The sequence below is a fragment of the Vidua macroura genome, chromosome 2, assembly GCF_024509145.1.
Source record: "Vidua macroura isolate BioBank_ID:100142 chromosome 2, ASM2450914v1, whole genome shotgun sequence".
Lineage (NCBI taxonomy): Eukaryota > Metazoa > Chordata > Aves > Passeriformes > Viduidae > Vidua > Vidua macroura.
Window position 1 is genome coordinate 34727569 of NC_071572.1, and position 278542 is coordinate 35006110.

Consider the following 278542-nt stretch of genomic DNA (forward strand, 5'->3'; position numbering starts at 1 on the left):
CAGTACCAACCAACCAAAAGCCCATTGTGGTCATAGCCATAACTTGTAAATGTCAAATATTCTTAACAGGGAAGGCATTCTTTTTACTCCCACCAAGAAAGAAGCAGAGCTAACTGTTAGAAGAAATAGGATTTTTTTTTTTTTTTTTTTTTAATTCAGGTGTCTGCCATCTAAATATATTGCTGTTTACCAATGAAAATCTGATTTCTTTGGTTTTCTGCAAATTCTTGAGCATGGGAAAAAAAGCCAGGGCATCTATTTTACAGTGTTAAACATAAAAGAAATGTTTTGTGTTCACAGGCGCAGCACTAGACAGGATTCACTCCTTTATTACACCACTTTTAAATGTAAGCTTGGGGATGTGGGTGTGTGTGGATGCATGTGGTTGGTTGGTTTTATTAACACTGGACTTTGTTATATTGTCTTGGAGGTTTTTCCTCACAACCATTCTAAATTATTAATTAATCTTTATCATCAAAATCATATGAATTTAAAATAATTTTAATTAGACAGTTTTAGGCAAAAAAAATATTTCCAACTAACTTTGGGGAGGAGTAGTTAATTGATTGCCATTTCTTCAGGTGAAAATATTGGTTCTATTACCTTGGAGGGGTGGTAGGGGGCCTTCAATTTACTTTTGTGTCTATTCATGTTTGTCATCAAAGTCTGACTGATGTCCATGCCTTCCTGCTGTGTTTTCTGTCTGCCTTCTCAATGTTTGTCTGTGATATTTTGGACCTTTTTAATTCTCTATATCTCATTTGCATGCCAGTACTGAAGAAGGTGTTTCTGTATGGCTTAGTCTCTCTCTTCTGTTTCACTAAAAACAGCACCATTTCTTATTATCCATAAATTAAATATTTCATACCCATTATCTGAATATAAGGTGGTATTTATATATTATATCTACTTCTGAGTTATCAATACATTAATTAGCTTCACATCTTACTTTTGCTGTCTCTTTGTTTTGCACATCAGAGAGTGTTAGCTTGAAGTGTTTCCATAATATAGCTATTTAAGTTTCCCTAATTATTATCTAATACATTTGCTACCATCATTATATAATATTAATGACAGCCATATTTCTTTCTGGACAGAGGATTATTGTTATTACTGCAACACTTTCTAGTATGATCTTGGCTTGTAGTGGAAAGAAGTAATAACAGTGCAGGAAAGGGCCAAAATGCTTGGTTCCTTGATGTATGCCAGGGAAAATAAATTCATTATTACCTTTCTTTATCAGGTAATCTTGGTGGTGCTGATTGGGGCATAGAAGAAATTGTTCCTCTGCCATGCATTAACAGCTGAAAGAAACTAAAATGGAGTAACCTCAAATACATTCTTATCCCAAGAACCAGAATCCAGAAGTTTAGCTCTTCTGCTTATTTTCAGTATGCTTTCCGTGTGAGAGATACAGATTAAATAGAAGTCCACCTGCCTTACACAGCCTGTTCCATTGAAACACAGACTTAAACATGTGTTTGAAATCTTGGTTTGTTGTATGCCTGCCCAAACTGCTTCTGATGGGGAGATAACACTGCTCTTACAAGTGGTTTAGGTTAACACTGAAAGTTGCATTGCTAACTGAATTTAATCTTTCCACGGCTAACTGTTTCTGAGTAAAAAAATCAAAGAAATCAGGTATCATCCATGACTCCCTGGACAAGACCAGTAAAGACACTTAACAGTTTCCTTGTTCTCTTTACCCGCTCTGGTAGGTTGAAACAAATGACACCAATTTCCATCATCTCCTTTGCTTCTTATGTGTAAAGAACCCATTCACTTTTGTGAATATCTTTCAGATGTGTAATTGAGCTGACTTCTGGCAATTCTCACCTTCTTCAATCTCAGGTGATAAACATCTAGTAATTAAATCTGTCATTGAAGGCATAAATTTCAGTATTTAGACATATCTACATCATAATGTAGAGATCCTTGATCCGTGTATATATTTAACCCTCAGGGTTTTTCAGTGATTCATCAAATTGTCTCAGAAGAAATATTTTAACATCCTTTTCTACATAGTCTCCAACTTCTAATTTGCTACTGAACCCTCATTCATCTGAGCCCTCTTCAGCCTGGTTTTAATACTACAGTGATTCAGAAGTGTCACTTCACTTTTCCTTTCTTCCATTTCTCATTTTTAAGCTATCCACATCACAGCCCAGTATCCCTGACACCTGCATGGTGTCAATCCTTCAAGGTAAACTTTTTTTACCTGCTTGCCTACCTGTTACTGGAAGTCAGATTTTTTTTCATCATAACCCACTCATGTTGTTTGTTTTTAATTCTTGTTGCTATGCACTTAGATTCCTCTCTCGGGAATGGATGAATTCCAGAGATATTACTTAAACCTTCTCTTCTTTGAACATTTTGGCCTAGTGTAGAAAGTCTTGACCCACTCCCGTGTAAGTTCTTGTCCTGATGCCAAGAACACTCAGTAGAGTCCTCCCTGATATTTTCAAGAACCCTAACCCAATCCAGCTTTTCAGTTTTTGTTTACTTTACATCAGCTTCTGTGATAGGATTTTAATTTTACTTCTCATAATTAGGGCCTTTTCCTGGTACAAGTTTTTCTCTACACTGGCTACCAAGAACTCCTTGGCTCTCTATTCCACTTTCTTTGGTGCACTAAATGTGAACATTCTCATTTTCCAATTTATCTTGTGTTCCCATCTCTTCTTTTTTTTCTTCCATGAAGCAGATCTCTTCTCCAGCTCTGAGTTCTCTCTTTCCCTGTGTTTCCAGATTCTCTTTCTTGTTCTGGAGTTTGCCTTGTAGTTCTTCTATGCAGCACATTTGTTGAACATAAATATGCCCAAAATTCAAGAGATCTATAGCTCAAGCATATTGCCAAGTAATACATCTTTCCTCTCTTGGTCATCCTCAGATCCTGAAATCTGTCACCACCTTTGGTTGTGCCACTTATTTCTCTTCATTTTACTGAATTCCGGATGAAAACTCTACAGCCAAAACCAATATGTGTACTTGTATACTGCTGGCAGGAAAAGGCGAGGAAATTATATTGCCAAAGGTTTTAATAAAGTAATTCAGCAGACTTGGTCTTTACTTAGAGACTTTTTTTCATGACAAAGGCCTTGTCAATGTCATGAACTCACATGATGTGCTGGAGTCTTGAAACACTTTGAATCATTATAGCACTAATGCATAAGTCTTTAGCTTTAATTTCTAATATGTGTAGGGTAATTTATATTTCTTCATGGGAGAGGGGTTAAAAAGAACTCTGATATATGTAATTTCTTCCCCTGCTTTATTTTCTTTCTTTTTTTTTTTTTCTTTTTTTTTATGCTGCAGAAAAGCTAGTATCAGGTTAGGATCTGTGCAGCTATAGACCTTTGCCACTGGCAGGAATCTAGCAGTCACAAACAATTAGTTCTTTCTGTGAATGGTTCAAGGTTAATTTTAGCCTCCTAAACTGTCTCCTGCCAGATCTGATAAGTTTTCTGCTTTAGCTCCAGCTGTCTGGTCCCTGATGGGATTTGGCTACAAGGAGGATGGCATTATCAGCCCATTAACTATCACTAGCAGGAGAACTGTGATGCTGATGAATATTGATCACCTGTTCCACGGGGTTATCAGATGATGCTGAGTGAACCTGACGCTTGGTTGTTTCTGTGGGCAGCTTTTATTTTTTACTGGCTGAGGGCACTTCTCTCCCTGCTTCTGCCGGTGGAAGAGAGAGCAGCACAGAGGGCACCTCTGCTTTTGTCACCAACAGGTTACGTCTGACTGCAGGAAAGGATTGGAGTGAGGGCTTTGCCCCCCTCTCTGTCTCCCTTATCACACAGATGAGCAAAACATTTTTGTTAGTGATAGAGGGAAAGGCCCAGGTGGTTAGAAAGGAGTCTGAACGGGCTTGCAATCACTGGAGGGATCTGTGTGTTGCTCTCTAACTGAGGATGGTTTCTACCACTGTGGTGACTCAGCTGTGTCTAGGGTGGTTGGTGCATTTCTACTGAAGCTGTGCCAGGGAAGGTTTAGGCTCGACATTAGGAAAAGATTCTTGCTGCAGCTGGGCGCTGGAACAGCTCCCCAGGGAAGCAGTCACAGCACCAGCCTGACAGAGCTCAAGAAGTGTTTGAACAATGCACTTGAGCACATGGTGTGATTCTTGGGGCTGTCCTGAGCAGGGCCAGGATGGATTCAATGAACTTCATGGGTCCCTTCCAACTCAGGATATTCTACGATCCCAAAAGATGTGGAAGGTCTATCCAATAGGAGAGCAGTGTGCAACCCAGATTCCTGTGAACACTTTAAATCAGAGGGTGTTCTTGGTTGTTTTGTTTTTCACAGCAGACAATTAGGAAAAAAAAGCCCAAAGCTATATACTGCAAATATTTTCTTCCTAACCAGAGCAATATTTCTTAGGGCTATGTAGGCTAAACATTACTTTGGGGTTTTTTTCTAAACCAGTTTGGAAAAAGTAAATGTTTTATTACTTTTCAAGGCATAGCAATACAAATTCTGGGACTAGAATGAGGAACAATGCATTATTTATTAATAGATAAAATATCCTATCAACTAATATAGTCATAATTTGACAAAAATCCCTTATTTTGTATATTACTTCCCCTTTTATTTCCTTACTCTAGCAGTCACAATTAATTTGAGATGGGGGGAGATGGGAACAAATAATGGTTATCATATTAAGAGAAAAAGTCATAAACAAATACTTCCTAGAAGTAAGCAGTGCTTTGGACTAAAGACAAAAAAAAAAAATGACTTAGCATTATTTTATCAAAAAGTGGGAAGAAAAAACCTAAAATAGATGGTCTTAAATTTTCTGTGTTTTGAGGTTTTTTGTTTAATCTTGATCCAGTACATGGTAGGAGAGGAGTAGACTTTCTATTCAAGATAACTGATCTCCTTTTAATCCTAAATGTAATGCTCAACAGATTTTTAAAAATCTTAGTAATAACAGATGCAATTTAGTCTGATAGTTTTAGGGATCATTAGAATAAAGTTGTATTGTTTTCTTTTTTCCTTATGTTTCTTTATACAAGCATCTAAGAAATATTGTCTTCATGTACAAGTATGATTTCTAGTATGAAAATTCTAGTAGCAATCAGCATTTCCTCAATTTTTTTTCCAGCTTAATCACTAAAATGGGTATCAGTTTTAGCATGGGAACATCCATATATGAATGATGGAAGAAAAAGAGATTATAGTGTCTGAAATGGAGATGATTTAAGTGTTGCACCTTTACTTTGGAAAAAAACAATCTGAAAAAAACCTTTCCTAATTTAGAAAGGGAAAAAACATTTCATGGCCTTCAGCAGGTGGAAGCTTTGGAAAGCTTGCAAGCTCCAGCTGCTGCCAACTGGCTGTGACCTGTAGGCAAGGCTTCCCCAGTATCATAGCAAAAGCTTGGCCGCTCCAATGCTCTGCATTTTGAGAAAGAAGGCGTGCCCATCAAAATTGTACCTCTGCTCTACTCAAAACACATCACAACCAACATGCTTTTACCAGTACATTTGTTTTGACACATCAGCCCATTTTATAAATATTTGGGTTTCTGTGAGAAAATGTTTTGTCAAGAGACTCAGGTACTTCAGTGTTTAAACTCAGCAGCATTAGAATGCAGAATGGCTGCTGAGAAATCAAGTGGGAAGAGAAACAAAAAAGAAAGAAAACAGAGTCTGTTGGGGTTTGTAGTTTTTTGTTGGTTTTTTTTAAGTTAGAGATCAATAACACTGAGATGGAAAATGTTTGAGGAAAGCACAGAAATGTAAATTGAAATGCTCAGCCACCAGTTACAAATGTGTTTCTCTTGATGTCAGATTATTTTCATTCCTATAAATCTGCAAACGCTATTTAGTTGGACTTTGCATCTCCCAGATTTTTGGCCATTATTGGCAAAAAAAAACCAACCAAACAACATAACCCTGAAACAAACCAAATGGAAAACCACCATGAAATCAACTAGCACAAAAATACTTGGAGGATGAAATAATTCAAACTCAATTTTTTTTGTGTGATTTCCATCCAAATTCCTGTTCACTACTATCTGCAGTGTTTTTCTTTTTACTAGCTGGGATATCTGCAAGATATAGTTGTGATAACTAAAACTTGAAAATCACAAAAAAATCTTTTTTGATCAAGTATCACCTGTCATAAGAAGAAGAAATTAGGAAAATATCAAGTAATTATATTTTTGACAGAAATGTAAAAAAGGAAATCTAATCTTCCTTTCACTTCTTGATTTTTGAAAGTTAATCTCTGATTATATATTGCAGTAACTCCAGTAGGATCCTGTCAAGCTCCATAGTGCCTTTGTAGAGCTTACATATATGTGTTCCTGTGTGAGTTTCCAAAAAGTCAACCTTTCAGGATTGCTAAATGATAGAAAAGTTTAATTCAATTAATACTTCCCTTTTTTATGCTTGGAACTGCTCAGACCGGCAGAAACCAATCCACCATGGAAAGGGGGTTTTACCTTCACAAAGCATTTTTGGAGCCCAGAGGAAAAGCGAACAAATAAATTAGAGATCCTTGCTGAGTGGTTAAGGCTGGATACAGGATGTGCTTCCAGACCAAACACATTTGAAGGTGCATATATTTAACCATAAAGGATGGACTACTAGCAGCTCTCAGGAGGAGCAGAGCACCCAATATGCCAATGTCACAGCAATACAGTTCAGTATCACCTCAGGAGACGTGCTGTGACACCCACGGATTGTTCAAGAAAAACTCCACAAGCAAAGAAGAAAAGAAACAGGAAAAACCAACACACACACACACACACACACACACACACACACACACACGTACACACACTCACTCTCATTCTTGCTTCACATTACTTTTCCCCTCTGTCTCAGACCATGGCAGAACAAATGCTGGTATACGGATGCAGTCAATATTTTCTACAGTTTCTTAGAAACTCTCTGAGGACATCACTCAAATCCAATAGACCAGAACAACCTCTGGAGGTGACTGAGTTCTCTGTGCAGTAGAGGAACACTAAATGACACAGACTTGAGCTGTCTCTGGAGAAATGCAAATGTGTCTCCCACACCTCATTAATTGTGTGACTGTGACTGATAAGGGACCTCAGTTAGGGACCTAAACAATAGGGCAGAATTTACTCTCATTCACTGATTTTTCATAGCTCATCTTAAAAAGAAAATAAAAACTGTCACTGTTCTGTTAGCTTCTCTAATAGAAAAGAATGCAACTTCTCTTTGCCTGGCAATACACATTCAAGTGTATTTCTATGCAAAAAAATGGGAATTGTGGCTCCCATGAAAGTATTCATATCTTCCAGAGTGATTTACGCTAATCTGGACTTGGTCCAGCTTCCAGCTGAGCAGGAGCAACTCAGCCATTCTGGAACAGCAGCATCCACCTATGGCATAATTCAGATGCAATAACCGTCCTTTGAATTCATAATTTTTTTAAAATGTGATTTAGCTTTTAAGTGCAAAGAAGCACTAATCTACATGCAGTCAGGGATAAAAAAAAAAAAAAAAACCACAAACAAATTCTAGAGAAATAGGACAGAGAAATATGACAAAAAACATCACAATAACCACACTTGTGGATGTCACCCTGCATTGGAAAAATTCAGGAAAAGTAGTTGATCACAAGTTTGCTTTTGGATAAAAGCTTCTTGAGCCTTTTGAATTCTGTATTTGGAAGCTTTGAAGTTGTTTCATTCTCTCATGCTGAGCTTTGTAAGGGATGGATGTGCATACTGTCTTTCTGGCCTTTGAATCTTCTTAAACCTTATACATGTTTAATGTTTTTTAAAAGCCACCAGAAAGCCCATAAAACACAATAGCTCAAGCCATAGCTATAGAATATACACTTCAATGGGGCATTACACATCAAAGAACTGTGACAGAGCAGGACTATGAAAACACTGATACTGAGACAAGTAAAATACAGTTTTAAAGTAAGACTGTTACTGTGTGACCTCAAAAGTCCTGGTTCAACAGGCAAAAAGAGTATGTGGTGAAGTGATGATTGTAAATGAAAGGCTCAAACATCCAGAAGCATCAATCCATTCATAACCTCTTGAAATGCTGTCTAGAATTTGCAGAATTAGCCCCCTTTTCTGATTAATCATCTGTTCAGGCTCTGCTAGGAGTGGACATATTGGAAATAAGGCACCACCTCTCAAACATGCATACTGATATTAAAGTGCAGAAAAAGGCAGTTCACACTTCTTGAGGCTATTGTTGTGCTACCTGTTGTGCTCAGCTAGCCTTTGTTGATGGTTAACCTCAACACAATCAAGTTTGCACATACATCAGGGATCAAAGACACAAGTGAAATGGGCAAGGGGTCATTAATTTCTGTTCATTGATCTTGACATGGTAAAGAGATGGTGATTTTGGAGTTGGATACTGTGCCTGTTTAATGACAGCGTTTCCTACCCCTCCCTGCCCACTCCCTGTTATTGTCTCCCTTTGCTGTGAATATTTGCAGCATTTGTTTTAATTTGGATGCAGCGGCTGGCACTCCAGTGGGGAAGAAGCTGCTTAGGAGCTAGTTATTCCACATAATTCTCTGCCTCTTGGTTTGGTGGGGATTATTTAGCATAGAAGTGATTATGCAGAGAAGAACATTTCTGAGCTGCTGAAATAAAAGCTACTTTTCACAATGTATTAGAGTGCTGGAGGCTGAAAGGGGCGTGCTTAAAATGGTCTCTTCTGAGAAATAAGGAAGGCTCAAAGACAAAATAACTCTTAATAGCATAAAAAACTTTGGCAAACTGACACAGAAAGATAGAGCTCTAGAAATCAGTTCATGCACTAGAAAGGCACTGATAGAAATCACTGACAAATTACTGTGCCCTTAAAAGTTCTGTGAGTCTTGGACAGAGAGTGATTCTGCTGTTCTATGTATGATGCCATCAGCACCTTGCAGCCACCAGTTTCCTTACCTCAAGTAAGTGCCCTAACCATTTGTCACAGTTACCAGAAGTCCATTCTGTCCTGAGGAATCCTTCTGAAAACATTTAATTGCAACCATATGTTTCCATCAGAAGCTTGAACAAGTCAGCATTTCCTTTGCTTGTCATCAAAGCTTTATCACCCAGCTCTAATTGCCAAATCTATCAGAAGGGGCTGTAGAGACAGCTAAAGGAGTGTATTGCTCATCTGCAATTAAACCTTTGCCTCAAAACTGATTGCAGGTTTGATTACTCTGGCCAAAGCTGCTGTGAGTCCTTCCTACTCAAAGCAAGGCTGATAGGCAAGCTCTGGTGTGGTCAGGGCAGAGGTAAGGAGAGGCCACCTATAAAAGCAAAGTAACACAGGGCATGTGCCCAGGAACTGACTGTTCATTTTTGCCCAAGGGTATGTCACCCACATTTGTTGTTTCTTTAGAAAAGTTGAACTAAGGCAAAAAGGTAGCAAAAAATTTTCTGACAAATTACTGAAACAGCAGAGTTTTAGCTGGCGAGCAAGGAGAGCTGCCCAATGAGCTGTTGCGAGGACAGAGCCGGAAAACATCACAGAGCCAGCCTTAGAGAATGCTGAGGACAGTGACAGATGAAGGTTTGGGGAACAAGATGCACAGGAATGCTTATTTGTAATGAAGGAATTTCTGCTTCTGTTCAGAACACTAACTTAAAATGGTGAGGTTATTTTGTTCACCAGCTCCTATTACAATTATTTCTTTACCCAAATTTGTTTAATTTCTACAGAAAGCAGATGAACATGTTTTGTATTGTTCATTAGATTTGTCCTGAATGATCTAATATTATGCTTATAATAACTGAAATAAAAAATACTAATCGATTCTTTAACCTCATTTCTGACCATTAATGGTACTTGCTTTTCAAAGCCATGTATACTTGTGATAGCTACCCTTGGGAAAGCCCCTGGCTATAGCTGTGCTTTCAGGCTGTACTTCCATCTGCTTAATCCATTTCTCAGACTTTAAAACTGTCACATCTTAATAATCTACTAAACCCCATAAAAGCTGTGCATTGCTTTTGTCTGTAACCACAGAATTTTCCCTCTGCATTAATCATGATATGCTTGCAACACCAGTAAGGGAAACCTTTGTCAAATGATACTTCACTAATGAAATATGTGATGCTTGCAGAAGAAATAAACACAGAATCACAGAGTATGCCAAGTTGAGGGAGACTCACAAGGATCATTGAGTCCAACTCCTGGCCCTGCACAGCACCATCCCCAAGAGTCCATCATGTGCCTGAGGGCATTGTCCACGTGCTTCCTGAATTCTGTCAGGCTGGTGCTATGAGCACTTCCCTGGGAAGCTGTTTGAGTACCCAGCCACCCTCTGGGTGAAGAACCTTTTCCTAAAATGTAACTAAACCTCCCCTGACACAACTTCAGGTCATTCCCTTGGGTCCTGTCACTGGTCACCACAGAAAAGAGATAAATGCCTGCACCTCCCGAGGAGGTTGCAGACTATTAAAAGAAAGTTACAGTATCTGCAATAATTAAAACCTTAGAATATTTTAGTAGTGAATAACATCTTTCAGATGATGGTGCTAGATTTATCAATACCAGCATTTTAGAGATTGAATAATGCTTTGATAGAGTGTTTAATGTCACCTGCTTCAACAGGGGTAAATAACTTTATCAAAGAAGTAATGTACTTGTTTTAAGGGCTCCAGGCACTTCTTTTATCCTGTTGCAGTTTGCTTTGGAGTCAGATATTTCTACCAGGATAAGATACTGCTGGGCTAATCGTGTCCTGTGCTGCATCAAAAGCAGGGCAGCAGCGCAAGGGAGGGGGTCCTCCCCTTTTATTCTTCTCTCAAGAAACACTGCCTGGAGTGCTACATTCAGCTCTGGGGGTCCCAAATTAAGAAGGACATGGACCTGTTTGATCGAGGTCACAAAGATGATCAGAAGAGCACCTCTCATATGAAGTCAGGTTGAGAGCACTGGTATTGTACAGACTGGGAAATGTAGGCACACAGTTTGTGGTAATTGGGGGTGGGGCTGCAGCCCAGCCTCATCCCTAATGGGCTACAGTGAAAAGCAAGTGAACAGTATTGAAAGCAATGAGACGAGGAGTGCTGAGGTTACCCACCAATCACCAAAGGGAACAGAGGACACACAGGTGCAATGCATGAACATGAGGGGTATAAAAGGTTGGGCTAAAGAACAAGACAGGCAGATGCTTGCCACCCTCTGAATGGATGTGATGTTACTCTGTATGGGCAGGTGTCTGAAGCCTTCTGAAGAGGTCTGGCATTACTCTGTTTGGGTAAATGCTTAAAGCCTTCTGAAATGTATGGTGATACTTCCTTTATTGTGGTTATCTCAACTGCAGTAGGGTAAGTGAAGGCTTTGGGAAGAACTTGAACGTCCTTTGGTAGGTCTAGATGAGATATTAGGAAGAAATCCTTTACTGTGAGGGGGCCACAGCAATATATTGCCCAAAGATGCTGCAGAGGCTGCATCCCTGGAAGTGTCCAAATCCAGGCTGGATGTGGCTTTGAGAAACCTAGGCTAGTGAAAGGTGTTCCTGCCTGTTGCAGGGGGCTTAGAACTAGGTGAACTTTAAAGGCCCTTCCAACCTACACAATTTTATGATTCTGTTATATGATTCAGTCTGGTAGGTAATGAAAAACAGCACTTATGACATGCCAGCTGTCTGACTGTCAGACTTTTGGCGTTTCAATTGAGGTAAGTTTTGAGAGGAAACTTGCATATGGACAGTGGAGCCACTTTGCAGAGTTTTCTGCCATGCAAAGTGAGAAACACAGGGGAAAAAAAAACCAAACCCTTTGGCACATTTCCCAAGATGTAATTTTAAGTATTATGACCTCAGTTTTGGAAAAATATTTGACAGGATAGATAATGGAGATTTCAGCCCCTCCCCCCTCCCCCCCCCCCATCATGATCTGGGCTCTAAATGCTGCTGCAATAAATGGGGTAAGGGAAGGATGAGAATTTTCTGGAGGTTTAACAGAGAAATAATGTCATGAAGTGAAGATGATGAATATGGGGAAGTAAACCCAGATCATGGAAAGGATTTATTGGCAAGGCTGTGAAGATTCAGACAGATAACTTCAGGGCATATATGCAATGAGAAATCACAAGTATCATGGAAGACCTACACTTGTTCTTTTTAAACTTGAACTTTACTACTGCAGAAATGAAAGAACAAGCCTCAGTATTTCTTCTGATTTCATAGATTTTAACTTAGTAACACATGTTTTCCTTATCTTCCTATCTCCCTTTGCCAAGTGAATAACTATAAAATGCTGATATTTTTATTTGGCTGGTAATAAGAAAATAGAAATTCTGAGACAATTGAAAAGAAGGTTAACTGATCCTTGTCCCCTTATTGGGGAAACAGAATAGACAGTATTACCTGTCATCTGATTTGTAAGTATAGAATAATACTAAGGTTTCATTTACATCTTATCTCACCACAAATGGTAACTTGTCACAGAAAAAGGTCCCTGAGGGAATCAAAAGGATGGGACAAAAGCCTAAAGGGAGCTACTTTGCACCAGGGACTTAAAAACTGCCCTCATTAAACACACCTTGTTTTAGCACTATGCACAGGAGAGCAGAAGCACCAAGCCAACTAGCTATAAACTCTCTACAGCTTTCTCATCTGCTCCTATCTGTAGGTTTTTCATTGCCCAGGTATACAAGGGCATGTCTGCTGACCCAAACTAGCCAAAGGGATATTCCACACCATAGAATGTCATGCTCAGAATATAAGCTGGGGACAGCTGGCTGGGAGCTGTCAATCTCTGCTCAAGGTCAGGCTGGGCATTGGTCAGCAGGTAGCCAGCACTTGCTTTTCTCAGATTCCATTCCTCTCTCATTTTGTAACAATTCTATTACTACTAGTAGTAGAAGTAACATTTTAATTTTATCTCAAGGATTAAACTGTCCTTATCTTGATCCATGGGTTTACCTTTTTCTCCAATTCTTCTTTCCATCCCGCCATGGGGGCATGACAGAACAGGGGTGTGAGTGAGGAGCTGCATGGGGTTTAGTTGCCACCAGGCTTAAATTAGTCCATCGATGACACTTCCAATGATTTGATGTGAATCAAGATAATGTTCTGTGCTATTTGAGGCCAAAATTAGAAAATTAAATAGCAAGGACATGTAAAAATATCTGGGTTTTTTTTGTTTTGTTGTTTTTTTTTTTTTTTTTTTTTTTTTTTTTTGCACTAGTGCAGCAGTGCAGTTAAAACTAAATGAGAATAACACATCAGACTTGAGGTCTGAGAAGTACTTTTTGTGAGATCTCTATTATGCCCTCTAGGATTCTTGCTTTGCAGATCAACAGCAGTAAGATCACAGGATACGACTTGTTAGATGCATAATTTCCATTTAAAATTAAAATAGTGTCAGTACTGACTAAGTCATTCCTGGAATTTATGTACATTTCCCAACCCAACTGACAACAAACTTCAACCCTGTTATGCTTCTATGATCTTCCCTTCATTAAAATGTGTAAATAAATGATGTGGTAAATTATCTCATGTCTAACTCTTGTCTTGTTAGTAATCTAGAGGGAGATGAAGTTCTTAGAACAGGGCAGGAAAGACAGAAAATACAAGATGATTAATTTATCTTTTTTTTTCACTAACAACACAATTTAAGAAAAATAGATGTCTATTCTTTAAAATGTTTTTCTAATTGCAGAGGAGTGATCCTTTTATGACAATCTCTTAGCTTGAAGTGGTAAAGAAAAACACCTTCTAATAGAGATTCCCACAAATTGAAATTAACCCTGAAGGAGTTCTCCAGAACCATTAGAGAAAGCAAAGGATGTTTTTTTTTTTACCTGATTATTTGTATTCTGAATAAAAATAGAACCCCTCTATTGCATACTCTTATATTAAAAAATGCAAATATTATTTATTCATTGCTCATGCAGATGATTGTTGTTGCCAATAGGCAAATAAAATTAAACACTCTGTCCCAAAGAGTTTATAATTCATGTTTGCATTGAATGGATGGGAGAGGGATAAGTAAAATTGAAGAATAATAGCTACAGAAAAAGGTCCCTGTGGGCCCTTTGGTTTATTTTGCATATGTCAAGGTAATATGACAAATAAACATAAATCTGTGTTTGTATGTTGTATGAAGTATGCATAGCATGTAACCCTAGTTATGGTCTGACTAAGGCTGTGAGAAGATGCACCCTCTGCTTGTGGGCAAAGGACTCACAGTCACAGTGGAGAAGCCATGAAAGAGTGGCAATAAAATGCCAGTGGAAAAAAAGCACAAAGTTGCTGGGGAGGAGGAAAGGGGGTAAGTGGGAATGGGAATGTCCCAAGAGTTGCTATCACAGGACAGGGAAGACTCATTCCTGCCATGCAATTTAGCTGGAGGAAAATCCATGGGCTGCCCCAGCAGATGTGAATTCCCCAATGATGCTCCCCTTCATGCTGTTGTGGGGAGTGGTCTCGCATTCCTCATGCTTCCCCCAAGAGCCCAGAGCTTTCTAATGTTGACAGTGGAACAACCTTGTGATGCTGAGCTCAGCTGTGCCAAGGTCCTTTACAGAAAAGGATCTCTTGGAGCTATTGTTAAAGATTCTTTCAGACAGAAGGAATAAATATGTTCTTTATCTATCAATAAAATATCAATTAAATAATATAATAATGGTCAAGTCACACACAGAGCACTCAGTACAATCTTCTTTGATGACTGAAAAATGAACAAAAAATATTCTTTCTGACAAACTAAATGAAAAAGTTAAATACCAGCATATTTTTTTCTATAGCTGCACAGGCTTATTTCTTTAATGAGGATTCCCCCTTTGCTCTCTTATGAAAGAGAGCTCATGAGAGCCAGGAAGCCAAACTTCATTTAAGAAAAATGTTCCTGTATCAGTGAAAAGGATGATTATGAACACAAATCCTGTGAGAAAAAAAAAAAAAAAGAAGAAGAAAAAAGACAAGAAAAACAAAAAACCTTCCTGGCCATGTTGCCTACAAGAGCAGACATCTGCCTTTGCATTTGAATATGACCAAGTAGTGCCAGTTGGCATTTTAGGTTGGCAAAATGTGCACAAGTAGGGCACAGGCTCAGAGTGGTTATTAGCCCATTGAAAGTGTAATGAAAAATCTGTGCACATGGGTGGCTTAAAGATATTTAAATATGATTAAATGTAAAATTACTGTAGTTTAAGAGACTGTCTCAGTGGACATATTTAGTCTTGCAAAAATTCCAGAGCAACCAGGCTGCTTCCTTAACTGCAGCTGTAGCTGGTTGTGTAGACAACTGAGGGAAGTTTGAACAGGCAACCCAGGATTGCACAGGCAACTGAGCATCAGACCAGGGGAATGGTGTAAATAGAAAAGGTGATTTAGCATTTCTATGCCCACCAGGGAAACAAGAAATAAATGCCTCTTCTGCTGGGCCAGGAAGGAGGCCTAGAAGCCCTTGACTGCCTATGATAATAACACAGCTTCTAACAGGGTCTGAAGAAGCAGATTTGTAATTGCTCACCAGGAGCAGAGGGAAGGGACAGGCTTCTGTCCTGGACACTGGTGCTTCCCTGCCATGCTGAGGTGGGCATCTTTGAGGAACTCTGTGTTTGTGACCTCTACTGCTCTTCAGCCTCTTTGAATAATGGGGGTTTGGGAGAAGGGTCTCGAGAGACAAAAGGGCTCTGGTTGACATGTAGCTAACTCTGTGAAAGGCTGGATAAGGACAAGGACAATGGCTGCCTCTCACTCAGGAGCGCAGCAATGGCAGCGTCTGAGCAGGACACACTGTTCTCCAGCTTCCCGTATCCCCAGAGTGGAAGTTATCCCAGAGGGCCAAGGCAGCTGCTTTTCCATACTTTTAGGCAGCCGTGGGATTGTACTTAAGAGATGGGAGAGAGGTGCAAAAGTTAAATATTCCATTGCCTTCAGTTTCCATCAGCCCCTGTTACATGCTTTCCCCACTGTGCTCCTGTTAGAAGACATTTCAGCTTGTTTTCATGGTTCACAGGGAGTGTACAGCAACACCTTCCCCACTGAAATGCAGCCACTGTTCTGTGCCCTTCCTGCTCTGCTGAGAGCACCAAACCAAACCCAAAGGGATGTCCAGCAGCAGATCCACAAGGGAAGGGATGACCTTCCTTGCACACCTGGGCAAGGGCACTTTTTTTTCCTGTGTGATGCAATACAGAGCAGAAATACATCTTTGCCCCACAGAATAAATCCTAGAAGGCAAAGGGCTCTGCAGTTTGCAGCCACCCAGAACACTGCAGTCTCTCACTGGTCAGCCAGAGACTTCTGCATTACGTGAAATACTGTAGCAACATCTCTATGAGGTATGGGAGCAATTTACTTAATTATCTAGCTTTTTCTCTTGATTGATGCTAAATTAATTTATTTTAATGATTTTGAGGCAACACATGCAGAAAACAGTACAATGGTACTTTATAATTAGACTACAATCTTGTGCTTTTCTCCAAGTGCTGCAGCCTATTTCTGAGATGCTGAATAATTTCTGCTTTCAGAGGCCTGAAATTATTTTTCAAGACACAAATCAAAATAATTTTCTCTTTCAGCCTTTCTTGTGCCTAATGTTTTTCAATTTTATGCAATATTATTATAAAGGAATTTATAAAGCTTCTTAGTTTGAACCAGCCCTGCAAAAGCATTTTGGATATTGGATATATTAAAACATATTAAGACATAAAATATTATTAGAAGTGCCCATCAAAGAGCTGATAGAGATGTTTAGCTGTTATGCATAGTATTAATTTCATTGAAAACTGTGAAGCTGCTGATTTATATAAAATTAGTAGAGCAACTAAAATTGAAAACTGAATTTACATAGAAAAGTCATAGTTATGGAATCAAGTGATTGCAGTAAACACTTGAAGAGCAAAAGAACATTCCCCATATAATGTCTGGTATAGCAAATGTTAATTGAGAGGGATTGCCAAAGGATATTTCACTCCTGTAAGTGCCTTTGAAACACATGTTATTTTAAAAAGATCCTTAAAAAAAAAAAAAAGTGATTTCTTTTTCTTTCTGTTTTTAAAAACTCAAATTTTAAAATATATTTGTCTTCAAGCTTTTTCCATTTTTCTTCATTCATTCTTTACAATCTCTGAAGAGAATAGGAGTTGGACTTTGATGATGCTTGTGGATCCTTCAGCTCAGGATATGCTATGATTCTTCAAGAATACAAAATTCAAAGTCTGAAACATGTAAAAGCAGGAAAAATCACAAGAAGGGCAATTTAAAAAAACTATTAAAAAAAGACAATCACACACCAAACCCCCACCTTCTTTCACTTAACTGAGCATGGAGAAAAAAAAAAACACATTTTGGATGGAAAAAATGAAGTGGTTTAAAAAGGAATTAAGGCAGCTAAAAATGTTCATTTCAGGGATTTATTTTTTTTCATAGTTTTTAGAAAGATTATTTTTTACTTTTTTTTCTCTTTTCCTATTCAAATAGTGTAAGCAGATTTTTTTAAACTAGTTTCATTACTTTGTGCTGTAATGGTAAGCTCTGGCCAGCTAATCAGAGCCCTGTTCAGTCAGGCCCTGCATTCATTGGAACAATGTTGCTTAATTTGTAAATCTGACAGTAAAATAAGTTGGGTTTGTTCAGATTGGACAGAAATTATATAAGAAGGACAAAACATGAGTCTTTTGACAGACTCCTGGTAGGCAGTTCAAGGGTAATCCTCTCACTGGCAAATCTAATCATTTAACATCAATCCAGTTTGAATATTAAGAGCAAGCAGTCACTTGTAGGCAAAGAAATTTCTTCATATAAAACATTTACACTTAAAAACAAGAAGTATATTATTGTCCATCCTGTCTGTTTCTAAAAATTCATTGACATGATGTTGCATCAGTTCCCTTGAATTGAGAGATTCTGGTTTTAAGTGACATTGTGACACTTGCAAATGGGTGATGGCTCTGTCACCATTACTGACCTTATCTTCAAAAACCCAAAACCCCCCAGACTGTAATGAGTAATGCGTTTGCATCTTATTTTACAAAAGTTCAAGGAATCTAATGGCCATAAAGAATGTGTGGTTCTTAGCCAAGTCTGTCTGTCTGAACAGACTGTTGGCATTGGCATTTTCTGGACGTTCTGTCTACTGGCTGGAATTTAATTGAATTTTAGTTCTAATCATTATCTAATCATTAATGAAAGAGGGTGGTTGTTGTTTGGGTCTTTTTCCCCTTCTGAGGCTTCTGTAGAAATGAAAGCTGCTGTTGTGCATGGATCATCATAAAGCATATTCCTTACTTTGTATTCTTGGCTTCTATCCCTCTCCTACCCTCTTCTGAGGATTAGCATAAAATTTTGTTGATGTGCTGGCTTTCTGCTGATCTTTTCCGTAGGGACAACCTTCCTGAATAAAACTTTTGAAAATACAAGCAGAATTAGTTTCACTTCAGGGATCAATGACAATTCTAAAAAGACCAATAATAAATTCTTTTGGGTTGCTTAACTGCACTAGAGCATATCTGAACCACTGACTCACTCCAGGCTACCACTTTCTGCTGAATAATTTTATATGAAAGTTATTTTAAATGTGACCTACAGTTTCCCAAAGTACCCCAGGCTCATCTGCTTTTATATTATAAACATCCTGTTTCTTGAAGACAACATAGTTATGCAACTTTTGAACAAGGATGAAAAAAAGGTTGAGGCAAACAAGCTGCAAATACAGCTCTTGCGTCACTGAAGGAAACCTTACACAGAACAGGTAGGCCTTATCATGTCAAATGCAAGGCACTTACTTACATGCATGTTATAAAGGACTAAAATTTGGCAGTGGTAGAAATTGGAAGTGCCATCTTCTCTTTTCAAATCTGCCTTTAATATGAAGTATTCTCTAAATAGAAGATTTTAGCATGTTTCTAGCCTCAAGATAATTATAAAGGGGAACTTGGGTATTCACTGCAAATTATTTCCTGACACTGCAAAGGTCTGTGATTTTTTTGGCACCAAAGTACTGCTATGCTACCCTGTGATTTGCCTTTTCCCCTTGGTAATTCATAGTGACAGACTTTTAAACAGAATTACATCCCCCTAAGCAGTTTCCTGTTCTCTGGTAATGGGCAGGACAGCACAAACAATAAGGAAATATGACTGGAATACAGACATGGCTGTCCTTGCTTGGCATCCACACAAGGATAGGTGTTCAGCTTTTTTTTCCAACAATGAAAAAAACCCTTGTGCCCTCCATGCGTTTTATTTTGGAGGCAAAATCAGTGTGTTTGGGAACATGCATAAAGAGGGAAAAAAGTTTAGAAAAGAAACCCTGAATAGACCACTGTTTCTCAAAGGCTGAAGGTTGTTAGTCTCATGAGATCAGACCTTTAAAGCAGCTCAGCTCTTTCACAAACCTATTGTTGCTATGCCAGAATGCTCTCATTGTGGACACATATTTTATCCAGTCTCCTCATCCCTTATGTCTGTGCTATGAGTTCATAATTGAGAGGCAATATAGCAACACACCTTTTTAAAGAGCTTCAGAATAGAATGCATTACTGCCACACATGGCTGAAATAGAACAAAAGCCTTTTTGAGCATTGATCTTCCTGTGGGGAAAGTAAGAACCATTGTCTTTTATGCAAAGAATAGTTAACATATAGCCTGGAACGTGCCATAGTAATCTTCCTCCAAAATCAGCACGTCTATAGGGAAGATAACTGAGTATTTTTATGTCGTTATGGCTTTGAGGAGGAAATAAAAGGATAAGCATGTAGATATCTAGAAGTCCCTGTGGGGCAATCACAGACATTTACTATTAAAGAACCATTACATGTTTCATGTTATTTTGTATATATCTTCTCCATCTTTAACATACCATAAAAACATAAAATAATATCACAGTAACAGATTATGAACTGGTAAAACTTTATCCACTTCTATCTACTTCCATGATAGGATTTACTGTTATAAATTGATAAGACAGGTCTGACTCTAGCCTTAAACCATTTTTTCCACTTTCTCATCTAGAATGAAACAGCTTTTCCATTATGCCAGCCAACTATCTGAGACAGCAGTGAAAACTGCAAGAGAGAATTCATAATTAGTCTCTGTGGCTCTATTGCCAACAACCTTTTAATCATCAGAGATTCTTTCTGAAGAAATTGGTTTTTGCCCTTGTTGCAGAAGAGGAAGGATCTGATTCTGCTCATAAAATTGATAAGACTCTGTCATTAATTTATTTTCCTTTTTCTTACAGTTTTTTCATCCTGCAGCACAAGAGTCAAATGTGAACTTACGGTCAGACACACACTCCTTATGGATTGCACTGCAATAGTATGGAAAGGTCACATACGGAAGAAAGCAGCAGGATGGGATCAACTGAAGCATTTTCCATGAGAAAAAAACTAACAGAAATCTCTTAGGTAGAGCTCTGGTTTTGGATGGAAAACATGGAAGTCAGACTCCCAGGCCCCAGTCTCATCAAAGACCCTGGTGTCTCATGGTCAATTTTGAGGCTCTTGGTCCTCCAAAGCTGAACCCGGGCCTCTAAATAAGTCTCTGTTATAGTCAAAATTTGTTCCCTTACAAAGGGAACTAAAAGGGAAGGTTTGTTTGAGTCTAATGCTCTCTAATAGTTTGCATTAATGAAACTTTGAGCCTCATTTTCCAGGTACTTTATTCAGCTCTGCATTGAGATGTCTCTATTACAGATATGCAGCCTAGAAGACTGTCATAAATGTTAAATGCTGTTACCCTTCACATAAAAATGATGAAAAAGGCACACTGCTAGATTTCTGTGGACAGATCTCCTGTCATAAAGTTTAAGAACCATGGACTATATTTTGCCTGGTTTTAGCATACTTTTCCCCTCCTTGCTCCAGGCTGAATGGCCAATTGAAGATGACTGGACCCCAAGCCATGTTTTTCCTGACCCACAGAACTCCTCCCTTCTCCAGGGGGAATCAGGGTGCTCTGCAGTGATATGTGGACCTCATAGTCTTGGTGAGCCCTTCCAAGTGGAAAGGATCTCTACAAGCCACCTGGTCCAACTCTCTGCTTAAAGCAGAATGAATTCTGGCTCAAGAAAACCTTTCTTGGCTTTATCAGTCCCAGGCTAAGATATCTCCAAGCCACTCTGAGCAGTCTGGAGCCTCTCAGAAAGCCACACACTTCCTGGCCCTGTTGAGTTACACCACTTCTGCTCTGAGCCTGCCTCCTTGGCAGGAACACCCAGAGGGAGATTCATCCAGCCTAAAAGCTGGGTATCTGACCAGGACCTCAGAAGGCTTCAGTCTGCCACAAAGAAATAGGTGCCTTTAAAAGGGAATTGTGTGCCACTTTTCTCCTCTTATTATAGAGCTTGCAGCCTATTTAACTCCTCAGAGAAAAGCTCCTTTCCCAGGCTCAGGGGTTTCAACCTAAGCCAAACAAGAAGAAAACACCAAGCTGGCTTGAGAGCAGAATGTGGGCAGAGACATAATTAAAGCTAGCTGAGGAACTTTTAAGCTATTTTGGTGAAGTAATGTGGTAGCAAATTGGAGGAGTGGATCTCAGGATTACCATTTTGAACTAAAATTGAAATTTGGGAAAAAGACCCAACTAACCCAGCACTGAGTTGTAGTTTGTTTCACCATTTTTAGTTAAATATCTGTTAGTAACTGAAGCTTCACTTTTTCTTTCAGTTTCAGAAGCACAGATCGAGAGAATGTTTGCTTCAGTTCCGTGTTTCAGATTCTATGATGAGATCAGGGCAGTAATTTAAAAGTGGATCAAGCAAACAGAACATGTGAAGATTTTCTTCCAAAACAAACAGGACATCAGGAATAATTAGAGCTTCTCACTCTCTTGCAATAAAATAGTGATAAGCAAAAGGTGTTGCTCTCCAGACAGCAATGTCTGAAGCAGCCTTTCAAGACAAACAGAAGGTTTCTATTTGTTTACTCTGTTTTCTTCAAAGTGCTTAGCTGGGATTGTATTCTCTTTTCTTCTTCAGCTGCCTTCTCCACAGTCTCTTTTATCCTTGGCAGTTTACTTTTTCCTTCATAGATTGCATCATTCATATTTCTTTATCTCACCCTTACTTAGAAATTTCTGTCCAACCTCTTGTTTTGTTTCTCAGCCAGCATACTTATATTTTGCTTTTGTTTTCTGCTTTGTCTTTTCCCACTTTCCTATTGCACTTTACCCTTGGTGAGCTCCAGTTACCTAACACAGCCAGACAAGATCTCCCTCTGGGGAACTGCAGACTCCTCTCAGTCTCCACTGACTCTGTGGTGAGCAATGGAGTTACTGGAGTTCAGAGGCTGGTTTCACTAACACCCTGGAATTTAGAAGCGAGCTGGGTGAAGGGAACTAATATTTCTTGTCATACAGACTTTTTGAAGTTTAATCCCTTCATTCTACTATTTTTCACTTGTATCCTCCGGCTTTCTCCAGATTTTTTTTCTCCAACAGTTCCTACATCCCTTTTAAAACTGCCTGCATGGACAGCAAAGCCCCTCTCAAACTTGGATTGGTTTGAACAACTCACATCTGAACATAATACCTTCTTTCTTTGAAGCATTTCTGTTTCAGAGCTTCATTTCTGGCCCTGCAGCAATACTGGGGCACCACAGGAGAGCAAAGCCTCTGAACTCTGCTACAGTTCCCACACAGGAAAAGTAACTTGGATGCAGTAAGAACATCTCCTGCTCTTTCTGCATTCATATAATGAATATATAATTCAGATACATAAGTGAAGCCTTTAAGTAAAAATGTTGCTCTTTTTTTCTTCTCTCAAATGCCATCTATTTTGCCTACTGTTAGGAATGACCCAAAGTCCCATGTGTTAGTCCATTTTTGAGCTGCAAATCTCTACCCTTTATGCCCACAGAATGTCTTTTTGTCCTACTTCCACTCATAAAAAAGTTAAAAAGGCAAAGGCTGTACCAAAAAAATTATCTCATCTGAACTCATATGATCTATGATGACAAACAACCATCACTCACTACCCTCATCTTTGCACACCTGCAGAAGGTGAGCAGGGACACTGGAGCACCCTGCCAGACCTAGTTTTCAAGAGTCCCTGCTGGCAGCACAGTGTGCTCAGTGCTATCTGCACCTCATCAGTCATATCTGAGAACATAATACCAAGAAAATAACCTACTTGGGAAGTGTGGGAAGGAAAGAGGCATTTCTATATAAACTTAGCCAACAAAAAATTCTCAGAACTGTATGACTGAAGTCAGTAGGAAAGCTGAAGGAGTTTAACCACAGGAGGTTTCCCAATTTCTTGGAATAGAGAGCACCAAGCTTTCACAACATCACATAAGGCTTCTGGGGACCTTCTAATCCCAAAAGAATCACCTATGACGTGATCAGAATATGTCAAAACCTGTATTATGTAGACATGGATTTAAAGCACTCAAAACCAGGATGTGAATTCAAGAGCAGCTAAACCAAATTTTACCAGACCCTACTCCCACCCCTATTCCCTCCCTCTCCTCATGCCCTGAGAAGCCTAATTCAGGCACTTACTACTTAACTCTTTATGGGTTGTTTACAGGAATAAGGACTGAAAAGTCACCACAGAATAAGACTAGGTCACTGGTCAAAAGCACCCTTGTATTGTGCCAGAGACGAAGTTCCCTTGGAAAGGGAGGAATCTCAATAATAAAAGTAGAGGATTCCTCTGCTCCCTTGCTGTACTTGGATGCTGAGCTACAGCACAAGCCTCTAATGTGATTTAAAGGCAGAAACATTATTGCTTTCTGAATTACATTTCTAATAGGAGTCTTGCTAATTTATACTTTCTGTTGCAATTCTAGTCAATGCAAGACATCTTTGCTGGTGGAAGACTTGCCCAGGGCTGTCATTCCTAAAAATCCTTCAACAACTTTCACGAGTAACCAGCATTCACCAGAACGCAAACTGCACTCCAGAAAAGTGTGATGTTAAATATGTCAAAGAATTTAGGTTTGCAAAAAGCCACTCATGTCATCAAGCTCAGGTCCACTGCAGTATATTCAGCCACCTCTGCTCTAATGGGACTCCAGATTTAAAAATACATTTCTTTAATTCCCCAAATCCTGTTAAAATATTCCTGGGACAAAACTCCAGATCATAAGAAAATTTCTACTGCTGTTCAGCCTTATTTATCCATCACTGAATTACTGCTCTTTGTGCCAACACCCCTATCTTTTAGCTTAAATATTCCTTTTCCCTACAGTGTTTACAAATGAGAGCTAGAGTTTCTCTACAGAGAAACAGGCACTGGGCTGTTTCAAAGGGACACTCCTGTACCCAGTGCAGCTGGGATGTGTTTAGACACCTACCATCTGGGTCTCACCTGACACAGATGCTGTTTGTAATTACCTGTATTCATTTGGAGGAAAGAGGGAAGGAGAACACACAGAGAAACAGTGTAATGGCCATCCCTTGCCACAGTTCGGCTTTTGTATTAATTTCATTTTATTTGCCAGGGATGTTTATTTTGGGTTTGACTGCTCCTTGTGTCTCCTGCAGTTGATTTTCATGTTCTGAACAGGATTTTGGATGCCCAGGGCAGGCAGACACCCTTCAGCCCCCCACCAGCCCTGCACTACTTTCCCGCCAGCAAGCAAAATGATCTGGCTACTTTATCACTATGCTCCAGTGAAAACAAACCAACCAAACAACCAACCAAAACCTCTAAAATAAGATAGGGATGAACACAATAACATCAAAATAACCCACCAAAAATATTCCTGCTCAGGACTTGCCTAAATTTAGGAGTAGTCTAACTCATTAGAAGCCTCCATGTGTCACCTGGGATTCCCTCAGACACCCAGAAATCTGCTAATGTGCATGACAAGGACCTTCTCCATTTTGGCTGTTGATGCTCCTCTATGAACTCTTTTACCCAGGAATTAGGCACATCCATGCATAAATCTTCTACAATCTGAGCTATATTCTGAGCTCTTCCAAGTTTCTCTTGTAAGGTTTGGATGCCCACAACAAGCACTGGGGCTGTTTTGTTCATAAATTACCAAGCTCACCACCTCCTCAGTGCTAGGGGAGTGAGTTCCCCCTCTTTCCTCACTCTTCCAGTTAACCTCCCTCTTACCAAGAGCACAGCACAAAAAGCAAAGGATTAGGTGCTCTGGGCAGGTGGACTCTTCTTTCACAGCCAGTGTTGAAGTTCTGCCAGGCTGCAGAACAACACAAAAGCAGGAGAAAACAATGTAGTAAGTCTGAAGCTCTGTAGCCTCCTGAACATGCACTCACCTCCAGCAGGGAGGTGCCAGGCCTGCTGCTTCCTGTTGTCTGGAGCATCATCTCAGCCCACATTTATTTTAAGCTTGTGTTTACTTTCATTGTTACTAAGAGAATTTGCACAGTACCTTACCCACATCTCACCCCACCAGACTCACCAATTTTTTTCTAACATTTACAGAGCAGTTTTCTTAGTTTTTGTTTCATCTCCAGCAACATTCAGGCCACTTAAATCCCATAAAAACTTGTCCTGCTCCTTGGTTACCTCTGTACAAATATCTCCATTCCCTGGGATTGAAAACTCTTGTTTCCTTTTGCCAAGAACATTTCTTCAGGCCCATAGCTGTCAGTAAAGCTTTTTCATTGATTAACATAATGAAGTTAAACTAAGAACAATTAGTCTCAAAATCAGTAATTGTATTTTTTTTAGACCCATAGAAGGCTTTATGAGCTTCAAGCCTGACTGTTTCTCCCCAAAGACATACCAGCTGGTCTGGAGAATGATGTGTACTTCATCTCACTCCTGTTTGTGATCCCGACAGCTATAGTACAGGCTCATCTCAAATACACAATTTTATACTGTGTTTCGTAACTTTATGAGCATTTTTGGGGAGGTGGATGGAAGAGATGGCAAGAGGCAGCTATTATTTTGCCTGGCAGAGAGCAGGTGGAAAGCAGGCCAGCTGCAGGTAGTCAGGGTGGAAAGCTGCTGCTGTGCCATTTTAGAATTGGCAATTTGCAATCGGGAGAGACATTTTTCTATCCTGCCAGCTGGAGGCTCTTGGCAATGTGGTTATGGTTTTAGAAACCAAACAAATCAATCTTTCTTAGTTTTCCCCAGAGTTTTGGATTTTACCTCATGAGATTTGATCTAAAGCTTTTTATCATATCTGACTAACAAAAAACTTATTAAAAATTAAAGAGGACACAAGAAAAATAGGAGGAAGTACAACTGTTAATCTGTATTCAGCAAATCAACTGCTTTGAACATATGAAAACCAAGTGGTTCTGAATTTATTTTCCATTCACGAAATAAACCATTTCACTCTGGCATACTACAGTTACCACTCCAGTTTAAGTCCCTGTAAAGAAGTGCAGGGGTTTGAGTTGTTTTGTAGTACTGTACATAAAAATTCTATGCCTCTTGTCTTTAGCAAGCTTTGATGTATGGTTTGAACTTATGGTATATGATTATTTGTTCAGCAACAGAGCTTTGGTTTTCTATTTTTAAAATATATTTTAATGTCTGTATTGTTTTTCTCTGGAAATTATGCAGACAATTATTTTCTGATTGAAACAGATTGAACTAAAAGGCATAAAATTTAAACTTATCTTTTGTTTAGCATTTCTGTTTATGAAAAAACTTTCAAACATGGAGACCATTTGTCTTGGTTTTTATTTCAGAGAAAATTTAGCCCTCTAACTTATACTGTGTATTCTACCTGCTGAGGTGTGATTTCAAACCCTTTTTGTCACCTGTCCCACATTTGTAGCTCAACACACTGTAGCACCAAGTCAGTAAAGCACATGCAGAAATTTGAGCATATGCTTAAAAGGAATTGACTTATTAGAATATGCTCAAGCACATGCTTTTATACTAATGTGCTTTATAATTGCAATGTCCCAAAATATCTACTCTCAGGGCAATTAGGTCATGTAGGTTTATGGAACTTCATGGAAAGGAAAAAATTACAAATTCAGTCTAACCTATTCCCCAGATTTTTTCATGGTCTTTACAAGAATGCAGGATAAAACGGAATTTGTAGGATCAAAACATTGATAAAAATATTTTGCAGATATTCTAGTTCAAAAGCTGTTGTTTAGATGACTGTGGTGCTGTCTCCAGACCTCAAACCCTTTGAAAAAAAGAATTTAATGATTCTGCATGAACTTGTCACTGAATTAAGAGGTTACTATTTCAAAAAAGAGCAACACCCAGCATTTGACCTTTTCAGCTGTACTGAAAACAGCAGCCACTTCATACTAATAGCTATGGTGAAACAAAGGTGAAGAAGCACAGAAGCTAAGACTCATTTTAAGAGAAGGTAAGTCATACCCTTAACAGATGGGACCAAATTTCCCAATTCTTCTGACCCTGAGAGCTACTCTTCAAGAACATAATCAAAACTGAGATACAGAATCACAGAATCACTTAGGCTGGATAAGACCTCCAAGTTTATCCAACCACAAACCTAATACTGCCAAGTCCACCACTAAACCATGTTCCTATGCCCCACATCTACAAGTCTTTTAAATATCTCCAGGAATGATGACGCAGCCTCTGCAGCCTGTTCCAATGTTTGACAATTCTTTCCATGAAGAATTTTTTTCTGACATCCAGCCTAGAAAAATCCCAGTGAACACATCACTTATATGAAGTACTTAGTCTGATTAAGATTTGGATAACTGCTCTTTTATTTTTGCTCCCTCCAATGGAAGCAAATTGCTACTAATTTCCTTCTCCTGTTTTCATGCAGCCTTCAGACATGAAACAAGTGGAGGTAGAGGAGATGAAAAATCAAGCATATATATTGTGTCCTCCTTTCTGGATCTTCATGGACCCCAGCAGTGTGATGTGGAAGAAAAATTTGAATCTTCTCCTATAGTTTAATTCATCAAGTCATCATTGTCAAAAGAAAAATTTCTTCTAAGTACAATTGCTGAAGATACAGAATTTAATTTTCAGGGCAGAATGAAAGACATGCCTTTCACTAAAGGCCTTTTCCCTGAGCTTGTTTAAGAAATAACTTCATTGCAAAATGCTGCACCATCTAAACAAAATATGAGGAACACAGTCATGTTGATCCAGATCACTTCAAACTTGAGTAAAATTTGGAAGATTGAGTATTTTGAGATTTTAGTAATACCATTGCCTTTTCAATGTTATCTGCAGGAAATACCTGCATCTCGGGTTTTTGTTCAGACACAGGATGAGAATTGTACTTTTCAGCATTTCAGACAATGAGCTGATAGTAAAATGGTTTCTGCTCTACAAGAGGATGCAGCAGCAATTGCATATCAAGCAAATGTGGTATGAAATGTGGTTTAGCATTCCATAAAACAGATGGTAATGCTTCTCTCATAATAAGCAGAGAAGCTGTGAGTTTGCAGCTTGAATTCAGTGTCCAGGAAAAAGACCCAGCAGGGCAAGAGGGAATTACAATACTGCAATCACAACTGCTTTGCCAAGTGACTCTGTAGAACAAAACTTGTTTCCATCAGCTCTGGGAGGAGCCCCCCACCTTTACAGAGGGCCATAAAGAGAAGTCACATATGAGAGGAAAACAGAGGTCAGAAAAAAAAGATTGATACTAAATTATAAAAAAGAAAAATCTCTGAGAGTCTAATCTGCTTTTCTAATTTACTGTTAGAACCAATGTTTGTAGCCAAGTTGCTGATGCTCCAGAACTGTGCTGAGGTATTTTGTAATTGCTGGGGGATCTCTTTGCTTCAAAGGTGCAGAGCAATATGCATTTATCCTGCTAGTTCTGTCTGGGATGAGAGAGAAACATCTTCTGGGAGATTCTGTCAGAGTGATAAATAACAAAAATAATTTCTAAATAAAGCAAATTACTGAAATTTGTTATGTTCCAGATAAAGCAAGTCACTGTGCACTGTTTTATCTATGACTTCAGCTGCTGAACTATGGAATGGTTTCATGATGTCAGTGCTCTGACTCTCAGTCCCTGTTGCATCTCCTGACTCAACAGCTCCAGAATTTTCTCAAGCACTCTTTAGTGCAGATTTAGGGCTTTAATGGTGGAAATAAATCACAATAAAAGAAGCATTTAGAGTTCTATTAGATCATGCATCCTGAAACAAATCAAGTGGGCTGTCTTTGCAGTCTGAAAAAGGCTTATAGAATCTCCAAATCTGAGTTCCTCTATGATGCTTCAGGGAAGGAGGTCCATAAGGTCTTGGGGCATAGGAACAAAAGAAAAAAAAAAAGAGAAAAAAAAAAAAAAGCTGACTAGTGAGGGTACATTAACAGTGTATATCAAAATGAGCTGCTAAAGTCTCAAAAACCGGAGGAAAGTTGAAAAATCAGATAAGATTCACAAAGAGATAAGAAGATGGTTGCAAGACGTAAAACGTGACTTCCAATAAAAGATTCAAAGATCAAGCCAGTTTATCAAAAATATGCCAATAGATGCCTTCTTTGCTGCCTGGCCATCTCCACCAAGGATCAGAGCATGTGTTCTTCAGCCCAGCATGTAAAAGTATAATCATCAAATAGCTGGGAGCTGAAAAGCTAGTCTAATTCAAAAGAGAAATAAAGCTCATTTTTTTTAAGCTGGAAACATTTTGTGGCTGCAAAGAACATACCTAAGGTGCTCAGTTTCACTGGAAAATTTTAAACTTGGGCTGACAACTATCTAGAAGAGATGATCCATCCAGTTTAAATCAGGGTTAGATGATCTTTGTTGTGCAGAAGATCAAACTTACTGTAAATTAGCTATGGTGCCTTTTGAGCTAAGATACTGTGTGGGGAGTAAGTTGAGGAAAGACAAAAAGATAAAAAAAATAGAAAAGAAAAACAACTTTTTCTCAGGTAGTTTTAGTGCATGGAGAGCTGGCTGAGACAACAAGAGCTCACACAAGTCCTATGGGGAGTGGCTGAGGGAGCTGGAGTTGTTTAACCTGGAGAAAAGGAGGCTCAGGGGTGACCTTATCACTCTCTAGAACCACCGGAAAGGAGGCTGTAGCCAGGTGAGAGTTGGTCTCTTCTCCCAGGCAACCAGCGACAGGAGAAGAGGACACAGTCCTAGGCTGTGCCAGGGGAGGATTAGGTTGAACATTGGGAACAAGTTCTTCACAGAAAGGGTGATTAGATATTGGAACTGGCTGCCTAGGGAGGAGGTGCAGTCACTGTCCCTGAAGGTATTAAAGAAAAGATTGGACATGGCACTCAGTGCCATGGTCTGGTTGACAGGGTGGTGTTGGGTTGTAGGTTGGATTTGATGATCTCAAAGGTCTTTTCCAACGTAATTGATTCTGTGATTCTACAATGTACAGGTACTGGGCATTTACCTTAGGCTACTAGTCTGTTTTCCCTCTCTGGACAGCCAGAGATACAGCATCATGGCTCATTTCCCACTCAAATAGCAGACAGAGGAATTGTCCCATAGGAATATTATACTCATTGACCACAGATGGAGCCTAACTCATAGGCTTAGACCATCTATCCTACTTTTAGATGACTTTAAGTGAGATAAATCCTACTCTTCTCAATACACCATGTCAATGGAATTTTTAGGTTGCACATTTTTTAGACTAATTTCTTTAAGACAAAGAGAGGATTTTAATATATTAAAATAATATAGTAGAAACATGAAGTATCTTTCACTCCAGAGATAATGTTCTGAGGCATTATCAAATTTAAATGATACAAGGTTTTTATAGCTTCTTCTGCTATTAAGTTACATTTATTTGTACAGTGATTCTGGGATGTCTCATTAACTTCAGCAGAGCTGTGCAATGTAGTTAAGAGAAAAGTTCTGTGCAAATGGTTTACGTTGACTTTCTTGAGCATGGTCTTATTTTTCTTGTATCTGACACTGTCTTCAATGAAAGCTTTTGCTGAGGAAAAAAAAAAAAGAGCAGGATTTGGCCCTTAGCTATCCTGTGCATCTTAAAAGGAATTTATTCTTTTCCTTCAGTATTGTTTAAAAAATACGGTGAGATACGGTGCACATCTTCAATATATGCAGATAAATGTGGACTAAATAATCAATTCCATAAAAGTGGGCAAGCTGAAATAAATTTTGTTTCTACTTTCAAAACAAGGAAGTGAAAGATTAAATTGATCTGCTTGTTTGCAAACAGGTATGTTACTTGAGCTAATTTTGAGAGTTCAGGAAATGCCAAGATAGAGGGGAAGGAAATGTTTGTTGATCTGCATTCTTTGGAAAGGACATAAAACTGCTTACCATCTTAATGAATGTGTCTTGCATTCTGACTTTGAAGAGGTGATTTTTACTTTTTCCTTTCCAGGATAAGGAAATCTTGTACTTTAAAGTGATTGGTTTCAATCTAGACAGTTTGTCTAAATAAATGAGTCAGTGCTACATTTTGACTCTTCTTGATTGCCTGTGTGAAAGGAATTCTTGGCTAAGGTCAATTTCCAAAGGGAGAGAAGCCAAGAAGGATTGGTACAGCATGGAAGCCAATAACTATATGTTTTTGGAAACAGCACTCTTGGCCACTGGTCTGTTTTCTTCCTGTTGCCTTTCTTCAGTGTTGCCACAGTAGATTGCCAAAACACAGTACATTTGTTTTAAAAAGGAATAAAATTACCTTCAAAGAATTGTTTGTGGCTTACTCATCTTGCCTGGCCTGATGTTGTACAATATATGTTTTGCACTGACTTCCTCAGTTATTGCAGATGGGTTAGTATACTCAGCCTCACCCTCTTAAAATCATGGGAGCTCTATCTTAACTGTGACAGATTTCATGCTAACTTCACTGGAATCTGATTTTTGTCTTTCCATGGCGGCAGCTGAAGTGGAAACCATGTCATAGAATCAACAAGGGCAGCCTAACACCAGAACTGAACAAGAGCCTGTATGTAGAAAATTTATTTAAGATGAGCATTTAAATATCTGCCATGTGTTGTTATATTTAGAGTTATCACTACTGTGCATTTGCAAGAGGCGGCAGCAAACCTGATGTTAAATAACAAAGTCCTTTGTTTCTACAATATCAATTCTCACAGTGTACTAAAGTAACTGATAGCTGTGTAGAGTCAACTATGAAGTCTAAATATTTATAAAATATCATTTCAGAAGTGTGGCTGGTGGCTCCATATCTAGCTCCTAAATTCAGTATTGAACTGGAAGCAAGAATGTAGCTACTTCATTATGTGTAAATAACAGTGTATTCACACATAAATGATAGCATTTACCTTTTCAGTTTACAAGTAGTTTCCCCACAGTTGACAAATAAAATAGTTAATTCTTGAGGAAATTATATTTTTTCTAAGAAGGTTAGAGCACTTTTGTCATCAAGTTATTTATTTCCTGTACAAATTCTTTGTTTAAATAACATTGCCTTATCAAATTCCTAGACAACTGCATTCATTCTCATAAGATCCATTAATTCCTGTAAGATCTATATTTATTTGAACTATCCTTCATAACAGGAATCATCTTTTTTTGGTTCTTTTTTAGAGATTTTTTTTAAATTTAAATTTGTAGTCCTTTTTTATGAGAAAAAAAAAATAGTTTGACATTGTTTCACTTTGCTACCAAAGACAGTAAGCTCAGATCACCTTGGTATTTAGTGGATGCTTTCTGTTTATCTCAGACTTGAACTGGAAAATAGATTTTATGAGCCTTTTTGTGCCAAGGTAGAGGGACTTTGATTTCTGAACTAAATATTAGCTTGGGAGGAATATTGGCAAGGAAATATCCATTTTAGAAGTTGTGAGCAATGGGTCACTCTCATACTAATCAAAATAAGTGCTGTCATTGTGGACGTGAGGGAGAATCTAAGTATGACTTCACTGTGACTGACCTATATTTTTTAAGAGCCTATTTGCCAAGTGTCATTTCAGAGGCATCTTTAAATTATCTTCAGTTATCAGATCTACATGTTCCGATATGAAATCACTCTCAGAGTGGATCTGCTTTCATGTTGGAAGGTTAATTTGTTTACTTTCAATTTACCATTATTGGGGCTTTTTTAGCCTGTCTTTGCAAGGTTAAAGAGCTCTCAGGTATTTTTTCTATACTTATGTACCTACTACAAAGCCACCTCTCAGCCACAAATTCAATGAAGTAAAATACAGCCTTGTCCAGATCTCTGGAAATCCCATGACCTTAAAATGTGAAATTAAATCAGCTCTAACCATTTATCTGTGCAAAAGTAAAATTATTGTCATCTTTTTACATGTCTCATGTATTTTTTCCCTAGATAAATATGTTAAGAACTATTTTGGATTTTTGCAGCAGTATCACGAGTGATTATTCTCATTCACACTGGGAGGACTTTATAACAACTCTGGTTTTGCTCCAGATAAGCTCTGGAGCAGAAAACAGTTTTCTGCTTTTAGTTCCTGAGATAACAGTTTTGCAACTAGCTCAACTGTATTTTCATGAACTACAATGCTCTAGAAATCCCTGCCCTTAGGACACTTTTTTTTCCCCCTCACTCAGCCATATCTGTGTTCTTGGTTCTCACAAACCATGTTTTCAGTGTTTAAAACAGATTTCATTGGATTGAGGCAATTAATAAATTGGTTCAGATTACACTGAAACTATGACTAGCTCTCTTTACTGTTTGATAATTCACTAATCCCTATGCCACTTGAAACTGGTTGGGCAAATATTGTGGAGCTTCGAGAGAGTTAAAACTGATGATAATCTCATCCCATCTAGTTTGAGTAATCCTGGACATGCTGTTAGCAGCAATGATGTTCCATGGGAATGCTATGGCAACATCAAAATGTTGGCTGTCTAGCAGGCTTACTGCATCCTGTGCATGATCCGTGAATAAACAGAGGAATTTAGTTCCTGGAGTGTCAGTCTGGCACATTTTACAAGCACTACATTCACTTACCAAAAAAAAGTCAGCCAGTCATACAGAGAAAGTGCTGGAGTGACTGAGTGATAAATCTCCTGCTGCTAACCCTTGTATATAACAAGTCTAAGAAGATAAAAATAGATCATGCATGGCTTAATTCGGACAGGAAATATGCTCTCCCTCAATTTGTTTTTTATTTTTGTTCCCAGATGCTCTTCTTTGTTCACACAATTTTTTTTTTTTTGTCAATGCATCTTCTTCCTAGACTCTGGACATATAAGCATGCTTACTTTCACTTAGATGTGATCTTACTCTAAACCAAAGGCTGGAGATAAGGTCACTTGGAGTGAAGTATTAAGTTTGAGCTAAAAAGCCCAAAAGGGATATTAGTCCAAGGTTCAGTGCATAGGAACATGTTCCTACTGTTTCTAGTCTGCTGCAAATGAAAGCACAACACTGTGTTTGCACTTGGTTCTGTCATGCAGTGATTTCCAGCTCCTCAAAATGAATATAAGCTTTATGCCCACCTATTAGTCTCTTTCCCTGTGTATCTTGAAAAAAGGAAATGCAAGGACATTTATAGGATTATGTGGCTTTTTTAGGTGGCACCTAAAATGAACAAGATGGGAATAGGGTAGACTTTATTCCATTAACAATAACACCTCAAGCTCCCTAGATACAGAACCCATGCTTGGAAAGACTCACTGAGAAGAAATCAAAGAATCACAGAATGGTTTGGATCAGAATGGACTTTAAAGAACATCTGTTTCCAACTCCCTGCCATGGGCAGGGACATCTTTCACTAGAAAAAGCCCCATCCAACCTGATCTTGAAAACTTCCATGGATGGGACACCCACAGTTAATGTGGGCAACCTGTTCCAGTACTTCAGCACCCTGACAGTGAAGTATTTGTTCCTAATGTCTAACATAAATCTTCTCTCTTTTAGTTTAGAACTGTTACCCCTCATTCTATCACTACGCTTCCCAAGCCCCTCCCCATCTTTCCTATGCCCTTATAAGTACCCTGAGGCTGCTGTAAGGTCTTCCCAGGCACTCCCAAATGTTTTTGTGGGACTTAGAATCTTGACTGAAACTGTCCAGGGAAGTTTCTTTGCAGATCTGTCTCAGAGACTGTCAAATAAAAAATTAAAATAAAACAGCTGCTAGGAAATTTTAGGAAAGACATACACAGCTAAAGGGAAAATACCCTCTTGCTCCTATGTAAGTCGGATGAATAGACAGGGGCTACTCTTAAAAATAGCAAAGACACAGTTTAGGGAGGATGCACTGTATATCTTCAGAAGGAGGAAAAAGTGGGCTGGCATTAATTGCTTTCTCTTCCAAACCATGAACTCTAGTTCTGAAACTAATATGAACTAGGATCAAAACCAATAAAAGGAGGTGATTCTTCATGCAATAGTACATGAGTGATTCTCCTTGTCAAAGAAAATGAATGAAACTGTAGATGCAACATTACAGGGGTTCAGGAGAAAAGGGGACAAGTAAATCTTAGCCCACTGACAAGGCAATAGGCTGACTGCCAAAGCCAGTGTTGCCATTATGATGGTTGATCCCTTCCTCACCTTTATAGGAGAGATGAACTTAAACTGGAAACAAGTGAATTCAATATCCTATTTGAAGAAGACCTTATTTATTTACTTTTTCTTGTTGTTCTGACCTTCAGTTAATACCTCTCGATAAAAGCTGACCTATAAAACTAACCTTAAGACAGAAACAACATCACAATCATGAATGCCAAATTTCTGCATTAGAACAAGCTGATGAAAGTGTCTTGAAGATTAATGAAGCTAAAGGAAATAAAGCTGCAACTTTAAAAACTGATTTAAAAGAGTAACTTGTATCTACAAAGGTGGTTTAAGTTCAAAACCTCCCCACACAACATGCTCAAGCATTATTTTTGTTGAACAAAACAATGAAAACTCATCTCTGCACATGTTTAAAGATTGTATTTTAATCACGGACTGAAACAGAATGATTTACAAAACTGATGGTTAGATTTAAAACCAACCACTACACCTTTCTGTGGGAATATTCCCCCCACACCCTAGCAGATTAGGGATTCAAGTGAAGAGCAGAGCTGTTCACATATGCCTTTGGGACTGAACAGTGATTTCCAGGATGATGACTGATGCTGCAAGAATTCAACTAAGATGCTTCTCAATGTGTTTCATTTACCCAGCTGAAAGTGGCTTCTTCTAGGGAAGCCTGCTGGCTTCATCAGAAATGCCAACCATCTTGCAGCTTTCTGTCCAGAGCCTTCTCTGCAGCTCCTCATCATATGCTACGTCAGCTGATTTTGTCCTTTCCTCATTGTAAAGGTAGCAGCCACCAGCTCCTTCCAGCTCGGGCGATACTGCTGCATAGATGGTTGTAGAGGCTCCTTCTTCTGGGGTCTGCAGAAACAAAAAACCCAAATTCAAGTGAGGCAGGCACAGCAGAAGAATTATATTACCACCATAGGACCTTATCAGTGACAAGCATCTTCCCTAATTTTGCTTTAGACTTCTGGTCCTTATACAAACCTGAAGCTTGTAATAATAAGAAAGTCACTTATTCAATTGGCAGAGTCCATTTCTTCAATAGTGCTATTTTAAGATAGCTTAAAGCCAGAACAGATATATGGAAAACTCCAGTCTATTTTTTCAAGAGTTAGTCAGATGGAGCATACAAAATAATTGATTTAGCTTTCACAGTGAGAGCTAATAAACCCAAAAGCAAGCACAAATATTAAAATCCTAGTTTAATTATTCATTTTGCAAGGATGAAAGGGTCTGTGCTTTGCCTTAAGAAGATGAAGGCTATGCTGTACATGCAATGTGTTCATTATAACAACAATTGTGACATGAGGAAAGGATCATGGAAACCATGACAGCAAATTAAGATTTTGCAGTTCAGTCCAAGAAGGCAGGTAAATGAGGGAACTATATTTTAGACACAGCATAGTTATCAGGGCTCTGCTCTGTCATAAAGCAAAATGGTGAATGACCTATAATGTCTAATATACCATGACTACTAAATGAAAATTAATAAGTGAATATCTTAGAGTGATAACTCCTTTCATCCTGAGTATATGGAAAAATTTTACATTCTGCATTCAGAAGGATCACACAGGTACAACTGACATGATTTCCATGGTATTTTTATTCTAATTAAAGGACATATTTAAAACACAACATTTTATATGCTTTGCCTTTATCACTGATATAATTATGATCAATGTCTGCTAGATAATAATGTATCATTTTGCAATCCTTACAGTCATTATTTGAGGCATTAACAGTCCTGATGCCACTCAGAGCTTTGTCTGCAGCACCTGGCAAGATATCTTTTCCTGAAGAATTCACTTGATGAATGAGACTGTAGTGAATAGGTTACTAATTGCCTTATAAAAACTAATAAATCTAAGTAATTGGAATATTTTTGTTGCTTGGTTTTTTTTAAGAAAATTATTGTACTATGATATTCTGTCTAAAATCACTTAAAAATGCTCATTTACCTTGGTTTAGTATTCTACTGCTATTTCACCCTTCTTTATCCTATGGAAAATAGTGCTGTTCATACTCAGTACATGATGTAAATAATATAAAGGGTCTGCACAATTCATTGCTCATAGAGTGGCTAATATAATGATCAACTGTGAACAGCAGTGTAAAATATCACTATTGTGAAGTAGCAGAACAACGATGAATATGAGCATTCCTACTTTTATACAACTTTTTCTGGATGACAGAGAAAAACCAAAAGTTTTTCTATGTACTCTTATGCTCTACTTAAAAAAAGTAGTGACACAGATAAACCATTACTTCATGTAATGGTTCACTGGACTTTATGTTCCTGTGTTTATCAGCTCTCCAGCACAAACAGGCATAAATGTCAATATCATGACTCCCAAATCTTAATGATAACAGCTCAACACTAAAATGCTTTAGAAAAATTGTCTGTGGGTGGAATTTGTGTGATTATGTTCTTATGACCAGGGCTCTCTACCGCCTCAGAGACTAGTCTGTATGGATATTGTTACAGCATCAGAAATACCAGGCTGCCTCTGCTGATTCAATGGTAAGGTTCTCTCCGGATATGCAGATTTTTCAAAATTTCTACTTTTGATGATATGCCAGTTAAGTTCCCAACCAGAGGAGATCTATACCAAGATGTGGTCAAACACTGGAGATGGCTTCCTAGAGAAGTGGTTGGTGTATCCCAAGCCTGTCAGTGGCATTTGAACAGGCATTTGAACAATCCTTTAAGAATGTGCTTTATCATTTTGTCAGTCATGAACTGGTCACTGCTATTGTAGGTCCCTTTCAACTGAAACAGTCTATTCTATTCTCTTCTATTCAAAATAATATCAAATATTTTGAATAAAGGTTATGCACTAGTTGAAAATGTTTACACACCCACACTGTGACTTATAAGCACAGTAACACTGACCATCCATTAAAGTCAGCTTGTGTAACTTTTCATATGATTTATGTTGCTTCTCCAATCCACCATATGCAATACACTGAATTGAAAGTTCTGTGCTAAATTCCTATTTAGCTTCTACTACCTGTTGCTAGAAGCAATTATCTAAACACACAAGGGAAAAACCCAATTACACTATATTAACGAATTAGCCATCATTTGAAGTGTTTAAGGCCAGGTTGGATGAAGCTCTGAGCAGCCTGGTCTAGTGAAAGATGTCTCTTCCCGTGGCAGGGGTTGGAACTAGTTAGACTTTAAAGTGTCTTCCAACCCAAGCCATTCCAGGATTCTAGGATTCTAGATATTATGGAAATATAGTAAGGAAAACAATTTATTCAGTGCAACAGAGAGTGAGGAGAGTGAGTTGTTTGTGTATGACTAATTAATTGTCTTATTCCAGCTTCTGAGTGCTTAATTAATGATGAAAGTTTTATTTTCCCTTTCTTTATAATCTCTTCATTGTTTTGGCATGTTTTCTGCTTTAATGAAAGTAAAAATGAAACCCTGCACCAGGAGCGCCCTGACTTCCCTGCTGGGAGTTTGACGTATTTGTTTTGAGAGGCTGAAGTAAAGAACATTTTGCGATTCTCTCTCTGGATCTTGTCCATGACTACTGTGACAGCAACTGCACATCCACACAAACAGCCAAGACTCTTTCTGGGAAAGCACTGGGTCTACTACACACCCAAAAATCAACTGCAACAAACAAAGACACACAGACACATGCAGACATCCTGTCTGTGCACCAGTGCCTGAGGACCTCTTGGGAAGGATAAAGCTGGCAACAGGCGGCAACCACTGGAGCAATTAATGTGTATCTGGACAAGGATCAGGATGAATTGTTCCAGCAGTGGAAGACTCACTCCTGGTTGCCAACTTTCCTTTGAAGAGCTTTTCCATAGCTTTTCTTTTACCACATGATAGGCCATCAAAATATGAGGAGAAACCACCAAGCTCTTGGAAAAGAAAATGGGCACAAACAGGAGACTACAGTCAAAGCAACACATCTGACCCACCCTTTGATGCCAGTGGCTTTCTAGGAAGGAGAGCACCTGATAAAGGATCAGAGAAATCACCAGCCAATGGATAAATATCTTGACTATAAAACCCCAGGATATTTGTCATGATACTCTATACAAATATACAATGAATAAAACCCAACTACACTACATTAAGGAATTAACCATCACTTGAAATTCTCAAGGCCAGGTTGGATGAAGCTTTGAGCAACCTGGTCTACTGGAAGATGTCTCTTTGCATGGCAGGAGGGTTGGAATTAGATGAACTTTAAAATCTCTACCATGAAGTATTATAACAAGAGTTTCATGTAGACAAGAAGTAATAGCAAGTATAATTCAAATCACAGGGGAGGATTCTCTACACATTGCCAGTGTAAAAAAAGCCAGTAAAAGTAAAATCAAATAACAGTAAAAGAATAATATTCATATATACAGAATCAGTAACATCTTGTTCATTAATTGACTGGACTTGTCGTAAGAGAAAGGGGATGCCTATACATTGCACAATGATTCTTCACTCTTCAGTTACCAACTTATTGGCGTTGAATTTTTTTTTAAATTGGATTTTTGTTTACAAACTGTTATATTATTAGTATCCAAGGAACTGTAATTAATACCTTTGTAATATACAAGTAAAACTGACTTCTGCTTAACTTCTTCCTAATGGAATTCTGAACCTGTATTTCCCTTTTTATGGTATTGATCACAATTTTTACTTTCTTTTTCAATTAACTTTGTTTGTCTTCAACCGTAAATAAAGGTCTGATTGAAAATACACATCTTTGCTCATTAGATGTATAAGTTGTGGAAGGAGAGAAAAGATAGCCTGTGACCGGCTTATTAAAGCAAAATGTAGCCTACATACATAAAATGACATTTTAGCACTATCTATTCCCAAAGAAAAGGCCTTTTTTCTTTTTACAGAAGCTCTGATATTTCTTTTTTTCCTTAAATATTCATCAATTATAACTCATCGACAAAGAATAATTTTCCCTCAGTATGAAATGGAATATTCTGTTCTATGAAAACTGGGACAAGTGCTAAGAGGGTTTGTATTTTAGTTTTGCTTTTTTAGGACTTGCTAGTTCATGCATTTTGATTAATGCAATTTTGTCGATACTAGGTGTTAAATCTTGCAAAATGTGCTAGCTGACAACAGTCAGTTCCTACAGCCATGTCACCAGGAAATGTTACATCCTTTCCATTTGTCTAAAAGAGGGAGCAACAGCTTAACTCTTTAGAAATCATGTGTCTGCATCAGTTATATGTGATGGCTTGGTGGTGCTTTCTGTGATAATCCATGTACTCATTCACTTCCACCTTCACCTGAACTCATAGCTCAGAGTCCTGGGCAGACAGTGTGTTACGCTCATCAGAAACCACAGAAAACTGGACAGGAAAAAATTTAATATGCTCCTATAATTCCTCCTCTGTAATCACTTTTCTCAGTACCACTTGCAGCAACTACTAGCAAACAGTGACAACTGTTCTATGTGTCTTAAACACTGTGACAAATAGCCTGAATGGACAGCCTGCATATACTTGTATTTGCACTGGCTAACAGAGTTGGCCATATGATTGAAAGGGCAGTAGTGATACAAGCCATGGTATCAGGGGACTTATGACTTTGGGATATCTTTTCCTCATACCACTCAATGAGAAAATTGTGCTTGATTTGTATTTCATGAATTCAGGATTCTGCCATCTCAAGAGATTATAGGAGAGAAGTTTGGGTGCAGAGGACAGAGAGCTGCTGGCAGAATCACTTACTGACATCACAGTTGAGTTTTGAGAGACATGAACAAGGGGTCAGAGGGATGTGCACACAGCACTGCTTGGTAAGCTGGATGGTCACTTAATGCTGAGAAAAAACATGTTAAAACACCTTTATCCCCATAATTTGTTCTGCAGAATACATCAAGTATTGATGGAATAAGCCTCATCAGCAACATTAGGTAGACTGCTGTAGGAACTTTCATCAAAAGTGGGCTTATAACACTGGTCCTAGCTCATGTACTATTCATTAAATCATGCACTTTTCAGTTCATGTGAGAAATCTACTCATAAGCTGATGAGTTAAATGAGCTTGCAGATATTTTTTGGTTTGGTTTTCTTTTTGCCACAGATGTTCATGGTGTTCGCTCTGTAGCTTCACTGTTTTAAAAGAGCGAGTTGCATCAGGCCTTTCCTGAGTGGGTAACAAATCCCCTGGTTCCAGCTAGGAAAACACAGAAAGCACTGAACAGGCCATCTTCTGGACATCAGAACTCGGATACTTTTGCCTGTGTTCCTTCACATTTCTCAATGATAATTATTCTGGTAATATTTTTTTAAATGTTGGCATATTACTGACTTATTTCTGTACTGAAAAAATCTGTACATGCAGAGTTTTCTTCTTTTTCTGTCTTCCTTCGGGAAAGACAATGTTCATCTGTGATACTTGAGCAGTACTCTGCATATACACTGTAGGGATTAGCAACAACAAAGAGAACATGAAATTGCTCTTACTCAGTACAGCAAAGTCTTTCATCTACTTGGTGGCAGCTAGTGGAGGGGTGACATCCAGTCACCCTCAATGCACTGGTTGACTCTCAAGAACAAAGGCAAACACAGAACATGGAATAGTTTGAAAAATTTCAGAAACAGAGGAGCTGGGATTGTGTTCCCATGAATATTAAAGCAAACAAGCTTGTGAGAAGCAAATTACCTGTGTTCTAGGGTGCACTGACTACTATGATCTGTGAACCACTGAATCATTTCAAAGCCAGGTGTCTTGGGAAGACACCAGGTTACTTTCTGGTGCAACAGTCCAAGGTGAAATAATAACAGCTGCTGCAGAGCCACAGCCTCCAGGTGAACACAGGGGCTATGTGTGTTCAGTGTGCATTGTGTAACTTGCACTGTCTAGACCTCCTAATGTGATTGTTGCTTTGAAAATTCCAGACAAAAAGTAATCCATTGAAATACTGAGTATGAAAACAAAGGCTAGAAAGCAAACCATGACGCAGGTGGATGGACGTGTTCAGCCACCTTTGATCAATAAGGCTGCAGCAGCTGACTTTATATCCTGGTGAGACCAGTGGCCAGAACCGACTGTCAGGTCCCTAGGAAGCCAAAGCTGCCAGAGAAGTGTGTCAGCACAGCTTTTCAGCAATGTCTGCCTTCACTCAAAAGCCCTGGTTTCCATCTGCGTTCTCTCTTGCCTTCTATTCTTTCATATGTAGCTTGCTATTATTGCTATTTCTATCCAATTTCTGCCTTGATAATAGACTAGAAAGAGATATTTTATTGAATATAGTTCTCCCTAGATACCCAGTCAGCACCACCAAATTAATTTCTCTTCAATCCCCAACTTGTAGCAATGAGAATTCTTTAATAAATTCACTCCATAATAAAATTCTTCAGATTTTGTCTTTGGAAATGGCTCAGTTAAATTGTTAAGCCTTTCTCCTGACAATGTTGTGGCCACAGAGAAATAATTTCTCAATCTAAGATTGAGAAATATGTAATAAAAGATGAAACTTTGATGAATTAGGAACACAAAGCAATTTTCACACTAAAAATGAATCAAAATTTGCAAGGAAAGGAGCTTTTATAATCTGAATAATCCATGACTATTTGGAGAAAAAGAGAAGTTTTCCCTGAGCACAAGATACTGAAAGAACAGAAGCAGAGACAGCTGGCAAAGAGATACAGAAAGTATCAAATCCCAAATCTCCTTTTCTTTTGAAAGTAACTTCTCTGGGAAGACCTTAAAAAAAATTCAGGTACACAGACTGGGAAGTCCCATCTTGTCTTCACATCAGCCCCTGCATAGGTGTCTAGGATGCCTGTAGATAAGGCAGGCTATGGAAGAAAGGAACTGTCCTCAAAAGACTGTCGGGGTCAGCCTGTTGCTCAGGGAGCCCAAGAAGCAGGCACATGCCCAGATCTGAATGCCTCCTTCCTCATGAATCTTTTGATGGAGTTGGTTTTAATTGGTTTTGTGTCATAGATATGCCTTCTGAGAAATCTGTTTTGCTGAAAAATGGCCAAGTAGCTCTACTCTGAAGCCATGGGGTGAGTCTTGTTACAGATTCAAAACACAAGCAAAGTTTTACTGAGGAAGGCAGCTGCCATGACTCTGAACCCTCTTCTTCTAAAGCAGCTACTTCAGGCTGAGCAGGTATGCTGCTTTTGGCTGGGGCAGAGTTAATTTTCTTCACACTGGCTGGTATAGGGCTGTGTTTTGGATTTGGGCTGAACAGAGAGTTGATAATAGATAGTTCTGTTATTGCTGAGCACGGTTTGCAAAGAGCCAAGGCCTTTTCTGCTTTTTACTGCCGTGCTGGCAAGGAACTTTGGGGTGTGTGGAAGGTTGGGAGGAGTCACAGGTGGGACAGGTGATCCCAAGTGACCAAAGAGGTATTCCAAACAATATGACATCATGTTCAGGTTAAAAAGTAGGGGGAAAAAGATGGGGGGACATTCGGAGTGATAGCATTTATCTTCCCAAGTCACCATCACATGTGATGAGGCACTGCTCTCCTGGAGATGGCTGTTTTCCCATGGGAAACAGAGAATCAATTCCTTGTTTTCCTTTGCCTGTGTGCATGGTTTTTGCTTTCCCTATGAAAGTGTCTTTATCTCAACCCACGAGTTATTAAGGGGTCTCTTAGCCCTTCTAGTCTCTCCTCAATCCCACTGGTTAGGAGTGAGTGAGCTGCTGCATGGGGCTTGGTTGATGGCTGGTGTTAGGCCACCACAACAGGACATCATGGGTCATGTCAAATAACATGAGATACTTGTGTGCTAAGTAGATGAATGAAGCTCCTCTTGGCTGGCCAGCTTTCTGGGCTACACTGAAGAAATCTCCATCTGTTTCAAGGAGCAGCTCCAACAGTGAATTCACTTGTAGGTAAATTAGAATAGAATAGAATAGAATAGAATAGAATAGAATAGAATAGAATAGAATATATCTTGTAAATAATAATATATGTAAAATAATGAAAATATATTTGGGTCTTAATTTCAAACTGAATGTCTCTCAGGTTAGAATTGCAATATAACATTGGTGATATGAGCAGGATTGTTTGTGGATCCATACTTTGCATTTTCTAAGATGTTGAATAGAGTACTAAAAGAATAATGTTCACTTTTAAGCAATTGTGAAACAGAAACAAGAACCCAACTTTACATGACTGAATTTGAGCAGGGACTTGAAACTTTGGGTCAAAGTCATTAATCATGGCTGAGTCCTTTATTCATTTTGTCAAGTGCATTGAGGAATATTACTTTGCCTGGAGGCTGATCCCTAAGCTTGCTCTGCAGCAGACAGAGATGTCTTCAAAGTCAGAACTGAGATATCGCTGCAGCCACTGAAATCACTTTACACTTGTTACCTCGCTCAGCTCAGTAACAGTATGCAAAATTTGACAGATAGGAGCCTGCTGCCCCAGACATTGCATAAACATCCAACCAGAGACATTCACTTGCTGGAACATCCTGTCTAGGAAGTAAGACAGGCAATAATAGGCAGAGAGAGATGAGAACGTACGTGTACTTCACAAAATACTGAAGCATCTTCTGTGAGCATAACACTCTGGTTAATGAGCTCTCTGGAAACCAGATGATGTCCTGCAGCTACCTATTGCTCAGGATGCCTGAGTTAAATCACTGGGAATTGTCCTGGATCCTCACATAATCTGAAATTTTCTGCAACACTTCCATTCAGAGACCCATAAGATATATATTGAAGCAAATGTGCAGGTTAGAAGAGGTGAGGAAAGAATGAGTCTCTGAAATCCTAATCCCAATGCTTCATGCACTAGGCTGTAACTCCTGTGTTTGTACAGGAAAACACACCATTTATTTGTTTACTTCCAGCTTAAATTTTCAATGCATTACCTTACATGAGTACATAGGCCAGCCTTAGTTTCTTGAATTCTTTCAAAGATAGATCTTGGCAATCAAAACAACCCAGCAAAGCACACAAAAAAGTATTTGTGTTTGAAGTGGTAGCTGCACTTTTAGAAGCAGTTTAAAGAATAGGAGATATAGCAAGGCTCAGGGTGCTGAAGATGATGCTCCTGAGTTCATATACCTCTGAACAATTTATTACCTGCCTGCTCACACAAAGTAAAATACCTTTGCTGGCTTTTGGTGAAAACATAAGACTTCAGGAATAATATATATGGCAACTTCTGACTTGTAGCCCCCTACCATCATCTCTACTTTTTTTACTTACTCTTATTTGACAAGTCACGTATCTTGTTTTCCCTTGTTAGAAAATAAAAACTGAGACATGTCCCACTTCACAACTTTCTCATAGTGACTGCTATTTAATTTTAAATTATTATAAGAACTCAGGATGGGCATGGAACTCCTAAATATTTAAAAGAAAACCACAATATAGAAAGCCTTTAGGAACTATGATGAGATCAAAAAGCAAAAAGACTGTACAGAACACAGACAAAATTAAATAACCCAAAATTACATAAGCCAGCAGCTATTTCACAGCCTGTTCTGTTTTAAATTGCTACAACCCCCAGTTTTGCACCCCAAACAGAAGCAGGACTATTTCCAGCTGTGGGCTCAGCCAGATGGAGGAGGGCTGGGAGATGGTGACACACCAAGTTTTCTACCTTTCCCGCTGGAAGACCCTCCTGAAAACAGACAGTAAAGATGTGAAAGTGCAAATCCTTTCCCAGATCACCAGGTAAGGTCAGCAGAGAACACTTCTTCCCTAGGACTCAGGCAGGCCATATGCCTGCACTGCCAAAGATGAGGACCATAACTAGTGAGGTGCACAAACTAACTCAAAATGACTACAGGGTGCTACATCTGTGCATGAATAGCATGCAAGATGAAAATATGTCTGGGAAGATGGGAGAGATGAAAGCAAAATTCCCCCCAAATGTCTTAGTTCTATATTGCAGTGGCACACTAGCTGAGCTGTAATATATCCTGCTCATGGGTATGCGCCACACACAGCTCCTGCATGGAAAAAGACCTTCACCTTGTAGTGCTTATCCTCACCTTGGGTCTCAGCCTTTGTCTTCTTGTCCCTGAGCTGCCAGGAAGAAAGGAATTTATATCAGGTCACCAAATACCATTGCTGCAGTTCAATTCCAGCTGGCAATTAAGCTACTTACTCCCCTCCCATCCCCCAGTGGGGTAGGGAAGAGAGTCAGAAAAATATCAAATCCATGACTGTTCACTACCAACTGACTGAGGCCCCTGAGCAGCAATCAATGGCTCCTGACCAACTCTCCTCAGTTTAAACACTAAGCATGATGCTCTAATGGTATGGAATATCTCTTAGGCCAGTTTAGGTCAGCTGTCCTGGCCATGCTACCCCACAGCTTCTTGTGCATCTTCTCACTGGCAGAACATAGCAAACTGAAAAGGCTTTGGCTTAGCATAAGCTCCACTTAGTGACAGCTACAACTTCAGTGCGTTATCAAACATTATTCTCATACTGAATCCAAAACTGTACCAGCTGCTAAGAAGAAAATTAATTCTATCTCAGCCCAAACCAGAACAACCATTTAGGAATGTCCATGTCCCAGCTGATCTGAGTTTCTGGTTTTTATAGAGTTATTGTGCTTAAATTATAGTTTCACAGTATTCCCCAGACTCTGAGGAGAAAGTTCAAACTGGAAGACAGATAAAAGTGGTGGGGAGGGAAGGAATTTTATTCTGGAAATTTCTTTCACATAATTCCAGTCTGGCAATTTCATCATTTAATCTTGAATGATAAACCAAAAAGATATAAACAAGAAGGTTAATTTATATCTGTCCCTAGTAACATAGCAAAAGATGGAAAACAAAAAGACCAGACTTATTGTCTATAGTTATTTTAGTGGAAGACTAGAATTAGGTGAGAGTGGCTCAGATTTTCTAATCATATTTTTTTAAGAGATAGTTAGTTCAAATAAGTAATTACAGATTTTACGTCCTCAATTTTGCCCAATAAGTTCAGAGCTTTTCTATTTAAGCAATAAAACCCTTGAAAAATTACAGTTCTCTTCATTTTAATTAAACTCTATTTTTTCAGGAAGCAGCTTGTAAAACTAAATAATAATGATAAAAAAGTCATCTCGTAAACAGAACTACCATTTCCCATTTTCTATCACAATGCTATCAGATTGCTAAAGTCATGAAATGACGGATAATTCAGAAACCATACTATTATGGACCTGTCCATATAGCTTATCCTTTATTACCCAAGAGAAGTTCTAAGTTTAAAGGCAAAGGCTACATTCAGTTGCAAACTGACATATCTGAATGCTTATTAACCCACCAGAATCAACTTATTTTTAACAAAATAACTAAAAATGAAAATGTAAAGGATGACTGAATCTGATTATTCAAATCAAGTTTTTGTTGTATAGACTGAAAGTGAATTTAAGCTCTGTAACTTAAATCCTTTTGTTTAAGTCAATCAACCCCAGGGCTCTTCACTATCTTCAAAGGAATCTATTGATGGCTTAAATTCAGTAGAGACCCAAAGAACATGGATAATTTTAGACAGGCAAAGAGTGCCATTGATTTCAATGAGATTAGTCTCTAAATCTATGTCAGACAAGATTTGAGGCATCATATCTTTAATTGCAGAGCTCATTAGACAGAGAGTAAACACGCAGACCCTCAGCCACGCAAATGATTCCCAAGGTTTGAAATGGAAGCAAAATAGTTTCTTCTTGCAAACAATTACTCAAGAGTTTAAGCTCATCACATTTCATCAGCTAAATTGTCTTCAAGAAGGGCAGGCTGGTACTCATAATGCAGAGGGGAGTATAAACCTATGGAGAGGTGATACAGCTATTCATTTGCAGGGGCTATAAAGGAAAAACAAGTGTCAGTTCTTGCCAGTGGAACAGAAAAAGGAAAGCATGAAATGGCATGTACTCGTTACATGTAATTGTTAACTACTGGTTAGTAGGAAGACCCAGATCTACTATCCACTGGAGTTGTCAAGTTTAATACCTAGGCTTATTTCTAAAGGTTTTTTGTAAACCTTCATTAAGGTAGCAGATGGAGTAAAAAGAAATTGTGAATCCATTGCAAAAGCCAGGATTGAATTTGCTGACAGATGTGGTCCTTGCCATGTTCTTGCTTCCTTTTCTGTATGACAGAAGTCACAGCAGAAGTGGCACGTTGCTGTACAGGTGACGTGTGTGAATGACTACACTGACTGTCCTGGCTTTTGTTGGAGGAAGAATTGGTTCAAATTCCAAAAATGAGATCCATAATGAATGACCAAATCTTGTTAACTGAAACAGGACAATGAAAAATGGGAAAGGAGAAAACCATTTAATCCCTTTCACACCAAACATCTTTCCCCAATGAACTATTAAAAAAACCAAAAAAAAAAAACAAAACAACAACAAAAAAAAAAAAAAAAAAAAACACAAAAAAAAAAAAAAAAAAAAAACAACAACAACAAAAAAGGGGTTGTGAGGCATGAATGTTAAAAAATCCCAACAATATTCCTGAAAGTTTTCTTATTCCTTTTATTTCATCTTCAGGTAGCTCCTGTCTCTGCAGTTTCTGACTGGGGTTTTGATACTGGAGTTATTCAGGGCTTACATAGCCATGGCCCTGAGGCTTGCTCTTGCAGAACTATTGATAGATAAAATAAAACAGTGAGAATTAACCTTTTCTTTTCATTAAGCTCCTCAGGAGAGCTCCTGTTGCACTGGAATTCATAGCACTTTTTGACATAAAGGTTAGAGCAGTTGTTTAGAATGGGAAACAAATACTGTCAGGTTTTGTGGTTTGATTAATACATTTTACTGATTAATATGGTGCTGAAATAATTCACTTTATTTAGGAAGCTCAATATTGAACTATGCTTTTTGATAGTGTCATTTTGCTACACACATCCTTTGGCCCTGATAGTTCAATCAATGAGGCCCCCTACCCCCACTCTCTCACTTGAGGTGATACACTGCAAGCAGCAAAGCTCCAGATGAATAAATTTCTGCTCCCCAGGAAAAATTCCAGCTGAATTAATACAGAACTGTGCTAAGGTTTAAGCAACTACTTTAAACTTGTAAAAGCACAGGCTGAGGTCTGAGCAGAGCTCAGCCTGAGCTGGGTGCTATCCCAGCCCTCCCCTCTGCCTCTCCTACCCACACAGCCACTTGCTTAAAATTCTGCTCTTCACCTGCAAGTCTGCACAGCTCTGCAGCTGCCTGTTGTTATTTAACACGTACTTCACTGTGGAATTGAATTGTTCCTATCAAGATTAGGTTCTGTTTCTCCATGTGGTATGCAAAGCATGTCTGCAGACAAAACTTTTATTCATTTCCCCACCTGCCTTTTCATTGTGCCCCACAACAATCTCACTGAGAGTCCCAGTGCTTTTTCATTCCTTTTTCTTCATGAATTCCTAAATGCCTCTTGCCAGGCCCTCACTGCAAGCTTACTGAGTGTGGCTGCTACATCAGTGTGCCACTTGGCCCACCAGCTCAGATCCCTTTCTGCAGCCTATACGCCATGTGGAGGAGGAAGGGGCTCAGGGTAGGAGGGTTTCCCAGTGCAGCACCAGCACTTGCCTTCCTCAGATTACCCATCCATGTCACCAAGCCCTTTTGAAAACCAAAAAGGGGTAAAAAGCAGACTTCAAAGCACGTGCTCTTGGGGTAGATGGTTTTTACAATCTGTGGTGCAAACAAAGGAGTGAGCCTAAGCCTTATTGTAGTAGAAAAAGGGGAGGAGAATACTAGGTGAAAACTTGTCAATACATTGACCCAGCCAAATCTGACAATTCAGGAGAAATGGTGGGTCCACAGGCAGTGCCAAACCCCTTGAGCAGGTCAGACAACAAGGTTCCTCTTTGAAGCAAAAGAGTGGTGTGACAGGATGTTACACTGCTGGACATGTGGGGTTGCAGTAAAGGATAGCAAGCGAGGCTGGTCCCCAGCCACCAGCATCAGCCACAATCCCTACTGTTGCTGCTTGGCCCTTGCCAGGGCATGGGACACTCCTGCAGCTGGGAGGACAAGATGCAAAGCCCCCTTTACTTTGCAAATCTGCTGAGCTGATGCGGCTATAAGGGTGCCACAGTCAAAAAGCAAGGGTTTACAAGCAATGCTATTTTTATATAAAAATAAACTAAATGGTGGGGTTTTATCAATTGCATCAACTCCTTAGTTGATGCAATAACATAACTGACCTTTGCTTTTAAATCTGTGTTCAATAAGAGATTGATTTGATTGTGAACTGATTGTGAACTTTGCAAAGTCTGTAACATGGTTCAGGGAAAAATACATTTAATTTCCCTAATAGCTGCTGACAGTCTGTGAAACAAATAGTTTTAATTATTTTCTCCTTGGTGAATTTCAGCTCTCATCATTTAATCAAAAAGTAGCACATTACCAACAATTGAGATTAAATGGAAAGACATACAGTAGGGAAAATAGGAAATCACATTAGCACTAACCAGTGACAAATATGTCCTTCTTATTGCACTCTTGTCCTGATACAGCAGAACATTTAGACATTTATAATGCCCTAATAAAAAAAAAAAACCCTTAAAAACCCAAATGAATCCTTTAGACTTTTCCCATTTATCCTGATACTTTTGACTACTGAAAATGCTGATGTGGTCTCTGCAATAAAAAAAAAAAAGTATATATTTTAAAGACTTATTTCACTTGTTGATAAACAATGTACAGATCTTACACATTGGTGTAAAGTAAGTGTTACTCCTTTTTTTACTGGTGCTACTGATGCATGAAAATAGCTACAGAGCTAATTAATAGGTAATGACTGTATTTCACGAGTAATGCTCTGTTCAGAGGAAAAAAATTACTGCAATTCACAAACAATTATTGACACCATGAAGCACATGAATCAATGCCCACTAGAGATCTGCATGTTATTTAAAATTTCTTCAGCAATATTTGTCTTTGTTCCTTAGTCCCAGTGTAATTTTTTCTGCCTGTTTTACTGTGAATATATTAAAGGTTACTGTGAATATATTGATGACAACTAGAATAAAATGTAAAAGCTAGACTTCTGATGGATAAGTCCAACTATTAGCAGTGGTGTTACTACCAGAGCACTGTAGCCATGGGATTCCATGCAAAGCTCTTTCTTGTATAAGACATTCTTTGTCACAGAATGATCAAGACCTCATCTCCTAAAGGTCCAGTATAACTCTGCTGGAATTCAATCTTTTTTAAGTCTTCCCTGTTGCTTTTTCTGCCTGCAATGGTTTACTGCTGAGAGCAAGTGGAAGGACATGAGGTAGGCAGAGCTGGAGATGGTGTGCCTCAGGCTTATTGAAGTGTCCCAAGGAGACAGATTTATCACTGTCTCTCACAGGGAACCAATGAATTCCTATTGGCCTAATTCTCTAATTATAGCCATTTGCCTTGTTTTTAGTGTTTCTGTGTAGAGCAAAGGAAAATCATGAAACAGTCCAAGGTACAAATCTGAATTCTCATTTGTTAGCACAGGGGAGAGAGCAACACCTCTGTTCTTCACTTGCATAAACAAATATCGGAGATGTACAGGGCAGTGAGGAAGATGATTACCACTGGCTCTCACATTTTTCTTTTTGATTCACATGTGGTTTGAGACATGGCTGGTTTACAGCCTGATATGATATTCCTATACTTGAGGTTTTAACTGCAAATCAATTCTGCTTAGCCCAGAACAAACATCTGGTCCTTGCTTAAAAAATGAATTGAAACAACGTCATGCCTGCCATCAGAGCTCAGCTACTCAAACACCTGACAACAGTTACCAGTAGCACCTGATAGAAGGGACAGATTTTCAAAAGGATAAATGCCCAGCTGTGACTAGAAACATATTTGGGTGTCTTGCTACAGTTCTGCATAAGAAAACAGCAATCATTTTTAATTTACTAATAAAATTAGGAAAAGCACTTTGGCTTTTGAAAAATCAGGGAGATTCCACTCCTAGTCTAAATTAATATGAAGAAAAACTTACAAATATTTTCAGACGACCACAGCAGAAAAAAAGCACACCAAACAACAAACATAACCACAAAGAGAAATCCAGAGAAAAAATAGTGCTAAGGTACACATCTTTACACAACTAAGGGAAAATAGATACCTGAGCCAAGTATGCTCTTTAACTCCTTCTCTGAAAATATAAACTCATTTCCAAAGAGCTCACCCAGGGTATTTTTTTCATTCTGTTTAGGCAAGTATGAGAAATCATAAAATAAGATTAAAAATTATCTCAGCATACACCTCATTTGCAAGTAGTAGATGGCTGCTCAATCTTGTAAAGCTCACTTGTATGTTGAAAAGGAAATAAAATCTAGACAGTACTCTGGCTGGAGCTAACTGCTGCTACATTAAATAAGTACAAATATAACTATTTCAAAACTATAAACGATGAAGTAGGCTCCATGAAATGGAGATGAGAGCACAGCCCAGAATATATTCACATAATTTAAAAATAAACATTTAAAATGTATTTATGGGGTGATGAGCAGGAAAGGAGCTGCTCTTCCAAAGCTCTGAGCATACAGCCCTACTGGCTCCTGGTTTTCCAGCTTAATTTAGAGAAAAGGTTACAATCATCGATCTCATTCCACGAGTTGTCAGAAGAGCCAGCCCTACGTATTTCATCATTAAGAAGCCCCATGGAAAAGATGTTTTAAACATTTGCAGTGGAGGTTAACTGACCACTTGCCAGCTGCTCTGTAGCTCTGCCCTTTCTTCTAAGTCAAAAGTATATTAACTGGAGGACAATTGCAGATGATCTCATCCATAATCTACAGTGACAATAACAAACAGCTGATCAAATTAAAAGAATCTTGAGTCTCCCAAAATATTCAGTTTTGCGTTTTGTTAGGATTATTTATCTATCCTTCCTAAAAATTCTTAGGTACTGCAGATGAATAAGGTTAAGAGTGGAAGAATATTATTGAAAACTACTTAGTAATGTCTGTTTAACTTGTAAACCTACAGTAGATTATATTTTTGATTAGTATATGATTAAAAAGGAAATTACATTTTATTAACATAATTTTGTATATTAAAAAGTTCTATACTTGAAAGTAAGTAATATTTTAACATGAAAATTATCTGATCTCCTCAAATTTAAGCAAAGGGACTCCAAAACATGAGAGGTACTCCAATCTCCTGAATTTTAGGTACATCTATTTTTCTGTGATAAAGGCACTAAGTAACCATATGAATACTTGAAAAATTCTGTTAATAAATACCTACTGTCAGGCACTTATTGCTGTTACTTACAGCAATACTAGTTGATAGTGAAAACATGGAAAAACATTAAATAAAATTATATGCACTTGCTTAACAAATATACCTTACACCTACCACACATAAAAATAAAGATTTTTTTATGCAAGAAAGATACTTACATGAAGAAATACCTGGTAGCACAAATGACCCAGCAATGTGGTGTTTACCACAGAAACTCTGGAGTGCTTAAAAATGCCTTGAAGTGGAAAAAACACATGCATCTCAGTGACATGATTCATTGACAGATATTTCCATCATAAATATAACAGAAACCCTACCGGTCGTTGACAGCAATGAAAGGTGAATGAAAGATTACTGAAATACTGCTAAATTGCGGGTATCTTGAGACCTATGTTTCAGTTCACCACAACATTTATTTCTTGACAGTTCAAATTTTCTGTATAATCCAAAGGATTTATTTTGAAATCTAGACAGTCATTTATATCAGGGGACAAACTTTTACTCAGTCTTTTGGAGCACTGACACATTTTAGCTCTCACAACAGATCCATGACCACTAGTCTGCAGCAAGTCTATTGCTCTGATTTGAAAGACCCACCCAAGAAAGATCAAGCACTCAGTTTGGACATCCCTATAATATCACATAATGATTTAAATTAAAAAGGCCACAAATCAGAAAATAAATCCAAAAAAAAAAAAGGAAAAAAAATTAAAAATTTTAAAACATGTAGTATAATTTCTCCATAAGAAAAATATGGCAAGTAGCAGTGAAAACACAATTCAGGTCAAGGAGAGCTGACATCACAAATGAGAAATGTAATAACTTTCCTTCCCTTAGAAAAATGCTGAACCAAACTCTGTTCTAGGCATTTTAGAAATGGAAATATTTGCCTTTCTACTCTGGACACTCAGCTGGATTCAACTCCTCAGCTGACTTCCAGCAGGACTACAAGGCTCTCCGACACTAGTAATCTTGAAGGTACTTTAGACGCAAACCAGGCATTTGGGAAGACCTCAGACAATGGCCTTGAGCTGTCCATGGAAACAGGGGAAGCTGTGGTCTGTCATTCAAGGGTCACACTGTGGCCCATGGTTGCCCAGCCTCTCTGCTGAGGGGTCTCTTGAGCATTGACCAAATTGTGAAAAGCACGCAGGTGAGAGATCAACCTCATGGCTATGTCAGTTATCTCTACAGCTCCATTTGCAATTTATCTTGGCTACTTTATTTTTTAAGAGCATGAACAGATAATAATATATAATAATAATGACCAGGATAATAAAAGATCTCATTTTCACTGAAGGCTCTTCAGGCTGATCCATAGCTGTCATCTTCCCTTTTTCTTCTCTAACCAAAAGCAAGGACTAGACCATTGAACAGTTCAACACAGTTCATAAGCAAACTGGAAGAACTACGGTCAAGAAAGGAAAGGATGGAGGTGAATGCAAGAAATAGCACATATTCACCAAAGGTTTTCCTAAAGAAGAATTTGCTAGGTATTCAACAAGTTCAAAATCAAAATGGACATTTCTTGGAAAATCTTCACTTTCGTACTCTTATACTGGATTCATTTTTTCTTCTCAGCATGGGAGCAAACCAGGTAAACCTGGGACAAAAAAAAAGGGATTCTAAATACGAAAAGAATTCAGAAGCAACTATCAACTATCTGTCTTGGGACATCTCTGATCTAATTTTGCAGATAACTTATCAGCTGATCTTCTTCTACAAAACCTATTTATACGCCATTATAAAAACAACACTCTTCTTATAACTGTCACACTGTGGAAGCCATTCCCAGAGTATGATTACAAAGATTAGAAACAAGTTTCTTCTTTTTTCTTATTTCTTTCTGAGTTTCTCAAAGTAAATACATTTCCAGTAAATACATTTTCACTTTAATTCATTCTTGTCTTGAGTAAGTTGTTTCCCTAAAAGCATTCTTACTCCTGTTTGATTAGAGACTGTTACTAGATATCATGATGTAAACTGACAATAAAAAGAAGAAAAAAATATTGCCAAGAGCTTCTACAGAGTCAAACCAAAAGGTTTGATCACAAAAAGTGTGTTGTCTTTATGGTTAGAGTGACAGCACTGGTTCCAGCCTTGAGCTGGATGGTACCTGCTCACATCTACAAAGCCTAATGACTCTAATACTGCAAATTCTTTCTTTCTAACCAGGAGAGCGTGTGACAGATTGTACATCAAATGTACAAGAGCTGCTTCTGAGCACTGGAGGTACTTTATAATTCCCTCGGCTCCTCTGCATAAACCAATGTGTAGTGACCTGGAGATGACAAATCCAGGTAGCTGAGTACAAATACATTTCATATTTTATCACTTTTTTAAAAAACTGGAAATAATGACACCAGCAATCTGCCTTTAACCTAGAACTATAACAAATGGGTCAAAGCTCTCATGGGAGAAGTTGTACAGCCAAGATATTGGGTTATGGATATATTTTGCAGTGAAAATAGTGCTTGAGGCTTGCCTTACAATAAGGAGAAAAAAAACCCACCAAAATGAAAACTGAGCATTAAGTGTATATAAAATAATATTATGGGGTAATTAAAAAAAAAAAAAAAAAAAAACAACCCTATGCAAAATGCCCTGCTTTCTTTTTTCCAGATCTTCTTGAATGGATTTCAAGCAACATCAGCTGAACATAGTAGTATAAACATTTGAAGTACTTACTACCTCTGGAGATTTGCAGGCCCTCTAAAGAGATTAGGGTTCAGTGTATCTGTGCCAGCCTTAATCCACTTCCTGAGATAACAGGCATATAAAATAGGACATATGTGCCACAAATCTAAACCAGGCAAGAAAAATAAAAGGCCAGCCGCAGATCAAGGAGAACCTCTAAGGAGCAGGATCAGACATGTCTTACATGCTTTACAAAAGAACAGTACTTCACACAGAGGATATGAAATCAAATCAGATAATCCTTGGTAGAAGAATATGCAGTAAGATTCAGACCTAGATTCTTTTATGTTCAGATCTTATTTACTTCTTTAGCAGGTTCTGATCAGCTGCACTTGCATAAAGCCACTGATGAAGTACCACAAACTTCATGAGGATGGAAGTCATAATTTCATGTGAAAAGGAAAATGGGGACCTAAATTCTTGTTACTGGTTATGATGCATGAGAATTGTGATAACTGAACTCCTCTCTGAAAAACTACCAGGCTACATTCACAGCTTGGGCAGTCATAAAAATAGCCTTTGTAACTGGACAACGTACAGCCCTGACAGAAAAACAAGTATACTGCCCCATAACTGATGCTGTTGAGGCAGGGAAAAGATTAAAAGATTCACATGGTTCAGAAGGCTAAAGAATGTTTATTAGCAGGAAGCAGCGTCCCTTTATAACCAGGATCGCTAAGGTGAAATATGGTTGGTCTCAAAGTGAAAACCTTTCACACCACTGGTGCACTACAAGTAGCGCACGGTGGTAGAACATATCTATAAACAACATGAACAGAAAGAGAGATAATAAATGTTTTCATTCCTTCTCCTAACTTCCCCAGACTAGGTCTAACTTTCCCAAGCTAGAATTCTCTCTTTTCTCTCTGACTGAACTGAGAATATCCATACATAATATCCTTCCTATATAATTTTTAGAATCAAAAAACAGTTTGAATTGGAAGGAGTCTTAAAGATTACCTAGTTCCAACACAATTTCCATGGACCAGGATACCTTCCACTATCCCAGGTTGCTCAGAGCACCATTCAACCTGGCCTTGAACACTTCCAGGGATGAGGCATCCACAGCTTCTCTGGGCAAAATGTTCCAGCACATCACCACCCTCACAGTAAAGATTTTTTTTCCAAATATCTGATCTAAATGTACTCTTCCAGTTTGAAGAAATTTCCCCTTGTCCTGTCCTTGTAAAGAAAAAGTCTCTGTCTGTCTTTCTTGTAAGCTCAGTTCAGATACTGGAAGGCCACAGGTCACTATGAAGTTTTCTATTTTCCAGGCTGAACTATCCTAATTATCTTTGCCTTTCCTTGTAGGAAACATGCATTTGATCTTCCTGGTGTCCCTTCTCTGAACTTATTGCAACAGCTCAATGCACTTCCTGTGCTGGGGAGCCCAGAGCTGGATGCAGCACTCCAGGTGGGAGGAACCCAAATATACTCACAGTCTGTATAAGCTTATTTTCAACACTCTGAGCTCCAAAAACAACAAGACAGCTTTTCTCTTTCTACATTTTTAATCATCTTAGGATAGTATATGACAAGTGACAGACTGTAGAAGACTAGACTTTGCATCTTAAGTTTGGTAGGCAACAATTCTGAGTAAGTCTCATCCTGAGAGACAGCCAGCCTCAGCATACTGCTGCTGGCTGCAGGGATGTGACATGGCTGCACTGGGGCTCACAGTGCCTCTCGCAGCAAAGCCCTGGCCAGGCACACAGCACCAACTCTGGCCCCTGCTATTCATTCAAAAAGTACTAAATTGAGCAAAATATTGGTAAGACAGTAAGTCAAGCTTGTAAGTTGGTGGCGGCTAGCAACGATTAGGAGACATGGGGAGCAACTCAGTTTTTCGGCCTAGGACCAGTAGCAGCACCTCCTTCCTATTCCAGTGACAGAAAAGTAGGTCAGCATGATGGGGCCAAATAAATACCACTATAAATCCCATCTCTGATAAGCTGTCCAAGTTCATTCTTGTTTTATTGCACATTGCTCTGGTTTCATCCAAATCCTTTTCTGCATATGTTCTGTATTTCCTGCAGAGTACCTGGTCTGTGGCAATGCAACCCCTGCGGTTACTTCCCCTTTCCCCAGCACTGAGATGGCACCACAAAGATGTAGTCATTTGCCCTGAAGAGATTCACAGACACAATTTAAACAGAATGTTTAAATATGTAATAATGTACACAAACCACTAGTTCTTGAGAGATTGTATTAATGATATGTTTGTGCCACATTTAGGATCAGGCTCCTTCTAGAAAAAATGGGGACTAGAGGCACTAAACCAAAGTCCCTTCTTGTGTTTACCTATTAAAATCCACCAAATTCCAAGTATTTAGTTTAGAACATAATGAGAACAAAAAGAACCACTACATCATGTAGTATCTCAGTAGTCCTTCTAAAATGCAACGCAGAAGTTTGTAGCTTGCAATCATAATCATTATAGTCATTACTAAAGCCAGAGTTACTCATGTGACTTCTGAACTAAAAGTTTTCATAACTCACAAATTGGGTGGCAGATGATCCTGTTATATTAAAAAAGTGTGTTTACTGCTTGCAGTTCATCCTCAAAGAGTAGATGGTGGTTGCTTCCCATGGTTCTCTCTTGTTACAAACATTAGGCTATTATAAATACACACAGAGAGTACACATAACTACCCATGTAAATGCATGGCGATATCTGTGTGATAAACTGTGGAGGCACACCATGAATTGTAAACACTTATGAGAAATGCATTTCATAAGTAACTGGGATTTCCTCACCCAGGGCTGCTGTAGTGAAGGCACACAATAGATTATAAACATATATGAGAAATATATTTCATAAGTAACTGGGATTTCCACATCTCTAGCTGCCCACGAGCACATTTCCCACTTATACGGGAAATGGTCTAACACCTGAGAGCTGCCATTTGCAAAACCAGATTGATAGCAGATTACTTGTGCCCCAGTTCTAAGAACAAACCTTTACAGTTCCTATTCTCTCCTGTGCACATCCAAAATCCTACCACCTTCAGGTCATTTTTTAAAAAACGTAGAAAATTAACATCGTGCACCTTTGGAAAGGATTCATCTTAACCAACTTTATACAGCACAGACATCTACAGCTGAACTAGTCACCAGAAGACCCCTTTGTCATTCACAGGGATAAACTGCCACTTGAAGGACTTAATTCAGTGGTCCAGCTGTAGATAGTTATCTTAGGATAAGACAGGTCCTGTAGTAGCAGTGACCATGAAGAAACCACACCTCTGATGCTGGCATTTATATTGCAGAGATCTATGAACCAGGAGACCTGTCAGAGGTGACTTCCAGGCATAAATGTCTTAGACCTCTAGAAAAGGGGATGTTTCCAGCTTCTTGGTAGAACCTGACATTTTATGTCAACCTTTGAAAACTCAGGAAAACCACCAAAAATTGTGTTTGGGTTGTTCATGGAAGAATTTCCTTACTTCACATTGAAAGTTTTTTCAGTCTCCTTCAACTACTGGTAACTTACAAACTGTCATATTCAGAGAGGGGGAAAGGAGGGCCTGTAGATCTCCAAAATCTCCTAAAATTATATTTCACTGCAGTGGATAGAGTCTTTAGGTAATGGGGCTCTGCAATACAAATCATTTTTTTAGGACACATAACTCACAAATAGCAAAGCATTGAGGAATTTAGATAGACCATATACATATGTATAATTATGCAAACATATGAATATATATTAAATATACCTGAATATGCACTCCCCACAAACTACTCCTCTGCATCTTTTTATTTTAATTCCAAACTGCTGCTCATCCATAAGCTAATTTGGAGGATTTTCCAAGGGAAGCCAGTGGTTTTTCTCCTTAACTCTGTTTTCCAACTCATTCACACGGAAGAGAGAAACTGCCTGCAACTCCTGTTCCTACTCTTGCTGAATGAGTCATTTAATTGGGGCTGGTGTTGTTTCCTTTCTCTTTTCTTCTTTGAGAGATATACTGATGAGAAAGATTAGTGGCTGCTCTGTATCCTGCTGCCAGTGGGTTCAAGATTCCAAGTAGAGTTATACTAGATGACCATTTTAAGCACATGATTGACTTTGTACTTCTCTGATGCATGAGGAGGACTTACAGTAGTGTGATGCTAAGATTGTGCTAATGGTCTAGTGGAAATTTCAAGATTCTCTAATTTCCCAATCTTTCAGGCTCTTTTTTGAGACCTTTACTTTAGAGACATCAAGGAGACTTTCATTTAAACTGAGAGGAATCGGTCCAGAGTCCCTGATATGTTTTTGATCCACAGCAAAATTATCCTCCTTTTTGTGTTTTCTCAATTTTCAACAAGTTTGACTGGGAATAAATTACCACACAAAGGTATTTATCAAATACTTAGGAAAGTACTGCAAGGAATAGATTGATGGATGGAAAATGTCTTTCCAACTAACTCTGTGGTTTCTGAATATGAAACCAGTTACAGATTACAGAATGATAGGTGTTGATGTGCTAACAGTGGTTAGGCTCATATATTTTCACAATTTCTTAACTGTTTACTTACTCTCACCCCAGTAAAGCAATGGAGGGACTATTTTTCTCACTCTTTTGAATACAAATTTAAATGCTTTCACATAAATAATCTTCCTGAGCTGTCAGGTTAAATCAGCAATCTTCTAACACACCAGAGTTATGGATAAACCCTTTCTTACACAGTAAGACATGCAGCTTCTGACATTTCAGTCACTTACTGAAACGTCCAAAACAATTTCACACAGTGTAAGCATGGGTTTTCACACAGTACACAGTGTAGCTCCAACCTGTTTTCCTTTAGACCATTTCCTGAGCTAAAAAGGGTGAATCCTGTAGGCAGCATTAGACATAGAAACAGTTTTCCTGTCCTGTGAACAATTTTGAAAGATGGAAGACAATCTTCCCATTTCACACTGTGAGAAGGAAAAAAAAAAAAAAAAAAAAAAAAAAAAGGTGCTTATTTTAATTTAACAACTAAAACTGCAGGACAGGATGTGAGATGTATCTCTGTGCACACACTACTTCATTTTTTGCTTCCTCCAAGCCTGTGTTTCAGCCTGTTCCAACTGGCACCCTTCAAGAGGAAGCTTGGGTGTGGTCTGGGGATAAATCACACCAACAGCTGCTCCAAATAAGTTAAAAACAAGAACTTCAACATCCTTTACTCCCTGTGATGCACTGTGACATAATCCCACCCATTTTGTGCTGTCCTCTACAGCAACCATACCTTCCATTGTGTGCCATATGCTGAGGCAATGAACACAAATCCTTCATTTTCCTGCCATCAAAACATTCTGTCACAACTCTCAACGTGTCCCTTCAAATAAATATTTTAACCACTTAGAGCTTAGAAAACATGCAGAATAATAGTGATATCTTGGGATGCAGGGGAGTCACAGGTTCAGTGGAGACCAGGGTCCAAAGGTATTTATGTGTGCACTGAGGGCCAGCCTACCTTAGAGAGGTCTGATCTGACTTGGAACAGACACACAGGGCTCTGTGTTCAGAAGGCTCTGTGCTCAGCAGTTACAATAAATAAAGCAGCCAAGCTCCATCCCCATAACAGGCAGGACCTGGATACTTAACCAAGTACAGAGGTTCACATGCAAGAAAAAAAACCCAGATCACCAGGATTTGGGAATTTAACAGTAGATTATTTACTAGCCTTCTCAGGCCAGTTCCCTCATCTTTCCCCATAGAATCATTCTATGGCTGTGCAAATAATAAAACACTTAATAGATGTAAAAAAGACACCTGGCTCTGAAAGCTTAAATCCCTGTACCAATGTGTATAAAAATGGTACCTGCTGCAAGACCAGTGTTACTGGATTCAAGCAGACTGTTTTCTTCTCTATGTTTTTGACCAGAAAAACCTTTTGTAAAAATTAACTGCAAATTATACGTTCCTGCAAGTTTTCATTTTTGTGAGAAAGGCCCAGATTAGCTTTACGTGAGGACCACACACTCTCATGCACAGAAGATGTTGATGCTGATGAATTGCTGCTTTCAGCTGTGGGATTTAATTACTCTCATTCTCTTACAGCTGGTGCTATTGTGTTGTGATGCGTTTGTCTTCTGACACCTGGGGGGTAGGATGAATTAAATTTACTATATTCACAGTGCCAAAGGGACAGTTTGAACAAGAAATGCTGCAATAAGACCTGCATGACTATGTCCTCTGGCATGAATGATGAATCCAGGTCCTTTAGATCTTGTTTTCTAGACGTGCTTACTGACTGGAAGCATTTTAAAAAAATGTTATAGGAAAATTACACTAATGTTAGGCCTATTTTGACAAGGTGAAGGAAATGAATTAGTTTATATTGACTGATGTCTATCTAGTCTATGCTCCTGAAGCCTTTCCCTTCATTTTTACAGGCTGGCAGGGTCACTAATCCTACTCATTTTCAGTTTGTCAGTCAATAATCACTTATCTGGCACAACGTCTTTGTAAATGACAGCTGAGACAGGATCTGATGCAAAGCCTTCCTTCCACAATGCCTTCCTAAATACCCATCTCAGCTAGCTGAAAGGACCAAATACTCTATATCTGGTAATGACATGTTCACCAAGCTTGTCATAAACAAGGTTTTGGGGAACTTTACAACACTGCTATCTGTCAAACATCTCTACTTTGATGCCATAATGAAGTCATATGAAGCAGTACAGTCCCTGTTATCGGACATTAATGAGAGTCAAGTTTTTTGTTTTGCTCTAAGGCATTTTAATTGTATCACAAGCAGAGACCATCTGGTTTAAGAATGAATATGCAGTATCTGCTGCAGATGCAGAAATACTTGGGAGAGAAATGGTACTTCCTGGTTTCCAGCTTGCACAGTACCCAATGCTAAAGCTGCTGTGTTGCACACTTAGCTAAATTGCAATTTGATGCTCAATGAATGACTTTTCAAGTTATTACTATCTCATTAATTAATGTTTATTAGTTTGGACTTTATCTCTTCAAAAAGAAGATGAATTTATGTTAAAAATTATTAAAGGATAACATACTTCATTGCATTCTGCAGAGGACTGTGTCAGCTCATCAGGCTTTATTTACTAAGAAGTCATAGGGATAGAATTTTTTTTTTTTTGAGTAATAAACATAATTTGTCTCTTGTGTGACAGGTGCAGTCCATGTTTATGAAAAATACAGAGGAAATATTTGCAAAGTGCAAATTTAGAATAACACAGCAGACAATAACTTTTCTGAGAAAGAATCGAGCTGAGAAAGAATGAAACCACCATTTCTAAAGGGCAGGCATCAATTTCACAAATTTTATGGCTGTCACCAGAACCTTTAATTCGGCCTATCTTATTTCTACAGGAATGCCTTTGACTGCAACTTCTGGGGGGAAAAACACCAAAATGATTTGGCCAAGGCTTTTCTGAGCCATGTATAAAACCCAGAAGATAATGGTTTGCAATTTTAAGAAAATCAAGCTGTTAATACTTTGAGTAAATTATGCATATGTATCATGGCCTATTTACAAGACTGTAGGTCTATTCATTTAAGTACCTAAATATCTTGAGGCAGCTCCAAGGCAGATGTTGAGCCGACAGCCTTGTCTGCCACACTGAGCTGCCTCAAACATGAGCGGCCCAGAGAAGGTGGGGGCCAGGCTGCAATCCCTAAGAGGTATTTAACTTGAGCATAACTGGCACCAGTGCTGGCAATGCATTGAAAAGTAGTGGGGGCTCTGCCAGTTTATTTGGAATTAAATCAAACAAGATGTTGACTCTCTCCTGAGGGAATGCGATGTGATGCATTTCCTCACTGAAGCTCTCTGGGTTGTGCTGGCTCTCAAGAGTGCCATGTTGCAGTGAGTGAAGCAATTTCCAGCACATGTTTAGAACCCACTCTATGTTTAGAATAGTTGGTTAAGTCAATAGACTTAGAGAGCTATCACCTCATTTTCACTGCATTACTGCCATAATCCTAGAAGGAAGATTCATATAAGTGCTCAGGAACAAAATTCCAGGGGAGAAAAATCCATACTACCAACTATCAGCTAATATTACCAGACAACTGAATTTTCTTACTTGATTTCTTACTTTTCTCAGGAGAAATATACCCTAATGCATGAGACCAACACAAGACTCACACAGACTTGAATGTTGAATACTACAGCCCTCAGTAGAGCACTATTAAAATTGCGAGACAGGCTTTCAATGTGAGCTTGCTGTGGAGCTAAACATCTCCTTGTGATGCCAATCAGGGCACTTCTCTGGGATGAAGCGCTCCCGAACACATACATATATCCTGAGCAATAAGCAAAGAGTAGAAGCTGGAGCTGTAGCTCAGAGGACTAAGGGATGATGTGAAGAGAGAAAGTAAGAATTTCCCTCTCCTCTGGCTTTTGGGAAAAACATATTGAGTGTTAGACAAAAATGTGAAAATCTCAACCTCGATAACTGAAGCATTCAGATATCCAAATCTGAGGTTATTCTGACTCAGAAAGCAATTGATACATTTGCCTTTCAGGCAGTGCAGGCATCACTCTTCCATACAGATCAGTATGTCTGTCTGTCACCTATTTCAAGGCAGAATTTCTTTTGAGCAGTATCACATCCAAAGAAGAAAGAAAGGATCAGGAACTATCAGTGGCAGGACTGTTGGAGTTGTAAGAATGGGAATCCCTCTTGTGATAAATCATTTTAAATGCTCAATGACATCCAATTCAGTGTCTAAACATCACCAGTATAATACAAAAATGTCTCCTGGGCGCATCAATAAAACTGGGGGGGAATTGAGCTCTGTAAACAAGAGACTTGAAACTCGCTCTAAGATGCAAGACTCTAGTCAGAATTTTGTGTCTCCACAGGAAATTCTAAGCACAACCTAAAAATCTACATGAAACTTTTATATTAGCAAGGTGAAGTAAGTCCAGTGAAAAAACACCGCCACCGACTGATATTTAAAATGGCAATCACAAGAGGGAAAACAGGTTTAATGTACATGGTTTGGCAAAGCTGCAGTCTGCTTCTTTAAGAGTGCATTACAGATCATGAGCATTCTTATTACAATTTTATTGCAAGTTTCAAGGGGCACTCAGAAGGATCTATTTTTTTTTTTAAATATGGGTTTATTTGTTTGCATCTTATTTTACAGTCACTCTTCCAGCCTCCAGTTCATTTCTAAAATGAAAGCAACTGATATTTCCATATCAAAGTTTAAAATTAATTTGCTTTGTGGGACATGATTCTTGATGTAAAATACTTCATTTTAATTAGGACATTTAATTTTCTCTAATGGAATCAGGTTCCATTTACTTAATCCAAAACTACTTTCTGAAAGAGCTATAAGCAGTACATTTTCTCAGCACAAGCCCTTCAAAGGTCTGTGTGCATGAGGAGATTGCACCTACACAGCTAAACTGATTTCATCTTAATCTACTTACACCCCTACAAAACATTACCCATAACTGCGTCTGTCCCACTTCTGGATCAGTTTTATTAAACAACTTTTTGTTTCCTAGTGCGGATGAGGATTGGATAACAAAAAACTCAAGCACCATTACAAGTATGTGTTAGAATGAAAAACCTAATTAAAAATTGTCCCACCTCCCTGAGCACAAGTGTCTGGACCTCACATCCTGGAGCACAGCCACCTTCCACTGCCACTTTTGTAAAACTTTCTTCTTCCCTTTGCCCTCCTCTCTGTAACATGTTGCGTACATGTAGACCATGCCAGATCACATCTACTTCTCTTTAAGAGAATGACCAAGTCGTTTCTGAGGAACACTTTGCATATTCTGGCTCCATGTTAGGGTGATGTCCTGCTCCCATGCACGTGGATAGATCAGGGCAGAGATTACCAGTGCATAGGCAAAGACTGTGAAAGGCATTCCCTTTCCCTACTGTGACAGATTGCTCCCTCCATTTAAAATAAATATTTGTTTGCTGGAAAGCCTGACTTTATTGCTTTTGTACATCTCCATCTCATCAGCACAGAGAAATGCAATAAATACCATACACTATTATAAACTCTGAAACACCTTCAGCTCCAGGCCAACTGCAGCTTTCACAATGCAGGTGCGCAGCAACAAAATTATTTTAAAATGGAATACCTTGAAAAATAGCCAGGCTGTCATCCATTTAACCACTTTTACAACCCAAAAGACATGCTTGTAGAGCTCAGTATTCACTACTCCAGGGTCTACTACATTAGCAGTCACATGGCTTCCATTTGCAGTCAGAAGATGCTGTAGTCGATAGGTAAATAACACAAGGGCAAGTTTGCTTTGGGCATAGGCTCCATGGGGTGAATACGAACATCTGTACACAGGAGAGAAAAAAAGAGGGAGATGCATGTAAAAAAAAACAGAAGGAGAGCAGAATTGCACAAACATCAAATGTACCACATTTTGCAATATCCAGATATACACTGAGTCGTCAGAAGAAACAGCTTATCACTGGCAGGCGTGTTGTTTACTCAAGTTCTGGTGATTATTGCATCACACACCAAGTCTTATTTATAGCAGGGAAAAATATTAAAATAAAATTACACAATACCTGCCAGAATCTCTCTGTTAGACTCTTTAAACTAGAAATGCTGAGACATCAATCTCTGGGCTATCATCACCTGGAGGCCCTTAAACTTCTCTCCCCTCTTTTGCTCTGCTCTTTCCAAACATACACACCCCACTGCCACCTGTTAAATTCATGACTGATCAAACTACTTCTTGTTGCTAATATTATTTTTACTGCATCAGAACCTACTAGTTGAAGGCTTCTGTGTTGGGAACAGTACAGATGAGCAAGGTACTCATTGCAGCTGCCCTGGTCACACACCAGATTGTGCACAGCTAAGAGATGGATAAAAAGATGGGGCAAGGAGAGCAGCTGCAAGTGTAACCACAGTTTCCAGGCCCTACACCGCCTTTAAAGCACAGATGGCTGGCAAGGTCTGTGCCAAAGAGGTATGACAAAGGCACACAAATTCCAGGAGTTACAGCAAAACATTACCCGCTGAGACTCCTCTCTCATCTGAATGTCAAATGTGCCTTTCTTTCAAGTCAAGCTTTCTAGGAACTTCTGAGTTGAGTTTCATTGCATGCAGGCAGCAGTACTTTCCCCCCCCCCCCCTCCCTTTTTTTTTACTAAGCAGGCTGGTTTCAGGCAAATTAGCAGGTATGTCACTTAAAATGCTCTTCCTGACTGAGGCCTCAGCATCACTTCCACAGATTCCTATGCCATAATAATTCACTCCTGTAATTACTCCAGCCTCTCATCTAACCATTTTTGTGCTAAGCAGAACCAAAGGGAAATGGTGGCATTACAGACAGCTCTTAGGCAAAGCAGGCAGGAGTTTAAAGCAGCAGGCTCCTGGGAACACTGGAACCGCTCCAGCCCCTGTTTTGCCTCTGCTAAAGCCTGGGAAGTGATGCTTCATGCTGCAGCTGCTCCCCATGTGGACTCAGGGGTTAGGGCCCATGTAGCAGCAGAACCTTAACCTGTTGGTGAAAGGTGACAGAGGGGCACCCACCCAGGAACAGAACTCTCTTTCCTTGTTCCTTCCTTTCCCCTAGATGTTGTCCTACCTCTGTGATAGCCACAGCTACAGCTCCATCATCTACACCTTCACCCTAAGTGCAAGACATGCCCAGACTAGGGATACTCGTACTCTGCTGGAAAGCCTGCCTGTGATTTCTGTGGCTGTTACTATGTGCAAGTTTTTTATTTTGAATGAATAGTAAACATATGAATTCATTTTGTTATCTCATTCTTGTTGAATATCTTATTTATAATGTCCTGTGCACTTCAGCCCTGGATGTTAAGAATCAGGCTGACTCTCTACAGAGGTATAAGGCTACTGAAGCAATTTAACTGTCCATATTATCTGAAAGGACTCAGAAACTTGGAGACACTACAGTAAATAATAGAGCTTAACCACTGGAAGTAGAAGACAACAACAAAAAACAACACTGAACCTCCAGTGCATCTCTTTACTTTTTTTTTCCCCATCTCTTTTTTTGTACAAGCAAATCACAAGCAGTCTACAAAAGCATGATATGAATTGAGAACCAAAAAGGACAGCTGATCACAGGTGGCCCTTGCACTGACCGACCAACAGCCTCAGCTGTACTGTGCTGAATAACCTACCTTCATTATCATAAAGATAGCACCTGCACCTTTGGGCAAAATGGGCTTTTTAAAGAGTAAAGAACAATCACTGCATGAATATAAAAGTGATTTGGTATTAGTCAGGAAATTGCAGTTACATTTTAAATTCAGTAACGTCCGTGCTCTGATCTGAGACGCTCAAAATGTCACCTTATGCTTCATGCATATTCCAACCCCTTTAACTTGAAGGACCAGATCCTCAGCTGCTACAAACTTCTCCTGTGCACAGCCATGTGGGGCAGAGCTCACACTACCCATGGGAAGCAGCATTCATCCCAAACCGCCTCCAGCAGCCAGCTGGCAGCTCACCCTGGCACTCCTCCATCAGCGCCACCGTTCCCCCACTGAACGCAAGCTGGGGCACGGGACAAGCCTCCCGAGTTGAACCAGAGTGATCTTGTCTGGCAAGTGGCTCGCAGGGAAGCAGAGCTTGGGACTACTCTGACTTGTTCTGCCTGGATCTAGTCAGGTCTTCAGTAATCTTCATATGCCAGGCAGGAGGATGCTCCCCATGACTCCCCATTCCCACATTTTGTGTGAGCGCTGTTTTGACTTATCTTGTGGCAATGAAGCATGAACTACAAGGGCTGGATCCTCCAAAGCCTTGTATTTTTCATAGGTATGTATGTCAGAGAAACATGAGTGCTGAGAAGATATAAAAGCTACCCAATCAATGAGGAAGCCTTTTATATCACAAGTGCAGAGATGCAAATGATCTGCAAGGCAGCCAGGAATCAGACTTCAATAACATAATATAGATATGAAGAATATAAAATTGGATACACAGAGCAAAAACTTTTGGCAGAGGTTCTGCAATGATTAGCTTCTCTCTTCCCAATTTCTGTGTGTATGTTTTTTGCTTTCCAGTAATCTGACATCAACAGACTACATAAGACAGAGGAATAACATGACACAGAACTGATGAGGATTTCTGTTGACCAACTGTTTTTTGTCAGACCCCATTTTATTAGAATCACATTGTTTAAATGCCACACTGAAAAAATAAATCAACACTGGTTATTTGACTTCATTACATCCAGTGTTGACTTTATGTATCAGCAAAATAGGCACCTGAACTTACACCACCATTCTGTCTCCTAAGCACACACGTGTAGAATCACAGAAGGGTTTGGGTTGGAAGTTTAAAGATCAGCTAATTCCTCTAACCTACCATAAGAAGAGACATCTTTCCACTTGACAATATTTCTCAAAGTCCCATCCAACCTGGCTTTGAATGGATGGGACATCCACACTGTTTCTGGACAACCCATTTCTGTGCATCACCATCTCCATCATAAAAATGTCTTTCTTTTGTCCAATCTAAATCTACCCTCTTTTAGTTTAAAACCATAAAATGTATTCCTCTTACACATGGAATTATCTGGCTTTAAATCTAGCCTCTCTTGGCACTTTATTCCCTGTATGCACATTTTTTACAATGAATAAAAGTATAATTGCATACTAAGTAAAATAGTATTGACATTATGCACTTCCACATTTTCTGAAGGTTCTAAAATATTTCTGAAATCAAAGTGCATACAAGAGGCAAACCATCCAAGCAGAACACAGCTTACCAGCAAACTGTGCCAGCAGAGCAGAGCACATGAGGTGCCTGTGACAGTTGGACTTTTGCTGCTTTGAGGACACAGGGCATCGATGCTTCACAGCCAGGCAGGAAGACTCTTAAGCAGAGAAACTCTGCCTCCTAACTAGGCAACCAGCCAGGCAAAAGACTGGTAGCTCCCAGCTCCCAGTGGCACATGTGGGTGCTGGTCAGTCAGCAAGAGAGATAAGGAGGCACTGGTGTTCAATGCCCAGGAATACATCCTAATAAATACTGCCCACCCAGCTTGGGCGATGCCAGACAGCATGTGCTGTGATATGGCAAGCCTGTACACAGTCAGCAGCTAGGAAAAGCGGAGCAAGGACTGGATGGGAAGAAGTTCAGTGGGAAAGCACAGCATGCCTGGCATCAGTAGCTTGGAGGTGTTCATGCTCACTCCCTTGTTTGAGTGGGGCTCACTGTGGACCACTCTTCCTACAAGAGAACACAGTGGTATCCCCCAGGGGATGCTCCTCCATAGCATTTTGCTGAGTCAATGCTGATAAAACAGGGCAATGCACAACCCACTAAATGAAAAGTACAGAAGGAGTTAAGGTAGACAGAGTTTTATTCACCACTTTGAAATCTATCCAAGAGAGCACCAATACACCAAACTTTCTCTTTCCTTTGAAAATAATGTTTTATGGATTCTATACTGATGAATAAAGGACCAGGATAAAGCAGGTTCTGCATTTTGTGTCCAATTAATTTTTAGCAGAAGTTCTTACTACTGGATCAAGATTTTTTGCAATTTAAGATACAGGTTTGACTTACTATTACAAAAATCAGGGAGGAGAAAAGAAAGGGATTGTTTTGAATTTTTACAAGAACAAAATAAGTAGGTATTCCATTCTGGAGAGAGTGCCTTGAGGTTTGCTAATTTTTTTTCCTTCTTCTTTTTTTTTTTTTTTTTTAATTTTTTCTTCTTTTTCACCAGAAGCTGATTAGCTGATTTTGCCACTTATCTCCATGGTGCTGTCTCCAGAAGCAGTCTCCCTATGGAATGTATTTTCAAAAAAGTAATGAGAAGCCAATTTCAAACTGAAGCTTGCAGTGGCTAATTAGGTGTTTAAATATGGACTCAGCTGCTATCCCAGTTTGAAAACCGAAATAAGGTTTAGCACATCTCTTAGCAGTCTTACTTGTTTCTCCTCAGGTTGGCTTCAGTTGGTTTGTTTTCTACAGTGGTCTCCCACTTAAATCAAATGATCCCATGTTTAGTAAAGAGCATTAAGTGAGGTCAGGGTACCCACAGAGTAACAAGGGTTCAGCACAGATCACTTCCTTCACCCTCCTGTGCATGGGGCTCTCTTGCTGCTCTCAGCTTTGCCACCCTCACTGAGGGCTCCTTTTGCACTGCGCACACACATAACAGACATCATGGACTCACTGACAGCACCCTGTACCCCACCACAGCTTGCTTCAGCAAAAGGCTCAGAGGACCTGTGACCCTCCTGACTGGCACACAGATCAATTTAACCCAGCCAGTGCTAGCACTAAATCTTTGCTGATGTGAACCTTTCACAATTGTCTTGCACATCATCCTCCTTTCACCCATCACCGCTCCCCAATTCCCAGGGTGTTAATTTACCTGGAGGCAGAGTACACCAAGATCAAACTGCAGAAAACCCAGCTGCTATGTGCTCCACTAAAAGACAAGTGATGCAAAACGTGGCTGACACGCTGGGCTTTTTAATGAAAGGCCGCACAAAATTTCAATATATGCCGTAGGATGAATCAGGGAATTAAGCAAAACACAGGCTTGCTGTATTAAAATGACTAAAGCTTCCTAATTATTTATGTATTAATCTTGCAATACATCATCACCATTGCTTAGCCAAGACTATAAAAGTCTATTATTAAACACTCATGAAGCTTTCATAGTCTTAAATTTTCTTTCTTCGGGGAATGCAGCATAAGATTTTTCAAGTTTTGATAGATTTTGCAGCTTAATTTGAGCAGCTAGAGAAATATATTGGAAAATAAACATGTCTTTACTGCTTATCATAAACAGCTTCTTTCTCTTCTCTTATGATAAATCTTGAGTCTTAAATATTGTTTACTAGATTAAAGCAGGCTTCTTGGCAGTACTACATATATTTATCCTGTAAACACATTTTCTGAGTCTCATTAATTGTAATTTTCTCTCAATAAAAACCAGCCAATCAACACCAAAAAGAAAACCACCTACCAAACAGAAATACAGACAAGGAGAAAAGACCAAGCTGGAGAAATGAGAATAAGTATATTACCACTGACAACCAGTATTTTACTAATTGAAAGAAAGAAGCATATACATTAGTAAAACAAAGCTCAAATCTAAGGTATTAATTTATCTACTTTTGAGATGTTGCTGAGGTTATGTTTTGTACAGCAGCTGTCCTGTTACCAGCTACTACTATAGGCTATTGCACAGTCACTCATCTCATGTACATGACTGGGCATTTTGTGTGCTCCTGAGCAACTTCTCACGTACTTCTTCATGTACGTTTCTGCAGTATATGTGATGTATAACCTTAAAAAATCAATAGTGACAACATACATATAACAGTTAAGGTGGCTGAAGCATAAACCTTGAGTGAATAAGGAATGCAGCGTTAGGGACTCCTGAAGAGCCCTCATGACCCTGTGATGAATTTGTTCGAAAGCATGGCTACCAGAAAAATACATGAAATTAGTGGTTCTACATGAGGTGAAAAGCAAATCCTTCATGTTCTAATTTGTGGCATGGCAGTTACTTAAGCAGTCATAGGCCAGTGGCAGAGCAATCCATCTTGCCTTTCATTCCTTTTCCTGCAGTGAGCTCTTCAGTTCCACATGTTGCTCACACAGAGCTCTGAATAAATCCAGGTTTTGTCTGACATCTTTCAACAGTAGGAGAATAACATTTTTCTTTCTAAAATTAGAATATAAGGGTAAAAGCCCGGAGCTGGGAAAAGCTCTCTCTCTCTAACAGGTAAAATGTTGGTAATGGTCTCAGTAACTGGTATCTCAGCACATCAGTGACCCCTGCCTTGTGCTTAACCTTCAATGCAGTAGAAGCCACAAGCTGGAAGCAGGGTATTGTTTTGGCTTTGGTTTCTTTTTTAAAGTCAGGGCTTGTCATCCTGGGCGTTATTGTCATCCAGATGGAATCAGAACATTATTTTTCATTTGGCTGATCCCTACTCCTAATGGAAGGAGGTGAGATGCTGAGAGCTATTCTGATCTACTGAGATTGGCTGTGTGCAGCTCAGTTGCTGTGTGCTCAGCATAGCTCTCAAATGCATATAACATGAGCTCAAAGACTGGTCTTCTCAAAGTCTCACCAGAATCAGTACCTTTAAAGAAGTCAAATTTTTCTGTTTGTGTACATTTGGTGTTAATTTCAAATGTTTTGGATTATTTTAAATATCACTGTCAAATTCAAGTTATAATTACTGTAACTCCATTCTTCCAGTAAATATATGTCTTTATTTAGAATTATATAAATTGCCTCTTTTCCACATTCAGGGCATTTGATGTAGTGTTAAGTACATGCTAACACTTGAAGTGGTATTTGAGCATAATAGTATCCCTTCATTCAATTAAAAATCTCCATTAAATAAATGAATGAGAAAATATATGAAAGGAAGCAAGGGTTTGCATTGCTTTACCCAAGAAAAAGATCACCGCTTCAAGACCTACATTCTGTGTCTTTGTGACATTTTGAGGGATGAGGAAACAACAAGGACACACATCTTTTCATATTATCTCTTGGGTAATCTGGATTTCAGGTTATTGAAGATTGTCACACATCTTGTAAGATTATCTATAGGATTATAAATGGGGGAGGTACTCTCCACCCACCTGTGGAGAGTTTCCTACCTCTCCTGCAATAAAGCTTTTAAGTTGAAGGAAGTAATGGGGGGTTTTATGGTTTCTTTGCTTCCACCAGAATGCACATAGGACCACAAAATCCCCAGCAATAACTTGTATAATCCAAGATATTCTTAAAAAGCATCTTGAAACTGGTGTAGACTTTTGCAGATTAGCTGCAAGTTCTGAGCTTTTCATTCTGGGACTCAAAAGAAACTGTAGGGTCTGAATAAGCATAATGGGTGCTGCCATTTCAGATCCAGCACAGTGCACCTACTTGGCTGGCAGATTTACAATAGACTATGTTGGTGTATATGCAAAGATAATTTAAAGTTTAATTGTGGTGGGCTCAACCCACTGCACAGCCTTGGATTTAAGGAGGGGCTGAATGTATTCTGCAAGAGCAAATATTAACCACACTGAAGGACTGGTCTGCCTTACCAGAGGAAATGTGCCTGCAAAATATTTTTTCCTTTGAGATATCTATAACTACTGTGCAGAAAATGCTATGCCATCAAACAAAAAATCAGCAAGTCTGGCACAACATACTTTTGAAAATCAGTTTCTGCTTGTTGAAACAATTTAACAACTTCTGCTTTTTAGAAGTTTTCTGATGGAGTGAGGATATGAACATCACAGCTTCAATCTGAGTGATAAAAGGGACTAACTCCCAGAGTTAGGACAAGGAACAAATTCATAAAAAAGATAGCTATTTGTTAAAAGCCATCACAAGAAGCCTTCTCCTCAGTTGGAAGACCTTCCTAGGTTAAAGAAAAAATACAGCTGAATACCAACAGGTACCAGAGGAATGAAAATGTGGAAGTTTTCTGCATCCATGAAATGACTCACAGTCCAGACACAGCACGAAAGGCTTTTGTTCTTGTGAGACTGTACATCAACACCATCACTCATCCACTGTCAGAAATCAGGTGGGTTTTAAATAAGATTTAAATATGAAAGGAGCCTGTGAAGAGGGAGGGTCTTATCTGAGGAACATAAAAATGCCAACTTCAGCAAACCACAAAAACCTGCAAGAAAGTAGTAAGATGCAAAGCAGTCCACAGACAGCATTGCAAGTGGCTATTTTTAAGTACCATAAAGAACAATGTCAGCAATCACTTTCTGCACCATTTGGCCTTAGAGCTGAGTTTTGGGGTTCGCTTTATAAATTTCCCAACACTGTATCACCCTGGAATACAGTAAGCAGGGGTCTCTAATGGAAAACCAAGCATTTCATAAGAAGGGGCATGGCATGGCCTGGGACCGGAATGTTTAAGACCTCTACACTTGCAGACATGCCAGAACCTGGTGAAATCTGGCAGGTTTAGCTTTCCAGGAAATGACAAGAAGTTTCATGTCCTGAAAAACCAACATAGTCACAAAGCTGCCCTGCCCCAGCCCTCACTGAGAAAAGAGTGTAAAGAAACTGCTGCTTTGACAGACTGATTGATTGATTGATTTTTTGGTGGCAATTCAGATACTGAACACACCCACTCCTTTAACATCACTGTTAAAAGCTCTTGAGCTTCCCCTAAAGCTACTGTGAGCCACAGTGCTCCTCAGTCTCTGTCCCTCTTCGGAAGCTGAGATTTTGCTGTGTACAGCCCCTCTCCACCTCCCATGGCAAAAAAGGCTGAGTTACCACAACACCCAACACATAATGAGAACAGAAGAAATGGAGCAACAAAGTTACAACTCTATCAGACATTCTGGCAGTATTTAAATCCTGGGGGCTAAAATATTTTATGTTTACAGAGATTCATTTTATTTAGAAAGCATAGTTTTCACAACACATTTTTTATCACAGGTGTGGGTTTCAACTGCTTGGTCTGCTTTTGAACAGATCAAGTTCTACTTCTCTGAACAAAGAGGTTTAGGACGAGGAATAGAGAAAAGATTAAGAGTTAACAAATCACAGATGCAGAAATCTGCCTTCAGCTCCCTGCACAATACCTCATAATCCTTAATGCTTGTGGCAAGACATGGAATGCATGGCTATGAAGAGCCAGGAGCAACAGCAGGGCTGATCTGAAGGGGGTTTCTGGATGTTGAGCTGATAATTTTGACCATTTCTCTTAACACATTATTCCAGGGATTTGAAGGCACGTCCACCAGCCTTCCCTAGCTATGCTAGGCAGCCCAAAGGGCAACTCCACTGACAAGATACTGGGTGGATGGTGGTAGTTAAGGCAATGCTTTAAACATTGGAATAATCACCCAGGACCAGAACTTCAAACTTTTAAGGTTCATTTAGCCTTAATGAGTCTTTTTGCTGACAGAAAGATGTTAAACTAACCTTCCCCTCTCAAGGGCAACAAGCTCTCTCTCTGCTCACAGTTCTTCAAGTCTCTTTTGCCCTCTCTATCACATGAATGCAATACATTACCTTACAAATTACCACAAAGCCATCTTGCCTCTCTGGAAAACAGCACATCTGTGAAAGCCACTGTCCTGAATGCCATGCAGAGCTGGCTTCTCCCACCCAACCCATGGTGCAGGGAGAGGCTGGGCAGCAGGAGCACCCATATCTCACATACTTCCCAGCATGCTGTGATTTTGAAGTAGTTGTGAAACCTCATGTCCCATTAAACCAATAACAGTTATTAACAATCCTTTATTAAGAACATTAGTTATTTTAGACAAAAATGAATTTAACATTGTGACAACAAAGTAGCTACACTTAATATCCCCAAATACGTGTAAGTCTGACATTAGCTTTGTGGTATCAGTGTTACACTCTGTTATTGTTCTCCAGAAATCAATCTACCCTAAAAGCATTTTGATTAGACAGAATGAAAATACATTGATGAACATAAAATGAAAGCTTTCTGAAGCTGGCATCCTGACTTAAATATTTCTTTGTCATTGGTTGCAGGAACAGACAAGAATGGATAAAATACTTGATGCATTTAAGCTAAAACTCTGTCTTTTGAATTGATGAATTGGTCTGCTGATACAGTAGCCCATTTATTTTTTAAATTAACTTATAGAATTTGAGATTTGTGCCTTCCCCCATACACTCATTTTCCAGGCCAGTCAATTTTTGCAATTAATGCTAATCGCTGCAAACACAAGGGATCATTTTGCAAAGCAGCAAATCCTTTTGCATTTATACAAAAAGTATTTGGCAAAGAATGACTTATATGTGTGGAGAAAGCATTTAAATACTTATCATCTAACTCTATACAGGAAAACTTGATAAACTGCTGCAGGAAGGACACGTCTAAATGAATAAAGCACTGTACTGCAGTTGGCATTTGGTCTTGTGAAGGCAACATGATTTATCTTGCAAATAGAACCAGAATATGCAACAGAAGACATCATGCAGAAGCTGCTTAAACACCAGAACTCAAACAGAACCATATATTCCATGAGTTAAATAAAACCTATGATAATATGTATCTATCTAATTATCTAGAGCAATCTTTTATGATTACTATTGCTGTATTTTTCCCAGCATTTTATTGAACAACAGTCCAGTGACACAGCTCTTTATATGTTACTATGAAATACTTCTGTACTGGCTAAATTGGATTTACAAAAAGGGGGTAATAATGAAAATCTCTTCTACTTCCTTTTTCAAATTTTCCTTTATTATATAAAAAAATAGAAATATACCCAACAGTGCTATGCTACTACTATGCTACACCAGCTTTACATTTGTTTTTGCTTGAATTTAAGATGTTATACTTCCAGTTCTTCCAATCAGAAACAATTAAGAAAAAAGGCACTGAAGGAACTAACTGGGTGTTTAAAAAATAGAAGCTTTTCATTGGAAAAGAATGTTGACTTATCAAACCATTCTTAGTAAAAAAAAAAATCTATTTTACACAAATGTCCAGCTTAAAAAAAATAGAATAAAAGAATAAGTAATTTGAAACTGATAGAGATAGTTGAAAAGGATGGTTTAGAAATTAAAGGTTGGGAGATTCAGTTTTATTGTCATATTTCAAAATCTGAATACCAATGTACTCATAGGGATAATTAAAAATAAATTTTAAAAATAATTTTAGAACACTGAAATCAAATATTTTGGTTTCAAAAATAGATAAATATTTTCCGAAAGTAATTTAACATCTTAACTTTTAGTTGCTGTTCATGGAAAATATTTTCCAAAATTTCAGTAATGCTGATGAAAAAAAATCCTCAACTTTCTGCCCAAACTTAATACAAAATTTTTAACCAATAAACATCACATACATGGAAGAAGATAAGATGAAGGACACCCCACATCCAAGAATAGGAGAACTCCAGAGAGTTTGCTAGACAGATTTTCCCATCAGTACCTAACACTTCCTGTTACAGTTTTTTTGTGAACTGCCTAACAGAGGAGATGAACTGGAGCTGCCTGGTCTCTCCACAATCTTCCTATGTCTAGGGCAAAACTGTTTATCCTGTTTTACACCACCTAGGACACACATGTGGCAGCTGGGAATTTTGCAATTCTTTTCATTTAACTTCTATTGTCTCTGACATGATTCATGCACTAGGGTTACAGGGAAAATACAGAAATTATATCTAATATATTATATTCAGCTTGGAGAGTTTCAAAAAAATCAGCTCTTTCTGCAGTTGGAGAGCAGAGGAAAGGGAGCAGAAAAGTGTGACTAACTGTTCTTGAATATACAAGAGATGTGAACCAGAAAAGGAGCTGTGTTACTGTGACTGGGGAGTTCAGAGATCTGTGATTCACAGCATTACAGGGCCCATTTGGTATGCAAAAAGTGAGGATGATGAAAGGAATAGTTAGTCATGGAGAAAAAGCTAGACAAAACACACAAAGATGCTAACCCCTGGGAAAGAAGCATATTTAAGTGTGATCCACAGCCTGGAAAAGAAAATATGGTCTTTTTTTTCTTTATTTTCTTAAAAATACTTTCTTACTTTGGTAGGTAGAGCACTCAAAGGAGTGTCCTATACCTCAGCCTTGAAAGAGCAGTATGAACTCCAGTGCACTGCTCAAGCTTCTCTCAACCCAAGTGGATGGTACACTATCCTTCAAGCTCTTGCTAAAACCAGACAGCCATATTCTCCCATGACCGTACTTTTTTTCTCCTCTCAATTTAGAAAGTATCATTTAAGGCAGGCAAAAGAGGAAAGAAGGCCATGTTAGCTGTGCTGCTGGAGCACACAGTGTACTACCCTCTGCACGGAATTGCTGAAATCACCACTGTGGAAATGCTTGCAGATAGGTTGTGTTTCTCTTAAACTTTCACCTCCCTGAAAACAGTCGTGTTCAAAGTAGGGATGAAGGAGAATGATTTGCCTTAGGGATCCCCTTGTCGACTCATGTGATTGCTGTTGAAAACGGTCTGGATCTAAAAGACCACAAAGGCGTTTGATGTTCTTCATATATATCCTTCAGCAAAAGAACTGGGAGAACAGTCAGTGCTCTTGTGCGTGTGCATTTGCATTTTCAATAACACACATGAAACAAGCTGTGCCCTGCCTGTTTGGAACAAGCTCTATCCTGCCTTGGTGTACCCATGCCATGTCTCTTCCACCGGTGTGTATGTGTGAAGAGGAGGGGCAGGAAGGGAGAGAAATGGCATTCATAGGGAAGAGATAGGAGAGGGGCTAAGGGGAAAAGATAAGAGGCAGATAAATAGAGAGGAGGAGATAAACTGGTGGGTAAAAATAAGACAGCCTCAAAGGAAAAAAAAATAGGGAGGAAAAAGGCAATTTAAACAATAAAAAGCTCAAAAGACATAGATTAAGAAGAAGGCAAGCATGAAGAAAGAGACAATGAAGGAAAGAAAATAATGCAAAATGCAAAAAAACCAAAATTAAATTAACCATCCCACTGAAAAGAGCTAACCAGAGCAACATGGGATAAATCAGGTTGGTAAAATGGCAGGAAGCAAACTAAAGAGGAAACATGGAGGACAGTAACACCAGCTTCATTTAACACTGTTCATGGGACAGGCCTTCCAACAATTGTTATGCAGTTGACCTGTGGTCACTGATACGGATGATGTCTGGTTTCAGATCAGATCTCTCAGCAGCAAGTACAAGCAATGAGGAGAAATGGCCACAAATGTGACTGCCACCCCAGAGTCGCCTGGGTGGGAGAAGGATTCCACAGAAAAGTCTGTGGTAAAGCAGAGAACTGAACCTCAGTTTACTGTCTTCCTTAAGTCAAGACGAGTCTTCTGCCCTTCCTTCTCTGCCATGCTTGATGGATGTATCCCTGCTCCAGTACTATCACTCACCTCTAGTCAGGACACTAGCCCTACTAGCATCTAGGAATAAAGGGACAAGAGGATGGTAAAGAATTCAACCTGCTGCCAGCAGTAATTTCCCCAGCACAGAGTACAGAGTACTTTCTCCAATAATGACTCCAGATGGCTTTTGCTGCTTTCCTGCTAGGTTAGTACTACCAGCCAACCTGGGAACATACACCCAAGTTGTAAAATTAATTATGGCCAATTGGTGCAACTCAAAATAAAGGAAAAAAAAAAAAGAGTAGAAAATGATTAGATGATTTCCCATGATTAGAATGATTTCTCATTCACACAAGCAGCAAAAATGAGATATGGCATCACCAGGAAACCGTTCACCATGGGTGTCTTTACCACATACATTAAATATCCTGAATGTTGCTCTCAACCACAAGGCATCTCCAGGGCCCTGTGGAGTAGGCAATGCCTGGGTATGATACCTCCCCAGCAGTCCTCCTGCTAAACCCCCTGCTCATGCTGTAGGGACACACTCAAACACACAAGTGATCTCACTGGTATTTACAGCACTGTTTATGGTAATGTCAAACTATTTGCCTGAGTGGGGCTTATTGTCAGGCTAAAAAAAAATACCAAAGAGCATCTTTTTACACCTGAACCAAGGAAAGGTTTAGACCTGAATTTACAGCCCACTCTGGGTTTCACCAGTGTGCATATGTGCAGGTACCATTGCTATCTCTGATTCAGAGCATCTGTGTGGGAATGAGCAGGCAAAATCAGTCATCCTTTACAGTCCTTACATCAATAATGTTGAAAGGTAAAGGACATGAAAGCTGCAGGTAAATCTCACTGCTATATTATTATTCTATCAGACTAGTCATGTTCTTGCTCAACTATAACTTTCCAAACCAGAACATTTCTGGTTCCTTTAAAACATGAGTTAATAATGACAAATCAAAGACAGGGATGATCCTAAATTAAAGAGGCACAATACAAGACCTTGCTATACTGTTATCTAGACACATAGAACAGTCACATTTAATTCTGCATTCTGCACTTTAGCCCAAAGAAATACTAATCCCCTTAGCCCCCTCACATGGTGCCATCCAGAACATGGCCATCAGAAACAATGACTACATACATCAAGTGAAGAGTAAGGGTAATTTCCTGTGGTTGTTTTACAAGCAAGAGATTAAATTGTGACTACCCTGCAGAGGTTTAAACAATGGCTTGTAATAAAACTGATGCCATAATATGTAATCAGAAATTTGACATGCCTAATGCAGCATTCATATGTAAAATGTCTGCAGTGGAAACAGCCCAGACCTCTAATTTCAGTCTGTGTTCGGAAATGAAACCTTGGGCCAGGTACCTCTGATCACCTCCTGAAGTCCCTGAAGATCCTGTCAAAGGATGGAGACGCATTTTTACGGAAATGACACAGAAGTCAGACTGGCTCCATGCAGGCAGGCAGAAGCTCTCTGGAGCCCATGAGAAGGGGGAAGGCAGGCTCTGCTTCAGCCTCTTAGTAAGCACATAATTGTCACACATGACTACATGGGGAAATTTTGAAATTTATCTCAGTTATCCTGCCTGTTTCTCTGCTAAATAAACCACTCCACGCGGTTCCTGTATGATATCAGAGACATTTACCACATCATTTGATGTCTTCCTAATGTTAGAAATATCCCACAGACATTCATCCACAATTTTCCTAAATGAAAGCAGGAGGTCAGAAGTCATCCATGCATTTAAGCCCATTTTACTGGATTAAAAACCCAGGGTGGCTACAGTCTGGGTCTCCATAAGCTCTTGGGGAAGCACAGGGGGTGACAGTGACACGAGCCAGGGTCCAGCGTTGGCAGTGAATCGCCAGGCTGATCCAGGTGTGAGAGGGCAGGGACCGTAGGGGTCGGAAAGGGACAGGCAGGATGACACAGCCTGGGGCCGGGGGCTGGGTGGGGGAAGCTGGAGCGGGGCTGTGAGGGAAGCCACGGGCGGAGACTGGGATGTCAGGAGCAGAGCAGGACAAGGCGGAGGCAGAGGGAGCTGCGGGGCGCGAAGGAGCAGCGGGCAGCAGAGGGCCGGCACGGCAGCTGTGTGCGAGGCAGCTGGGCAGGGCGGGCCAGCTGCCCCCCAGAGCCCAGTCAGCATCCCTGCTCGGCGGGCAGCGAGCAGCCACAGGCGGCTGCTGAGCTCATCTGAGAGCTCTGTGCACGCATCCTCTCGGGGACGAGGTCTATTAGCATCCACCCAAGCCATTTCAAAACATCCCGGTTACGGAGCGTCTCTCTCTCATTAGGTAGTGGCGAGTCCAGACGCCGCATGCACCGCAAGCATCACCGCAGTATAAGCATCAGAAAGCAAAGTGAGGTTTTCAAAGTCCAGAATAAAAGACGCCGTTCAGAATTTATAAATAATTTGTACCTTTGGCTTAAGGCTGCAAGCTTTGATCAAATGTTAACTATAATAAGCAAGTGCTTGAGAAGCACCATAAATTGTATTAAAAAAAAAAAAAAAAAAAAAAAAAAAAAAAAAAAAAACCACCTCATAGTCAGTAGCAATTCTCTTGTATTTTAATCTACACAAGATTACTACAGATCAGTGAATACCAAAAAGGGATCGGTACCTGCTTTGTAAGTCGTTTAGGTGCAATTTGCCTACATAATGGGTGGCTGATGAGACAGTGATGATCCTAGCGTTGTGACTGTGCGTTCCTGATTGCTTCAGCGTATCCAAGAGGAGGTTAGTCAACAGGAAGTGCCCCAAGTAGTTCAAGCCGAAGTGCTCCTCAAACCCATCTTCCGTCTTCCTTTCAGGGACCAGCATTACCCCAGCTGGAGGAAAAAGCAGAGGTAAAACCTGTTGATTTATTTCAGAGGAGCAGCAATCTAGAAGGAGTACGGATCTCCAGCCGCAGAGGGTAAACATAGCATTCAGAGCAGTGAGTGACTGGTGATGGCATGTAAAGTCGACACTGATTGATTCTTGACAAGAAAAATGTCTAAACTCTCACTTTCGTTTCTATATCCAGATAACGTGCTGATTGACTCTCTCTCCCTCCCTGCCGGACTGTGAGTCCATTTGTGAAAAGTGTTTTCAAGAGGTGGGAGCTGGGCGATCCCAGTAACATTCCCTCCATCAAAGCTCTGAGCAGTGGAGACAAGACCAGGCTAAGCAGCAGACCTGCCCTCCCAGACAGCTTTCTCCTGGGTCCTGGCTGGAGTTTAAAGCTCTGGTGAGTCTACAGCTGAAATCTGCAACTTCTCTCTCACTGGTGTGGGTGAGAACAGATGTAGTAAATTTACCCAATATATCTTAATTACCATGCTTACAAGCAGCTGCATATTGAAATTAGGTTTTCAATGCTTATTTTGGCAATATTTTTACATAAATTTCCACAAACCACAATTTTCAGACTCAGTGTCTAAAATAAGTATCCACATCCCCGTCATGCGATGTTGATTTCAGCATCTTGCAGAGAATTCTGAGCTCATGCATAAATTATATCATGTACTGAGGCTGTGTGAGAGATAGTTACCCTGCTCAGTTATAGCATTAACTTGAATGCTATAAATTTTTCTTATTTTATTAAAATTTAATTACTGTACAATTGGACATGACCTTTGTCATTTAAATGTAGATGGACATAACTCATGGAGAATCCTGTTATAGGATGCTTCTCTCTAACATCCATAAATATGATGTAGCAGAAAGGCCACCTCTGCACACAAGACATGAGAGGGTGTCAGCTTAATCCTCATGCTACTTCACGTGCCCACTAAAAAGCCTTTAACATCCCATTTCCTGATATCAGCCTGACCTGATGATTGCACATTAAATGATCATTTTAAATTGCACATGCTATGCATCTAGGTCACTGCTTTGGGGGTTCCTGCCACCTGACAGCCCTGCTTTGTTTCTTCCTCTTGAGCCAAAGGAGAGATATTTTTGGAATCTTTTTTAGTATGGAAAACACCCATAGGGATTCACCTATGGCCTCCTGCTCTTTAACAGGGCAACTGGAGAAGCAGTGAGAGGGGAAGAAACTCAAGAAGACCACAAAGAAAACAAAAAGGTTGGGTGGAACGCAGCATACCTGCAAATGAAGAACTTAAGACTGAACATGAGAGATGCTGACTGGTGGTACAGTGAAAGAAACACAACACAAATTACATGAAGAGGCTCCACAAAAGCTTTGATTAGCATCTCCCTATGTCATTTACTTCTGTAAACTCTGTATAATCACATCTGTAACAGTGGCTGGGACTGAGAACTGCCGTGAAGGTTATGGACAGATGCAAAAGCAAGACAAGCCCAGCTGTGACTTTTTCTTGTTTTCTGGGAAGAAGGAAAGGATGGGAATGGCTTGGGGATGGAACAAACCCCAAGCTCCCAGACTAAGTCTCTGTCTGCTACAGTGCAAGTTTTAGCACAGTCAGAGCTCAGCATGAGCTGTTGGAGGGCACATGGAAACATTGCTGCATCTCTGAGCACCAGGGCTAGTACAAGGAAATGATTTGCATATCTCCGAGGCCATCATGCCCTCCAAAGCTCTGACACTTGGAAAAGGTGAAAGGCAGCAATTTGCCAGAGTTCTGTTTGCAGCAACACCAGTAAAATACAAGCCCAAGAAAGGCAGCCAATATAAAAGAGCTCCAAATGCTTCTTCTGCATCTGCTGGGATTGCTGCAGGGCTCGATACAGGACCCCTCCATGCACGGACACACTTCTGTTGGTTGAGTCAGATGGATGGATGGAGAAATTTGTCCTGTGTGTCAGACACAAGTGTGTTCGACAGCTGCTACAGCCGTTTAGCTTTGCATCATGAACAGCAGGCAAACCCAGGGAGGCAAACCCAGGGAGGCTGCCATCGCTCACATTAGCCCCGAGGATGCCTGTGCCACTGCAACTTCACCCTCAACCTCCAGAGAGGCACAGGATTTCAAGAATACATAGAGGCTTTGCCCTCCACCCCAATTAGTCTCCACCATCTGTGCTGTACATCCTGGAAGCAAAAAAAACAGATCTGAGCTCAGATCAGGAGACAGAAAAAAAAAAAATCATTTATGCCATGCACAACTGTAAAGATACGTGCTCCCCAATATTCTTTTGTTCATTCTTCAAGAGCATCCCCTGAGTAGAAATTCTGGTCAAGTCTTTGAGCAGGTACAATCACCTCTGCCTGCATCTGATGCTACTACAATTCCCTTTCTGTCTTTACGAGCTGCTCAAATAATGTTAAGCCAAAACACCATTGAAAGACATTTTTTTGGTTTTTTTTAAAGGCTCCCATCTTTCAGGTAGTTCATATCAAGGCTGTCAAAAAAAATCTTGCCCTGTAGTCTGAGGGCAGTTTCTCTTATTTGAGGAAAAGCCATTTTTAATTTACTAAAAGTGAACATACAAAGGAATACCCAACAGCCAACTGAACCTGTCTCCTTCCTTAACAAAAGGGAGAACCTTGTAAGTGTAGCAGCAAGCTCTCTTTCTTAAATTATTAACTACCTAACATTCAGTAGATACTATAAGTGGCATGTTATTGATTTTCTCTTGTCCAGAAACATCATCAGCTTTACTTAAGGGTCCCAAACGTTAACTCAAAAATAAAAGCTGGTTCTACTTTTAATTCTTTGAATTGATCCAATACTACTTGAAACATTAACAAATGCCTTATCTTTTCATTGTAAACTAAGAATGACTGTGCTTTTTCTTCCAGTATGGAATCCAAACAACTCTGTATCTTTCTGTTTTTAATTATCAATAGTCAGTCTTATAATTTTTCAGAGTGTATGTGAAATTTGAAGTGGCAGCAAACAAACCATTAATGCCAAACACCTCAGTTCTGATATAACCTTCTTATATGTTTTTCCCCTTGATTTAGCTGGATTGTCTCCAGAAGATTCAGTTTTAAAATATCACTGATAACATCATGACATAAGTAATTAATTAACAAGTAAACTGAACATAAGCTTCTACTTTGTAATTGATTAGCTGTTGCTGAAATATTCTGGCAAAAGACTGATAGTATGGGAACAAAAAAACTGACTAAACAAAACATGGATGTGTGATTTTGCAGAGGTAGTAATAAATTAGAATAAGGAAAATATTTTTCTGCAAAACTATGGTGAACAACTGTTCTTATAGATATAGTAATACATTCCAGTGTGCTGCAGTTCTGCATTTATTGTAATATGTTCAAGTTATACACATTTTTAATCAGCTTTAATGAATAACAAAAAATATATTCTTTTTTAATTCCATAATGAAGCAATCAATAATTGTATTTCTCACTCAAAGAATGAATACACTTCAAGAGAGCTGTCTTTATAAGCAGGAATTTATGATGATTTTCTATAAAAGTCTGTAATGAAACTCTTGGTTTCTGATCCATCTTATGTAATTTAAATAACAAAATGGATCTGCACGTACCATAACAAAAAAATTCATGGTAGTTATAGGCCATACCCCATTTTTATTGAGTTATACAGGAGAATTTGCACTATGCTTGCTCATACTGCAGATGATGACAAATATTGCTCTAATTCCCATACCGCCCACTGCAAAGACATCCTCCATCTCCATTATAAAATGTGTTTTAAGAGCTGTAAAAATACAAGTATTTTACTCATCTGGGTTTATTTACAGTGAGCTACTTGGAGATTTTTAAAGTCAGTGCTCTCAAACTCACTACAAAGGAAAAATTTAAAATCTCTTTCATGTACAGAACAAAATGTCTGCCTTCCCAGCCGGGCTCACAGAAGAGGGTTTGGAGGCAGATTCTGCCTCACACAAGTTCTTTTATCTCCAGACAGCCAAAGGCTGGGCAGATAAAGTAATAGGTCAGCCACAAATACACAAAACACCTTCACAGCAGGAGGGGAACCTTTATAATCACATTCACCCAATTCTTGCTATTTACAAGGAAGAGACACATACTGTACCAAAAAGGTTCCCAAGAGGGAAAAATTAGGAGACAGTTACTTCCAGTAAAAGCACAAAGCCCTTCCTCCATACAGGCTTTGCACTGTCTTAGCTGATGCCTTTAGCAGCATTTCCAACCCCACGAGTGCAATGCACCCCCACTTCACAGAATGTCAGAACTCCTCTGTTCTGCACACCCATGCAATGAAACACCTCTGGGTGTATCTACATGTAAAATAGCATAGCCCACTTCTCACCTGAACAGAAGAACCATACAGCAGCACTTAGCCCTGGCTAAGCTGCCTGTACCAGATTGCTTGTTCCACCTAGCTCCATTGGGCTGTGCAATCCCAGAGTACACCTGCCCTGTGGGTCTCTCCTGGCTAGTGAGCAATGAGAAACATGCAATGCCTTATTGTAAGAATTGCCCCCAGAAGTGCTTACTGGAGGCACAGCTGTGCTCATATGACTGCTTCTTACAGGTACTGCTTCTTACTGCCCCATCTGGGCTGAAGAGCAGTGAATTTACAGCGCTGCTCTAAAAGCTGTGACATGGCTTCTTACTAAGCTACATCCCTAATCCAGAGACCAGTGCTACAGGTAGGCCATATGCCTCTTGGTATCCCAGGAATGTGTTCTGAGTCTCAGCAGGACTACACACAGAAGCCAGATTAACAGTGCATGAGAACTGAAAAGATAAAAATCCTAACAGTTTAGAAGAAAAACACAAAAGCACAGATGAAACTTGGTGCAGCTTTCCAATGTTACTGTCTTCCTCCCTGTCTCCCCATAGGGAGCTTAGACTCTTGCATTTCCTAATGTCTTTTTGAGTTTTTATATGTGTGTATGCAATTTTCCAAAGCCAAATGGGAGGAAAATGAAGCAAAGCAAGGACTTTTACCCCATGGCATAACAATGACACCCGGATGACACATAGATACCACACCAGTGCATTTGACCACTGGGGAGATGCAAAGACACCTGTTAGTCTGTCTGGCATCACTGCTGGAACAATGCCCTGTGTATGGACCTTTCCAGGAAGGTACTGGCCACTGTGAAAACAGGTTTGATAAAGGAAACGGACCAAGCCTGGGCTTGTGGAGAAGAACCATCTCCAGAGGATTAGGTCTCTCCTGCTTCATCCCGAAACAACTTCCCCATAGGAGTTTGCCTGAGCCTCTGCTCCAGCACTGAACAAGCTCCTGTGAGCTCTCACCTCCTGCTCCCTACTCCCAAGATGCTCTGCACCATCCATTGCCTTTTCTGATTACCTTTCCTGACAGCTTCCCCAATTCCCTGTGCCAGGCAAAATGCATGGCCATGATGAACCAATGACAGTGTTCTGCTTCCCAGCCTCCCCTCCTCCCTTACCACCCATGCTGATCTTATCAAGGAACTGCATGTGTTCAGGAAGGAGGGGAGAGGCTCAGCTCCAGACATACATATCAGCTCCATCTACCTCTTTGCTTCCCTGTAAACAGTAAGTTCCTTCTCTTACCCAGCCACTGTAGCTCCTTTGTGTCTCAATCCCACATCACACACCTGCAAGCATCTGCCTGTCACACACCTGGCTCACCCTACCCTCACTGCTGAGTCTTGTTTACTCCTGGAGCCGTGATTGGTGCCTCTGAGGCTTCTCCTACCTTTTCCATCCCTGCTTCAGTATCAGCCAGATGTGACTAAGTTACAAGTGTCCACCCTATCGGGCAGGAGAGAGGTTCCAATTCCTTCTCCACCAGGAGTGATAATTCTCATCTCTGTTAAATATCAGTAAACTTGCAAGTAAGAGATCTGTCAAGAATGCCTTCATAGAGAAAAGATTCAATCACTTAGTACCCAACACAGACTCCAGTCCACAAGGTTAAAGACTTGATCCTTGTGAATTATATGGTGTCTACGCATTTCCAACCTCTGACTGAGACATCTCCTACAGTTCAGACATGCCTAATGACTGCCTTTGTCCCCACTACCCACCCCAGCTCTACCTCAGTACTTGCTCTCTTATTAATTTTCTGATATTTAACAAGAATATATGCTATGTTCTTAGTTTAATTCTCTATAAAAGTCTTTTAATCAGAAAATTCAGATGTTTTGCAATCAAGGTTTTTGTTATCCTGATGGTTCCCAGCTAACTGTCCTGTTCCTCCCACCCATCAACTTTTCACAGTCTATTTTTCATGGGACAGCAACTTGTCATAAAGATCATGGAAGACTGAGGCCACCAGTCTGGACAGTGGAGAGAGTGGAGGAGCCTGAAATGAGACCCTGTGCTCATCTCCACCAAGCTCAGAGGCAGCCAGGAAGAGCAGATTGGATGCTGGTGCCCAGTCTCAGTGCTGGTGCATTTGCTTGCATGCAGCACCTCCCACCATGGCTCAGGTTTGTAATTTGGGCAAAAAGACCTGCTCAGGCTCTACTTGGGACATGCTTGGTATAGGTAAAATATTCAGAGAGGAATACATAAAAGGTGGCTCACAAAGTGCAGTGCTTAGCAGGCTTCTGACTTGACCCATCAGGGGAATATTCCATATGTGGCAAAAGATGCAACCACCGCTGACACAAAGGCAAGATCTTGTCTGCATTCAATTCCTCACTGTGTGATAACACCACAGCCTTTATTACCTATAATGTTCACAAGGGAGATGTGCACTGTATTAGCTGTGCCAAAGAAGATAAAGCAATGTGTCTTTCCAGAAAAAAATCAGGTCTTACTTTCTCAATAAGTTAAAGAGAAGAAAAGGAAAAAATGCAGACAATCCACATTCAAAGACTGTGAGAACAACCAAATCTTGGTAGGTTCAGAACATGACCAAACTGGCTGTAATACCTCTGTAAGAACAGATTCACATTCTGAATCAAGGTCACACTGCTACACGTGAACACAGCACAAGCTAGATCCTTGGAAAATGTGTCAGTTAAAAAAAGTAAATACATTCCATAACCAAGGTTTTGATTTTACACTAAAATAAATCAGAGAATTCCTAATTAGGTCTGGTTCAAAAAAACGCTGTGTTTCCTAAAAATATGCTCAGTAACTGTTTGGTTATTTGGCACAATGGTGAGTTAGCCCACTCACAATCAGAAAATAGGAAAGTCAGTCACAGCTTTCTAATTCAATAGGATATTCTCTCAGAAGTAAAATATCTCAGTTTGCAATTTGTATAAAAATATTTTTACCTAAAAGCTATGAAAGGATTAAGTAAAAATAAAACATGGCTCACTCCTGCCTTTCAGAAAAGCCAATGGCAAATGTTCCACACACTTAAGTAGAACTGGTTGGGTTTCCTAATCCATCAATAGCTGAATTTTGTATCTGTCTTCCACTGATAAAATGTTCACATTCAAGACATAAAAGCAAATGGGTCAAAAACCTGCAGCATGTGGAGCCTGAGATATTTCCCCTTTCACAAAGTGTTTGATATCACAGACAGAAAAAAAAAAAAAAAAAGCTTTGGAAATAATCAGAAAGAGAAAGATAATATCAAACAAAAGTCAGGATTTTCATGAATGAAGTCCTTACTCTTTGAAAGCCAGAAGAGTCTAAGGTTACCCCTCTAACTTATTAGTTCTTCCAATAAAAAATAAACCTTTCATAGGAAATCTGACATCTTTTTATAAGATACATATAATTCTGGCAGACAAAAGTGCTATCCAAGTATAACAAAATCTGTAGCTGACAACTGCTTCTAAAAGCTCATATGCCAGATAAACGTGGGCATTGCACAACCCTCATTTCCTGTGAATGAGCCAGGCTGGATACTGCCAGCAGTGTCATGGTGCTCTGACACATGTGCCCAGACAAGTTACTCACTATACTCAAGGCATCTAATACCTGTGAAGAGCAGTGTGTGAGCAGCCAGCCAGCCTCCCCACAGTCAGCTCTCCAAAAAATGATCTCTTCTGAAAAATCAGAGAAGGTGGCACCTGTCATGCACTGAACTTCATCACAAAAATATGGCTCTGGGAGCCTCTTCTCATTTTAGAACGTGTTAATACTGCATGTTAAGGTTCTTATGAATCTTCCAGGTTTTCCCACCATACATGGAAGATCCATTGTAAGCCGATCCCTCCACCACCTCAAATTAGCTCTTCCAGGTAAAGCCATTCCCAAAGGCCCAGCTCTCCCATGATGTCTAGTACTTGTCATCCATTACATACAGGTAAAGGCTATTTACTCTTCTGCTCATCCCCTTCTCTTGTCCCTATCCCTCTATACCTTTTCCATCCCAGCTTTGCTTGGATATTGCTCTAATTTGTCTTCCAGGAAGGATAAAGATGAAACATGATGTTGTAAGCAAGACACTGGAAGAACTTTAATGAGATATCATATCCTGAGTTCACCACAGCTTTCCTGTGTGGCTGGAAGAGAAGCATTAATTTCAAGGAAATCCAAGTTTCACTGGAGTAACAGCAACCCTCCTCACTAACTTTCCCTCAAGGCCTTTTCCAGTGAATTTCCACATCTCTGAGGTTTCTTTCCTTTTCATCAGAGCAGTCAGTGTAGCCTGCAGCTGCTACAGGCAAGGGAGCTGCCTCTTACCTAATCCAGTGGGGCAGGATCTTTTCATAGATCCCACTGTGATAATTTCAAACAATTTAACTATTAGTAAATTCAATTTATATTTATAAGTAGGTAAGTATGTATAGAATTGTTTGCATTTGATACATGCCCTTGTTCCCAGCCCTCGAATTTCACTTTTCTTCTGAAGATCTGATCCTGCAAATACTCAAATGCAGGAATAATTTAATATATGATCAACCATGACAGCATCTATGGGATTATTCAAAGGACTCCTGGCAAAGGATTATGGCTGACCTGCACATGGCTGCATTGTGTGTAGGTAACACAAGGAAATATATATATTTCATATACTCAGCTACTGATGCAGCTTTTAAAGTGCTCTAGAAACTGAAGAGGTAAGCTTATACAGACTTATTCATTCTATCAAGAGACTGATGATTTCTCAGATGATACACAAAATACCAAATATGATCATCTGATCAGCTAACAGTTCAGGGATATTGATTTTAAATTAGCTTAGATAGGCTTCAACCTGAAATATATTAACTGTAATCTGCCTTCAATAGGCTAATAATAGCCTGAAATCTCTAAGATGGAATTTCATTGTTAATGAGCTAGACAGTGCATGTTTGTTGGCATCCAGAGTTATTCTGGTGTCCCTAAATATCTTGTGATTTTTGTGTTGGCTCTCTTGGTTTCAAGATCATTAGGTACTGTAAACAACATACAAGCAAACATATTAACTACAATGTGCTAAGAAACAGTTCTATCACACAGAGAAAATGACTGCCTTCAAGGCTAGAAAAAACCATCTCTGGCATGAAACAGTGACTGCTAGTCATGGAATTTTACAAAATATTTTAGTATCTGTCCCTTTTTCAACCACAAGAAGACAGCAGACTTTCTAATGCATTTTAACAGCAATGCCATTTTTAGGAATATATTAAATAATTAACACTAGTATACATGCTGTAATTTGCTAAATGCTTTTCAGCTGTACAGAGACACAGTTCTTTCCAAAACAAAACTAAAAATTAGCACCCAAATGCTAATTATCAGACTAGAAGACACATTCTTCTGACCTTCTGTCAGATAAAGCTTTCTTCACTGCTTGTTCTGCATCCCTCTTTCTGTGGCTTACAGTTCAACCATTTAGCTTACTTCTTGTTTTCTACAGAAAATGAATTTGTTTTCTATGTCATAGCATTTTTCTCTTTTTAGCATTAGCACATTATATTTTTTAAAAAAGTTTATATAATACTCTATTTGCGTTTTTAATATGTTTTGTTTATTTTAAAAACCAAGAGCTGAGCCTGCACATTACTGATGCAGAAAGCATAGTAATGGAAAAACAAGCCCTTATTTGTCAGCTGAAATAATGAGTGCATTCAACCAAATTTTTCCTTTTAAATTAGAAATTAGAAAGTTAAATGTACATGCCAAAATAACCTATAACAAAAAGAGGAGGTGACTACTGCTCTAATCTCCATTTAGCTGGATACCTAAACCCTCCCATGATTATTTTGGGACCTGGATGTTTAGCTCTAGGAGAATACTTTGAAACTCAAGATTTTAGTATTAATTTAATTTCCAACTAAACCTTTGAGTTAGGTAAGGGATAGAGAGCAAGTGATGAAGAGACATTAAAAAAAAAATCACCAGTGACCTTAAAAACTGATGAATTTTATAACAATCTTAGGTCAGACATGTAGTATTGATTAATTATTTAGGACAGTAATTCACATTAAAGGGAATTTACATTCCCATGTCTTTAATAATATTTAAATGTTAATTTCATAGCTTGCATTCTTGTAAAATGTTGGAACTTTTATCAAGTCATCTTCAGATGTTTGTTTTTTTGGCTTTTTAACAGGTTTGCAAAAGTCCTCAATGAATATCGTACACCTTCACATACATACAGGATACATATCCATGGAGATAATATGTGGAAAGTTCACTAACATATACACATGTTTATATCCATCAATTTAAAAGATCTAGATTTAAGGAATTAAATAATACTAGTATGTAGTGCAAAAATTTCAATGTAACAGTTCTTGCATTTTTACACTAAATGTAAGAGAAGAGTACAGCCCTGATAATACAGCTTGATCCTATGAAGGCAGAAATAAAAAATTTTACTAGCTTGCTGATAGTTTGATTCAGAAGTCAGGGGATATATATGAAGTCTGATTCTCAAAACCTATGGGAAAGGCAGTGGAACAGGCAACTGTGATGAGGCTTTTGAGAGAGTGGTGCTTCCAGCTTTGCAGACCATGATGGACTGAATCATCCTCCTTAGTGCATTCAAGCAAACAAACAAACAAACAAAAAAAAAAAAAGAGGAAAGAGGAAGGGAAAGGGAAAAAGAAAAGCCAACCAGATAGCCCAAATGTCAGAGCTTTGTCTTCATTGTGCTCAGTACTGTTGGTTTTTGCATCAGACCACTTCTCCATAAGGTATGTCCATTTTCCTCTTATGTAGCAAGGAAACATTTGGGCTTTCACTATGAAACAAAAGTTACTAGTGAAAGTGTGCTTTCACTAGTAACAAAACTAAATGTTACAGATTATTTACAAAGGCAAATAAAAAGGACCATAAAAAAAAGAAAAAAAAAAGTGGGAAAGAGCATTCAGAAGTAGAGTCATTGCCAGGCAATGGCCAGAGACTAACCTAATTCTCTGGAATTTTTTACCTGTGCTTTGGACATGATTCTGTTAAGGCAAAAAAAATGACTTGGACCATTCATTTCATTGTAGATTCTAAAAGGATTTTATCAAACAACAGATTTCTCTTGCTAACTGTATTTGGTAAAAAAGCAGAAGTGAAACCAAATGGCTTTCTTGCAAGTTACAAATACATAGACTGAAGCAGGCAAATTTTAGTTTCAAACTCCCTTCTTAAAACAAGTTTTGGGCTTACACTCTTTGGTCTTATAACATATTAAGAACATTAGGAGATCCATTTTCATACAACTTTGTTTCTTGAATAAGGAAACACATTTAATTTTCATCCAACCCAATTCAGCAGCAGCTAGGGCAGGAAAAAATCCTCTGTTCCTGAGGGCTTCCCAGTTGCTTCAGCCTCATTTTTCCCCCAACTGGCCTCCAAGACCCTGCTGACAATGCTGGCTTTGCTCATGCTGAAAACTGGTGCAGGGCGGGGTATGCTTGATGGGTACATACAATTAAAAATCCCTTTTCCCATAAAATGCTGTTTTTTCAAATAGTGTTGTTCCCATCTGTGTAACAGTTTTTATTCTGCATGTTTAAAAGTAAATCTGGAAAGACTTTGTAACTAGGCTTAAATACTCACTAATTAACTATAACTATAACTATAACTAGGCTTATACATCCACCTCTAATTATTGCATGATTAAAATAATAATGGTAGGCTTTTTTGACTAATCAAAGAAAAATGAATGTTTAACTGAACATTTCACAAATGTTTCATATCAATCAGCAAATAAAAAACACTTGAATTTTTATTGCAGTATTTACTTGTGTTACTGAGAGCTCTTTAAGGCATCAATGAATATAACGAACCCATTTATTTACAGTATATTTGCTCTCACTAGGATGGAAATTTGCACAGGAAAACGGAAAATGTTCTCTGGGTTGTCTTAATAGAAAAATATGTAAATAGTTGGGAAAACAAGAACAGCAGCATATAACAGCAGCAAGCTTCTAAAAGAAACCTAAATTGTTGCTGGCAGGTTTTTCCCCTATTTGAATAGACAGGTGAAAATTCCCCTTTAGGACAGTGCATGCAGAGCATGCATGGTTTCTGTAAGAAAATTATTGTACAGGCTGGCTTCCAAAAATACTGTGGCTATAATACAAAATTAGATAGCAAGTATGTGAATAACAAATCCCTAAAAATAATTAGATTCATTTGATAGTTGTATGAATGCAAGATAAATATTGTCCTTTTATTTGTGCTCTGACCACTGAGGATGCAGTTTTAAGAACAGCTTTCCAGTAGCACCTGGATCTATGCAGTGATTTCTCTGAGGTTGCTGGGTAATTTGCCAGATTATATTTCAGGTGGATTAAACCCCCAGCCAAGATCATCAGTCACCCACAGTCAACAAGTGTTGATACATGGAAAAACATAAGGGGAGAGAAAGTAAATGAAGGTGAAAAGACAGATTTTATACTGGCATAAAGTATAGCTTCTCTTTCCTTTCTTATTTTTCTTAGAGATGCTCAGATTCCTGTATAACTGCATTCTTTTTTGTGCTGGAGAGCTAAAAAATCACTGCAAAGGAACCAGACTTGCAATAAAAACATGAGCAGGCATGGCATTGAAGTGTTCAGACTCCTTACAATCTCTCAAAAAAATGCAATTTAACTCTAGAAAGACATACCAGTTAATGCAGCCTTATGGTAACCTGCTGTATGGTTCAGATAATCTATTTGAAATCTGAAGTGATAGACAAGACCTCCATTTGTCACATCTTCCCCTGCAGATAGAAAAAAAAAGCAACAACAAAACAGAACTCACCATTATTCACCAGGACATGGAGTGGACAATTCTTTGCTCTAAACTGCTGCACAAATTGCCGTATAGACTTCATGGAAGCCAAATCACAGTATAAAAACTCCACTGGGAGAGAAGAGGAGATAAAAACAAAGAGAGTTAAGTAAGTTACAATGATATAAAAACACTTAGACATCAACGAGGACTCCTGTGATAATGTCACTAGTAGAGTAAAAGTTTTAAAAAGAAAACAGACTTTTCAAAATCATGGGTGAAGCTGGTCTCAGGTTCTTCCTTTCTCCTTCTTCCCTTCATTTCTATTTTTAAACTATTGATTCTTCACAGAGCAAATAGGGGAAAAGTGGCTGTCAGGAGGTGAAGGAGGGCATCAAATGAAGCAAATATGCACCAGCCCTACTGTTCTTGCTACTGCTACCATTTAGGGAGAGGAGCTACAGTGCTGCAGCACCGAGATGATCAGGACATGGCAGCTGGAAATCAAATGGGGAGAGGAGAAGGCACATCAGACACTGCAAAGTTTCCCTGTGTTCCTGGTGCAAATATGCTGTCCTTTGTTTTTTCCCAGATTATCTCCTAAGTACCTGTGGTTGGAATAGTTTATAAAACAAAGCTTTATTGCCAGTAGGAAAGACAAGCAGCAGCACACCCCAAACACAGCAACTCCACTGATCACTAAAAGCAAATAGAGCATTATAAGTAATGCCGTGGCTCCTATGGGCATCCAGGGACATTTGGTATCCAGGTCACCTGGGAGCAATAACCAGCCATGAAAATGCCATTTAAATGTGGATAAGAGTCTTGCTGACCCTTGTCTTTGGCAATGGCAGTGTGATTTGAGAGGAACATAGCTCACATGAATATTGTGGGTGGCATCCTGCCTATGCTGCTGATGTCAGTCAAAGGGCAGGGTGGCAGGGGGCTGGAAATCCGACTGCACCAACGAGATTGCTCAAGGGGCAGGGTGTCAGTGTGTCAAAATATATTTGATACCAGTATGTATTTATTGCCAAGAAAGCACATATCAAACAGGTATCCGTCCTCTTGTCCAAAGTGTTACTCAGCCATTGACCTGCACTAGAATGCTAGAAAATTAATTAGTCAAAATAAAAAAATATTACTTAAAACCCCCAGAAGCTTTAAACCCATGAGGTCTTAAAATTCTCCTACTGCAGTTGTTCAGCTTTCAACCCTGGGCTCTCACAACACTGCCTCATCAATTGCCTTGCCTTGCATGAAGCCATGACCAGAGTTATGAGCCCCCAAACTATTAAAAATGGGACCACACTCCCGGTAGTAAAAGTGATTTCAGCATTTATTGTAACAAGAAAGAAAGGCCTAAAGCAAGGGGGCCCGCGGGCTGAGCAGGAGCATTCCCATCGAGGATGCTGCAGCGCCAGCGCTGGGTCTTCTAAGCAGTGATGTCCTCGATGTTCCAGGTGGAGCGGCACAGGTTCAATGGGTCAGAAGCCCCCTTTTTATCCTATTTTTTTGTTCCTTTGGATTGGTTTCTTTTTGGATCCTTCATTTACATGAAGGTTTAAGGCACTTGATTGGCCCATTACAGTTCTGTCCAGGCTGGCTCATTTCACTTGGGGGGTGGTGCACCTTACTTAGGTGTATTATGGTACATAGAGTACTGTATTTCTGACAACTACCCCTTTAAACACCTTTTACCATAACCAAGCTAACAGAACATGCTGAACAACGATCAACTATTTTACAATAGTTTCTAACCTATTTTTAACAATTATGAAGTGAAAAGAAGCAGTGCCCCCTGCCAACAGCAGTAGCTGTCCCCACACAAACAATCCAAATTCTTTAGAAGCTCTGTGAAGGGGAAAAAGAAAGAAAATTATGACTTTGTCCAACAGTTTTAGCCTTTTAGAAAGTATATTTTGCATGCCAGGCTTTTGGTTTGTTTCAGCAGTAGCTATGTTTTAAGGAAGAATATATGATGCTCTACCACAGATATTAGTCTCTCTTCTGGTTTCATACTTGTCACTGTGGGAACTCAAGTCAGCCAACTGTTGTCAACTCCACCCTGCCAAGACACTAGGGCTCTGAGGTGGATTTGCTTGAACCTCCTCCATAAAGTTACTTTTCCAAGGAAGAGCAAAAGGTGTTTCAAATTGAGAAAGTCAAACAATACTGAGCAACCTTCTGTGACTAGGCCCATCAGAGAGAAAGGCAAAGGCTCTACAAAGCATCTCCCCCAGTTCACTGTGTCCTTGCAGGGTGAGCCCTTACTGTCCTATTTAATTTCAGTGAGCTCCCAGATTTGCCAAGCTGTGGCAACCTCTGCACAGATGCTCAGTCTCCACGATGGTTTTGGCCACCACATCAAAGGACTGGGGTTTTAGAGGTTCATCATGTTTCTCCCCCCTCCCTGCTGCCCTCTCTCCTCCTGGCCCCAGGGCTGCTGCCCTGTGGTCCACAGGAAGGAACAGCCACCCCCTTCCCTGAAAATGGGCTCCCCCACCTCTTCTGATGAAAGAATCAGCCTTTGAAAGAAGGCGAAATTAAAGAGATACAGTTCTTCAAAAATGTCTTTCTAATAGGAGAATTAAACTATTGGATAAATACAGTGCAGGCTGTAATAAGAGACCTTTCCTCTTACTCTCTTTCCTGGTCCATCAGGGATGTTCATCCTGTCCCTACCAAGGCTTTGAGCTATAATGCCTCTTTATAGCATGTCAGTACAGTAAGAGATTAGGAAGGCCTGCAGGCACAACAAAAAGATAAATAAAAAAATATATTCACAACTGTTATTTAATTTCTTTCCAGGCAAACAGTTTCCTTAGTTCCCTTACTATGAAGCTTTAATAATCTTTATCTATTTGGAACCTAGACAGTATTAGTCCTCTGAAATTGTCATAGTGAATGTATATAAATTATTCAGTGGCCTTTTTCATTAAAAACAAACAAACAAACAAGAATTCTTAGGTTCCACTTATAAGATAGTGTAAATACACTTTTTTCAAAGTGTCTCTAAAGTAATACCATTTCAACCACACTGTCCCATGAATAGAAGTGGACAATTTCTTGATCTCTTTGCAGACCTTTAGGCGCTCAGCAATTTTCTTTAATTTCACTGAAGCCCTACACCTGGAGATGGTAAGGAAATGTAGAAGTTATTAACTTCTGTCAGTGTTGCTCAGGCCATTCCTTCTGTGGCCTAGCTGCATAAAACTGCATGAATGGCACTGTAATTGCTCAGATATCCAAAACCTGGTCATAATAAATTATTGATAATTAGTGCAACAATGAGTGAAGACCTAGATGAAGCTTTATCCTGACTCTGCTGTTGTTCTACTTCATTAGGCAGCTCATCAAAGAAAGAGATTAGGGAAAGCATGATCCACTTCTTAGGAGGCAGTCACACTGCCAATGGAGGAGTCACTTTCAATACAAAAATATTTATCTTGGTACAGGAGACATTAAGCCTTCATCAGCTGTGGTATTTTGTGGCACAATGCAGGCTCCAACCACTTCTTCATCACCAGTATGGACTCTGACAACATTATTGACTATTGGCACTACATATGCAAGAAAAGCAGACCTCTGAGGACATCCACTAATCTAAATTTTAATCTCTTTCCTTATCTGACCTTGCATTGCCAACAAGAACGGTGGTTAGACAATGTATGCCAAGAGAGTGCTTTTTAGCCTGACCAATGCAGTCTCATCCTTCCTGATAATTAACTTTTTGCTGCAGCTGTCTGATCTCCCCTCCCTTAATTTTCCAGTTCTGCACAACAAATGCTGTCCTTCATTATGACTGTACAGTGCCCAGACTAATGGCACACTAGGCCAAGGCTATCATTACTAAACTTATTTACTTGCTTACTTGGGAAGCATGTCATCATATTCAGTATTTGTAAAGCACGTGCCATCAAAAGATCAGAACATGCTTTGGAAAGGAGAACAAACAAACAAACCAACCCCCAAACTTTTCTTTCTGTTCACAGGGCCAGAGTCCTTGTTGGTGCTTATTTGTGTGTGGTGGCTCTTTGCCAGGGAGGCGGATCCACTGGCGCAGCACCGTGCTGACCGAGGTGCCGTTCCCCTCGAGAAACTGTGCCAAAATGTGGCTCCAAGCCGTGTGCTGACTCATAGGCAGGACCTTGAGCAGAAACTCAAGTTTCTTCTTCATCCCATGGTGATTTTTTTTTATCAGGATACTGGAGAATTACAAATTGAGAAGCTAAGTACAGTGGTAAGTTTTTAGACTATTTTGAAGCATGCACAAATATACTAAGCACAACAATTTTTTCAATGCCTTAGTTAATAAAGACCAGTGTTTAATAATGTGAGCAAATGACCAAACTGAATTGTGAACTAGGAATATAACTAGAATTACTCCAGGAAAGCAAAAATGCCAATATTTTTCTATATAAGATAGGTATAAGCAAAAAGAAGATGTGCATTAACAGCAAGAAAACTGAAACATGCCAAAATTCTTGTCTTTTACCACAATAGTGGCCTTTCTGCTTTAGAGTTTAATAATATAAGAAGTTTTCAAAACTACCTAGTTCTATTCATTTTCTATATGCTATTAAGTACAAAAATGAAGAGTAGAAGCTACATACAGAATAAGCTACATACAGAATATCTGCAGCTAATGCTACTGAAATACTCAAATTTCTACCTCTACCCCATTTTATCTCTCCTTTTCCTGTACTAGTTGCTTTCAGGTACTTCTGTAGTGACAGACGTGCCTGTATTTCTTTCTTCACACACACTGGATGTGTCCCATGTTCTTATCTAAATAATTTTTCCAATTAAAGGAAGTGCATCCATAATTGTCAGACACTGGCTAAAATTTTCACTCTTAAAAATATTTTTCTATTATTTTATTGTAATTTGATGACTCAGTTGTCAGAGAGTTATTAGCTAATGAAATACAGAAGGAGCAAAATTTCCCAAAAGACAGCTAGGATTACTTATGCTATTAACCACATACGAATAGATATGTATATGATGGTGCTGCAATTGCTGCTTTCCCTAATTGCTCTCTTTCAAACATGTATCTGCCTGGTGCAGCAACTTTTCAGCCACAGGGAAGTCAGCACAATGTTTTCTGACTGCACCTCACAAGGCCAAAACAGACCCCACAAAGCCACGCTGGCTGCCACATGGGACACCGCTGAGATTGTGTGCAGTGCTTGTTCCTGCATTTTACTCCCCTTGCTTTCTTGGTCATTGCCGGAGTCTTCCTCCAGATTGGGGTGACTCCGGGTGGTGGTAAAGTCTCTCCTCCAACCCATGCCTTCAAAGACTCAGTAGTCTTCAGTCGTCTGGTCTCAAGGCAGTTTATTGCATGTTATCTCAAGGCACACAGACTTCCTGACATTCTCCCTGACTCCTTCTCCCTCTGCGTCTCTCTCCGTCTCCCTCCGTCTTCGTCTCTGTCTCTGTCTCCATCTCCCCCGCCCAAGGGGCTGGTGCCATCTTTTATATCACACATTATGTATTAGATGTTTATAGTTTTTCCCCAATGCCTATTACCTATATTGAACAGTGGCTTTCTACTCTAAACCAATCTGTGAGTGCCAACATCACTAAGAACATGGGCAATAGGAAGGAGAAAGAAGGAGGACAGGGCACGCCCAAATCCCTCCATCTTAGAACCTCTGACCCCCATGTACAAAACTCAGACCCCTCTGTACAAGGCCTAAAACCCCCCTGTACAGCACTCAAAAATCCTACCTTTTACTTTGTGATTACTTCTATTATAATATCTAAACTTTTGTGATTTCTTGTTCTTCCTGCAAAGTTGGTAAATTGTTCCATGGGTTGAACTCAAAACCACGGGGGTTTCTGGCTGCCTGCCAGGGTCTCAGAGGCTTCTGCCCTGGACCTGGAACATCCAAGAGTGTCTGAGGGACACCTTGGGTTCCGACAGGTCATGGTAACTAAAATGAGAGAGCCTCAATGAATGGCATCTGGTAGCTCCTGGAGAGCTTTCTGACACCCTGAACCCCATGAAATCCAGGAGGAGGCCCAGCGTTAGGAGAGCCTGACACAACCCCTGAGTGCTCACACTCCCCTGAGCTTCCCCCTCAGGGTCAACTTCCCCATTTCTGTCTACCTGCTTCTTCACACTATTACCACTCCTTTCTTCACATACAGAGTTCCCCTTCTTTGCTTTCCACACCAGCACAGCTGACTGTGACTGCATATTTCCTCTGTGTCTGTATCACAGGGCATAAAAAGCATGAAAGGGGAATTTCAGTCTGCTATGGAAGGAAAATTCAGAAGCAAAAAAGAATGGATAGATATTTCAATGAACAATCAGGGATTGTAACTTCTGAGATGTTTACTGATCATCTGAACACTGGAAAATGCAATGTTTTGATTCCCTCAAAGACTACACCACTTAGGCTTGGTTTAGATCAGATTAAGATGAGATAAGGCCACCTACCAACTACCACCTTTTATGCATTCAGCTCTAACTCACCATGTTGAAATTTTTATGGACAGCTACAGCTCTGCTTCAGCAGAAATCATAAGTCAAAGTCTACTTGCGTTTACTACTTATGCTACAGAAGTTTTCTATTATGCTCTCAATGCCTTTGTGTTAAAAACCCATGCAGGGGATACATTCTAAGGAAAGCTGCAAGTCTGCCTAGAACTGCAGGGAGCTGAGGACTACAGAAAGGACTGCTTTGCCTGTTCCTGCTTGCCACCCATCTATCCAGTGTCTGAAGACAGCAGAAGGAAGAGCTACTTCAGCAAGGAACAAGGAATGCTTCCTAGACAAGATAATAAAAAATGGTGTTCAGTAGTCAGGTAATTCATCTTCAAAAAAGCACCTCACAGGTACATCTCATTCTGGTTTCTGTATCTCCACAGAGGGTTATACTTTGGAGAGAAATATACTATTTCTCTTACAACAGCAACAAGAAGAAATGCTGTCCTGCTCATAAACCACTGAGCATGATTCTGAGAATCTGCACCTCAGTGCCATGGGGATGTTTATCAGAAAGGACCCTTCATGAGTCAAAAACCTACCATCTGCTAGATGCTGCACTCAGAGCTAGGGAAGCTCTGTCAGCAAGGTGGCAGGTGAAAATGAAATGCAGCAAACCTCAGGAAAGACAGAGCATGAGCTGTGAGGAGAAGAAGACATAAAGCAGTACTGACTGGAGTCTACTTGCCTTTTTTGATCACTCTGTCTTTACTGCAAGTGGAAAATGCAAAAGTGGTTCTACATTGCTAACACAAACTTGTGGTTTATCATTCTGCCAGCTGGGTATGTGCAGCAGCACACAAAGTCCCCATCTACAAAACATAACTCCCATTAACAGATTTTTCCTACATTGTTTGGGACTCACACAGGGGCTGTGATGCAAGTTCTGCTCAGACATGCATGATGACAGAACACTGTATGCTACTCAGGACCATAAAATGCTTACTTTGAAAGAACTTCTCAGTAAACAAAACCAAACAAAATCCTTCAGGTAAATAAGGCCTGTGCCAGCCAACTGCATTTTGAGGAAAATGAGAGACAGCCAACATAAATGCAACAAGCACAGTGTCTCATGATTATGCCATGCTCCTGCCTTCATGCACTTGATGACCTCTATGGCCTCTACACCACAGGCACTATATAATCTCCTCCATTCTGTACTAGCAGCCAAGACTCACGGGGTAAAACATTAAAATGACTAACATACAGAAATTCCTAGTATGTGCAGTCCTGCCCATGACACTGGTTGATGCTTAATTCCAGTTGTGGTTATGGTGACAATTTGTAGAATTTTGACTCCTAGTCCTTCAAATTACTATAAACATGTGACCTTAGACCAACACCTGCTGGGCTTTTTATAAGTTCTTCCCAGTATTATTCTCTGTCTTTTATTAGCCTAAATAATTTTGTGGCCCTTTATCAGACCACTGATCTTTCACAGACTATTAACAGAAATAATAAAGCTCTAGAGCAGCTTTACTGCTCAAGCTGACACTTGTGATATACCACTGAAGAAGAAGACAAATGGAAGACATCCATCTGTCAAAGTGTGTGAGTGCAGTGGCACAGATCAAAATAGTGAGCATATTTAAAGATATACCATTTGACTATTTTTATATTAAACGATACACTCACAATTTAAGGCAGCCTAGTTTGTCTACAGCCTTTCAGCAGGCAAGCAAGCACCCAAATTCAGCTGCTTCTTCTCTGAGTCATCCATTCTAGCACCTCTAACTTTAAAGGCAGTATAAAGAGATGAACTTCCTGTGCCTAATGTCAGCCTTTGTAAACAGCCTCCATGTGTCATCCTCCAGCCAGTTCAGGGAAACAAGAGCTCTGTATCAGTCTTATAGCATAAAGAGAAATAAATCAGGCAAATATTAGAAATTAATGCTTTTTTTTTTGTTGTTTCTTCATGAAAGTTTGAACTTTTTCTGCTCAAAGAGCTACTATAAAATAAAGGCACTTTGTGGTTTCATTTCTTAACCATAGAGATTTATTCCATTGTACTAAGATAAATGGGAGAAAACATCTTCATCTAGGAGCTGTTTTCTTTCTCAGAGGTGGAAGAGTAAAATAAAGAAAGGAATTTTTTCAGAAACTGAACAATATGCCTTAGCTACTTCCAGCTTCCACAAGGGGAGTGTGTGGCCTAGTACAGTGATCCTTTTGCTTGTTACACTCAAGAAACACCCCAGTAGCTCTTGTGGACTGATTAATCAAAATGGACAAAATTTAAGGAAAAGAACAATGTTCCAGTTCCATCGCTACCAGTAGCTCCCATTACTGCTAAAATGTCAGCTCATCACAGGAGAGACCCCTGAACAGCCTCACAAAGCGCATTGCCAGAGTACTTGGACCTGACAGCAGTACAAAAGGGAGGGAGTCAATCTAAAGCAACACAAATACCCAAGTGTGACTCTGGTGGTTGCAGCACCAGGTGAGATGTAATTTAGACATGTTATTATTTTATCACCGTTCATACAGGCATGGCGTGCTCTAGGTTTTCCAAATATGCAAGCAGTGCTTTGCTGTATATTATCTGACATTTTCTGTCCAGTGGGGCCAGAGCTTGAAAAGAAGTAAGCTGCCATCAGCTTGTCAGAAAAGTAACCTTGGGAGGCGATGGCAGCAGTGGGATCTACAACCAGCTCTCAGGATGAGAAAGGTTATCTCAGCTTCCCGTGGGTAAAATTTCCTCCAGATTATTCACTGGAGAGGCTTAGCTTTTTTAGAATAGCAAGTATCAATAGTAGACATATATATGAAGTTTCCTCACGTGCTTCCTCCTCATGAGTTCAGGTGTTCATCACCCAGGTTTCTGACTGTAGGGAGACAAAGTCCTCTGCTATTCTCCCCTGTTGCTATGGGAAGACTTTGTTTTCACCCCTCTGAAGAATTGTGTCGAGAGCTCCTTCTGTCACAATTTTGAGTACCTATGGGTGTACCTTCACATAAGGTGAAAGGAAATATGACTTTGGCTCTTCATAGGACCATTTAGAGCCCTGTGAAGAAATGGTGAGAAAATGCCATGGCCACATTAATTTCAGTCTGAGCCAAATATTCAGAAGGAAAAAAAATGTGTTGCAGTGAAAATGCTTCTCATATCTGTTTCTGAGGATTGAGGAAGGCAGCCTTCCTCCTGTTAACAGCTAAGCATGCTTTCTTCCCTCCAGAAGGATCAAAACCAAAAGGACGTGCCCAGGTAAAGTCCCTCTGCTTCACAGGGACAGAAGAGCTCACAGTGAGGTTCTGAAGATTCATCATATATGGACAGAAGAGAAGATGGTTTAGAATAACTTCTTTACTATTATTACCCTCATTGCAGGGGGATTGGTCTGGATGATCTTTAAGAGTTCCTTCCAACCCAAACTAATCTCTGATTCTGTATAGTTTTAGACATAGTTTTCTCTTGCTCCCTAGTGAACAGATTTTTATATTAAATTTCATTGCTGTCTTTTGTGAATTGTAGATATGGGTTTGTTTTTTTTTTTCTTCTCAGGTGGCATTTACTCCTTGGAATGGCTTAACTCTACACTGTGACTTACATCTCATTTAAAAACTAAAAATACATGGCACATATGCAATGCACACAACACATTGTCCTGTATTGACACTCTCTGTCGGGACTGAAACTCAAGTGAAGAGCTTTTTGAATGTAATACAGAGTCAAGCTGTTAATGAAGGTGAAAGTCAGCAAGGCTTATACAAGATGACAAAAGGAGAATGTACTTCAGTGAAAACTAGGATCATGATTCTTCCTAGAGAGTATGCTGAGCCCTCAGCTGATTTAAACTGGTGTAGTTTTGCCAGGTATACAGAGCTGTCATTTGTTTCCAGATTCTCAACTCTGGATTTGTACATTCCCAATGCATCTTGGGTTGCAAAGCTTTAAAGTTAAAATATCAAATCACTTGCACAAGGATGCACACAAGCATATGAAAGAGAGATGGCAAAAAAAGGGCCAGAGATATTTTGCTGGTAGTCTTCTCCTTCAGAATATTTTATTAGATGAGCATCCTGACTACAACAAGCACCAGCACTCATCTTGAGCTGTTTCTGTCTCAACTTGCAGAATTTTTTCCTCCATGAACAGTTTACTTTTCACAAGAAATTTAAATTTATTTATTTATTCAAAATGTTTTCTCCAAGCTAGCCAAATCCTACCAAATTCAATCCAGCTTCAAATTAGATACCTTGCGCATATCTGTACACCCCTAAATCTTGATTCCTTCAACCTCCCTAATTTATTTAACTTTTAGTGTGAAAGGAGCCCTCACATTCCCAATGCATACATTTTTGGAGGGAGAATTAACATGAGCTTCTGTGAAAAACAGGCTGTTCAGAAAGTGAGGGGTTTGCTAAAACAGGGCCTTAATTACAGACACTCATAGAGCCAAATGTTTGTAGAACTGACTTCTTGTTTTAGTTGCTACAATAACAAACTTCCAAATCCAATAAGACTGCTTTTGGACTGAAACAGCTTAGTGCTGATGATACCCCACTTCCCACAGTAGGACTAAGCTGGGCCACTTTGTCATTGTTGGTGCAGGTCTGGCTTCTGTCATGGATGTAATTGTCAAGAGATGTGAACTGACTTGTAACCTTCAGTCCTGTAAATTTTACCTGCCATTCCAGATTTAAGTATCAAATGTTTCAGTCAAAATTCAGAATGCAACCAGCATGTCCTACTCTGTCATACAGGAGGTTCTTTCCATAGGCCAATATCACGTATACACTTGGAGATCTGAAATAAATCACTTCTAGTAGGACATTTGTTAGTCTGCCTAGATATTTCATAGATAACATCAAATTTTGATTCCTGGCCAGACTTTAATACCAGAGAATCATTATGTGATGGCAAAACAGATCTCCCATTGGCTGCATTTCCTGAAAAGAACATACATTTTCTGAGAATATTTACTTACCTTTTCAAAACCACAGAAATAAAAAGCTCTGGTGTGAAGAAGCATGTTTGTAATAAGCTTCGGTATTACCACAAAAACACCTCAGCAAATATTCTGCTTCACACCCTCTGAGGTACCACAGAGAGGCTGATAATGTCTCTGCTTTGTAGTACTTCAAGGATAGAAACCTTGCAGGGTCAAAGAAAATAAAAAAGAAGGGAATAATATTTCCAAGCTCCAGGCAAGAACAACTTGGAGTTGTCAAAAATAAAACATCTAGACATGAGAACTATCCATAAAACATATTTCGACAAAGACTACCTTCCTTTTTCCCAGAGGTTTTCTGCTTTTCCCTCTCATGTCACTCCTAGTTCTCATGAGGCAAGCTTGAGGGCTCTCAGATCCAGCTTCAATCCATTTTCTTTTCTTTTTTTTTTCTCTTTATTTGGAGATACTCTTTGCATGGATAATCAAGTCACTGCTCCCCTGTGGCAGCTGAGGTAGCAAATGTGGCAGAGAGGAGGCAACAGGAGAAGGTAGCAGGGGTGGGGGAGCTGTAAAAGGCCAGGGCTACCCCTTCAGATTTAGGGCCAGGTTAATCACAGCTCACCTGGCTACATCCAGTGGTGTGGCTGCTCTCCCCTCACAGTCTTGCCCACTTCATTCTACCCACACAGGTCTGCTGGTGCAGCTGCTTCTCCTGGTTCATGCCTACCTATACCTGGGGCGTTATCTGGGTTATGGTAAGGCAATATCAATAACCTTGCATAGCAATGCTGTCATACTTTCCCACTCCTCCAAGAATCAAGATACATAGGCTTACTTTTCCTTTTTCTTCAGCTCTGACATGAGACTCTTTCATGCTTAAGCAAGCTTAGGTCTGTAGAGGGCTTCTAAGATATGATTCATCTGACCTGTTTCACAAATCTAGTTTAAGATGAGATGAATCATGTCTTACAACTATTTATTCCTCTCCACAGACTGCAAAAGAAGCTTGGGGACACTGACTCAGATTAAAACCCCTGCATCACAAACTTCAAAAGTTAGTTGATTTCAATCCTAGTGTTCAGTTTCAACTACTAATGAACAAACAGAAAAGAGGTGAAAAAATCAGAGAACAGGGAATGTGTGCAGATGACTCAGTGTTATTCACCATACTCAAGCTTTGGGAAAAAAAAAAAGAGTGAGAACTTACAGAAGAACCTTGCCAAAGGCTCATAGATAGCTGTAACACAAAGAAAATTCATGCTGGAAAAAGATAAGAAGTCTTGCAGGGTGTGTTTAAATTCTTCCCTTATTGTGAATGCCTCTGAAATAACTGTGACTTCACAACAGAAAATTTGAGATACTGTTGCACACTCTAATTGAAAAACACATCCCAAGAGTCAAAGACAGTAAAGATAATTGTAGTGGCTGGTTTTGGTGAAATTTTGTATGTACATGTATGTAACTGAGACTGAGCTTAAGCAAACTGCAAGGCAACATAATTTTATAATAATGACACTATAGCTATGCATCCCAGGTGAGAACTGGCAGCTTTGCTGCTACTCTATAAATCACACACCTCTCACAGCTACTAATCTGCTGCAGAGATCTTTCAGGCTAGCAAAGTGACAGGAAAAAGAAGTGCAGAAGAATAAAATGCTAAGAATAGAACCAGTCTCTTGATTGCTGCTTCACAGGCTGCCCTGTACACTGGATCCCACCTCCTTTCTCTTTTTACTTCTATACAAATAGGTATTTCTTATTCTTCATGAATGTATTTGTATAAAAAAGGCTTTAGTTTTTTTTTCTTTGAGATGGATTCATCTTTAGGAAACTTTAGATCTCTCCCCTCACCCCATCCTGTTTTGTTGCTTTGTTATTCTTCTCATCTCACCTCCCCTGCTGGTCCTCCAGAACTTTTAACATGATCACTCTAATGTGGTGTCCCTAGTCAGTAATGGGGCTTTAAAGCAATTATCTTTCATAGCACTTCACTGCTAATGCTGACCTGGAATTTCAGGCAATGTCAGCCAGAGCCACTGAGCAAGGAGCCACAGGGTTCTTCTCCTCCATCTCAGTGTTCAGTGCTTCTGGTATTTTCATTCTTCTTGAAGGCAAACTGACTTTTGGACATCTGTATGTTTCTTGCCTTTAGAAATATGCATCCTGTCTATTGTTCAGTATTGGCTCATGCTGATAAGTCATGTCATTAGACATGTTGTGAAAATTCTTCCTATTGTTAGAAAAAATAACCCTGGGAAGGCTATGTCTGGCTGTAAAAGGTATTCTAATTTGGGAACTATTTAGGAAAGAAACAGAGACTTTTAACTGCCTAAACCCTCCTTTCTTTTCAAGAAAAACAAAACAAACTATTTTTTCTAAAGGTGCATCTTGGGGGAGGTACCAGGTGAACAAAAAGAGGATACTGAAGTCTCTCTTCTATTCAAAAATCCAACTTGCGCATGACAGTCTTTTTCCACTGCCCTTTACACCAGCTTTAGGGAAAGAACTACTTGTACAGGTAAATCTTTGCATTCCCATTCAGTGTCTGGACTTTTAGAGAGATACTTCATTATCTAAACTAATTTTCCAAAGATGTTGGTGAGATAGTTCTCCGGGTCTGAATTTCTTGCCTTCAGAAGGGACACAAGGTATGGATCAACATGTCAGTCATACTACAGTGAAGGCAACCAAGCTTGCTGAATTGGTGAAAAGAGATGTATAGCACAGTTAGACGCATAAGAAGTGCAAGAATCTATTTCTATGCACACCTGCTCTCTCCTTAGCGGGGAGGAGACCAGCATCAGAATGGTCTGTCTTTTAAAAGGCAAAGTCACAGCACTGTTTTTTCCCTTTGGTGCACACCCTTCAGGGAAAAGCCTTTAAGAGAGGCGAGGGAGAAAATGGATTCTTATCTCTCTGCTTATTCCCAGGTATAACTCCATACAGTTAAAATGGATTTTCCTCCATTCTCTAACCTAAGAAAAAGAAATGCAGAAAAACAAACCTCTTTTAAATTTTGCATCCTCTGCAGGGAATTAATAACGTATGAAATTATTCTTCCTATGCTTTCTGATGTATTATTGGCATTTGCTTAATGAAAAAGCTAGAAATTCTCCTCACCATAGACTACTATTCCTAATTCACTGAAAACTGTGATCCTGACACTATGAAGAAGGGAATTAGAGACCTGGCAGGATACTGGATCTGAGAACATAAAGGTTTTGGATTTCTGCATATTGATAAACTAGCTTTTTTGGGGAAGATAACCTTACACACACGTATTGGGGAAAAAATCAGATAATAACTTCTATTCATTTGAGCATGAGATTCTAGCAGACAACCTTTAACAGCAGGTCTGGATCTGAATGGTACTGTTTGAACACATTTTGAATTGCTGCAGAGCTCCAGATTAATAGTGCTGCAAGATCAAAAGTCTGTGATGCAAAATTTTAGTGTTGCAAGTCATAACATAAAACCCACACTGCCTGCTTTCAGCTGATTCTCACCCACCAAAGTGCCTCCATAAGCCTCTGTTTATGGTTCGGGTCTACATCTGTACAAGGCTGAATTTGGTCTCCAGTGCCATAGGAGACATCATACAACCCACTCTAGTGCTAGGAAGGGTGGTGGGTCTCCTTCCTGCCCTCCCTCTCCTATCCAGGAAAGGGCAGAGGAGATGAACTAATGCCCACTTGGGAAAACATGCCAGCTCTGCCTGGGAAAAACGGGGAGTGGGGCTACTGTAAGACCTGGAGCAACCACCCAGCCCTGGCATCACTTGTGCTTCCTCTGGTTACTTCATAGGAGTGACACAGATTCCCTCAGCTGTTATTTTGGGGGGGGGCATGTATAAAGCTCTGGAACAGCACATTTCTAATAGGTAGGTAGAGTGCTAATTTAATGGTAAATTATATATTTGGGTTAGCAGCTTGGCTGCTTTGTTGTTTGGTTCTTTCAGACAACTTGGATGGCGGCCATCAGCTCTCTGTGATTTATCTCTATTTAATTTTTCCACTTTTTCAGACCTTTGGCTGTTAGTAATTCAATTTCTGGCAACTGCAGACCTTCACTCCCTATTATAAGTTACACCCCAAGGCAGACATACTGCCATCTGCACTGCAATGGTGGTGGTAGCTAGTGGATGCAAGGAGGCAAGGGTCCAGATGCCACCTGGGTTCTGAAATAGCCTTAATATACAAATGACTGTTTGGATTAGAAATATTATTTAAATCCAAATATGCGCCCCTCAAAAACATTAGGATACTCTCCCAAGGGATCACTCCACTCTGTACCCCACTTTTGCATTTTGCTTGTCCTGACAGCTTTCATGGGTAAGGAAAACTAAGTATTTTCCTTTGCTCAACCTCCAAAGTCATCAAAGGAGGAACTAATCCCCATCCAGTCATCCATCATACACACTCACTTCACTTTCCACATCTTCCCTGATCCTCTCCTCCCAATCTCCATGCTCTCCAGAAAAAAACTTCTTTTGGGAGATTTGTGTTTACAGCAAATCATCAGCTGCTTCTTTCCTGAGAAATATATCTTGTTCCCAGCTACTGGCAGCAGCTCTCCACAGGTGGCAGGCACAGAGTAGTGCCACAAGGTGCTGCTGCACTTAATAGCGGGTAGACATCATCCCCTGCCCAGCAAGCCTGAAAATGATACTAACCTTGGCCTGAATTAAAGTGGGATGATTATATTATATTATATTATATTATATTATATTATATTATATTATATTATATTATATTATATATATTATATTATATTATATTATATTATATTATATTATATTATATTATAATATATTATAATCTCAAAATCTTTCTAAAAAGCTCAAAAAGATATTACCTACTGTGAGGTGGGAAGGCAATTCAGGAATGCTCAGATCATTGATATAGCCAATCTTTCTGACCTTCTGCATGACACAGGGTCTGACCCCACACTCACTCACTCCTGAGTCAAACCCATAACTTCTCAATGAGCTATGGCACAGCTTGATGAGCTACTAGCAAGAAACAAGGATGCTGCTGCTGCTCCATGAGCTGATTATCCTGAGATGTAGAAAGCCTGTGTGACCATGGTTACATCTTCCTTGTCCTCTGATGAGAAAGGGGAACTACAGTAGTTATCCTGCATGATAACCAACAGGGTGGAGAATTGCTCATGACACCACTGGAGAATTCCTTTTTTTTTTTTTTTTATGTCTCCTTGAAAAAATATTTTAATGTACAAACTGCAGGTTTATTGGTGTCTCCTAAGCAGAGATCCACCTGATATTATCCAGTCAGTGTTTCAGCTGTCTCTACCCAAAGGCTTCAGTATCTGTTTGATAATGTATCTCTAAACTTTTTGGACTTCACAGTGAGAATGTGAACATTCCATTTGCTCCTTGTGGATAGGCACAGCTATCTATAATACACGTGCCACAGCCTATGTGGGCAAAAGCCCACCATACTCAGCCTTCATGTCTGTTTTAGGGCTACCTTCCCAAAAAGAACAGGTGAAATGAGAATAGGAGAGTCAGGCTCTCTAACACCCATCCTCTGATAAACTGTTCTGAAAATCATGACAAAAAAAGGTAAATCAATCATGAGTATTTCCTATTAAAAAAAAAAAAAATCCATTCTTGTTCTTTAAAGACACCTTTGCTGTTGCCTCAGTGAAGTTAATGAAAATGAAGCCTGAGCCAGAGAGAACAGAGAACAATTTAAAGACATTTGGGCAACGTGGAATTAAATTCTGCTGGAGGGCAATATTTGCTTTCCACATAATTTTGTTTTTGTGGAATAAAAGACTTGTTACAGCTTGGCAATGCTTTTTAAGAGATCTAAATTTCTAACATAAAACAAACCCTTTAAGATGCTAGACTTGCATTGTTCCAAATTATTACATTCTTTAGCTCTAGACAAGATGGTTTTGATATTTTAATATCTATTTTATTAATATAAGCAAAAGTTGCATTGTGTCTGCATAAAGTGTGACTCAAAGCAATGATTTTATACTGCTTTAATGTAGGAGTGTTTTCAAAAATTTATCAAAAAACCTGTAAAAGCAATTTGTACCTCAGCAAAGATTTTCAAAAAATGAAGAAATCAAGAAGAAAAAGGTTTTAAAAAGGTACTTTACTCAATATCATTCTACTTACAGAAGCAGCGGGTAAAGTACCAATATTGTCCAAACTTATCACATTTGTATTTTACTAAGACTTTGAAACACTCAGAAAGTGAAGCACAGACTGCAGAGCCTTAAAAGACACAGCTCTAGAAAAGCCACTAGTCATGGAAAACCTTGATCTAAGTATTCAGGTGAGCTAGCAAAGATTAATGTGCAATATGGTTTATATACTTGAAACACCACAAGATTAGAAAAACAATAGAAAAAGGTGAGATTGCTTTCTACAAATAGCGAGAATCCTGTAGGCCCTTGCTGCAGTTACAGTTTAGTGGGATCCCTTTGAAGCCAAAGGATAAGCTATCCTGTGTGAGAACATCAAAGTACTCAAATAATGACAGATTGGTGTGTCAAATGCTATGGCTTTCCCTTATCTGCTCACAGCTCTGCATTTCTGCAGGGCAATGTGGAGAGCATACCAACGTGCACAGGGATGGCCGACAGAGATGAATACTCGTCCGTGATGATAACAAATGGTACAATTATCAGATTCACAACAAAGCATGGAACTGAAAAATTACTTAATTCAGTGTACATATCACATTACCCAATCTACCTGAAAAGAATGCAGTGGGAAAAACCGTTATGAATTCTGAAAAAGTGTTAAAAATTCATCGGACCATGCAAAAGACATCTCCCTAACCTATGAGCCGTTTCCTGGCCACTTACCACATTTATTGCAGCAGTCTGTGGGATCGATCCGTTAAAATGTACCATTAGCTGGGGAAGGTATTCAGTGCTATCTGAATGTTTGAGAACTCCTTGAATCCAAGATTTCAAACAGCTTTCTAAGCAAAAGTGACAGTGTTTATCAGAAGGGTAAAATATAGGAAAATAATTATATACACTTGTAGTTAACTATTTCACTATTGAAATGCAAAAATTGATCTGTGAAAAATAATTATTAAGAACTCTTAAGAATGAAAATACAATAGTAATTTTCTAAATTAATTTTACAGTTGACTTACTTTAATTAGTGATAAATTGTTTATTGCAAGTTTCTTTAATCACCTTCTATTTACGCATGGGACCCCCAATCTTGGTTGAGTTATAGAAATCATTGTAGTAATAAACAATGCAAGATATTATCTAATCCTTATGGGTTTGTGTCTGTTTGTGGAAGAGACAGCAAAAGGATTGGAAGACTTATTTTTATCTTACTTTATTAAGTTATGTGTAAATTATTTTAATTTAAAGTTATTTTAATTTAAAGTTAGGGAGCATGGAGTGAATAGACCTTTTCAAATCATGGGCAGATCCACATGTCCTGTGTCATATCCCATCAAAAAATCACCAACTTCTACTTGAAATATATCTTTTCTTGCAGTATTATGGGAAGCCTAAATCATAATTTCACTTATCCAGCTGATGGGAAAATAACTTCTAACCTTCTAACTTTCATGGCTAGTTTACACCTCATTGGTTTTGTAAATTGCCTTTTACTATGAATGTGCTTCTACTGGTTTCATTATTTGTCCTAGTGACATATCCATGAGCAGCTTCTCGCACATTTAATTATTTTTGGACAAAACCAGCCAAGTTTACTTAGTCCTCTTTTGTTAAAGCAGACTCTGTTTACCTCAGAAAGTCTGCTCCATTTCAGTTTGAGTTCATTTTACTGAACTCGAAGACCAGGACAGCACTTCGTATTTTAGATGGAATGCAATGTAAGTTGAAAATTTCCTAATTTCCTTTGGGTACCCACCATCAAATACATCTTAGGATCATTTGTCTTCTCCAGAGGTATGAAAGTCCAAACTGCTACAGATATGGCTTCTCTTTGTCACCTTTAATCATCCTAATAACATTGAACACACAGATGTATCCTCTTCCTCAGCTATTTTTAGCAGATAAGCCTTGAGTTTATAGCTAAAATCTTATTTTATGTTACAGCTCAGGGAAGACTTTTGATACCAGACAGACAAAAAATTATCTCAGTATTAATATTTTGCAGCTTATTAGCACAGCATACTTCTGCTGAATTTCATTGCACCACACAGAGCTTCATTTGAGATTATTAAATTTTAATATCAAGACGTTCAACTAAGCTATGCTGGAAAATTTGCCATTAAAATTCGTTTAAGTTTCACCACACCAATCCATGGAAAAATCAACTATGACAGGCTCAGGAAAGTTCATATTTAAATAATACTCTTTATACCCATACAGATCACATAGAAGAAGTCAGCACCAAATACCACAGCAACTTTTCAACACACTACACCTTCTTTGCTCGATCTTTAGGGGTGTATGGGAAGAAAAGTGGGAGAGCAGAAGAAAGGACAGTGCTCCAAGGTAAAGGTTTCTGATCTCATTGAATGGAAAAACACCAGATAAAACATGTCAAGAATGCAAATGAAAATGAAGACTGATTCCACAATGTATAATGAGCGGTAGTAATGTGAATAATAAAACTGCAGGAGTTATTTTGGCTTGAATTTCTGTTGGAAGGAGATAAATTAAACAGCAAAGTTTAGAACAACTTTTTTTCTCAAACATGTCTGGTGACCATGAGGAACTGTTAGAAAAGATAAGCATGAAGATGGTTGGAGTTTGGGGTATTATTTTTTTTTTTTTTTGGCTAGACTTGGGGCAACAGAGGTTCCTTTCTTTGGTGATGTTTTTGGTTTTGTTGTTATTGTTGTTGTTTTGGGTTTTGGTTAGATGTTTTGGGGAGGCAGATGCTTGTTTGTGGGTTTTTCTTCTATTTTTTTTATGGTAATAATTTATTTTAAATTTTTTTTCCAGTTTTATCAACAGTACTTAGCTCTTGGAGGGCTGCATCTCTATTTTTGACTTGCATTCTAAGCCGAGGAATCAAAGTGCTCCAGACACACTGTCCCAGTCACAATCAGCAGACCTGCAGCTACTCTGGCCTGGCTGAGTTCCTGGCAAGCAAATTCCAGTTCTGGAACTACATAGCCATAAGAATAAACTTTACTTTCCTGACAGCTAACTTCTTTAATATTTTTTGATTATTCCCTCCCTCCTGTTTGATAAACTATATTAACACAAGCAATATTGATTTTTTTACATATTTTTTGTATTCCCTGTGTCATTATTGTACATTGTCCTACCAATGTGTATGTCCTATCACAATTTCCATTAATACATCATATCTCTTTTGATTCATGACTTTTTTTTTTCTAACGTCAAATCATATCCCTCTTTACCATGTTTTTAGTTATAATGGGAGAGGGAATCAGTGATTCAAAGCTTCTTTTCATTATTCCTTCATATGTTGCACCTGCCACAGAAAGAATTGTTTTTTCCCAGTGTACAGATAGCTCTTGCACTTATGCTCTGTGCAAGCTGTGGTGGGTAATTGAAATCCATCTGCTCATGAGTGATTGCTACATCCAAACGAACAACTCGCTAACTTGTCTCCTGCTTCCTGCAGCTCCCTGTGGGGTCAGATGTCCCTCTTTTGGCCCAAGTCTCTGTCCTGTTATTTAAACATACACCTCACTGTCCATTCCTTCTCCAGCACAGACCAGACCTGGGGGATCCCAGAGCAATCAGCAGAACATAAAAGAGGTTGTTTTTGTTCCATCAGACCTGTGACCGGGGTCGGGATAGACAAGCTTCCTCTAACCCTCCTCTGTCAAAACTTGTGAATCCAACCCTGACATCGCACAGGATTCACTACACACCAGTGCTGTCACTTGTGAACATATTCTTACTCTGGCCCCATGCTTATGGATTAGAAAATGCATGGCATGTTTAAGCACGTGGACAGTAAATAGGTTGTGTGTCATCTTTGTTTTCTATTTTTCCCTTAAAGAAATTCCATTATGTTGAAAAGAATTTTAATGAAATGCATGCAAGAAACAAGCAGAAATTGTTTTAAAATTAGATTTAATTATACCTTAACTGAGAGTCTTGTATGCAGTGACCTGATACAGTACTTAACATGTTTATCATTAGAAATTTAATGATAAAAACAACCAAAAATGCTTTTGGTCCCTCTAACAGTTGGATAAAAGCATAATTTAATTGTCTTATTAATGGGTAGAAAGTCAGAGGATCCAGGAATGTGACTCTCTGCCTAGAGGATTAGAATAAACAACTATGATGAGAAAACAAAAATGTTTGTATTTCCACTTTTTCAGATAATAATTTTTAGCAGTTATATGGGATATAAGTACTAAGAAAGTAAATTACTTCCCCAGTGTTACATTTGTCAAAGGTATCTCAAATAATGGTAGCTGGAGATATTTTGTGATGTTCCTGTTTGCTGCAAAAGTCAGTGTCCAAATATAATAATCATCCATGAGAGACTGCATTCTTTGTGCATTCTACTTCTACAATGACACTGAAAAATGAAACTGATTTGCCTGCTTATCTATTCCAGCTTTTGTTCTTTTGCTAAGAATCCATTGACCCACATAACTATTTTCTTATTCACCTCATAACAGTTTTCTCAGAGAGTTGGTGAGCTCATTAATTTAAAGGAAAGCTATTTTGATCTAAGACTAGACAAGATGAAAAATTTACCTGTTCTGGAAATTTTTTATTTCATTTATTTTGTTTTATCAGCCTTGTTATTAAACCAGATTTCTCATTTGACCTTATCTGCCTTTAACTGAGGCACATGCATCCAACGACACCCTCCCTATTCAAATTCTTCAATCCAATTCTAGTTTTCACAGGACACCAAATATTACACAATCACTGCTATAGCCATCCAAAATGTTGTATTACAACTGTTTTTCAGCTCTCCCTAACATATTCTTTGTTGCTTTTGTTGTGCCTTTTATTTTTCCCACTGCTGCAAACAGCCCTTTAGTTTTAGTACCTTTTGCATTTTTCTCTTAAAATTTATGACAAGGGACTGTGCTGTTCCAAGGAAAATCTACACGGTCAGGCAGAAACTCAACACAGATTTTTTGCCTGGGGTGTAAACTGGCAGGATGTAAGCTGGCTATGGTCTGGAATTTGATGTAGAGTTGTGCATAAGCAAATACACTTGGCCAATACTTGAGTCCAATAGCTAATTTTCCCTTTAAGGCACTTTCTACAGTTCTTCAGTAATTTCCTTGTGTGTGTATGCATACATGTATGTATGTACACACATACATATATTTTTGTAGCAAGTCTGATACTTGAAGTATCATTTCAGGGACTTAAAGTGCTTCTCCTTTCTTTGATTTTGCAGAGCACTTCACAGAGTAAGTATTCTTGATGTCCTTATATTTTTGATCCACTGTTGGTTTAGGGTTGTTTTCCTTTCTTTCTTTTTTTTTTTTTTTTTCCCTAGGAAAAAAGAGATTGATGCGTACAATTATCAGGAGCACAGAGAAAATGAGTTAAGGCAAATTCTTGACTTGCCTATTTTTGTGTGGCCTACAGTTATCCCAACTTATTAAGGTTAACAGTGAAATTACTCTAAAGCAAAGCAAGTAATTTAACAGGTATGTAATTTGAGGGGTGGGATTTCATTCTTTCTCTTCCAGGCCAAACTGTAATTCTGCCAATTGAAGCCACCTCACTCTGCCCCCATTAACCAACCACTTCCAATGAAACATCAGCAGAGAACATTTTGTAGCCAACACATTGTATAAACATTGTTCATGCAGCTGAGAAGCAGCTGGCCAGATTTCAATTGAGCTTTTCCAAGTAATGGACCTCAGCATGGGATCAAGCACAAAGAAGATATGAAGCAACTGAAAAGGAGAGGAGGTGAAGGTGACAGACATTCAAATGGTAAATGAAGCAACAGTAGCTGCTGTGGGCAGGTGTCTCAGAGATCTGCAGCAAATTTCAGTCTGGAATGCCTGGATGATACCTCCTTCACACCTGGCCTCCTGAGGTTACTAACAATCCTTCTGGAATGTTTTCTCCCCGTGGCGGTTCCCGCACCTGTGCCAAGGATGCCGTCTGCACGCTGGGGCTCGAGCACCCACGGCTTCGCTCCTCACTGTGCTGCCCATTGGGGCTGTATCCCGTGGTGCCTGTTGGGCAAGCACCCTCCTTCTGCTGCAAAGAACCCCTTGCTCCTTGTGTCAGCACCACCAAACATGCTGACAGTCTCCTTTGCCCTTAAGATACCCAAACCATGGAAGACTGATGGAGGCTGTAGTGCAATTCAGACCCAAATAATTTTGGAAACACTGTGCTGTGATGAAACAGTGCAAGAAACTCATCTTCTAGGAAAAAAAAATCCTCATTAGATGAAAAATACATGGAAACAGCTACAAAAAAAAATATGTCAGAGCTGTACTGCAGGGTTTCAGTATCATTTGCTTCATACTCATTACTGAAATTAATTTGCGAGACTTGCCATGATATGCTGATAGGATACAGGTGTAATACTTTAAGCTGTTTTTAAGAATTCAAAACATGACAATCAGAACAGTTCTCTTTATATGCAATGAGAACATTCATTTGCTTGTTCATCGCAAAATTAGGTAGTAGAAGCAACCAGAAGCTGGGAAAGCAGCCAGGCAATAAAATTGATTGATTGCCCAAACACATAAAAATCATATCCACAGCTTTCAAACAATCTCTCAAAAGCAGAAAATCAGCTCTTCAGCATTACCAAACAACCTGATTAGACAGGATGGCAAACCTGCTGTTATATGTAAGACCAAGTTTGTCTGGGAGGTGTAGCTTACACAATTACTGGTTGCTCAAAATAGTGTGCACCTCCATAAGTCTGTCTCTGTTTAAACAAATAACCAGAAATTATTCAGGAATTCCATTTTTCTTTATTCCTCAATTACATAGACATACAGCTGTGTGTTGAGGGAAAACATACCTCACATCACCTATGTTTTTTTTTTTTCCGAAAAGATGCACTCGTTTTACTTTTCAACTGCTTCTTTCGTAAGGCTACAGACCACTTCCTCACAGCACATCAGTTTTCTTTGGTTCATACATTACAATCAAAGTGGATCAATCCTTATAATCAAAGGATCCAGATTTCAAATTATATCCATCTCTCCTGGACTGCCACATTATTCTCTCAAAGTCAACATTGTCTAAACCAAGTATTAAACAAGCATTTATAATACAAATGGGGTATAAAATGCAGAAATGAAAGCAAGTTTGGTATATTCACAGGCAGATTTTTCAGTGAAAGGATGGTATATTCAACCTCTAGGTTTCATCAGAAGAATAAGAACTATTCAAAACTGGGCAAATAATTCAACTAAAGGTATTTTAATTAAGCAAATTAGCTGTTTTTTCATTGAAAGAAATCCCAATAGGAAATCTGAATTCAGCCTCGGAGAAGGTGCTGAATACAACTCCCTGTGTTCTAGACAAAGTCATCTCAAAACTGTTTCTGATCCTCACTAACTGAATCAAGGCCACAGCTGTGCATTCAAAATTCACATTGGGTTTCGTTATTATTATGTGTGACAGCTTTAGTCAATATGAAGGATCATGGCACAGAGCATTCTGAAGGATTCAGTGCCTCACCCTGGCAGAAGCTATTGAAAATCCGAGCCTTTTCAGGCTCTGATCAAGAGAAAAATTGTTGCTGACAGGTCCAAAAACTTGTTGAAATACTTTTCATAGGAGAAGTTGCTTATGAGACAAAAATCTAGTAAATATATGGCAATAAATATCTTCAAAGACTTTTGTAAGTATTAACTAACAAAAATTAATTTCACTAAAACTTCTACTTGACTCTTAAGTGGTTGGTTAAACAAAACAGCCAAACAAACCTACCTGCATGCTTCAACTAGAGCTTCTGAAACAGATTTGATTCACATTAATTACTAAAAATAATACAGCATCATGAATTTTACCTACATATATTGAATGGACATTACTCAGCAATCTCTGAGCTGTAAGAGTTGCAATAGTCCTTTTGGTTTTTAAATTGTGGTTCAGTTTTCCATATCATTGTAATTACTGCAGCTGTACTGTTGCCAGCAAAATCCTAGACTCAAGCTCTTGGCTATGACAGCACATCTAAGTAATCACCATGGGATACTAGGCTAAACTCAAACAGGTTTCCTTTTATGAGCTATATACATGAGCAAAAGCTAGAGCATGTTTAAACAAAGCAAATCAATTCAAGTAAAGCCTCTCTACCTAATAGATTCACACAGCTTATTAAGAAGAACAAACATGCCTCGATGAAGAACATCTTCTAAATGAGAGAAATAAGGCTTTGGTTCTCCTATCCAGGCAGGGCAGGGCATAGCCCCACTTTCAGAATGTCTCAGTGCTCAGAGAAGCAAATCCATTATGAGATGAGTTTACTGTGGACTTTTCACTCCTTTGTCTATTGCTTGTTGTCCTACTTTGCAACCTAGCAGAGCTGTTTTGATTAGCTGATGACTCCTTTGCAGGATAGCAGGAGTCATGGCTAAACTGACTTCTTATTCAGCTGGGCTTGTCAAATGACAGGACATCTTCTTCCACTTCCCCTTCTAGAAAATCCCTAAGTACTTCAGAAACTTGTAAGGTGTAAACAAATACTGGCTCTAAAGAAATATTTAGAGTAATATTCTTAGTCAGTTGAAACTACCTGCACCATTTCCTATAATGAAAACTCTCCCTTTCACATATTTTATTCCATTCCTAGTAAAACTTGAAGAAATTGTCAATGTAAGTTGGTCAACAACTGTGTCATCCTTGACTGTGACACCTCAGATGCTACAAGCTTTTTCCACTGACTTGTCCATTCTAGGAAACAACTGTAATGGCTCTAATTTGTCTGTGAGGCAGCCATTGCCATGCTAGGGGCTGTGAGCGATGAATGCCACACTACAAACATTCTGTTTAAAAGGTACTCAGACAGACAGATATGGAGGCAACAGCTCCAAACCAAGAAACTCTACTCTCCTTAGATTATACCATACTTGGGTAGGAAGGTAGCCAGCATATTACAAATTACATCTTTGAGAAGACACTGTTGGTCTGAATTTCCTTGTATTTTGCCCCAGCAGCTGTAAGTATGGCAATAGAAGTGTGAAAAAAAGCTATTATTTTAATTTGTAGCGCTTAGCAACTCCTTAGCCATGGTGAATTTGTCCAGATGAGTGACTAGAATGAAAAGGACTGGAAGGCTGAAAAGCTCCAGAACAGGAATTGATTAGCTGAGACTCTCTTATCAGAGGCACTGGGCGTGGTTCCCTGGTTCATATACACAGACACAAATCACATTCAGAAATTGACTGCTTAGTTCATTATGTAAATTTTTTACAGCTAATTACAAAATACATGCTAAGGAGTGCTTCATATTCCAAGGGATTTTGATCTCTATGAAAATGATTAAATACAGAATTGGTAACTAGATTAATAACTTAATAAAAATTTTTAAAGGAAAATGTAGGAAAATTAAAACAATTACTATAAACCGCTGTGACTTCATGCAGAATTAATTCAGAATTTCAAATAGAAAATCCAGTTTTCTTGGAGGTTTTCCTGTTCTTCATGTTTTTAAAACTGTCTATCTGACATCATCATTTACTTTGCACAGTACATCTTGCAGTCATTTCTATTCTCTCTCTGGTTGTGTAACCTCTCTGACTAAACAACCTGAAAATACGTGGTTACTTATGAAGAGAATTCAAATTGATAAAATGCTAATATAAGTGGTATTGAATAGCATTAGAAATCTCACCAACATTACTGAACAGATTAAATCAGCATTCTTCTACAATATTAAGACTCTGTCACAGAATGCAGCTCAGAGCACATGCCTTTCTCTATCTTTTATTCAAATTAATGCCTGGCATTTCCTTATTTTGTGGCTTTATAGTAATGGAGAATTATGATGGAACGCTCAGTTGCTGCCCATGTACTATTACTCACAGGAGTCCCAAACCCCACCAGGCAGTCAAAACATACATTGAATAAATAATGTGGTATATGCCACATGAATATCTGGTTCTGTCATGAACAGAAATATTTTAATACTTTCTTTTAATACTTTCTCCCCTCATCAGTCAGGAGATGCTCTCATGAGCTGCAGATACTTGTAGTTTTGTGGTTAGAGCAGTATTTCCTCATTATCTACTACATGTAATACATGCATAGGGCCTGAAAAGAGAACTTTTCATACACAAGGATTGAATTCTGCAGCAAGGTGCAGAGATGCTATGTGTTAGCTAAGGCACAAAACCAGGTTCAACCTGTTTTATTGAAACAGAGATATGTCACACCATGGCACCACGAAACTTACAGTTCAAGCATTTTAATACAGCATTTAATCATGATTGTTAACATTTAAGAAGAACCACCCTGTTTTTCCTTGATATATGTTTTCCTCTAGGCCTCCAACTTCAAGTAGATTTCAACAGAAAAGTAGCTTTTTCCTCACTGACAGAAGTGTACATGGATAAGCTCAATGCCATCTTGACCTGTTTCTCTTGTCTGGATTTTTTCCCTATCTTGACTTACATTTCTTTTTCAGATAGGGAATTCTATGTAATTGCCTTTATGATTCTGTGCAACAGTGGGACTATTAAAGAAATACATGTTCACAGGCCAGAGGAATCCATCTGTTTCCAGATATTTCATGCAAAACAACATCCTCCCTCCTGTGAAAACATGAAAGCTGCAATATCACAGTCTGTCTTAGGTGTTTCCAAGGTGGGATCTCTTCTGCAATTCTATCTGTAGTGGATTCTTTCAGAATAATTATTTCAATATACTACAGTTAATGTATGATATCTGAACTGCAAATTCCGCATCTCTGGTATACTGGAATTTCTTCCATGACATAAAATTCAAGTCCTCACTGAAAATTCATGGTGTTACAATGATGCTTTATGGTGGGAAAAAATCCCAAGGAAACCAAACAAAAGCCCTAACTGAAAAGCTCTGCATTATGAATTTTCATTCTTTTATAAATTTTCACTGTCTACCCTCTGATCTACCCTCTTTGTACTGAGTATCCATGAATAAGCTGAGGAGAGAAGTAGCCTGCTTGATAAGAAGTATTTACAAAGCAAATCTCAAACTGTTTCAGCAGTCCTGCAGTGATGCATGTGGAGCTTGATATTCTTTGTGCTGAAGTCAGATACATTTACATCAGTGGGAGGCTTTAGTGAAACAAACTGAAAAAAGGAAGGATAATGATCAAGACCGTTGAAGTCCTAGGGGAAGTTGTGCATATTGACCCAGACTAAGGCTAGGTAACATACCATGATGTAAGAAACTAGGGCTTATAGGAGGAGGAGATCAAGCAGGCTGATGGAAGAACAGATAACTGAAGGGAATTATCAGAAGACTTTACATCACAAAAGCTGAAAATAGAGGCAAATATGACCAGTAACTTGGAAAAAAACCATGATGGTGATGATCAGCAATTTAGATTAGCCTGAGGCAAGATAAGGCACAAGACTTGGAGATGAAATGATTGATATCTTAAGCATGGGAAAAAAACAAAAGGGGGGAAAAAACACCAAGAGAAGTCTTGATATTACCCTATTTCTAAGCAGAATACTTCTTACTCCCTTAGGGTAACATGAAGCTTCTAGAATACTTGTAAATTTTTTAGACATGACTGAATGTAGCCAAATCAGAAAGAAACTGATACAAAAATTTAAAAAAAAAGAAAAAAAAAAGATAATTTGAAAAAGCTTCTGCAATAAAGCCTCCTGCTGAAAGACATGAAACAGAACATAGAAAAACACTTAACAGATAATGTTTCTGCAGGTTTACAATCATCTGTTTCAGAGAAGTCAGGATACTTTGCCATTCTATCGTGTCAGTCAGTCTGTGAGGCTGAGAATGAGCAATCTGAATCTACTGGAATCTAAAGTTCAAGTAAGAACTTTACTGGAAACAACAGAAGATTAAAGGAGATGAACAATTGCATTGAGTGTCTGCTTCAGAATTGCAACTGGAGAAGGAATACTGCTGTGGAAAAAGAGACCAGAGGAAAAACAGAAGGATTCTATTCTGGACTATCAAGGACAGAAACCAAGAATGCACTAATCTCCCATTTGAGAGTCCCAGGACAGGTCTACTGTGCATAGTTTCATCAAAAGGAAACTTCAGTGCTGACCAATACATAGCATTTCCTGTAGGGAGGGAGAATAAAAGTATATTTGAGCTAGGAAGAAAAGTATTAATAACTTCAGTAAGAATTACATATATTTACACCCAGCTTGTGATGTCCTTTGGAGAGCTGTAAATATGAGGGGCCTGTAGGAAGATGAAAGTTATGACTAGGAAGAAACAAGATGAACTAGATTTATGCAGAAGTAGCTATGAGAAGCCACATAGGTGTAGGCTGTATGATAGCCCACTCAAAAGTAATGCACAAGACATAAATCAGTGACTATAAAGAAGAAACACATACACTGTCTCTAGATTTAAAGTAAATGACAATGGAATCACCTCCATTGGTGCTGAAAATTCTACTGGCTTATAGCTACTTTTGCATGTCACTTCTGCATTTTCCCAGAGCTCTGAGCTGGGTTTTGCATTGTGTCTGCAAGGGAAATAAATAATTTCTGAAAGGAGCAATGGGAAGGGCTCCCCTGTATCTATAACAACCACCTTCATTTTAGCTGCAGGTAATGTTTAGAGGAAAAAACACAGAAGTGATTAGATCATTTAGAGAAAGTGCATTTGTCTCACTTGATGAAATCTATTTTCTGGATTTTGCCCAAAAGGGAATAAAGGGTGGCTTAGTCAATGAGCACTTCTGTTTCTAGAACAGACTGTTTGGAGTTGATTAATATCCTTGACATCGCTGGAGAGGGAAATTATTAGAAAATTATATTTGAAGTATTATCTTGAAGTTTTAAGCATATGTTCCAATAATCTGAGATGAAATTATTCAGCTCTCTAGGTATTATTGACTCAGAGTAAGGATACTAAAGTTTAATCAGAATTGTGCTTCTCTTTCAAACTATACTACTTTCACAAAACATATACTGTAGTTCAAAGGAAAACCATACATTTGTTATGATTGTGTTAATGTTAGGCAGAGTTACAACACATTACAAAAAGAATTTAGTTAAAAGTAATGTACAGCAAAACTACTAAAGAAAATTCACCAGCACAGATGATCTTAAAAATGCATAGTGAGGTAACTCTTCTTTGTAGATAATACAGCATATTGTGTATTTATACTTCTACTGAAAATTTGCTCTTATTTCTTCTTCTATCATCTGTTAAAATCTGAAGCTCTATTCTGTCATTAACATTCAATGAATCTACTCACATTGACTTAATGAACAAAAAAGTACCGAAATTACTATTCAACCAATATGGACACTGAATACATCATTTTCAAGAGAGATCAGACTTCCTGAATTCATGTTTCTTCTTTCATCTTCATACAAGAGTGCTGTTGTCATAAATGCAGAGTATTGAAGGATACAGTCAACCCTAATCTAAAAGAGTATTAGGAATATTGGGTATTTATTAACTGAATCATTTAGTTATGTAAAAGGAATAATGGAATTATGTAAAAGGAATAAGGATAGGCCATCCTTTGGATCCAAAGACCTTGTACACAATACATGCAAGATTTCTCCAAGGCTGAATTTCCAGGCTCTGTGTATTACCAGAATAAAAGAAGGGAAAAATAGAAGCTAGAGGCATTTGAAAAGCATGGCAGCTCAGAGAAATCATCTGCATACCATCTATATGACACAACTAGAATAAGTCCAGTAGTGTTCACCCAGCTGCAGCCTAAGGGATCTGTCACGCAGCCAGCTGCTGCTGTTATTTGACATCTGGGATCTGTAACTGGCATTGAAAAGGAAAAAAAAAAAAAAAAGAAAAAAAAAGAGGGAAAAGAACTGAAGAGTTATGTGAGGTTAACAACAACAAAAACAAAATTCCCTATCTCTTCCAGCACTAAAGGCAGAAAGTAAATTTTGTTGCCGTAGATGGAGCTTCCGTGCGCTGCATGCATACAGCACACAAATGAAAGGTCAAACAACTCCTGGCAAATGAGTGAAATGAGTGTATCACAATGAAACTCTAGAGAAACACATTCATACTGCTAAGAGCAGCACTGTGTGCCCATATCTGACCAGCAGTTTTGTTACTTACAGCTCCACTTGCAAAGATTACCACGGCTAATTCATGCCGTGGGGCTGAGAGCTCCTGGTTAAGGCTGACTCAGTGGTCTCAAGCATTATACCAGGGGTATCCAATTCTCCACACAGAGAAAACCTCAGCCTGATTTCCCCTGCCTGCTTAACAGTGCTTACTGGGCATAGAGAGAAGTTTCAGTCGGTGATGTGACTTCCCTGAGAATCAGCAGAGCTGGGGAAGAAAAAAACATCCTGCCAAAAAATGCCCCTTTCACAAACACCTGGATCCTCCTACCACACCAGGGACCATGTGCACAGCATCTATGGGGTACTGCAGATGTGTGTGTTCTGGGTTTCAGTGTTTTGCAAATCTTTATGAAAGACAATAAAACTGTTAATCAGTATTTCCAGATTACTGCACAAGTTGCAGACAGCTTCCATGTCTGTGGCCTGAGCACTTCATCAAAGGTTACTCTCTCTGTCTGAAGAGCTTCTCATCATCTCATATGACCCCCTCTTCCTCTCATGACTGAGAGCACTTGATATACACATGATTCGTGCCTACATGAAATCCCAAAAGCTTTACTAAGTGTAATTTTATAGAAGCAAATTGCCTGCTTCCCTAAGCTGGATCAGCAATGTTTCCCTGTCAACCCACAATGCTAGTGAAGCTTTGAACTGCCGCAGTGACTGTGAGAGAGAGAGAGACCTCGCTGGCAAAGATCATGGGTGGAAAAAAAAAGACTTCTATGCCCCTGCACGTGTTTTTGTGGCAGTTTCTATATTTACATCTTTAGGGAACTAACTCTGGGCCAGATTTTGTCACTTCTATTCAGAGTGAAGAGTATCCCACTGTACAAATAGTCCCGAGGGACTATACTGAGGCAATCTGGATCATGTTGAAGAGCTCTTTCCACTCTGAGAGGTTTATTTTTCTGTCTGGCTTAAAGATGGCTCCAGCTGAACTATTCGTAGCATTCATAGTGGTGGCAGCCTGCGACCATTATATGGGAAGGAACATATCTGCCAAGGGTCCTCTGCTCATGGAAGGGACAGATGGCACTGCTTTGAGCTTGGAGATTCTGCATGAAATAGGGAATGAGAAAGGTAAGGCATATCTGCATTGCACTGATGCTATTCACAGGCACCTCACCAGCAAGTACAGACACAGCACTGTGCAAATCTCTGCAGAACAGACAAAACATTCCAGACAATGAAGACTTGGCCTTTGCTCTTGACATCAAACAACTTGCAGCATTGTGCTAGCCTGGAAATTACAATTTTGGAAGCTATGGAACTGACAGCTGTATCTAACATGTATAGATGTTGATACTGAGTACATGTACTAGAAGTGTGCTTCTGTATGAGGCTTGGATGTGGAGCTGTGGCCATCACACCAGCAGTCTTTCACAGAGGTCAGAGCTTCTTCCTGAGGCAGTAAGGAAAATCCCACTGCACAAAGTAAATGCACAAACATGCATAAGGTATGACTAGGCATATTCATAGATAACAGATAGAGGAATAGATCAACCACAAAAGTAACACCTAATATTTTTGTATTTTCCTTTCAGCATACCTACATTTCTCTGCAATCTTGCATAGCAAAGAATCTCATTGATAAATAACTACTATTTGACACATCTAGAAGGTAGTTTGGATGCCTAGAGATTTTACTGTGTCTCTAGCTTAAACAACAAGACACAGGCAGAGGAAGTGAAATAGGGAAAAATATCAGTTGTTCATGCTTGGCCTTAAGGCACAACCATCAAATAAAATTTTGGAGCCTCAATGCAGATTTTAACTCACATATCATGTACTCCGGCACATTTACACTAATCAACATCATAGAGAAAAGTTCCACCACTGGCTCAATTCAGAAGACCCATGGGGACTTAGAACTGTTCACCAGAAACACAGAGAAGTATATAAAAATGCACTGTGTAATTCCAGGGTATTCAGGAACAAAAATCCCTGAACACAGTGATGTATTCCTGTTACAAAGATTTATAACTGGCTAGGCTATTGAAAAATTCTGATGTGTCCTTATCTAAACTATTTACTCCATAAATGGCACAAATCATTTCATGGCCTTTACTGTTTCATTCAGTGATCCAAGTTCCCCCTGGCCCCCAAAGTAAAACTAAAACTAGAGAAAGAACAAACTCTTAGCATTGCAAAGGTTAAGCCTTCCCTTCTGTGCCTGTGATCAATAATGGTCGTGCTCTGGCTGTGTTTAGGCTGGACTCAAATCCTGCTGACACATATTGAGTCCGTACAAATTTCATCCAGGCTGGAGGATAAGGGACTGGGTGAGGGCTGGCATGCCACACACAGAAACTGTAGAAAAGGAAAACTCTGTGGGTTCAGGAGTGCAAAAAAAATCTACTAGGTTGGTTTTGGGTGAGGGCAGGGGGTGGCTGGTAAACATAACCTAGGACCAGGTTCTGGCCTTTCCTTTGTGGGTCCTCAAATACTCCAGCCCAATAGGCTAAATGGATCAAGACACAAGACCAATGCCTTCAAAAGAATAAGGAGGAGCTAAGCAGATTTCCTTTTGTTAAGGGTTACCCACGTCTAATGGCTTTGCTGGACTGAGGCCAGCTATCCCAGCATACATCTCTTTTGAGTTTGTCTGGAAGTGGTAGGTGTATATTCGTTAAGTTACTCTTCCTTATCTCATATGAAAAAAAAAAGGCATATAAATTTCCCTACAAAGAGACACAAATCAAATTGTTTTGTAGCAGATTTAAATACTTTTATATATATATATACCTGGGAGCCTTTAATCTCTTCTTTCCCTAATTTCAACAAATACTTGCCCTCCCTGTAAAGAATTGAATTATGCATGGCAGCAAACAAAGGTTCAGAAAGAAAGGAGGCGATCATTAGCTAAAGTTGCCTAAATGTCAGCTGTCCAGTTCCATCCAGCTACTTAGGCTGCCATCCTTAAAAGAGCTGTCTAAGGTGCAGAAAATCACCTTTTAGATGTGCCAGTCTCTCTCCTGTTAGTAGTGAAGTGTTTGGGTAAAGAGCTTGAAGGACTCAAACAGTTCTCAAATGGCTGATGCTGGTGAGGAGTTCTGTAGGCCCAGGGGACACAGAGCAGGACCATAAGAGCCTGAGTTCAAGCTCCCAAAATCATCCTCACCAGCAGCACCAATTGTTGGTTTCTTTATTTCTTCATGTCCTGCCAAAGGGCCATGGCTCCTTGGGCCAAACTCCAGTTCCCCAGGACCAGTTCAGGTGAGTTTTGTCCTACAATCAACTGCAGCAAACATGGGCGAGGCACAGTGACACAGCTGAGCTGCTTCTTACACAGTGGTTGCTGCTGAAACTGAGCAGGAGGAGGGCTTGTCCAGCCCACCAACTACTAATGCTTCCCACAGCACTTCCCATCAGATCCTAGACACTGGTGGTTTAGACATGCTTACTGCCCAAGCTATGCCTCAGAGACACTTCAGCAAGTGAGAAGACCACAAGTTACTCAAGACAGTCCACAAAGGCTTTCTCAGACACCGAGTTTAAGCAACAGCATAGATGAGGTTAGACAGACTGACGATAGCATGCCCAACATTAGCTATGCCAAAGGACTGTTTCTAAAGGGGATATCATGCTGAGTAATGAAAGGCCTTGCCTCTTTCACGGAATAAAAAATGCATGAAGTACGCCTGAGTTCCTTCCTCACAAAGGCGTTTGTTGCTGCGTGAATGAGGAAAGATACATGCTTGCTGTCTCCTTATATCTTCAGAAAAATATACCTAAAACCTGTATCTGGAAGAACTTGTTTGTACCAGATGAGGTCTTTACACCAGACGAAACAGGTTTTGATTCAGTGGGGTGGACAAGATGCCTCATACAAACCTCTAGGATATATATCTCCTCTAAACCCACATTGCTAGCTCTTGAAATCTCCAACTCTCCTAATGCTGAAATATGATTTTATCCCTCAATCACTTTGATCAGAAATTCAAGAATCTCAGTATTTCATACAACATACATTCACTATATTCTCTCCCACTCCCTGTGGAATATTTTAAAAAACACCAATATCCCTAATGGTTTTGACTTGACGGTCACTTACGATTCAAGTAATTTAGTGGGAGCATGTTGTACTGTACCCTAGTTATCCAGAACTGAGTAGCTTTCCATAGTTTCCAGATTTTCTCTCTGGAGAAACAAAGATGACAGTTGGCATTGATATGTGCCACTGTCTTACCCTGCCTGATATGGGATGCAGATGCCACCAGTCAGAAGCACCTTCGTGGTCATTTAGTTTACACATAGCTCTTCAGGAAGAATTGGGACCAGATTATATTCCTCAGCCTCAGAAAACCATGTGGCTATATCACCCAAAATCATGACATAGGCAGGTAATATATAACAGGCACCTTAACTGAGCCTATTACAGTCTCAACAATCCTAAATAGGTCCAAGGCTCTTTGATCTGAGAGATGAAAGAACAACATGATTTAAAAATATAAGTTAGGCACTTCAAACAGCTAAAGTTAGGCCTTGCAACAGCAGGCAAATTTTTTAATAATGGTAACTAATAAGCTGCATGTGGTATATTCTTCCTAAGTTGCATCAGATGTAGTCTTGGGGCCTCTTTTTCTTCCCATAAAGATCTAAGAAAAGGTCTGCTGACCATCTTATCTTACATCTCACTGGATTTATCTTTTTCAGTATATTACATTTTTTTTTCTTAAATAACCTTGAGACTTAATAGTTTGCTTATAGCATACATGAAAATTTAAATGAACATTTCAAATAATGCATTTATTATTAAACTATTTCACTGACACAACTGCACAACTGCATTTTTCCTGTGCTTTGCTGCTGCCCATGTTTTCCCTCCTGCACAGCAAAAATAGCTAAACCCTCACTTCTGCCTATTTTAACATCTCTCAGCTTCTGTCTGATCTATCACAACTGCACACTTTGAATGACTTTACTCAGAAACTGCATTTGAGCTAAAAACCAAACCACTATTTAGGCAAGCGTCTGTACTTTTCTCTCTGTAACTAGAGGGACAATACATAAGGACATAGAAGTTCTAAAGCATTCTAAGGCCTCTTATTTCCCATTTCCTCCAGACCCCTGCCTGTCAAAGTCTTTCTGCAAGTCTGAAGGAAACAAGGCAAGGAAGAACACTTTTTATGGGGCAATGTTTCTATGGAATCTGCATAAAAACATTGCACCTTTGTTCTGGAGCTCCACCACAAAGAATTGTTCTAACATGGCAAAGATGATTAATATGCTGCAACATCTTAGGCAGAAAAGCTTATCCTACAGGTGGATCAAGGAGTCCAGGTGTTTGGAAGACTGTCCCCTGCCTCGTCCAAGGATTCCAGAATCACATACTATTTCTGGAGCTTTTTCAAACCACCTTGTTAAAACACCTGGGCTCTCTCAGCTCCTTCTGCTTGATATTGCCACGTGGGAGTATTACATATTACTCATGTGCACCTTGATATAACTCACAAAAATAAGTGATCAATGACAATGAGAGCACAGCATTCTCAATTAAGATCATATCAGCCCATAAAATAGATTTTTTTTCTTTTATGCCTGCCAATTCTTAATTAAAACAGGTAACATAAATATGTAAGTGCTAGAATTGAATTTGGAAAGGCTGAAATTGCCAAAGACAAGTTGTTATGGACACGTTACAGAAGAAACATGAGAACAGAAGAACTTTATGAGTTTTCACTGTTGGCTTACATAAAAAAGATTAATATCTAGCCAAAATAAGACTCAATTTATAATTCTCCCTATACTCACACAGTGAAATGAAGCTTTTAGATCTTCACTGTAATGATAAATAACACATAAAAAAAAAAAAAAAAGTCCAAAGAACAAAGCATACTCATGAATTCAGAGGCTGAGCCAACTGTAATTAAAAAGTCCAACACTCCTGTATCTCATCCACTCTGCTTTGCTTTCTGAGACTTTCACAAAATGAGCCAGGATACTGAAATGACCATTTAGTCAGCAATTTATATCACTCTGGAAACTGAATATGGAGATTCAATACCAGCTGCTGTTTATTTATTGTGTTAAAAAATGTGAAGGATCCCTGTGCATACTGTTAATGTGTCCAATATAGTCACCAGCTCTCCAGTTGCAGTTGAATTCATAGTCATCGCTCAGGAATTGCTAACTCTTCCACCATTATTATTGCATCCCTAGGCTTGGATCTGTTTCTTGAAACTCTCCCTTGTGAGATAAAAATCCTCTACATCATGAAAGAACAACTCAAAAAATCTTACACTTATCTAGTCTTTTATCTTCTTGCTAGTACCTGCATCCCTTTCAGGTCAATATATCTAGGTTAAAGGTACATGTCGCGGTGTTCACAAAAACCTTTACAAAGCCTTCTGATGCTCTTGCTGGCAGCTCATGTTTTCCTGAGTCCTTCTCTCACTCCAACAAAAGGGAAATAAAGTCTCCAAATTTATCCAGCGCTTTCCTACATATTTCCTTGCTGCATTCACTTAAAATTGGCTTCACTTTCCAGACATGGTTTCCAATCAGTGGACACAGCATTCCCATTGCTCTGCGTCTAGCCGCTTGCTCTTCCATCGTCTCAGTGGATTTACACCCACACACTGAGGTAGGTAATATGCAGGAGAACTCCTGAATAAAATATCCTCTTTCCAAAGATGCTACACAGGAGCAGCTTGCATCCTAGTATGCTGCCTGCTTGGTGACTTCTGCTCCTTGCTTTTGCAACCTGCAAGCTTCATTCTTCAATCCCACAGAATTTAGTACAACTGCTATTATAAGATGGCGTAGATTTGAGGCAAAGGCACTGGCTATTTCCAAATCATGCTTGTTTGGTTTATTTGAGCATTTGCTGTTCTGTACACACACCACTGGACAAAGACCCAACCAACCAAACAAAAATCCCAGCCCAGGTTTTCAGTGTCAGGTTTGTTTGGACTCCAAGGAGAACTTTTCCCTATGCACCTGACTCTAAGGCTGGCTGATAGTCCTGTTCACCAGGAGCAGTCATTGCCTCTACTTGCTGCCAGTTCTGAGCACCCCCCAATGAAATGTAGTGGGTTCATTTGCTTCACACCCAAACAAGTGCTAGGTGCCAGCTGTTAAGAATTTTCTGTAAAGCAGGCTGAATAGACAGGTGGTGAAAGTTGCTGACAACACAGAAATATTTAGCTTAACAGAGGCTTGGGAGGATCATTAGGAGTTTCCTGAAAGATGGAGCAAAAGTGTGCAATTAGACAACACTTAACAGGGGAATGATTGCAGATCCATGCAAGGTGCTGCTCCCGAGCAGAGAAAAACAAACAATGCTCTGGAAGAGTGTGACCTCTTCAGAATAAGGAGCTCATTAAAGGAAGGACTGCAAAATGCCTGCAACTGTGTGTGTATGGGAGGGTGTATAGTATAAAGCAACTGAGATCTTTGATTTTTTGCCTGTAACTACCATGAATAAAAGAAAACAGCAGTTACAGAGACTGTTTTTGGCTTGATTTCTTCCTTAATAAAGAAAAGACTGGTTCAGCCTCATTGCACTGGAATGCAAGCTGTTGGGAATGCACAAGAATCCAGCTGCTTGTCAGGCAATGTGTAGACAAAAGGTGATTGAAACCAGCTAATAGCCATCCATTGCAGGCTACTCTCCCTGCAAATTAGTCCAATGCTATGCAGCGCTTTCTAAGCAGTCAGACTGATTAGCATATATGAACTCTGGCATATACAGAAATCACACCACTATTCAGCACTGTACAGGCTAAATAAGGGTTTAGAAGCTTTCAAAATAATCCTTGCAATTAACTGTAAATTCATTGGAAACAAAAATATTACAAGACACGCATTTTAAAATATGTAGCTGAATTACAGTTCTTACTGACTGAAGAAACAGAGAAATTTAGTTTGTGGGTCTTTTAGTAGAAAATGTGTACATGGGTGGGAATAACAGCTGCCTGCACACTTATTATGATTCAGATTTGAAGAGCCATGAGACCCACCTCCCAGAACAAATTTATGGCCAGCTAGGATCAAAATTCTGGCCTTTCTGGAGTACCCCTTAGTAACTGTCCAGATGAATTGCTGGAATTGTCACTTCTCCAATAAATCTGATGCAAGTTTCTAATTAAGGCAGTACGTTTGAAATGATGAGGTAGAATCCCTGATTAGGTTAAAGTCAATTGTAAGTTTACTATTGTTTTCAAGAAAACATGGAATTGCAGCCCTAAACTCCATTATTTAGAAGGCTATAATAATCCCCCCACAAAGGTTAGAAATATGTGGATGCAACACTCAAATAGCTTTGTGAGTCATGCTTATTGAATGTAATCATACAAACTGTTAGGTACAGAATGCTTGACAGCTCTTCTTAGTCTTGCATAAACAAGTTCTTTTCTGATCATAATATGATATCTATTTTCCTTTAATGTTCACTTTTTAAGGAGTTAAGGAGTTACTTGGCCAAAAGGAGGGAAGAATACAGGTCAACTTAAAAGGAAAAACAAACAAACAACAACAACAAAAAAAAAAAAACAATAAAGGAAAAGTAAAATTATCGGGGTTTTTTTCCTCATTCTATCTTCCTAAAGCTCCAGTGTGGTTTCACAGGTTTCTACCTGCTTGCTTTTCATTTCCAGAATGAACATAAAACTACTAAAACAGCTTCCCAGATTTTAATAATGCTTGAGAATTGGGTCAGTATATGCTCCTAGAAGCACTTCAAATGCACCTACCACAAAAGAGAGGGGAAAGAATGAACAGGGCTTCTAACCTCAGTAGTGGTGATCTGTAATGCCCTTTCAGCCTCTATTGTACAAAACACATAGAGCAGTGTGAGTCTCCAGTCCCTAGACAGCAGGGGGAAGCTCTGTGCGCCTCCATGCCATGGATGGAGGCTTTGGATGTCCTTCTTCATAGCATAACTCAGGGGTTTTCCTTGCTAGCATAGAGAAGGAGGAAATGTTTGAATTCATCTGTGCAAAGGGATGACTAAAAAGCTCCCATGTCAAAGGCAAAAGAGAGCCACACTGACAAGGAAGTGGTTGGGGGCAATGAGGAAAATACACAGATGGATAAGTAGAGGTTAAGTTCCTGCCTTTAAATTTCTGTGTCTGCCCACTGATACCTATTTCTGCCTCGCCTTTGGCAGCCAAACCCAGAATTTGTAGTTCCAAGATATAAAAAAAAAAAGGAAGCTAGAAATATTTAGAAACACATACAGGGCTTGAGAAGGAAGGTTTGGGAAAAGGACAGAGGGATGTTTCAGTGGGAATGGAGATGCCAGGGAGCCATTGAAATGAAGAGGGAAGAAACACAGGAAGAGAGGAAAACCCATCAACAGCTATTTAATCCCCTTCGGAGAAAATTAGCTTAATGATTCAGTCACTCTTTTCTGCTTTTCAGTTGAATAATAATGGAAGCTATCTTTCAGGCTTATCCCAAGGCTAGCATGATACTTCTTCCTAGGACAAAAACACCCACTGGACATAACATGTCACTCTTACTCCACGTTTTTTAATTTGACAGCTTTGAAATGAATTTAACAGAATAGTTGCCAGAGAAAAGATATCATGAAACCCATATCATTAATATGTACTCTTCCAATCCTATATAAAATCAATGAAGAGCCTTGTTTTTCCTGGTTGGGCAGCAGTATGTCTCCATCTCAGAAGCCAGCCAAAGAGAAACTAAAAAAACTTAGCATAGTGGATAAAATATGGAGAATAGAAAATCACATTGTTCCATTTTAAAATGTGCAATTTTTCTGACTGTACAAGTACCATTAATCTGTGATATTTTTTTAAAATTGAAAATGAAAAAGCACAATAAAACTACAAGTTGTTTCCATTGATTTGTAATGCTGGCTTGCAGTATGCAAACCACAGAACTCAAAGCAACTCCTATGAGTACACAAGTACTATCTTAAACATAATATGAAACAGGCAGATATGTGTTACAAAGATGTATTTTCCATTCAGTATTTTTTTAAGTAAGATGGAAAAGAGAGATAGAGTAAGGAAAGAAGAGAAAGAATGAGGAAGAGAGAAAGGGAAAAGAGCGACAGAGACAGAGATGGAAATACAAATGTGCCAGGAATGCTGAACACTTTAGAAGATCTTCAGAGAAGACAAGGAAAGTTAAGTATGCAGAATGGAAAGGAAAACACACAATTTTCCTTGATGGAGCATTAGGGGGGAATATGCAAGCTGAGGGCTAGAATAAAGCCTGTACCCTCAGACATCCTTCCTGGGGAGTTAAACAAGCCTTGTGTGCACTGTGCTAGCCCAGCTCATCCCTGCAAGCAGGTACAGCTGTGAAAGCTGTGTCACTGCTGACTAGGACATGTCTCTTTGAGAGTTTCTCTAACACCTTAGTGTAATAAATGCAACTTCCAGAAATGAAATCCTGATCTATGGAGTGACTCCAATTCTTTATTCAGGGACCATCTACTCAAAAGTCTGCTTAGCATAAACGCTAAAGAAACAGTCAGGCCCTGCACATAATATTTTCTGGGCATGATCTTATGCTCCTTCAAGTTTATGTGGCAGCAACCTCATTCCAGTTTCTTCTTTCTCTCTGTTTTCATATGCTTTTTCATCTTTGTCTATTCCTTGTATTGGTTTTCTCCTTAGTCTCCCTTTCCTCTCAGCCTTTAGGATCTCTCCATTTTGTTGGGCTTATTAACGTGTACACTAGTGTCTTAACTGTCTACTTTGGATTTAATTTAAAACTACATTTAAAAACATGACCATTCAAAAAGAAAATGGAACATGAAATGTGGAATTCATGTTGTGGGGTTTATTTTCTCCTATCATTCTGCTATCTGTTTTCCTTTTTGCACCCATTTTCTCCCATTTTATGTGTCTGATTCAGTTGCTCTTTGAACACATTGGTACATATGCCTTTTATAGCATTCATTGCAGTAGAAGGCTGATTTTTATTTAACTCAAAGAGTAGACTATATTAAAAAAATATTCACTGAAATGAATCTGCAAAATCTGAAATTAACCTGCAAAAAAAGAGAAATTCTTTAAAAAAATGTTTTAAAAATAAAAAGGTCAATAAAAAATCTATTTTTCAAGTAAAAGAATAATTTAGTGCTGGTAGCATAAATTTATACCATCCCTCTGAGACAGAATACTCCTTATATCATCAGTGACATATAATCTCACCTGGTGTTAAAAAGGAACTGAAGGAAAAACATCACTAATTTTTAGCACCAGAAGATGGTGTGTTTTAAAAGGTTGCTGCAATGGCAGCTTGTGGAAGGTGCAGAGAACAGACCAAGGCTGGGACCCACAGCTATAGTTTCCTTTCAGCCCCCACCTTTCCTTACACAGCTGTCCCCCATGACTCACCACACTGCACCGGACCCAAACTCCCAAGAGTATGAGCTTCTTACTGAAAAAAATTAATTAAATCCCCTGTTTTTTCCTCATTTTACTGCCTTAAAAATCCCTAAAATTGGGGCTGGCAGATAGCACTTTTCCAGCTGAAATGAAGGATTAGCCATTTTTCATCCAGCTTCTGAAAAATAACCCCCATGGAAACACTTTGGAAGCACAAAAGAATGGCTTTATTTCAAAACATTATCTTCAGAAAATAAGGTAAAATTACTTTTAAGAGACTAAGGATATAGATGCTAAATTTTCACACAGCCTAAGAATGGCATTTCTGGACTATCCTTGAGGAAGTACCTTTGGCACCAGTAATTTACATTACCTGATGAGCTCTTTTTCATCTAAACAAAAAAAAAAAAAAAACAAACCTACTAAGATCTCTGTCTCAGACTCCCCTAAAGACTGTGCACCCACTGCACAAGGCTAAGATGCTGGGCTCTGCCCCAGACTTCTGCCTGGACAGCCAGGCCACAAGAAGACAGAAGCAGACCTCACAGATCAAAGGGGTGGAAGGATCTCTCAGCTCAGCTGGTCAGCTCCCCAAAGCTGCTGCAGCCACATGTGCTGCCCATCCCCTCAGGTACACACACTGCCAGCACCCTGGGGCCCAGTGCTTACCAATAAATGCAAACATGGCCATAAATGCTCTGCTTCTGATTGCACTAAGATGAAGAAAAGGTTAATTGGATATGGGAACACTGCAACAAATTGTTCTCTTTTGCAAGCAAAGGCAAACATACTATTTTACCCTGCTGGGTGGAAACACAGAAATGGGTACTGCTTTCTGACTAGCATGTTTCTAGAGGTATGACTCAAGCAAATTAAAAACAAACAAACTAACAAACAATATTCTGTCTGTAGGAATGACTGAAAGGGCATGTGGAGAGGCAAACACAATATAGTTATATATCATTGGTAGTCAAGGTAACTGCAGTATTATGATTCCAGACTAAAAACTTGTTTCATGTATTTTCTGATATAGTAGTCTTCTTCCAATCACTTGAGATCATCAAGTGATTGATGATCCACAAGCTGGAGGAAGAACCTAAGATTCTCAGGAGAACTGCTCAGTATATCAGCACTGTTCTATCCCAAATAAGCACATTTTTGACATCTCCCTCTATTATCTATAGCTAGTACTACAAAGTATAGGCCTTCATGGCACTGGAGATGCACTTTTTCTTCAACTTTCAGAAACAAAGTCTTTAAGGAAATCCCGTTTGAAGACTTCACTTAGCCAGGGAACAATTAACTTTCGCATCAGCTCAAAGAAAAAAAAAAAACAAACAAAAATAACCCAAACCAAAACAAATAGACCAAAGGAAAGAGGGTTCAGACTCACACAAAAGAAGTGTTTTCTATAGGATATTTTCATTTTGTGTCAATTTTTATACAAAATCTTTTTTTAAAACAAACTTTTACAAATTTTTCTTGTTAAAAAACCCGAATAATTTTTAGTGTACATTTTCAATTCAACATAAAGCATTGATAAGCTGAAGTTTATTAATTCAAGAAGATTTTAAGGTCTAGATTCTAAAACAAATATTGTCTTTTATAGTACAGCAGTCTGGGACATAAGAAACACAGTCGGGATGAAAAGCCTTTGATCTGGATCATCAGGCTGAACACAAACTGCTACTTTTCAAGTTAATCCCTTCTACAGAGATTGTGCACTTTCTCAGTGTTATTTTGTAGATATGAGTGTAAAAGTGTTTCTTTCTCTCTTTTGCCAATAAATACTGCCATTCAAACAGACATATTTCTTGGAAAAATTCTGTCTTCACAAAAAATTGTTCTAAGTAGGACTATGGAGTTTTTGCATGGACTGACATTCAAGTGTTGAATATAAGCCAGAAGAAAGCCTGCAATATTTTAGGTTGGAAAATTAGCTTGCTACAAACCTCCAGTTAGAAGCCCCCAACTGCCATGACAAAGTTTTGAAAAGGAGAAATTGCTTTTTGCCTTATATTATTTTTCCTTCCTTTTATTTTCCCTCTCATATGCCATCAAATTTTTAAAGAGACAGAAGTACAGACACTGTATCATTTAAATGAGATACATGTTCCAGGAAGTTTAGTTGTTGTAAATTACTTCTTGAAAAAGCACAAGTGAGCATAAGTGAGATTGGAGTAAAATGAGAGGAAATGCAGAACAACAGCAAATCTTGCCCAGAGCCATGAAGATCTCTCTCCAACCACAGGCCCACGTTTTTCATGCTTGGGAGCTAAAACGTTGGCAAGGATTATTTTTCAACTAGGTCAAAGTAAATGTTGGAAAGATGATTTGATTTATTTTGTCTCTTCAAGTCACATCAGTTGTGAAGAGCTACTCCTGCCAAGCAATCTGAAGTCAACAGTAATCTTGGTAAGAGAAGTCAGTGGCAGACATAATGTTAAAATCAAATAAGGAATGAAACACAGCTGAGCATTATCTTGGGGAAATTAATCAGGTGGTGGAAACAGTTCACATCACCTTGTCCAGAAAAAGTGCCTCAATATATGAAGAGAAATCCAAACTGAGACATTATTAGGCTTGTAACGATTATCATGTTAGATGTTTGGCTTAATTGAAGAGTCTATAAGTATCTTTAGAAATATTTTTTTTTTCTTCTTACAAGCAAGGATTTCTAGCACCAGGTATCAGAAAAGACCATTAAAAAATGCTGGCATTAGACACTTTCTGCAAGACTTTAGGCTAAGAAGGGTTTCAAAGTGTACATGAGCATGATAATTTACAGTCAGATGATGAAAATGTGGCAGAGATGACACACATAATGTAATCTTGAACACATAAAATTTGAAAACTTGTCTTAAAAAATTTAAAAAAAAAATTAGTCTATGCCCTGCACAAAAATTTTCAAAAACAAACAAAAATCAAGAACAAAACAAAAACCAACCAAACAAAACACACAAAAAACCACCCAAACAAACAAAACACAGTCAAACAACAGCAACAAAAACAACAACAGTAACAACAATAAAACAAACCAAAATCCAAAACACCAAAAGAAACAAGAATGTCAAGAGTCATTCTTACTCTAAATGTCAGCATTTCTACACTTCTTCCCTTTGTTTCCACAGAATGTTTTTTTCACTTGCACAGATGTGATTTTTTACATTGCTATAAAGTTCTTTTCAAATATCTGCTTCTCAAGACTGCATTATGTTTGAATTATTGCTATTCCTATCACTATATGCAATTAAATCTTAATATTGTCACTGTATGAACACTGATACAGTTTCTGGAAGGCTCTGAAGTCCTGGAACCTGTGTATGTTACAGTATCTGTATTTAGGTCTGGTCACACAAAGCAGACAGGGTTTCAGGTGGGTTTGGCAGCTAAAATTTGCTAGACTTACAGAGTTACAGGGTGGCTGAGGCTGGAAGGAGATTGTCCCTTCTCATGCTGGGCCACCTGGAGGTGGCTGCCCAGGACTGTGTTCAGATGGCCCTTGAATATCTCTCAAGATGGAGAAATCTACAAACTCTCTGGGTAACCTGTGCCAATACGCAAAATCTCAAATGTTAAAAAAAGAAAAAAAAGAAAAAGAAATAAAGTTTTTCTATTTTTTAATTGAATTTATTGCATTTTAGGTTGTGCCCATTGCCTCTGGTCCTGTCACTGGGCACTGCTGAGGAGAGATTGGCTCATAACTCATTTAAGAACTGGAACATCTATTCAGAGCTTCAGTTCTTTGCCACTAAAAAATAGTCCTTGTAGAACAATTTAAGCATGGGCACAGTGGCATTGGTCCTTTGGAGGTGCAGAGGCTCCTCTCCAGCAGTGCTTCCTCTGGAGCTTTGCCATACTGCTGCAAGGAGGGAGCTGACAAGGAAAGACTGGCAGTGCTCAGTGCTGAGCAGCATCTGTTGTTTGATGTGCAGCTCATACCTGGGAGGTTGCTCACACAGCATACAGGCTCTACTTATTCCACATTTACTTCAGCCCACAAGTTCTCCATACTCTTGGCAGCTGGACCTCCAGTACATAAGCCAATGGCATTTCCACAGAAACTTGTTATAAGCAAATTAACTTCTAAAGCCCTACACGTAACCCACAGAAGATAGGTCTACAGAATGTAGTTCTTGGAAGAGATTCTTGGAAGAGTAATATGAAAGCATTCCAGAGAGAACATAAATTGCTTTATTCATGGCTTTGTCTTTCAGTAGATGCTGGCAATTTTCTTTAAAACAGACAAGGTCTAGAAATAGCTCACACAACCTGCCTGCAACTACTGATCGAGACGGAAAAAATAATGGCATATTAAAGAATGTGACAAACCCAGGAGCACCTTTATTCAGTCACTGCACAACATCATGACTCTACAAGTGCATACGAGAGGATCAAAATCCTGTAAAAGTCTGAAATGGAAGCTTTTTCCAGCCCTGAAGAGGCAATTTTAATTTGAAACTCCATTTCTCAAGATTGCCTTCAGTAGGGCAGCACAATCAGCAAAATGCTAACCTCAGAGCTTTGGTGCCATTAGTCACACAAAGCTTTGGTGATTTACAGTCAGAAAATCATTTCAAGACATCTGACGGGACTTTGTTATTCTGCCTACAGCTACACCTGTGCACTTCTTTGTCTCTGAGTTTCAATTAGAGATAATTTAAATAAGAGAAAATCACATTTCCTAGTGGCAGAGCCTGTTAATGAAATGTGTTTCACATTTCCAATGGAAATGGGAATTCAGGAAACCAACAGGCAGAGCTTGTGCCTGCATTATGAATACATTTCACATTTGAAAGACTTTATCTCCATCTCAGTAGCCAGATATGCAACTCATCTTCAGCTATGTGAACCATATTCATATTGCTCTTAATTTCTGATTTGCCACGCTGTTAACGTGACCACTCAATTTCCAAAGTGTTTTAAGAAACCTAAAAAATAAGGGTTTCTGTATTGTTTTAAGTATCTGTAAGAACTGAAAGGGGAAAATTTTGTATCATGTTACACTGGAAGTCAAAAGGAAAGCAAGAAAAGACATAAGCAAACAGGCTTAATAAATTTAACCATGGTTTTACATCAAAGAATTATGTAAAACAAACAGAAAAGCAGGACAATTGATTTGAAAATTTTTCACCTAAATGATTTTATCAGAGGGCTTTAGATACAGTTTTCTGTGGATTAAAATCTTCCTTGCTTAATATGAAGCAAAAAGTCACCAGCTTTGCTGCATAAGGGACATAAGTGCTATGAGCACAGAGCAGTATTAGCCCATGCATTACTTTCTTGGTCTCTAGAAAAGAGTCTTCCATTCTTGTGCATGGGGAGGATCCAGTCACAAATATAGATTAAGTTCAACACATCCAATATTTTTCAATATTCAAATATGTTCATATGGCTTGAATATACCTAATATAACCTCAGATGAGACTATGGAAGGAAAATAAATCTTAATGTTTAGGCAAGGTTCTTATACCTGTCATCAAGTGACAAAGCAGAAAAACTCTGCAGTTCCACACAGGGTCCTGCAAAGTGGCACACTGTCAGACTGAGACTTCTCTACTCCCATTCATATCACCATCTTGGCTTTCAAGATGTCTTCATGAGCCTGGTGTTCAGCTGTACAACTCCAACTGAGGGCAGTCATTCACCTGCCAAAGTCAAGTACTGGAGATAATGCACCAGCACAAGAAAAGAAACCAGGTAGGTGGAAACTGCGCTGTCATTATCAGGAAGCTCTTTAAACCAATCCTACAGGTCTTTCAGCATCAGCAGTGAGAGAAAGGATATTCCAATAGGATGTGGTAGAAGAGACAAAGTAACCACATTAGGTCTAGCCACAAGTCCAGGATGTGATGTTTTTACAACTCAAAACAGCACCAAAAAAAAAAAAAAAAAAAAAAAAAAGAAGTGATACAAGCAAGCATAAAGTCATGCATGCTTATGCACACTTCTACAAGATATGTCTCAAATACAAATATTTTCCACTATTTTTAACTGGTTGGATGACCACTTCCATAATGGCATCTTTGACATGCCATGCAAAAGAAAAAGTCCTGGCAGACACTTTTTGCACATATTAACAAGGCATCAGTCCTTGCTGAACTGAACTCTTTGCTGAAGACAACTCCAATATCGCTAACACGATGGGAATACCACTATCATGTTTAAAAGTCTGTGAATTTGGGAACTCAACAGATTAACTCCTCTAGCCTGCAGGGAAAGCAAACAACAAGCTCTCTGGTACAGAGCAGAAAAAGCTGGACTGCTCTGTTAAAAATGTTGCCTGATACAGCAAACATTGGTGGAGAAACCAGCCACAAGTTATTCTGTAATTACACGTGGTACATATCGGCTATATTAGTCCATCTTCCTTCACGTCAATTCTTCAATCTCAGATCTCTAATACCAAGGAAAAATTCCTTACTTATTAGCAAGTTATATAACAAAAGGGAGAAAGAGACCTTGTCATCTCCTTATTCCCTGGCTGAGCCACATGTAGCATAAACATATCTAGAGAAAGGTCTGGGAAAAAGCCAGCCTTGTTAAACGCACACGAATTTTTTTAAGACAATTCATCCTACTATTTGGCCCACGCTGTCTTGATGTGGGTCAGACTGTAAATGATACAATTTGGTTGCCAGTATGCTAACCTCTGCATTCCTCTGACTCTGAGGGAGAAAGTCTCTTCTTCCTTTCTCACCTGACTTCAAATGGAAGTTTCATGAACTCTGTGAATTTAGCTTGTAGTTTTATAATTGTGGTTTTATTTGAATTGCCGCAAAAATGTTGGGTGAGATTAAATGCAGGCTTCTCCTTTTGAAGAGGTCTATGCTTAATATGACTTTTACACCCTCTTTTCTCACTAAATGATAATTTTTTCTCCTTTGACTCTAGTTGCAACTTCAGCTCCTACACTCCAGTTGTGAGAGCCTTCCCTTGGTACTGTGCTATGTGGTATTTATGCATAAAGTTTTTCTAATTGCTGATTCCATCAGCATTCATGAACCTTTGCTGGAATGAATGAAGTTTTCATTCATGTTTATATATGAGTTTCCAACATTTGTATATTTGTAATCATCAGGCTAAAACCAGCTTTCATTTGCAGAGACATAAGCTGAGGGTAACTGAGTCAGGAGTTATAACTCTGTCATGTAAATTGAGAGATTCTTTTCCAGTACCATTGAGAGCTGAGTTTATCACAGAAACCTCTCATTTCCTCAGCTCAATGAAGTTTGTTCACGACTGGTAACTATGGTTATGGCTGCACTAACAAGCAGTTTGGATGAACAGAAATCCATTTCTGGAGATCATTTTGTGCTGGGCACCTGACATAGGCACTTGCTGCAGGTCTGTGGAAGGCTTAGTTCAGATAAACTCTGAAGCTGCTCCCATGCAGTAATGCTCTGTTACTGCTGCAACTCACCTCCCAGGCTAGTCCTGCCCAAAGGGAATCCAGGCCAAGACCTGCAGTGCTCTTCTTGATAGGAACCTGGGCTCAGCAAACAGCCAAGAGCTGAGGGTTGCCTGGAAAGCACCCAACTGATCTAAGGAACACACTAACACAGACACACCCTATGTGCAAATTACAGAGATTTATCCAATTAGAATAGCTCTGTGGCAATCCTGAGCCATCAACGATTTTCCCAGCCATATAATTGCTACTATTAACAACACAAGTTCCCAATTTAACAAATGGAAGCAAGATAAATGTCCACATCATCCTGGCTTCTCCCAGCTTTATGATTCATGGTGTAGCAATGTGTTGCCCTTGGTCTTTTGGAAATAGTGCCCGTGTGAGAATTTTAATGACAATGCAGCACTACTTCTGGCCTGTTTTGGATATCTGAGGGCTGTGATTTCTTTATCATGGAGGAGGTTCTGATGGTTAAGTTAACTGGGTCTATCATGCCCCGAGGACTTGTAGCTTATTTACTTCCACTCAACTGCCCATGTATGTCCTCCCTCACACTTTGTAACAGGTTACCGAGAACCCAGACCCAAAACCAAGGAGGACACTTAAACAGTCTGGAATCAGCAGGGAGAGGAACCAAGAAGGTTTCTGAGGCAGCGCCAGGGGAGAGGGTGGGTGGAAGGAAAAGGTGAAGAGCTACATTGTTTAGATTTTCTGAGTCCTTTAGTGTCACTGCTTTGTTGCAAATGGTTGCAACTGCTTTCATCTCCAGGTCTTTACTCTCTTTTGGCATTGGCTCTGCTTTCCATACCTCCAGCATGGGAAATCAGGCTTCCTGCCTCCCTGTACTCAGAAGTTTTGTCCATCCTTTTTTCATGTCTTGCCATACTTTTACTAATAAAAAGAAAAAAAAAAAAATCACCTGCACGCATAGCCTTTTTACTACTACCCTTTATCCTCCACTGCAACTGTTAGCACATTATTGCTCCTCATCTGCTTCATAGGAATTACTTATGTACATGCTTTGAATCTCACTTGTCCCAGAAGTAAGTACAGATTATGTCAAGTAAAACTACTTACCCTTAGATATCAGACAGAGCCCCAGACAGACAAGGCCAAGACAGAGAAGGATGACAGTGCCTTAAAAACATTGTAATTACTTGCATTCAATAAGCCTGGCATTTTCCCAGAGCTGTCTCTGGGGATGTTTGTGCTATGTATGGCTCAGCCAGTCAACAAGGAGAGGACAAGGTCTTTTGCTCCCTTTTGCTGTCTAACCTGATAAAAAGCAAGGGTATTTTCATTGTTCTGAGAAATCTGAGATCTATATAACAAACTGATGGCATCTACTCATGTTGTTTGTCCAAAACAGCTATATTGTCCCAATCCTTGACCACACTGGCTGCCCAAAAATACTGTTTTGAGTAGTTCTTCTTCAAGAGTCTGATGTTCCTGATGGGATCGGTTTCTGAAAAGCAGTGTTTTCATATGGGCCATGAAAAATGCTCAAAGAAAAAGCAGGGGAAAAGGGTCAAGACAACCAATAACGTTTTAATGCAGTGACTAAACAGATCTTGAACTGTATCTTTTGAAAAGGTAATACTCTTGCACATCCCTGTCTTGGTCACAGTATCTACACACACATCCTACTAAATGCAAAGTGCAGATACATTGATAAACAGTAACACAGGAGTAGCACTCAGTTCTGCACAAGTCTTTTGTACAGGACATTGCACTTGTAAATACAAATTTCCCTCCATCAGTGAGAAATTCTGAAAAGACAATATTCTTCCAATTTATTTTTAGGCCAAATCTATCAGGGCCTGAGATTACTTAAGCCTCAGTAAAAATAATTACAACAAATAACAACTTCAGGAGATTTTAATACTCTTTCAGCTTCCTCAAACTGACATCTTTGTTTTAACAGTTTATAACTGAGGGCTATAACTGACTTTACTTAGAAAAAGCAAGAAAGACTGGAGTGCTAGAAAAGCCTGTGATCACACAGAGCGAGAAAATAAGACAGACCCTTGTTTATTCAGCTTCATGCAAGTCACATGACTTAATTAATTCCAACTGGTTTTGGTCTCTGTACAGAAACTTCCAGCAAAAGACTTTAATGATGTAATAATTACCTTTTTCCTTTCATGATCCTTCTAACTATGCCTTAATTTATGATGATTGTAACTAGCATACATGTATCCTGAGGCTATAATGGATGCACATTTATTTAAGTCAAAAGATAAATCATAATGGAAGGGTTTTTTAACACAATAATTAACATGTATTTTGATCATCATAACAGTAATTATTAGAGGCACAAAAACAGAATCAGATCTCAGAAGAAGACATGAAGATCCTAAATAGGTTGGACTAGCAACACTGCCCTATTATTTTGCCAAGAAATTATACGTCGAAGTGGCAGGAATGAATCATCATGCACCATTAGGAACTACACCCAGTGACACCCAGGGACAAAAATATGAGCTGCACTAACCTCCACCATAAACTGCAAATTGCAATCACAGAGCAGGTAGTGTGGAACGTGCCTTTTCTCTTAGTTATCAAGCTATGCTGTCCTTATACCTCTACAAACATGATAGGTCATCGGATAAAGAAAATAAGATAAGAACCACAAAAAGCAGGCATTTAGGCTTGATATGAAAGGTCCATTTATATTTAAGAAAACTGATTTTTTTTTTTTGCGAAGTATTATAAGCTCTTAACACGTGTCAAATGACCCAATCAAACAGCCCTGATCTTTCAAAAACCTGTTAGTTCCTAAAACAAGGAAAGTAAAAGACCACACACTCTTACCTGCTGTCATCCTCTCCTTAGCAAAAACTACTGGTATTCTGAATTTTTTCTCATCTATTAAATCATGCACATATGCCAGCAGACTGTAACTTGCAGGCAACCCTTTTTCAATGACAAACAGTAAAGTAAAACAAGGCAGAAAACATTTTCAAAAAATATCCTATGCATTTTACCCCTGAGTCAGATTTATTTCAGGAATTCAGTTCATAGAATCACAGAACCATTTGGGTTAGAAGAGACCTTAAAGAGCACCTAGTTCCAAAACTCCTGCCATAGGCAGGGACACCTTCCACTAGACCAGTTTTTTCAGAGCTCCATCCAATCTGACCATGAACACTTCCAGGGAGGAGGCATCTACAACTGCTCTGGGCAAACTGTTCTAGTGTCTCAGTTAAAAAAAAAAAAATAGCAACACACAAAGGGACCTCATATAAAAGGAGATGACAGCAAAAAGAGAGGAAAAAAGGTTTCTTAAAGGAAATTTTATAATATGGTACCTTTTCCAGTCAAAGTTTCTTCTTTTATTTTCCTCACCACTTCTTGGCCATCACTTTCACTGTTTCCAGCTGTTAAAGGACAGAAAATGAAAAATTAGCAATTCAATCAATTTAAAGATTGGCTCCTATGAAGTGCCAACCACAGTGTAAAACCAGTATGAAGTTTTAGGTGGAAAGGGGTGCTGCAGAGGCTTTCAAAGAGGGCTGCACAAATGCACTGTGATTCCCACAAGTTCTGATGGTTTATCTCATTTATTCATATAAAATAGGACTATCTACTGGACCAGCATCTTATTTGATTTGTCATTTAGTCAGCACCTCTCGTGCAGAGATCAGGCTTATTAAAGCCTCTAGTGTCTTGATGTAACTCTCAGTATGTTCATTTATTTGTTCTTTTAAAAGAGCTTGTGTTCACAACAAATTTTAAATTGCTTTATTTTGCTTTATAGAAATAGTTATTCACTAAAACTCAGTGCCGTCCAAATGAGCTCATTTTATTCATATTTGCATATTTTTTACTCTAGACCACTGGGAAAAAAAAATTATTATTTTGCTAAACAGTCACTTCAGGTGTCTGTTTCCAGCCTGACTCAACAGAGTTTGAAAACCAGATGCTGAAGGCTGGAATATTGCAGAATTGAAATAGCTTCAGTGAAAACTGCCACAATAATAGAGGTTTTCAAAATCCTTCTTTCAAAGAAAATCCTGTAAGAAAGTATAAAGACACTGAACAAATGACCAAAATCCTTACAAAAAATTCAAAGACACTTGGATCAGAAGGATACCATGAAACTGGGAGGCTAATCTAGGCTTCTGAGTTCGGTTAAGGAGATCAGCACCCCCTTGCCAAGGGTGGGTGGGAGAGGAAAGGGACATTGCACTTTTGCACTGCTTCCCTTCTACTATGTCCTTCTGGGATCTTCTAAGCAAAGTGAGTGGTAGGCATCAAAAAGATCAACCTCTTTTAAGTGCTATATTAAATATTCAACATTTAAAGAAAATGCTTTTTAAGTCATCTAAGTAACACAGTCAGCTTTGGGTTGGGAAAAATCAAAACTAATCTGCATCTTCTTGATGAAGTTGGGTCACTAAAGGGCACAGTCTTCAAGTGCATTGAACAGATACACAGCACCCTAAATTCAAGATGGTTTACTAGATGAGGGTAAAATTCTTACCGCTGTCAGCTGGTTTAAATCCTCAGTATCATATTTGCCATGATTATTTTAAAAAATTTTTGATACACAAAATATCCTCTGGCTGGACATTTTTTCAATGATTCACCATCATTTCCATATATTCCATATACCAGAATTTATCCATTTTAAATGTTATAGCATCTGTAGTGTAAGATCTGCCTACTCTGAATTCAAGTGGTTTGAAGGGAAGGGTAGAAAGGGAAGAGAGATCATGTATTTTACGCAGTGAGGGAATCTTAGAAAAAGCTTTGAGAAAGAGGGATTCATTGTCTTGGGAGCTTAGATCATCAAAGTACCCAAAACCATAATAATCTTGCTTTTCATGCTAATTTAAAATGTCTACTGGGAACTCAAAATAGATATAGCTGTCTCAAGAACTGTTTATGTAAGCAGTTCAGTGCCTTACCTGATGGGTTTTTTTCCACTTAGTCCACACAGAATAGTGAAGAATTTGGGTGAGACTTATTCAATAACAATGCTGACTAAAATAAATTTTGAAAAAAATCCTAATAATATAAAAATAAATTCATTCTAAACAGATGCACCTGTATAAAATCAGATATCATTTCAATGGCATAAAAAATACAATTCTTAATAAAATACTGAAAAAAAGGAAAACTTATTTAAATACAACTTTTAGTCTAAGAAATTTACACATCTCCTCCACATTTACTTACACAAACACCACAAGTCAAAGCAAGTTGATATGAAGCCACCAGAGAAGTACATATTAAAATTCTTATCAGCACCAATAGGCTTTGGATCTTATCCTAAATGTCAGGCTCTGTCATCTTAGTTGCTTAAGTAGATCTTAACAGTGAAAGTTATTTTGGGGATTTCGACAGAATTATCACAAAGATTGGTCAGTCTGGAAAAGCACGGCCCTTAGAAAGACAGCATAGGCTAAAACCACATTATCACTAGTTAAGGGGTTCTGATACATCTATATGTATTTTTTATACAATATTTTTAATTTCTTTGAATGTCATTATCTCTTCAAAACATTAATTGCCACTCACACACTGAATTTATGTACAAGACTGATCCTGATATAGAAAGCAAGAGCTTTTCCAAATGGCATTTTGCAAAACTAAGAATTTGCAATCTTGATGCTTCAAGGAAATGTACTTCAGGGCATTATAAAAAATTTTTAAATAATCTATGATCAACAACAGAGCCTGTAAAGCTTAAGGTTGCCTGGAGAGAATAAACCCACAAATCCAAAAAGCCCTTGCTTATCTAAGATTGTCAAGGGAAAAAAATTCTCACTTTCAGTAAGATAGCACAAAATGAAGACTAATAAAAACTTCTGAAGATGAACGCCAAGAAGATTCAAGGCAACCAGCATGTGGTGTCCAGAGAAAGACCTGACCCCTTCACCTTGGAGCCTGAGAGCCACCTTGTGCACAAGGTATCCCTTAGCCTGTGATAAACCCAGAGCAGGGAACCCCAGGGGGGAAGGCAGGAGTGAGAGCTGCCCAGTGGCAGGGCAGCTGTGCCGGCACATTGCCTCCCAGCTCTCCCCACACACCCCAGCTGCTGGCAAGTGTGACCCCCTCATTCACTAGTGCCTGGGGAACCTGAGATAATGCTCATCCCCTGACTTATGGAGCCATAATTACAGATCAGTTACTGCCTGAAACAATGGATAACTTTCCAGGGTGTGCAGCATGCCCCATGGCCCTTCCCTCTCTCCTCTTCTGACTTCAAGCAACCCAATTTCAGAAGTGGTGCCCATAAACTCTTACATATTTACCAGGAGAAGCTTGGTGGCACAGTAATCAATTCTGCGTATGTGTATACCATCTGATTAAGGAATTGCAAAGGATAATGGTTAGATGCCTTTGTGCAACAGAATATAAAGGGTTTCCAAATGGAAATTTGAATCAAAATGCCTCCTCGGAGCAGCATAATCCTCATTATGATCGAAGGGGAACTGATTTCTTTGAAGCACTAGCCTGAAGACAGGGCTTGTGAGGGCACTCAATACCTCAAGAGAAAAACAAAATCCTATCAGCTGGTACACAAAAAATAGAATATGCCTAAAAGAAAGGAATGACTGCCCCCAAAACTGCCAAGGCTGAGAAATTTGAACTCAATACAAGTAAGATTTTAAGGAATTTTTAAGGTTTCTTTTAAAAGAATTTATAAAATCTTCAATAAAAGTAATACAGATCTTTGATCTCATCTGTAAAACATTTAAGGTATGCTTTTCAATAAGGCTAGGTGTAAGGATGTGCCCAGCTATAAAAAGTAAATTGTGAACATGATACAAACTTCCTTGTGTCTAGAGATACCACATGTCTTTTGTCATTGAGTTCATCACATAGCAGTTACAATTAAATACATGCCTTTCTTGTATGAAAGGTGAAAATATTGTTGTAAGTGTTCCTTTGAGAAAAGAAGCAAAAAATGAGCAAGGAAGAGAATGTCAATTTGCAAAGAGAAAAGAAATTATCATTATTGCCTTAGGTTTCAGCTACCCACCTGTTCCAACAAGAGGTTAAGAATGACCCTGTTTATCAAACCCAAGATACATCTAGACAAGTGCCCTCTTTCCAACAATAACCTGTAGCAGATACTCAAGGAAAAGACATGATGGCAAAGAGTCCTGGGACAGCAGGCTCCACGATTTAATGACAAATTTAATTACATTCAAAATTAATTACATTACATGCACTTCAGTAGCATGTTTGTTGTTGTATTTTTTATTTTGTTGATGCTCTCTACTTTGTGTACAATAATACAGGGAATGTCCACTTCTCATTAACTTTCTACAGCATCCACAACTGTATACTATACCTCAGTCATCTGTTTGGAAGCAGAAGGACCTTTTTTCTGTGCCCCACCTTCTACAAAGCCATCCTCTACTCCTAACCATCACTCTTTAGTTTTTTTCCAGTTCAACCAGACTCCTTTTGAGTATGCACAACAGGATGATCCAATGGTTTCTATAAAGGAAGAGGGACGCTTTCTGTCCTGTTTTCATCTTCTTTCCTGCTAGTAATTTTATTTGCCTTTATGACTTGCACAAAATATCGATGATGTTGCACGTAGAACTTTCAACAGTAAATCACAATATTTATTTAACTCTTTGACTAGCAGTTAATTTAGGTCCTATTCTTGTAAATACATAGGTGTGGCTGTTTTTTCTCATATTCTGTATTTGCATTTACTAACACTCTGTATTTATCCATCCCTTCATAACATAGTCATTCACTATTGGGAGATTATTTCCTATTCTTCCTAGTAGTTAAGATTTCACAAGGCATCTCTAGACACCACCCAGTCCCACCCTCTGCTACAATTGGTGGCCTAGGACCATGTCCAGTCAGATCTCAGGTATTTCCAAGGATAGAGACTCCTCAACCAGTCTTGGCAACCTGTGCCAGTGTTTGATCACCCACAATGTAAAAAAAAAAAAAAAAAAAAAAAAAAAAAGTTTTTTTTTTTTTTTTCCATTAGGTATTTATACAGTGGAAAAGATCCCCCTTCCCCCTAACCCTTTTCTCCTTTTCAGGCTCAGTACAGCTCTCTCAGCCTCTCCTTACATGTCAGAAACTCAAATCCTTTAATTATCAGAGTCAAATAATTTTGAATATCCTAAACACATTTAAACAAAATGCATCATCTCACTCTTCACCCTGTATTCTGTATCTATCTTTTATAAATGTACTGAACATCTGTCTATGAGGCCATGAGTATCTTTGCTCCAGCTCAAAGCTGATAAATTATTTCTCAATATTGCTTTCTGCCTCCTAATCTATTACTAAACTACAAGAGATCTTTCTCTTATCTCAAGACAAGCCAGCCACTTTAAATCTTTTGGCATGAATCTTAACAAAAGCTTTTGAAAACCAGGACTAAATTAATTCATACAGTCATTGAATATTTCAAAGCATTAAGCATAAATGCTTAATGAATAAACATCTAGAAAAACTGCACTAATCTTCCAAAATTCCAATAACACATATTTAACTATACATTTTTTAAATGCCTGAGTTATTTTTCAATATAAAAACCACACTTACTGGACTATACACAATGTTCTTCCCCGAACTGCCCAGCACTGTATTTATCCACCTTACACTTCTTTACCAAGGATGATTTAAGGTTTTAGGCAGCAGATACTAGTCCAGAAATACTTTTACACTGCTGATGGATTTTGGTTTTAATCACAGTGACCTGTTTTAGATGGTTTTAATTTTTTTTTTTTTTATGTCTAATACTATGTTTATACTGAGTTTGTAACAGTCTTGATACTATTTTAAGCTCTGGATCTTTTTAGCTGCTCATTTTATATGCTTCAGAGACAGTGAACAGATTGAAGACTTCAAGCCCATTTTGTTGCTCCTCATAAGGTTGCCTTTCCATCCCCCTGATAAAACTTGTTTTCCTCTAAACCCTTTAAAACCATTCTGAAATAGGCAGACCAGAACACAACACAGTATTTAAGGTTCTGGCCCACAAAGGATTCATACAGTTGAATCAACTCATATAGTCTGCTTAGTTTGTTCATTTTCTAACAATTTCTAATATTTGTTTTGATTTTCGCACCCTATGGAGCACCACTGAATTTCACAGAATGATCTATTTTGACCCTGAGATCTACTTCCAAAGTGATGATGGTCGACACCGTGTCTTTTTTTGGCATTAAAATTTTTCCACATGTCCATCACTCCATATTGATCAACACTGAGCTGTACATGCCTTTTAACATTCAGCTTCTTATGGTCTTCTTGTAATCCTTCACACATCCCTGGCTTTTACCACCCTGAATATTTTGATACAATTAGAAGCACTTGTCACTTCATTATGTGCTCTTCCTATAAAATTATTTGTTGAAAGCACCATATGTTAAAATAAGCACAGACGTGACAGTCTTCCAACAGAAGTTAGGGACTAAAGTGTTTGACAAAATTTGTACATATTTGGAAAACTCTGTGTGGCTGTGTGCACATGTATGGTGCATAATTAACAGTACTGTAAACAGAGATTTTTCATAACCCTGATTACAGTGCACTGGTATGATAAAACCTGACCTGAATTACAATTATAAAGGAATCTGCATGCATTTCCTTTATACTCATACAGAAAAAAACAAATCATCATCCACTTTTTATTGATTGGTAAAATTTTGACACTTCCTGACTAACTCTATAACTCATTCAGGCCTAAAAAAACCTGGCTGAAATTAGGAAGATAAATACTTTTTAAGAAAAAAAATATAACCCAAGCATCTCATAGATCCATGTATATTAAAGAAAGACTATCAAAGTAACCCATAGAAATTTTCACCAACTGAATTTGAATCAAACTGTCTTTGAAAATGACCAATTGCACATTCTTGGTAGGATTTAATTATCACTCTAAAGTTACTTTGTAGTATTATACAATATAAGAATTGTCTGATTCATGGTACAGAGAATCCAGCTTGAAAATTGGAAACTAATGGGAATTGAAAGAGGTGACAGAAATATCTCTTGCTTAGTCTCCTGCAGAGCTTACAGAGATCACACATAAGTGCTGGATCTGGTGATGGAAGTACATTTATTTATGCCAAAACTGCAGGGCTCAAGCCAAAATTGCATAGCTCAAATAAGTCACCTGATTATACATATATAATGAGATTGCTTCCTTCAAAGTGTGAGCCTGTATTAGAAACTTGTGACAGTGATATACTCAGACATTAAAGACTGATTACACTGTCCTGAACCTGGAGTTTTATACCAAACAGCATAAGTGTAACATTGTAAAGGTGCAAATCTTTTGATTTTCATTCATTCTGTTTTCAGATAGAATTATCAAAACTTCCACATTAGATATTATCACACATTATCTCAGACTTCTTTTATTAATGTACTGAGGGCAAAAAAAAAGAAAGAATCAAATAAAGGCTCTCCTTTTTTGAGTCAACAATTTTAGCATGCAAACACAGAATCCTCATAAAATTAAACAGCTGTGAACAAGCTATGAATAGTTTATGCTTTTTTAGCACTCTAAATTGAGACTCACAAAACTGTGGCAAACACCTTGAACCAGAGCTGAATGTACTGGGTTTTATGCCCTGGGTGGGCTGGGGGAGGTCATAGAATTTACCAGGATATCCTGATTTCCAATGTCCTCATAGTGAAGAGCATATTTATTTGTAAGTGCACACAAAACACTACCTTCAATATTAGTCACTGCTGAGCACAGTGTGTCATTTACCTTCTCTTTCTGAAAATGAAATTGCAAGTTTATCTATCAACTAGTAAATTGCATAGGAGGGAGCAGGAGCTCCCTGTTTGGCTTGATTCTGAAGATAAGTCACAGCCATCAGTTTTCCCTACCAGGGGTTTGCTGTCTGCCATGATATTTTCCTGAAGTAAAAGCCCTGCTGCCTGGCAGAAAGCCTCAATGAAATCTACCAAACAAATATACAAATACACAGAAAATTACTTTCATCATTTCAGCATTTGTCAAAACCTCTTTCCCAGGGAGAGGCTGAGGGCAGGGTGATCAGCACCTGCAGAGGGAAACTATCAGTGGGGGATGGAGTCTTGTGGACCAGTGCTGGGACTGGAAAGGAAGGAAGTTTGAAAGAACTATGAAACCGCTTGCTGTAAAGGCTCTGAGTGAACATACTGCCTCTTCATACAGTGCCTACTCAAGCTCCACAAGGTAACATGCTTTCTACTTATTTGCTTTCCTTATTCCATTGGTTGATTGGATTTAAAAGTAGGTTGCTTCAAATATTTACTCCTCTAAAATGTCAAACTGAATCAAAATCATATCCATCACAAATGGTGAATCATTTTTCACATCAGACATTCAGGCTTGACTCATTTGTCTACTGCAGGGATATCATCCTTTATTGCTACAGTTCCTATAATGGGAAACAAGCATTCAGTGATTGAGCATGATTGACTGCAAGCTACATGTGAGTCTCTCTTGCAAGCCCAAATTCACTTAACATCCACACCTTTTTCACAGAGGTTCATGTCTATATACAAACATAGGGTGAAAACATTTCTAGAGGAGAAATCTTGAGTGCACTTGCTGTCTTATTTGAGCCTTGTGTGGCCCGAAGCAGAATGTGCTAATGCATGCCAATGTGCCAGCAGATATTTCAAACATACTCTGGACACTTGGGCCCAACAGTTATGAGCAAGGATGGAAGGTCATTGCATTTAATGTGCTTTTGAGACTGTTATGATCTTGCAGCTGGAAAAGCGCCTGGGACTATCCATTCTACTGACAGGACTGCTTTGGTCTGAAGAGTTTCACAGGCAAAGAAGATGGCTGTGACTCATAGAGCTCAGTGTTTAGGTCAGAGTTTGCTCGGAAGAAATGAATCAGCTGGAAGACTTACTCATCAAATGCTTCTTATAATTAATTTCATTAATTCAAATTTGTAGGGATTCATAATGAAAATAGTAAGATTGATAAAATTGTAGAGTGAATGGAAGTGTGTGTGTTTGTAGGCACCAAAAGAAAGAGCAAAGTGTTAAAAGAATGCCCTTTATTGACAAACAAAAGACATGTTTAGAAGATACTGTTCCTATGCTGTGCATGTGAAGGCCACAGCACAAAAGACTGGCAGCAGATGACCACGCACTCTGCTATCAGGAGGATAACATCTCCAGGTTGCAGCTTATTACCCATACCATTATTTTCCTGTTAGCCCAGCCTAAAAATAGGCTATAGACAGAGCCTATATATTGCAGACAAGGAAAAATGTACTGAGAGCTGCTGAGCAATATAAAAGATCACCCAATAATAGTGGTTGGAAGGGAGCTCTGTCCAATCCCCCTGCTAATGCAGTTTCACCCAGAACAAGTAACACAGGGCACATCCAGATGAATTGTTAATACATCCAGAGAAGAAGGCTGCACAACTTCTGTGGCAGATCTGACCATAAAATAACCTGTCACTTCTAATCAAGAAGAACCACAGAAACAGGATAAGGACTGTCAGCTGGCATGACCTTTTCCCATACTCAGGTGATGCTCACAAGATCACATGAGCTCACATGTCTGGGTGCTTATGAGAGTATGGGTGTGAGGGTGAGTGAATGAGGGAGTGACTATGAGTTGAAAAAAACCAGCTTATTCAGAGATTCTGCACCTAAACCTCACCTTCCCATTCCCAAAACTCTCACACTGAATTTTGTTACATGTATCACTTAAAGTGATACAAAATAAATCTTAAAAAAAAAAAAAAAAAGAATGTTCTATGCTTCTATGACCCTATGCAAAGAGAAGAAAATTACCCTTTTTGTTTTCCCTGAGTATATATATAAAAATATACTGAGTATATTTTTGCAGTCCACCTTAAAGATAGAAAGCAATTTTATTGAAATATTAATGCTGACATCATTAGCTACATCTAGCTACGTTAGCAACATCTAGCATTTAGCTACATAAAGAAGCAGCTACTTGCATTTTGCAGACGCTTGGGTTTGACACATCCATTAAAACATGTATGAGTAAGTGGTGTCCCATGTCACACCTGTATGATTCCAGGACAACTCCATTAATGTTGCTGACTGCACTACACTAAAAGTACATGGCTATTGTGATATTGTCTATTGTTTGGAGTGGGTTTGATATGTGTACAGAACCTTAGAGAGAGCAAAATCTCTATAAAATTTGAACAAAATGGCATTACCAGCTTGATAGTGTACATTCAAACAGCAATCTTCAGTGACTCTATGGAATAAAAGTTATAGTGGTTTAGGTAAAAATCTAGTTAAGGAAAGATGAAGTGAGAAAATGTAGCATTTTAAACATAAAAGTATTCATTATACTACATTCTGACTTAATAGACATATTACGGCATAAATATATATTTATAGTAGAGGAAGCTTTAAAAAAATAAGAAATCTCCTAAATACCGTCTGTGGTAGAAAGAAGAAATGGTGCACACAGAACAGTTTTTGAGTTTGTAGAGAAATTCACCTAACTTCAAATGTCTCACTCTAACACAGGCACCTTATCAACTCTTTATTATCAATGGAAAGAAACAGGCACCTCCAGAAGGTGAATTGCCCAGTCTGTCTCAGACTGACACCCCTGAATCTCTAGGTATTTATTTTCTTGCTTGTCTACGGAGGCCTCTTACAGAGACAAATTGAGAAGTAAATGTGCAGTTTTTACATATATGAAGCTATAAGGGCTTCCACTGTCCTCATAACACAGATCATCCCCCACTAATCACTGTAATGCTCCTTCAACTCTTTAATTTGTTTTCCTCTTAATTAACATGTACATCCTAATGCTGATGCATAATCCATCCCCAGTAACAATGGACTAAAATATTTTTGTAATATTCATCTTTTTAAGGTTTTTTTATTGTTTACTTTTTATCTAAGGTAGTACAATTCTTCCAAATACTACAGAAAAAATCCCACCCACTTTTTTTTTTTCTTTTTAATATCGCAAAGCAAAATATAAATCAATCTTTATTTGTGCTAAATACTAGCAAAATATTCTCCTACATTCCCCTGACATATCCTTACTCATGCTGGAAAGAAAACACACCTTAAAAGAAAAAAAAATCCCTGACTTTATGAAACAAAAAGTATATTAAGAAAATAATGACTTTACCTATTATCACATGCATGCCAAGTCTTGCCAAATGCTTCACAGTTTGGTAACCAATTCCTTTAGTGCCTCCAGTCACTATAGCAACCTTTCCATTTTGTGTAGGGAAAACTATATGAGAAAAAAGAAATAACACAAGGTTAGTTCACAATAGTAACACAATTAACAAGTTAAGATGTATTTTAAAGAGTGTACAGTTAACAGACTGCTCAAGCCAGGTCAGTAAACAATCTCAGGAGCAAACTCTGTATGGAAATAAAAACTATGAAACATCCACCATTATTTACTGCACTATAATTTTCCAGTGTTAACAGTTCACAAAAGACCGAGGTTGACGACACGAAAGGCAAACAACCACTAAGAAGTTTTCTCATGTCTATTTGCATGCATTTCATCATCCTGCAGTCATCTGACCTTTAAAATTTCCACCATAACTTTGTTAATGAGCAAGGTGGAGGCAGCTACCTCAGCTCAGGGATGGCTTATTCTACGTGTACAGGGAAAAAAATTCAATTGGCAACATGATACCCTGAACATTTCTTGAATGACAAAAGACGGGCCTCTGCCAGTAACATGGAGGAAAGATTTCAGTCAAAGGTGAGCCATCAAAAGTACACTGTCTGACCCAATTTCCCTGCATAACTGAGCACTTTCCCTTCTGAAATCACAAGGCCCTGAGCCCCAAAGAAAGGAGGAAGCAATTTTCTTGCATGAAAGCCCCCATCTGCTTTTCCCACCTACACCAGCTCTGTCCCACAGAAACCAGCATCCCCAATACCTGCTGTCAGCCTCACTTTGCCCCCACTCCAAGTGCTCCTTGACCCCCACAAAGCCTGGCAGGCAGGGAATGCTCCCAAACTCCCTCTGCTACAGGGGTGGCTTAGACACGTCCTGTATCTCCTGCTTCCGCAGGCAGCCCTTAGCCTGCCAAGTGAGCCAAGAGCATCTGGGATGGCCCTTGCAGAGCAGCTGCCATTCCAGCTACAAGCTCTCACAGTGGCTGCAGGTTGCACAGCGCATCACCCTGCCATGGAGGGAGCTCTGCAGCCAAAGCAGAGCAAAGGCATTATCATTTAACTGCTTGGGAAAGTAATGAATTAGGTCTAATATCAACTACAATTTTTTTGGGTGAAGAATGTTTCATGTGAAGCACCATGTGGTCCTTAGATGACCAAGGTGAATTTCTAATTTCCTTTGGAGTTGAAGCTGTGAGGTATTTGCACAAGAAAAAATAGTATTGAGTACTTCATTTTGCTGTGGTGCAGTGTCTGTAGGCAATGCTATAGATAAAAAATGTTAAAAAGATGCCAAGTTTCATCTATCAAAGGACTTTCTATTTTGATTTCTAGGTTTTTAGGAGATTGCTTTGTTGTACAACACCAACTCATATTTTACATAGTTATGAAACACAGACTAGCACTGAAACAAGCTTCTTTCTTCACAGCAACTTCAAAAAGGATCCACATTTCACCTTTTCTGAAACACATAGTTCTTTCTGTCATGATTCAACATGAATTTCTGTTCTCTTCAGGTGACAACTCAGTTCTTCCCATCCATGAAAAACAGGAATTGTTTGCAGTTCTTTGAAGGTTAACTCCAATTACAGGGATGCACATAGGTGTCCTGACATATATAAATCAAGCTAAATAAAACTTCCCCTAGAGCCTTCTTAAGGGGCTTCAATTTAGTTATAAGCAGCCCTGCAATTTCCACCAAAAATATGTCTAATCACAAATTCTAAACAAAATGCCCACAGGTCCAAATCTTGTCAAGAGAAAATGCATTATTTTGGGCCTAAGTACTTTCTCTTCCCCTTCTGCCTCCCCATGCCTCCCTTGCTTCCTGGCCTCCCACCACATTGCTACCTGACATTTGGATTTCATATGCTGCATACAGGTGCTGTCACTCATTTCCATCACTGAACCACTATACCTACCTATTGAATAATAAGTGATATTTTAATGCATAATTCACTTAGAAGAAAATTAATGAAAGAAAAGGAGAAAAAGAAGTCAGGACTGGGAAAGGGGCAATGACATGAAGTGAAAATGGAAAGTCAGAAGAGCAAAGAGTTAACAGGTTGTTCTAAGCAGAGATGTGGTGAAGTGGTTCTTAGCAGAGAACACGATTTAGAAGATGAAAGAAGACGTCCAGTCCTATCCTGTCCATGGTGACTGCAAAGAAAAGGACAATTTTTTGGTCCTAATGGCCACTTAAGGACTCCCCTGTAAAAATGCATTCTGTGCAATCCTATATTACAGGCCTGCTTGTAGCAACTAGCTCCAAGGACCTAAGAAAGCAGACAGGGAGGGAGAAATGAGGGCTGCAGACACACAGATAAATGGTCATTATCTGTTTTATTTCCAAGAGGTACAGCTTCCACATAACATGGTTTTGTATAGACACAACACTGCATGGCACAACTCAGTCTATCCACTCACTTCAGTCAAAATGGGAAATGCAAAGAGAAAAACTGAAATAAATCAGGGAGGGGAGAGGGACAGAAAGAAAATAAATTCCCCAATTAATTCTTAATTGTTATTAATTTTAAAAATATGCACAGTTTCCATCAAGTCAGATGTCTTAATGTAAAATGAATCTCCATTTAAATGAGACACAGCTAGTATTTATTTCAACAAAAGTGGCTAAGATCAAATACAGGCTCTGTGTGTATCCAGGGGCAACTCCACTGAAAGGCAGTTTATTAGTGCCCTGTTCCCTCTAGAACTCCAACTTCATGTGGAATTTGCAGTACACCCAACTTTCAGTGTTAAAACACTACTTCCATGATGAAACTCAGCATGAAATTTTCAAAGCAGACCTGGGCTCAGCCTGGTTTTCAGCAGATACTAGTTTATTTTGTGTGAGAGATTGAGCTGAGTGCAGCTGGAGCTTCACAGCCGCCCCAGGCAGGAGGCAGTGGAGACCCACCGGCTTTGCAATGCCCAAAGAAGTTCCCTCTGGCACTTCTTGCAACTCGTTTAAACCACTCCAGTTCTCTCTCTCCCTCTGCTCCTGGTAAGGAGGTAGATACTGATCTGAAGTTCAGAGGAATAATGCCAGTGATATCTCCGTGGAACATGAGAACGGTACAGCCCAGTGCTAATGAAATCCCCTGACCAAGCAGTAGCTTTTAATTTCACTTTGTGTTCAAAGAAACCAGCCTGTAGTCCTTAGGTGGTTCTTTATCACACCAATGACTGAGAGAAGCTTCTCTCAAGCTGCAGGTTCTGTCTGCATTCCAATGTATTTGGACGACATAAGCCTGTTTACCTTGCAAGTGGATAACCTTAAAACAGGAAAATAAGGCAGATTTATTATGTCCTGATATGAGGCTATTTAAAAATAATTATTTTCCTTTTAAATAGACTTGTCCTTAACCAGAAATAAATTCCATGTACATAGACATCCTCACACAAATTCAATACTCCAAATAACATAAGGCAATTCTGTAATTTTAAAAAATACTAATTTTCAAGGGACTCTAAAACAGCGCTGTCAGGATGCCCTTGCAACTGCCAAAACCACAGAGAAATAAGACTGCAGACCCATATCAATGACCAATTCTATATCAATGACCATTTCCTGCCAGCAAAGTCTCAACTCTGGAGCAGGGATGAGGGTCATTGAAGTAGCCAAATCAAAATAAAAGCATTACATTTTCTCTTTTTTTTTTTTTTTTTTTTTTTTTTTTCAGAAATACACCAAGTGAACGTGGACAATGCAAACCTCAGAAGAAGAGCTTCCCTTGAGAGTAGCTTGCTTTGGTATTCTGAAAACTTTACAGTACATTGTGCTTGAGGCCAAGGGAAAAAAGAAGAAAAAAGTATTAGAAGTTTATTTAAAGCAAATTGCATCAAATTTTTACAAAGTTCCATCTCCTACCTTATTAATCCAGCATCTGCATTGTGGGACATTATGGGTCATGTGGACATTAAAATATAATTTCTTTATATTCATTTCCTCATTAACTTTCTTTTTAAGACCTTGAAGCCAAGGGTAGAATTTAGATTGTCTGAATCAGTCACCTGTACTTATCAAGCAAGATTTGAGCACAGCTGAAGGCATCCAAAAAAGCTGGTCAGTGTCCACCTGTGAGGTGCCATGCTGGGACCTGCCTGCACCTCCTAACTGGCCACATAGTGCAGGAACTTTGGTGGTATTTGTGCTGGAGAGATCCCTACAGACAAATCTCAACAGTTTTTTGCTTTTTTTCATTCCTCCTGTGACTGAATAATTTACATGCAAATATTAGGCCTGAAGGTAACTGGCAGAAGAACAGATGGAAAAAAAATAAAAAGAAAAGAACTAACAATGAATATTTAGTTTCATGACTGAATAACAAGATCCAAGTTTGGAGCCATTCCTGTATAGCAACATTGAGTGAGAAAAGAAGGCAAACTGTAATTTCCAGTCCTCATCTAACACCACAGGACAAGTCATGATCAAGTTCTTCTAGATGGATTAAAGAAATCATATAGCTCAGTCTACCACAGAATTATTGAGTAGTTTTTCCTAGTGCAAAATATTCTGACTCTTTTTCTCTGATTTATACCGTGGCGATGTTGAGATAATAGCCATTAGGCAGATGTAGAAAAAGAATTCATTTTCCACTCTGAGAGGCAATCAGTAAACTGCTGGGGAACCCATGAAGCTTTTAGCAACAGCTTTTTTTGTGTGCCTTACAGAAACCTCTCTGTAAAATTCTGGTTTGGCAGAAACCAGGCAAACAGGGTCTGGATTCAAATGTCATTCCAGGACTATCCCAACAGGAGACAATTTAGGTACTCAAATCCTGACAGATAAGCCAGACAAACTGTGTGTGCCTCAAGCCTGTCCTAAGCCTGTGCAGATGATTTTTCTAATGCAAACTGTCTTCCCAAATTTGCACACCAAAATCTTTTCTGCTTCCAATCACTTTCCTAATGTACATCAATATGCAATCAAGATTGCAGGCCTTTAAGGCTGGAAACCAGGTAGGTGGCAACCAGCCTGACTAGTCCTTCTGTGAAAAGGCATCCCGCTGGTTTCAGCAGTTGAGGCCATTGGGCCTTCTGCTGATGAACAACTGTCATGCACACATGCAGGTCCACAGGCACATGGCCAACAGGTCCAACATACCTCGGAGGGCTGAATGCATTGTATAAGGGAGACTTATCTGTCCGGGGACAGCAATTGTTTCCAAACACAGCTGGAGTTTTGCATCAGACAGGTGACAAGCCTCCCAGCTTTTGTTAAGAATCATGAGGAAATGGAGGTATTGGAGAGGCTGGCCCTGGAGTTACTCATGGGAAGAGAAAGGTGTTGAAGAACCAGAACAGCAGGAGAAACCAAACCATGGAAATGTGTCCCTTGCCCTACAAACTCATAGGTATCTCAAGATGCTATTAATGGAACAGCAGGCCGTAAGAATTTCAGCAGCCAGGGGAAGACCTAATTTAATAAGGCTCCCACGCAGCCACTGACAGGGAATACGACTGGTAACGACTGCTCACAAAACCACAGCAAAACCCCTGGCACACATAAGTTTCTTGTTTAACCGATGCGCAAGACACACATGGAGCCTGAAATGCTGCATGCCAGTGAAACAGCAAACAAGAACTCACACTTACCAATTCTAGAAGCTCACAGAAGTTCCATCCCTGTATTTCAGGGGAATGCACACTCAGCGTGTGCCCCATGAAGTGGACATTTCCACAACACAGCAGAGCTCCCACACAGCAGCAGCAATTTGTCTGGGCTGCCTGAACACCTGGGAACCCAACCAGTGCCGTAACCCCAGCCAAGGCACCACATATCCAGAAAGCCTGGACAAATGGCCAAAGTGCAGCAAGGCAGCAAATGACACAAAAGGAGAGGAGTTGGCAGATATGCCAACTAGAGAAGCAGAGCGCTCAGCCAGCTAAGGAGATAACGTGTTTACTCAACCCTTCCTGACATTGTCAACAGAGGAACAAGTGACATTTCTTCAGAGTTAGCAACAAACATCTGCTGAGCCAGACTAATGATTTTTTTTTAATTGCCAATGAAAACAACTTTAAAAAAAACCAACCAAACTTAAGGCTGCTTAAATTTATAACATTTGTTTAGCTTTTCAATAAGCATGCCAGCTTGCTTACAGGGATGAAGTGATAACATTTGCAGGCAAGATGACAACCCCTTCACAGCAGGCTGAGATACAAGCTCCCAAAATCCATTACAGGACTTGTTCCTTGATATCTAATTTAACACATGCAGAAGTCATACTACAAATGAGCAGAACAGCTCATTTTCCTCTTGTTTTTTCAACTCATGAACACACTGTGGAACCTTGGGGAGTATTAGAGAGCAACAGGTATTATTAGAGTCTAATATCACAGGTTTGGAGCATGAGTATCCACAAGAAGACCTAACTATAGTTTAAAAAGCCCCCACATAATAGAAAATATGTAAGATAAACTGGTGCAATAGTACGATAAAAGTTACGATGCCAGCATTACAGTTCTGAAAGAAATATTTTTTACTAAAGAAAAATAACAATACCCTAAATAAGGCAGCTGTTCAGAGCAAGAGTTTTTGGCACTCAAAAATACAAGACCTGTGGAAAGACATCTCTCTAACAGTGGGAAGGGGAGTAGAAAGCTAAACTAAAAATTTCATTTGCATGACACACCTATCTGCATTTCTTCTAGTGATTCTTGGAAAGACAGCATAAATGCAGATAAAGGGAGAAGCATGTGTGGAAAGCGTGGTGTGGAAGAGGAAGCAGAAGGAAGTGTTAGACTTTCAAATGAGACATAGGAAGAAGTTTTTTGGTCAAGATGAAGTCATTTTCAAGTGCTCCGTTCCCCTTTCCCCTCTCTTCACCTTCCCCCCACTTCCAGGTATTTAGGTGAAAGAGATACAGCTCTAAGCAATTAAATACACCTGAATCATAAATCTCTGCATGGTGATATTGTCCTCAAAGCCAAAAAAGGACCCCAGTGAGGACACTGGCACTGCTACTTACAGATGCAAATCAACCATGGTTTGGCAGGGTGAGTCAAGGCACTGATCCACAGACTGCTAGAAAAGTAAGCTACAGCTATTGCCAAAGTAATGCAAAATATTTCCTCTCCACTTGGACATGTATTTTCAGTGCCCTGTTTTTCAGAGCATATGACTGGTGTGTTTGCAAGTGAAGAAGTTGTGCCTGGTTACAAGAGCCAAGGGAAGATGCATTTTCATATATCTTTCTACTGGAGCCTGAGTGCTTTTGGTTTATTTGTCTAATAGGATGCTCAGTAATGTTAGTCTTGGACTCTGTGATGCTGCTAGACTTGGCAGAAGGGCTGCATGGAGAAAAAGATAGTTGGAGTTTTCAAAAATTGTATAGATGGTAATTTTCCAAACTGATTTATGCTGTCTTCACCCTGTATGTGAAGAACTTCTTCGTCCAGGAAACCCTATGCAGACCTTCTGCATCAGGATCATTGATCATACACAGCACAAAAAGCTGGATGTTGCTACCTCTTCCCCAAGAAAGAGGAGGATGAGAATGGAGAAAACTAGAGGACTTTTAATTTGGGAATTTGTCTTGATATTTCAGAATTGCCTTTCTCACAAACAATGGGAAATAAGGCTGCATTGAAAAATGGTTTGGTGAAGCATATATATGAGCTTTTTACAATACAAGTTCAGGCTGATTTTGACAGAGATATTAGGAAATTTGATCCTAAAAAATATGGAGCTGCCCTAAGGTAAAAGAAAGCAAAAGCAGATGAGAGGGTGCAGTTCCCAAGTCCCAGATCTCACTTCTGGCCATGTTTGCCATTCCTGAGTACTTTGTTCCTTTTGCCAAAATTCATCTGAAGATAAGATATTTGAATTTTACTTTTTTTATGAGTGCCAAATAGATAGATTGAACACACCATTATACAAATCAGTTAGATGGAAAATACCACAATGCAGCATTAAAATCAGCTAAAAATTAATCAGGAATTCAAGTTTGCCCACAATCTGCTCTTGGGAGTAAAGTTCCTAACCAAATGTGTAGAAAAGGAGAGCATTTGATCCCTGGGAGGGGTATGGGGTGATAAAGAAGGAATCAAGAGATGGAAAAGTTGCCTTACATCTACAAATACAAATTGTATTAGTGAAATTATGACTCTGCAAGTTCCCAACAGACGTCAAGCAACTTCTGCCATCACACATGAGTCCTTGTCTTACACTTTCTTGCTATTCCTGGCTTAAGCCAGTGTTTGTTTGTTTGTTTGTTTGTTTTTCTGGAGAAACACTAGTCTTATTTCAGATAAAGGCTGATAATACATTTGACAAACTTGTGCAAAAATATCTGGCACCTGACTACCCACTGGCATTACACCACACATGGCATGTTTTGCTTCACTGTGCAATCATTTTGTGTTGGGACAGATGCCAGATGGGGACTTGGATGAGGCCATGAAACATTGCCTTCGCTTGGAAGGAGAGGTGTAGGGGACAGCACTGCCACTGGCAGGTCACGGCACTAACTCAGCTCAGTGACAGTGAGCAGTTCCAGCCTCAGTCATAAAAGGCAATTCACAAAAATATAACATTGGGTTTTGTGAAATAAGTGCCTAATGGTTGTTGCAATAATATGAAGAAATCCCACTAATTCCTTACACTGCACTGAACAGACACAGCCTGCATATGAAAGATTACTGGATTTGTTAAAAATATCATGAGAAGAAACATGATGCAAGCTCCAAGAAAAAATTAATCTTCCCTACATATGCATATATTTAAAGGCTCCATTTACCCATATCATTTTTTACATGGGAAAATACTATCCCAAGTATAGAAAAGGAGATTTTTCCATTTGTATTCTCTGCTCTGCTTATCTTTCATTCCTTTTATATATTTACCTATTAAGTCTTACTCTTTGGCTTTCTTCTCTTTCACTCCAGTCACACTAAAGATAGGGAAGTTATAAACAGGTGTACCTTTAAATCAAGAAAAAGCATCTGATTATCTTTTGAACAGATTTACTGATGCTTATTCCCATACTCCCTCCCTCTGGGCAAATGTAATTCTGCAATACCTTGGGCAATGTCATTTTATGTAAAACTTCCCAATGCTTTTCAAGTCATGTCACCATGTAATTATACTTTTTTCCTCTTGTGAAATGAGAGATGAAAAAGAGAAGCTTATCCTAGGATATTTAAATAGGGGCAATGGAAATAGCTCTGCATAGTCTAGTAGCTGCAGAATGCATTTTCCCATCCTGCAAAAGTTTGAGACATTAGAATTAATTTTTCATTCTCTACCAGGAACCAAAGATTGTCTAGGCTCCAAGATTTCCCCAACAGCTAACAAGTAGATGCAGCTGCATCTGACAATGCTTTACATCCCTCAGGATGCAAGAAACCATTTCAAGTCCTTGCTCTCAGACATACTCCTGAGCATACAAAAGCCTTCCCAAGTGCAATTCCCTATTTCCAAGTGCTATTTCCCTACAGTGGAAGTTTCATTTTAACCAAACATTTGACACTTAAAGACACTTTTCCTGCTCACTAAAGTCCCAAATAAATGTAGATTTCTCAAAATCATGTTCGGAAATCCAGTGAAGAAGCCATAAATAACAACCAAAATGAAATGTGAGTAATCTCAGAAAAGTCTTCCCTAGGAAAGACCACATCCCATATATCTCAAAAAACTTGACAGTTATCTGCATGAAATGTGGCACAGAATTCTTAAGGTCTTAAAATTTCATGTCTAACTATGAAAAAAATAGCATTTGGGTTACAGTTTTGACCAAAAACCAGGGTAATGGCAGTGAGTTTGAAATGCTGAAGAAAATATGAATCAGCAAAGCATGATGCTGCTGTCACACCACTACAGACTGAGTAAATGTCATAACTGACTGCAGAGCAGAAACCTCATATCAGAAAACTGTAAATGATGGTTATTTCACAATGAAGAGAAGGAAAAGGAAAAGGAAAAGGAAAAGGAAAAGGAAAAGGAAAAGGAAAAGGAAAAGGAAAAGGAAAAGGAAAAGGAAAAGGAAAAGAAAAGCAAAATTGGAGGAGAAGGAGAAGAAAGAGAAGAGTAGAAAGAGAAGAAGAAGGAGAAGAAGAAAAGCACAGCTGATATTCTTGATTTAATCCCAAATACTGTAGAAATAAACCTAAGCAGGCAAGTCCCCATACCTTGCATGGAAGAAAGGTTCCATCATAAACCTTCAAGTCTGGAGAACATTTTAACTGCCCAAAGCTCAGAAAATGTGGAAAGTCAGATATTAAGCTTCTGCTGAAACTCAGAATGCTGAAACTCAGCACTCTCCTGGAGAAACTGGCTGCTCATGTCTTGGACAGACATGCTGTTTGCTATGTAAAATCCTGGCTGGATGGCCATGATGTGGTCATGAGTGTGCCATGAGTGTGCCATGATGGCCATGAGTGTGGTGGTGAATGAAGATACATCTAGCTGGTAGCCGGTAACAAGTGAGGTTCCCCAGGGCTCAGGATTGGCATCAGTCCTGTTTAACATCTTTATCAATGGTCTGGATGAAGTGACCGAGTGCACCTTCAGCCAGTTTTCAGATGACACCAAGCTGGGCAGGAGTGTCAAACTGATGGAGGGCAGAAAGGCTCTACATAGGGAGAGCTTGCCCAGCTGGATTGATGGGAATTGAAAGGGTATGAGATTCAAAAAGGCCAGCGTCTAGATCCTGAGTTTGGGTCACAACAACCCCATGCAGTGCTACAGGCTGGGGGCAGAGTGGCTGGAAAGCTGCCCAGTGGAAAAGGACCTTGTGGTTCTGGTTGACAGCATCTGAACGTGAGCCAGTGCGTGTCCAGATGGCCAAGAAGAACAATGAGCATCCTGGCCTGTATCAGCAATAGTGTGGCCAGCAGGACCATTGTCCCCCTGTGCTCAGCACTGATGAGGCCACACCTCGAATCCTGTGCTTGGTTCTGAGCCCCTCATGACAAGAAAGACATTGAAAGGCTGGAGCACGTCCAGATAAAGGCAAGGGAGCTGGTGAAGAGGCTGGAGCACAAGTTGGATGTAGAGCAGCTGAGGGGGCTGGGGGTCCTTATCCTGGAGGAAAGGAGGCTCAGGGGTGACCTTATTGCTTTCTAGAACAACCTGAAAGCAAGGAGAGGGTATGCCTTATCTACATTTTAGCAAGGAGAGGGTTTATCTTTTCTCCCATGTAATAAGTGACAAGACAAGAGGAAATGGCCTTAAGCTGTGCCAGAAGAGGTTTAGATCGGATACCAGGAAAAAATTTCTTCCCTGAAAGTAGTTATCAAACATTTGAACAGAGTATCCAGGGATGTGGTTGAGTCACCACCCCAAAGGTATTTAAAGGACATGTAGATGTGGCACTTAGGGACATGGTTTGGTCATGGACTTGGCAGTGTGGGTTAAATGTTGGAATTTTCCAACCTGAATGATTCGATGATTCTATGATTCATCAGCACTTTCATATGCAGAAATTGAAGCAAAGAGTGATCTCATTACTTATGGTCAGACTGGAAAGACTGATCGACTTATGGCCAAACTAGAAATCCAAACCAAAAGCAAAATATTGCCACCTGCATTTTAGCATCTCACCAGAAGAATTAAAAAGACAACAGAAAACAATTTATGCTTTGCTCTATGATCTATACCTTTCAAAAGACAAAATATTTTAATTTTTATTTTCAAGACAATATTGACTGTATCATCATATTCCTAGATAGTACAGGATATATTGTATCACAATACCCAATACCATCTTTACAGCTTCTACTTTTACTGCTTGTGAATTCCAACATCTATTATTCTGACCACATGCTATTAAAAGATTGAATTAATCATTCCATCTTGCTCACAGCACAGATGGAGAGATACAGTTGGGCAACCAATACATTGGGAAAGTCGATTCTTTAAATATTCCCTTACTATGTTATATTATATTCTGGAATATGAGGGGGGTATGTGTGTGAAGGAAAAAAACATTGGAAAGATCATTAAGAGTAGTTTAAACTGCATCTCCTCTCTTCCCAGAGACAGAGAATGTAATTTCCATATCCCAATCAAGCTTAAGAGCATCCAGCTGAAGGTCACATTCTGATCTGCCTCCTCCAGCCGACAAAAATGCTCTGCTGCCACTCAAACAGTCTCCTCTGCTTCCCATGGCTTCAGGGTGACAGTATTTCCATCAAATAAGTAAGCAGAAGTCACGAGTTGGTATACAGAATTTAAAAGGTAATTGAAAGTTTCTGGAGTAGTTCACTTCAAAACACTGCAATCACTTGTGAACTGAAGTGCTTGTTATCACATACAAAGCTCTAGTAATTAGAATCAGGAAGAGAGGTACAAGGTGATTAGAGAATATTGGGAAAAATCTAGTTAACAGGAAACATAGCACATAAACCAATCAGTACTAAAAATTTCCCTGAGATATCTGCAATTTATTAAAATACAAAATGCTGAAAAGCACATTTCCATATTATTAAAAAATTTTGAGGCCAATCAGAAGCCATTGCAGCATTGACATTAATGTGAGATTAACCTCAGATGCTACTGACTTAACAAAAACACAGAAGATAGTCTCACATCCCTTCCTCTCCCTCTCTGCCCTGCTTCCACATCCTTCAAACCCACTCCTGGCCAGCACATTTATGTCTTTGTCTGGCCGACACCTGGTGAAGAGTTAGGGCAGGGGCAGAAGCTGTCTGTGGATTGTCACTCCTAGAGGTGCCTCTCGGTGTACAGCCCAAAGCAGTGGCCCCAGGGAAAGCAGGGCTCATGTGGCCTGTCTGGAAGCAGAGCAAGTCAGTGAGGGGGACACTCACAGCTGCACAGCTCCAGAGGTGCTGCCTTTGCAGGGCAGTACCCAAGCTTGATGTTCTAGCTGCACTGGGCTGCCCAACCTCTGCTGCCACCCTCCCAGGGCCATCACCCAACCTCCAGCAGGAAGAATCCCTGATGGAACTTTGTGGGTTTTTTTAGTTTATATTTTTTTAAAGATAGTTTTACTGAAGTCCCCTGAGCTTCTGGATGGAGCTCAATTTCGTACTCAAAACTACTTAAAAATCAGTTCTAACTTGGAATGACAAAGTACAAAGAGCATGCACATATTTTGTCTTCAAGACAGCTACAAAATTTGTGTTCCAAATATAGAATTTCATTAATTTTTCTCTTCTTTGATAATACAAGCAGGTCATGGGTTTCAAATGGAGTATGAATATGAAAGTACAGAAAAATCTAGACTATACTATATATGAAATTTCCTGATTGTCTCATAACAGTCCTTTACTAGGGAAAAACTGATTTCTTTTCAAAATCCTCTTTTTCAACACATCTTGGAGTGATCTCACACTCATGGATTTTCTTTCCAATTTCATCTTTCTTGTTCCTCATAAAATATGTACTGAACTTTTCACAGGAAAACAACTACTTTGCAATAAAGACAGCTAACTGTTTTGAATTTTTTTAATGAGATGTTTTTATTCTTCAGTGAAAAACTTAATTTTGAATGAAATTTTATAGCCCATTAATCTAGTGCTGATTCATGAGACTTAGCGAATTAGTTAACGTAGAAAAACAGCTATTGTGCATGCTCTATAATTGCTCTTCATCAAAATTGTCAAAGATTTTTAATATGCAGTTACCACACAGATTAAAAGCTGTTAAAGTATGTCTCCATTTAAGCAGCCATCATTCCACAGTGTCATTATCTGCTATTAATATTTCAATTAGAGAGCATCACATGCTCCTTTGAAGAAATGTGCAACTACTCACAAAACAAGTCCCATTATTGATAATGCTCCAGGAGTGTGTCACAAACATCCTATTTTTGTTCCTACGTTTAATTACCTTCTATAAATATCTTGCCAAAATTTTAAGGGATTAGCTCCTTTCATATAGAAATATGCATTTGTGTTGATGAACATCTTCTAACCGTTTGCTTCTAAGAAGGGAATTATGCTGGCCCTTCTGCAGAGCCACTTTACAACCTCACTCTTCAACCAGGTGTTCAAACAGGCAGATATATCATAGTCAGTCCTTCTCAGGACATCAGCCAGAACTACCAGCACTTTTCAGGCATCACTGGTAGCATAAACAGGCTTCACACCTGCTTTTTTTTTACACCTGAGGAGGTGTTTTTTTACACCTGAGGATTTAGCTCAAATGTTATGGCTCTGCAACAGCCAATCTGGTGTGCAATATTTTTCAAGACACAATTTCTTTCTCTTTTCTGAGAATAAGAAAAACCAAAACACTTTCTTTACTATAACAGATCTTATAGTCCTATTTTCATCATGCCAAGATGATCATCAGTTTCCAGTAAATCTTATACTTGGAGCTACTTCCCAAGGTAGGTCTAGCCAGGTAACAGTGACAGGACCAAATAAAATGGCCTGACATTTTGCCAGGGGAGGATTAGATTACGTATTAGGAACAGTTTCTTCACTGAAATGGTGAAGGCATTGGAAGAAGATGCCCAGAGAATTGCTCAAAGAACATGGGGATGTGGCACTTAGAGACATGGTTTGCTGGTAAACATGGTGGTGCTGGGTTTATGTTTGGACTTGATGATCTTGTAGGTCTCTTCCAACCTAAATGATCCCATGATTTTAAGCCAATAGATAGCACTTTCATTCCACCTCACACTCAACAGCAAAAAGTTATAGCTGTGTTTAATTTCTGTTGGGTGCTAAATAATTAAAATAATTTTAATTAAGCTTTCTTTTTAAGAAGCATAAAGGAACTTAGCAATGTAAACATATCAAGGGGAGGAAAAAAAAAAAAGAGAACTTGAGGAATAAAAGCCCAAGAGCTTGCACTGGCTTGTTTGGCAGCTCTCTGCTGTTTCAAATACTTTTCTCTCTAGGCCTTTTTCCATAAATATACAAGGCATTTGAAATGCATGCGTTACACTGTGCACTGACTTCTAGGTGATTTGAAGAATATGACCCTAAAATGCAATTTCTATTCCAGACTCCGGCCTTACATCTCCATCAGCCCCCTGTAACACACGGTGTAAACAGCCAGCCCACTCACACTCGGTTCTCTGGTGGGGCCTTGCCACCAGTTAGCACCTCTCCCAGAAAAACATCCCGGTGATATAGAAGGTAAAAGGTGAACAGTTCCTTGCAAGAAGAGAAAAGTGAGCCCCTGCCAACTCTGCAAGCTGCACCAGCAGCTTCTTACATCAGCATTTCTTTTGTTATTGCACTTGAAGCTTTGCAACTATCCACACAGAAAATCCAGCAGTGCTGAGGGTCACACCACCTTCATTTCAGCCACAGTACTACCTCCCTCCCAAGGTATGCTAAGACATCTGGCCAACCTGTCTGTGTCCTCATGCAGTCTGTGACAGTGCTGCTCTCCCAGCAAAACCCAAACTCTGCTTCAGGCAGTTAGGAGCATTCCCTGTTTTGCTTGGGGAAATAGGAAACATTATCTTACTGAATAAGTTGTTCTGCAAGTACTGCCCTGCTAATCTTTGTGGCAACTTTACAGGGGAGTGCTTTGCCCAGCATGGAGTACACCAGCGCAGCCAGCTCCATGCAGGTTTATACTGGAGGAGAGAAGCGTTCAAACTAAAAACCAGTAGTTGCAGTCAAACGTGAGCACATGGGAGCACTGTCAGAACAAAGAGGGACATCCAGAACAACTCACCAGGATGACATCACCTACACTCCTGCGACAGCAGTGACATTTCTCTAGGGAGCACAGGCACTTTGGCAGCCCTTTATTTACTCAGCCCTTTTTGTAGTTAAAAAAATGTCAGAGACTGGGCAGGAAGAAGAGCTCTCAGCACCTCCCCCTCCAAGCTGCCATATGCCAAGCCAGAGGAGCATGCTACGAAGCCACTTCGACACAGACCCTGATGCCTTTGCAAGGAATAAATGATGCCTGCAGAGAGGTTGCTGGCAGAACACGCTGCCCACTGAGCCACCCAGCCTCGGTCCCTGTCCCCAAAGCCCTCAGCAAAACCACGTGCTGGCTGTCAGGCAGAACCAAACTTGCAAAGATGACTTTGTCCTTTACAGCCAAGGGTGGCAGCTTGGAAGAATCTGGACTGAAAAAAACTGGACTTCATTGCTAAATTGCAATCATTTTCTCTATACATATGTATATGTTTTTTCTTCTGTATGTATATGTTTTTTCTTAAGGAAAGAAAACAAATACTTTGATACTTGGATTAGAAAACTGGGAAAATATCATGGTTTTCACTTGTGCCTCACTAGAATACTTTATGACTAGTATTAATGAGTAAATATTGAAAAAAAAAAACCCAAATCACTCTGAAAATTGATGTGGAAGAGATGGATAGAAGATACAATAAAGGTCATTATATTAGAGCATAAACTATTAAGTCCATATGCCACTGTAGTACAATCTTAACAGAGCTATGCTTAAGCTGAAGTCCAGGCCTCAACATTGCCCACCTATTTTGTTGTTTTACATCCTTTTTTGCATCTTCAAATATCCTTTTCCTCCTTGGAGTACTGGATGACTACACATAATGTCTTGAATAGATTGACTCCAAAAAGGAACCCATGAGGACCACAGGAAGAATACATGCCTACAACCAAGTGCAAAGACCTCTGCTAGCACCTACTAAGCACTACTAATGGCAGCATTTGCAGATCTTGACACTTGCTTCTGACTCAAATTAGTTGCTCTTCTAATACCTTTATCATATAATGAGGAAGTACAGCATCATCAAGAGAACATGGATTTTGCATTTCTTGACCTTTTTCCTACTAATTTTTAGCAGACTATTTAATGTTAAAATTATACACTGTAAAATGCGGCAATTCCAGCTAGGAATGCACAAGTAAGACTGGCATATACAGGTAGTGTTCTTAATTAATATGAGAACACTCCAGCCAGCAGACTAGGTGATATCTGTATTCACCTGGATAACTTTATTCATTTAACAAGACGTTATTTTGGAAAAATATGTCCAAGAAAAGTCCTTGTACCTCAGCTATAAGAAGTGTCTCATAGCAGAAATGTCCCATTTCTAGTTTCCAGTTAGTTATCTAGTTAGTTCTAGGTTATATCCAATTGCCAGAAAAACAACAGTTACTGCTCTGCAGGCACTCTGTTCACTGGGATACATTCAGTAAAAAAATTACAAGCTTCATCATTGAGTCAGTCCTGGTCTGCAGAAAGTATAGTGCCAGTAACATTTTGTTTACGAAGTCCTTTCATTCTGTGTAATTCTTAGACTGTTGCAGATTTCATAAGCCATTTGCAGTGGTACCACTGAACATTTTTTAAATAACGAGGTCTGACTCCAACTCCTTAGTCAGGACTGACTGACATGCTTGTTAAAAAATACTGTTATACAGAACTATCTGTTTCTGTTTTCAAAATAACCTTCCTAGAACAGAGCACACCTTGTGGGTTGGCTTTGTAAAGAACATGGCCTCGGGGCCCTATTCAGCAGTTTTGGTACAAATGGCTAACATGGAGCATCACCTGCCTCCTGCTGTAGCACATCCCACCTGGGCAGCCAAAGCTGGCAATCAAACCCTTGCCCACAGCATAGCAGATTAAAAACTTAATCCCAAATTCATTGAACACTCATAAGGTTCATTAACTTCAGTCCCTGGTTTGTACACAAGAGAAACACCATCATGAGATGTGAGGTTAGGAGGAGGCAGGGCTTTGCTTTGATTTGGTGTGACTTCGTTTCCTCATGCCAGTGAAGTTCATGTTAGAGAGTAACTCGGTGCAGAGCTTGCCAGGTGTTTAGGTATATCAACCACCCTACCAGTGTTACCAGGGTGTCAAGAAGAAGAAAAAGAAAGGTTTTAACTGTTCCCTCAAACGCCTCCTTCAGAAACAAGTTCAGTGCATTGTTTTGGTCCAACTTTCCTTTTTTTTCTTTACCTCTCCAGGATAATTTAAAATATTGAGCAATGTTAGCAATCAAGGATAGGCATTCCCTCAGACAGCAAAATGACCATGACCCGGAAAGTACACTCTGACAGAAAACAGGCATACAACAAAAAGCAGAAATGTATTAGAGCCAAGCACTCTAATTGAGCTTTACACAACTCAGAAGATATATATAGGATGAGGGATGTCATTTTCTTGCCCAATTAATATTCTGTGAAGTATCAAAGCTCTCCTAGCAGAGCACAAATATGATGAAATGATAACAAATGTCATTATTTTATTACAAAACTATGTCACTTCCTTTTTTCTTAAAAGTAATCCTGATGTGAAACCTTCCTTGGTTTTTTGGTTATCTGCTTTGGGAACTGCAGCTCTCAAACATTTTCTTTCCTTACTGGCAATATGCCCATTTGAATCTTGTTTTATTCCACTACATCTGCAGCTTTAATGCAGTAATTTGTACAGTATGACAAAGCCACAAACCCAAAATCACTGTCTGTAATGACATCTGTAATTTAGAAACTTTGAGGATAGAAAGCTTGAAACTGGCAGGCGACAGTTTCTGCATATACCAAGAGAGGACTGTATATGTCTGCGGATATGTCACATTTTTCACTCTTAACTGCACAAATCTTGATCATTGCCCTGTCTGTACGGCAAAGCATACATAATCTTAGTGACATGAGTATCAAAGTATTTCCTAAGAATGCATTTGTTCAATGCATTAAAAGTTTTACCACAACTGAGTTGTATCAAGAATCACACATCAGTGCCCATGGAACTTCAACACTACTCTAGCACTGTGCAAGGGAGCTCCGAGTAAAGCATTCGTGGTACCTATATGGTCCAAGAAAACTGACTTATTACTTAGCTACTACAAAAATATCTCTAAAAATAATAATAATGGGGTCCATTACTTCCACCTCCCTTCCAGCCATGCAAAATGTTAGCAGGCTGCTTCAGCACTCACATCTAAACCAAACAAGACAAGGTTGTTGCACAAGGTTGTGCAACTTGTCCTACACAGGCAGACTCACAGGTGGAGTCCACACAAGGTCCTACATGATTCAAGACCTTAATCCACCCAACTGCCCTGTCAGTAAAGCTTTTACATTCCTCAACTGAGTTTCTACAACCTCCCGTGCCTTCAGCTGAAGCATGGCTAAGTGAAATTTTGTTAAACCACTCTTTTTATGATGTAAAAGAACAATTACATTTTCTAGCTCCTTTTCTTGAGTTGCAGCATCTCATCATTAGCACCAGAGATGCTACAGCTAGCAGAGTTTGCTCTATAACCTAAACAAGATCATCTTAGGCCAAATAGCCCCAAAACTGCAGACATTAAGAGACTGCAGAAGCTCGAATTTGCACAACTAGACATTGCTTGGCAGAGTGCTGACTTGAAGACAAAGACCATACATCCTTTGCAAAGATACCATCTGCCCATCGTTAGATTCATGCACAGATGGAATCCATCACTTGGCTCTGCCATCCATCACTGCTTCAGCTGCATGAGCAAAAAGCAAACACCCAACCTTCCACCTAATAGTGTACCCCCATTTGCCTCCTTTCCTCTGTTCTACATTAACAAAGGAGTGTAAATTCCTGTTTACTGAGGAAGGAAGATCCACGCAATAGAAATGCTCATTCACATCTGCTGGAAGTGTTGATTTTATGCTTGTTACGACTAAATCATTGAAACTGAAACATCTCACAAGCAGAATAATGACTAAGTAGAAGAGGGTTGTGCTTTCACTTGTACCCTTGAATATAACCATATTATATAACTTGAATATAAACATGGGTCTGGTTCTATATTGCTATGAGGCAGGTAAGGGCACAAAATGAGGTGCTTACATTTAAGCCTTTTACTCAGAATTTTACCTAAAATGTAAATATTTACACTTCACATTCTCCCATATTTGGGCAAAATGCAGCTACAATTGCCTCTTTCAACAACAGAATACTTAAGCCTTCCAGCTTATGAATTATGGGGGAGAATATTTCTCTTCTGAAGCTCACCTATATTTGCAACCTGAAGTGTTCCAGTAGCTTTTTTAGACAGAATAATTCTATAGATACTAACCTCTGAAGCACAATGGAAGACAAAATGGACACATGTAAAATAAAAACTTGTGGTTTGCATTTCATATACAGTCCACCCAAAAATATAATTATTTGAAAGATATTAAAAGAGACACACTTGTGTTGCCAGCATTTTTATAGGGTCTGAAGGCAGAGCATGCAAAATGGATTGCTTTTGGAGATCAGGCCCCTAAATCTGTATTTAGACACCTAAGTCAAGGAGTTAGTGCATAAACTCTGCAGACTCCTTTTATGGCTGCATTTTGTATCATTTTAATCTTAGCCTAAATATAAAATGAACAAATCCTTTTGTACTCCTGGTGTTTGCAAACTTATCACCCAGCAGTGTCACCTTCTGCACAATCTTCTTCTAGGGGTGGCCAATCAGCTCAGAGAAGAAGCAGAATCACGGCAAAAGCCATGGCCCATCCCTTCCTTCAGGCATGTGCAGACCAGAAAGCAGACCAGAAAGCAGCCCCAGCAACACAAAAACACAGGGAAAACACTCTGGAGGAATCTGGTTTTCCCTCTGCAGAGCACAGCAACCTTCCTAAACAGCCTAGAGAAAAGGCAGAAGTGCAGCCAACAGATCAACTTTGTGGACTGAGCTGATCCCCTCACTGCAGGGAAGAGCCGACTCTGGGATAAAATAAGAATGTTATCTTCCATCAGCTCTAGCATGCATTGCCAAAAAAGGCACAAAAAGCATATTGCAATGGTCTTAACAACTGACAAATAGTTTAATGTATTATCTCTGAATTTATCTCTCTAAAAAGAACTGTGAAATCTTTGTGAACATTGATGAAGGGGAGGTGAGGTGGTGTGGGCAGAGCACGCACAAGGTGGTTTGTCTGCAAGACTACAGCAGGACTTGTTCATGTGAGCACTTTAGGCCCACTTGGGCGTTGAGTCATACCTTCAGATACAACACACACAAGGTTGTGCTTTTCTCACTTCACTTCTCTGAGCAGGTACACAGGAATCTCTGAGCAGCAACACCAATCTCGCATTCTCAAGACCACGGGGCAAACACCGTTATTATCCTCAACCCACTGCTCATTCAAACCAGGCAGTAAATCATGAACTGAAGTGCAGGTGAACCTCTGCCTACATTCACCTAAGCTTGAAATCATGCAGGTTACATTCTCCTATTCTTACACTTGGAATACAAGTAGCACACACCAAATAACACAGCAAAGAGCAGCACCAATGTACTTGCTGCCTGCACAGGAAATAAAGTGGGGCTTAGAATGAGGGACAAAAAGGATACATGCTCCACTCATCCACAAGACTGGCTTTCTCACCACAGTGCTCACTCCCTTGGGACCTGACAGATTTATGATCAGTGACAAGTTCTTGGACTGCATGTAAATGTTTATCTATGTAGATCAATGTGTCAAAATATCACCCAGAAACAGTCCCTTCAGCCCACATTCCCACAGGCTGGAGGCCAGGTCACAATAAGAGCTTTAATCTCCCTTCTTCTCCCTGGCCATTTGGGAGTGCAGAAGTTTTTTGAAGTTAACAGAGCTCATTGTCAGCAGCATGTGAACACCAAGAAGTGTGTAAAACAAATGTTTTACAGCGTTCTTAAATGTCAGACTACAGGAAGATTAGTCATTTAGCATTTTTAAATGCTATCAGGATTTTTGGACAGGAATTGGAGACTCCTGATAAAATTTCAGTGTTTTCCCTAGATGGACACACTTCCTATCTGTTCCCATAAGTAAAGCATTTTCCACATTTGTTATTAAATTCCTTCTGTTCATATAAGTTCTGCTGTGTGCTCAAGAAACTTTTATTTAGTGCCAAACCACTGAGTGCATCCCAGAGCACAAACTCACACCAAACTGCACTAATACCCATGACACATAACTGTGCGTTGCTTGCAAAACACTTAATTTTTCTCTCACACGCACACATCAGAAGGTCCTATTTGAGAAGATGAAGGTTTCCCTTGGAGCACTACATTCACAATATGGGATGGGATGTTTCTGGCATGAGCTCTCCTGATGCTGACTTGACATCTTCCTTGTTATGACTACAAATTCCTATCACTGTAATGACTCATGAGAAAATAAGCAAACAAAAAAAGCAAAAAGAAAAAAAGGGAGAATGAAACCCTTTCAATTGCAGTGTCTGTAAAGACACAGTGATACACAAAATGTTTCAAATTTAAAAGCATAGCAGTATCCACTGGAGAAATAAAAAATGAATCTTTCATTCCTAACTGCAAGTATCTGGGGACAATGAACAGACAGAATACTGTATGCAATCAAAGAAACTGCCTTTTTAAAAATAACCTTATTCTGCATTGTTTGGGGAAGCACTATTGAACATGACACCATGCACATGCAGCTATGAACAAATACAGCCATATTTTCAGTGAACTAAGCAAAAAAAAAGGATTAATTCTCTACAGATATATCTTAATTCTGAGGCTATCACAAACATGTACAGATGCATTTTAATTATCTCCTTCCTAAGAGTGTTAAAAAAAGACAGCATTTCTGACTTATTTCAAATGGAAGTATCCCCTCCTGTCTCTTACTTACAAACAGGACTGTCCTACTGCTTCTGATAGCTGAATCTTGGTGTACTTCTGACCATGGCATTTATTCCAGGAAAACCACTCTAAATGTTACCCCCAAAATATCTATCAAATAGAAATGGAAGCTTTACTGTCTATATAAAGTATTTATTTAAATGTCTCAGAACACTCTTTCCTATGTCAGTATTAAACACATGACTATTTGAATAATGACAAAATTTCCCAGGCAGAGCTTCAGCTTAGAGCACAAACCAGTATCTTATTATGGTATTTACCTTAAGCCCCTATCTAAGGGAAGCAGCACAGAAATTATTTCTACCCTGACATACTTATTATGCCTTTGGCTCTGAATGTAGTTCCTTAGCTGTGCCGAGCTCAATTCCCCAGCATATTCCCCTCACAGGCAATTTTGGTCCAATTGAGCCATGTGTCCCAGTGTACAACACTGTGGGGAGAGGAAGCACCAGCTCTGCCTTTTCACACCATGGCACATGTGTTGTAGACCCCATGGACTGGAATACGAACCTAGTTTAAGCTCTTTTTAAACTGAATTGTATCTGATCTCAAAGAAGTTTCTCTGTAAGAGAAGCTGGAGTTTGCCTCCCTACTGCTTCCACCCAGCATTCTGCCCAGGCATGAGCAGGAAGAGAAGACAGGACGGAGGATTTGGCAAACTCAAATCACTGGAAATAAGTAATAGTGATGCAAGGAAACCAGCACATGTGTGCAGCAGGTAGTAGTCTTTTCAAAACCTCTGAAAAAAAGTTACATCTGATCATCATTTCAAAGCACTGCAGATGGCAGCATCACTTCTGTGATCTTCTGGCAGCAAGAGAAATCAATACCACTCAGTGTGTGTGGAAATGTCAGCAGAAATGCTCAAAAATATTAATATTTTAACAATTCCAAGTTCTGAGAGACTCTTATTTGAAAATAGTTGCTGCAACAGCCTTTGAATTTTTAAAAGCATATAAATGCAATTATGTTTTTAGAACACATGGTAAGATCAAAGACAGTGGTTAGTTTTTCATTTTTTCCATTTTTTTTAATGCTAAACTCAACTCCCTTGTGGCATTTTAACTCAACTGCAGGGGCACTGAAAGGGCACTGCAACAACAGCAAAAATATATTTAATTGATTTTTGCTGTTTAATCTAAAGGAAATTCTTTTGTACTTAAAAACAACAGCATTATAAACTGCAACTGCAGAGATGTTTTGAAATTACAGTTTAAATAATATTAAGGCATGCTTTACCGATGTGCTCTTAAAACAGACATAAAATGAAGCTGTATCTTCAAATTCCCTCTACACCATCAAATGTTACTAAAAAAGCAAAACCAACTTCCACAATTTCCCTATGTTCCCTAAAAAGAGAACAGAACATTACTTTCGAGGAGATAAGGCAAGACAGACCACATACTCTGGTCCAAAGGGAAAAAAAAAAACGCAAAACTTAAGAGACCATAAGAGTCCTTCCAGCAGAGCTAAAAAGGCAGTCTAGACTAGATGAAACCACCAGAACCACAATCATGAGATCTTCAGAAGGACACTCAGAAATGGAGACTATGAAAAGGAGGATGGTGTGCAGACACTAAAATGTAATTTTTCCAGCATAAAGCTTCCTTTACCCAGTTGTCATGGAGTGTGTAAAATACACTACTTCTGTGTTCACATACATGCATTTCCCCTCCTTCAGAAATAATGTCCTCAGGCAGCCCCTTCTCTTTAAGCTGGAAGAAAATCAAGAACTACATGTCATTTTTAAGTATTCAGAAGTCCCATAAAATATTACAAATAACCAATTTGTGTTTCTTTTGCTTTTAATATTTCTGCCTGCCTTACAAATGCTCCTGTAATGCTAATTGGACACCATGACATTGGTTAAAGAAAATGCTTGAAATTAATCTAACAGACTGGTGCAATAGAAACTTAAAAACATACACCCTTTCCATAAATAATACAGAACTTTATTGCCCTCCTTTAAACCAAAGCACTTCAGACAATGTTTGCTGGAAAAAATCGCCTTTTCAGTATGGTTCAGGATTTTCTCTTTGTCTTCACATAATCCCTGATGACAGAGGGAGGTGAAATTTGTGCAAGAGTTGGTCAGAAACACAAAACTCCCTTCAGTTATATTGTTACCCCCAAAAAACTCACCTAGCCCACTGAGTTTTAACCCTGAATTGGCAATACCTAGTTGGTGACAAGGGCAATTCTTCTTTTGACACAGAGTACATACTTTGACAGCCTGCTCAAAAATTCACTTTTTCAGCATGAAAGTACTCAAAAGCTGAAGTTCATTCCTTTATTGCCCCTCCAAAAAGATGTCTCTGCTGTACTGAAGAGAAAAGGAAACGTTAGAGGCTGTAGATTCAAAGAAGCTGTCAAGAAGCAAAAACATTAAGTTGACTTAATAGCATTATTGGGAAATTGTTCTGGGCCCACTCTTGGCAGCAACATGAGGGTTAACTCAAGTTGTAGCAATATTTAAAATAGCTCTGCAATCTTCCTTCTCCACCCAACTAAGCAACAGAAAATCGTGTCAATAAATGAAAAACACCACACGTATTTAAGTGAGAGAAACCATCTAAACTTCCAACATTTTTTATCCTCATTTTTTTTAATCCAAAAGATTTGTACAGCATTTTTAAAAAATAACTTACAGGATCAAAAGGAAAATAAATGCATAGCTTTAAATCCTTAGAATACAACCTCCCCCTACTGTGGAAGAGCTCAAAGTCATAAAGTGCTGCAGATATGACCACACATCAGACAAATTATCTAGGAACTAACTTATTTTTCTGGTTTATTTAACAATATTCCAGGCTTAGAACATTAAATTAAAAAAATCTCACAGACAATGAGTAAGACTAACAATGGTTTCGCTCTTTTTTTTTTTCTCCTTTTTTTTCAAAGAATGCTGAGACACGTCAATTGAACCAACTACAATTTTATTTTGGATACCAAAAAATAAAAAGAAGCTGGAAGGAAGAGAGTAGTGCATTGCACTGATCTCAGTAAAACTCCTGGTAAGCATCACTGTTTATGTTCAGCCCTAGTAGGATGAAGATGGACACAATGCTGCCAACAGGGGAAGGCCAAGTGCAGACCAAAGGTGCTCTGGGCTTTGCCTTGATTGTGAGGGCACAGCTTTAAATTATGCTCATGTAAAACAAGATCCACACGCTTCAGCATTTGCGCAGGTCCTGGAGGGAGGGCTTGCAGTGGTGGTAACAGCTGCTGCAAGTGATGACCACAAAAACCAAGAGCTCTATCTGGCACTGCTGGGGTGTTACAGGAGCTCAAGTATCTCAGTCCCTTCCATAATTTGATTTTGTTGCCCTCCCAGATAGCCTATATACTTGTGGAATTTTACACCAAGCCTGTGTTTTGCACCTTGGGCAAACATATACACCTCTTCAGTGGACATGGAGAGTAGCAACATTTGACAGGATGCACAGTGCATGTACTTTGTACAAGTGCAAATCACTTTTCGGGGGCTGGAAAGTAAAACCCCAGGCTTACTAACAGCCAAACACAGGCCACACCACTTGCTAACTGCATTTTTCCCAGGCTTAAACATTTTTGCTTATGCAGTTGCAATTACTTACTTCACTGTTCCTTCAGCCTAACTTCTGTCCTTTCTCCTCGCTCACCCATCCCTTCCCACCACCTACAAAGAACGCAGAGGCCTCAAACTTCCAAAATCTATTAAACCAAACCATAAACAAACCATTTGGAAATAGATTCAATTCCATAACCATTCCCATTATTGTATGTTCCTGCTGTCTGTGCTCTTTTTACAACCAATGTCCATGGGTGCCATCGTGATGAAAAAACCCCAACTTTCTTTGTCCGGAAAGTAACAAGACAGATACTGCTCAACATAGTTGTAGACTAACACCAAGGTGGGGGGGGTGAGACACAGAAATAAAACCCCAAGCAAACTTTGACTGTAAGTGGAAAATGCTAGGAGTCCTCCACTGCACCTCAGGAAAAAAAGCTGGTGCATCCATTGTGTCTAGCGTGAACTCTGATCCCGTTTATGACCTGCAGTATTTCATAAGAGATGGGGGTGGGGGGGGGTCCTCAGGTTGGTTTCCTTTCTTTTTTCTTGTTTGTCAAGTTCTCAAAAGGGTTTAAAACACTTATGCTTGGAGACACAAAGGGAGTAGCTACAATACACAACTCATCGAAAACAGTACTCAAACATTAGACTGAACAGGACTGAAGTCCACTCTACAAACTGAATTAAAGAGACAGGTGAAAAAAGTTTTTAAGTGCTAACATAACAAAAAACAATTTTAAAGATTCACTAAGTATATGTGAGGAAATTGAGGGGTCCCCTTCTTTTAAATATATTTACATAATATTAAAGCTTTTTATTTTGCTTTTCTTGCCAACAAAATTTTCTAGCTCCCCTGGGCAAAGTCCCCATTAAATGAAGAGGTTAAGGATTTTCTAGCATAGACAAACCGTTAGACTCGTGGCCTGTAGACATCTCCCTGCCCTCTCCTTCTCTCTCTCCCTCCCTCCCTTACCAAAGGGCTGCTGCCTTGCCTGCTACACACCATGCGGCATCAGCCATGGCATCGGCACAAGGCGAAGGTAACACAACACTGCCTCGAACCCACACTTGGTGCCCACTTTGCAAAAGCACAAGAGACTACAATCAGGTCTTGCTTAGACACAAAGCAAAACAAACAAAAAAATAATTTTGCCATTTAGCTGCAGTTAAATGGTAAAACTGGACTAATGTGGACACAGCAATACCAGTTTAAGTGTTTATACCATTTACATTGCAGTGGAAAGGAAAATAAATTATCCTGGTATAAATGCATCCACACTACAGCCTATGCCAGCACAGTATCAGTTAAAATAATAACACATCAGTTCCCTAACCAACATAATTATACCGGCTGAACTTTACTAGCATAGACCAGACCTAAGACATGAGGTAGTGAAAATCAGGCTCAAGATCTTTTTTCATTCCATAGCAACAATATATTCTAAAAATATTCACTGCTCAGATCTATGGATTTTAAAAACATTTTAAAATCCAAAATTTAAAGCTAGCATCCTGAGTCACACAGGATTTACAAATGGAGGCATAAACTTAAAAAAACTTCCTCAAGGTCCTAACTCAGGAAAATAATTTTATGATAGAAAGCACATAAGCATGTGTTTGTCTCCCACTGAAACAAGTGGAAAGGAAGCACATGGATAAGTGCTTTCTGAAATCTGGGCCACAGTCACAAATCATGGTCTTTGTAGAATTTATTTCCTCATTCATTTCAGTGCTGTTTGATCACAAGTCATTCATGTTTTAAGTGGGAAAAACACAGACAATGGAAGCTAAATCAAGTTTGTTACAACTGTTCAATATTTACAGCATTCATAGCATAAAACAGAAGAATTTTTGGTAACTTAAGACAAATACCTCTTTTCTTTGTCATTAAATGTACCGCAGCAGTCCTGTTAAACAAACCCACTGTCTCGAATATTAAAGAAACTGTTGTTTATGTTTACTGAGTCATTTAAATTAAAAATCTGTTCCTGTTCCAAACCCCACTCTCCTTCATCTTCATCCTCCGGTTCTGCCTCAGACCCATTGCGACTGTTTTCATACAAAAAGATCTGCTCATCCACGTGAGCCGGGGCTAACCGGTTTCTCTTCGCACTCACAACATTAGCAGAAGAACCAAAAAGGCGTTCAGGGAAGACCCTTGTGGCCAGAATACACCAGTATTTTTGAAGAACCTTTGGTAAAACTGGAAACAGTGCTAGTCTGTCAGACCACCACTTCAACGGGTCTTCATTCAAACCGAGGACCTTTTGTGACTTGAAGTTGCTCAACTCCTCAACGATTTGAGCATGCCATTCCTCCTGGTCTTCCACGCCTCCTGTTTGGCAAAAGATCTCTGCGAGCATGTTGTTGATGACACTGGTAGGAGGAGGAGTAGAGGAGATGATGATTTTTTTCATAGGGGGCTCTTCTGAAACAGTGAAGAATTTCTCCTCAGTTCTAAAACTATTTTCTTTTACTTTCTCCAGCAGGCTTTTTGCTTCTTCCACCACTCTGTTTTCCACCTGCTGCCTCTCAAAGGCTGAAAGAAAAGGCAGTTTTTTGTAGCGGGGATCCAAGAAAGTTGCAACATTGAGAAACATGTCTATCTCAGGTGTGTGCTGGTAGGTGGTTGACAACTCTTTAGCAATCACCTCCTTTGCCATGCTGATTTCTTTCAAATCATTCTCTTTGATGTTCAGAGTGGTATTCAGAAGCATGTGGAGAAGTGGCTTCACCATACTTATCGTCGGGTACTTTGAAGCAGACATCATCTCTGCAACCTGCTTGAAAGGCTGGAGCAGCTCCACCAGCCCTTCGATTGTATTCCACTCACTGGATTCCAGCATGAGGTGGTGGTTGTTGCTGTCCTCCACGAGAACAGCCGCAATGACAAACTGCTGCTCCTTGAGGCGCTGCAGCATAGCGAGCGTGCTTCCCCACCAGGAAACACGGTCACTTACCAGCATGCAGTGGAGAATATTCTGCTGCTTCTGCTTTTCGCTCAGCATGTACATTGCGACCGTAGACTGCTGAAAATACTCCACCAGTTTTCGGCACCTGGCAAGAAGGTTGCACAGTTTGGGGAGCTGAAAAGCTTGTTGTATTCCTGCATTAAAAGTGTGCCCCAAACAAGGCATCTGTACGGGAATATCTAAGAGAGAGCAAGCTTTTACAATGTCTTTACTGTAATCTGTTGTAGCACCAAAGACTTTTGTATTGATCCCCCACTCAATGAATGTTTCATAAAGGACTCGTGTAATGGTCTCTGCAGTGTTATCCTCCGGTACTTCGAATGTTTTCAAACACCGCGAGTTCACAGCCAGGCAGTTGGCAGGACTGCTGCTGAGAAAATGAACTGCCACAGTTACATACGACCTGTTCTGGTTTTCGCTCCTCCACATGTCTGTGGATATGCCACACCACAGAACCTCAGTGAGCTCTTTCAGCACAATTTCTCTAATAGCACTGTACTTTTCAGGAATTGCTTTTGTACAGAAGTACTTCCGGCTTGGAAGTTCATACCTGGGGTCTGCTGTTCTCAAGAGGGCCTTGAAGGTAGGTTCATCGACAATGGAGGCTGGATACATGCCCTCGCAAATTAAGCTGATGACTGCAGATGTCAGTTCCTGATGTTTTTTGTTTTCATAGTTCTGGTAGGTCTTCATGATGAGGCTATCTTGAACAACCTGCTGCGATGACTCCGGTTTGATTTTTGAAAATGCTGTGGCAAAGGCTTCCCTCATTTGCTCAGTGTTACTTTTCACAAACTCACAGAATTCATCAGGATGATTTTTCTCAAGGTGGTAGGAAAGGTTGGACGTGTTCCCTGAATAGGCAATCTGGGCCATGCAAATACGGCAGTAGATCTTCTTCCACTGTAATATGCATCCTTCTGCATTGGTATCAAACCCAAAGTACTTCCACACTTTACTCTTTGCTCTCGGATGAGCCACTAACTTTAGGTCTGATGGGGAACCTTCTAAACTTTTATTCTCCATTGCTTCTTGGCCACCGTCCCACCTTTTGATCCTTCACTCATTAATGAGTACCTGATAAAGGCAGTAAGATAAAGATACAATGAGAAAGCACAAGTTTGACCACACTCAACTACGTGAAATCAGCATTTCTGTGAATGCATCAAGAAACCTACTCACTAATTACATTTGTGAATTTAAAGACGAAATTTATAGGAAATATGACCTATAAGAAGCCCACTGTATTGTCAAAAATTAAAAGGGGTTTTAATATATCCCATTCTACTGTGAAACTGAGCTAGAAGACCTGAGTAAATATTTTTTTCTGGAATTTCATAATTTTGGGTAGAGAAACCATAAGTACCACCATAGACTTGATAAATTACTGTCACAAGAATTGGTCATCTGCTATAGTATTTTCCTGCATCTTAAGTTTGAACTAGACCAACATCCTCTTGCCAAAGAATTACTGAACTTTGCTGTTAACATTTATTTCAACTGAAACCTGATACTGAAGGAGCAAAGGTTTTCTTGTTTGTTTATTTTGAAAGAAGTTTTGTAAGCTTGATCTAACTCTTCCAGATTTTGCTTTAAAAAAAAAAAAAATCTGTGATGCAAATTATGGCAATAATCTGCTCCTCTCAAATGTAAAGATGTTTTGTGACTGAAATAAAAGGAAAAGGAGTTTGAACCTACATGCAGATCAACAATACATGTCTGACACCTTTCCTGTCCTTCTCTTTCTGAAATCAAAGTCATCTCCTAAAGTACCAGTTCACATTTGTGGCTCCTGGAATAACAGTACATTATAATCACAGGAAAAGCAGACAGGGAAGCACTAATAATTGTTACTATCCACATCAGCTGGAAAATAATTTTGCAGCATTTTCTTCAAAAGGCTACAGGAGTTGGGAGGGGATGACACTTGAGATGAGTGTGGTGATAAGGCAAGACTTAACAATCTGTACCTTGTATCTGCACAGGAAAACGCTTCTTGCGCAGTCACATGCAAGTGCTACTTGAGGCTTACAGTGCCTCTGTGAACAGTGCTGGCAGCTGGCACCCACCAGAGCTGATCTCACTACACCAAAAAGCCAAGTCACAGAACAGCACAATTGCACTGACACGTCTCTATTTCTTCCACACCACGGTGACAACAAGAAGCACTGGGAAGGAGAAGGAAGACATTAGTTAGACACAGATGCAGCTTCCTTCACAAAAATCCAGAGAAAGAGAACAGGAGAACATAAGGAGCATCAGACTGAAAACAATGGCATTGCTACTTCTCTGCTGCTCAGGAGCTGCACCTGTGCCCAAGCCTAGAAATCCTCAGGTGGTAAGACTGGCTGTTTAGGGCAGGAAGAAACAATCTGACTTTTTCACATTGCTGCAAGGGAATATTTTAAAAAAAAAACTAAGTCTGTGTGCAAGCTTCGCTGAGGTGCTTTCTGCTGTTGGAGAACATTCACAAGAAAAGACAGTTTTCTCTCTGAACTACAGCTGGTATTTCGCAACATTTTCTGAATGTCTTGAATGGAAAACCAAAGACAGGTTAACCGATACTAAACACGCTTATCTAAACACAGCTGTTTGTTGAGAAGCAGAATGAGAGATGCAGGGCAAGCAATTTATTGGATTTGTTCTGAAGATTTACTTCTGGGTGTAGACACTTTGCATTTTTTCCTGAGGGAGGGGCAAAGTTCTGCCTACTAGCATGCCTTGTACTGTGATTCATTCAGTGCCTTTAAGTTGCCAGGATAAACTATTGATTCAACATGGTAATGCTGCCTAATTCCAAACATGTGCATATCAACAGCACCAAGGTATGCAATCCCACAAAAACCAATCATTTTGAAAGACCAAGTGGTGTAATGTGTAATGAGGTAACCCTGCCATGCCATCAGATAGTGCACTGTCATATCATATTGATATATATTATCATAGCTTTGAGATTCTTCTGTTTCAATCCATGACATGGTGTCTCAAGGAAGCACAGAGGCTCATGGCATTTCATTAAGTCTTACAGTTTTCCCTGCAGTTACCTGGCAATTCCTGAAAGAAAGGAGAAAGGCGCTGAAATAAAAGAGTTGATGCATCTTTAATGTTTGAAATTAGTATGACACACCTTGGATCATAAAAAGTTCATCACCAACTTACAAACTAGAAGTTATTTCAGAGTATGAGTGTTACAGACTCACCCCACTCTTCATTCTTACGTATGTTACAGCTTTGCCTTCACTTTGTGATGTATCAGGCACTTGGCAATAGTGGCCCAGAGTAGCACTGTCACAGCTAAGGATATGCCAGTATAATACAGCCTTTAGTAACAGCTCAAATATAAACTGCTCATCATGCCTGCCTCTCATCGAGTGTTATACAGCGTAACTAGCATTACGAACACAAACCCAAACCCCGTACCTCTCATTTTACTCCAGGAAGAGGTAAACTTCTCCACTTTCAGAAAAACAGTGCTCAGTCTAGTCCTGGCAAAAACAACAGCAATCCTGAATTCCCACCCACAGGAGAGCACCTTTGGAGCAGCAGCTGCTTCTTTCCCTTGCCTTCTCCACACAGCTGGCCAACACCACCAGCCAGTACCGGGACTGAGGCTTCTAAGAGCTTGCAGAGAGGATCCTCTGCTGGCTTTGTAGCGAACTCTGCTGCCACAGGAGGCGGAAGAGTCCAGACTTTCTGGCCCTAGCTCCTCATCCCTGCTGCTCTTGGGGCAGGCTGTACTGTCTCCTCACACCTCTCAGACTCCCTGTCTCATTCTCCTAACACAAGCACATGACTTCCCTCTCCAGGGCAGGCCTTGGGCCAAAATATAAATGCTAGTGACAGCTTGTGTCATGATGGCTAGTGAAAGCAGCTGTGCTACCCTTGCAGGCAGGGCTCGGTTTCCCCACTGGCAAAGAAAATTGGTTCAAAACCTGCACTACAGTCACTTGGATTGTGAAACCAAGCACAGGGATGTGAGGAAATGTGGGGTGTGCAGACACCCTGCAACCTTAGCTCTGCCTCTCTGTGCATGCACAGCAATGGCACCCTGTGGGTATCCTTGTCCCACAACCTTTGCCTCAGTTACCAGAGGGGCATCCATAAAGCAAGTGATTCCTCATTCTGAAACTAACTTAATGACTCTTTTAGGGGCATGCGTGGGGAGAGGGTTTAACTGCTTGATGTAACTGCATTTTTGCCTGCCATCAATCCTTTCTACCTGGTCATTTCTCTACCCACCTCTGGATGATTTACAATCTGCAGCTCACACAGCTTTGAGCAGGAAGTGCTCAGGCTCCCACCAGACTTTACTCTTATAAAGTAAGAGACCTCAGAATATGAATCAAAATTAAGAGATACATGATCCTAAATTAATATTTCACAATTAACTGTAAACAAACTTGATACAAATGTAGATACTGAGTAAGTAAAAACTGAGGAAACTTAAAAAATGTATGAAATTTCAATCATTTTTAAGAATAGGAGTCACCTTTAAGGTCTCCTTAACTTATTCCACATAACCACATTCTTCAGATACAGTTTTCTACACATTACAGGTTCCAAATTTATCTACAAAGACTTCAAAACTACTATGTAATGCTCAAGATTTAGGTTTCCCCTACTAAATTTCAATGAAATATGTACCGTAGAAGAAAAAAACGCAGGAGAAAGATGCCAAATAAATTCCTTGAGAAACTTTTAATTATATGAACCATTTTTCTTATCAGTAGGATGACTTTTGGTGATCACATTTCCACTGGTAATATCCTGGTGTCACCATTAATATTGGTTTCTCTTTTATCAATCCACTGATTAGATTTTGTGTTTTTAAAAAGCTGTTTTAATCAAGAACTTTAGTCATGCAGGGCTTTTTTCCTCCCTCCAATTAATTAAGATTAAGCACTGTAAAGAAGTCCAAGCAGTAGTTTGTAAGAAAATTATTAATAGTTTAAATCACTGAACACTAAAACTACATATTAGCAGTTATACTGTTTATGCAGTTAGTACTTGGAGAAGTATTTTTAAGTTTAACTTAAGTTCCCCTTTATTTCTGCACTTTCCTCTATGTTGATTTTAGTTAGCAAAGCAATTGCTGACTGCACAACATGTTTGTAGTCTCAGCTCTATATTTTCCTTCTCTGAGCTACAAGATCAGAATTTCAGGTCAACTTCCCTACTCAGTGTAGAGGTGGGGGGCAATCACTTGAATAGAGAATGTTATTATTTTTTCAGTTTTCAACTCAAAACAATTACCAGATTTTTGCACTGAACCTAGATTTCAGAGCTCAAACTCTTTCCCCAAAAAATGACTTGAATTCCATCTATAAAAATCGGATGAACTCCAGTAGGATGTAAAAGAACACAGGGGTCACTTTTAAAAGCACATGTGCCAAGACCACACAACTCTTAAATTAGGGTAAGGAAAAATAAAAGTGAAACTAGTTTTGTTTACTTGGATTAAAATCCTTCACAACAAGGATAAGAAAGCAACCTTTTCTTGGAAAATTCAGAGGCAGAAGGGCTGTACTGAGACCAGAACTTTTCACTCATCCACAGAGCTAAAGGACAAGCCAGCAGACATCTCTCTCTTTTAAATCTTCCAAGCAAGATCGGCAGTACTGCTGCACAAGAGAGTGGGAACTCTGATATGGAAACTGGGACCAAGGAAGACAGGATCAGAGGAATGCCTCCCGGTCCTGTCCTTCCCAGCTCCCCTTTGCGATTCCAAGCTCTCCCAACGAAGGCATCCTGACAATAAAATGCCTGTACTTGTGAGAGTAATGGACACCCCTTAGAAAAGATACAGAAAATTTTAAACATACAGACCTTTCTAGACTACCATCTGAAAAAGGTACTCAGGGTTTTCTTACAGGAACTGTAGTTTACTGATCCAAGCTTGTTCTAACAACACTTTTGCTTTTTGTTACACTGACATCACTATTTTGAAGTTATTATGGAAACAAGGCTCATCTGGGTAAAAAGGTTCCAGTTGTTAAGGTGAATCACTTCTTTAAGCAATGGCTGGACACAGTGAGTGAAAGCAAGGCAGCAGGTAACTGCCAAGAGGGAACTGCGTGCAAACAACTAGCTGAGGAGGAAACCACTTGTTCTTGGAAAAAAACCATCACAAGTTAGGGCTCAAAGAAAACTTTTCACATCTGTCAAATCTGCCTTGGTCCCACTTAGGTAAGTGACATTTCCTAGATTGGATCTTCATTGCCTTGCTTTGGCATTTCCAAATTCAACGCTTTTTTTTTCAATAGCAGCAAAGAGCAGAGTGCAACAAAACACTGGGTCACATTTTCGTCATGCTGTTTCTCTGTGGTTCAAAAAAAGATTTGGAAAGTGTTACACACCCTAGGCAAAATACGCAAATTTCCTCTGCCAAGAAACACTAATGCTAGAAAAATGCTCAGATTACTTCAAACCATATGCACATCTGCCCTTTTTGTGTCACCAGCGTCTTCTCATTTGTTTGACGGTTTCACTGCTGCCTTTTGAGAATGAGGAAGGGAATCCCAGCAGAAGAATCAGGAATGGATAAAAAGTACATAAAACACTACCCAAGGATGCAATGTGTGAAAAGATGAACAAATAGGCTCCTATGGTGCGGTGTACTTGTTCCATCTCCTTCCCAGTACTTCAGATACTGTCTATACCAATATCCTCAGCTGCCCGAATTTCTTACTGAAACACTAGGCCCTCTCTAAATTACATTTTTTACTGTTCCTCTGGTTAAAACTATCAACAGGGCCACAAAGCCTCACTTGCTGATAAGGAAAGAAAGTTACAAGGCATTGACTTCAATGCAGCTGTATGGTCAGCTCTGATGATAACCTACACATTTGCCCGAACTCATAGCTTGCTCTAAGTTTATAAACTTAGAAGCATTTTGTTTTTTTCTGATAAACTCAAAGTTTCCCCTAAGTCAGAATTTAACACGCTGTTGATGCAAATCAGAAAAGTGCAAAAACCTAACTTCTTAAACAAACGACTAACCTGAAGTCCCTTAGAAAAAACCTACAAGTGTCACTCACTTGTCAGTTTAAAAGCTGTCAGCGAGTGTCAGCCAATATCAAATACTAAGCTTTTGGATCACAGGTACGTTCAGCTCCTGGAGCAGCCGAGACAGGGAAGCCGAAAGCGGTGGTCCCGGCCGCCCCGGTGGGGTGGGGGCACAGGGGGCAGGAGAGCCGGGGCCGGAGGAGGCTGCCCGCCGCTACCCGCCTTCTAAGCACCTACCTGGGTTGAGGGAGGGAAGGCCCGCGCGGCTCTGAGCTGAGGTCTCAGGAGACACTGTCAGAGAGCCAAAGATAGGAAGAAGAGAAGCGGGGACCCCCGGACCACGGAACCCCCACACCGCCACCCGAGGCCACAAGTCAGGCCGGCGTGCAGCCAGGCGCCCGTCCCGGGCCCGTCCCCCTGCCCCGCCCCGCGTCCGGGGCGGCCGCGGCCCGGGGGCCGGACGGGGCGGTGGGGCCGGGGCCTGGCGCCGGCAGCGAGGGTGGGGTGCGGCGGGGGCGGGGAGGGCGGCCCGCCAGTCGCAGCCCCCCCGGGGCCGCTGCCTTCGGGCAGCTCGGCGGGTCCTGCTCGGCCGCCGAAGGGGAGTAGGGGAGGAGTCGGGCGGCGGCGCCCGTGCCGGGGCCGCCGCGGTGCCTCAGCCCCTGCCCCGCTTCGGGGGATGCGGCACGGCCCGGGCACCCCACGCTATAGCCAAGGTCGCGGCTGCTCTGCCCTGTTCTCTCTTTCCCTTCCCTGTCCAGCCGCTCCCGGCTGGGCCGCGCGGTCTCGGCCCCAGGGCCCCAAACTGCCGCCTGCCCGTGGTGGGTGGGGGGAGGCGCGGCAAACTTTCCCCTCTCCGCGGCGGGGGCTGCCGCCCCCCGGCCCGGAGCCGCCCCGCCCCGCGGCGCTGGCTGCGGTGCTCACCTGAGGCCGGGGCGCACCGCGGCTGGAAGCGGCGGCGCAGCTGGTGCAGGATGACGCGAAGGCCGATGCAGTACACCCGGAGCAAGGGCACCAGCGCAGACAATAGCGACATGGCCGCCTCCCGCCCCGCGGCGGCAGCGGGCTCGGGGAGCGGCGGGCAAGACACTGGGCGAACAGGCGGCCGGCGCAGTGTTTCCGCCGGGCCGGGCCGGGGGGCGCGGTGCGGCTCCCACCCACCCACGGAAGGGAAAGCGCCGCCGCTGTCACAGCAGCTCTCGGGCTCGCCGCGGCTCCCGCCCTTCTGGGCATGTGCGGTGGCGGGGGAAGGGAAGGGAAGGGGCGGCGGCGGGCGGACCGGCCTCGGCGGCGGCGGCAGCGGCAACAACGCGGCGGCTCAGCCCCCGCCGGGACGCCCGAGCAGCTGGGTAGGGGGAGACGGAGAGGGGCGGCGTGCGCGACGCAGCAGCGAGGGGAGAGGCGGTAGCGGCGTGACAGCCCGCCCGGTGAGGCCGCCGGGGTTGGGGCGCAGAGACTCTTGCTGCCACAGCTGTGACAGCTACAGGCCAGTCAGTGCCTAGGCGGAGTGAGGCACACGGCGTTGCATCAGGATCCCGTGGCTGAAGGCACTCATCGAGTTGTCTCACCATTTCCCTTCACTCTGGCACAAATGAGGGGCTGCTGCGGATTCCCACAGCGTCGCTGGGTCTGGGCACGACCCCTCTCACCTCGGGCATCCCTCAGGCTCACTCCTCTAGAGGTCTCAGTTGCAGGTACCGATTTCTCCAAATGCAGCTCAGTGTACGGAACTTTCCTACCTCAGGAGCCGGAACTTTACATCTGTCTGACGAATGCCTTCTTTATAATGATAACTGGTATATCGCCTGCTATATCGTGTTGGCAGTTTTCAATGCTCAGCCTTAGTCTGAGTACTCGGGATAGAAAAGTGGGTCCTGCCTACCAGTTCTTCTGGTAGGTGGCTGGTTTCGGCTACAGGAAATAGAGCGTCTAGTCCTAATGCCGTGGTTTTCATTCACAGAACCGGTGGGTTTTCAAAAATGCAGATGAGCCTCAGTATCGATGCAAACCAAAATCAGTCATTGCACAATAGGAAACGTTGGCCCATATATTCAGTTTCAAATCTTTAGGTAACTTTTTGTGTCTGAGAAAGATGGGAAGCCATACAAAGTTCTGGAAGTGTATTTGAAATGCAATCTCCTAGCCTTTAAAAAAATCCCACTCCATACTTTCCACAAAATAATGCAATTAACAACATACTTTTTCACTATCAGATTACATTGCTCAGCAGAACTGACTTCATGTCTTCTGTTAGAAATACACATAAAGTAAAAGCATAGTGTGTAATTGCTCCAGGACAAAACCAACCATTTAATTTTATGGATCTCTGGTGATTTTTTTTTTTTTATTAACACAGAGAATTAGACAAACATAAATCATAGACATCAAGTCACATCAATGAGGGATTCATTCTTAATGTATATTTTTTGCAACCATGCATGAAGTAGTAGAAAGAGCAACACATAAAACAACATGAAAGAAGAAACACATTTACTAAAGGTGAATTATTCTTTCAACTTATCTCATCAAATCCCAACTCTTTTATGTTGCTTTACATCCTTTTCTCAGAGCTACACCATTAATGAAAGCCCTTTCAACATTAAACTGAAACTTGCCTACAGTGTATTTACACAATCTGTATATAAATAAACCATACTTTCTCAGGTTTTCTAGTATAATAAAATCAATTGATGCATATTTAAGCTACTGCAATAAATACTCCTCTGTCTTTTTTCAGACAATGCTATCCAAGGAATGAGACTTAAGCGAGGGAAAACTGATGGGTTAACATTACAGTCTTATTGGACCCACTACTTTTTCTCAGCTTGTTACAATGATTTTCAGCTCTGCCTGGTTCATGAGTACAGTGTCACAGAAAAGATGAGAATTTTTTTTTTCCAACCATATATTAAATTATTTTTTTCTAAAGGCTAATGGGGCATGGAGAAGGAATGGAAATAATTACAAAAGGCTGTAGTCTTTGATTCTTTTCAAATAGTCTTCTAATACATGCTTATTTTAATCAATACTTTCTTTTCTTTGGTTTTCAACAGCTTGCATCTTATTATTGACACTTTGGTTTTTCTTGCAATCATTTACTCCAAAGCCCCAAGTATTCAGTATGGAATCTCATCCATCTACTTTAGATACCTCACTGAAACATTATTACCTCAATGAAATTTTAGGTGTCTTAGCTCTGGAAGGGACAAAAGGAGCAATCTAATTCCTCAGCTTTGCTGTGTGGGCAGAGGACACAGAGAGAGGCACTTCTGAAGACCTGCAGAAAATGACAGCTTTCTTTGAGGCACTTAGAGTGCCTCCTTCTTTCTACTGACTGCAGCTGAACTCACAGTGCCAGTGGGCAAAGCCAGCCTGCAGCTAGAACACTGATATCCTCCTGGAAACTCATCTGAAACACTCCTAACACTCCATTGACATAGGATCCAGCCTCTCTATCCCTACTGCAGGACTGACGTTAATGAGATCACAGTGCTTCCACCCACATTTTGCATAAAGATGCAAAAACTTGTAAGAAAGGAAGTGGGTGATGTTTTTAGACTCTAATTAAGCCCTGAGCTCCAACTTCCCAGCAGAATGGCATAACCAGCAGCCATCAGGTAGTGTGGATGGTAGGTGTTGCAGCTGAGCGCCTGTGCAGCCTGGAACACATGAGGCACAGGGCTACATCAGAGAAGACAAAAGCAAACCCAAGGTTGCCTAGGAGTCCAGATGCTCTCTGGCACAGGGTGGAGCGTTAAAAGGTTATGCTTTGTTTTTCTTGTCTCCTGTATGACATGTCTTTTCTTCATGTGAGTTTTTTTCTCGTTTTTTTTTTTTTTTTTCTCTTGAGATGAGAACTAGAGCCAACAACTCCTTGTATCCACACACAGGAGGAGAGGTTGATGCTTTCTGCCCAAGCATGGTGTAATAGTTGGGGTAGTCTTGTAAAATGTCAGTGACGCATCAGTCCCTCTCTGATGGTAAAATGTACACTTGCACTCCTGTGCTTAGCTCAAGTTGTGTTCTCAGTCTTATACACTTGTGTGGAAGCTGATGGCCCATGTCAGAAAAAGCCAGACATAATTCTGACTGCTGCTAATTTTTCAGGCTTGTAAAAGGGATTTAAATGCCTGTCTTCCTAAGCTGGATTGTACTGGGACTTGAGGCAAGAGATAAGTGCCTATCTTCCCAGAACAGCACCTCCTTAACGTGTGGGTGAATATAGTTAAATTCCTGAGGAGCTTTCAGGTTCAGTAGGGAGTTGCTCACAGTAATAGGCAGTGCTGGGAAACAGTCAGTTGGGATTGCATCTGGAATTCATGGTAGGGGTTTTTGCATCTGCAGACAATTTTGACAGGCTGCCTTTTTTTTTTTTTTTCCCTTCCTCTATGCAAGAAGAGTAATTTTAGGTACCCTCAAACTAGACATCATCTTGCATAATATTGGACACTTGAGCATAGCAGGTCTATATGGAGCAGTAAGCTCTTAGGCAGCCTTCGTAGTAGCTTGGGGAGGGTCATTTTCTAAGAAACTTTGCCAAAGGGAGAGGTGTCTGCAAGCTACACAGTAGAAAGTCCTGGGGACTGAGAGCAGGCTCCTCTGCTGTGGCCAATCATCTGATGGGACATACTTACTGTTCTTCAATAACACTGGGGAAGATAGACAGTAGATTGTTCTAAGATCCACCTTCTGTGTAACAGAATGCTACAGCATTTTCCCATGAAGGGGGAGTGGCTTTTGGTCCCTCTCAGCCTTTTTCAGATATTTCACTTTTCAATAAAATGGTCTCATTGGGGAAAAAAAAATTACCTTTGCCACTGTGGCTATAAGGAGGTGACACCCAGGAACACAGTAAAAAAAAAAGAAATCTGAGGGTTTCTTAACCTAGCATTTAAGTTCATGGAAATGAGGCAACAGTGTTCAAATTCACATTCCCTGAAGAATCTACACTTTTTAGACTAGAGAAGAACAGGATGAAATATGGACTAATAAGTGCAGTGGAGTCTTGGAATGGAGACAACTTCCCCTCTTCCACAAAATGCTCAAACCACTCAGCTATTATGCAAGAAGTATAGTGTGCTGATTGTTCCTTCTGAGTTGTTGTTTCTTTGTTTTTTTAATCAACCATCTCTGCAGCAACTGTTGTATTTTTGCATCTAAGTATTCAGTGTGTGTCACACTTTCAGGATCTATCTGGTTTGAAAAGCCTGAAGCATGAGTAGTTTGGTCTGGTTTGCATTCCCCTTCCCTCATGCACCTTCTCCATATCAGGTAGGTTCTGAGCATCACCCCTGAAGCTCAGTCAAGACTCAGAGGCCAAAGAGTTAGAAGAAGGTATGCAGAAAAAAAGCAATTACAAAAATAAAAATATTTTTTAAAAATCTCCAAACATATGTTTACCCACAAAACTTGCAGGGAGACAAAAATATAAAGCAGGCGAGCTGCTAACAAAAATACAGAAGCTTTTGTTAAAAACTTCTATCATAAAACACTTAAAAATGCTACATATATTTAGAATTGAGCAGGGGTATTAACAGGTTTCAAACTGTACATGGCAACTTGACTTGGCTGAAAGAAGAACAAGTCATATGGAAATTCTAGATGTAACCAGCGTTATTTCAGCAATGGAAATCAGTTCTTATGTAATTCCTGGATTTATTGGAAAATGTCTGTAAGTAGATTAACTGATTGATTAACATACATGAAGTTTCAAAAGCCCTTTGACAAAATCCTGTGCACAAGGGATGATAAGCACTCAGGGGATAAGAACCAGCATATATGTGAAACAGAAGAATAGAAACAAAACCCCACAGAGAGTGAAACAAAGGGATTGATTTTCATCAGAAAATCACAGCAAAGGAAGACCAGGGTGTCAAGGATGCATTGAACATCCAACTCTGGCTAATATATTCCTTAATGCCTCAAATGGGGTAAGGGAAAAACTGTTGCATTATAATGGCACAATGTTATTTGTGTTAGTCAGGACAGGAGAGGAGCAGAGGAATTTCAGACATTTAAACAAGCAGGTGAACTGGCAATATTCTAACACCAAGAAAATAATGCTATTAAATAAAAAAAGATTAATTATGCCCACTATAGTGGGCATCACTTTGTTGATGGTAAGTTCATTTGTGTTAAAAAATACCTAGTGTCAATAACTGCCATGTGATTATTTCAGTGTTTGCAAGCACCTGTGGCATTCCCTATGCAACACTGCCCAACCCATAGCTAAGAGTATTTTGTTAGGGTTCAGCAAATGGACAGAAAATTATTATGGTCCAAAGCAAGAGTTTTCCATGACACCCAGGTCCACCTCATGTCTTTGATCTCTTCCTTAGCAATCCTAAGACAAACACATCTTTCATCAGAAGTGTGGCTAGCATCATCCTAATATGAAGGAACTAATAAAGCAGAATCATCCCTCAAAAACTGGGCATTGTGAGTTGATCTGCACCTTTATTTTTGTTGCATCTGCTTGCAAGAATACTTGAGTGCCACATAAAATACTACTACTCATACTGCTCAAGGCAAGGTTTGTGGGCAGAACGTAGCAGACCAGCTTTCAGGTACATGTAATCCTGCCCATCCCCTTATCCAAACAGGGTTATGACAACACTGCTGCTGTTGGTCTTGAAGGTTTGGAAGCAGAGTGCACTGTTCTCATCTGTGCTGTTTATGGGCACTTCCCTGAAGACTACACTCAATGCTGTTGCAGCTGGCCAGTCAACTTCAGGAAGCAGTGGGATTGAATCCTTTGAGGACATGAGAGTCTTGGTTTTGGGCATATCAGCTGTAGATAAGCAGGTGACTCCATGCCACAAGCAGGGTGTCCTCACACTGATGATAGATGGGTGACCAGGCCAAGGAAGCTGAGAGATGGAGTTTGAATGTCAAGATCTTCAGAGTGAGTTGGACAGAACTGGCCAAAGTGGCAAGCATTGTGCCCCATGCACATGCATGTGAGGTTGGGGCTGTGACTGATGTTTTAGACAGTCAGTGGAGGCATCTGCTGCTGCCAGAAGAGGGCAATTCTTACCTGTTGTGAGCTTTTCATACAGCTTTTCATACAGCTTGAAGTGACCTGGCTTTGTTCCACAGTCCATCTGTGTGTACCTCACATCAGTATGAAGATACTTTTCCACATCTATTCCTGTTTCAGCAATTGACTTCTTAGATTGGATTATTACATGTTGTCTTTAGGACCCACACTGCTTTTGCACTTGGCTCCTTGGGGGCAGGTTCTGACCTCAGTGCTCCCCCAAGCATGGGAAGAGCATCTCTTATTTTTGTTGGTGTTTCTAAAGACTACCTGGGTGTTTCCAGCTGCCTGTCTCTAAAACTGTGACATATGAGAGGGCAAATGCAGTGATGGGTAAAGAGATGTGTAAAACAAGCTGGAGGGAAGATCTGGCCAAAATATGATGCAAAGGAAGACATGCAGGTGACAGAAGATAGAAGCTGTGAGAAAGCCTAGAGGTTGATTCACTTTGGTTTAACTTTGCTAAAAAATGGTCCAGCTCACTGCTAACCTAGATCATGTCATGCAGTGGGAAGGATGAAGATGGGCAACCTTCTGGTCTCTAGGATGAGGATGCTTGAAAGCAAGTGGAGCTGAAAAGCCTGGTGCAATAAAATCATCTATCTTGTGGCAGTGCTGGCGCAAGGGGCAGCTGCCTCTCCCTAACCCCAGGCAGAGGTGTGCTGAGAGGTGGACCAAAACCAGAAGGGATACAACGGTGACCTGATCTGGGACGTGTCCAGGGTGCCTTATCTTTCTCCCTTCTGTATCAACTACTCTGGGGGATTACTGAGAGTAGGAAATGGTCTGGCAGTTCTTTAAGCCCACTTTACCCTTCTTTTTATCCCTTCCCTCTGGCACAGATGCTTCGCACTACTCTTTGTCAATGGGCCCTGTCTCCTTAATCTCCCTAGACACTTGTTACTGCTGCAGCTTGTTCGTCTAACCCCTTCAGCAATCTCTGCACTATTACTTCTCTTTGTCCTGGGACAGCCAATGCTCTCTCCCATTTTTCCCAATTCCATCTCACTTTACTTTCTAATCACCCAGACAAACCTGTCTCTCTATCTGCCTACAATCACTGGATTCTCTGGTCTCTTGATCACACCTGCCTGTCAGTTGTCCAAAAAGATTACATATGCCTTGAATTTTCCACTTACTTTAATAAATGAATGATTGCAGTGTTATATAACTTGTTTATGTTTGGCTTGTGCACTACTGGTTTGGATTTTGGCTATTCTATAGCATTACATTAATTTACCAAGCACAAAGGAACTGTGTGAAAAGCTCATATGGCCAAGAAATTAACAGACTCAACATTTCGGATTTGAAGGGAAAAGTTAAACAAAAGAATAAGTAAGTTCTGCTATTCTTGAGGGCACATTCACATATGGCATAGACAAGGTAAGAGGATACATCTGATGTCTGAGGAGTTATTTCTCATTCCTTGTCCTTGGGATGATCCGAGTCTTGGTAAACACTGAGCTTTATTTTTCTTTCTTCATCTCATTTTTCTCAATGTAAAAGCAAATCATAGAGTGATCAATGCCAAATTGCCTTAAGAACAACTGCAGAGAATATTCAGCAGGGTTCATACCTGACACTTTCTCCAATATTTGTCTGTGAGGAAGTGCAAAATGTTCCAGAATTGTAGTTTGACCTCCTAGAATGTACACCCTAGAAATTATCAAAGAAAATTCATTCTGCTTATAAAAATAATTTAAAGGATGGAAAAAGCCAAGAGCTCATCCTGACAGCTGTTAAGAACACACTTTCAGTTTTGATTGATCACTGGAACATGCTCCCCAGGGAAGTAGTCATGGCACCAAGCCTGCCAGAGTTCAGGAAGCATCTGGACAATGCTCTTAGTCACATGGTTTATTTTTGGGCAGTCCTGCGAGGAGCAGGGAGCTGCAATCAATAATCCTTTCGGGCCCTTCCAACTTGAAATATTCTATGACTCTACGTCTGATTCCAATTTTACATATGATATTAGTCTTCATATTTTTTAAAGGTCATAAACTATTTTGATTATATGTAATCCATTACTTATGATAATTTAATTTTAAAGTCTATTAAGATAGCAGTTTAATTCAACACCATCATCACATCCCAGTCTGCTGAGACAGTACAGCATGAAATATTGGCCATTTTTTAAAATCTCTCACTAGATATTCTCAAATATGTAACAAAGTGGGTAATTCTTAGTCCTCTGGCTTCCCTGAGAGCTGAAATTGCTCGAGCCTGATAGATGAAATTCAGATTCCCATGAGGTGCAGTGGTTAGAAATTATGTGTTTCAGATTCTGGATTAGTCTTGGCTTCATATTACTTTCTAATCTGCTGCTGCTGTTTCAGTAATATCAGCCATTTACATTCAGTACTTAATGACAATAAGCCTAACCTAAAGGACTCAGCTATTGCTGCTTGTATATATGTTAAATTCTTAGTGTCTGAGTTCAGGAATTTTGTGTGTTTGTATGTCTAAGAGCATGTGTTTAAGTACTAGCAGTATATTATAAAATGACATAGGTATTTTACATGAATATGAAGCTTTTAAAACAGTTTTATAACAAGTATTTTTCATCAAGTAAAAGGCCTTAATCCAAACAAACCAACTATTAAAGAGATGAGTTGCAATCTGTAAACCTACTCCTTAAAACTAGGCTATTTGTTTTCTAGAAACTTGCAAAAATACTATCACTCAGTCAGAACTGTCATTCTAACTGTTAATTGATAAGTATAGGATAAGCTGCTTTAGCAATACAGAACATTTTATTCCATAATCCCAGCTAGAAGATGTATTCCTACCCCCTGACTTCACTTCAAAGCAGATTTATCTAAAGTCTAGATTACTAAAGTGAGTTTAGACTACTTCATTAATAAAAAAAAGTATATACATATTCATTGTAAATGCATATGCACATTTATGTGTACAGAGAGTAAAATAACATTTTCAAATTGTATTCAGCCTGTGAATGACAAAGGGTATTTCTTGCATCCAGGAGTGAATAGAGAAGTGTTTTAAGGTATTGGCTTATGCTGTAACTTCTTTACTCAAAAGAGTTGGGATTTTTGTATATAAATCACATTACAGCATTGTTACTACTTTGAATAAAGGAGTATTGGTTATAACATTGAGTTATAACCAATATATATTGGTTATAACACTGAGTAGCTACAAAAAACTAGCGATGGAATCCAAATTCTCCTGATAACCATATACTCAAGTTGCAAGCCCTAGGAAACAAGTTTTTATCCATCAAAATTATAAATCCAGAAGCCTTTCCCACTATTTCAGATTAAAGAAGAATAAGCAACAAAACCCATACATTATGTATAGGATGAGTGGCTTTATGCTCCCAGTTTCACTAGCTAGGTTTCTAATTGCAAAACAAGGGGGTTTCCTGCAACTTGCATGTTGGGTCTCGCACCCATCTCACTCCCCTTGGTTTTTGTTTGTCATGATATCAGTATCGTCCTTGTTTTGCATTGTCTTGCAACCAATTGTTTATAGTATGTAAAAGCAGTCAAGGATCTGTTTCTGTCTTTCTTGTTGTTGAATTAATAGGGAAAGTATGAAGTGAAAGAGAACTTTACTGCTTCATCAAAATACAGTTTGTTTACAGAAAAGGGCACAAATTTGTCTGTAATCAGACTCAAAGAAATGGCCTCTTTTTTTACCTGCAGGTTGCATTTTTTCCTCTATTTAATTATTAGCTGTTCCTACTGCTAATCCAAAAAGTTAGTTTAAATCATGATGTTATGAAAAAAAATTTTACTCAGCTTCAGAAATGCATATGGAAGAATGCATGATCTGTAGTTCAGGGACAGGATCAGGCACTGAAGAGCCACACTGGATGAGACGGAAAATCAGCACAGATTTGTATATATCTGTTACAGCAGCCAGGATCAGGTACCTCAGAGGGAAGTTTAAAATCTTCTCAGCAAACTACCTCCTACATGGTAATCTCTACTTTCCTTCTCCACCTATTATACTGCTACTTAGTAATGGTTGTTATGCTAAGATTCTGAAGATTTTATATCCTTTTATTTTGTCCTATTGTCATTAATTTTTTAATATATATTTGATATGTAGATGATACTCCAAAATTATTTTTTTAATTTTATTGTCTCTTCTAGGTGTGGTGAATTTTATTTATACTATTATATATATCATGTCACAAAATATTTTACCATCTTTTATAATTTACCACCTTCTGATTTCATTGCATAGCCCTTTACTTCTGTACAAGGCAGGAAAGAAAAATTCTCAGTCTATCTTTAAACAATTTATTTTTTAAACTGCTTTTTTGTCTTATTCATTTCCTGTTTACTGTAAAAGGTCTTCCATGTCTCTTCAGAGGGAATTCACAATTCAACACAATCTGTTGATTTTTATTTAGACAGACCCTGTTCAAACTGTACAATGGAGTGTATACTGTAACTGAGACTTAAACAGGGAAAGAGGTGTTGATATAAAGGGTATTTCATATATTTATAGAGTAAAACTGCAAGTGTAAACTAGGCAGAGACTAAAGGATGAGTAATAAGTGAACCACTGACAAGGGATGTTCTTGTTAAGGCCTGCACAGAATCAGCTAGTCATGCCAGGCTGCTGTCTACCCTGTTTTGTACTGCAAGGTCATATGAAAATACAGGTGACAACTGCTCTGATTTTTTCTAAAATTCTGCTCCTGGGCTCTCAGGCTGTCTCCAGCACTGTGCACCTCATTACAGCCATGCAGCCCTGGCATTAGAGGGTGAAATCTCTTCACATGCTGGGAGTGATGAGATCGGTACTGCCGATGGAGATGAGCCAGGATATCTAATGCTGCAAAATGCCTTTGAGAGCATCTGCCCTCTCATCAGCACACACAACTGCTCTCCATCTGTGCCATTCTCCATACTCTGGGACTGCATCACCCCTTCACCAATTAGGCCATTATGCTGCTAAGGACAATTTGTAAGTAATATTTTTGGTGTACTTTGTTTTTCCAATTACGTTGGTTTGCCACGTAAAAGAAAAAGTGAGAGTGGGAAAAGAAAGAAAAGAAAGGTATTGGCAATGGGTTCTTGAAACAGTTTAAATAGAAGGCTTCGTCTCAACTTTTCCTCTTTAATTATCTGCTTCTGCTACTTGGAATTTTCAGGGCTGTTTGAGCCCTGTAATAACTTGTATGATTTATAGTTATAATGATTTATTCCTGCTGCGGGGGGGGAACCATGCTGATTACTTCTCTCTTGTTTTTGCTGTGTCATTCCCTATGCTCATAGTATGTATTGCAATGGGTTTTCTAAAAAGACAAAAAACCCCAATCCATATAATTTTCTGAAAGCAAATGCTTGATGTACACATTGATACACAAGCTGCTAACTGTATCATAGGTGAAAATAAACACACCTGTTGAGTGTATGGATGCTTCACATTTTTTCCCAGGAAAAAAAAAAAGTGATTTTCCATATATCAAGAATCAGGTGTGTTCCCTGCTATTTTCTTCCTTACACAGACCAATCTACTGCAATCTATTATCTCTGGGCTTTTTACTATGCACTAGACTGATAGTTTCAAAGATTTTCCCTTAATAACTTCAAGCCATTTTTCTGATCATTGCACTGGATGATGGGCCCACTTAATACACATACTTAAGCTTGGTGGTCGGTTGGGTTTTTTTTTACTCCCAGACCAACCAGTTTATATTTATGCAAACTATAATGATTCCAGTAGAAAAGAAAAACGACTGGATGTGGCATTATGTGGCTGGTTTGTGTACTTTGACTGTAATTCATTCACACCTTTACAGAGAGACAAGAAGTACATAATTTTGAGTGCTCAGGAGGTGATTTTTGGTGCATTCAGGCCTCCTGCACAAAGGGGAACTTTGTTCTTTCAGTATTAGCATTGTGCCTGCAAATAGAAATCATATTACTTTCAATTATGTTTACTATGCATCAGTGACACACTACTCATTTCAGGTTTGTTCTGCATTTATGAGAGGAGAATAGGTTTCACTACCCGGAAGATACATTTCTTGATAACTTCTAGCCATCAGTAAAAAACTAACATAAATTATTAGTGACTAAAACCCACATGTATTTGAAGTGTGGAGTGGTTCTGTCACCTCTGTCCGGTGACTCCAGAAATTATCATAGGAAATATTTGTATCAGGGGAAAACAAATGAGCAGGTAGAGATGGTGCACACCAGCTCTATGGTCTGCTGCACATTAATTAATTTTCTTGTCTAGGAATCACTCCACAAATTGACTAGTTTTATTTATCAGCCTTCCTAGACAGAGTTTGGAAATGAGAAAAAAGTGTGTTACATTTACTTATTATATTGTTTTCTTGCTTCAGTCCATTCTCTGCAAAGCTTCTATTTATTTTTCTTTGTTACCTTGTACCTGCACTTGGAGCTTGAGGCTGCTGCCTCTGACCTTTTCACAGAGAAACCCAAACCCACGCTCTCATGTTGTGACTCTTCTGAGGAGCTGGCTGTTAGGGGAGGAGGATCTCTACCAGAATACCAAGCACTCCCAAGTGCCACCCAGCTCCAGCAGTCTTGGAAGCAGAAGAAATCCTCCTGTATTTTGTGATACTTAGTGGATTTGCAAAATCTTAGGCTTTGCCTATTTTTCAGTGTCCTTTTCTATTTGCCTATGGAATAAACCAATTGAAAATATTCAAACTAAGAAATAAGACCTGTTGTGTGCCTGGAAAGAAATATATCTGTTAAGATCAGTGGCAATTACATGACAAACCCCTATGGAGTAATTAGTAGAGTCAGCAAACAAACACTGGTTTCCTAACAGAGATTTCTTTTTTTGGGATTCATTTTTCCCCTCTAATAATCTGCCAGCTCCTCAACCATATTTCTTCACCTCCTAATATTTTGAAAGGCACAGTCTCTGTCTCCTGCATCTTTAGCACCCACCAATTCCAATCAAAATATCAGCAATGAAGATGGATATCCCTGTCAGGCATCACTTCACCTCCTGGTAGAGCAAGGAAGGCAAAGCCAGTATCATAAATCACTTTCCTTCAAGGGTATAGTCAAGTGATATGAGAAAGTTGAAGGTTTAAAATGAAGTTTCAACTTCACCTGTCACTTCCTCTGTCACAGAATGACAAAATCCCAGTGGATACAGTCCAGCTCAAGGAAGGAGAGACAGGCTGCATGGTCTTATGGTCCATATTGCCAGCTATCTCCTGGCCTAGTACTAGTCATGATCCTTGGAAATGTTCAATGTGATTCTATTTTTCTATGGCTAGGAAAAGCCAATTTGCAGATGTTAGTATTTTTTCAACAGTTATATAAATTCCTTAGGCTGAGAATTTTCTCTGGTAATGCAAGAAGGGCAAGAATCAGAGCCCAGCAAGTCCATGGATTGTATCTCAGTAAGCTTCAATTCTCTTTGGACATGACACCGAGCTGCAAAATGAAAGGGCAGAGCTGCACAGAATATTCAAGAATATTGTAGAAAGGAGGATAGGGACGGAGGGCTGGCTGGAAATAACCAGCACTTTTTCAGGTCTTTTTCAGGTAAAAACAGATGACAAACAGAAAATAAAGCAGCAGCCAGAATGACCTTCCAACACAAAATGTTTCCCTCCATCAATCCTAAAAAAAAGGCCTTGTAGTAGCCTCCAGTTGTCTCTTTGAGCAAGCCAGGAGCCAATCCTTCATCTTCTAAATCCTTGGGGACTTTTTTGCAGCCCTTAGAATGGCCAGTCTGCTTTTGGGGTTGGTTTCCCAAGAGTGGAAAAAAAACAGTGATAACTGAAATGTAAATGCTGTAGAAAATCTATTATCCAAACTGTGACTCTTCTGCTTTATCACTAGTCACTGCAACACTGCCTTTGAGTCTCAAATTTATTTACTGACCATAAGGCCCACGTAATTAAGCCATGATTTTGTTCCAGGAAGTGACCCTAGGTTAAAAAAATAAATAAATAAGGGAAATAAAGGCATCACATGATTCCACATAACTGCAAATAATATCCTCAACTAACCTCATACAATGTCATGAATCATCAGTGGGATTGCAGGGATCTGGAAGGTGGATTTGGACTGCAGAACCATAAATCCTATGGGACAGCAGCTAGAAAAACACCAGTCAACTTGCGCAGCTCAAGCCAAGCTGCAGAGCTGATACCACGCTGTAAATGTATAAAGTGAAAAAATGTTCCAGATGGTGTGTTCTTCCCCTTAAATCCTCTCAGATCTCACCTGGGGATATGCGTATCTTTAGACATAATCATAAAAAAAGAAATAATACCTAAGAAAAGAAGTCTAGTATATATATATATATATATATATATATATAAAGAGCTCATACTTGAGTAGTTTACTGGAAAAATCTTAAACTTTCCATACATATTTTTCTTTGGTTATCAATAGCCTATTTTTCTCTAATTTCGTAACCTAAGCAAGAAGGGAACAGATCAAAAAAATATTGTTATAAAAAGTCAAAGACATCTTATGCTTTGTTAAGATCCCATTGCTGAAATGACTGATGTTAGAAAGATAGAGCAAAATATTAAATTATTAACAGCTATTTTAGAATAAATGTGTCTTGCATAAGTTGCATACGCAGTAAGAAAATAAAAAATAAGGAAAACTGCTCAAATAAAAAGCATAATATGTGAATTTCAATAGATTACAACATGTAGGCCAGCATATTCTAGCTGCTATTGCTCTATTTGGCTTCAGAAACAAAAGTATTTAGGATAATTATAATTACAACCAGTAAGAATTACCACGCTTGGGGAAACATTAATATTTCAACATTTGTTTTCATGCTGAATCAGAATTTTAAAAATCAAATTCTTCTCAGAGGAAAATCCTGAAAAATTATGCTTTTAGGTATTCCATATAGATACTGTCAAAACACTGCCCTACGTATATCAATATCTGCAGCATTTAGTAGAAACATAGCATTTAATTAATTATTCCAATACAATTACAAAGTCAACATGAAAGGAATAGGAAAATTTAAATCTTTCAACTCACAAAACAGAGTATTTTGATGCTGAACAAGAATGTTGTGGAGGAGATTCTAAGCACTGTGGAAATGTCTGCATATAGCTAAGTTTTAACACCTTACAGCTCCACTTCTCTTTGATAATATCCTGATCAGGAAGTCTGTCTTTCCTTCTTGTTTCTTTCCTTCCTTTCCTTTTTTTTTTTTTTTCATATGATGATAAAACAATAAATATGATTATGATAAAGCAATTTTACTAGTGTATGTGGATTTTTTTTCAATTTCTTTTTCTTTCAATGCCTTTCTAGAAGTCTTCACACCTTAGGACTAATGTGCAAAATTGAATCCTCATAAAACTAGACAAGGCAAGTAAGCAGATAAAATTATGAACAAAGAGAGATGTGCATTTCAGAGGAGAGCTAGGATTAGAAGCAGTGTAGCCCTGGGTTTTAGGCTGGTCTTCAGAATGTCATGCTTCTGGAAAAACAGCTCAGTGCATCAGTTCACAGAAGAGATTGGCCAGCTAAAGTGCTGTGCATAACCTCAACTTTTATGTCTATTTCTGACCACAAAATTGATGCCTGTGGGAGTGCAGGTAGTGCATGGTGCACCTGCAGGAGTCTGTTAGTTCAGATCCAGGCACACTCTTCTTGAGGCAGAGCTCCTGCCTGTCCCAGCAGCCGGCCCGGCTTGCACCCTGGAGACATCTGGGCTACAGAAGAAGGGGCTCTTCATGAGACACTCCTGGGTGTGCAGGTGTTCAGGCCACACCATGGACTCGGTCCAAAGTAAATACCCCTGGAGCACCAAATCCCTTTTCCTCCAGTCTGCTTCTGCTAAGCTAGTGCAGACATAGCCATAAAATTCCACATGCCATCCACCAAATTTAGAATATTCCTGCAACTCCTTAGTTGAGATTGGACCTTTTGAAAGTATTTGTGAAGCATGATCCTTAAGAAATGTGGTAAAGATGCTATAGAAACATACATGTCTTATGGCAAACCACAGCACAGGTGCACCTGTGTTGCCTACCCATGTAGGTGATGCTTATTCTGCACTCCCTGACCTGTCTCTGCAGCCCCTTAGTCTGCTTCTCCATGTCTGGAAACTGGGTAGTCCTGTGACACACTCACAGTAGATGCGTCAGCTGCACTGGGAGGGGACAAGCTCTCCTGAACATACTCACAAATGCCTAGTTCATTGAAAACCCAAGCTGCAGCATACAATAACCTGCTGTTCTCCTTCTGACAGGCAACTGCATCAAAAGCTTTGCTGGAAGTAGGGGAAAATAATGCTTGGTGATGCCATGTGTCTCACCCCACAGCAAGAGCCGCAGTTCCACAGCCCAGTTCAACCTGTCCCTGCCCTGCACAGGCTGGGCTCCCCAGCCCTGACCTACATGGTCCCCAGGGGGAATGCTGCAGTGTCTCCTTGTGCAACTCTGGGGCACCTCTGCCACTGCTTCAAGTGGCCTGCCTGTGTGTTGGACAAGCAAAGGATTTCCACAGAGCAGCCTCCACATCCAGGCACCTGCAGGTGGTGCCTAAAGATGAGCACTTCAGGGATTTGCTCTTCACTTTTCTTTTCAATAAACTGTCTCCAATAATTGCCTTGGCTTTAGAGCTGAAGGCCTCTGGAGTAATGAACAACTTTTATTTCTAGTACAATGGGATCGTTGCCTGTAATGTTATCCCTTAATTGCTACTGCGGTGCAAATTATGAAAAGCAAGAATATCCAAATATAGAGACACTTGGCCCTTGTGACAGGAAATTAAGGTCTCTTCTCTGGCACTGCTGCATGCCCTGAACTCCCACTCAAGTCAAAATGAATTACATACATTCAATATTTTGAAAAACAAACTCTTAACCTCTACAAACGAGCTTATATAGTTCATATCAAGTGTGTTCTGGCTATCCCTATAAATGTCCAATTCTTTTTCAAATCCTACTAATCTCCTGGGCATCCTTGTACCTTCAGATTTAATGCTGAAACTTGGCTGAAAAGGATGAAGTGTATTTAAAAAAAATAATAAATCTGTGGATGTATTATCTTTTGAAGTTTTAGTGGTTTGGATTGATTAATTGGGGTTTTTTTATGGTAAGAAAAAGCAAGCAAATGTTTCTATATCATCCACAATATAAAATCTCCTATCTTCCTATTTTTGACACCTTGAGAGTCTACCATTTTCAGCATCTTGGATAGAAGATTTTCCATACCTTTTCATGCCTTACTTTGGTGCTGTACTCTTAGAAGCACGAATGACCAGGACAAAGACTTCTGAGAATGAGTGTTATCTCTACACTGCCTTTTTAATATTTCAGGAATTAAGAGTCTAAATGTTTAATCTCTACTGTGAAGTGTCTGAAAAGCATGGTATTGTCAAACAAAAGCAGTAAACTGCTGAGGAAAGTTCCAATCTTTCTCTTACTCATGTCAGTGGGAATTTTGCCAGGAAGCTCAGCATGTTAAGGGTATAGACCAAAGTAATCAGTTCTACAGATGATTACATGAAAAGCCCTTCATTATAGCATGATGATTGAGTATTATTACAGTCATAAGACACAGACATCTTCTGGAACCAAAACCAAGAAAAAGAATGTATTAAGGCTATTCCTCCTCTGAGTTGGGCCTGTTTGGCAGTGGTCTTTCATCAGATGACTTTTCACATGTTAGCACAGCTACTTTGGTTTTGGCCACAGCCTGATACGCACAGTGAAATGAGCCCAGATTTCCTGCTCCACAGTTCCTCTCTGCTAAAGGTCTCTCAGCCCATGAAAGCTGTGTCCTTTGGTAAATAAAATATTTTTGGCAAACTCAGGAACATTACACTTAGTTGTCCATTTTCTCACTTTGGTTCAAGTTCAGTCTTGCTCCACAGCTGCCTCTTCCAGGCTGGAGAAGGGCAAGTGGTTAACGCTCGTGTGTGATGGCTGATGTCTTGACGAAGGGACACTGTGGCACAGACCCCCAGAGCCAGATGCCCACTTCTGCAGCCTCACCCATCCTGCCCAGTGCTGGAGCTGAGAGCAGGAGGGAGCAGGAGGCTATGGCCGTGAACTGGGCACTGAGGGCACGGATGATGTGTGCAAGCTAACAGGGTGCCCTTGCAAACACGTTCAGGATCTTCATGGTTCTTCAGGGAGCATTTGTTAGGCAGATACATTGATGTAGTTTTGAACAGTTCATCCAAGAAAGTGAAGTTGCACAGTACCCTGCAAAAGCAAAGTCTGTATGAAGATGGGAATATACTAGAGTTTGTATAAACTTTGGATTAAAGTGTTTTATTATTACTTATGTGTAAGGAAGTTAATTTTGTCTCTTTTACTTGGGGGTCAAACAGAAGCCTGGGTTCCCTGAAATCAGTCCTTTTCAGCTTAGCAAAATCTGTATTAATAAAGACAAAATGTAAATATTTATAAAACATGCATAGTCACATCATTCAGTGTTACTAAATCATTAATAGTGTCTGGTTCTGATTTGTATTGTCATAGTCACAGGAAGCTGCAGTGGTGACAGTAGGAAAATACACATCCACAGCAAGTTTTACATACATTTTAGGGAGGATTTTCTTCACTACCTTACTTCTAATGGTGCATTTTAATTTATTTTCCACATGTGTATGTTGCTTACATTTCTTATCTGAAAGGAATTGTGAAACTCTCCCACTGCTTCTTGCCTGAAACTGCTCTCTGGATTGCAGTTCTAATTTCTCTGACATGATACATGTTGTCAGGCTTTGTCTTCTCTTGAAATTATCATTAAAATGGTACACTGGCAAAAAACCATTTGTTATGGTTGGAGGTTCTGAAATATTTTCTGTTATTTTCATAGTAGCAGTTAATAATTCCCTGAAGCTATGCATTCTATTAAATACCTTTTCTTTCTGCAGTCCTCTGAAACAGTGGTAAAAAATCACTGCTATTTCATTTTAACCACTCAAGTGATGGGCAAAAATCAGTTGCCTAGCAAGCAGAAGTACTATTGTTTGTGCTAAAAGGTCAAGACAAAAATGTGCTGAAAACTTTCTGGATACTTATATAAAGAGATGAGTTATGACTTGGGAGTTATTTATTGCACAAAAGAGTCTGTATTTGACCCTCTGCATCCTGCTCTCACATACTTTATGTCACTTTAAGGAGAGGAATAACTATTTCTCAAACAAACATTCTGATATTACAGAAAGATAACAGCTACCTTTCAGTTTAGATGAACTCAGAAATGTGCCTAGAAAATAGTTTTTCATCTGCTATAGAAACGTCAGAGTTCCAGCTTAAGCAATAGCAGTATGAAATCCTCTTCTCTCTTTGACTGTGTACTAAAGGAGCCAGCAAATGAAAAGCTATTGTGTTTATTTTCTATGGGCAACTACCACATAATAATGTGGTAATACTTTTCATGGAAATCCATCACACAATATACATATTACAGTTCAGAATATACCATCTACTCTAACCTATAATATGCTTCAGTTTTTGAGATCTTTGTACTGAGCAGCTCACGTGTTACATGTTACAAACATGCTGCACCTCTCAGTTGGGTGGATGTATTTCTGGGGTGCTTCAAGTTCAATTAGAGTGCAACATTAATTTCGTACAGAAACCTTTGGAAGTGAGAGCTCAGTCTGGGTTTAGGCTTTGTGCAGATCATAGTGGGAGGGTATAAAGAGAATTTATGTGTTTTATACGAACAGATTTGGCACACCTATAGCTCCTATGGTCTGGAAGTGCAATTAAACTGCCTATCACCAGCAGTAAAACCAACAGTTTTCGGGGGGGGGGGGGGGGAGGGGGGCGTGTAGATGGTGTAGATGGAACCTCAGCTATCTTTCTTGTGGTTTTTAAGACACAGGAAAAATTTCTAGGTAAAACGAGAGAGAGCACAGCACCTCTGTCACGTATTGTGCAAAGCTGTCCTGTTAGGCACACAGTACACTAGAAGGCATCACTGCATCCTGTGTCTCCTACAGCATAACAAGAAAGTCTGACAGACAGAGCGTTCACTTTACTCTCACACCAAGTGAGAGATCTGTCAGGACTAGGCAATCAAGGTGAAGCAAAATGCTTTCCCTTTCCTTATCTGCTGCTATGGATGCATAGGAAGTGGAATGCACATGAAAACATGAGGAGAGAGAAAGAAGCGTCTTATCTTTATTAAACTCTCAAACTTTGCCACAAATTCAAAATACTTTATTTTTCTGCCTCATCTGTCTCAACTCAGACCACCAGCTAATTCCTATCTGGGTCCTGCAGTGAGCTCAGCTGGGCTGGCACAGCCTCTGGCAGCAGCTGAAGTTCAGGCAGGTTCAGCATCCCACCTGCAGGGACTCTGGCAGGGTCAGGACTGTGGCAACTGATCCAGAAATCTAAGTGGCTATGAAAATGTTTACAGAAGCATTAAAATAAAATTTCCTTTGTGTTATTAATTCTTCTTTCACTCCAACTGTATTGTTTGTATCAACCATTTCTGAAATTACTGTTCTGGAAGCAAATGCACTTGCATTCTCGCAGGCTGTTTTTTTTCAATTGATGATCTTTCTCAAAATCATAGAATCACAGAATCTTAGAATGGTTTGAGTTGGAAGGACCTTAAAGATCATCTAGTTCCAACCCTCCTGCCATGGCCAGGAACACCTTCCACTATACCAGGTTGTTCAGGGCCACCATCCTATGTGGTCTTGGATACCTCCAGGAATGAGACATTCACAAGCTGCCAACTGACATTTACTTCACTGGGCAACCTGTTTCAGTGCCTTGCTACCCTTAGAGCAAAGAATTTATTCCAAATATCTAATCTAAACCTGCCCTCTTTCAGTTTAAAGCTCCTTGTCCTATCACTACAAGCCGTTGTAGAAAGTCCCTTCCCAGCTCTTTTGTAGGCCTTCTTTAGGTATTGGAAGTTGCTATAAGGTTTCCCCAGACCTTTCTCTTCTCTAGGCTGAACAACCCCAACATTCTTACCCTGTCTTCATAGGAGAAATACTTTTCAACACCTTAAAAAAAATGGAAGAGGTGGAAAGCTGTTTATGATGTAATATCCTTCCTAATAACCACAGTAACCTGAATCTTCTAAAGAAAATTAGTATTTGTCTCTTCCCTGGTGTAAATCATTCTAGCCCACTTTCCCAATTTGCCTGATAGTGAAGTATTGCTAAGCAACACCACACTTGCAGGTCAGCTGTCACTTCATGACTATGCCAATGTCAAATTTTTTAAGGCCCACACTATATTTTTTTCAAAGATTATGTTGCCATTTAGGGGCATTTAAAACTACTTAGCTAATCTTCCTACTGTAATACTAGCTCTTGCTTAGTTTAAAGCTACGTTGCTATGGATGAATATTGCTTGGAGTGTCTAAATATTTGGAAGTAAAACCAGCCATTTTCTTCAGTGGTATAATGAAGTATGGTACAAGATCAAGCCTGATTTTAATTATAAGTTGTCCTTTCTCTTACTCTGCCTGCATTCCCTGTTTTTCATGCCAACAGCAACTGTTTAATTTGACTTAAAGGAAAGCTAAACAGTTAGCCTCAAGTAGCAGATGAATCATTCTAATATCTGATAACTTTTCCAAATAAAGGCCTCTCTCTCCAGGAGCAAATGTCAGTCTCCATCACTTAACAAGCTTATCTGAGCCCATGTAGTGAGCAGGGACATGCTCACACTGCACAGCTAATGGTGGGATTTTCAGTGTGTTGCCAAACTGCTGAGTAGTACAGTGATATAGCTGATTTTCAGACAAAGTTCAGCTCACAGCCTGTGCTTGAGCAAGCGCTGAAAGTAACAGGTATAGGACATATTGCAAAAGTTCCAAACCACACAACCCCCAAAAGTGTAAGGTGCTCCTCAGTGGGCCTCCACTGGTGCTGAGGCATCTCCTGCTCTTGCTCTGCTCAGGTGTTCCAGAGGTGCCCTTCCTCTGGGAAGCCCTAGCATTGCCCTTACAGTTTGATCCAGACGCTCACCGACTTCAAAGTGCCAGCTAAACATGGGTTTTCAGAAAAGTAAGCACTTGGATACAGCACAGAGACCTTTTTAATGCCAAGTATCTCATTAAATTGTCAACATCCTTGCAAGCAGCACTCAGAATAGCAAGCACAAGCATGGCAGATAAAATTCTCCAGTGACCTATGCTGGTAAACCAGGACTTCCAGAGCCAAGTGCTCAGGGCCGTGAGTTCAAGCAGTGCTTGGCTTGCACCCAAGACCCAGGAGCCCAGGGAAGCCAAGGCAGAGCCATGGAGCAGGCGCCTCTCTACACCCTGGTGGCAGGTTCGCTGGGCAGCATCTCCCTCTGGAGGCTCTCCCCACATCCTGCTTCCCATCACCAGCCCCAGCTGGGCAGGAGAGTCCACCCCAGACCACCATCTGAATGTGAGGCTTGGGTGAACCTGACTTCTCTTGGTGCATTTTAACAGATATCTGGCTCAAAATAGTATCTTCGGACTAAAAGAGCATTCTCTAAAATTAGAATTTTAGGAATTGTTTTTCTAATCTGTTACTGAGTCTATGAACCTTTCAAGATGGTAAAATGCTACTTTTTTTCTCCAATCCTGATCATTAGACACACACTTTCCTAAAAGTATGGGGAGGCTAGTGGAATCAGATGAAATTAGAAAGTCAAAGTTGAGGATTCTAAGAACATAATCTAATCAAACACAAACATGACAATTTCATCATTGTCACAGTATTTACAGCAATTTTTCTGTTCAATTATTCATGTGTTTTCACCAACACAGAGGTTAGTCATTCAAGCCATTTTAATTATATTTTTATATCGCTGTCTCATTTTTATTTGTTTGGATTTCTTGTTTACTGGATCTTTGATGGAATCCATACATACTGCTCATACTACATACCAATACTGCTCTGAAGCTACATTTGAATTATCACAACCTTCAAAAACTCGAAGATGATTCGAGGAAAATTGAAAAGATGGAACCAGAGTTTTCACAGAGATCCAGTGACTCCAGTAAACCCCTACAGAGCCCCAGGATCTCCGTCATCACAGGGACAGCAACATGGAAACCACAGAGCACTCACATGCATTCAGCATGATAAAGACTGAAAGTGAATAATTTCTATCCAGCTTCTAGAATGTCAAGCAAAATGTCAGGTAGCACAGTAATAAAAAAGGAACACCTAACATAAAATAGGAGTAGTCTGATTAGCACGTTGCTTTCTAATGAATGTCACACATTCAGCAAAACCACTGGGCTTCAGAAGTAATGAAGTAGTGACTGGATAAAAAAAAACACAACAGTTCACCAGTAACTTCCAGAAAAGCTCCTTTATGAAGTGAATCTTTCTTTGGATACTTCTGTAATTGGACACATCTTAGAATCAAATTCTCTCATTAAAGGATAGATATTAAGACCTCACTAGAGGCAGTGGATCTTTATAGATCTAAGAAGAATCCTCTAGGATTTCCTCTGGTGTTCCTCTAGGGAGAAAGGAGAGTAAAAAAAAAAAAAAAGTTTTAATTAATGGTGTTCATGGAGCTGATGGAGAATGACAGACCTTTCTAGAGATAGTGATCCAAGGTAATTAAATTAAACGATGGAGACATCTCTTGCTGCCACTCAAGACAGAAGATCCGAGGAAGAGTGGCCATCCTACAAATAATTATTTATGAATCCCACAAAATAGGTCCAGTGGAATAGGCTCCTGAACATTATAGGAAATGAACCCGAACTAAATCCTGCACAACAAAATTTGTCTAGCAAATGGGGAAGTGAAATTTGCAGAACACATGCTTGATTTTTTCATCAATTATTATTACCACTCTGCAACCTGAGGGAAGTCTACTATCAGGGAATCACAAGATCAAGGATACTTCTAGCCAAAGGAATCTGTACTCAAAGCAGACCACTCATGAGATGTGAAATAAACTATGCCTTGCAATTTTTTTTTCGTCTATTTCACTGCACATGTTCCTGTCTAACTCCTAACAACTGCCACCTTTAACACAGTCCTCCAGTAAGCTGTTTGTCAATGTTAGTACAAGTGTTTAATGTACCAAAATCAGTCTTCTCTTTTTCAACACAGTGCTTTGAGAGACACAATGTACAATGTTTTATTACCCTCTAGACATTTTATGATGTCTAGTAATTTTATTTTTTTCCCTCAGAAAAATGTGGCATTAACTGATATGATTTTATATTTGTAAATTCATGTGTGTTGCTCCTCATTCACTCATACTTCAGATATTCAAAGACATCCTTTTCCACCATTTGTATCAGTAATTAACCATAGCTAAACAGGCAACTTACTGAATGGCAATGGTGGGATTCCTTGCTTCAACATATTTAAGAATTGCATCCTTTCTCCCCTACATATTTATTGTCTATTTACAGATGTATTGTCTCTTTAGCTAGCTACACAGGTGTTTTTCTTCAGCTGTTTCTCAACTGGTTACAAATACCCAAAATTCTTTATTATAGCATCAGACCATTATTCTGACCTAAGGATCATGTGTAGACCTTTTTACATTTTTTTTTTAATAACTGATAGAGTTTGTATGTAGTTCTGTTATTACACGGTTATCCCACTTGTTTTTGACAGCCTCTGTACACATCCCATTTGAATTCCCAATAATTTGGTGTTTATTGCTATCCTTTTACTGTCCATTTTACTGGAATGCCTAAAAAGTCCTGACGTCTTTTGGACTCAGCTTCCTTTGAAGTTCAACAGGATATAAACACCTACTGTTCTTTGCATCTTTTCACACCCACAGAATATTGTGCATTTATAATATGAAAAGAATCACTTGGCAGAATAACAGCAACCCAGAGGGCCAAGTATATAATTGCTTAATAGATCAGAGCTATGGGCTCATAAAGAACAGAACTGTAGAATTAGCTACATCTAAAATGACACAAATTCTCAAATTATAAAACCACAAAATTTGAACAGCTTAGTATTTTCCTGATACTAGCCATAATTAAATTAGATTTTACACCTATTGCTCTACACTTCTAGAACTAAAAAATACTATCAAATACAGGATGTTGCTAGATAAAGAAGAGTCATTAAATATGAAATACCCATGATGGAGAGCTTCAGCTGCTGATACACAAGGCTGCCCAAATGTCATGAGACTGAGTTTACAGATGCAGTTTCTGGACTCCACCAATCATTGCTTCATACAGCTGAAAATCCTACAAAACATGGGAAAAATCACTTTTGTGGATTCAATCCTAACCAACATTGTGGAGTAAGCTCAGAGGTAGATAGAGGCTGAAGCACTTAAAGTTGGAGCTTCTGGGAAGTTCTGTAGCTTCCAAAAGACATCCGTATTTTTCTGGTAGCTGTGTGTGACCAGTATCACTAGTAAACAACAACTGGAGCACATCAGGAGAGCTTCTAGACTGCACTCTGTGCTGCTGAAAGAGAAGGCCTCTCACACTCACTGGGAAATTGGTGTGTGATGTGACCCAAGGTCTGCAAAATGGCAATAACCAGCAGTCTCATTTTAAATACATGCTCTTGATCCAAATCAAAACACTTAATGTAGGTGCTTTCCATTAATCCCATGGACTGGTAGTTAAGTCCTTCTATTACAGGTTTGCAATGCTGTTGCTGTGTCATGGTGCTCATTCTTGACACATTTTATCTTCAGTAAATAAAATAAAATTAAGATTTAGAAAAAATACTGCTTGATAGTGGGTCAGATGAGTACCCTGAAAGTGCAATTTAGCTTTCTGGGCTTTTGGTTTAAAAGGAGGTTTTTCCTAAAGTAAGCAAAGCAGGAACCTTTGAAACTGAACTCAAGCATTTCAAAGACCTTGAGAAAGACTCTGTCAGTAAAGAACTGCCACCTGTAGATAAACAGAGATGGGGAAGGCAAGAGAAAGGAAGCCAAATCCAGCCAAGCCAAGCTAAGCCAAGCCAAGAAAATGGAAGGCAAAGCAAGGCAAGGAAAGGGCAGAGAAAGCGTATCATAGATTGCTGTGAATTCTGTGATGTTTGTTATCTCAACACGTTTGGTATCATAAAGCTGCCAAGTGCAAGATAACTTTCACAGATCTCTCAGGCAGCTGTGTTACAAGCCCTGCCTGCTCATGTCCAGGACTCGGCTGGGCTGCAGCCAGAGATCCTTCAGTCTCCTTAGAGACTGCTGGAGGAAGGTAGGTATGTTGCTAAAGCATATAATCTCAAAATTCACTAGGGCCAAATGTAGATCTGATCAATGAGAGAAATGGGCACAGTAGTGTCCACTTCCCTGTGTCCTAGCATTCCTGCATGCTCTTAAGGTGCACTCTGAATCTCTAAATTTGCTGCCTCCTTGGAACAGCTCTCTCTGCGCAATGTTCTTTTGCCTCCCAACAGTCTTCTCCATTTCTTCCATGCATCTCCCCTGCTCCCATACTTTAATACAGCAGTGGGTACCCTACTGTATCACTTTGTCACTGGTGTAAATATCAATTAAAAATATTTGAGTGGTAATTTTCAACAGCAACAAATGAGTTGTCATAGACAAGTATAGAAATAAAAGATAAAAATCCTCAGAATATTTATTACCTTTTCACATTAAAAGCAAACCTTGGTTAGATACTATAAACCAGATTTTGCAATTGAGAGTCTAATAATTAAAAAAAAATGGCGTAAGAGAATGTACATGCAACATACAGGCATAAAGATTTTCTATGTCATGCTTCTGTAGGTTTCCACATATATTTTTGTACAAATAATGAATGTATAAGAGGCTCATTTCCCCACAAAATACAAAAATGCTTGCTGTAAAAATGCAGACAAAGAAGTTTAGTCAGGAGATAACTCTAGTTTAGGATGGATTAATTTGTTCATTATTATTCTTTATAAACTTTGCAGGAAGCCTGACAGATAAAAACTGGTCCAAGATCTGTATTTTCACAGTCAGTGATGTTTGTGCAAAATCAAAAAAGAATATATATCTTGGCACAACAGTAAGGTACCAATAGCCCAAGGCTATTCCTTTTCTACACAGATTTCAATGTGAAAATGGTAGGAAAACCAAAATAATTTTCAAGCTGCTAGAGGGTACTGTCAACTGTGAAAAACAGAAAGACAAGTATAAACATAATTATTCAAGTGCACCCTCTGAACTAACAGGAAGATTTTGAAGGACTAGCACAGAATTTTTAAAACGTGCTAAGCAAGACAGATAGTAAATTATTATGGTGGTTTCCTCCTTTGCAAAATACTTTACAAAAGAGATATTAAGCAGATTGATTTGGTTCCCAGCAGAATGCATGTGAAGGGTAAGACCTGATGCAGTTTTTAACTCCATTTCTTCAGCATCCCTGTTAGATAGCATAGCAGTACCTTTTGAACAAATTTGCTTGGGATCAAACTCTAAGTATCAATTAAGACTTCACTGGAAAATCTACAGGACCGAAGAATGAGTATTTGGTTCTTAGGCGTGTAAATGAAGAGGTCATATTTGAAGTATTTTTCCTTTTGTAACATGAAAGAGAAGATTCCCAAAGGATCACTTGTGTGCTGTCACTGGTCTGTGAGCCCCTTCAAAAGGCACGTGCCCTGGAAGAAAAAGGTACCCATTGCTGTGGTGGTACCTGTTACTGCATCTGCTGCTCTTCCAGGTACATGGCAAAAGAGGGCAGTGGAGCACTGTACATTTCCACAGATTAAACTAATGATCCCTGCAGGTCTTTTCTCTACATTTCTTTGCTGCAAAAATTATTACAATACCTAAAAAAGCAATCATGTTGTATTAATAATATCCAGACAGTTTAAACAGAACATCTCTTTTGCTTTCACTGAAAATGGCATTTCTCTCCCAGCGAGCCTTATAATCGATTGAATGAAATTTCATTACTTACAAATCTCCAGTCACAGGAAGTATTGCATTTTCACCCACTTACAGGATTCTCCATGTTGGCTTCTTTTGCATTATCTCTTTCACATGCTTTCCAAGGAAGTTTGCATTCCTGTCTGTAACACATCTCTTCAAGTTTAAAACAGCCAACAGTAGCCGAAGTGTCATCTCATGGAATGGGTTTTGTTTCCACTTGTGTGTCACTAACAAGAAACCATGTTGGTTTTAGCCAATGTACCATGGCCAGTCATTGCTTATGCTGGGTTCTTTCTTAATTTATTAGGCAGTTCTACCTTCTGAATCCTTCCTTAGTATTTCTAGACTTTGTCTGAACTACATCCATTTCAAAATGTGTTCATTCATGCAACTTTAAACATTTAGCAATCCATTTCAAAATGTGATCATTCATGCAATTTTAAACACTTTGCAACATAATTTGTTGTTCCCATATTTAACGAAAGAGCTTGAAGGTCAAAGGTATCTTCAAACATTACTATTTTTACACTGTAATATAACCAAATCTGCAGTTTAGGGTTGCTTTGGTTTTTCAGTTGGAGTCCAGGATGATGCTTCCTTTTGCTGAAAGTGGAAGTTCCCACTTCAGTGCAAGCTGACATATATAATATGTTGTTAAAAATAATGACATATTATTTAAGAGGAATGGTCACAGTAAAGAACCCTGCCCTCTCTACCAAACAACCCCCTTTCATCTTGTCAAAAACAGCCTTTAGTCTTCCTTTAAAATGACAAAGGTTTACAGTGTCAATATACTCCTTGGGATGGGCAGTGCTCTAACCAAATTTATTATCAAAGCTCTTACTTTACCATTATAAGCCAAACTCTGGTACTTAAATGTCATTCATTAGAAAATCTCACTTTTTATTTAATGGCTATAACATGTCAGCACTGTCTTCAGTGTTCCTTTGATGCAGAAAGACAAGGGGATATGGCAAGATAGACTTTGATATGCCACATCCGACCTGAAGTTTGAATTATTTATAAATGCTTGGAAAATTACATAAAATGATAGTGTACGATATACAATCCATTACTACTACATTCTCAGATCAAAACACAGTAATCACCAACATAATTATCTTGTTTCAGAGCAGTTTCAAGGGCAGCTCACTGGACTGGGATTACAGAGTCAGTTTATAGGTCTAGTTCTTCTATAGTTCAAGAAGCAAATTCAAGGAAGTGCCCCCAGCCTCCTCAGCCTCAGTTTCCTCTCCTTTATTAGCAGGGGGACTAACACCCTTCTTTTCTGTAAAGTGTTTGGACATCATGGTGTACACAGTTTTTGTATTTACAGCATAGAGGCTGGATATTATTTCTGTTATTACAGTTTTTATTCTATTTTTACAGGAATATTATATTATTCCTACTGCTATAGTTTTCTGCCTCCAGGGTGCTGGGTCTTGAGCAAACTCAAATGCAGGCTGGTCAAAGTCGACTGCTGTTTACATTTGAAAAATATTTTAGAAGTGTAAGACCTTCCTTTCCACGCCAGTGCACTTAAATGTACAGAAAAATCAATAATTTTCTTTACAACTGACTAGGCTTTTTCCAGTAGGTCTTGCACAGTTAAAACGGCATAAACCACCCTGAAATATAAACAGAAAAAACTTGCAATAGCGCTAACTGCGCAAAAGTGAAATTTTTTTGGTGAGAAGCTTACAGAAATACTTTTATGCTTTGGTTAACTCCCTGAGACAGAAAACCTTTCTTAAAGGAAGAAATATTATTTAGTCTTTACTTTCATTTATTCATTTTGTCCTTAACTAAGTAATAAAGCAATATTGTATTTCAGAGATGTACCTAACAAGCAATATATAAAACTAACTCTTCCTTTCTCCTTAATTTTTGCTGATTTCCTAATATAGGTTTCTGTACACATATGTATTTAGATTGCTTTTTAATATAAAAACTATAGATTAATATTTTATAATTTGCATTTTATATCAAATTATAAAATTTATATAAAGATAGATGATAGATGGATAGATGATAGATGGTAGATATATATACACACATTCAAAAAGCTAAGAGCTGAGCAAGTTCAAGTCAGGTGAAAATCAAGTGACTTTCCAAATCTCAGTGTTGGTTACAACACCACAGAGTTTCTATGGTGCTTCAGCACCAAAAAAAGGGCATTCCACATATGAAAGCTGAGGATTGTCTTGAAGGAGAGAATCCTTTACCCAAGGTGCTGAGTAGAAAAGGAGACAGGCCTGGGTAGACCACCATCTTGACCAGAGATAAAGCCCATCCAGAAAGTTAATTCAGAAGTGCCTTTAATTTGTAAAGGGGTTTATTTTCATTCTCACTCCTGTTGGCATAAGTGTAATGAAAAGCAATAGAAACTCCACTATGTCAGGAGTTCCAGGAGCTGCTTTTGAAAACTGAGTGGTTTCACCCTTCATTTCTGGGGCACCGACCCAGCTCATAAATTGCATAACAGACTGTAATAAACTGTGACCTAAAGTCACAAAAAAATGAGTTTGGTGGTAATAGGGAAATGAAGTGACCACTTGCAATTCAAGCATCACTGGTAATAAATGTGTGCACATATGTGTGTTTGTGTAACATCTCTTTAAATTCCTGATAATAAATCCTCTTGGTGCAAACCTTAATGTAACAGATACTGCACAGAATCTTTGAAAACCAGAATCATTATAACTGGTAAAAAAGAACCAGAAAAATGAAGGTAAGTAGAAGGATTTACATGTGGGTTTAAATTTTTTAAAAACTGACTTATTGACTTTTTACACAGAGGAAAAAACAAAATTAAGCTTTCCTTAGCAAGGACCATTATTCAAAGGACAAATTATTCTGGTCCACAAGTACCATCTGCTACTATTACAGCAAGGGAAAGAAAAATGTAATCACTTTCTGCTTTGAAAGTGCTTATTCTCCTCTCTTGTGACGCTCGGAGGTGATGATAATTTTGCATTTTTCAGTCTGCCCCCCATCAGGGCACAAAACCTGCTGCCTATACAGGAGAAAGGAAATCCAGCACAGGTTTCTAGCAGAACAGCTCTGGTGGGAGGAAGATGAGGCTGATAGGTGGCTATAGGGCTGCATGTTAGGATAAAAAAAGCATGAAGAGATTGTGCTGGAACTGAAATCAAGCAGTAGACACCATCCAGCCAGTTGCAAAAGCAACATTACACTCTTACAACAAAAGAGCTCTGCAACTACCTGCTAACTGAAATGGTAAGAGAAAAATAAATGGATTTCACAGTTCAAGCAACTGCTCTACTCATACAAATGTAGGTCAAAAAGAAATTAAGTTACAGTTCTAGTGCAGAAATCATGGGCTATAAAAGAAAGGTTATTCACAAGCTTAATTCAAACAACAGCTATCTTAAAAATGGCAAATTAAGAAATGCATTTTACTATACAGACCAAAATTATTTAATTAAATATCCCATGAACAGATAGCTACATGCCTATGCGGGGTCACAACATCATGTTGTTTGATAAGGCACATCACTCTAAACATCTTATTGTGCATCTGAGCTTGTTTTCCAGACTGCACCAAAGAGTGACTACCACAATACAGCATGTCCTGATGTCACAGCTCTGCAGCTCCACTCCTCACCACACGCTGGAGAGCCTCTGTCAGGGTAGACTCTTCTGTCTTCAAAGTGCCTCTCCACATGAGAAATGCACCTGAGAAATGCCACTCCCCAGAGGATTTGCCTGACATCCATCCATCCATCCATCCATGCTATACTGTATATTAATCTTTTCTTCCAGCTGCTAGTGAGGTATCCTGCAAAACTTTTCCCACCCCACACAGCGCAGCTACCACTGGTACATCCATCCAGGATGCTGCCTTTCAGTGAACCCTCTCCTTGCTGAATTTAAAGAGGCTTTAAGTTATTTTTACAGTTATCACAAGAGCCATTTCATTTCTCTAGTCATCCAGAGGACCACAGTGTGTATAAGAAGTCTAGATTGCCCAGCTGACATTCATAAAATAGTAGCAGAATATCCATAAGCTTATCCAAGAGTGACTCCATTTTGGTTCATACAGAGGTTTTCAGGAGTGTTGATTCTTTCATTTTCTTTCATGAAATCTGCTGAACCAAAAGCACATAGCTTTACATATAGCATTACATAGCTATATTTTTCAACCATATATCATGAACATATCTATTTCATGAGATAAGAGTTTGCCTTTTAATTTAGCAGCATTTCGTATAGAATACACACATTAATAGATGTTACCAGTTTTAAGATCTGTGTATTATATCAATCATTGCCAAATCAGCTCAGAAAAAGTCCTTGGCTATGCAGGCTGAAGAGTGACAAAGGTGGCTGGATGTCATCCTAGCTGCATCCCTTACTTGGTTGCTACTTTCTGCAGCCTGAAGAAGGACTCCAACTGTTTATTAACGCATATATGTATCCTCAGAACCAACGCCTGTGCTAACAGAAATTGGCACCACTCCACTGAAGTCAGCTGAATGTTTGTAACAAATGAACAGCTCCTCCACAGCAAGCAAAATTCTGCCTTCCTTTATGTATCATCCCACATGCCCATAGGATTTTGCCTTCGTGATTAAAAGAGAATGACTCACAATAGTGGCTGCAGTGTCTTCCAAGCCAGTCCCGGCTTCGTCTGTTGTTCTCTACCCTCCTTCCAGCTGACCTTGTTTGTGTGGCCAAAAGAGAAGAAACCCTTGGCTGATTGTGGGAAATGGATAATAGATAGTATAATAGCAATAGTAATAGTAATAGTAATAGTAATAGTATAGATAACTCTATTTCATAATGCCATCACACATTTATCCTTAGATTCACAGCACTTCCAACACACAGAGTCAATCTAAATGGATTTGGTGTCAATGTCTTGTTCCTGGGACAGGAACAGTCAAAACATTTAATTCCTAAAGTCAGCAGCAGGTTCATAGAAGTCTGGAATAAACAGATTACATATACTATCTATTCACCTGAATACTGTATAAAATTTTAAAAAGGGAATTGTCATGTGAATTTAATATACACTATAGAACCGTACTGCTTCATACATAATTTACTTTTAGAACTAAGAGAGCTTTCATGAACTCAAGTAAAAAGCAAGTTTTCTCTTCCACTTTTAATTTAAAATCTCTCCAGGCTTGTAAGCCCACATGAGAGGAAAAATTAACGTCACTTCAGAATTCTCAAAAATAGCAGTTTATACATTCAAATATGTACGTTTTTTTCCTAGGCTCAAAATGTTTTCATCATTTTTTGATACATCTCCAAGCAAAAAAATAACAACTGAAGTATAGAAATGTGGCTTTTCGTGTGTTTAATAAGGTGGGGGGTGGCAGTGAGTATATGTTAATACTCATATTAACATGAGAGAATCGCTGTTTAAAGCCCTGACAACAGATGCACTGCAGCTCTCATTCATCTTGGATTTGCACTGAAAATAATTACTCTTGATAGCTCCATCTTGTAAATTTGGATTACACTTAGGTGTATAATGAAATGTCAGAATAAAGGGGACCCACTATCACCTTGTGCAGATTCCCTGAGTCTGCCCACCATCCAGACAGGCAGGCGGGTACCGCAGCACAGCTCTAAGCACTAAGGAAAAGGCTTTTTCTACCTGGGAAGAAAAAGTACAATAGCTTTTTGCATTAAGTGCCTTTTTCTCTAGTTAGTAATCTGCTTTCCACCTAAATATAAGCTGTGAGTAGCCTTTGTATGAGATGACAGGTTTGGTGTTGAAGCATGCCATTCCCATGAGATTGCTTTTTTCTTCAAAGGCACAGTTCGTATTTAAGCCAGGCACTACCTGAAAATCCTACAGTACCAACTACCTGTATGGCCATGACAGTTAATGTGACAGGCTTTGTACAGCTGAAGACAAACATAAAGATAAAAACTGGACCAGATTACAGAAAAAATTACACTACACAAGAGTATGCTCAGCATGATTATATTATGGTCAGAGCAATGTAACTGAATTAATTTCTGGTTCCTAGAAATGTGCTGGAGTCCCCACAGAGGCATAAGAATTAAACAGGCTATAAGTATATTGCAATTTTTGTCTTCCACCTTCAGGCCACTGTGATCTGTGAAGGCTTCATCCTCCATGTATGAGCACAGTGATCATTCTGCTCTGGTGGTGCACTTCCAGGTACCACTTCAGCTCCACACCTCACCATATCCAGGAGTATTTTGTATATTTGTTCCTATCCTATACAAGGATGTAAAATGTAAGGATGATTAGGATTACTGGGAACAGATTCTCACTCAGATCCAGTCCTAGTTCTGTGCCTCTGTCCTTTTGGACCTGTCTAACACATATTACGAGTTAAGGAAAGAGTGCATAACAACAAGCCAGCCAGTGCTCATCCCTATAGAAGACTCTCAAGAATACATGCTTGATAGGATCATACAATCCTAGGATAGTTCAAGTTGGAAGGTACCTCAGAAGATCTCAGAAAGTAGGGCCAGCTTTGAGGTCAGACCATGTTGCTCAAGAGGCCTTAAAAACCCCCAAGGACTAAGACTATTCAACTCCAGCTCTCAGTGCAGAAAAGACATGGACCTGTTGGAGCAGGTCCAGAGGAGGGGACACAGGAATGACCAGGGGAATGGGGAGCATATCACCTCTGCTATAACAGACTGAGAGATGGGCTTTTCAGCCTGGAGAAGAGAAGCTTCTGGGGAGACTTTATAGTAGTTTTCCAGTACCTAAAGGGGGCTACAAGAAAGCTGGAGAGGGACTTTTTCAAGGCATGCAGTGATAGGAAAAGGCTTCAAACTGAAAGACGTTTAGATTTAGAAATACTTATATTAGATTTTAGGAATAAATTCTTTACTGTGAAGACGGTGAAAAGACTGCAATTGCATGTCCAGAGGAACTGTGGATACCCCATTCCTTGAAGTATTCATGGAGAGGCTGGACAGGGCTTTGTGTAATCTGGTCTAGTGGAAGGAGCTTCTGAACAAATTCAAACACAAAAAAGGAAGCCCCCAGAGGAAGCAAGGACATGAGCACATTGCCAACTCAAGTATCTAACAAAAATGTTACAGTGTTCCTCACTTTTCCCATGTCCTGGGAAACCACCTTCTAAAGAAGAGCCTTAGTCTTCCTTTTATAACCCACATACCCTTAAAGATGGGGATTTTCTTGCCCTTGACGTTCCTGCCCAGATGTAATTCTACCAGGGCTTTACCTTTCCTAACCCTATCCCCAGCTGCTGGGGAAATCTCACTGTATTCCTCTCAAGCTGTCTATCCTTGCTTCCATCCTCTGTAGGCTTCCTTTTTGTGTCTGAGTTTGTCCAGGGGCTCCTTGTTCATCCATATAAGCTATGAGGCATTTCTGCCTGACTTCTTTTTCAGGACATGTTGTTCTTGGTCTTGGAAGAGGCAATCCTTGAGTATCAACCAGTTTTCTTGGGCCCCTCTTCCCTCCAGGGCTTTATCCCACAGTACTCTACCTAGCAGATCCCTGAGGACACCAATGTCAGCTCTCCTGACAAGCAGGGTAGAGACCTTGCCGTGCTCCCTTCTCACTGACCTGAGGATCTTAAACTTCACTGTTTCATGGTCACTGCAGCCAAGTTGAATTATGGTGTATCAGTCACTAGAAACACATACTTAGGTCCTTCTGTGTGCTCAGTGTCTCCCTTTTATCTTCACTGATACCAAGATTTCATTAAACTCCCACTCAGTTTTCGTACCTCTTAAGCGTGTCAGAATGGTGCTGCAGTAGAAAATAAAAACAAGTCATTAGAATGAAGATTAGTGGCAAACTCATTTTTAAGCCCATTTATATACACATATCTCACAAGGGAAGTGATGATAGTATGTTCAGGAATGCATTAATCATAAGAGCTATATAAGAAACATGCAGCGCAGGTTACCTAACTATGTCACATATAGTGTCCATGAAGAGCACAACTTAATGAAGACCTTGTTTAATTTTTGCTGTAGGTATCACGATGACTTTGCTGGGTATCCATTTAATAGCATTCACAGCAGTCACCACTGAAATGGATACTGAATAGCAAAATTTTCTCCATGAGTTCAGCTTTACCCCAATATTCAATAAATACAGAAGAGGCTATTCATACAAAAAGCGCTTTTCCCCCCTAGCCCTTGGTAATACATTGCTGTATTTCATGCAAACCAAAACATTTTCTTACTCAGGTGACACATAAAATATCATAATACCCAAAAAAGCATCTTTATTCTGCAGCAGGTTTCACTGTGAATAAGTTTTAACACTCATAACTTCAGGAGGATTCTTTCATCTTTTGCACTTAAAAAACATAAATACAGAAGATTTATTACATCAAAGAGTTGTACATTTGTACTTTTGCAAGAAGATGTTAGCTATTACTGGTTTGAGCCAACATATTACAGTTCTGCTATCTTTTCTCTGAGATGTTCTTTTCTCACATATATTTCTTGGTCATAATAGGTTAATTACCTAATAGGATTTTTCCCTGTTAAGTAGTGACTTCGTCTCTTTGAGGTCAATGGAAAACACAAGACATAAAATCTATTTGTGACTAATGTATTTCTTCCAGCCCACATAACCAGAATTGTTTTTTTCCAAAGTGAACACAGCAGTAGCATTTTCTTTATAAAATGATTCATTTATAACCCCAGTATTCAACATCACTCATCTTTGATCATTGAGTCCTCAAGAAAGCATCTGCAACACTGGTTTTCAAGTAAATTCCTACTGGGCATTAATAGAGTCAAGTTTCAAGGAAAAAGGGAAAAAAAAAACATTCATGTAAAGATTCTCAGCTTGCTCTAGAGTTGTAAGTTTCTAATTTGATCACATAGACTGTGCAAATGTATATACATATATACAGGCATATGTATGCATGTATACTTATATGTACATATAGTTTCTGTACAGGAAAGTGGCAATTTTTGTGCTCTGAGCTTCTCATTTTACTTCACATTAGCTTCACTTTCTAAAATTTGAACACACTGCAGTCTCTCTTCTACTGTCTTGATATAACACTCTTCTTTCTTTACCCAAACCTTTGTCTTTCTTCATCAGTCACAAGCAATTTTTCCACATCTTTTTCGCAACTGTAATCCACATTCAAACTATGCTCTACAATGAAATACAGAATGTCTGAATGTCACCTTATTGGTATCCTTTACATATGATTTAATGACTTGTGAAAACACCAGTAAATATCTTTAGTATTCCAAAGTAATATATCAAAACATTCAAAATAAGAATGCAATTCTCTACAGCAGACTGTGTTACGAGCCCCTCCAAGCTACAGTTCACATTTTCTCACTTGGGTAAAATTTTAAAAGTTATCAGAATGCCTCTAAGAAGAGCAGATGCTGCTATGCAACTACATGTACCATACCAGCAATGCATATTAAAAGTAACCAGTAATTTTTTTTTAAAGCTATTTTAATAGATATTAGGATATTTCATAAAAAAACAAACTAGCTTAATGTAGAACAACAAATAAGCAAGTGTGTGCTGCTTTCCAATACACTCATCATTTGGTCAGCCCATTTCAGGAAAATCAATCCGTGCAGTTTGTCTACAAACCGCATTACGCACTAAGTCACAGTTCAGAGAATTAACGCTCAGAAGGAAAAGGAGAAAACACTCATGCATCAAAGAAGAAGTGGGGGAAAAGTCATCCATTGAGAAATGGCAGTGGAACTTTCCTGTATGTTTGAATGTCCAATTGCAGCCCTGACACAGTGCCATGCAGCAGGGAAGGAGCAGCCAGGCGAGCATCTAAGAGCACATCATACCCGGAGCAGAGATGGATCTTTAGGTAAGGAGTAAATATGCCTGTTTTTCATTAGTCCCTTACACCACCTTTTCGATAACTCTTTACACACAGAGTTTGTATGAACATTACCAAAGCAAGACTGTTATTTTAGCCAAGCAAGAAGCAAGATATGGCTTGCTCACACTGCAGGTTTAATACACTTGTTACAGTGACACTGTATTCCCTAATACTGCCCCCAGATTTTTCATTTAAAGGGCCCTGCCAGTTTCAAGTGTTAGAATCGTGGCATCAATTGTACAACTAATCCCAACCATCCCACCTCCGAGCTGTCTATAAACACACAAATTGAGCCAAATGCTTGTCACATTACCAATAATCTAAGGCTCACAGATTTTAAGACTACAAGGAACAACTACAAAATCATCACCTTGCATAGAACAGACAGTAGAAAATCAGTCCTAGACTGGGCCCGCCAACAAATGGGGCTGGAGCTGCATAGGGCAGATCTACGTGTCCTGCCTTACAGCAGGCTCTCTACTTTACACTCACCTGGCGGGGGGGGAATGTGCAGCTGAGCACTTGTATGACACAAGGACATCTCGAGGATGCAGCACTGTCCATCCCTGGACCTCAGCTAACCTTTCATCTCCGTGGAGACCCTCCTATACTGGAATCATCTTCAATGCTCATTTTAAGCCTGTTTTAGGGAAATGGTACAAGATGCACAGAGGGCATACCATGAAGACACTGATTCTTATTAATCCATTTTATAAGGAAGAAAATAGAAAATAAGCAAATCTGTGATTTTTATTGCCCAGTTACTCTTCTTACATGCCACGCACAGAAAATATTTAATAAATCTGCAGGGAATTTGCCTGACTAGGAATTGAGTAAAGAATGACTTAGTAACATACTGCATGTTTAAGTCTGATGTGACAGGATTCCTAGGACCATGATATAGCACGCTACCTTGCAGTAGGAATTAATCCATAAAATTCATTACATTTCTGCTGATGAAGCAGTGGTAACTTTACAGTCTTTTTCCACACACAAAAAAAAAAAAAAAGGCAAAGATTTGAAATATCATTTAACACAGTTTTTGAGCAGGCTATTAAATAGCTTTTGGACTAAAACCATACTTTCAGACCATGAAATTACTAGTTTTTTAATACGGTAAAAAATTTCTCTTGGCTTAAGTAGAAACACAATAACAAGTTGTCTTTGCTTTAAACAAAAGCACAACTCATAATGTTACAACCTGTGTTATTGCAAAAAACACTTACAGGTGATCTATATATCTACCTGATGCACTGCATCTCAGTCACAGGTGATATCACAGAGTTCACCTTTGAAACACTCCCATACATTAAGTGAGAGCAAGATAGTGAAAATTGTTGAGTTGGGGCATGAGCATAAACTCCAAAGAAAAATAAATTCACCACCAAACTTCTGAGCAAACAAGGAAATAATTACAAAAATAAGGTCTCTGGGTATTCCACGGTAATCAATTCTATCATTTTTACTGTTTTAATATCTCAACTTTACTAACATCATCCTGTTACAAATTCACATGCTAATCTGCCAATATATTTCTGATTCTGTCAAAACCAACTGCAAAATTCCACACACGGCTGAGCAAGGCCAGGATATCATTCCCTTCTATGAGACATTGCAGCAATAGGAAAAGGTGTGTTTCAGATCTTTAGGGTTTTACATTTGCTAATACACGATAATGAACACACAGAGTATCGAACTAAAGCCAACACATCTGTGACTACAACTACAAATCAAATTCAATACAGCTAGTCATTGCTCTGCTTATTTTTCAGTTCTGTCAGGCTGGAAAATACCCATTTGATTGTATACAAATTTTATATGTATATTTATATATAAATACATATATATTCACATTATTTAGAATAAAACCAGGTATTGAAAAAAAAACCTCTACATCTTGTCTCCTAAAAACAGTATGCTTAAAATAATAATGAGCCAGCTGGGAACACTAATGATCAGACAATAACTGAAGGGACTGTTTCATGCTTTCTACAATTATTAAGTTGATTAATGTCAGTTATGATGGGTAGTGCAAAATATGTTTGGTCATATCAACACTTCAGATATTTAATCACCCGCACATATATATCTCTTGATATTTAAAGATTTCTGAAAACCACATTAATTTGCCACATTTCATCCAGTTCTATAAATAACAGTTTGGTTTACTATGAAATAATTAACACTAAATGGCAAAGCCTCTATAACTGTCTCACCCACTAGCTCCTGCCAGCTGGGAGAGGGGCAGAAGGTGTGCACTGCTGTTAATTTGGCAGGGAATATGTGACATAACCTGACATGTAAAAGTGTGAAGAGATTTTTGCCACTTTGGTAAAAAAAAAGTGTACTGACTGGAGGAAAAAAAAAATGAAAGGGACTTGGGGGTTGTTTTATTTCCACATCATTATATGCATAAGGGAATCAGAGCTATAGCCATTTTTAAATGTCTGTAAGAGTTTCCCCCTCCTCCTCCCTCTTCCCTTGCTGTTCAGAGCTGTTGAGTAACAGACATTTCAGAGCGTGCATGAGGGAAGTAAACAAATGCATTGCTGCTGTAGTTGCAGGGCAAGGAAACATTGATGTCACTGCTGTTATAATCACATTAGTAGTGTGTGTTAACAGTAATGTCATATTTGATCAACTAGTCAGGTCAAAAGCCCTTCAAAATACAGTCTGAACAGAAGCACAAACCAAAATGGCAAAAGAATCGCCTTCCGAACAGTTTCCTCTGCATACAGACCCCTGTTGCAAAAGTGAGCTTCGGTCACCAATACTCAATGTCAAATCACCCTGGATCACACGATTGCACTTTACAGTTGGCTGGGTCCCTGTTCCCCCACTTGAAACGTGAATTTGATTTTTCTCCTCTTCCCCACTGCGTTCATGCGCCCACACCCTGCGGCACCCGAATACATCCCGCCAGGGATAACGCACACAGCTGGAGTTTGCTCCCCTCCCTGACAGCTCGCCTGTCAAGGACAGAAACAGTTACAGCCCAACTGTTTGGGACCATGTTTCTTTCAGCAGGTATTTTCCACTTTAAACATGATGTGTTGCTGTCTCTCAGCTTCAGCACAGGGTGTTCAATACAACCAAACAGTAAGAGCAGAAATCACCAACAACAAATTCTCTCAGGTGGGAAAACGGCTGGGCAGGTATATCCCCTCTTGTGTCCCAACAAGCCAGCATGTACATGTTCGTCAATTGTGTACTTTTTATCAACATTTTCTGAAATTGCTCAGCTTGAGCATGTGGTAAACCGTTGAGTGTTAACCCTTTTAGAGAGAGTAGCACATAGGAAATGCAGTGTCAGTGAGACCAGACACGGAGTGCTACCATCCAGAACTTCCCATGCACATTTTTCTGTCATCTCCCCCACTTCCTTCCATCAGCCTGGCCCTAGAAAGGAGAAACTCATCCTGCTACACATCCCCTCCCTCAAGTCTGCCTGCTGGCACTAGCTGGATACCTGACATCTTCCCTTCATTTTCCGTAACTTCCCGATTTGCCCCTCTACTGATGAAGCATTGACTTTCCCCCATCCCCTGGGCTCACCTTTTAGGTCTGCCTGGCGGCGCAGCCACCGCCTGCATACCAATGTGGGGCCGCAAAGGCAGCGCGGCGGCCGCCCTCCGGCACCCGCACCCGCGCCCGGCCGCTCCCGCGGGCGCGCTGCCTTCTGCGCGTTGTCACCTCGAAAAATTTAAAGCGTGGGGACACGGGGACGGTGGCAGGCACAATTTCTCCCGGCCAGCAGGACGGGTCCTGCTTGTCCCCAAGGGACACGCATGCCTCCGTGCAGCAGGCGCTCAGGCACGCACATCCACGGGTGTGTGTGTGTACGCGGCGTGTGTATGGGGCGTCTGTGCCACATCCATGTGCGTGCGTGTGCGAGTGTGTGTGTTTGTGTGTGTGTGTGCGAGGGGAGGGAAGCGGAGCGGGAAAGGAGCGGAGCGGGAGGGAGGGAGGCAGACCCGCCGCACCCGCGCATCCCCCGCGCCGCGGAGAGCGGAGACTCACCAGGTCACCCTGGTCTCTGAAGGTCAAGCTCAGGTTGGTTTCTTGATCGCAGTTGTCCTCTAGGCTCTTTCGGCTCGGTCCTTCGCTCGCTTTTTTTTTTTTTTTCCTCTTTTCTTTCCTTCCCCTTCTCTTCCTCTGCTCGGCCGCGGTGGCGGCGGCTGCCGCCCGGAGGGGCTCCCGCTGCCGCTCCCGGCCCCGCGGGGTGAATCCCGGCTCCTAAGCCCTGGCCCCGCGGCGCCGCTCAGATCCCATGGTCGCAATCCACATCGCGGCAGATGTACCACAGAATCACGTAGAGGATCAGCAGGATGGCGAAGATGAACAAAGCCACCAGGATAGCCTTGGTCACCGGAGAGATGAGGGACTGCATGTCACCCGCGGACCGCCGCCGAGGACAGACGACACGAGAACTACACGGGGGCAGCGAGCGCGGACGGATCCCGCGGCCCCGCCGCCGCCCCCGCCGCCGCCGCCGCCAGCGACCCGGCGGGCACCGGCGGCTGGCGCCGAGCCGGTGGCGGAGTACCGGGGGCTGCCTCGCTCAGCGCCCCCGCTGCGGCGCTCGGGCGGGCGCGGCGGCTCCCGGGCGGGCGGGACGGGGCGGCGCGCAGGGACACCTCGGCGCGGCGGGGCGCCCGGCCATGGGCACCGCGGCCCCGCCGCGGCTTCAAGCCCGCCCTGCGGCGGCGGCGGAGTGCGGCCGGGCGCCGGCAAACTTAGGTGCGGGGGCGGCCCATGGGGGACAGGTGTCAAGCGCCCGGTTGCCCTGCAGGTCTCCGACGAAAGCCATCCACGGTGGAGGGAAAGTTGCGGGCGGGACGCGGCGGGCGCCGCCGCCCCCGGCCCCAGAGGGAGCGTGCGGGGGCAGTGGGAGCCGCGGGCAGCGCGGGCAGACCGGCCGCGGCAGCCTGGGACCGCGCCGGCCGGCGTGTTCCGCCCAGCCGAGGTGTTCCCTCCCCTCCCAGCCGCTCGCCCCCTCCTCCCTCCTCCTCCTCCTTCTCCTCCTCACCGCCCCCTGCGGTCCCCCCGCCTCCCGCCGCCGCCGCGTCGCGGGGGAGCCCCGCCGGCCCGATCTGTGCTATGGTTCTAACTGTAGTGGGGTGCGAGGGAACGGGATTTCCTTTCCCTGTCCCCCTCGTCCGCCTGCACTTGGCATCTTCATCACCCACATTCCCCATCAGAGACCGACCTGGAGCGGGGGCCGGCGGCGGGGAGTACGTCTGAGGCTTGTCCCCGTTTTCTAAGCAGAAAGGTCACTCCTCCCCACCTCCGAAAAAAAATAAAGGTTTTTTTTAATTCAGGCAGGTCGGCATGGGTCACAGCCTGCCAAGCTTCCCTCAGTGGCTCTGTGGCCTTTGGCATATGCACCAAAGGTGCACCAGGACAGATAGCACGAAAATAGGACAGGAAGATGGAAATTGGATGAAAGAGCATCACTTGTATATTCACCCCCAGCAGCAGGTCTGGTTTAGCTTTCAACTCACCCCCGAATTCTGCAGCGCCAGAACTGCCCATGTAGTGGCACATCACATGCACACCAACCTTGGCACTCAGCACCTGAAGTGTGTCCAGACACCTGCCTGCCTGCCCGGCACAGCTGATCAGGACCAGGCTTCCAGGCGAGGAGCCAGGTGCCCCAAGACCAGCCCTGCGCTGCGAGGTGACCAGAGATGCAGGAACCCTCCTTCAGGTCACCCAAGCAGGTGGCTGGTGAGGGCACCCTTGGTGGGACACAGGCTGCTCATATGGAGTGAGCTGCTTCTGGTACAATGCAAGGAGTTGCCACCTTTGATCTCTAGTGGGGACAGACCAGGTGCATCTTCACAGAAGGTTCTTGCTGGATTTCAGTTCTGAGTGCAGTTGTATCGAAAATACAAGAACACAAGAAGAACATAATCGAACCATGTAAGTAAGAAAGGGCTGAAAGGAATCATCATCCCCCAAGAAGGACAAGAGCAACTTTATCAAGAGGGAGAAAGAAAGACTTAAACTTCAATATATAAAAAGCAGATAAATTCAAGAGGAAGAAGGTAAGATACTGCTATATAGGTATTCCAGGCACAAATACTCTAGAGGAAAAGCTGTTATTAATGCCAAGCATGGGGATTTAAGATGGAATGGAAAGAAAAATATTAGGAAATATTAGGAAAGAGAAATATTAGGCCCTTAAATAAGAAGGCCTCCAATGCAGTGGAATGTCTAAAGGGTATGAGATAATATCTCAAGAGAACATGTTGCAGGACACATTACACAGCTTTTCGAAAAAGATGAGCTTTTTTGTGCAGAAGGGATGGTTAGCTCTTTAGGGATACCCACCAAACCACCTCTATCTCTAATGCTTAGTTCCTCATCTGCAGTACGCAGAAGGCCATTTTTCCCACCTTTTTCCTTTGGTATGACCATCTTACTCTACAAAATTTTCACTGAACCTGTTTTGTCTTTTGAAATTATTACATCTTGTTTAGAGCTGTCTTGCCACCAGGGTGCCAGTATCAAGTTCATACACCGCAGCTTGGACTCCAAACAGCAACTGTGCTCATTAGTTTATCGTTTCCAGTTCAAAGGAGTGCTAGATTCTGGAGGCAGATGGCTGGGTACTCATGTCTTATTCTTCACGACAAATGTTTTCTATTCCACTTGCTGGACATTAGTATTTCCTTTGTAGGAAGGTGTCATTCCATGTAGAGTAGTTGTTCAGCTGATTGTCACACTCAATGGTTTGTGCATTGCCATCAGCCTTCCTTCGTTTGGCAGCTCTTGATAAAGTGGTACCAAACCTGGCAGTGCCAGACACAGCAGTAGCAATGGCAAGGCATGGCTGATAACCTCCGTACTTGTCAGCAGGAGAAGCAAAATAATGCACCATTGTTTCTGAAACCAGAATGTGATTGTGTAATGTGCAATCTGTTCTGAACTGGTTTTGAAATCCGTTTGTTTAATTTGCATATACTTATGCAGAAGGGCATTCCTGAGTAATTAAAAATATATAGTCTCTCTGAGTTTGATGTTCTGTCACTGGTGGAGCCTAAGCCAACACAGAAATCACAAGTTAAGCAACAGATACATTGCCAAAGCTGTCCTTAGTTAAGATAGCTGATTTAAACAAGGAAGTAAACATAAAAACCATCTTAGTTTTCAGATGTCTTATTAGTAAGCAGCAGGGAAGAAGGAAATCAATCTTTGCCAAGTGAAGAGAGATAACAGTGACAGAAAAATCATTTTAATTTCCACCTAGTAAGCTGATATTAAATTAAACAGGAATACTAATACATGTAGCTTTTAATTTTCTCTTTCTTGATTCCCTTTGAAAATGTGCTGCATCAAATGTACATTTGCAAGGAAGAACATGCAGAAAAGATGGGTAAAAAGACCCACAGTCACAACATAATGCAGGCAGCTTTAAATGCCCAAATTAAATCCCATGCTAATGTCAGGGATGCTTGTGCAACGTAGATGGTGCAAGGAGACCGGGCTGTTTCTCGTTAATTTCACTGGCCATCTTAGCCAAAATGAAGTTATCCTTGCTCCCTGTCAGCTCTCCAGTCCTCCTGCCAGGATGTTTATTTAGACCTGCTAAAATCTATTGGAAAGACAGGGTCAGTTTTAAATTCTGCAGGCTTGGACAGTCTATGTCACCCTGGATTCCACTACTGGGAGCAAATCCTGAGGACTCATGGTGCGTCCCTGGCTTGGGAGGGGATCCAAAGCCATCGGATCCCTGAGTGTCGGCTGCGGTGTTTGACAAGGAAACAGCCAGTGGTTTGTGCTGGTGGATAAGGCTTGTACAGCAGAGATTGCTGCTCAGAGAAGTTGTAGCAGTTAGTATTCTTTCTCCATAACCCCAAAATTGGCAGCAATGCAAAACCAATGTGTTTCCCTCTTTCAGTAAAGACAGAGGCAGACTGGGGAGGACACTGATGAGTTGAGGTTGAAATAAATCACTTTTTAAAATTCCTTTATCAATGAAAACATCTAACCAGCCTAATACCTATTTTTTTTTTAGGGCAGTTGTTTTTGCATATAATTTCAGGGGTGTCAGTGAAAGGCTTGTGATTTACATTGGTGTTAGCTAGAGGCAGTTCTGGTACAGATAATCAAACACAGACGGATCATTTCTAAATATGATCTCTCATTGCATGCCCAGTTTCCAATGGCTTTGTGGGCATTTTAAATCCAAGAAAAATATAAGAAGACATTTTCTGGTTTATTAGAATGACTGTCAGACTTATAGCACAACTCCTTGGAGAATGAGTGTCAGAAACATGTCTAAGATGCCCAGTGAATGCACATGGCCAACTGTTCCTGGAATGTGTCTGCATTGAAGAGGGTCACACATGTTAGAAACACTAAAGGCAATTGTGAACAAACAAGCTTGAGTGCAGCAGTTTGTCTGAGACTGCTGCATAGTGCTCAATGCATGTTAATTTACTCCAACTCTCAGTCTATTATCTTAAAAATGGATATATTCAGTAGTTTTTTGCTGTAAAAGTTTTATTACTCACTGACTTCAACAAAACCAGCATTTTACCTAATTACAAGAAAGTACCGTTAATTAGTGAAAAATTGAGTCTAATCGACTAAAATAATACTTGAATGTGAGCAGAAACAACAGAAAACACATTTTTAAAGGGACTGATGTTGCTTATCAGAGCCTTCCAACTCTATAGCATCTTTCAAATAATTTCCAAGCCAAAAGTGATAGAATGACTGCCTGGCAGCTACCTCTGTAGCTTTAGTGATTTTTCTGAGTGGATGCATGTCTATATCATAAAAACACTGATGGAAGTGGCAGTAATTAGATTGGACAAATCCATAGATTACATGTCAGGCTTCAAGTACCGCTTTTAGGGCCAAAATGCACTGTTGCCGAGACAGTGTCTGTTCTGTGAATTAGAAGAGAATTATCAGCCATCTCACATTTCATGATGATGGACACAACATAAAAGCCTGGGTAGACATGAACACGCAGCATGAAGAGCAATCAAACAAACAGAACATATCTGCCTCTCAAAAGAGTGAGCCAGAAAACAAGATCTGAGTTATCAGATACGCTAATTAATGGACCTCCCTATGGTCAGCTATTTGGATGAACCAAAGTAATGAGAAAAATCATAGGAGTTCATAATCCACATACAATATTCAGAAGATGCAGTTTAATGTAAGGGGGTGTAAGAGTTTACATTTTGGAGAAATTCACAGCAAGGAGAGGTATAAAGTAATGGTCATTTATGGGGAGAAGAAAAAGCTCCTATTGGCCACAGCAAAGAACAGATTAACTGAGTTTTAGGCACAATGCAGCTTTGAAAAAAAATGTTCTTTATAGAATACTTGAGAGTTGAAATGCAGGATGGAGAAAGGAGTTACATATTGTCAGGCTGCATCATGTCAGTAATACCCTCCTGGGGGGGTACTGGAGTTCCAATTCCCAGGTTAGAGTGTTTGGGAAAAGAAAGGCAAGAAAAAGTAACTAAAATAACTTAAGGCTGTAAGAATTGAATCTTTATCAAATCAAAGCTTCAAACTGGGGCAGAAAATCAGGTAGGTCTACTTTCCCAGACTCTCTTGAAGCTACAGATACAAGCCCTCCTATGTTTTCAGGGGAAATAACAGCAGAGGATGGACGGATCTGTTTGCCTTTGTGTTTACTTAGAGGCCCTCTGGGTCTCTCTCAGGGCATCTGGCCTATGGCACAGGCAATAACATTTGGGGTAGTCTTTGTGCTATTGCCTCACACACTGTTGGGCCTGTCCTTGTTCTGCTCCTGATCCAAACCTGACACCTCATCCAAGAAAAAGAGGCAAGATGGTTTGTGTGATGATGCAGGAACTGGTATGGCCTGGCCATAGGGACCATATTCACTGTATTCCCCAGGCTGAATTTCATCCTGTACCTAGCTGAGACTATGTTTGATGCCAGCTGGATTTATTCTTGATATCAGTATCTTCTAGAGTGACTTGGGGTTTCTAAGATGCCATGAGAGCAAGTCATATGTCCCTTTGGTTTTACAGTGGGGTTGATACTTGGGAAAGCTCCTGCCTATGGCACTGCTTCACTATCCAGGTTTGGATGATTTACTTAATTCTTCTGTCCAGGAGGAGTAGAAAGTGGATGTGATTGCATTGCTGCATTGTTGTGAATGTAACTGTGAAATACTGCACGTTCTTCAATATCATCCTTTTTTCAGGTATCAGCCAACTGTTACTGGGTCTTAGGGAGAGGAACATGTGATTTGACAGATACACTTCCCTGACGAGAAAAGTCAAGCTGTTTAGAGAAATGAAGGTACTGCTAAAATTGCCACTTACACAAACTCCAGATGCAATTTTGTTCTTCAATTTTATCAACAGGAATTTGAAAACCTGGAATAAACTCAGCAAGCAAGTTAAGAAAAAGGATGTTCAGAGGAGTTATCTCTGACCTAATTGTCTGTGAACACTTTTGATACATGTCTTTTGGCTTTGAGGGCAGAAGAGAGCTTATGTTGGGCACATATTCATCCTAACAAATAGCTAATATGGCTCAGCTATGTTTCCATCAGATTTTAAAAGAAAAATCTGATGAAATTTTAATGCCTTCTCCTTCCTACCTGGTACAATGGTGGAGAAGTCTATAATTTTTTTGTTTGTTGTTTGACTCTTTAAATATGCTAATCTAGTCATTTTTTTCAGTTAGTGCAGGGAGAGAGAAGTATACAAATTAATCAGACCCTTCCCTTCCCTTCCCTTCCCTTCCCTTCCCTTCCCTTCCCTTCCCTTCCCTTCCCTTCCCTTCCCTTCCCTTCCCTTCCCTTCCCTTCCCTTCCCTTCCCTTCCCTTCCCTTCCCTTCCCTTCCCTTCCCTTCCCTTCCCTTCCCTTCCCTTCCCTTCCCTTCCCTTCCCTTCCCCTTAACTCATCCTACACAAACTTTTTTATGAATACCTTGGGTTATAGATTTTTTATTTGCACTTAAATAAAATCAGTCCTTTTATATCATACATTTAGAATGAAAAATATCTACTGAAAACCAAACCCAAGGTGAACTATTTAGAAAACATGTAGGAGTTGCCTGACATCATATTGAGTTCAGTGGAAGAAGAGCTGGTGGAGAAGCTTTCTTTAGTTTTTGCATGCCCCTTTAGAGAATCCCTAATGAGTTAAAGATTTGGATATTGAACATCAAAACAGAATCCTTTCAACTTTAAATAATTTTCTCTAGCCAGTGACCACAGAACTGTACTTTGGGACTAATAGCTCCATTTACCCAGCAAGTAGATAGATACACAGTTTCGCTGTGATGGAGATTGGCTCCAACAATCAAGCTGTCATTTAAAGAGCGGGAAGATGTCCTGAAAAAAAATGATAGCTCATGTGCAGTGTGAAAGAGATCGATATGCTTAACAAAAGGCTCTATCCTGGGTTTGTTTGAAAGATGAGGAACAATGTATTCTTTGGGGAGTGAACTGGTTTTGTCTTCTATCTGTCTCTTGATAGTAGTAAGAGAGGTTAGACATGGTCACTGTTAAATGCTGTTATCCTTTAATGGCATTTGTATTTTCTTCTATAGATTTTTCTTTTTGTAGGAGTCACATGTTTATGTTCAACTTGCTCCTCTGTTTCCGTGCCATAAGTCAAACTGGCCAGCTAAGAGAAATGAATCCCAAGCTTGCTTGAGGAGCAGGTTTGATGGGTGCTGGCAATATATTGTACTTTTTTCTCTGTGCAGCAGAGTGGTGTTGGTGTCCCCTCATCGGGGCCCATTTTGCTTTGAGCATTTTTACTAAGAGATAGCAAAAGGCAGCCCGTGTTTAGAGTATAGTCAGTGGAAAGCCAAAATGTGTGCAGCAAATAAGGCATTGGGAAAAGTAGGTCAGGGCTGGTCATGAGAGAACCACTTGTTTAAACAAATGTGCAGGATTACCAGGTTTGAACAGATCAGTTCTGAGTGAAACATGTAACTCGGTTGGGAAGCTTTGTTTATCACGGCATCTCAGAAGCCTCTCAAAGTACCTTGTTTATTAGCAGATGCACCAGCCACTGACAGGATGAGGCTTTGACGAAGTTTAGGACAAGGAGGGGACTGCTTCTAAATATGTGACTGAATTTATTCAGAGCAAATAAAAACTTGGTTTAAGAAGTATAATGAGTTCAGATAATTCAACTTATTCACACTAGCAGAAATTTCTAACGTTCCAATAACCTATTGTGAGACTGGGAGAAAATATTTTTTGGACGGTCCGAAGAAGTCTTTCAGATTCAAGTTTGACCCAAGTATAGCACTCAGAATGCAAGATTTGTCTTTAAGGATTTTATTATTTTTCCTCTTCATTGCTATAGGCTGCACTGTGCTGCAGTAGGGGTGTGTTTTCTGAAACAGATATTCAAAAAGAAATCATATTGGGATACACAGTACAAGCACTGAGCACTTTTCCAAAAAGATAGGCAAAGAAGTCAAGAAAAGTGGATTTATGCTTGCTTCAAAGCATCATGCCAGATTATCAGGTGAAGAAAAGAAAGATAACAGTGCAGCATGATCAGTAACAGATGAGGATTTTGGCTGTGTAAATGTTATTTTCCTATCAAGATCACACTGTCTCCCTTCTGAGCCCGGAGCATGTGCACTGGCTGTGTTCTCAGACTCTCCTTTTCAAAGGAGGAGCTCAGCTTCGGGTGCATGGGTCAGATGCAAGCTGAGGAGATCCATCCAGAAGGTTGGTGTGCCTGCAGCCTCCTGAGAAGTAACAATCTGTCATTCCTCACCAGCATTTTGTGAAAGAAGCACGATTTGCTGCACAGCACAACTTATCACCCAGATTTTGACAAAGCTAGTCACAATAGCTTGGCACTTTTAATTTAACTTTATGGAAATCCTGGTAGTTAAGTTTGCCTGTCTGTCTTTTAACCATGCTGTATTTTAGGGAAATACCGAATAATGGAAAAGTGAACGTTCTCACCCCTTCAAGGACATGGACACTGGAAAGCAGGAGGGGAATTAAGGGGGCATATAGTGGATTGTTGAGAATTTTGTTCTGAAAAAAATTTCCAAGAAAAAATATTCATCTCCTAAAAACAAGCTCTTGGTAGAAAAATTTCAGCTTTGGAAAGAGCATTTTGGTTTACACTGGGAAAATGGGCATGTTGGTTCTGCCATGCCTAGCCAGATGAATCTTACCAGCTGTGCTCTCTGCCTACAGGACTTTATCAGAGGCTCACTGTGGGGTACCAAAATGCTTCAGGTCTGCACCATCTTGGCCTTTCTTCTGTTTACATCTCTGGAATCTAGGCAAGTGGGGTAAGACTGCCATAACCTACATTCCCACACTTAAAGTTTAAATCAGACCTGCACTCATCTCTGTGTAACGTCACCTTATCTTGCAGTGTAGTTCAATGAGCAGAGCTGGAATGCATCAGAATTGGGGTCAGTTTCCTACTCTGCCCTGGGCTCCACGGAAAATGCTAAAGAAATCAAGTAGCCTGAAGGCATAAAATAGGGATTACGATAATTCCCTCTATTAGAGGTAAGGATCTCAGGAGAAGCACAGTAGTGGCTATGAGTAGCCATATATGACCAAGAATGGAACATATCAAAGCACAGATATGTATTGTCATCAGAAAGGGGAACAGATTCAGTGAAAAGAGCTTGAAAACTGCCTACCCATGCTGTAGTCATTAAAGCCATCCTGAAGGCAGGCAAGGGAAAGTTAAAAATTAGATGTGCTCCTGATGCTTTGGCTATTTGTGCCTTCTGCATTTGAAACAAGTTGTGGAAGCTACGAGGCACCAGAAGCAGTATTCTTTGCCCAGTATGACCAGAACAATCCTGCTCCATGTCATCTGTGCCAAGAAGGAAAGGTCAGGTCTGACCTTTGATCCCTTTCTAATGTCAGTGGCAGGTGCCCACGGGAAAAATTAAAAGCTTCAAAGATACTCCATGTCACAAAACATTCTTCTGAGGAATTGTGCAGAGCAGAAGATGGAAGTGAGGGAGAAAGCTTCAGTGTTGGGGAAAGACACCCTTCCTACATTGCAGCAGACTGTAATACTAAGGGAAGATTTCTTTTGATGTTAGTGAAGAAAATCTAGAATAATGTGTAAAAGTAAAGTCTGCCAAATATTGAGGCCAACTGATTTCAACACAGAAATGAAGTTGCTGGTTCTCATGTCTCATGGGCATTGTATATTTTTTATTTTAGTACAATGTGCTAAAAGGTGGTTTTGGTACAATAGAGTACAAATTTTAAAAAGTCTGAAAATGGAACAGACTTCTAGACTGCTCAAGTGGCCACAGAATATTTTGCTGCAAAATCTGGAACCAGACATGATATTCAAACACAAAATACAAACCACCGTCCAGCATCATACCTCAGAAGTCATTAAATGGTCATATTTTTGTATCAAGGATAAATTTAGGAGACAGGCTAAGCTTTACTGAAATTGTCGGTTACAAATGTGTTCTGTTTGCCTTCATAAAAGATAAAACTAGCAAGATCTGATTACAGTTAAATTGATTCAATTAAGTTAATCATTTCTCTTAACTAAGGTGTAGAATCTAATAGGAAACAGTTCGGACTCTTTCCTTCCGTGTATTTCTGGACAATCTCTGCTAATTTCTGTTAATTCAGATAATATTCTTTATAATATTGTTTATGTTTTTCTAGTTTTGTCAAAAGCAGGAATTTATTTGGCAAAAATATTGACATTTCTAACTTACTGCACATAACAAGCAAGTAGTATAAGAGCCAATAGTCTTGAAAATATGCATCCAGCATTCTGTCCTTTGCTCATACAGTGCTTTAAACAGGATTATTTTCATCCTTCCCCTTGTGCAGGAATTGGGAGAGCTTGTCCAAAACTTTTCAAGAATGTATGTATTAAGTATGAGATCAAAATAAGAGTAGAAACTAGAATGGGAAAGCAGCAGAAAATCACATAGCAAACACTTTGCCATTTTTGTTTGATTTATGCCCTTCCATTTGCATGGCAACATTTTCAGCCGAATCCTGCACCATTAATGTCAGTGAACTTCTATCATTAATGGTCAATAACCTGCTAGATTGTCATGGTTTTTATAAATTGCTCTTTTATTTTTATCTGCTCTTCTTCCCTGTTCCATAGCTATTTCTTTGTCGGTCTGGTTATTTATGTTGAGACCAATGATGCAGCCTGCAGCTACATATCAAAGTTTGCACCTTGATCACAAAAATGTCTTGAGCTAATGAAAACCTAGTTGTAGAGGCAGGTTGCTGAATAAAGGCAGTTTTGAAAGCATGTAATAAGATTTCTAATTGGATAAAAATTAATTCTATCAAGAAAAGAGAGCTTTGGCAGGGAAAAATACCCGCATAGTACGGGTACTAATAATTCCTATGGGTGCCTCTGCTGGGTTGGTTTTTTCATTCATTTTTTCTTGTCTGAGAGCTCCACCTAATGGAATCAAAAGGAAGGTATCAGCCTTTCAGATTTTCCACTAAAATCCTTCTCTGTGCTTTCATGCCAGTGTTTGCGTGTCGCCAGGATGGAGTGTGGGAGGAGGTGCATCCTTTGACTTTTGGAGTAAAGGACAATTAGTGAACAGGAATTTTATATTATGCAATCTCCTTTATTAGTAGTGCAGGATTTGAAATTACTGCAATTTCTTTAAAGGCAAATTTAATATAGATAAACTAAATGTCTCTGAATTTTTGCACTCAGTTTTCTTAGCTGCAAGATCTGTCATCTTGCACAGTCAGGGCTTCTTACCTGTGCATACCACTACTGCATATCACTGCAGCACTTTTCAGGGGTAGCTTTCAAGATCAAGGTCTGAATCTGCAGACAGAATAAATGAGACCATAGGACTACTCATATTTACACAAACTCAGGAGAGAATGCTATTGTTACTGCTCTAAAGTCTTTGGTGGCAAAGCATTCCCAAAGATGAAATTTCCACCATCAGTATTACCCCTACAAACATTCAGAAATAATTAATGACTGTCCCTTCCCTCTGCCCTCATCAAAGTCATGTATAATCATAAAAATCATGAGCCCACCTTTTATATTACATTGATTCCAGATTTTTTTTAATTGTTGCTGCAATAATGTTTTCAAGGTTTTCTTTGCAATAGGGAGGGGTAGATATTTCCCCTTTGTGCAGTGAAATATGAGATTCTCACAGTAAGCAAGATCGTTCAGTATCCAAGACCTGAGGGACATGATGTAGAACATCATTAAACCCGCAGCCTATAAAAACCAAGACAATTGTGTGTAGTATTTTTAATAGCTTAATCCCATTACTGACAAGGTGTTATTTTGCCTCAGCACAGAGAGTTAAACCAAATGGAAGATGCAACAGGGCCAGCAAGAAAAGCAAAACAGCATGAATCCTTGAAAATTCAATGAGGATGTTGTTTGTTGAGGAATATGGCTTCCTGATATCTGTCAGACTAGGAGCATTTTACTCTTCAAAGTCTAAGTATAAACCAAAGGATGCTGCATTAGAAAGAGGGCTGTGGGTGCTGAGAGGTGTCTAAGGAAATAGAGAGGAAAGGCCATCAGCAGACAGGCAGTTTCTGCTGGTGTAGAAAGAGAGCAGCTGAGTCAGATGCTCTGTGTTCAAGGTTGCAATGAATGGTTGGAGGTCAGGGAAAGGGAAATATATCCAGACAATTGTGATGCTTTAAATACCATATCAGTATGCCAGGACTCATACAGTAGTGTTATTATTGCATTGACATTGTTACAAATATTGTATTATAAGCCATGGTAAACTGCCTCAATTCAAAAAGGAAAGAACTCAAATAAAATCCCTGCATGATATGGTAGAAAAGGTAAGGAGGTCACACTATTGCAAATTTCAACTTATGAATGAAATTACTGGATTCTGAGGATGTACGAGAGGGAATAGACTGTGGAAAATGATAAACTCACTGTAGGAAGATGACTGGGCTGAAATTAGAGAAAACTGGGAAGTTGTATTTAAATTCTAATGAAAGTTATAACAGTACAGAAGTTATAGGGTAAAATGCAATTGCTGCTTCCTGGAATGAATGTGGTTGGCATGCATGAAACCTATTCCACAGTGATTCCCCACACATTCAACCTGCAACTTTAAGCACATGTTGAGAGGGATGAAATGGAGGGTAGAGCATAGTGGAGACGTCTCAGCCAGGCTCTGCTGCAATCCTTGCAGGGAGGGGAACTCGATGGTATCATGTAGCCAATGAAGTGCATAGCACCTGCCAGCCAGGGGAGACGGGAGCAGATGTACTGCAGCTGAACCAGCAACTGTGGCAAAATCACTCTCCTCGGGTGAACTTGGTTCATTATAACCTAACTGTAATATTAACACACACCTCCCAGGTGTGCCTGCCTGCAAGGTACAACCACCCCTCACTGGGCATGTGCTGAATATCTTCCTGACCATAGAGCATGGTGCTAATAACACCAAGGCCGTGGGTTTGAGCCCTGTATGTGTAAGAGTGCCCTTGATGATCTGTCTGGGTCACTTCCAACTCAGAATATTCTGGGATTCTGGGATTTAAGAGCAAAGCAAGAGAATTTTACAGCTGTCAGTAACAAAAGTATGTATGACTGAAGTCACTTAAGGTCCACCCAAAATTTAAAGAAATAGTGTGAAAGTTAAGAATGGGAAGAAATTATGGAAGACTCCATCATAACTTTTGGGATCAGCTGACAAGGCCGAACCTGTCTTCTCCTCTATAGGAACGCCTATTGGATGAGAAGAAACTTACTCTATGTATGCTGAACCATTATCTCAAAATAGCTTTCATTGGTGATTACAGCTTGTCTGTCTACTGCTTTAAATTTGGTTTTTGCTACCAAATGCAATCTTCTAAACTTAGCTTTTCACAATTTTCTATTATCAGACTGCTTATTGATAAAGTGTGTTATTCCATAAACTATTTAGTGTGTGTCCTTCAAGGGTGCTAGCAGTCATACTTGATAAAAGTGGGGCGATGCAGGAGGAGGTTCCCATTCCTAAATTTTTATAAAGTATTCAATTCTGAAAGATTGTTAGCACATGTACTTGAGCAAGTCAGCTGAACTGCCCTTCAATATAGCACACTGATCAGTGGAGTCCCTGTAATGGGACACTGGCACACTGGGCAGGCACGAGGGTCTCAGCTTTCCTGGGGCACCCACAAACCAAACAAATATAAATGGTTCAAGGAAACCCCCCTTTTATGCAACATTCACATACTTGCCCTACAGAATATCTCATGCTGCCACTGCTGTAGTCAGAATAATGGTTCCAGGGACCACTGGGGTGATCTAGATAGGTATTTCTACATCCCTTTTAAATCTTGTGGTTTGTATCTATCTGTGGATAAGTGCAGAAATAAGGCTTTGTTCTGTAGGCCTTCCTTACATGTCACTGTAAATTTGTTCTGCTCTGGGAAACTCAGAAATGACACATATGGCCATGCTTACACTTCTAATGTGGTGAAGAAAAAACATGAGGGTGTGAGTCTCCCAGAACACCACTGCTCAAGACTGCTTCTTGCCTCAGGCTGGAGCTAGGAAAGGCTGCTCCCAAAAAGCTGTGAGGAAGCAAAAGGCTACAGGTACTATAAGCTTTCTTCTTGGCAAGGAGGCTTAGCTGAGTCCTAGAAACAAGCAAGCTGACACATACTTCTAGCAACAGACAAATTTTAAGTAATCCTGTGCCTAAAGTCTACGTAACATCTCATGTTTTGGTTGTGGTACATCCTGATTTGTCAAGTGGACACTCAAGAGCAATACTACAAATAATAATATTTCATTCAACAGTGTTTTCTGTATTAAATAGAAACTGAAACATGTTGTGGAAAATGGAATTCTTTTAAATGAAACTTTGTATTCAGCTACATCTTGGACTGTGATAGTCTAATTTCTGGATTATTTTATTCCTTATATATAGGAACAATTACTGATCTTCACCTCATTAACTTTATGTGTCTACAGTCTTGTGACCATGTCTGAAGCACATCTGAACTCCCTTTGCTATCAATGGAGGGAAACAAGCACTTTCTAGTGTACTATTCATTTCAGAAAGCAACTTGAGCATGAAGCGTGTCACTTTGTAGGAACAGCCTTTTCATTATATGATAAATGGAGTCTAGACAGCTAATTCAGATATATATGTCCAGCCTTGGTCTGATGAATAATGCTCCTGATGCCTAGACTAGATTGCCATATACATTTGGAAGACAGCATGACTGTTCCAGGTGCCTGACTTTCCACTGGATATTACTGAGAAGCCATGGGTTAAAGCAGTCTCTGCTTAGGAGGAAAAAAACAGTGAGAGGTCTGGAAAGAAGGGATGGTGAATAAAATTTGCTGACATTTACTTCTCAGTTGTTCCACCACCCAACCCCATGACTTCTACTGGCAACAACAACTGCTTCATGAGGCACCACAGTCAGGCCGATCCTTTTGCTCTGGCCTAAAAGTTCCCCAAGATGCCATGAAGTTTTTATCCTGTCAGCTCTCTGTGGTTTCCCCTCAAGTGGAATATGGAGAGAAGTTTTTGTGAGAAAGAGTGTGGTTGACTGCAGTATGATGCTGATTCAGTGCTCCAGCTGAAGTCCCATAGGACATAGGTTAAAATTGGCAGATGATGCAGAACTCATTTTATGTGATTCCTGTCATAGCTAATGCTTCAAAGTAGCTGATTTCAGCTATGTTGTATGCCATGCTTTTCATGCATTTCCTGCTTCCCTCCTTTTCCCTGCCCCAGCTCCTCCTTGCCTCAACATCTGCTTTTCCTCACTGTACTGTTTCACTGCCTGGTCTGTGCATCATTTATGTGGTGGCTGTGTCTTTTGGGGTAGTGCTGCAATAGAGAGACAGCATCTGAAAAATGAGCATCAGCAGCAGTGCAAAGATACAGTTTTATGGATCTCAAAGAAAAAATGGTGTAAGATGCACTCATCTTTTAACCTGCTTTTATTCTGCTAAGGATCTAAAATCAGTAAATGCTGCAACCATTACTTAAGAGGAAATTAATACAAGTGTGAAGTCAACTGAATTGTAAAGATCAGGCTCATTCTTTCATCTTTGTGAAAATTGTTCATGCACTGTTGATTGACATGAAAATTAGTTTCGCTGTACTGCTGCCTCTTAAGCTTCAGCTACACTAGTAAGTTAAATATGCAGGGGACTGTTCTCTGGCAGGGGCCAACTGACCCCAAAAACCTGCACCTTTTGAGCTCACAGACACCGACAGCAGCATGAGCACAGTTGCTTGCACAAAGTGTATTTGGACCTGTCAATGGCCCATGCTGACCCCTGAACCATGCCTGCAAATTCTCTGGGCATCTGGTCAGGCTAAAACCGTGACCTGAAACATTTTTAAGTTTAGCAACACATTTCCAAGGTGTGTTTAGTGTGAACAACCTGTATGTGGTCTCGATGTCCAACCTAGTCTGTCTAAGTGCTCTAGACTGTCACCTAAGTGCTCTACTGCAGGGTCTGGTGGTAAAGGGGTGCTTGTCCACCCCTTTAATAAGCAGTCATGGGGAAAATAAAACTGTGTATAAACTATGCTGAATCCTGAAAGTGACTGTTATTGCTACTATTTTAATCTTGATATTCAGCTCATGACTTACAGTAATTCAAAATTTATGAAGGTTGAAACTTTATAAAATAGTGACACCTCGAAATGGAGAACAAATTGTGAACATTTCTTTTGAGTGATCAGTTTTATCAAATCTTTAATCCTAAAAATCTATTAAAGTAATAAAATTTATAAAGATATGGGAATATCTGTAACAAACTATGAACAATTGGTAGATTGTTCTGCCAATTATTTATCGAAACTTGTATTCCATAAATATGGAAGAATGTTTGGTATTATAAATCTGTCCAGCTGAGTATTTTTTGCATAAACTTAGAATTGGAAAAATTTTGTGATTAAACTTATTAAAAGTAACATTACTGCAACATACTTTGTTAAAATAATTTCTTTTTTCTAAGCCAATAGTTCATAGGCTGTTCTTTTTATTTCTTTAGGGAGTATCAACTGTGCCAAAGACAAAAATTGTCTGCTCTGAGAAGTTAAATTATTTCCCTGGCTGCAATCCAGAGACAATATTGTTCTGTTTGAAATATGCAGGCAAATTGGCAAGATCTATGCACCACCCCTCTTTAACTGTACACTGTGAACATCTCTATGGAGAGGTCCAAAGGTTTTTGCATGTGAAAAGAGGGAGGGGGTAGTCCTACATACTATCCCATGCGGACTGAAGAAGTGATTTTGGAACTATATGCTGTCTCTGTCAAATCTGACTTATAATACATTTCAGAAGGTCACCTGTGAAAGAGTTCAAAGAAGGAAAATGCAAACAAACCACAGACAAGACCAAATAAATAGGGATAAAACTGAGGATTCTCCTGCTTCCTGCCAAATTAAAACCTGAGAAAAAAATTCTTCTGTCTGGTCAAATGAAACATCTTTCATTTAGAAGAAAATATTTCATTTGTTTCTGTGACATTTCTGGGGGAAACAAAGGGGTTTTTGTTAAAGACAGAAGTAAACTTCAAAACCATCAATTTAAGGTACTATATTGCATGCAACTTGACATTAACTGAGCACAGAAGTCATTGAATGAATCAGGTGATTTGTCCTTGTGGGGATTATTAAAATTCATAAGGTCTAGCATTCTTTCCATGCTGCAGTGTAGGTTACTTTGAAGTTTCTTAAATTTCAGACCCACTCCCATGTATTTCTTAACCAGAAGCAAATCTGTTCTTTGAGATAAGCCTCTATGATTCTGTGAAATCAATGTTTCTTTTCCTGCCACTGTAGCACATTTGGAAACACCACTGTAGATCCCACTTTACTACCAATACCTTCAGAAGCATGTCTTCCACTGACTTTACTGATAGCAAGGTGGGCTGTTGCTACAGAATACAGCATTTTCCTGTGAAACCAAGATCTGTGCTGACTTCAGTGGAAAATTTTCTGCTAATGGAGCATAGGATTAAGTACGGTGATTGTATTTTTCACCTCAATGAAAACAGAAATCATGCAGTTGCTTTCCTTAGCTCATCTTTTGTAAATAATTAGCTATACTGCAGTGATATTCACTCTGGAAGCATAATTTCGTAGGCCAGAAATTGTGAAATGTAAATATTAGAGCTTAACAGTCTGATTTAGTTTGAAAATATGACAGCAATTGGCCAAGTTCTTCCAACCCCCTGGACACACCAGCAGTGCTTTTGCTTAAACTTAGTCTTTAAAATAAAAAAACAAGTCTGTCTAATTTTGTAGGGATACGATTTGAGTAGCAAGAAAATTATTAGATATTATTCATGCCATCATTTGAATCATTCTTAGCTTGAGGGTAAGATTATGAGTTCATGTTCTGTCTTTGTGCTTGAAAGTTATTTGTTACTATTTTATTTTTACTAATAGACCAATAAGAAATTCTGTACTATGCACTTGTGGTGTGGTGTTCTTAGAAGAGGTTTTGGATTAGACATGGTGCAAATATTTCTCGTTCCTTCTGGAACATTAAAGTGAACAGCAGAATCTGGGGAAAAAAAACCCAAACAAAACACTGATAATGGATCAACCCTGCATGGTATGCGGTCCTCTACTGTAGAAGCTTTCAAGAAGAGAATTCATAGACAAACTAGTGAGATTTTAGTAGTGACTTTAATAGATTTGAAGAAAAGCCAACAGCAAACCTGGTGGAAGACACAGAGAGGGGAGCCCAGGCAGCTTCATCAGAGTCAGCCATCATGTCTCCCCCTGCTCCCAGCACCTGCTGGAGGTAGAACTTTTGAGGTGCTGGTCAATCATAAACAGCATCTCAAGCCAGACAGAGAAGGTAGAGCTCCAGAGTCCAGCTCCCCAATGTGCTGCTGACCTGGGTGGCACATTTCCCAGCAGAAACAGAGCCCCTTTCCCTCCCAGGGGGACACTTCGGTCAGAGCAGCTCCTGCAGTAGAGTCCCTCTGGCTGCAGCAGCATCACTGCATAGAGCAGCTGCTGCACGTGTTGGTGGTAATCCAGTTCTGCAGAAGACTGGTCTTAACCAAACTATTTTTGCAATCTATGCACTGGCTCTAAATTAAAGATGGCTGTGGCTTTGCTGCAGTGGATGGCAACATAGTGGATGCCAACACAGAGGAGGGTTTCTGTGTTTCTGGGACTGTGTTTCAGGGTCACGGATTTTCAGCTTCAGCCCAGCTGGGCATTCTAGTTTTAATGCAAAAGCACTTAGATTCAATTAGGCCAAACTATAGGAAATCATTAAGAGCTCAAAGATTTCTAAATTAGATCTAGCTGAAGGGTAAAATGTACATTTTCACATAGCAGGCTCAGTGTCTGCCAGGGGAGGTCTGTCAGGGCCATTCCAGCTCCCTCCTAGTAACTCCCTTCTGACAGAAGGAAAAGAACTTTAGCCTGCTTGAGGCATTATATAAAATCAAAAATAGGGTTAGAATGAAATTACAATTACAAAGTGCTAATTGAATCATGGGCACAGTGACTACTGGAGCTAATTAGAACGGGACAGGGATGTCAGTGTACCAGTCCCTCACTCAGGAAGGGATTTGCCCCAGTTCAGGTTCTTCATATCACTTGATTTCCACTCAAAGCAGTTACTGGCAGACAGAGAGGTGTTTGGCTAATACAATTTTCCATCTTGGCATTTTAACATAGAACACTTCAAGGAGACAAGGGCTTAACCACATGCAGTATTCTCCCATGACAGATTATTCCATTTAAAACTCTGATTTACTGCAATTTAGTGCCAGGTGAATGCGAATTGTCCTGTAATTGACATAGGCATGTCAAAGCTTGAATGCTTCTAAGAAAAACAAAACACAAAGCAAAAACTTGTTGGCCAACAAAATTAAACAATGTTGTCAGTTATATCCAGTATAAAGAATTAAGTTTCCCTTCTTTATTTTATATATTTATCAGGTATTAATTCCATTCCATATAGTGCAGTATACCTTGAACAACAGAATAAAAAAACACTGGAAAACTCATTTTTTTCTGAAGCTTTTTGTGCTTTTATGCTTCTTATAATGTAGATACTGTGAAAGATAATCATATGCTATTATAGATTATTTATTCATACATTGTTCTTTAAAAAGGGAAAAAATGGCTGTGTTATCATAGCAATTTTTGGCTTTTTTTGCTATTCTTCTACATTTGTCATTTTATCATGAAGTAGAGCAGACAAAGTCACGTGCTAAATAACAGCACCTCTCTCTCATAAAAGCAGGAAATAGGAGGAAGGAGAGCTTGCATTAGAGGGCTGGCTACTAAAGAAAGAATAAAACACAGCACAACTTCACCCACTGTTACTCAGTGTGAAATAAAAGTAAGATCCTTCACGATTTCCTGGCTTCAGAAATATGCATACCTACTTAAGTATTATGTGTACTTAGGTATGCACAAAACTGAGGCATGTGTTATGTGCCACTGTCTGAGACCTACAGAAATCAATGGATATTGACACTGACTTGGAATGGGATGAAAGTGGGAGGAATTTTGCCCACTGGTACCATTAAATCCTTTGAGTTTTCCAGTTTAGTAATGTAAAAAATGTTAGATAGAGCAGGAACAGATTACATACTTATTAACCATTTATACAATTAATTTGCTCCCTAGTATCACAGCTCAAGTGGGTTTTTTTAGTGTGTTAGCCATAATTATAATTGATTTTCATCGCCCCTTCTGTAAATCATGCTCACAAAAAATAAAGGAACTTACTGTTATCTTCATGTTGAAGTTACGTAAGTGGAGATTGCTGCTAAAAGGGGTGCTAGGAATTAATGAGAGGGACAATAAAATGACAGAATTACATTGATACGTTTGCAAACTTAGTTTTTACTTCCGTTGGTACTTGTAAATATCAAATATATATAAATTGTTAAGTCAATATTGTAGAGAAAAAAACACTGCCCAGTTCAAGGCAAAATGAGAACAGTTTCTATCATTGTCTAATTTAACATAGAACCAGACTATGGCAGCTCTTCCCAGGAAAAGAATGTGATATCATGATGCATAAGAGACATAAGCAGAATGAAGTCTTCCAGACAGGTGTCTTTAACAGCACTGAGGAGCCAAGCCATAGACTGAACTGTGACTTAGGAGCTGAATAGAGTTTGAAGACTGTTCCTAACCCAAAGAATTTAGGAAATGTATATGGTAGAGGAGATACAGCAAGGCTATTAGACTCAAATAGAGGATATACAGCAAGGCTATTGGACTCAAACAGACTTTTTAAGCAATGCCTTGTGAGACTGGTTATGTGTAAGATACAGTTTTTTGACCATGTTAGGCCAAAAAGAGATGACAAAGGAACATGCAAGTCTGAGAAGATAGGGATGGTGTAAGGAACAGATGCTGCTTTCTGCAGGAGAAAGGAAGCTGGCCTGCATATATGGCTCCATGCCTGAAGACTGAAGAGCTGCTCCAAAATGCACAGGCCATTTTGAGTGTTTCTTACAAGAATTTTAGGTGTCTTTCTAAAAGAATAAAAACAAAACACATTTTCTTTAGCAAGTTTATCTTGGGAAATTAAATAATGGTAGAAATTCAAGCATCATCAAAGTAGCTCAGCATAATTAGCTGCCTTGAGACCTTCAGAATTTATTTGCTTGCCTATCACAATTTCCAGAAAGATAGGAGAAAAAACAGACTTCTCTAGGCTGACTCAAGCAATGCTAAGTAAAGGAAATGTTAGACAGAAGTGCAATTATGGACTTGATCATATTACTCCAAATATATATTGATTAAAATATATATAAAGTTAGAACAGGAGATCAAACCAGGCCAGCAAAATGAAACAAAACTTGCTAATTTCATTTCTTTAACTTGTAAGAGTTAAAGATTTCCTTTCTGCCCTATCAGAGAAAAAAAAATTCTTAATTGATTTAATTGCTAGATTTATATGTTAGAATTTTAAAGCTCATAATTTTTCTTTCAAGCTGATCAAGGGATTGTTGATTTTATGGACCTAGTTAGTTTGTATCCTGCCATAATCTCTTGTCAATTTATTTTCCTATAATTTTAATGTCACCCTATGAACTCCAAGCAGTGTGCTCAATAGCTGTAGCAAGATCCTGGAGCATTATCCTATAGGTGCAGAATTTTCCAGTTGGATTTTTGAGGACAGATGAGGTTATCAATCTTGGATGAGGTTTTACTGAGGTCCCCTAGATGGCACTCGGTATGGATACAACTAAAACTGCTGCAGTAAATCTTTCTCCACTTCAGCTTTATGTATTTTGTTAACCAATTACTCCAAAGTCATTGTAAAGTGAGGGTGAAAATACAATTTCAATCTTCAGAAGCAATAAGAAATGAAGCAATAAGAGATAAAGCCAAGGGGGAAAAAGTAATATTCACAGTGCTTTGCACACCAAATCGGGTTGGAAGGTTCTGCTTCTAAGATCATAATCACATCATCACACATTATTCTTTTATGGTTTTTTTATCTTTGTTTATTTACAGGTGATACTTTCTATAGAGTAACTTGCCACTGGCATAACTCCAATGTGTGTGACTCTGGTTTTTTGCATCTCACAAGCTGGAAGAAAGCAACTCACTAACAGAAATTTCATGCCACTTGAAGACACTTTCATGTGTCTTCTTTTGTGTGGAATGATAACATTAATAGAGAGGAATACTTGATTTCTTGTTTCTGATACTTCACCAGCTCCAGGTGGGATTTTTTCATCGATGGTGAAGGTGCTAGATTTCTAAAAATCCCCTGTTCTTCATTTTTCTGCCATCCTCTGAGTGCCTAGCTTGCAAGTGGCATGCCAGCGCAGCATACTTCCAGCCTAAAGGATTAAAAGGGGGAGTGTATTTTTGTGTTCAGCCTGAATTTTGAGCACAACCTAGAGGAATATGTGTGGGACTGCAAATGCATCCTCATGCCCACTTGGCTGTACCTCCTGGTGCCTGAGTACATACCCTGAATATGCTGGCTATTGGGGGACAGATGGGCTGCAGGATGAAGTGCTGCCCTCAAAACCCTTGCTCGTAAAAGTGTAGTCTGCAAAATCCTTTAATAGCTCATAAAACACAGCTTGCTCTTGATTAAAAGTTTGTAGCCAGACACAGCACATAAATTTTTAGGCTTACTATCATTAGCATGTTCTGTGAAAACAAAATTGAATGGTTATGCCCAGTGCCTGCTTTGTCTTTTATTCAAAATAGGACACAACAATTGATGAGAAAAGGAAGGAAATAGAGCTACCATATCTGGGAAAAATCTAAACAAATCCTAATTTGCAAATAACTTACACCCAATTTCTGTGTACTAGAAAGAAACACAACAGAAGAGAAAGCAACAATATACTGTCACAGAGTCATCAATGCTGGAAGAGACCTTTAAGATCATCAAGTCCAGCTATCAACCCAGCCATATCACTGCAGCCCCTAAACCACTAAACCATCATCCAGCACCAGACCCAGACATCTCTTAAGCACCTCCAGGGATGGTGATTCCGCCACGTGCCTGGACAGCCTATTGCAATGCCTGTCTCAGCCCAATGCCATTTCCACTGCTCCTCTCACTGCAGGCACAGTAGAACAGACATACTCTCTAGTCCTTTCATGAGCCTTGATGCCCTTTGCTGGACACACTCTGTCACCTCAGTGTCCTTTTTTACAGTGAGGGGCCCAGAACTGAATGTTCTATTTCAGGTGTGGCTTCACCAATGCTGAGACTAGGGGGATGATCCCTTCCTTAGTCCTGCTGGCTACACTCTTGGTACAAATGTGAGTTTGTATCAGCAAAAATTATTTGTCATAATCTTGAAAATAAAGGTGCTAGAAGGAGAATCCCATTATGAAAGAGTGAACAGTATAGGCCAGTTTGAATTTTTAAGCCACTGTCAACAATTTCACCAAAACAAGAAAAAAAAAAATTGCTGACATGTCTGAGATTGGGTTCATGATGGCAAGGTGCCTGACTTCTGGTCCTCTGACTAGAACTCTTCATTGTCCAGGGGACTGTTAGCTATCGTGGGGTATTCTGAAATGGATTTTTCATAGTTGTTTGTACACAAAAAGGACAAGTCTTTCTAATTTCCCAAGGAATTGCTGACTATCTTTTAAAAACTTTTCCACTTGCAGCTCCTGACACTTAGAACCACTAGGAATCATCAAAGGCTTTTGCCAAAATGGGGAAGGAATACAACAAAAGACAGTAGGGTCTGAGGTACACTAAAGGTTTGCCCTCAGCTGTTTGAATCAATAAACAGGCTCTCAGCATCAAGCCACTGAAAACAAAGACTAGTGCAGTGATGTGTTTAAAAGCAGCCTGTGCATTGCTCTTGATCAGCATATTTTTCCTCTTTATCACTTGCAGAAAGCCTGACTGCTGTCTCTTGAGAGGCAAATAATTTAGACTGTGTCTAGGAGAGCTGTGATCTAAGATAAATAGCTATCAGAGTGATAGAGTGGCACATACATGCCACATCCATAGTACTCATGGAACCTCATGATGGCAGTCTGATTGCTAGTTTGGAGTCTTGTATTATCTGTGCTAGCATAAGAACAAATTTCTATAAATATGTGGTAGAAAGGAAGCGATTTGTTCTTCATATAATACCTGTTTTATGCTCTAGTGGAGCCAACTGAGTCACTGAAGTATCAGCACACTGTTACAATGCTTTTTTAAATAAATATTCTCACAGAATCTGAAATTCTGTATGTCACTAATTGTGTTATCATCAAAATTTGTAAGTGAGTATTAGCACCCTGCTTCTTGCAAACTGCAGCTTAAACCTAAGTGATAATATAGGGTGCTCTCAAAAAATCAGGCTGCAGAGGATTCAGGCTGGACTTTCCAAAACAGTGAGAAGATTTTCCCTGGGTTCCTCTGCATCTCAGTTGCTTAAATGTGAAGGGTACAATCTCCCTCTCCTGTGGGAGCAATGTGATGATGAATTCATTCAGTTTCTTGAAGCACCTATATCGTGGAACATAGAAGGAGTCATGGAAAACAGATACATCACACAAGCTGGGCTGAGCAGTGAACAAGGCAAGAAACTTCCCACAAAGCAGCATACTGACAAAACTGCTCAGGAAATTATTCCTTCCCCCCTGGGCACAGAGTGGTATACCAGGACCAGTGGGAAATACCCCAATCTTTTTAAGACTTACATCACACTACAGATTCCCAAATGGTACAAGACAGCATTTAACAGCTGCAAAATGTGCACCCCCAGTATATCTTTACTTTTGAGATAGTAATTTTGTAATTTTGTCAAAGTACCATTAACAATTTGATTAACGTTACTGAACACCTCTGTTCACACAACCTTGAAAAAGTAAAAGCTAGAGTCTTCTACAAAGATCACCCTGATTAAAACAAACTTCTCAGCTGTGCTTACTCTTGCAAGTCCAAAACTGTGCATTTTCCCCTGTTGGAAAGATGCTCACAGCTTTGCACTAGAAAAGCTGAGCACTGCCTTGTGCTGCTCTATCAGTATTAATATAAGGTTATGAAGACTTGGACTACTTCTGTAGGAAAATTTGATAAACACGTTGAGAATTTATTCAGCCAGCTCCCAACCTTTATCATGTGCTTTCCCACAGTGAGTGACTAAGGGTCCCTTTTCTGTCTTGTAGCAAGGTCCAGTGGGGATTACATTTCACAAAGGATAAAAGAGCCTAAACTGTGGGTGTCACTGCAACAGGAGACGTGTGTTATATACAGCTCTGTCCTGCTAATTGCGACATTAGAGATCCTGAACACCTTTGTCACATTTTCATTGACAAGGGACACAGAAGCACACTGTATTCTTATTGCTTTTACTAACTAATATTATGCAAAGAAGTATCCTGCTTTGATATTCTTACAAATTGCTCTATTGAACAGTAGGGAAAGAAACAGTCACATGGAGAACTTAGCATAATGCTCAGTGCTGCCTGTGCAGCTCTCCCAACAAGTCCCAACAAGCTTCAGAGAGAATAAGGCACTTTGTGGTGCCACAGATGCCAGTGTTCAACGTAGAAACATAAAATGAGCTTTGTCTACAGGGAGATGCAGGCAACTTCCTAACTCTGTGTGGAATCTGCAGATATTGTTCTGCTTTAGCTAGAAAGGCCTTAGTTGTTTTTCAAAGAAGGGTGAGTATGAGGTCCCCTTCTTGATGTCTTCTATATCAAGTCACTTGATATAGAGAGAGCTCAAGTCCAAACATCCTCCTCACAGCACTAATATCCCAGGAGTACCTCATGGCCTGTGAGATATGCTCCTGTGAGGTTCTCTAACGCCCTTTTGCTAAAGTTTATTTTAAATTTCACTGGATAAAATGAAGAATCAGAGGTACAGTAATGCAGAAGGCTGCACACTGCACCTACAGGAGGCATGCTGTCTTTTCTGAAGACAAGGAACTTTAATCATTTTATATGAAGTAAAAACCCACACCAAAATTTGAAAGATGGCAATGAGAGTGTTACTATGAAAGGATAGCCTCCTGCTTACTGATGAGAATTTTGCAATGCAGGTTTTAAATGTTGGTTAAGGTTCCTTTGGTCTTCTTTAGACTTCCTCATATGTAAAGTTAGAGAAGGAATAACCATTGGGTTTTTTTGTTTTTTTTTTTTGTTTTTTTTTTTTTTGTCAGGTTTTCAGCATATGACAAATGCTCTATTTCTGGTAGAGAGCTTTTTTTGCTTTTCCTTTTTGTTTGGCCCATACTTTCTTTGCTTGCCTGGCATATGCTGAAAGGCCAGAACAGTTTTTCTACTTCAGTTCCTGGATCTGTGTCTGGTTTCATCAAACTGCAGATTTAATGTACCTCATCTTCTCCATGTAAACACTATCTTGAGATACCATTAGCTGAAAAGTATGAAGAAAAGAATGAGGATACAGGAAGTGTGGAGAGCTGGCAGGACTGTATTTCTGGAAATTTTGTTTTAAATCATTATTAAAAAAGTGTGTCAGTGTGTACAACATATTGGTAGCCCAAAGGCATAATCAGGAAAAGAGAGATTTTTTTAAAATGGAATCTAAACTGTAAGGCCAGGGAGAAAGGCATCATAGTGTATTTTTAACAATGACAAAGAAGGGATGGGGAAAGAAAGCACTGCTGATATGACACTTAGAGTATTAAGTTATATTGCTTGCACTGGCCTAGGTATACTTTCTTCTTTCTGCTGTAATTAAAATAGTTCTTCAAAATTCACCAGTTTTCCAGCTGGAAGCAGGTGGAGTTTATAACACTGGAAAAATTAATTTTGGAAGAAAGAACTGTGAGTCTTTGCATGAAGCCAGTTACAGTTTGGAAAGCAGAGGCTGAGTTATGGAGGAAATGGTTTTTCTGCTGGTTTTGGCTGGTGTTTGGGGTTGGTTTTTTTGTTTGTTTTTAATCAGAGCAGCTACCACTCAAAAAATCTCCCTTAAAAGATGGACAGGACTGTAATAACTCCTTTGGATGTTGACATCAGCTTCCCCTGCTAAGTTTCTACTTTGCAACCTCATCATAAAATTTCACACTGGGTTAAATTTTGGCTTGATTTGGAAGAAGATGAGCCAGGAATTAATGAAGAGGAAGATTCAACAACATGATAAGCAGAAGCTAATGCTACTAATGCTTGAAAAACTGGGGTAGGGGAAAAAGGAGAAAGGGAAACATTATGAGCAGAAGATATTTTATATTTTTCATTTATTTATAATCTATTCCTTTTAACTTCAGTTCTCCAAAGAGATATTTTTATCATTCCTAATTGTTAGCAACATCAGTTGCTTCTGTGATGTCCTTACAGGCTAGTTATCAAAAAATTTGTGAAACTGTTGAATATCAACTGCTACCTAGAGCCAAGTTTGCTTATAAAGCCAGTTAGATGAAAATGCCAGATTCAAAGGCTGAATACAGAAGAATTTGTATAATTGTAAGTTGAGCTCATCCATAACAAATGTTAGTACAGCAGATCTTTTGTTTCCCCAACCAACAGAGGCATCAGAGGCATTCACCTCTGTTAAGCTGTCTTGCTACATCTCTGCGACCACTGCATAGTAAAAAAAAAAAAAAAAAAAAAAAAAAAAAAGGTCTTATAAAAAAAAATCCAGCAATTATTTCCTTGGGAATATGAATGCATTACAGTGATTGTATAGTACTCTGACTGTGTGTCCTTTTGCTCTTTACTTGCTCTCCAAGGAGTTGGGATTAGTGTTAACATGACATCCCAGCTAGCTCAGCAAATAGTCCTTTATTACAGGTTCTACTCTGCATCTGAGATGAGACTGCATGTCTTATTAAGCACTGGCCTTGTGATGCATGCTAGTGAAGTCATACTTTTTGTATTTATAAAAGAAGGAACAAATTATCTTGTCCTGGAGTTTTCTCATAACAAGATTCTGCCGTACAAAATTCTAAGTAGTTTCCTCCTTCCATCACTCTTCTTAAGTCTCACCTAAACGGCCACTAAAGTGATTTATTAAAGGCTTGTTAACAGCTGTTCCCTTCCTGTGACTTTCCCCTCGTGGCTGTTGTGTGAAATAATTTCTGTAAGAGAAAAGCAAATGAATCATGATTATTTTTCAATGCACCCTCACTCATCATATGAGCCATCAGTGTTTATCATGTAGACCCTACAATCACTAGTGATGACAAATGCAAAGACAACGAAGTCATCACCTAATTTTGAGGCCCATTTACCTCTTTATCTCTAGGAAAAATTACCTGGCTGAAAATAGAGGGATTTTTCATTTTATACATAAGTCAGGCAATTGTAGCTGAGGTACAACAGAGCCTTGGGAAGCATACAAACATGGGTTATTTGTTCCCTCTCATGATGTTCTAACACTTAAGTAATACAAGGTAACAAGTGAACATTTCTGCATACCCAGTGCTGCAGGAAAAGTGTTTGCAGAACTAGTGGTTTTCATCAGGATCTTAAATACTCAGTCTCTGCCTGTTCAGGTTGTTACAAACTGCTCTGTAAATGGTTGGGTTGTGTGACCTCTGTACCATGGTTGGTTGCTTTTTTCCCCAACAGAATGTCTTTGTTATCTTCAACATTCTTAAGAGTGTTTCCTGATTAGAGACCCAACATGGCCAGCTGCATCTTCCTGATAACCTCAGTATGCTCTGGGGTCACTGAACAGGTCACATGCACATTTTAGGTATCCACAGCTAACTAATAAAATTAATGTCTGTACTGCTTTTGGCAGCATCTTTTATTAATATATATATTATAATATATTAATATACATTAATATACTATTAAAAATATGCTAGTAGTGATCTCTTCAAGTTGGAGTTCAGAGGTAACCATAAGTACATAGTGTGACCACAAAGGTAGGGGCTCTTCAAGACATCCCTTGAGGAGATGTGGGAGAGAAGAAGTGAGAAGTAGTCTCCTACTCTGCCCCTCCACTACCTGCTCTCTGAGAAAAGGTGTGCTGGAAAAGAAACTGAAGCCACCCCTCCTGTCAGTGGCTTGCCATGTCCCACCACTATGTCAAAAGTCACCATCTGCACCTCTAGCTCAGACACATCACATGGCTCCACAAATGCCAGCCTCTACAGTGACCAGAGGCCCCTTCCTTCCCACCCCTGAGACCCAGCAGCTGTGTATTCATTTAAAAGGGAGATCAGTGAGTGGTTTGTATGCAGGTTGCTCTCATGTGAGGGTTGCTTTGCTTGGAACAGGGTGTTGTGCCATAGCCAACTATCCTCCCATTGCAACAGCAGAGATCTGAAGTGCTGGTGGGTCAGCTCCTGAACAGCTGCAATTTGCAGCATGGATTTTTCTGTTTATAACCAAGATCTGTCACAGTTTTCAGGTTTGTAAAGGACAATATGGGTTCAATCCACCAACTGTATCCAACTGCAAGCTGTCTGATGAGAGAAAAGGACACTAGCAGCTCACTAATCTTTCTCTCAGGCTTCTGCATCCATTATGTTCCTTCCAGTTAGATGGAAACAAGATGAAACTTTGGAAGACTCAAGTGGTATTGAAAAGAGAAGCAGGGCAGGAGCACTGCCCAGAGGAAAAATGATGGAAGCACCCCTAGAACAGGGAGATAAAGGAAAGGAACTCTGCTTAGCTTTCTTTCTCCTTTCTGAGAGGCTTCAAGAACCTTACTCGAGATTTACATCTCTTGGACAAGTTATTCTTAACAGGAAAATTGACGGACCCACTCCAGGAATTAGGTCATACATTCCAGCTTCCTGGCAATAAATAATGGAAAAAGATCTGAATGAAGGTATCCGTCAACACATAGGTGTGTTTTCTTCCTTAAAGCCAGGAAGCCCAGTCTATATTTTCTACTGCACTGCTGTCATAGTGTAACCACAGACACTAACAAGGTACCACACAGCCAGTGGCTCTGTCCCCACCCCCAGTGGGATGGGGAAGAGAATCGGAAAAAGATGAAACCCATCAGTTTAAATAAGAACAGTTTAATAATTTCAGTAAAATATTATTAGTAATAATCATCATAGAAGTCATAACGGAGAGAAAAGGAGAGAGAGGGAAGAATAAAACCGAAAAAAGACAAATGATGCACAGTACAATTGTCAGCACCTGCTGACTGATGCCCAGCCCATCCCCAAGAAGGGATCAGCCCCTCTTACCCAACTCCCCCAGTTTATATACTGATATTCTGTGGTATGGAATATCCCTTTGGCCAGTTTGGATCAGTTGTCCTTGCCATGCTCCTTCTCTGCTGCTTCTGTACCTGCACACTGGCAGGGAAGATGAGAGCCTGAAAAGTTCTTGACTTAGACTAAGCACTACTGAGCAACAAAAGTCCAAACCACAGCACTGTAACTTAATTTTGTCCCAGCCAAACCCAGGATGACTGTTCTTGTGATTTGAAGTATCATGACTCCTTCAGAAACACTGGGAGGTTGTCTTTTAATTTCACTTGGCAGATCACAAACTTTATAATAAAATTTGTTTAGTAAAATTGACAATTTCTCTATTTTTTTAGTGTTGTTGATTATAATTTCTAATTTATTGATTTTGTTTCTTGATTATAATTTCTATTTTTCCCCTGTTCATTCAACTCTGACACGGTTGTGTCTTTTGATCAATATCCGCTTTCTAGTAGCTAATCAACTTTTACTTGCAAAGTTCATATTTTATCAATTGGCTTTTTTATGGTTATTTTCAAGAAAAATAAAAAGAACAAAAACATTTCAAAACATAGTTTTAATACAAAACCAAACACTCCAAAACCAAATCCAAATTAACCTCAGCAATCCTGATCACCATGTAATATTAATTACTTGGTGGCCATTATTCTTATCTGGACTTTGCACCCCTGCCCCATGTGCTTTTGCTCAGCATAGAAGCCTCTAGAGGTTATGTAGCTCTACACTACAGTTATGGATGGGAGGGCTGCCAGTACCAGTGCAAAGAGAACACTCAGCAGTGCAGTAGTCCTGTAACAGAGCTACAGAGGAAATAAGAATATAGCAGATCTCTCACAACTCTCTCAGTATTATGGAGTTAGGCATTAGAGCAAGGGTTCTACTTGAAAAAAAACTCAAGTCAGACAAAAAAACACAGAAAATCAGATTTTAAAAGAGGAAGCTTTTAGAAGAAGATATATTTCTCTAAACAAAGCCCAAGATAAGAGGCCCTGTATCTGCAAATAAATAGGAATAGAAAATAACCTACCAGAAGTAGACCCATTCTTGGTAAAAAACTTCCTCTAGGTCATCTTGTAAAGGTCAGATCACGTTTACTTCAATAAGCCATAAAAAGCCATTTTCAAGGTCAATAGCATCTTGTTGAATAGGACCCTTGATTGATGCCTACTAGTAGTTGGCAATATGATGTGAGATTAAGGAATTCATAGTACCCATGGGAAATTTTAAAACAGTGTCAGCTTTCTCAGAAGTGACATAGTATGCTTGTAGAAAAGCTAGAGGGGCAAAAAATCAATTACCCCTATTGACCCCTGCAGCCAAATCAAGCCCATCAGAGGATCTTTGAAAAAAAACCAACCACCAACCAGCCAAAGAATTTTCTGGCTCTACTTGTTCATTAATTTTAAGAAACCAACCTCTTTGGATCCTTTGAAAATCCTACATACATTGTGCCTGTGACATTACTCACGTGAGTAGGAAAAAGTCTCCCGTCTCCAGGACCTTTATGGAGTACTTAAATGAGTAACACATGTTATTTTAAAAACAAACAACCTCAGGGTGGGGGAGATGTAAAAAAGGAGGGTGAAAGGAGAGTTATGACAAACACGAGATGGGGATGAATCACTGAAAGTTCTGTGATGGAAATGCAAATGACATAAGAAAGAATTTGAAGCTTCTAGAAGAGGAAAGCAAAGAATGCTTATGACTATTTGCAGATTTCAAAATAATTCATCAACATTTTCCTCTCCTTTGCTGTTTTTGAAACAATCCTTGCCAAGAACAAGTGGAATGGCTCTTTAGTTAAAAAGTCATGATAGTAGCTGAGATCAGCTGTGGCTTCTTCCTAAAACAGTTGCTAGTTTTCATTCCTGAGATGAGCAAAGCCTGAGGAAGTTCTTGATTATCAAATACACTATTTTCACACTACAGAGACTTAATTCATATCCACTGCTCTGCTCAAGGGCTGGATGTTAGTTGTAGATTCTATATAGCTTTGTGTGGAGTCTAGAACAGCGGTGACATGCTGTTTGCATAATTAAAAAATCTCTGTACTTTTTTTTTGGTCCTAAAATTTCAGCTCTTGGAATCATGTGATTAACAGACCTTTTTGTTTTCTCAATTACAACCCTTCACTGTCACAGTTTCAGAGAGTTACAAACAGGAACTGTGAATGTTAAGTACAGAATCTGCTAAGACAAAGTACATGATTTTAATAAACTACTGTAGTTTTTTAATAATCCAGTATAATTTAATGATCAATATGAGATTTGTCCTGAGCAGCTTGCTCTGGCTGACCTTGCTTCAGATGGGGGGTTGACTAGATGATTTCAAGAGATGCCTTCTGACTTCAATGATTCTGTGTTTGCAATGTCAGACACTTCATTATGATTGTAGAAGGGTTCAACTTATAAATAGAAAAAAAGACCTATTGTTTTCTGTTGTTATGTGCCAGTCATTTCCCAAATGTTTCTCCCTGTAGTACCCTCACATACACATACAAAAATAGATGGTCCTTGCTTTTATCTACTCTGTATGAATAATGACGTGGGTATATGTCCTGGTTCAGGGCAAATTTGGGAGAGAACTTTTAAAGGGGTTCTTCTAGGAAGTAAATTCAATTGGCTCCTTTCCCCAACTGATTTGGGAAAAATACTTTTTTGGAGAAAACTGGAAAAAATTTGTTTATTAAACAAGAAAACTCAAAAAATATTAAACAATAAAACTTCTTGCTGCTCTAAAAGAGAGACAAACTTAGAAAAATCCCCCCTCCCTGGGTTGCAGCTCGGCTCACTCAGTCTCTTATCAGTCCCTCTGGCGCTGGAAATGCCGCGGCCCAGGCTGGGCCCGGTGGGCTATAGGTGTGAGCTGTCGGTGTTCTTCTGGGTGTTCAGTCTAGAGCAGGTGTGAGCAGGTCTAAATAAAAGGAAAAGCTACAGTCTAGGGAACTTCTTTGCTTCAGCTAGCTAAAACTAACTAAAAGTAAAGGAGAGCTCTGTCCTGTTGTCTGTCTGTATGCAGACAACTTAGTTTAGTAGTAGGAATGTGGAGGAGTGAGTGCAGTTTTTGAAAACAAACTCCATGCTTCTCTTCCTCCTTTACTCTTGGAACAAGTCTTAAAGGTGTAAAGCTTATTATTCAGATTGGGGATAAAAGCATCATACTTTGGACATTCTACCCCTTATCCTCATATCATCAGCTTACTACTAAAACTAATATATATATTTTAACTCTACAAACACATACATTATACATCCAGTATACAGCTATACACAGACAATGGCAGTAACATTCAGTAAACAGTGATATTTACACATAGTTTTCACTTAACAATCAGATCTCTTTGAGGTACACATTGTGTTCTTCTATTTTTCTGCATTATACATTCTGTGTAACTAGGTCTCTGAGCAAAGACAACCCTATAAATGGGTTTGTCTGTACTTGAGGTAGAATTGATCTACATTGTTTTCTTTAACAAACTTTTGACATGTACTACTGGGACTTTGTTTCTATCTACTATATGTACAGGCTCAGATTGGGCAGGGCTTATTCGACTGGTAGAGTTTCAGGTGTTAACTAACTAGGTGGCTTTTGCTAGATGTTGTTCTTAATTTTTGAAAGATCTTTTACTTATTGTTTTTAAGGTGGTTTTTAAAAGTCTATAGCATTTTTCTGTTTTGCTTGTAGCTGGTGCGTGGTAGGGGATATGGTACATCTACTTAATGCTATGTTCTTTAGTCCAGGTGTTGATAAGGCTGTTCTTGAAATGAGTTTTATTATCTGATTCAATATTTTCAGCTCTAGTGAAACTGTAAACAATAAGTCCAGCATGTACCACTAGTTTTAGAGCAGCTCTTTCCAGAATTTACTTTCTGCTCTGAGCACTGCAGGACTAAGGAGAGTAGTCTATTTACCTTTTATTAGTCAGATTTCATGTATTTTACCAGCAAGACTCAAAATCTTTTTTTAAGATAAAAGTGTGGAGAATTGTTCTTGAATGCAAATGCCTCTACGAAGCATGCTTGAGACTGTAATGTTCTTTTGGAAGACAGTGGAAATGAAATCTTATTAATAGACAGTTTTTAAAAAAAGTTTTCCTTCATTAAAAGCTGTTACAATATGTTCAATATACTGACTGCACAGCAAAGAAATCCTGCAGGAGAGAGAACAATAAATCCAATTACCAAAGATTTGGAGCTCAGAATCCATAGGTACCATACCAAAAGTCAAGCTGCTACACAATACTCTGAGAGAATAGAATACATTAATTGAAGTTGTTTTTACCCTCTTTTTATGGAAATCCTAGGCTATTACAAAACTAGTCCTATTTGTAAAACAACTGAGTGTCAAGGGCACACTAATATCATCACTCTGCCAGAACTGATGCCTAGAGAGACTGATCTGGAACAGAGACTAGACAGAGTTAAAGGAACACAGTAGGTATTTATTAAAAGCATCAGAACCACAAACCTCAGGAATGGATGGCTTGCAGGGAGGGGGAAGCAGTAATCACAAAGCTGTGAAGATTATTTTGCACTTGCTGATCATCTTTAATGGATGTATTTTACCCCTTCTCTTATTCAAAATGAAGGATGTTATTTCAAATTCTCAAGTTCAACTAAATAACATCACAGAAGGAAAGGTCACAAGCTGAGAACAAATGTCAGTTTCCATCAGCATTCTCACTAGCAGTTCTCCTTATCTGAAAAGCTACCCAAATTGTTTCACACAGCTGCTTGCACTAATAATTACTTATGTCCTTGCTGTGTTAGTTTAAATGCTTATTGCAGTTGGCCACAAAAACCTTACATCTATGGCTAAACAAAACAGTCCTTAGCTTATGGACTGTTTGCAAATGAATGTGTATCTGGGACATCAACACTAACATTTCCTTCATGTATTACACTCTGCATTGCTGAGCTTCAGCATGGAGAGTATACAAAACTGACTTAGCTGGTACTTCAGTAGCAAGTCTGTGGCTGGAAATGCTACTTCTCTGAACCTTCCAATAAACTTTTCATATTTAGCATGTGTAACAGCGTCAACTTCATCTGGCTCTTCCAATACAAATCCAGCAAGGTGAATGCAGTGATCTCTTTGAAAACCATCATCAAATGGTAGGTTGTTTTTCTTGACACATTCAATCTATCTGTATGGAAAGTTTTGCACAATGACACCTTCCTAATTTTCCACTCATCTAGTGGGAATGTTCATGCATTATCATTTTACTGAAAAACAGAGCAGTTATTCTAGCTGCAAGGATAACCTTGTCCTCTAAACTGCTTAAACTCTTTTTGTGTGTCCTTCTGCATTCCGGAAACAAAGTAGAGTAAATGAAAAAGGACCACAACATTAAACAGAACAAAGTTTGTCTCTTTTCAGTGATATTAATCAAGTGCTAACAATGCACTTGTAGTAAATATTTATAAAATGTTTTCTCTTGTGTTTTGGGAACACATTCTAATTGCTGATACAAGCCAGGAAGGATGTCACTGGCCTTCTTGGTCATCTAGGCACACTGCTGGCTCATGTCCAGCCATCTGTCAACACAAACACACAGCTTCTTTTCTGCTGGGCAGCTTTCCAGCTACTCTGCCCCCAGCCTGTAGCACTGCTTGTGCTTGTTGTGACCCAGGTGAAAGATCCAGCACTTTGCCTTGTTGAACCTCACACCACCCAACAACTCAGATCCCTCTGCAGAGCCTTCATATACTCTTGTAGATCCAACACTCCAGCCCAACTTGGTGTCATCTGCAAACTGAGGGCACACTTGATCCCCTCATTCAGATCACTGACAAAGATATGAAACAGGACTGGCCCCAGCACTGAGCCCTGGGGAGCAGCACCAGTGACCGTCGGCCAGCCTGATGGAACTCCAGTCACCACCACTCTCTGGGCCCAGCCATCCAGCCAGTTTTTATGAAGTGAACAGTGCACGTGTCCAAGCCAGACACTACTAGTTTCCCCAGGAGAATCATGTGGGAAATTATGTGAAAAGTTTTACTAAATTCCAGGCAGACAACATCTACAGCATTTCCTTCATCCACTAAGTCACTCTGTCATAGAAGGAGATCGGGTTGGTCAAACAGAACATGCCTTTCCTAAACCCATTCTGGCTGGGCCTGATCCCTGGTTGTCCTGTATGTGCTCACAATGGCACTCAAAATTATCTGCTCCATGACCTTTCCCATCATTGAGGTGTGCCTGATAGGTCTGTAACTTCCTAAATCCTGCTTCTGACCCTTTTTGTAGATGGGTCTTCCTGCACACTTGTCCTTCACACTTGCTAAGGTCCAGTCAACTGGGACCTCCCTAGTGTGTCAAGACTGCTGGTAAATGATGGAAAGTGGCTCAGTGAGCTCTTTCACCAGCTCCCTCACCTGTATCCTGGTGGTGACAGACAATGAGGAACAGCAGATATATCATGTCTTACTACTCCTGAATGATTCTGAAAGCATCACAGAGGCAACGTACAGAAAAAGATAAAAGATAAGAAAGTAAGCATACTTTTTGACTTTGCTTCCTTCCTTAACTAGTTAGCAAATTACATCCATTTTATTTTCGCTAGAATGAATTTTCTGCACAGGAATCAAAATTAACTCTAAAAGAAGGTAGCTACACTCTAATTGTAAAAACTTCTTTTTCAGGGCAGGCAGGAAGCAGGATGATTTCCGGACATCTGTGAGTCATAGCATGCAAACAGAAGACAGATGGGCATGCTTACTCAGCAGAACGTTTTTAGAATTCAGTGTAACTATTCTTTTAGCTTTTTCCTTAATTACATTTACATGAGGTGAAAAGAATAACAGGTCCTAGGATGTTTGACTTGGATTTGCCTGATTTGTACAAATATAACAGACAAATATTTCAGGATTCCAGAGGCTAGGACCAGATAAAGCCAGAGATTTAAATAGGCCCATGTTTAGTACTCCATTTCTATGAATAACATTTACAAAACATTACATTGAAAAGGGGACTAGAAAAGCTTGGACTCTGTGCTGTTAGTACTAAAAATCTGCTAAAACCCTGTCTGTTGTTGTAGCTTTAAAACATATTTTTAGTACTGTGTTTCACTAGCCTTGACAGTGTCAATCCACCAGAAAGCCATGCATGCTGGAGGCCCAGGAATAAGGTTTAAATGTTATGATTTTCCATGAGCTGAAAGGATCTGACCAGTTCAACTACAGTGGAAATAGTTTGCTACTGCCTAACCCTGCCCCAAGCACCAAGTTTTTGGCTTGCAAGTGCTCCCAAGAACCTAGGCTGATACTTAATATCCTATTATCTAAGAGCAGTATTTTTGTATTCAGTTCAGTGTGCTACATGCTCCTCCCAGAAACACAAAACTAGCTTAGCTCCAATTTGAGAGAAGAAAGGCTGGAACATCCAATAAAAAGTCCACTGGGCAACAGATCCCCTTCCTCTCTTTGCAAGTCCACACCTAGACAGAGATGCTTTGATTTTCTTCTGAACCCAGTATCTATGATGAAAAAAACCCAAACAAACAACAAAGTCAAACTACCTATGATTTTTCTATGCTATCAGGTAGTAATAAATTCATTTTGTTATCTGGATGATGTCTGGGAACAATGAAAATAGGAAGCCTCTGGGCTGCAGCTGTGCTGATCTTCATCTCTCTTCAGAGACCATCTATTGCAGCAGGGCTAGAGATTTAAATAGTAAAGATTCTTCACAAACCACAGGTGATGTAGCAATTAGAGTTTTGACATACATAAATACTGCAGAAGAGAAAGAAATAGTACCTGTACCTTGGCAAACTTTCTGGGATAGACTTATTTATTCTGAGTTTGTTGAGTATGCAGTCTTAAATGGATGGCCCGTGAATTCCTGTTATCTGTTTTTTTAGTCTCTATGAATAAATAAACTGCAACCTATGAAAAGATTAGCAGTGTTTTCTCATTGTTGATAAGTCAGAATCCAGTCAACCAGTGTAGTACTCCAGGTTTCTGCTGATTAAAAGGCTGTCAAAGACTTAACTGATAGAAATTTAAAGTCTCATAGTTTCACAATGGAGGAAATATCCTTCTGAGGGGATGATAAGATAAACAGTAGTTCTTGGTATCGTGCCATTCAGCAGACATTTAGTCAGTACAGGCTAAGACTTGGAAAACAGTCAGTCTTCACTGAGGTTTTGAGGTTTTGCTCTGAAGTATTTTACGAAATCCAGAGTATGCAGAACTCCCGTGAGAAGTCAGCTCCTCCACCCTGTCAGTAGAACATATACCCCACAGCTGCTCTATTGCTGAGTGAAGCTCTCTGGAAGAAGGGAAGAAAGTTCAATCTTTGTTCAGCCAGAAATTTCAGACCCCTCCACAGATGCAGCTGGGGGCTGTACACTGCCCTGCACAACTGCATCTGGCCTAAGCAGGCAGCTGGGATCTGCCAGTGTAGGAGCACAGAAAATACCGATGACTAACACTTGCCACTCACACCCTTGTGTTACTTCCAGTTTGACTTAGAAAAGACTGCCCTTTTCTGAAATTTTGTCTTGCCATACTCTCAGTCACTTCCAGAGGGTAATGTATCTGACATTGATTTTTGTTATTTAGCATTTGATCTTTTGACAAAAGTCAGCATTTGGTCCCCAGCAGGCAGTTTTAGGACAGCTGAACTGCTGTCTAAGCAATCACAGAGGAGCTGGTTATATCACATAAAAGCCTTTTTGTGTCATGACTAATTTCAGATCCTCCCTGTTTCTTATGCATATTCCAGCCTTGTTCCCTCATGCACAGAGAATTAAATTCTATGCCTACATCTCCTTCCGGCTTCTCCTCTGGGATGCAAACTTACTCAGACAAGCTCAGGAGGCAATAGAAAGATATCACCAACAGCACTGGCTACCAACCCTGCAGGACTCCTTTCACATTTCAGTGCATTTCAGTGCATGACTGTCCCTGGCATTGTAGGGCTACAGGAGCCAACCTTCTTCCTGTAACTGCACTCTAGGTCATTGGCCCTCTTTTTTCTTTCCCTTTCCCAAGAAAAGTGTCCTGTTAGGTCAAAGTCGAGATTGCACACTCCTGCCCACACTGAGATTTTAGCTTTCTGTGTTTTCTTGCATGTTCTGGCTTTGGTAGGAGAACTGACACCTATGTCAGGTGAGTGAGTATCTCTGCAGCTCTGTTATCTACAGCACTCCTGACTAACATCTGCTGAAGGATATTCCTCTTCACCAGCGCAGCAGGGGTTGTTACAGAATTTTATCTG

General features: G+C 39.7%; 2 protein-coding genes across 4 annotated transcripts; both read right to left on the reverse strand.

Moving 5' to 3' along the window:
• Window positions 1-35610: 35610 nt before the first annotated feature.
• On the reverse strand, window positions 35611-197358 carry DHRSX (dehydrogenase/reductase X-linked). The gene is made up of 7 exons (XM_053969965.1): window positions 197054-197358; window positions 160096-160203; window positions 149310-149378; window positions 95741-95842; window positions 82418-82625; window positions 66114-66321; window positions 35611-36072 (listed from the first exon to the last, which is right to left on the reverse strand). The coding sequence occupies exons 1-7, from the start codon at window positions 197163-197165 to the stop codon at window positions 35875-35877; spliced, it is 1005 nt and encodes a 334-aa protein (XP_053825940.1). The 5' UTR covers window positions 197166-197358; the 3' UTR covers window positions 35611-35874.
• On the reverse strand, window positions 187847-197140 carry ZBED1 (zinc finger BED-type containing 1). Of its 3 annotated transcripts, none has more exons than XM_053969963.1 (2): window positions 197054-197140; window positions 187847-190204 (listed from the first exon to the last, which is right to left on the reverse strand). In XM_053969963.1, the coding sequence occupies exon 2, from the start codon at window positions 190151-190153 to the stop codon at window positions 188066-188068; it is 2088 nt and encodes a 695-aa protein (XP_053825938.1). In that variant the 5' UTR covers window positions 190154-190204; window positions 197054-197140; the 3' UTR covers window positions 187847-188065. The 3 variants fall into 3 exon arrangements, with proteins under 3 accessions (XP_053825938.1, XP_053825937.1, XP_053825939.1); XM_053969962.1 differs by lacking the exon at window positions 197054-197140 and adding an exon at window positions 196370-196492; XM_053969964.1 differs by lacking the exon at window positions 197054-197140 and adding an exon at window positions 191098-191161.
• Window positions 197359-278542: the final 81184 nt, after the last annotated feature.

Excerpts from the sequence above, each read along its gene's own strand:
- ZBED1 (XM_053969963.1), bottom strand. The coding sequence starts at position 190,153 with ATGGAGAATAAAAGTTTAGAAGGTTCCCCATCAGACCTAAAGTTAGTG.
- DHRSX (XM_053969965.1), bottom strand. The coding sequence starts at position 197,165 with ATGTCGCTATTGTCTGCGCTGGTGCCCTTGCTCCGGGTGTACTGCATC. Across the intron at positions 149,379-160,095 it reads TGGCATGCATGTGATAATAG|CTGGAAACAGTGAAAGTGAT; the intron begins GTAAAGTCATTA and ends GTCCTTTAACAG. Across the intron at positions 36,073-66,113 it reads CAGCCTGGCTATTTTTCAAG|ACCCCAGAAGAAGGAGCCTC; the intron begins GTATTCCATTTT and ends TTGTTTCTGCAG.